Source organism: Aedes albopictus, chromosome 1, assembly GCF_035046485.1.
Source record: "Aedes albopictus strain Foshan chromosome 1, AalbF5, whole genome shotgun sequence".
In the NCBI taxonomy this organism is placed as follows: domain Eukaryota; kingdom Metazoa; phylum Arthropoda; class Insecta; order Diptera; family Culicidae; genus Aedes; species Aedes albopictus.
Genome location: NC_085136.1, coordinates 148,306,641 through 148,575,907, shown reverse-complemented (window position 1 = coordinate 148,575,907; position 269,267 = coordinate 148,306,641). Strand labels below are relative to the sequence as shown.

The 269,267-nt window shown below is 43.2% G+C and overlaps 2 protein-coding genes across 4 annotated transcripts; one reads left to right on the top strand and one right to left on the bottom strand.

The window, feature by feature from the left end:
- The first annotated feature begins 47,978 nt into the window (after positions 1-47,978).
- LOC109425263 (segmentation protein Runt) lies at positions 47,979-228,841 on the top strand. Its single transcript, XM_029861751.2, has 5 exons — positions 47,979-48,331; positions 76,241-76,457; positions 159,954-160,154; positions 226,999-227,421; positions 227,877-228,841. Exons 1-5 carry the CDS (start codon positions 48,101-48,103, stop codon positions 228,746-228,748), a joined length of 1,944 nt encoding a protein of 647 aa, XP_029717611.2. The 5' UTR covers positions 47,979-48,100; the 3' UTR covers positions 228,749-228,841.
- On the bottom strand, positions 52,287-54,202 carry LOC115267247 (uncharacterized). 3 transcript variants are annotated; one of them, XM_062845571.1, is made up of 3 exons: positions 52,533-54,202; positions 52,401-52,468; positions 52,287-52,336 (listed from the first exon to the last, which is right to left on the bottom strand). In XM_062845571.1, the coding sequence occupies exon 1, from the start codon at positions 54,121-54,123 to the stop codon at positions 52,678-52,680; it is 1,446 nt and encodes a 481-aa protein (XP_062701555.1). In that variant the 5' UTR covers positions 54,124-54,202; the 3' UTR covers positions 52,287-52,336; positions 52,401-52,468; positions 52,533-52,677. The 3 variants fall into 3 exon arrangements, with proteins under 3 accessions (XP_062701555.1, XP_062701554.1, XP_062701556.1); XM_062845570.1 differs by having other exon boundaries at positions 52,401-54,202; XM_062845572.1 differs by having other exon boundaries at positions 52,327-52,468.
- Positions 228,842-269,267: the final 40,426 nt, after the last annotated feature.

Here is a 269,267-nt window from a genome sequence, read left to right as displayed (position 1 = left end):
TTAGTGCAAAAAAAAAAAATATCAGAGCTCTCAGTATTATTGAGAGTTTTGGTTGGAGTTATCGTTTAATCCCAAAGGCGCATATTAAAGCGATTCTTCCTGCACATAAAAATTCGAGATAAAGAAATGTGATTTCTAAGGTGTCAGAAAAAGTTGTTACCCAGTCTGATTGTTTTACATTCAACAGTGGGATATTTTGAAAACTAACATTAATATTCAAATATTCAACGTACATTTTTTAAACCCCGTATTAACCCGAAGTGTATATAATGTACATTGTCATTTTCCTACATTATGTTAGAAATACTCATCCACTTTCAATCACCAAAAGTATCCATGTAACTTAAATGTCCCACGGTGGGCCATAAAAAAGCAACCCAAGACGACACTACTTACTGTCCGAAAAAGTTTTCCGGCGGAACATAAAACGAACGGAAACTCGCGCGTGGGTTGGGTTTCGATAAAACAAGTGTGATTTGGAAGAAAAAAAGGACCATGCTTTGCTAGGTAGGTATGTGAGGAAATGTGTATGTCGTGTTTAGAATATGATATTTGGGACAGGGCAGGGTCACACGGAGACAAATATATCCCGCTAAAGGCTATCATCCGGATACATCGTAAGCGGATGTGGAGAAATCTGATGATGTCCGCTTGGTTGAAGTTAAACAGGGTGGGAAGGTTCTTTGCATTTCCATTTTTTTTCGATGCTGCTGATAGAAGGCATATCAATGCTGCCGGTGGCAGTGGTGACGACAGAGGGATTTGTGGATCTTTTTTTTTGCTGGACTATCAAACTCACCCCTCAAAAAGTGCTTACTTTATCTGCTTCACGGGTAGATGGGAAAATGTCCCGTACTTACAAAAGACGTAAATAACAACACTTGCTAATGCAGAGTGGAAGAGAAACTTTTTTTTCGAATTATGTTTAACATAAACTAGGTACAAGGGTGTCATAAAATGTTCCTTATCATCAGATGAATATATTTTCAAACTCCTTTTTTTTCAAACCTCTGGGTTTAATGTTCTAACTGAGATAAAGCCTGTTTTTCAGCTTAGTATTGTATTATTTAGTAAACATTCAAAATTGTGTTCAAATGTTATTGGTTATACAGTAATGCTGTTACATTTGATGGTAAAGTCTTCATCAAGGTGGAAATTGAAGATGCACTGAACAAGAGGAGAACGGAGAAAATACAATGCGGTTTGAATGAACCAATAATGTGTTTGCTAATCTACAATTCAAAACGTTTTGAAAAACTAAATTTTTGTTTAGATTTCATAGTTGAACTTGTTAAAGTACACCGGGCAAGTTGAAACGGGTGGGACAAGATGAAACAGCGGGCTAACATGATGTTTTCTAATTATGATAATCAATTTGATTGCCAGAACACATAGTTTCTGATTCATACTATCTTTTTGCGAAGGATGAATTTTCAAATTGTATTGAAATCTATTTCAAAGTTTCATCTTGCCCCACCCGTTTCAGCTTGCCCCGGTGTACCTTACTGAAAGTTTTCAAGGATTTTATATTTGTAATTTTCATATGGAAGTGGAATGAACAAATTATTACAAATTTCGGGTGGTTTGATTCAATTCAACATGTGGGGTTCGTATGCGTGGGAAAGTGTGCTGATTTATGACGTGATGACGGCACGGTGGCACCCCTCCAGGAGGTTCTTCTGGGATTCCACAGGAATTCTATCTGAGATTTGTAGCACCAGCTATTTGCTTCGGTTCTTACGACCTTTAACCCTGGAATTTTCCAACAAGTGGCTTAAGCGCCACCTCCGTAGAGGACCACTTGTCTGTTACTGTGCCCGGCAAGAAATCCTAACCTCAGGACAGGTGTCTGGTAAGAATTTAGTTGGGGAAATGAAGTATGAACTAGCGGAGCTGAACGGTATTATAAAGTACTTCCGCTACTCGCGTAAAGAGGCACCACCATAGATAGAATTATAACAGTTGAAGATCGTCGTTCGATTAGTCACAGTAACTCGCGAGTTCACATCACTGGCAGAACTCACTCTCACAAATCTCCCTTTTCGCTAGAAGAACGGAAACGGAGGGACTGATTTCTCTAGCAGTCCAACTAGGAGTAAAAATGGTACAGCAGAAAGACAACAAAAATATGACTTTAGTTCTTAGAAATCATGACACACATGGTAGCTAGCAAAAGCATTTATTAGGGATGGTGTAATCAGTTCAACTAGTCAAATTCACTTTATTAATCCTAGGACATTTTCAGATTCCTTTCCTTCTTCTTCTTCTTATCTCTAAGCTACCGAACGTGTGCGGTGGATTCTAAATATAGCTTCCCTAGTATGTGTGTGTCTCAAATTATACCGCATTTAGTTCACTACTGGACTGCGAACTGCGACATTATAAGTGCGAAAACGTAAATAAAAGTGCGCGATTGCATCAAATCAGGTTGATGTCTTCGGCGCACTATTTCTTCAATCTATGGAGAACAAGTGCTCTGAAGACACCGAGTTGATTTGATGCAATCGTGCACTTTTATTAGCGTTTTCGCACTCGTGAAAACTAGTGCGATAGTCCAGTGGTGAACTAAATGCGCTATATCATGCGCATAAATAAAAGTGGTTACTCACAGTACCGTGGATTCCTCTGCCTTACCGTACTCCAGTTCTGCTTTACCGAAGCTGCTCAAACGACGCGATGCGATACTGCGACAGTACCACTAATTCGGTGCGGCGTTTGCCGGATTACGACCGAAGCGTACTCGTCGTGCTGACCGGCTGGCGATCGTAGTTCGCCGGATATCAAAATGGCGTTCGCTGGACGCCGCTGGTCGACGTGCAATATGGCCGCAAGCGGTTCGTCAGGTATAACGGCGACGGTGCTTCTACAGGGCCGGACGCAATGGTGACGATGCGGTCCCTTTCCGAGTAGCGGTTTCCCGCAACCGGAGAAATCTCAACGAGATGCCGTATAACAATGGATTTGGTGGTCGAGGGGTTCGGGTGATGCGGTCCTTTGCGCGATGCTGGTACGTTGGCGGTTCGATTCCCGTTCGGAACTTGATACAAAAAGCCGTCAAACGGCTGTTCTACACTTTATGAGAACACACTATTTGGACACACATTTTAATTATGAATTACCTTGATTTCTTTCCCCACTCGCACACGGCCTATTGGAATCGCACAACACTTCTAGCTGAATGCTTAGCCTAACGGAAAGGAATACACTACATAAAATCTAAACACTAAAGACTTCTATCATCGTTTAACATACCAAAACCAGGTTCGCGACACTAAGATTTAATTTAAACTCGCACTCCCGGATCTTCCCACGGTCTCGGTTGAAATGATCGAGTGTGTGGTTCTAGAGCGCCTCAGATAGGTCGCGAATAATTGTCGTATTCGTGATCGGAGGTTGTTGAACCTTTTAAAAGGACAACGACCTTATGAACCCCATCTTCAAATTCTATAATATCTACGAATGGATGATACCATCTCCTTCCTTCACAATCCTTCGGATCGAGCTATCACTTCATCATTCGTAACTGAATTCCCGTATAAGTTCGGAATAGAGCTATGAAGTTCGGTGGTGCTCATTTTCTGGATGAACGGCTTGTATGCAAGTTTTAAGTATGTATGCGTCAGTGAACTATTTAGTAGGTGTTGAATTGGTTTCCTTTTTAATTTATTATTTGAATAGTCTAGTGAACTTCCTGAGTGAATATTTATTTTATAACTAAAAAAAAATACAACAAAATCCATTCCATAACAATAGTAATATTTACATTTATGTACTACTACTTTATATTTACACAGTAGCCACAATGCTACAGATTGCACCAAGAAATCCGTCGCAGTTTCTCCACAAATTTGTTCTAGGGCTCGTCCAGGAGTTTCTTGTGGGATTCCCAGGGAGTTCTTGATGCGATTCTTCCGGAGGTTTATTTGTGATTCCTCCAGGATTTCCAACTGGGATTTTTCCAGGAGTTTCTCTTACGATTCCTAAAATGGTTCCGTCAAGATTGCTACAGAACCTTACCTTGTCGATCAGGCTAAGGCCGGGGTGGCCGTCTCCACTCCACTCAGTACAGTTTGTCTCCAGTTCCGCACTCTGCGTCGGGTCCGCCGATCGTCCTCCACTTGGTCGACCCACCTAGCTCGCTGCGCACCACGTCTTCTTGTACCAGTCGGATGACTCTCAAGAACCATTTCAGTCGGGTTACTATCCGACATCCTGATGACGTGACCCGTCCACCGTAGCCTCCCGATTTCCGCGGTGTGAACTATGGTTGGTTCTCTCAGCAGCTGATGTTCACTCTTTAGTCGGATGTACGTTTCCGCCATCGTCTCAAATTTGCGAGCTATAATATCAATATCATCGGCGAAACATAGCAGCTGAACGGACTTCGTGAAAATCGTCCCACTCGTGTTTATCCCCGCTGTCCTTATTACACCCTCTAACGCAATGTTGAACAGCATGCACGAAAGACCATCACCTTGCCGTAACCCTCTGCGAGATTCGAAGGAACTCGAGAGTGTCCCTTGCGCCTTGTTTAATCTTATCAGTTTATCCGGGAAACCGTATTCGTGCATAATCTGCCATAGCTGTTCTCGATCGATTGTATCATACGCCGATTTGAAATCGATGAACAAGTGTGAGCACGTTGTATTCGCGGCATTTCTGCAACGCCTGGCGGATGGCGAACATCTGATCCGTTGTAGCGCGTTCACCCATGAATCTAGCCTGATATTGCTCCATGATCTCTCTTGCAATCGGTGATAGACTGCGGCATAAAATTTGAGAGAGTATCTTGTAGGCCCCGGGGGGAATTCATCAGGAATTCTGTTTGAAATCCTTCCAAGAACCCTACAAGAACTTCTTTCAGTTTCTGGGAATGCATCCAGAATTCCTGGAATTTGTTTTGGGATTCTGTCAAGAATTGCATCTGGATTTCTTTCAAGAACTCCTTCGGGAGCAAGGTTGTTAATCGATAAATTATCGTCGATAATTTAACGCCAACTTTGACTTCGTTGATGGCTTTTCGATAATCAGTCGATAACGGTAAGCAATGCGATAAATTATCGTTATCGTTATCGTTTTTTCGATAATTTATCGAAAATAATCGAGTTAACTGTTGAATGCAAGACTTGATGTCCGATGAAAAAACATTCGAAGTGACATTTTTAATGTAGTAGGGGACCGTTCATAAACCACGTAGACTTTGGGGGAGGGGGGGGGGTCTAGGAGTGGCCCGTCTGGTCAAAGTCTACGCTCCATACAAATTTTTAAATATAGGTGTGGATAAAAATTTACGAGGGGTGAGGGAGGAGGGGGTCTGAGAATACGTGGTTTATGAACGGCCTCTAACTGAAACTTCTACGCCATATGTATGACCAGAGGGTGAACTTTGGATGTGCCACACTAATTGGGGCCAAATCTAACGTTTTTAACAATTCGTGTTAATTTTTAAACCTTATGATAGGATGAAATTCCAAATGTAAGATTACCAATTGTACTATAACTCTATATGATGATGGTTTCGAATTGTACCTCAAAATTCAATCTGACAAATTATGAACTATTGAATTGGGGAATTCATAATTGTCTCAAAAGCAGGTATAAACATAATAGGCTAATAATACAATTAAAAACAATTTATTTATTATTCAGCTTTTCGTAAATTTGCTGCACTGTCAGTTGTGCATCGACGAACCGAACTTTTGAAGGTAAGTCAAAGCCCGCATGGACACCATTGATTGCAGCGCCAAGGGCATCCGCCATGTATCTACATTTTTTCCTTTTTGATGCCAAGACATCCTTTCCATCTTGTTAAATCTTGCATCCATCCGTTTCGCGATTGGCGACAGCTAACTGGAAGATTCTCCGGCAATCCCAGCACAATCGTCCTTTAGAAGTACGGTGAGTAATAATGAATATGCAGCCCTTCGTTGATAACAAGGCTGTCCACAATATTGTGCACGCCCACCTAGGTGATGATAGACTTTTCGCTGGCGTTATCATGGTGCTGCCTTTTCTGAGTATGGAACTCCATCCGGAACAAATCGGTGTCCCATTTATGCCTTCGCCAGTATGGAAAAAAAGTTATTATCAATAAAATCAGTTTGGGAAATAAAAAATCAATACCAACTTACCAACAATACTTCTTAAATTTGCAGAAGACGAATATCCAAGGAAATTGGTTCAATTATGGTCCATAATTCACTATTCATAATCGAGTTATGGAATTTGTGTGAATAAAAGTCAAAGATATTGTGCAAAGATTGCTGTGATCAAAATTGACGCAAGTTAACTTCAGTTAACTTACGTTGAATTATCGAACGCCGATAAATCTTGCGATAATTTATCATCATCGCAGTGAGCGATAACGTTGAACACAATTATCGTTATCGACGATAACGATAATTTATCGATTAACAACCTTGTTCGGGAGCTTGTTCAGAGATTTTTTTTGGAAATTCTAGCCTGGATTGTCCCAGGAAGTTATTCTTGCTTTCTTTCAGAGTTCTTCTTCCGGGATTTCCTTAGGAACTCTTTCCAGTATTTCCAGTGAATACTTCAGCAAGTTGCTTCTCGTTTCCCACCAACAGGAGTTCCTGGAGGAATCTCAGATGGAACCTTTAGGAACAGGGGCGTACAATTTCATTTCAATGATACACTTTCATGCAACATTTGAATGAGTCACTTCAAGTGTTTCATACATTTTTCTAATGACTCGGTCGTTAAAAAAACTTTTCCACTCATCGTAGCACTCGGTAGTCTCCCACCCGGTCGCATTGCTTGTGCTTCACCCGTCAGAGCATTAGTGTCTCACTGGTGCGCGCTAGTCTCTCAATGGTTACGGGCGCCGGTTAATTGGATTTTAGTGGTCGAATTTGTTATCCTCTTTCATAAAACATAATTATCATTCTATTGGCGTGCACCACTATTTAAAAATGTGGTTTAAATAGTGTTTTTAGCATGTTGAAGTATTTCATTGACTCATAAATGAAACGAAAATCCAAGTGTATCATCCCATGTTTCATACACACTTGTTTCTGTAGCAGCAACGAACGAGTGTGTTGCTGGGTGAGAGATGAAGCATCACAGCAGTCCGTTCGCATGGGAAACGATTTGCTACAGTCGTCGTACGTCATGTTTTCCTTTCGAAATTGCACGACCCTGTTTAGGAATTTCAGAAAAAATGGGGAAGAATATTCTAAAGGAATCCTAAATATACCCCCGGAAGAATCTCGTTCTTTGTCTTAGGATTTTCTATTCCCATATATAGTAACTGTAGGCTAGGTAGGTTACTATTTACCAAACCCAAACACCTTGTCGTTGATCGCAAAGTGATACAAAGTGATACGCTTGTAAAAAAAAATATGCAATAGGCAATGTGAGGTGAAACATTATTGAGTTCATTCCAACGCATGCAAAGGAATAACATCAATAGTTATAATTAAATCTCCACGTTTCGCTTTGTTTTAAGTAGAATGAAAATGGGAGCATATGCCTAGCAAGGAAGTCGATACCATATGAAACGTATTTCCCCTTCAAATTTTACTGCAATAACTTTGCAATGCAGTCGCAGAAGTGTTTCCAAATGTCAAAACAATTCACGATTGAAATGTGCATACAAAACAACCTTTGAACTAGCTAATCTTCCTCTTGTTTCTCCAAACGAGCATGCCACCCGGTCGATAATTTGTATTACAAATAAAGCACACAAATCTGATCCCTTCATTGCTCCCTGGAGTCGTTAGCAAATAGCATGTAGCAATCTCGGGGATGGAAAATTTTTATTTTATTTTACTGCTCGCTACATTTATTCACGGAATTTCGTTCTTGCAAAACTCACATGGGTTCCCCCTTCCACTCACGAACGTTATACATCTCAACATCATAAAAGGGATCCCTCATCGTCTGGCGCTTACTAGCTGTGCTTGCAGGTCATTTGAATGAGTAAATTATTCATAACATTTTTTCTCCATTCAATGTGGACTTGCACCCTCGCACCGTTCCACGATTTGAATAGATCTTTTGCACCGCTGTGACTAGAGGTAGGTAGGTAGGTAAATAACAGGAAGAGTGCATTTTACCGATTTCCTTCCTCTGGCCCTGTTCATTCGCAAGCTCATTTACATAATCCAAAGGAAATCCTTCCGGAACCCCGAAGAGCCCCACAGAAAATCTCCCATCATGTATAATTCATTCCGCAGGAAGGTAAAGGTCGGGCTGGGATTCCTACACGGCTTCAGATGTCCATAAGCTCCCCCAACGTGGCTGGATGCAAGCAGAGACCGTGTGAGCCTGGCTGCCTCTTCTCAAGTGTTGGCCACGGTCCGTTAAGACAAAGCAAACTACATATGTAAAGTATCATCAGCAGCAGCATATCGTGTGTGCTGCTGCTTCTGCAGCAGTAGCCGGAGTGCAAACATCAGATTGACTCACAACGGAAGTGTAACGACTCGCCCGATGGGGTTGACACATTGCTACAAGGCAGGCGATGACGTTCTATCTGGCCGACCGACTGAAGGCCTGTCGTCCCTATGCGTTGCCGTGCGTAATGACGACTTGAGAAGTTGATGCATCGTCAATATTACGACATCGGGGGGTAACGATTCGATCATTGTCGTTTAAGGAACTGCTTGCTTTCGAGTTGGTTTGCCAGCAAGCTGGAAAGCAGTGCTGCAGTAGTGTTGAAAGCAGCATGCAATCCTCACCGACGCAGTTCAACTTGTTGTTCTAGCCTTTTGTCATTACAGGCACACATGATGACTAATTTGTAAATTGCAGACCATCGTTGCTTGCTGCATTCTCAATCACAATCAGCAGTGGAATGGCATGTTGGGAATGTTGTGAAATAAACGTATCAATCTGGTTTCGACTAATGCGTTAGAAGGAGGGTGTGATTTGTGAACTACACATTGAATGGCATAATACGCACACACTCATTATCCATTTTTTTTTTAATTTCACTCATGTAGTACCTATAACATCAAATTTAAGATAAAACTGAACCAACCATATTACGCCATAGTACACGGCTCGTTCGTGGCAGTCAATCTCCAACCTCGGTTACGCCCAAGTTTCTATTTCCACCTACTCCGCCCTCCTGGCACGCTGCCCTTTATGTCTTCTTGTATCGTCCGGATCTTTTGAAAACCTCGGAAGGCGGACAGGGCCAACCCCACGCCCGCGCCCAACTATTTTGCAGACATCAAGAACTGATGCCTACGTGCAACCAGATCTGACCTGCAGAAGGCAAGGGTATCACTACACTTCAGGCCAGAAGGTTGCTGAAAGTAGGGTCTCCACCTGCCTCGGCCCTTACAGGGGACCCCTTTCCAACTGCGGACTCGGATCCAACCCAGTAGACCGACGCCACGTGGCCACTTAATTGCTGTAAGGGTCGATTTCGACCGCAGGGCCGACTCCGAACCCCTGAACCACCTCTTGTACCGCATCTGAACTACCCATTCTTCAAGTCCACGTGCCACCTCCTCTGTAGCTTCAAGACGATGTGGGTGTTAGCCGTTGAAACGGCGTTCCAGCCAAACTCATCCCTACATATCCTCTGGACAGGATTGTCCGGAATAGTGTCCTCTCCACATGTGGCAAGCATGCGGTCACGTATTGTGCGAAAACGCGGGCACACGAACGAAACGTTTCCTCTGAACCAGCACAAACAGAACATTCGGGAGAATCCGCATGCCCGAATCAATGTAGATACTGTCGGAAGCAACTATGGCCTCAGTCTTCAAAGATCATCATTGCGAGCGCGAGTTTTGGAAAGCATGCTTTGAAAAACATCCCTTTTTTGGCATGAATTCAAATCTTCGCATTTTATTGCTCCTGTGCTCACTTGATCGAAAATAGTGCATCATTGATTCAAATCATTTGAGCTTCACCAAACGCGTAGGTATGTTATTACGGCATAATGCTTGGAGCAAACAGTGCTATTGGTAATACTATTTTTACAAACTGCAAGTAAATGGAACGCCACACCTACACGCCAATGCTTATTGGAACGGTATCATAACTAAAAACTGACTCTACCAGAGCTTGGGCTGGGCTTCACCAGTCCCATTGAACCACGTATTTTGAGTGACTATAAACTATATTTGTGGGAGGGTTAGATCTTATCAGAAAGATCAATGTGAGTACATTGGGTGTTGGAAGAGGCCATATCCTTAGATAAAATCTATCATCATGTGGTGTACAATATTCTGAAATTCATAAGATGTACTTCCATGAAATAAGCGAATTTAGGTACAGCCAGAACTACTATACCACGGAAATACACATCAAACTGAAATTTCAACTAAGCCGAATCTGTCGATGAAAATGATGTAGAGATTTCAAGGTTTCTGACACCACACACCCAATATTTATCACCGTGGCACCTCTTCATGTCTAGCTTCATGCTTACATCGCCGTGCAAATTCTGAAAATGAAAAGAAATTCAGAGCATCTTTGCAACATTAGAATTTAACAAGGAATTGAACCCAAGATTCAACTACCGCCACTGACAGACTGACGACGACAAACATTTTCAGTCGTGGCAACCTATTGTGAGCTCGCCATGGATTGTGAACCGTTGCTAGGCCTACCTTGAATGTTTGTTAGCTCTCGGGACGAGCCCTCCCAGTAGAAAGAGTTCACAAATGATTTAGATCAATGATGCAGAATTTTTAGCAAATGATAGGAGCAAATCAATGCATTCTTGATTTGAGAAATCGGGAGCATGCCATCTCATGCTCCTTGTTTTTCGAATCAAAGCAACGCAATGCAAAAGAAATTTGGCTGAAAGGACCTGTGTCAGGTGGAATGTTACGCGTCCCCATGGCGCCCATTAATCCAACTATCTACCCTCGGTATCAACCTATGGGTCCACGTTCCTTTGGTGGAACTATCCTACGCGCGCCGCTATTTGACCATGGAGGCCATCCTGGCAGTCCTGTGTATGCCTCTTGTGCCGCCCATTTCGAAGTACTCCATGTCCGCCCTGATAAGTATGCCGATAGGCGCCATACCAGTGATGATGCAGAAAGCGTCGTGTAACACGGTACGGTACGCATTCGCAACCCTCAGGCACATCATCCTGTAAGTACTTTCCAGCTTATCACGGTAGCTTTCGGTACTTAGCGCAGTACCCCAATTCGGGCCGCCATGGACGTAGCGAAACTAGCCAGAAGCTTGCGATTACTGACGTACACCGCAGAGCTATTGGACATCATCCGGAACAAAGAGCGCATCGGCAATAGCTGGCCAATTGGCGCTATTGAACACATTTCTTACATCCAGAGTCACTACTTAGGGCTGCCATCAACACAGCATGGAAAATCAGGACATTTCATGTATTTTCCCGAAAATGAGTAAAACTCATCGGATTTGTTAAGAATTTTTGGTCAAAATAAGTCGAAAATCAGGACATGTCCTGCTAAATCAGGACGGATGGTAACCCTATCACTACTGCACAGTAGCGAATCCTCCGTTTCTGATGCTCGAGTGCTTTCCCGGCGGTTTTTGCAACCAACAGGATAGCGTCTACGGTCGACCTCCCCTTCTGGGAGCCGTACTGGCTACTCAAGAGACCATTTACACCCTCGGTGTATCTCAACATTCTATTGAGGATAATCTTTTCGAGCACCTTCCCCGCCGTGTCGATCAAGCATATGGTCTATATGCCGACGGGTCTCCTAGTGATTTCCCCGTCTTTGGCACTAGAACTATGCTCTGCCTCTTCCATACTTCTGGAAAAACTCCCTCGTCCAGGCATTTCTGCATAGCAGACTTGAACATCTCGAGAGCCTCTGCGATAGCTATTTTTAAGGCGAAACTGGAAGCATTTCCTAATTTTTTTTTGGTTTTAGATTTTTTATTAAATAACGAAGCAATATTTTTAAAATCGGTTTTCGTACACATGTAGAGTATGGATCAAGGTATCTTCTGATTTTTTTTGAGATTAAATATATGCTTCGTTTTTTGCAAAAAACATTTTTTTTTGTCAAATTTTGTTCAAAAATGGTTTCTGCAAAAACGAAAGCTATTTTCCACCTCACAAAAATTCAGAAGATACCTTGTGTATGAAAACCGATTTTGAAAATATTCCTTCGTTATTTAATAAAAAATCATAAACCAAAAAGTGAGGAAATGCTTCCAGTTTCGCCTTAAGGCCAGGTTAGGAAATCCGTCTGGATCTGGGGCCTAACCTACGCTAAGGGACTTTGCTATTCCCGAAAGTTCCACATCGGCGACCCTCTCCTCATTACCAGCCCCAGTCTCCGGCTGTCCTACGAAAGGAGGCCAAGGACTAGGATCATGACGCCGAAAAAGCCCCTCGATGATCCCCTCCAACATCTCTGGAGATTGCTTTGAAGGAGCCATCACACCTCTCGTCTTGACCATCACGATCCTGTAGGCATCACCCCACGGGTTCACATTGGCACTCTGACAGAGACCTTCAAAGCAGGCCTTTTTGCTTGCTTATCTCATTCTTCAGAGCGGCTTCCACAGCGGCGAACACCACCCACCGTCCGTTTCGCTCTTCCTCTGATTGTGCTCGCTGCATCCGCCGCCTAGCCCGTAGGCAGGCGCGGCGCAGGTCCGCAATGGCGCCCACGGTGGAGCGCCTCCCTAAATACCCTTTTGTCGAAGTATGATGTCTTCCACCTGCGAGGGCTTGGCCTTGGCCTAGCCGCTTCTTCCTGCTGTTGTTGTAGTCGATACTGTAGCGAACCGCCAGGTGATCGCTACACAGCTACTGAGTGTAGCTGTCGTCTACTCTCCAGTTCGTTGTTAGGCCAGGACTACAAAAGGTAGCGTCAATAATCGACTCCACATCGTTTCGACTAAAGGTACTCTTGGTACCGACATTAGCCAAGTCGACTTCTAATATGGCCAGCAGGATCTTACTCCGCTGGTTCATGAAGCGGCTTCCCCATTCCACGGCTCAGGCATTAAGCTTCACTTAGGTACTCGATCCCCGACAACTCATTTTCAAGATGCTGGCATTTCGTCAATTTTCATCCGATTTTTTGAAGTCGCCCTCAATCGATCATAAATTGGTGCTAGTTTATTATACTCAAGTGACCATGCAATATCGGGAACCATTCCGGGGATATTCCGGAATGTGCTGGGATCATGGGGTTGCCAAAATTGCTAAAAGTGATTGTTCCGTGTGCAATTGTATTTGAAACATCGATATGCAGCGAATTTTTTGTTGAGAACAGTGAAACACAACTGCCATAACCAGATTTGAATAAGTTGACCCATCCGGATCCCCGTGACAGGTTCCGAGGGGCCTCATTGGGGACACTTCTGGTTTTCAACCTAATGCCGTGCGACATATCAATCTTCATGATTTCGAAAGACTGAGTCAGAAACGATAGACTGAAGTCTGTATCAACCAATACGGCCAATCTAGCACAGGTTTCACGGGGGTGTCATCGGGGACATTTCTGGTTTGCAACCAAAAGTATTATGAAAAGTAGGGTAGGTAATCAAAATTTGAACCAAATTGCGGCTTTCTGAAGCAGTGCATATTTTAAGTGATTTTTTCTCCCACATGGGAATAATTTACTACGGCAAAATCGTATGCATTCATGTGCACGGGTATAAGCTTTCTGTTAAATGTTAAAAAAATGTATTTGCACCGAATTTCATTGAAATATTTGAATTTTCATCAACAATGATTTTAATCTTAATTTAAACCATTGTAATCATAATTTGAACCAATTTTAATCTTAATTTGAACTACTGGCGGCAGCAGCTCGAGCAACTCACAAAACAGCCAATTCCATGCTAAACAATGAAAAATCACATGAATCTGCTAATTCTCATAGCTATTTTTCATAAGGCAGTGGAATTTCAACTCAGAATGTTCGGAATTCTTTAGGAATTTGGAAACTGAATTTGGATTTTTTCATCCCCCAAGAGTAAACAAAGCAACCACTAGCGCAACCTACAGGCCAACACTAGAAGCTCACCACCGTTTACTAGTTCAAATTTAGAATGCAAATGGTTCAGCTTAAGATATTGTGGATTTAGCACTAAATTGGTATCGGAAGAAACTTCATTGACTTCCGCTGCCTTTCCTATGCGTTAAACATAACGTCGGAAGTAGTGCGCTGTATAGAGCATCAGATTTATTATACAGCGCACTACTTCCGACGTTATGTTGAATGCATAGGAAAGACAGCGGAAGTCAATGAAGTTACTTCCGACACCAATCTGGTGCTAAATCCACAATAACATTCTCCAAGTAAGAATCACTTAAATTTGTGTATGGGAAAGGTTTATAACAAAAAAATAGGCATCGTCAAATTTTTCGCTATTCAAAAATAGAGATTTTCAGCTTTCATTTGCACGGTCCCTCAAAAAAATCCACCAAGGGATCCCGAACAACTTTTTCAGAATACTGTTTTTCCCCATACAAAATGAACGGTTCCAAATTAATCCCTATTTCTACTTAACAAACATACCCAATTTTTGTATGAAAAAGTTCCCCCGATGGAATATTTCGATGTTGGGCTTGAATGAAAGCTAGAAGCGTCAACTTTCACGTAACGTAAAAATTAGCGATGCCTTTTTTTTTGTAATAAGTTTCTTCTACCAGACACACCGTGAGCTTTCATTTGACGTGTTCAAATATTGCGTATGATACAATGCATGAGCTGTACGAGTGCATCGAAAATGTGCTTTCTCTTGGGGGAAATGGGTGAAATTACAGTGATTTTTCAATTGCCTGTTTTCCATGACAAAAACACTTTTTTCAGTGCTTTTAAAGTCCATGTTATCAGGTTATATTACGGAAAGCTGTTTAACATCTTTTTTGGGACAATATTTGCCTGAAAAGTACGTCGTTTTAATGAATTTGGAAATGGTTCAAATTAAGATTACAATTTGACTAGTTCAAAGTTTGATTTCTTACCCTATTATGAAAATGTTATTCCCTAAGATCGTAGTTTGGACCTCTAGTTTCAGAATATGTGCGTTTTAGAATATTTCACCTTGGGTTTTTTGATATTTTTGATTTTTTTTCTATTTTTCCATACAAATATCAAAAAAAAATATTTTAAGGCAAATTTCGTCCCATATAAAAATGTATGGGGAAAAAACCAAAGATGGATTATTTCAAACCACACATTTTTTGAATCTAGAGGTCCAAAAATATGGTTCTAGCGAATAAATTTTGCACGGTGTGTTGTATAGAACAACTTTATAATAAAAAAATAAGTAAGTCCGAAATTTTGCCCAATGATACTTTGGGCCATTCCCTTAAATTTGCTGGGTCGGTGGAAATCATCCATCGGGGGATCTAGAACAATAATGTTTTTTGAAGGTTTTTCATGCAAAACCTGTTAAATGCTCATATTGTAAATTATTGCATCTCCTACAAATAGTTACAACTTTTTTGTCTTAGAACCATAAAAATTTCAGGCGCTTCGAAGTAGTACGCGTAGATGACTGTGTGAAAATTTTATTGAAACATGTTGAATGGTTTTCAAATAATAGCAAAACTATCAAACGCACTCTAAAATACTAAGCTTAGTAGCAAAAGTCCAACAAAATATCTATATTTCTTATATAATAATACATGAAAAATATTTAATTCTAAAAAAATGTCATATTTTGGTACCCAACCCAAAAAATAGCACAAATTTGGCCCAATTGAGTTCTAGAATCACCGATTTAGTCTAGAAAAAATAAGTTTGAAAATTAAATTTGAAATGATTTTTGAAAGTTTGTTCTAGCAAAAATTTCACTTGAACCCTTTGCGCCACCCCTAAATATCAACCGAAATCGCTCATTTTTGTACAGCTGACTTATTTCGACTAGTAGATCACTTTCCACTTGGGAAATCATATATCGGAGAGATTTTTTGAAATTAGCCCCACCCTAATGGTCCTCTATCACCCTTTAAAAACTTTGCACTCGGGAACCTAAAGGGTGAGTCGTTAATTATTGTGCCACCCTACCTTCAACTGATTCGCAAATTGTCTACAGTTAACGAAATGAAACCAAATCTTTACAGTGGTTTAATATATGTTTGTTTGTCAACTTTTTGGTATAGGTTCAAATTTAGGATGCGTTTTAGTGAAATTCATGACATTTTCAATTAACGCCCTCCATGTGGGCATGTTCAGGCTCCACTTGAAACAAATATTAAAGCTCTCTGTATTGTTTATGCGCATCGTGCCTGATTTTCACCCAGCTCCAAGCTTATGTTTCACTGACAATTGTTCCTGAAATCTATTGACGAACATTAAGATGATCCGATAATGTATAATCATTTATTATTCCAAGGTGCGATACCATGATTTTTGATTTTAGCATGTGATTGTACAACATCTTTTTAGGACTGTTAACTAAGTTTATTCAATATCGACCGAAATCTCACTTACAACTGCTCATTCATTATATGTAAACAATTGACTATATAGAGAAACTGTGCAAAATTTGGTTGATTTTGGTGAAGTAGGAAAAAAGTTACGTTAGTTTGAAAATGGCACAATAATTATCGATTCACCCTTTAACACCCTGTACAGTGTACACCCAATTCTTTTTTTGCACGGGTCGTTATTTTGCTATAACTCAGTCAATGTTGAACCGATTCGCATGAAATTTTATACACTGATAGTACTAATCGTGCCTACATGTGCACAAAATTTCATGATAATCGGTTAAAAATTTACAGAGTTATAGCAAGAACCAGACCCGTGCAAAAAAAGAATCGGGTATATATTCGGCCGTCCCAATTTCTGCAAAAGTTGGAAATGATAAAAGTTCAATATTGCAAAACGATTGTTTTAGCAAAAAACCATCATGCCAAAATTTGAAGTCCGTATCTCAGGGCTAAGTGGTCCCCCACGGGGCATATAGTTCTCCAATTGTATGGGGTCAAAACAATCATGAATTTTTTGCAACGTAAAAAATATCGTATTCTACTAGAATCGGTGATTTTAGGGCCCTTAGGGGCCAAAAAATGTGAAAAAAAATAATGCAAATACAGTTATCACTTTGCTATTAGTAATTCTTTTCAACTTTCTGTCACAAGATATTTTTCTGTTCTCATTTTTGATGTTAAAACGACCAAAATGACAACAACCTGAGTATTCAAAATTTGCCATATCAAAACATAAAAATTGGTTTTTAATTTGTTGCCAGGCTTTGCTCGGTCGGGTTGGAAGAACCTTTATTTGTAACGTGTTTTTTCTCGTTTCACATGTCAAAATACTTAGGTTTAAGGTGCATTAGATTTTTTTATGTTGATTTCAGAATTCGATTGACCATGAACAGATAGGAACGTGTCAGATCACAATGCTCAATGTTCAATCCACGCGAAGCACTCTCCCTCCGTTCTCCAGTGCGAATGATGTCGTTCTGCTACCACCATAATATGGTGGTTCACGATATTATCGTGAATATCTGTCGCCGCGAACTAAAACCGCCACCACGTGTCATAATCGTAGAGCACATTTTTCTCCCAAGTTTGACTTTTCTCAAATGGCCTTCTGCCGTGTGTTGGTAGCAATAGCTTGTCCCTTATATATTTTTATAACGCAAAGAAATTTTCCTTCGCGACTGGTGTTGGTGCAGAGAGCGGTCGTTTTCTCCGCATTTTTCTTGAGGTTTTCCTTGCACTACGAGTGTATGAGTGCGTCTATGTGGTGGGACATCTCAAGAAAGCTCGCTTTCTTGGAAGAAACTTTTCCGGAGAGAGAATAGGAGAGATGCCTCTTCCTTCACCCCTTTTGGTTCACTTTTGTGGCTTTCTGGGAAAACGTTGTTGTTGCATCTGTCTCTCCACTACTCGCGATTTTGCTCTCCGTCTTCTTCACTCACGGTTGGTCTACGGAATTTTTTTCATTAGGGGTTGAGGCTTTTGAGGCTAGTTGTTGGTGGTCGTGTGGTTGCCAGCAAGCGGGTTGGAGAGTGGTAAACTTGTGGGTGGCTCTGGTTTTGGGGTGAATCTTCTTGAACGGGGTTTGGGTCACATTAGGTAGCAGTATTTTTCTTTCTTGGTGGTTCAGTCGTCGGTGGTGGCTTTCGGTGGTGAGTGCGAGCTTTCGGATGGTCGATGACGACGGTGGGTGGGTTGGTTTCGGAGTGGAAAGGGGTAAGCTGCTGGAGTGTGGTATACCAGAGAAGCAACCGCTGACGACGACGATGTGGCTGGAAAAATGTACTTCTTTAGTGGTTGTTGTTAAAGACTCCGCCCTTAAATTTTTTACGTTTATTTTTTCCTGAGGCTTTCCTGCAGACCAAAGATGTTGGCATTATTACGAAGCAACGGTTGAGGTTTTTCTTTGGGGTTTCACCCAGTGTCAGAGCGTTGGAAAGGGTTCTCGTCGAGGTGAGAGGTTGGCAAGCGTTGGAGGAGATTTGTGAAAAATTTATTTCTCGCTTATGCCGACCCAGATTCGTGCACAGATAGAAAGAGACAGTGGACGCCAGGTTGAAGATGCCACATTTTGGTTAAATTTTTCCAGAACGCCCACACCGCAAAATATTCCCACAAGACACTCTTTCATTTGAGGCTTGCCTCTGGGTGGTGAACGGTGGGGCGAGAGCTATTTTTATATACTAAATTCACTCATCGAGAAAGACAGCATACCGTCTTTGTCTGAGTTTATGCCATTTGACGTATGAGAAACATATGTGCTGGTTCATATTTCTGTTGCGTGCAGTTAATGGCACAAACCATGTGAATTTTATAGTAATGCGTGGATACGGTAATAATTTATAAATTTAAAATTATGAATAGAAATGATGACATTATTAAGCCGTAACAGCAAACAGTTTTAACGCTTTTATCGAAACTTTTAAACACATTGAGAGCTGAAGCATCTTCTACGAATGTTGGAATTATTCGTACTTTTATTGCGAAAGTAATTACTGTACAGCTGTTATGCTCCAGAGGCACATTCTCCTCCATTTGGGATATTTGTGCCATCCCCGATCAGAAAGGCATAACAAAATTATAACCGATTGAGTTATTTATTTCAAAGATTTTTCATATCAAAATGAGTTATAAAATTCGCCGGTTAGGTGTTAAAATAACAAAAAATATAACTAAACTTGCTCTAGTCATAACATGATTATAACAGATGTTGATACAATTTTAACAAATTTATAACATAGGGAGATATAATAAATATTGGAATGATCAAAAAATTATAACACATTTTGTTATAAATCAGATATAAATATATTGGGTAAAAATTGAGTTGGGTAAATTTTAACTCATTTTTTGGGTAATTTTTATTTAGAGTGTTATTTATTTTTAGCGAAAAGTTTTGTGTATAAAAAACTTGCCTCACGTAGTATATAAAAAACCCTCACCCAGACGGGAATCGAACCAAGGACGCCAGCCTCCATCTGAAATCCGGCGCCTTTATCAATGAGGCTATTTCATCACTTGAAGTGAAGGGTGGTATATGATCAAGTGGTTCTTCGTTTTGGCGGCTGATCTATAAATAGACTCATTTGTCCACCGTACATGGGAGAGAAAACATGACGTCACATAAAAATGTTCAATTGATCACAATGACGTCATCTTAGGATATATTAACAAAAGTAGATATAATTAAGTTATAATTGTAACTCAAGAATTTGCTCAGCATTTTGGCTTTATCTCATGATTCAGACCCGAATAGGTGTCGTATCTTAATCAAAGTTGTAGAGATAGTTAATGGCTCTTAAACAGTGAAAATAGTGGTACATATTTCACCTTCTGTTAGTGCAAGCGAGTAATGAAATTAGAACATTTTGACATGTCTTATTAAATAATTATCTAATGTTCCTCACCATCAAGGAAGTTCCTGCCTGTGGCACAGTTATGCAGTAGTCTTGTGATTGGAAATGTCACCGCTTTGTGGCGTTAGTGTGCATTTCTGGAGATTGTCAGATTTGTGAAATAAAAAATAAGTGTTAAAAGCACATATTTAACCTTACATGATACAACACAACAATTAACATGTTAGTATGCATACTAAAGCAATTCTTCGTTCGCTTTGCTTCGTGATCTCAAATAATGTTTTTATTTTCAGCAGTTAAACAAGAAATTCCCCCACTAGTCGAAAGCACCTATTCGATATCTGCTTCGAAATTTGGTCAAAATGCATGACGATGTCCATCAACATTTTGGTAAAAAAAATAGCCTTCTGCTATTGATTGGTTTTTGACAAGCTCAGAGTTTCTCATTTTGAACTAATGCACAGATTATCACACTTTGATTTGATTTCAGTTGAGATTCTGTTTCATTGAGTAAATCCTATTTGAATAACCGCTTTCAAATTGTGGAAGTAAAAGGAAATTTTTGAAGTCCGATTGGTATTCTATCACGAGTGCCACAATAGGGTGGGGCTAATTTCAAAAAATCTCTCCGATATATGATTTCTCAAGTGGAAAGTGATCTACTAGTCGAAATAAGTCAGCTGTACAAAAATGAGCGATTTCGGTTGATATTTAGGGGTGGCGCAAAGGGTTCAAGTGAAATTTTTGCTAGAACAAACTTTCAAAAATCATTTCAAATTTAATTTTCAAACTTATCTTTTCTAGACTAAATCGGTGATTCTAGAACCCAATTGGGCCAAATTTGTGCTCAAAATTGCGATATCTCTACTGGTTTCCAAGATATTTGAGAAAAATATCATATTTTGGTACCAAACCCAAAAAATGCTGAAAAACGGCTTAAGCACCCGAAATGTTTGATGACGGCGATGATTTCAATGACGAATTGTTCAACGTTAAGGTGTCATGATGCAGCACTAAGTTTTCAAACGAATCATTGACTTTTTGCTTTTCAATGATTGTTTGCCTCGCGTTTTTGAAGTGATAAAAAACTGTCAATTCTGCAACAACGAAACAGAAAAAGTATCATCGCAATCAGTGCGAGTGAGCATATAGGATGATACTTTTTCATACAAATATTCGCTTTGGTGGCAGAGAATTATCACTTTGAAATTTCGAGCCACATATCCAACATGGATGCCGATGCTGATGATGCCGTAAAAAGCCTTAACCAGCCGCAGTTTATCACGGAAAGATTGCGCCCGTTTGATTTGTACAAGGTGGCTGAGTATACGTGACAGCTCCCACCCGGCGGCTGCAAAAACAGTTTTAGTCAAGGTGCACACCGTGTACAAACTATACGTGCGCGGTCTGGCGCGATCTGATGCTGCGCGTTTCGAACGCAGCTGGCTGAGAATCCAAGATAAGCGCGACAATATCTAACTGAGCTTTCTTAGGGTCTGTTCCAATTGGCGTAAAATTAATCTTTACTTAAATTTGACAGTTCGATAATTATTTCCTTTGGAGAACTTTCAAGTTTTAATGTCGAACTGTCAAATTTATGTAAAAATAAATCTTAATTCGCGAATTGGAACAGACCCTTAAAGGTCTGGATCATGATTCAAACTTGTTGAAACTACTGTATTTTACAAGCACAGTAGCACCGCACAGCGGCGTAACTGCGTACCAAACACCACCTGTAAAATGTTCATTTGACATAAACTGCATTTCCAAAACTATAACTGAGTTTGTTATAATGTTCATTTAAAGATGATCCAAATAAATTTATTTGTATTATAACTAACCTTGTTATAATTCAGATATAATTAAATCAGGGTTTCAAATCATTTTTGTCAAATATATCTAAATATAACAAACGGTGATATATCTATCAACAGTTGATATAATTTTGTTACATTTTTGTTATGCCTTTCTGATCGGGTCAACTGTCAATGTGAAGGACTAAATTCCAGAACAGTTGGGAAGACCCTGAATATCTCAGAAGTATGCATCAATTTGTATCAGTCTTTAAGTAAGTCCAGCAGTTTTAGTTGGTTATGATACGTTACTCTGTATTGCGGATATGGCTTCTGTTACGACTGTGAATCTGAAGTTCTGTTCTACAGAGTAGTTTGTATACAATTCCTAGGGGTTCATAGATTATAGTATGGCAACTGCCAGTTCATAGCAAAATAACAATTTTGCAGCTGTAGATGTCAACGACTAAACTTCAGGACAGTTTGGACTGCCTTGAATGTTCCTTAAACATATTGTAATACCTATTAGTCTTTCAGTAAGTCCAATAACCATAGGTAATTATGCAACGTTACTCTGTAAAATGAATATGACTACTGTTACGAGTGTAAACTTGTACTGATAAGGATTAATCACCGCGGAATCTTATTGATTTCAGTGGTCGCCTGCTGTCTCCTCCATATTTTCGCTCATTATTAGCATTATTACGTCACCGAAAAGAGCCAATCCACTGAAATCAATGAGTGAAATGAGTGAAATCAACTTGGTTGGTCAGGAATATCTCAAACAAATTTTGGAATGATTCGCACAGTTTCAGGGGGGATACTGGTTGGATATGTGATGTAACAGTTTATTGCAAAAATCATCAATGTAACGACTGTAGACGTCAGAGACTGAGCTTTAGGACAATTTGGACGACGCCGAATGTCCCAAAGGAATATAGCAACTAATATGAACTTGAATATATTAAGTCTTCAAGTAGGTACAGTAGTTTTAGTTGATTCTACAACGTACTTATACATATTTTATCATGTATTTTATCGAAGTTACTAAGGTTCATCATTACATATTAAGCTCTTGTGAACAACATAAGAGCTATTTATGCAACGAGTTGCAAAATATAAATTTTAAAATTTGCCGAGCATCATGAGATCACCCGAGGCCCTGATACCTCCTGAAATCCTCTAGATCGCTTCTGACACCCCTTGAAACTCCCTGGGACTCCCTGGAACACCTTTGACTTCCAGGAATGTCACAGAAGAGCCCTTCTGGAACGCCCCTAAAACTGCAGCAACACCCCCAAAGCTCAACAACGCCCCTGAAATCCCTTGAAATTTCCTGAGGCTCTTTGGGATACCTCTGGAACCTCCTGATATCTCCTGCAAACTCCCTGGAACTCCTTGAAACTTCCGAGAACGGCCCTGAACCCCAACGAGACCCTCTGGAAACTTCCTGAAACCTCCAGCAAGGTCAAGCAAAAACCCTTCAGACCCTCAAGATACCCTGGAATACCCCCAAAACTCATGCATCGCCCATAAAATCCCCTGGAAAACTTTACTACTCTAGAAACACCCCGAAAACTCCAATAACGTCTCTGAAATTCCCTGAGGCCCTCTGGGATGCCTCTGAAACTTCCTGGAAACTCCCTGAAACCTTCTAAAACTTCCAAGATCGGCCATGAAACCCCCCAACGGCCCTGAGATCCCCTAAGACTCTTTGGAAACCCCCTGGAATCTCCTGCAACATAAATGGAATGCTGCCAACAAGATACTCTCTCAAATTTTATGCCGCCGTATATCAACGATTGCAAGAGAGACCGTGGGGCAATATCAGGTAGGATTCATCGGAAAACGTGCTTCAACGGACCAGATGTTCGCCATCCGCCAGATTTTGAAGGAATGCCGCGAGTACAGCGTGCCCATACATCACTTGTTCATCGATTTGAAATCGAGGTATGATATTATCGATCGAGACCTGCTATGGCAGATTATGCACGAATACGGATTCCCGGATAAACTGCTACGATTGATCAAGGCAACGATGGATCGAATGATGTACATAGTTCGAGTATAAGGGACACTCTCGAGTCCCTTCGAATCTTGCAGAGGGTTACGAAAAGGTGATGGTCTTTCGTGTTTGCTGTTTAACATTGCTTTAGAGGGTGTAATAAAAAGAGCGGGGATAAACACGAGTTGAACGATTTCCACGAAGTCCGTTCAGCTTCTTGGTTTCGCTGATGATATTGATATTATAGCTAGCAAATTATCGATGATAGCGAAAACGTACATTTGACTGAAGAATGAAGCCAGGCGAGTTGGATTAGTCATCAATGAGTCGAAGACAAAGTACATAATAGCAAAGCGCTCCAGGGAAGAATCATCGCTCTCGCCACCCCGTCGTCAACAACCCCGTCGCCGTCTTCGAAAACGACACCAGCAGAGAAATTCAGAGACGCATTGTTGCAGGAAATCGACTTTACTTTGGACTCCGCAGAACTCTACGATCGAACAAAGTTCGCCGTCACACGAAGTTAACCATCTACGCTGGTTAGACCGGTAGTCCTCTATGGGCACGAAACATGAACTCTACGCGCAGAGGACCAACGCGCATTTGGATTTTTCAAAGGAAAGTGCTGCGTACCATCTACGACAAAGTGCAGATGGCAGACGGGAATTGGAGAAGGCGAATAAACCACGAACTGCTAGGCTGCTAAGAGAACCAACCATCGTCTATACCGCGAAATTCGGGAGGCTACGGTGGGTGGGTCCCGTCATCAGAATGCCGGGTAGCAACCCGACTAAAAAGGTTCTCGAGAGTTATCCAGCCGGTACAAGAAGAAGTGGTACGCAGCGAGCCAGATGGGTCAATTAGGTGGAGGACGACTTGCGGATGTTTCGCAGAGTGCGGAACTGGAGACACACAGTCTTGGACCGAGTAGAATGGAGACGACTCCTATGTACAGCAGAGGTCACTCAGGCCTTAGTCTGGCCGATAAGCTAAGGTAAGTAAGGTAAGGATAGTTCACCTGTAACCCTTACGCAGTTTTGCACACCAACCATCGTTGGTTTGAGTATTATGGTAGCGTGGGACACCAAAAGACATTTGACTCCTGTACACTTTTTGAGTTCCATTTTGGTCCCATATCAACTGTGCAAAATTTCAGCTCGATCGGAGAAACTATATTTTAGCGCCAGCCATTTCAAGTTTTCATACGATTTACTATGGGGAAAATCACTTTTTCAAAGAAAAATCGCCACAGGTTGCCCCTTAACCCCTAAAAATAAATCGATGAATGATTTCTGTTGGAAATTTTACGAGGAACCAACCCTCCGAAAACCGCAAAGCGATCTAAAGCATGTGGAAAAAGTTATTGACTGAAAACTGAATGGCATGCCAATGCTGTTTAACATGTAAGGAATAACAATAAATAATAAAATCTCGTCATTTTATCGATCGGGGGAGGCTTAATAACTTTTTTCACGAACGTCGCATCGGTTTGTGGTCTTCGGAGGTCTAATTCCTCGTGAAGTTTTCTATAGAAATCATTCATCGACTTATTTTTAGGGATCTAGGGGTGACTCCTAGCGATTTTTCTTTGCAGAAGTAAAATTTCCCCATAGTAAATCGTATGAAAAACTAAGAATGGCGGGCGCTAAAATATAGTTTTTTCGATCGATCTGAAATTTTGCACAGTTGATATGGGACCAAAGTGGAACTCAAAAAGTATACAGGAGTTAGAGTTTTTCCATTTTTTATATTTTCCCATATAAACCGTGTACCAAGCTAGTATTATGGTCAGCTTCCAAGGAAAGCCGCGTCGTACATGATTTGCCGGTGCAATTTTTTGGAACCATTTTGATGAGTTCAGCTGCAATAATATCCTTAGCAGCTGCTTTGTTGGTTTTGAGCTGGTAAATTGGCATTCTGAACTTCGCTCAGTGTGGGAGTTGGATTATTTTCGTCCTCTGCTGCACTATCGTAGCCATTTCATCCGTTGCCATTTGCCTCCCGTGCCTATGTTCTCCACACCATTCAAGTGCTCGTCGAGTGCTGCAGGTTTTGACTCGCGGCTCGAAGTCGTTGCGGAATGCGTTATGCTTCTGGTAAAACTTCTATTATTTTTTGGGGAACGACACAGCAGCCTCTATTTCTTCGCATTTTTCTTCTTCCAGGCGGCGTTTTTGCTTCCAAAAGAGACGGGTTTGCTATTTTCGCTCTTGTTTGTATCATCCCACGTTCCGCACGCGCTGCATTATTCTCCTCCAAAGTCGCTGTGCAATCCTCGTTGAACCATTCGTTTCAACCTCGTTCCACGTACCCGATGGTGTTCTCGGCTGCGTCGTTGATGGCTGCTTTTACTGTACTCCATCAGTCCTCTAGGGGGGACACATCGAGCGCTTCTTCGTTTGGTATTGCTGCCTGGAGATTCTGCGCGTGTGTTGAGGCGACATTCGGTTGTTTCAGAGCTTTAGGTTATACCGTGACGATCGCCAGTACCGTACATAGTTGATGACGGAGAGCTTTAGGTGCAGTTTGATCATCACCAGGTAGTGGACGGAGTCAATGTCGTGTCATCACGATGTCGACGTCAAGATAGTGTCATAGAATTGTCGTTCATCATTCAGAACATAGTTGATTGTGATTCCGTATGTTGCTGCCATCTCCTGGAGAAACGAACGATGAGGGAGACTGTGTTAAAAAATGGTACCACATAAGTACATAAGTACATATGGGCATTTGCTTGATGGTGACGAAAACTATTTCGCTCCAGATTTTCTGTCGCTATCGGCATTTAATGACATCGACGATGTGACTTTTTAATCGTCGATCTAGATTCTTCCAACTGGCCTACCTGAGCGTTTAGGTCTCCTTAGGTGATCTCGACGTCGTGGTTTGGGCAGCGGTTGTACTTGCCTTTGAGCTGGCGTAAAATGCGTCTATGTCATCATCAATACTTCCGGAGTGAGTGTAGTACTCGTTGATTATGCTGAAGTTGAAGGATCGGCCCTTGATTCTTTCGTCGGTCAGATATGATTACCTCTAAATGTTGGTACCATGGATCCTGTGCAACAAACCTCCTGCAGCGCTACAATGTTCAACCAGCGCTCTTTCAGTAGATCGGCGAGTATGCGGGTGCTCCCGATGAAGTTGAGAGATCGGCAGTTTGAAGTACCGAGTGTCCAATGGGAAGTCCTGTTCCGTCATAGGGGTGATTTCAGTTGTAATTATTTGTTACGGCTGGCTCGCAGGCTCGGGAATCAATCCATTACTTTCCGAAGAACCAGGGTGCACTGTTGTGCTTTAGAGTCAAGGTTATACTTCTTCCACAAACGAACTTCTAAACTCAAAATATCGATTGACGTATTTTAAAGTGCTTCTTATCTTCGCTTTAAAGCCATGACTTCTTGCTTTCTCGCTGTCCAAGAAACAGACCTGCTTGTCCGACTGTGCAATTTGAAATATTTTTATCTTGGCCAACCAATAACAGGCGGTGGAATGCCACCACTTGGAAGTTCCTTTGAGTATCGCTCGCCACATTTGTGTTTTCCCGCATCCCCCTCACTTTTATGTATTATTCATTATTTTTATTATTATTTTTAATGCTCCTTTCTTTGGTGCCAAGAAAGAGACTTTCTTAGGAGTCTCTTTCCGAGGCACTTGATTTGGCCTTATGTACAACTTTCGACGGAGTGTTTCAGAAGCTTGAGGATCGTCTTACATCCCTGCCAGTATCAATGTGTTTTTCGCTGGGATAATGGAGAGATACGAGCAAGTTACTCAAGTTGCTGAAGCTTTCCTGACTGTCAATGCTGGTGGGTGGACGCAGTGAGGGATTGAATGGGAAGGTAAGAACGTAGAAAAATACGCGAAGAAAAAAGGGCATATTTTTATGTACTTCGGTGACACGGTGTGTGGGAGTAAAAGAGAGCGAGTTTCTTACCACCACTACCGCAAAAAAGTATTCTGGGACAAGGTGGTACAATGCAGCCACGAGGAAGCCGCGCGAGAGCGAGAGTGAGCAGAATTTTCTTGCAAGATTTTTATTTCCAGCGACTTTTCCCCGTCTCTCGCCGGCAGAAGATTTTTATTCGTCCTCGCCACACCGCCACGATAGGAGCAGCTAACCAACCCTCCCGCGTTCACTCTTTCCACGCGTTGCCGCTCGGGTGGTGGTGTGGTCGATGATATTCGCAATCGCAATACCGCAGCTCTTCGGTTTTGAGCGGAGCTCAGAGGACACTACGACGACGACGTTGACGAAAGACGGCGGGATGCTGCTGCCTGGCTGGCTGGCTGGTTTGGTGCAACTCTATCAGCTCTCGGGAAACCAACCGATGTGTGTGCGTTTGGCGGGCGCGGCGGAACGATACAGTCGGGGTGTGGGTTGGAGCTTGGTTGTTTATTTTTTCTACCCAACCTGCTCCTGTTCTCTCTTCAGCTGTTCGTTGTTACTCCTTGCCGCCGCCCGCCGGGAACTTTTTTTTTGCGCTTCTCAACCCACCGACCACGATACAACCACACACCAGACCACCACATCTCGATATTCCATGGAAGCGCAGGACGAGAGGCCACAAGGCATTGGTTGCGTGTTTCGGTATCTCACTCATCATCATCATCATCCAGTGGCACCGCACAGTTACCGCGATCGTATACCGCAGAAGGCAGTCAGCTAGCCAGCTCTAGGTATCGCGCGCGCGTTTAAGTTAACCAAAGGTCGGCCGTCGCGTTGGACTCGAGTGTGCACTTTTTCCGTCGTTGACCTGGACGACCGGAGGAACGCCTTCGGCTTTGGATTAAACAATCGGGAATCAATTGGTCGTGCCACCGCAAGTGATTGAGTGAAAAATGCCACACTACAGTGGTGAAAGCTGTGACCAAATGTGGATTATTAGATGAATAGTGCAACGTCTTGAGGAACGCAACACCAAAGTGATTGTCAAGAAAGCAATGAGCCTAAGTGCATCAGTGGGTAGTGAACACTCGTTTTATGGATTACGCGATTTCCGATAGCATTTTTAGTACGATTGGTAAAAAATATATTGTCGTCTAAATCCTCGTGAATTAAATCCGCAAAAAACAACATGCAGATCGAAAATAGAACCAAACTCGCTTCTCATACTAAATATCCTAAAGATTAAACAGGACTAGCACATGTTCAAAACTAAAAAACAAACTATTTATTGCAGTTAATAAGAATTTCTTATCTCGCTGTTCTTACCAGCCCGCCGAGAGTTTCACAGGCTTTATAAAACATGATCGAAGAGGGCACTGTTACACAAGTTACTGTTTTATATCTGAGAAATAATTTATCGGCGAATTTTCAAAAGTTTTGCAAGGTAGTCTTAAGATCTTTTTCTCATTTACGTATCTACGTTTTCACTGGAACTTGGTCTGCGTCTCTTCAACTTCCCTCCATCGATGGCTCAAGCATCCAGAAAGATCAAGAGTTTCCTCTTAATTTTAGCTGAGATTTGATTAAAAGCACAAAATCACCAAAGTTCTCCTTTCAGAATCATTTTTCAAATGATGTATGGCAGCATCCATTTATTACGTAACGCTAAAATCAATATTTTTCGAACCCCCCTCCCCCCTCCGTAACGCTATTTTGTATGAAACCCCAAAAATTTTTGTATGGGCCGTAACGCTCGGCCATACTCCCCCCCTCCCCCTAGAGCGTTACGTAATTTGTGGACGGCGCCTATTTAGAAGTAGCTGTTTTTCTTCATGCATAATTACGTGCTGAAATTGTATTCGTTCTCCAAAAATTTTCAAGTAAAACAGTCTCATAGCTACAGTTTTACAATGTATAGAAAAATACATTTCGATAAAATTAAAATATCATTCTTTATTGTGAAACTATCCAAGCAATTATAAGTTCGGATTCCACTTGAAGAGCGAACTCAGAAGTTTAAGTTTGGTTTAATTCAGGTTTCGTTGAGCTTGATTCTCCAAAAAGTTACTCATGTATTGTTTATTAACTTGAAAAACGACATTGAAGTCGAAAAAAGGTTCAGGAAAAAAACTTACTTTGAGCTTTAGGACAGAGTTCAATCAAATTTTAACCGAACTCATGTTGAACTTTTGCGTGCCTTTAAAGCTCTAATATAGATCCAATGGACATATAACAACAACTTGAAATGTTCCGTTCCGAACTTGTTTTGAACTTACTACTCAAAGTTCGGATAAATATTAACCGTACCAAAAGTGAACTTCACATGAACTTCGAAGACCTGAAGTTCGGATAAATGTTAAGCGCACCAAACTTCAAATGAATTTCGGAGACAGCGAAGATCGGGAGAAGTTCACATTCAATTAAATCACTCGGCAATCGAGCTCAGCACCCACAGCTTGTTTTAATTTCACAAGTACACTTTGTTTCACTTTTATACTTCATCGTACTTACTTGAAATCCACGCAAAGAATTCATATTGTGTGGCTCAAAGGCTGCCCTCGCAGCGAGTAACTGTTTCGCCCAGTGTTCCGCCGGAGTTTTTCTTTTCGGCTACGGTAAAAGTCTTCCAGTTTTGCGCATCGATGATCGACGCGATCGTGAAAGTTAATCTAACCCTCTAATACCCAACCCCGCCTTTAGACGGGGTATAGTTTGAGCATTTTTGTAATTTTTGTTTCGTGAAAAATCGAATTTTTTATATTTTTGGCTGATATTTAGGACTGTTTTGTATATCGCAAAATAATTGTTGATGTATTTAAAAGCTCATTTACATTTTTTTAAAAATAATTGAAAATTGATGTTTTAGTCACCTTCTAGAAGTCATTGTTTATTTTGTATTGAATCGCTACAATTAACATATTTTAAATTTTTCCCAAATCATTCTATCCTAGTTTTATAGTTTAAGGGAATCGAATGCACTCTAAAATTATTTTCCTTAAAATTACACGGAAAATAAAATTTTCCATGAAAAAAAAATAAAAATATTTCAACAATAATCATAAAATCTCAAAATGTTTTCATCTGAAAAATTCTGTACCCCAAATAGGCTTCCAGGAAAAATATAAAACTGTGGGGATGTTCGAAAATAAAAATTAGAAAAATCAAAAACTAAAATTCACGAAATCAATAATTAAAAAAATCATCTTCCAAAACATGTATAAATCGATTTTAGATGACGAAGAATGATATTTAGATCAAAATAAAAAAATTGGGTATTAGAGGGCTAATATTATAACGCCTGTTATAATCTTTTCCAACTTACCGACACTGGGCACTAATTTATTCATGAATGTATTACTTTGCAGTTGCCTAAAATGCGTAAACTTCTTCCGAACTTTCGGCTTCAAAAAGTTTGTCTCGCAGAGTATTTCAATTTCTGAGAAAGTTCACACGCGAGCCTGATTGAGCACTAATAAATGATATCAGCACATTGAGTAAAATCCCTCAGTGCTTAACAACTCAAACATGAAGTAGGGGTTAGGCGCCGGCTTTCAACGAGGAGAACCCGAGTTTAAGTCTCAGTGAGTAAAAACATCAAAAATGTATTTCAAGATATCAATTTGGATTCCACATATTCTAATGCCTCTCAATAAAAATTACTTTTGAGAACTAAGCGCCTGTTTATTATTTTATCAAAGCTTATTTTTAAGCTGAATAGCGTTCTTTTCAGCGGCACAAGTGTACTTTTTGTGAACTTAAGTTCGGTTAACTACTTGAAAAGAGAGCTGTATAGAACGCTATTCATCTTCCTTCGAATAGCTGATCAAGTCCAAACATGCTGTTTTATCCGAACTTTTGGTTGCTTGGGTACTTCCAGTTTAAGTTTTTTGATCATCTTTTGATTAGTTGATTTGATTAGTCTTTTGATCATCTGAACACAGTTTGTGCGTCAGATTGATGGAAATTTTATTCGGTGCGAAAATATGGGAAAATCTTCTTAAATACGTTTATGGTTCTGATTCACAAGAAGGAAGTAAAACGCGGTGTCAAGAACTACAGAGGAATCATCAACCTGTCTGCTGCATCAAAGCTATTCGAGATGATTGTCGTGAATAATGTGGTTTTGGAGCAGACTAAGCGCTATGTTTTATCCGATCAGCATGGTTATATGCCGGGACGGTCTGTAACTACTAACTTGCTTGACTTCTGTACGACGTGCTTTGAACAGCTTGAAAATGGAACTCAAGTAGATGTTATTTACACTAATCTTAAGGACAGACTTGTTAGAATCCCAACATGGCCGCCACAATGGCCGACTTTGGCACCTACTCACGATTTCGAGGGCACAAATCTCTTCGTAAACAAAACCAGGCACCTGAGCTTCTCATTTTAAGCTAATTACAAGTGAGCAAGAACAGAATAATAAAATGCACTGTTGTTTGAAGCTTGCGTCTTGAGATTTGTGCATCTGAAGTTCTGATGCACTGTTGAAGAGGGATTTCAAGACGTTTGTCCTTAAGGCAGCGTTTGTTTCGATTGATCATACCATCTTGTTGGTGAAACTGACCAAGCTAGGTACATCGAATCGATTATCATCGAGGTTTCACTCCTATTTAACTGGAAGAACGCTCCAAGTCAAAGTTTATTCTTAAAAAGACACGGACACGTTCAATGCTTCCAGTGAGCTTTTTCGCTCCTTGAAGGAAGCACGACACTAGCAACGGACTAGCATGCAACGCCCAGTGGCACAGCCGAAAACTTTTCCTGACAGCTGCGGCGGGAATCGAACCCGCGCTCCTCAGCACGATGCGACTAAGAGCTTGGTGACCCTAGCCGCTCGACCACGGAGCCTGCTCGTCATCAAGCTTCACAAACTCATCTGGTGTTTTATAAGGAAGTAATTTTGGCCCACTTTTGTTTCTGCTGTGCATTCGGCTACAATCGCTGCTGAATATATTTGTAAACTGGTGCCGTCGGAATCGTCTATCGTGTTCCCAAATGCATGGTCATGTCTTTCCACCATACTGCCTGACCGATTGTAGATGACTTCACCGTTATGTTTGAAAAGAACGGGAAGTTTCAGGGACCTGAGCGTTCTTCTGGATCATAAACACATTTTTAATCTGCATCGTTCGAACGCAATTGCCAAAGCGAACCGACAATTGGGATTTATTTCAAAAATTTCCCGAGATTTCGCCGATCCGCACTGCCTCAAAGCACTCTACTGCTCACTTGCTCGACCTATCCTGGAAAGTGTTGCAGTGGTTTGGACCTCTCCTCACCACCTAACGTGGAGCTTGAGGCTCGAAGGTAGGTGTTACGAAACTTGACATCGTGACATCGGTGACATCGTCAGGCTGGTAAACGGGCGACGGGGTGGTTAGTCGGCGGGGGTCTCATTGGGTTCGTTACACTTTTTGGCCTGGGAGTTCGAATTGGACGACGGACTTTTCGATTAAGGACGCTCCAAGGCACGCTCTCATAATTGACGACGACGAGGACTCGTTACCAAAGTTGCACAACGAAGGCTGATGAAGGATGCTTCCAATTTTCTAACAGTTAAATAAATACTTCCTTTTCCTAAAATAAAATATTTAAATGTTAAATTGATTGCAGAAAACTATCACTCAGAACGTTACCCACCGGAGATCAATTTTTTCTTGTTTGTATTTGTTTAAACAGTAGTTACTCATAGCAACATTAGTGGAGTACTAGATATTCAATTTGCAGAAGAGCGCAAGGTATCATTATACGCAGGTATTATATTTTTTTGGTCTAGTACTTCATGAACCCTTAAATTTCACACCAATGTATGGGAGTTGAACGACTTTATTTGGACTTTGCTGCTACAGCGTAAATTTCACTGAACCGCTTTTAGATACAACCAGCCATTACCACGATAGTCCGTATATTCTCGGCAGTTAAAGATCTCCATGAGTTCGGTTAATCCTCCAACCAGTTTAAGACGCCTATAACGAACTCTGATTTGGTCTACTTAGATTAAGATATTTTCATGTTGGCAACAGTTAAGGTGCCATTAGATTGTTTGTTATGATGACAAATATTTGGCCAAACAAGTCCAACAAATGACCAACACAACATGAATCATGGCAAATTTGGAGAAATATCGGACTACAGTGACAGATTTGTTTGTGCGTCTAATGGACACTTTAGATGGGAACAAATCAAGGAACAAATCTTCAATATCATTTAAAATGAGTATGAAGTTCCTTTGAGACAACATTAGGAATAATGAGGTGTGAATCGGATTTTTCTAGGGTCCAAACTTTTGCATGAGACTGAGAATCATGGTCAATCAACCTCATTTAACATACAGGTCATCCAACTATTTATTACGCACTCGACAATGAATGACAAATGTATGTTGGCGAAAGTGCCGAAAAGTGCTTCTTTTCAGCAAAAGTGTCGAAAAGTAGCACGTCAGCAAAGTCATGAAAAAAGAAGGCCGTTTTAGTGCTGTATTTGCTCAGTGAAAAGTTGACGTTTTTACTACGTAATGGCAAAAAAATGTATGGAGCTCGTTGCAAAACTCGATATTTCGGCAAGCCTCGTTGGATAAATGTACGACTCGTGTTGAAAAATTCAACTTTTTTGCAACTTGTCACATAAATAACTATTTGGTAATAGGGTGGGGTGACGAAGCGTATTATCGACAGGTTTGTTCTCTTCGTCATGGGGGGTTTTGTGGGCCAAATTGCCAAATTGCTTGATTGGGAAGAATTTGAGCAAGGTGTTTTTATGGAAGGTGTTGGCGTATAAGCAGTAAGTGGATGCAGGGAGTGCAATACACTGCGGGGGGATGGAGATGACAGCCGGCCAGTTTGTGTATGCTGCATTCTCAACACGGAATACCAATGCAATGTTGACATATTTCCATGGCACTCATAAAATGAGTAATATTCCCCCAGGCGTAAAATTTGCCCGTGTCCCCGCATTTATGTGAATTATGAATACAATGGCGATTTCTTAATCTAAAGATTGCTATGCCGAAAACATTGCAAAATATTTGCTTAAGTGGGTGTACGAGTTAATTTGCAATCTGTATAAGTAGGAAACACTTGATGAGTGCCATGGAGTTTGTCCGATTTAAGTGCTGAGAAAGTTAAGCGTGAATGGTTTCTGTGGGGTTGCTACGTTGATAGGGCCGAAAGTTTTTGTTCGTCATCTCACTAGTGAAAAAAATTAAACACAAACTTGCCAGCTGTCGTTAGGTTTTCCAATATGGCGGATGGTGCAATCTGACATAATGGATTACCTTCCTTTTACTTACCTTGGATTCTGAGTTCAAACCCATGACAAAAAGAACAAAACAGCCGAAAAAACGTAAGTTCCCCTATTACGGAGTGATACGAATGCACCACGGGAATGGTGTAAAGAGGTGTAAAGTATCACTAATAAAACATCAAACAAACAAACCTATTATGGATGGATTTTTTCAGAACAACATGCGTGAGTTTTTGAGAGGTTTTTTACCCTTCCCACACCCATAAGAAGGGTGTAAATATCGCTCGAAAAACCGACTTGCGATCCGAGGCCCAGAGGGCCAAGTCTCATATACCTTTCAACTCAGCTCGACGAACTAAGCAAATATCCAGTGTGTGTATATGTGTTACAAATAAAGCTTTCATAAATCTCAGCCGTCTGTCAACCGATTTGGGTTCTTTTGGAAGGAAAAGAAAACTATAACATCCAAGTAGAACGCTCTTGAATTTTATTTCGATTGGACATTTGATTACCGGGATAACTTTCGAATATTGTAATATTGGGAGAAGCACTACTTAACAATTTTGGAGATTTATGGCAATGTGTATAATCATATATTTCGATTGGACATTTGGTTGTCGGGATATCTTTCGAAAAGTACTTGGGAGTAATACAATTTTACTTTTTGAGAGATGTTAGACAAAGTGTATTATAATGAATTTATCAGCCATTGGTCATCTGATTTGGGTTCACTTGGCACCAAATGAAAGCTACAACATCCTAGTAGAACCAACCCCATGAAACGGCTGTCATCCACATACAACTGGATTGAAGCCAAAAATATGGTGCTGGACGTGGTGCTGATTTGAATCGGCGGTTGCATAAGGCTGCAAACACAGTGAATTTTTCTGTTGGAGCAGGTGCGACATTCAAATTTAATTGACTTTAGTGTTGTTTTAAATGGGCTAAATGTATTTTCATACTTGTGCGTCTTGTAAATTTAACAAAGAGCACTAAATCCATTGAACAAAATGTGGAAATGATCGTTTTTCGATCACGAATTTATCTTCGCACGACAAAGTTCGCTTCCGCACGTAGCAGATTGGTCAGCAGACTGAAATTTCGTAAACAAACCCGTGGCGCCCCACCAAAGGCGGCGGCTTCAAGAACTAACGCTTTCTTCAGGGGGTTGAGTAGAACACTACTGAATATTATTTTGATTGGACATTTGATTACCAAGATATCTTTCGGAAGTAGCACAACTTAACAAATTTAGAAATTTTTGACTAAGTATATCATCATTGGCGGAGCCAGCATTTTCTTTTTTCTTACTCACTCTCCTAAACATACACGAGAAAGAGTAAGATAGAAGAGGAGGCAGCTTGCCCCCTCTTTCATCTCGCTCTTTCGCTTGCATGTTTGGGAGAGTGAGTAAGAAAAAAGAAAAAGATGGCTCCGCTAATGTATATCATAATAAGTTCATCAGCCATGTGTCAACCGATTTGGGTTTCCGTAGCACCAAATGAAAGTAACTACATCCTAGTAAAACGAACAACGGAGGAATAACTTTGATGTGTAAGAAGGGTTCTGTTCACCATAGGTGGATTAAGTCAGGATTTTTTTCCTGTATTAAGGATCAGGCACATACTTGTACGAATAAACGGTGGGCTTCCAACAAGACCATGCTGAGGTCAGTGTTGGTAATACTCACTTGCAATGAGCTGTACCCACTTGCTACTATTTTAGTTCAGACCAAGGTTCAGACGCATCTTATCAAAAACAAAAAGGTGTTTGAAGGACTTTTAAACCCAGCAAAGATGGGACTGTTATGCGAGTGGCGGCAGTCTAGCCATATAAAAAGCTGAAGTAAATTGATATCAAATTGACTTAGCTATGGTGGAAAGTACCTAACATAGGTTCACCTGCCCAAATGGCCCAAGACCCTTTAGTAGATGTTGGCATTTTTTTGTGTACAACCTATAAAATTTTATATTTTTGGTTGAAGATTTTTATACAAGTTTTTTTTGAGAATTTTTAATTGTTCAACAAAATTATTCTAGGTCCACGATTCCCAACCTTGGCTCTCGCGACCCCCCAGTCTGTCGTCACTGCACACAGGAGATGGCCAAAATGTTTGGGATAGGCAACTTTTTTTTCTCTCACAAAAAAGTTCAGCATGCTATAACTTTTCATAGAGCGCATCAATAAATCGCAAATTTTGACTGTTTGTCAACCTATTATGTGTGCATCATTGGTACAAATTTGGGCTTGATTGATTAATATTTCGCAAAGTTAGAACCGTTCATAGATACTTAGATACTTTTTAAGCGTTGAAACAAGTTATCATGGATTGACACTTTTTGGACTTTTCTCGAAAAAATGTAATTTTTTTACATTAATGTGAATAAATTTTAGTGTTGATATCCAAAGATTTTCCACTTCTGTTCACAAATTATCTCAAATCAGATATATTAGAGCCTATTTAGTTTGAAGGAAGAACACATTTAATAATTTTTGTATGGTATTGTAAATTTTACTTATTTTCCTCTATATGGGTAAAAATTTCAACCCGATATAACTTAATTCGCCGTGAGAAAATATTACATTTTATAACGTCGTATTGGGTATCAATATATTGTTGATAAACGTTAAAAAATTCATTCAATTTGGTTTACTGGTTTCCGAATTATGACAGCTCAAAAATGAGTTGTCTAAAAATAGTGTTTTACGCGAACAGTTCTTACTTCGCGAAAAATTAATCAATCGAGCCCAAATTTGTAGCAATGATGCACACATAATAGATTGACAAACAGTCAAAATTTGAAATTTTTTGATGCACTCTATGAAAGTTACAGCATGTTGAATATTTTATGGGAGAAAAAAAGTTGCCTATCTCAAACATTTTGGCCATCCCCTGTATGTTCTAGGTACACGACAAAATTCGTGTTTTTTCTTACGCCAACAAAATTGTACCTGTAATGTTCTGTTTGTTTTTCGATAATAAGTTGTGGGTTAATATATTTTATAATCCATTTTTGAAGGTAAGGAAATTTGCTTGCTTCAAAATTAACCTTCCGACAGTCGCGTGGTCGACTACCACCGTCGACGCTCTGCACAACAAGCGAGCTTTTTCGAACGTGTTGTACAAAATACAACAGCACAGGTACTGAAGGGTTAATATGTATTTATTATGTGCCTCTTTCAGATTCAAACGGAAAACCTTGCCCCATTTACGCTCTGTATATGCCAGAGTTGCATTCTGTCATTGTCAGTGGTAAGCAAATTGCTGATTTTGATAAGCCGACTGTGATCCAAGTCAGCGTGCGCTCTGTTGAGTCACCGTCACTTTCCTTGTTCCATCAGAACCGGACTGACTATGATGGTGTGTGTGGATTAGGCCTGTCCAGCTTTTCAAAAATATTCTCTGATTCTCAACTCCACCCCCGTATTTTGATTCGCATCCTGAAAGAAGTAACTGGTCAAAATTTCAGCCAAATCCATTAAAATTAAGAGGTGCATCAAATCAATTTTGTGTTTTTCGACTATTTTCAAACTTCAAAAAATCATAACTACGCTAAAACTTGTTAAAACTTAATTCTTTCGACAGAAATTGAAAGATATACTTGTTTGCTACAACGCATGCCGAACAACGCATGCCAATAAAATTGAAGGAAACATATGTAATTATCACATTTGTAATCAGAAAAAAACCTTAAAAAGTTGATTTTTTGATAGATTTTGTTCTGGAACACCCTAATATACGTAATAAGTTGGATATTTTTAAACGGCATCGTATTTTCTAATGTTTTGTGGTTATTTGCTTCTTTGACATCAATGCTGTAGGAATTGAGCAAAAATTATTAAAATTCGTGAAAGCCAATTTCGTCCCAAAAACTACCTTTTTTGGGGCAATCACGCTGTGGCGCGAAATTGTGCTGAACGTAGTTGCTTTGCTTCCTTGCAGTTGACCTTGGCTACCCCTTATCGTGGGTGTAAACAAACAAGCGTGTTGGCCATCAATATCAATGCTAACGCGATGCCACTTTATGCGCGCCCAAGCATGATTGCCCCCGAAAAACTAGTTTTTGGGACACATTTGGCTTTCACGATTTTTAATAATTTTTGCTCAATTCCTACAGCATTGATGTCAAAGAAGCAAATAACCACAAAACATTAGAGAGTATAATGCCGTTTTAAAAAATCTAGCATATTACGTATATTAGGGTGTTCTAGAACAAAATCTATCAAAAAACCAACTTTTTAAGGTATGTCTGATTACAAATGTGATAATTACATATGTTTCCTTCAATTTTATTGGCATGCGTTGTTCGGAGAACTTGTAGCAAACAAGTATATCTTTCAATTTCTGTCGAAAGAATTAAGTTTTAACAAGTTTTAGCGTTGTTATGATTTATTGAAGTTCGAAAATTGTCGAAAAACACAAAATTGATTTGATGCACCTTTTAATTTTAATGGATTTGGCTGAAATTTTGACCAGTTACTTCTTTCAGGATGCGAATCAAAATACGGGGGTGGACTTGAGAATCAGAGAACATTTTTGAAAAGCTGGACAGGCCTAGTGTGGATACATATCACTGATAAGCCATCTTTGAAATTCGTTGAAAAATCCAAATGAAGATTTACCAAGATGATATTTTAATATGTGGTACAAAATTACAAGTTTTGCATGTTGGTCATAACAAAGTTTGAGTTTTGGCGAACACCACTAAAATATCACATCAGTTGCAATGATTGTGATCTAGAGTGCGGGCCAATATCGAGCCGTTGCCTGTCATTAACGTTTTGATATTGAACGGCCTGGAGTGATAGTGACGTTGATGCAATATCAGTAGTCACCTGACAAGACTTATATTGCGCAACTCTGGTATCTGCTACTAAAGTTGTGATTAGCTGATTTAGCAACATGAATTCTAAAATTTAGTAACATGAATTCTCAAAAAATATGGAATCTAGAATTGTGTCTTCTATGGAAGCAGTATTATTTCTTCATGTACAACAACTGCGTAGCACATATTAAAATTCACAAAAAAGTGCCTACAAAAGTTTACAATGAAAAACAAAAAACTAATTTTAACCCTAAAATGGATACCTTTATGACCTCAGTTTCGTCACCTCGCTGAGTGTGTTCCATCAAAGACGAGCTCTGAAAGGCGCCTGGAGTCCAATGGACCCCAGGTATCCCTTTTAGGGTTAAGGGGTCATTTACACAACTTTGCTAAAAATTCAAACTCGATATCCTCATCTATGAAAAAATCACTACACTATCGCTACTTGACCATCTCCGTTGCCTGATGGTGTAGAATTGAACTCAATTTCACTATCGCACATGGTTTACTTCCATCTAATCCCATCCGAAGAAAAATTAACTTGAGCATATTATACCTGTATACCCTGTTCGTTTCTTTTCCGACCAAACTGGTGTCATGACCCATTGTAAAACATTTAGTTTTATCGAATGTATAGGTAATCAAATGTTGTCCAATAAAAATACCCAACCCTGCACTTCCTGTTTTTTTTTTTCATTAGAAATATTTGTTTTCATTATCCATTTGTATTGAGCTTGTAATATTGAATACAAATAGGTTATTTTCTGCCAAACGAAAGCGTCTAAATCGATTGTTGATGAAATATGAAACGGCTGTGGCTTACCACGCAGTTAATATCACAGCTCAGAGAAAAATACTGCAACCTGCAAGCCGTGCGCAAATATTTGAGAATTTTAGCTATATTAATGAACTACCACTGCAGCGGACCGAAATTCTAAAGCGCTAAAAATGCACCACCGACAACCCACGCCCCCCTGGCTATTGTATGCAGCTTTTTACAATCGGTGGTCAATGCACGCAGCCGATGCGATGGTGGTGGCTAAGCGCCCGAAAAACATTGGCTATTGCCCACTAATCCATCCACGTGGGCTAGCCAACGCGTGCCCGACATCCGCAGTAACCGAAAATCTATTGTTTCAACATAATTTCCCATCTAATCCCATTTTTGAGCGCTGCCAATCCCCGGTGTTTGTTCCCCGTGCAAAGTCAAACCATCGATTTTTCATCAACATCAGTCACTACCTACCTACTCATACTGGTGGCCACACTAGTCTGCAGTCAGTGTGGTGGGTTGGATCTGGATGGACTGGCTGGCAGGGAATTGCGTTGGTAGGGTAGGAGTGTTTAGAGCATGCATTTTAAATAAATTAATTTTGTAATAACCAATACCGCACATTTGCACCGAACGCAAAGCACACAGACCACGAGGTTTTTAACTTCGTGCAGGAATGGGATGCAGTTTTAGATGTGATTGATCGGAAAGGTGCTTCGGTGTGAAAGGTCAAATTTTATGTAGCAGTAATTGAAAAACCTATAAAAGCATAGTTATTAATAGGTATGTAAGAGTTGGCAAAAAACTGTCTTATAATACTCCTGAAACTCGTACCCACAGTTTCTTCACGATGTTACATCACCACTTGACGACTTCTTATACGCTGAAGTATCCAATCCCAAAACCGTACACCGGTGCTCATACGGCGGAAGATGCATAGAGGCTTGGGTTGATACCGAAGCTCCAATCACACAATTTACGTAGCACAGTCTTAGAACGGTCGATTCAATTCTGACTATACGGGTACCAAGGTATCAGGTATCAGGTATCAGTAGGTCGGCTCCAGAGGAACGTTCTCCTCCATTTGGGAAATTTGTGCCATCGCCATGAACACGAGCCTATGCATCATTTGCCTGAGGGAGAAGGGAAAGAAAAAAGGATGGGACAGGGAAAAGGGCAGGTAAAGGAATAGGGTCTTCATACACGCATGAGCGTACCACGATGGGTTCACATAGCGTCCTGAAAATAACACTGTAATATCGCATAAGCGTACCACAATGGGTTCAAACAGCGCCCTGGAAAGGGCTCTGTGATAACGCATAAAGCGTAAAGAAAGCCTATGGCTCTTTTCCACAGCGGGTCAAGAACAGCAAAATGTCCTGAAGATTCAGGTTTCTAAAGTTAGTTTCACTTAATAAGTGTTTACCGAGTACTCGGAAACGCAGTGGCGCAAAAACTGGACAGTTACATATCAAATGATACGAAGTTCCATTATCGGATTCACAGCTATCACATACAAATGAATCAGCTTGCTGAATATTCGCCAGCTGAGTCGGCAGTGGCCAGTCAATGCTTTGACCAGCATGCTGCAATTCTGCTTTGACAGATTTGTTAGATACTTTGCCACCCCTAGAGATGGCTCAGTACAATACAATTTTGTTTGACGACATGACTCCAAACTATTCCAGTATTGTTTGTGCTGAGTGGCAGCCCAGGTGTGAATCTGAAGCTTTACCCAACACTTCGACACCGGAATAGCTGGCTCAGGACCAACGAAGTCATGTGATGCTCCAGTGCGAGCTAACTCATTAGCCAATTCATTTCCAGCGATGGAAGAATGGCCAGGCCCCCATACAAGGTGAACAGCGTTTGCTGTATTCAGCTCCTCAATTTGAGTTCAACAAGCGATAATTATCTTCGATCTTGAGTTGGCCGAAGCAAGGGCTTTAATAGCAGCCTGGCTATCTGAACAGAAGTATATTACTATGCCCATTACGTGCTGCTGAAGTGCTGATTGCACTCCGCACATAAGAACAAAGATTTCGGCTTGAAAAACGGTGCAGTGTCTACCAAGTGAATAAGACTGATACAGCCTTAGCTCACGAGAGTAAACACCAGCACCTGCTCGACCTTCGAAAAGGGAGCCATCAGTGTAACATAAGATGCCGTCTGAAATACTTCTTTCCAGATATCCAGATGTCCACTCGTCCCGGGAAGGGAATTTCGTGGAAAATGTCATATATGGAAATTTATAAGCAATTGTAAGAACACTTGGAGCAAGGACAGCTTTGTCCCAATTCACCAAAAGTGGAAACAACGAGGTGTGTGTTGATAAGCGGTTCACAGGAGTTTCCTCTAGTAAACCGAGTACCCGATGCTGGGTCATTAGGCCGAAGGTCATTAGGCCGAAGGCCATTAGGCCGAAGGTCATTAGGCCGAATGGTCATTAGGCCGAATGGTCATTAGGCCGAATGGTCATTAGGCCGAATGGTCATCAGGACGAATTAAAAGTTAGCCGTTGTTTTTACCTTTTCCAACAATTTTTGACAAAAACTAGTTTAACAATGGAACTAGAAAGAATAGCCTATGTTTTAAAGAAGGAAAAATTTATGAATTGAATATCAGCAGTTTCAGCGCCAAAAACTATTTCAGCAATGATACTAGAAAGAACAGCCTATATTTAAAAGAAGGAAAAATTCATGGGTAAAATATCAGTAGATTCAGCATCAATAAAGTATCTTCGTGCCTGTCACACGATACACACATGCAAAATGGTCATTTGTAGAGGAAGCTCTCAGTTAATAAGCTGAGAAGCAGGCTTTGTCTCAGTGGGGACGTAACGGCAAGAAGAAGACCCAATGACCATTCGGCCTGATGACCATTCGGCCTAATGACCATTCGGCCTAATGACCATTCGGCCTAATGACCATTCGGCCTAATGACCATTCGGCCTAATGACCTTCGGCCGAATGGCCTTCGGCCTAATGACCTTCGGCCGAATGGCCTGTCACCCGAGTACCCATAGACGGTAAGTGCAAGAAAGTGCTTCTTGTTTGAGATGAATGTGTAGTGGAGCAACGTCAAAGAGAAGTTCGAGCGCTGCCGTGGGAGTTGAAGAGAACGCTCCAGACATCGCCATTAGGTACATCCTTTGGAGATGGAATAATTTTGATTGGATTGTTCTCAATTCACCCTTTTGCCACCACACAAGACATCCATTGGCCAATATTGGACGAACCACAGTTGTGTAAATCCATTTGATATACTTGGGTTTTAGACCCCAAGTCGTACCAAAGGTTCGCCGGCATTGCCCGAAGGCCATACAAGCTTTCTTGATTCTGAACTCAATATGAGGTATCCAGGAAAGCTTGGAATCAAGAATGACTCCAACGTTCTTTACTTGCTCAGTCACATCGATATCAGAATCAAAGAGACGCAAAGGTCGAACGCCATTACGGTTTCGCTTTTCCGTAAAAAAAAACAATAGATGTTTTACTCGGGTTTACCGAAAGGCAACATTGGCGACACCAACCCTCAACTATTTGAAGAGCGTTTTGCATCAGGTCGAAGTGATGCCACATACACAGATTTACCTAGAATTACACAAATTTTTCCCCATTTTCGCCTACAGATATCTGTGATCACAGATCAAAGATTTTTGCAATAAAAAAGATTTTTAAGATTTTTAAAACAATGACAATGACTTTCGTGAAAAAAAAGCTTCATTATAAAACGGTAAAGGTACTCAAATTTAAATAATGGAAATTAAATCTTCTAGTTGGATGGCCTAGGCCAAGCCTCAGGCGCATTGTTTTCGACGTTCTTGTGATATCTGATGATCTTCAGATGCAATCTAGATGTTTTTTTTTTGTCTACGTTGTTCTAAGAACATTTTTTCCGTTTTTTTTTAACAAATTGTTTAAAAATATTTGACTTTGGAGACATGAACCTATCACAGATTTTTACTAAGATTTTCTGAAATTTTCTACAGATGAAAAAGATTTTTTTGACCAAAATCACAGATGAAAACCGAAAAAAATGTGGCAACACTAAGGGTGCTGATGCACATACCGACTAACAATGTTAGGTAGTCGTCGGCAAATCCGTAAGTAGGAAAACCGATATTATTGAGTTGCCTCAATAGCGTATCTGCTACGAGATTCCACAAAAGTGGTGGCAAGACTCCCCCTTGGGGGCATCCACAAACACCCAATTTCCTAATCGCCGCTTGATGCAATGTCGAGAAGAGATGTCGGTTTTTGAGCATTTGGTGGATCCAATTGGAAATCATTGGAGATATACCTATATCCACCATTTTAGTCGGGTTGCTATCCGACATCCTGATGCCGTGACTCGCCCACCATAGCCTCCCGATTTTCGCGGTATGGACGATGGTTGGTTCTCTCAGCAGCTGATGCAGCTCGTGGTTCATTCGCCTTCTCTAAGTTCCGTCTTCCATCTGCACTCCGCCGTAAATCAGACTTTTGTTTGGATCGGCTTTGTCCGCGTGGTTGATTTTTTCGCACGCGTTTGTCGGCACCGCCTGCCATGGATTCAGTTTGCAACACGGTGCAATTTAAGTTTCCCGTAGGAGCCGCACAGCCATCATGGACGGAGATTGCAGACTTCACCAAACGTTTGCACTCGGATCTGATGCAATTGGAAACAGTGTATCGAGTTCCAGGCAGGATACTATGCATCAAGTATAAAACCGAAGAAGCAATGGAAACTATGCTGCGGCGGCGCGCGGAGACAATTAAATTTCATTATACGGATGAAAAGATTGTGGATGTACGTTTAGCTGTAGCGGGAACAAAGAGCACCTACGTGCGTGTTTTTTGACATCGCTCCGGAGGTGCCCGACAGCAGTTTAGAAATGGCGTTCTCTAACTACGGAAAAGTGGAAAGCATTTCTAGAGAGAAGTTTCCACCCGGTTTAGGACTGGACCACTTACACACTGGTGTTCGGGGATTGTACGTGGATATCGCAAAAGAGATTCCTGTATCTCTTGAGATCAGTGGCTGGAAAGTGAGGATATTCCATGAAGGACTCAAGGATAAGTGCTTTTTGTGTGGTTTGGAGGGACATTACAAAGAAGCATGCACACAGCGGAAAACTAAGCAAAGGAACAAGAACGTAGGACCGGCATCATATGCAGGAGTTGTTGCATCCGGAACGTCGCCGTCGTTCGACGATGTGGAGATAATCGAAGAAGACACCATAATGGAGGAAACTATTATTGTAGATACAGAGAACGCAGAGGAAATAGAAAAAAATGAGCGGCTACGGAAAGAAAAAGAAGATGCAAAGAAAAATAGACAACAGCAGAAAAAAATTCTGACGGGAATATCAAAAACTGCTAACGCGTTCCAGACGGCAATGGACAGTCAAGAGGCAAATGAGCGAAGGTTTAAGTTCGTCGCAACGGCGGCGTCGACATCAACGGAAATGCTGCGTCCGAAGAAGGCAGCGAGAAAAAGTTAAATAAAAGTTAGTTTTTTTTTGTAAATTTATAAATTTGCATAATAGCGATAATCGGCTCCGTTAAGTGCTAGGCACGTATGAGCCTGTCAAATAAATGAATTGAAAAAAAAAAGAAAACTCCGCCGTAAATGGTACGCAACACCTCCGTTCGAAAACTCCAAGGGCGTGTTGGTCCTCTACACGTAGGGTCCATGCTTCGTGCCCATAGAGGACTACCGGTCTAATCAGCGTTTTGTAGATAGTTGACTTCGTGTTACGGCGAACTTTATTCGATCGTAGAGTTCTGCGGAGTCCAAAGTAAGCACGATTTCCTGCCACAATGCGCCTCTGAATTTCTCTGCTGGTGTCGTTGTCGGCGGTCACCAGTGAGCCCAAGTACACAAATTCTTCAAACGCCTCGATTTTATCACCGTCGATATTTATTCGGGGTGGCGGGCGCGGTGATTCCTCCCTGGAGCCCTTTGCCATCATGTACTTTGTCTTCGACACATTAATGACTAATCCGATTCGCCTGGCTTCACTCTTTAGTCGGATGTACGTTTCCGCCATCGCCTCGAATTTACGAGCTATAATATCAATATCATCAGCGAAACCAAGCAACTGAACGGACTTCGTGAAAATCGTTCTACTCGTGTTTATCCCCGCTCTCCTTATTACACCTTCTAACGCAATGTTGAACAGCAAGCACGAAATACCATCACCTTTCCGTATCCCTCTGCAAGATTCGAAGGAACTTGAGAGTGTCCCTTATACACGAACTACGCACATCACTCGATCCATCGTCGCCTTGATCAACCGTATCAGTTTATCCGGGAATCCGTATTCGTGCATAATCTGCCATAGCTGTTCTCGATCGATTGTATCATACGCCGATTTGAAATCGATGAACAAGTGATGTGTGGGCACGTTGTATTCGCGGCATTTCTGCAACACCTGGCGGATGGCGAACATCTGGTCCGTTGTAGCGCGTTCACCCATAAATCCAGCCTGATATTGCCCCACAAACTCTCTTGAAATCGGTGATAGACGGCGGCATAAAATTTGAGAGAGTATCTTGTAGGCAGCGCTCAGTAGTGTGATCGCGCGGTAGTTCCCGCAATCCAACTTGTCGCTCTTTTTGTAGATGGGACACACGATACCTTCCATCCATTCCTCCGGTAATACTTCCTCCTCTCAAATCTTGGTAATGACCCAGTGTAGTGCTCTCACCAGTGCTTCTCCACCGTATTTTAGAAGCTCGCTTGGTAGTTGATCTGCTCCAGCGGCTTTGTTGTTCATAATGAAACTCAAATGAGTGTCATTATGAACATTATGCAACTTTTTTATTTCGCAGCTCTTTGCATTTGCATAATGAATCAGTTCTGAAAATTGGCCATTATGCTATCAAAATGAGTTATTTAAAATAGAAATTAAATTATGATACATAAGTAATGGAAAATAGTTGCATAATTTTAATGCAACTCATTTGAGTTGCATTATTATTATTAGCTTTATTAGGGAGATTTTCAGCCCGAGGCTGGTTCATCTCCTTGAGTTGCATTATGAACATTATATAACTCAAGAGAGTTGTATAATGAAAAAATCATTGCATAAAGTGTTGTCTGGAACTTTTTGCAAAACTTGATTTTTCAGCACTCTTCGTATTTATCCAACTTGGCAAGCCTCGTTGGATAAATCTCGCGTTTATCATCATACGGGCATATTTGCCATGATCGATTTCTCGTCGTCGTTTTTTCTTTAATAACTTGGCTGGAAAAATATTCTGGATCCTTTTTGTTGTTTTAGATGCTAGTCCTTCTTAGATGTTCTCCACCAAAATACATCGAGAGATCATCAGACCACTGTTCGTATTTTTCTGAATAATTCGAAGAGAAAATCGATAAGGAGAAATCGATCATTGTTGATACGTCTGTATATACTAAAGGAGAGAAACGTACGACTCGTACTGAAAAAATCAACTTTTTGCAACTCCGCACATAAGTAAGTAGTATGAACCTCGTTGCAAAAATCGATTTTTCAGCACTTTTTATGTTCGGCAGGCCTCGTAGGATTAATGTGCGACTCGTGCTGAAAAATATCAATATTTTGTAACTCGTTGAACTATTCCTCTGTATGCAGAAAGTACTTAGGTGGCAATTTTTGTTGGTGTTGGGAGTGTATTACGGGACCAAATCCGCAATAAGTACATTTTTTGTTAATTTATTAATCCAAGCTATCCGTGATTTGCCTCAATAATCTTTAGGATAATAGAATGAAGAAACTGTGAGAAAAATTGCTCCGAGTGTTACCGAGATATCAAATGAATATTAATTGCACGTAGTGAAAACAATCCGGAACAAAAAAAAATGCACTTGGCCACACCTGAAGTGACCTCCACCACCAATCCGACATCGATGGAGCTCAATGGGAACAGTGGTGGCGGAATAAACACAGACAGTGTCAATACGACCAACGGAACCACCGATGGCACCTCAAAGCATCAACCACTAACGGCGGAAACTTTGGCGGAGCGAACCATTGAAGGTCTGCTGGCGGACCATCCCGGAGAGCTAATCCGCACCGGATCACCACATGTGGTAAGATCAGTTTTGGTTACGTAGTTGTTGTTGTTGTTGTCATTGTAAAACCCTCGACCCTCCTAGCCTAGCCAGCCACACGGTTTGATGAAACTGTTGAGGCATATTTGTGGAACCAAATAAATTATTTCGACCAAAATGATACCCGGATTCGCATACTCGTAGGTCCTCCCGATATAGGGCCAATATACATGTGTACAGTTACCAGTCCCTCGAATGGGACTGCGGTGGCGGCGGCCTCTTTCTCCGTTTCTGGTTATCCTTTACAATCAATTTTCGGTTGCGGTATAATCAACCAAAAACGTTCTCGGTTTTGCGTCTCTGGGTGTTTGGGAGTTTGACTATTAAAATTGTACGAGCCCCGCAGAGCCTCTCGAGGAAGCCAGTGCCATTGGCCTGGCATTGGTATGAAGCTGGCGGGCAGGAATGTGTGAATGTTTGCACCAAAATCTGCCTCTTCGTGGCCCACCACGAATGCGGACACTTGGTGGAGAGGCGGTGGAAAATCAATAAAATATTTCATCGCTGGGTGTCCTTTCGGTCGCCGCCATTATGGTTCTGCCGGATCCAAGTCGGTCGGTCGGCACTCGTACCCTCCTCTCTCTCTGGAGTGCCACATCTTGTGGAGTTATAAAATTTTGGTAGTCTGGCGACGCGTCGGTGTGCTGTTTGCTATTGGTTGCAGCGTGCTGGTGTGCGTCGGTTGGAACCAAACCACACTACTGTCTTGCACTGTTTGGTTTGAGTTTTTACGGCCCCCGAACAGTTGGACTGTGTGTAGCCGAGGAACCGAGCGATGGTCTCGTTTGCGAAAACAACGGTAGATGTGGGTTGGAGTCAGAAGTCAGAATAATTAAAAACTTAAACGACACTGCTAGGCAGACGGAGAAAATGCCACGTCTTATACCAGGCATTATTACTTGGCGAGAAGGAAAGTGTTGAACCTTCATCAGTAATATTTGTCTTTCATAATTGTTTGCTAGACTCACAGTGTAACAGACAGAATCTATTTCAAGGCACTGATAGAGAAACGGATATACTATATCATAGAATTCAACGTAAAGAAGTTGGAAATCAATTAACTATGCAAGAAATGATAACTGCGCTTGCATTATGAGTATTCAAATGAATTGTCTAAAAGAAATTATACAGCTGTAAATACATTTTGTATCAGAGTCTAGCTTGGGAATAAAGAAGCGGCCGAACCTCTTTAGTGATAGCTTTATTACTTACTTTCAGTTCTGAGCACCCATGTTGGTGCAGAGCGCCGAATTGAAAGATCTCCATCCTGGGCGATTGCGTGTTCTCCACTAATACACACCAGTGGCTGAATTCCGGCGCACAATTTCTTCGAAGAGAAGAAATTTTCTTCCATTGCTCACCAGCAAGAAAATTTTCTTTTCTTTTAAGAAAAAGTGCGCCGGAATTCGCCTACAGGTTTCACTGGCGTATTTCAGCACAGATTTCACGTTCGAGTGAGAAATTCGGATTTTGGTGCGTCGGCTGATTTGGTTGTTTTTCCATACATTTCTCAAACTCGCAAAAGCAGCGCTCGCCTTCTTGGTCCATGCCAAGGTCCGTGCACCTATGTCGATCTTTGTGCCACCATCGGCCGCCGTTTGGCTACTTAGATATTAGAAGCGTTCAACATTCTCCACTGCTTGCCCAGCTACCGTAAAGCCGGAAGGGTTGACCGTGTTTACATCCAACGATTTGGTCTTGTTGACGTTGATGGTAAGACCTGCCGCCGAGGAGCGATTGGCAAGATCATCGAGCTTGCTCTGCATATCAGAGCGCCGTTGAGCAAGGAGAGCAACGTCATCAGCCAAATTCGAAGTAATTTAGGTGCTCCATGGTAATGGGCTGCCAAAGCAATCCACGATTTGGTTCACGATTCGCACCTACCAGAATCTCGTCGATTACGATGAGGAACAGTAGCGGTGATAGTAAGGAGTGTATCGTAAAGTAGTTGAAAATGTTTAAAATAGCCTCAAAAATAGTTTAATACAACTTTTAAGTAATTTTATTTTTGGGGATACTGTATAAATCCTTGAAAAAAGAAATGACTTTTATGATTTTCTAAAAATGTTCTTTTAACTGGGTTTTTAACCTAGATTACTGAACGCATGTTTTTAAATTTTTGCACACCTTCTAAAAAATTGAAATTGCGAAAAAAGCTCGATAATGTTCGAAAATTGTTAACTTTTTTGTGCAAATATAATAAGCTAAAGAATCCTCATGATATAGGCAATTATTTTTTACAAGAAAAATCTCCACTGCATTTAAGCGCAATTCTTAAAAATGAAAAAAGGCCATTTTTGAGGAACCCCCTTTTTCTATGCTCCTCAAAATCATGTTTACGCAAATAAAAAATACATAAAATGAAATATTCGCATTTTTTTAAATAGGGTATGTTTTTGCCTTTCTCGTGCACCAAGGTGTACCGAAAGGCTATATGTTCACTCCAAAAACGAAAATTTGATAGAGCCTCCGGAGGGGTCAAGTCTTATATACCAATCGACTCAGCTCGACGAATTGAGGTGATGTCTGTGTGTGTGTATGTGTGTGTGTGTGTATGTGTGTGTGTGTGTATGTGTGTGTACAAAAAAAACTCACATCACTTTCTGGCAGTAAACCTCAACCGATTTTAATGACCGACGGTTCATTCGACGCGGAATCTGGTCCCATTGTTTCCTATTGAAAATGGTTCAGATCGGTCCAGCCGTTCCGGAGTTATGGCCATTTAGGTGTTTCGGACCGGTATCCCAGGAAGGGGCCAGATATGAAAACGCTACAAACCCATCCATGCGGCACATTAAACTACGGCATTTTCGATAACTTTATGAATGGTAATCAGAAAAATAGTCTCAGACCATATCTGAACCGGTAGTGTCCCGGAACCGGTTCCGGGTGTGCCGCCGGAAGTGACCAAACATAAAAGTGAACTAAACCCATGCATGCGACATATCAAACCGCGGCTTTTTCGATAACGTGATGAACAGTAAGCAGGAAAATCTTCTCAGACCATATCGGAACCGGTAGTGTTCCGGAACCGGTTGCAAATGTCCCGCCGGAAGTGGACAAGTATTAAAGTTAACCAAACCCATGCATGCAACATATCAAATAGTGGCTTTTTTAATATCCTGATGAACAGTAAGCAGGATAATATTCTCAGACCATATCTGAACCGGTTGTGTCCCGGAACCGGTTCCGGGTGTCCTGTCGGAAGTGGCCAACCATAAAATTGAACTAAAACCATGCATGCGACATATCAAACCGCAGCTTTTTCGATAACCTGATGAACAGTAAGCAGGAAAGTATTCTCAGACCATATCGGAACCGATTCCACATGTACCGCCGGAGGTGCAAAGTATAAAAGTTAATTAAACCCATGCAAGCGACATATCAAATAGTGGCTTTTTTGATATCCTGATGAGCAGTAAGCAGGAAAATATTTTCAGAACACATCTGAATCGGTTGTGATCTGGAACTGGTTCCGGGTGTCCCGCCGGAAATGGCCAAATATAAAAGGAACCAAACTTATGCAAGCGACACATCAAATCACGGATTTTTAGGCATCTTGATTTGATAAAAAAAAAGTTTCCGGCCATATTGGGGACAACCGGTAGTGTTCCGCAACCGAATATGGTTGCCCCATCGGAAATGGTCAAATGTAAAGGAGAACCAAACCCATAAATTCGACACATTATATGACTTTTTAGGTAAGCTGATGAACGGTTAACAAAAAAATAGGGTAAACAGGTATAATATACCCCCCTTAAGCAGAAATGGCAATATATCTAAAACTGGCGCCTTATTCCATCTATTGTCCACTGCAAATCGTTGTTCCTAAAGTCAGTGAAATGTTGCATGCGAACTTTGTCTTTGGAGGGGCGGAAGCTTTGAAACGTTTTTCGAAAACGTTCCAAAATCTGCCTTTTCAAAACAAACGGGGTGTTCGGGAACGAAATGAAAATCACGGATCTTTTCAGCGATTGCTTTAAGCTGCAATTAGAGTATATATTTAGTTTATAGATTCATTGAGGTTTGTACTACAAAAGGGGCTTACACATTCAGTGACTCATTAGTTTTTTTTTATTCCTCGAACAACAGAGGTTAGAAGCTGCACTTTGCTTGCTGTTGGGATGATAATTAACTATGTTTATTAGACTATCTCCGAATAACTAACCACAATTCTCACCTCAATCAAATTTAGGCACTCAAATAAACAAATTCAATAGAATAGTAGAAAATATAAGAAATTTAGGAAAATTAATTGGTTTGTAGTTTCACATGTAGCATATCTGTTTTCACTCTGCTTTAGTTCTGACGTTTGCGCAGACGTGTCATGGTGAAGGTCGCTGTCCGTCACCGAAGACGTCAACAGTGGTCACGGAAGGGCTGCCAGTGCTAACATTCCCCTCCCCGTAAAGGTGGGTACCAGACACAGCTTTAGCATCCGACTGCACTTTCAAAATGGCCAACTTGGCCGCAGGCCTCCGAAACACTCCGTCTGAGGTTTGAACTACTGCCTGCCTTATCCTTCCGTCGCGTCCTGGGTTGATCTCCAGCACTTTCCCTCGTATCCATCCATTCCGTTTCGTCTCGTCGATCACCACGACCAAATCTCCGGTTTGGAGTGGCTTTGATTCGCCAAACCATTTGGTTCTTTTCGTCAACGTGGGTAAATATTCCCTGATCCAGCGGCGCCAAAAATGGTCAAGGTTGTGCTGAATCAAATTCCACATGTGACGGTTTGTTCTTGGAGTATCTTCCATCCTGGTCGTTGGTTGTTTTACCCCGTTAGAAGACCCCAGCAAGAAATGGTTGGGGCTAAGGGCTTCCTGCTCTGCTGAATCTAGAGGCAGATAGGTTAACGGCCGTGTGTTGACGATGGCCTCCGCTTCCACCGCCGTAGTATGTAACGCGTCGTCGTCCAGTTTACGTTCTTGCGGAAGGCTTTTCATGGGAACTTTGATTGATCGAACTAAGCGTTCCCATGAACCCCCCATGTGGGGAGCATGAGGTAGAATGAACACCCATTTGGTATGAGTGTTGGTGAATGTGATAGCGACGTCCTCATAGATGCGAGCAACCTGGTCCTTCAAAACACGTTGAGCTCCTACAAAATTCCGCCCGTTGTCGGAGTAAATCTCGATTGGAGCTCCCCTCCGAGCGATGAATCTCCTAATGCACGCTATGCAGCTATGGGTGGAAAGATCGAAGGCAACTTCCACGTGCACAGCCCGAATCGTAAGGCACGTGAAAAGTGCAATCCACCTTTTTGCGTTGGCCCTACCTATCTTAACAGTAATTGGACCAAAATAATCCAACCCAACGTAACTGAATGGGCGGACGAAAGGAGAAAGTCTCGCTATTGGTAACGGTCCCATTCTAGGTGCGCAAGGTTTAGCTTTCTTAATTTTGCAAACCTGGCAACGATTTGCAACAGTTTTCACAATCACACGCAGCCGTGGAATGTAAAAACGCTGCCGCAGCTCATTCACGATCGTCTCAGAGTTAGCGTGAAGATACTTACGGTGATAGTCGTCTACAATCAAGAATGTTACACGATGGTGTCTGGGTAGAATGATAGGCCATTTCATGTCCACTGGTACTACTTGTAATGAACCTATGCGGCCGTCCACGCGGAGTATTCCATGCTCATCCAGTACCGGAGTTAGTTTGAAAAGAATGCTGTCTTTCTCCAGTGACATTCGTTCGTCGACGGACAACTCTTCGTTCTTCCTGATAATGGCCAACTCGTCCGCATATGCTTCCAATTGCACCATTCTCCATAACAATATTTCAGCGTCCTGCAGTTCTGGTTGTGTCAGTCTCTTGGCTGTATAATGCCCTTCAATGCGTCTCCTGCACGTGCTACTGTCCGTAACAAACGATCCCACTTGGAAAACCGTTCGAATTGTAATAGCGGCATCGTGAGTATTTGATGAACATAGCACGGTCGTATTTCCTCTTCGGTGGTAGTGATCCTCTGGTCCGGCTGAGGCCAAGACTGTTCATTTTGGTACAAAAAATCAGGTCCTTGGTACCAGCGGCTGTGAACGTCGAAGCAGGGTCCTCTGCCCCACTTGGTAGCTTCGTCGGCGACATTGAGTTTACTCGGCACCCATCTCCATTCGCTCGTGGTTGTCGATGATAGTATTTCGCCAATCCTGCATGCGACAAACTGTCGATAACGTCGGTGTTCCGATCCGATCCAAGCGAGAGTGGTTCGCGAATCAGACCAGAAGATTCTTCGTTTGATCGGTATCGAATGGCCTTCAGAAATGAAGGCTGCTAGTCTGCTTCCTAATACCGCCGCCATCAATTCCAGTCGCGGGACAGTGACGTGGTGTATCGGTGCAACCTTTGTTTTTGCTGCTACTAACGTGCAAAGAACGCTCTTGTCGGGAGCCTCTACACGGAAATATCCAACCGCCGAGTACGCGTCTTCACTTGCGTCAACAAATATGTGGAGTTGGAGTGCCGAGTACATGTTGGCGTTAGCGTGCTGGAAGTAGCAACGTGGCACTTGGAGGTCCTCGATCTTGCTAAATAGAGCGATCCATTTCTTCCAACGGTCGTAGATGTGGTCGTCAACACGCTCGTCCCATTGAATTTTCGTTTTCCATACCTCCTGCATCATTATTTTGCCATGCACCAAGAACGATGCTAGCAGGCCTAGCGGGTCAAAGAGACTCATGATGCACTTCAACATCTGTCGTTTTGTTGGCCTAACTTCGCAGTCGACTAGTTGCACGATTTCTCTACGGAATGTCGTTGAAAATCGCAATTCGTCCGCTGCCGATTGCCAGAGCATTCCCAAAACACGCTCCGTATTGCCGTTTCCCTTCGAAATTAGCTCCTTCGTCCCGTTCGCTGGTTCTCCGCCCAAATGTTCCACGACAGCTTGACTATTTGATACCCAATTTCGGATCTCAAATCCTCCTTTGGAATGCACCACCTTCACGCCTTCGGCGACTTCTTTGGCTTCATCGATGGTCTCGTAGCTCCCAAGGTAATCGTCCACGTAATGGCACTTTACTATATCTTCCGATGCCTTGGGAAATCGTGATGCATGCTCTTGCGCATTTTTGTTTTTAACAAATTGCGCGGATGACGGTGAGCACGCGGCACCAAAAATGGCGACGTCCATCGCAAAGATTTGCGGAGTTTGTTCGGGGTTGTCGCGCCACAAGAAACGCTGCGAATGCCGATCGGACTCAATGATACCGACCTGGTGAAACATCTCTTTGATGTCACCAGAGACGGCCACCGGAAATTGTCGGAAACGGAACAGGACATGGGGTAATGGAGTTAACAAATCCGGTCCTGGCAGTAGGAGACTGTTCAGCGAAATACCGGCCACTTTCGCTGCCGCATCCCATACGAGGCGGACTTTTCCGGGCTTATTGGGATTTGTCACAGCGCTGATAGGCAGATACCATACCCGCTTAGGATCCGCTGCAAGTAGTTCTGCCTGCGTTAGTCGATGAGCGTAACCCTTGTCCTGATATTCACGGATCTGCCGATGGAGATTCTCCTTCAAAGCTGCATCCCGTGTCATCCTTCGCTCCAAACATTGAAGACGCTGTTAAGCCATGTGGAAACTGTCTGGTAGATCAATTTCATCGTACCGCCAAATCAAACCAGTTTGGAATCGGTTTCCAACCCTTGTCGTCGTCTCTTCAAGAATCCTTTGGGCTCGTTTGTTATCCTCGGACACCAGTGGTTCAATCGGAGCAACTCCAGTGTAATCCGCATTGAAGTACTCCTTCATCATCGATTCAAGCTTCCGGTTGGTATCGCATTCGCAGATATGAAGGCTGACGTGTTCGGGTTTACATCCATAATCGAGACTTCCATAAACGCACCAACCCAAACGTGTTTTGGTTGCAATTGGTCCCCGATTGCCTTCCCTTGTCTCTAGCGGTACAACAAGCTTCAGGTTTCGGAGTCCAACCAAAATTTGTGGTACAGCATCCTCATAACTATCAACTGAAAGTTCAGCCAAGTGTCGAAAGCTTTTTTGCAGTTCTCCAAAACGTAAAGTCTGGTGGGGCAGATTGAGGACTTCAACGGACCTGACATTCGCAAGTTGATATCTTTTCTGTTGACCAATTCCGGAAATGTCCAGAGAAACCAGTTGCGATTTCGATTCCAGCCGGGACATGTTTGCCGTCCACGTGAGGCACAGTGGAGCATTTTGTCCTTCAATCCCCAGTTGTCCGATAAGGTCGTGCTCGATGAGTGTCGCTGAGGATCCCTCGTCGAGAAAGGCGAAAACTGTTATCGATTTGGAAGGTCCGTGTAGTACCACAGGTATAATTCTGAACAACACGGATTGTCCACAGTGGTGATGAGCGTGATTTTCGGACGACTGTGCCACTCGCTGATTGCCCGTAGTTGTGGATGTTGGAGGTGGTGAATGCAAAAGGGGATGGTGTCGCAGCTCGCAGCCATTGACTCCGCAGCGATTTGTACTTTTACATGTTCGACGACCATGGAAGTTCAAGCAACAACGGCAGAGTTTCAGGGATGTAACGCTCTTCCACCGATTTTCGACACTGATTCTTTTAAACGAGGTGCAATCTGGAACTCGATGATCATCTTTGGTGCATATTGGGCAACGTTTTGTCGCAGCGTAAGCACCTGCTCCATTTGCTTCAGCGTGGGCGTGAAGAAACCCTTTCTCACGGATTTTGGACTTTTCGTGCTTCTGTATTGGCTCACCAACATACACGACAACCTTGCTGACAGAATCCACGACAGTTGTCATGAACTGACTGAGAATCTGTAGTGATGCGACCGGATGATTCTGGAGATGCTGCGCCCATTGCAATTTGACACCTGCAGGAAGTTTGTCCACCAGTTCTTGCAGCAGTATTGGGTTGGACAGATGTGACTGCTGACCGGCGGCGATTAGGTGCTGGGTTAAGTTGCGAATGGCCATCCCAAACTCAATCAGCGTTTCCAATTTCTCCGGTTTCGGAGATGGAGTTTCACGAACGTTTCTAATGAGTTTGTTGACTATCATCTCTGGGCGGCCATCAGAGATGGCATTTCACCGAAGCGATTCACTGCGGCGTCAGTTTATCGACCACACTGGGGATAGGAACATTTTTCACCACACCAAGAAACCAGTTTCTCTTGTTTTGGGTGGTAGGTAGACCAAGCGCTAGTGCGTGCTCTTGCTCGTCCGCCTTGGATCGAGTGTGGCTCACTCTTTCGCGCGCATCGCTCTCCGGCGCTCTCCCGTGTCACCTCCAGCAGTCACCGAATTATCACCATGGTGTCGCCGGGGCGAGAACTCTCCGGTGTTTCACCGCAGCGCGCACTCTGGCGCAAAAACCTCACTGGAGCGCGCGCCCGGGTGATTTTTTACACTTTCACCGAAGAGAATTTTAAATCGCTCTCGCCGCACTGTTGTGTGGCCTAGTGCTCAGGGAGCTAAGAGATTTATTTCTACCCACCAAGCTTGCGCGCATCCGAATCGCAGTGGTGGATCCACATATAAGAGAAGGGCTCCTGTTCAGATGCACAGCGTGAGTGGTGTATTTTCTATTTCTCTTTCCCACACTGAGGATATGGACATCTCTGGCGGCCATAAAGCATTTTTAATGTCTTCATGACGTCCGGAACCGATTCCGGCGACATCAGGTAATACCTGACTGACTTGAGTGCAGCGCCTTTCAGGCACCGCTGGAGCCGAGAGAGATTCTCGGCATGGTTGTAGCCGCAAGCTGCAGTCGTATTGTTAAAGCTACTCTCGAACATTGGCCACTCTTCGGGATCGCCAGTAAATTCCGGCAAGTCACGGGTCATCACTTGTCTAGCGGCAATTTGTTCGGGAGACGGGCCACGAGGAACCAACGAGCTAACGGACGGAATCGGTACTTCTACACGATGACGTACAAGCGGAACGGAGGGAGCAAACTGATTTGGATTCCGGAGCGGCTCCGGATAACGGTGATTTCTGTGTTGATCATGGGCCTCATGCACCATGGGGTTTGGTACCGCCGAACGCGGCATATCTTCGGCGGGCCTGACGATCTCATCCCGGTGCGTTTTGCGAATGGCTCCCTTTGAAACGTCCGGGCGTCTTGAAGAAATAGGAGTAGATTGTTGTTGCAACTGAAGCTGGCATATTTTTAATTGCTCTTGCGATTCTTGCAGTTGCTGCAGCGTTGGCTGGTCCTGCTTGCAGTTCTGCAAAGTGCGACGGAGATTACCGAAGGCATTGCTTCCAGGGACGGCTTGTGGATCTCTAATCGCACAATCGACCCCGCCTACTGCTCCGTCTTCCGCGTCCGTGATGTGAACAGGTGGACCTTGGTGAACATCCTGTCGGTTATCCGACGTGACTGCGGGGACATCATCTTCCTTGGCCGCTGATTTCTCGGATGCTTGTTGTTCCACCCATCGCCTAACGTTGTTCTGCCGAGACTCTATCTCGTTGACCCGACTACGGACGCTTCGAGTTTCAAACTCTTCCTGCAGCGTCTCCTCCAATAGTTGGTACTTTTGCTTCAAGTATTTCTTTTCCAGTTCCAGCTCCATTAGTTTCTTGTCCAGCTCTCGCTGCTCCTCCAGGTGCTTCATGCTCAGTTCTAAGCGAGCTTTCCGGGAAGCTGATGTCGAGGCGTTGGAAACTGACTGGGCTGCTTGTGGGAAGCAATTTCGGCACAACCATTTCGCGGTCTTCACAGAATCTGTTACGCCGGCACAGGAGTAATGCCACCAATCGGAGCACTTATCACAGGCAACAATGTTGTCAGCGGAGTCCGGCCTTTGACAGGCAACACAGCTATATGCGTTGCTGTTATCCGGTGTCTTATCACGGGACTCAGACATCTTGTGGTTGAATGTCTTAAAGTTTGTTCGGGAACGAAATGAAAATCACGGATCTTTTCAGCGATTGCTTTAAGCTGCAATTAGAGTATATATTTAGTTTATAGATTCATTGAGGTTTGTACTACAAAAGGGGCTTACACATTCAGTGACTCATTAGTTTTTTTTTTATTCCTCGAACAACAGAGGTTAGAAGCTGCACTTTGCTTGCTGTTGGGATGATAATTAACTATGTTTATTAGACTATCTCCGAATAACTAACCACAATTCTCACCTCAATCAAATTTAGGCACTCAAATAAACAAATTCAATAAAATAGTAGAAAATATAAGAAATTTAGGAAAATTAATTGGTTTGTAGTTTCACATGTAGCATATCTGTTTTCACTCTGCTTTAGTTCTGACGTTTGCGCAGACGTGTCATGGTGAAGGTCGCTGTCCGTCACCGAAGACGTCAACAGTGGTCACGGAAGGGCTGCCAGTGCTAACACGGGGCAATACGCCCCGTCGAAAGAAAAACGTCCAGCCCCGTGATAAAACTATCCTATCCTATATCCTAGGAGGGTCTTTTACCAAGTGTTTAACTGCATAAAAGTTGCAAAATAACCCAAGTAAACAGAAGTAGCTTCGTTTACAATGAAGTCAGCTTTCAAGAGGTAAAATATTACGTCAAAAGTCTCGATTTCAGACTTTTTGATATTTTTATTGTTTTTCTGTACCAGTCAACTAACGGACCAGCTTGATGGCAATTGTTCTTCAATATTTTTGATTTCTAATCGATTACGCATGCGAAAAGCGCTTGAATCGCTAGAAAATGAAGGGGGCGTTTTACCCCGGTGGGGCGCATTATACCCTTTTACCCTATCATAGACCTTGCTTTGGAAAACCAATAGTGTGCCGAAACCGGTTCCAGGTGCCCCGACAGAAGTGGTCAAATGTAGAAAAGAATCAAACGCATACACGCAGCACACTAAATAACGGCTTCTTCGATAACGCGAAGAACGATCAGCAAGAAAATAGTCTCAGGTCAGTAGTGTTCCGGAACCAGATTCGAGTGCCTTGCCGGAACTGGCGAAATGCACAAATGAATTAAACCCATACATGCATTACATCAATTTGCGACTTTTTAGGAAAACTGATTAATAGTGTGCATGAAACTAGTCTAAGACCACATCATGGACAATCGGTAGGTGATAAAATGTGAACCGAAAGTTGTAAATGTAAAATTGGACCAAACCCATGCGTATCGTACCATAAAACCACGGTAATTGGGTTTTAAATTTTGAAAAATGTACTGATATTTTTCTGAGCCACTATGATTTTTTTCAGATTTTTTAAATTTTATTTTGGTACATAAAATCAATTTCAAAGATATTTTTTGAAATCACCTTTTGACAGCTGGGCAACTGTTTGACAGCTCCCCCCAGTACAAAATGCAACGAGGAGTGATTCGACAAATCGCTCCCATACAAACTTCAAACTGATTTTAAAATAGGTTCCCGGCACCAAAATTCATGAAAATTTGGATTTCGATTCAGTTTGACATGCAGATTCAGAATTTGGAATTATCTCAACACCACTAAAGAAGCCAACTCATCAATGATTGCTATCAAATTACCTGCAGGTAATGCATGCGTAAACTTTTGGTTTTAGTTTTGTTTTGTTTAGATTGTATGATTTGTTTTTGAACGCAAATTTTACAGATATTGTGGTGGTACGAATTGATAGCTTGTTCATTTTACGATTGTTGGCTTCCGAGGTTCACTGCGGTTGATCACCAAACGGATCAGGTGTCGGAAAGCACCAAATTAGAACTTTCGGAAGTAGCAGCTGCACGAGGAGCCGCTGCGGGTGTGAGTAACATCACAATATCGTATGATTTGTATTTACAGTGTATTACACTGCCTCTCTTCTATATAGTTGTTTAGTCGGTGGGAGCTTAAGATGGCGTTTCTTAGGCGAAGCATGTTCTAACATCAGTGAGGACTCACCACCTTTGGCATCGCAAGGTGACCGAGCATCATGTGCGCTGCACACGAACTGTTCAAGCGGGGTTTGCCTAGGCGTGGCGGGGGTTCAGCAGTGGGCTCTGCTGGGCCTCTTCAGAAATACCACACATCCGGAAGCATCAACTCTGTTCAAGCGAACCGGCACCGCTTCCAAAGTGCCACAGCCTAGTCAGGGGTGCCTCGGGCACATCAGGAGCGATGTCAGTAAGCTCCTGATTACGATATACTGGCGCGCGACGTTACTGGTCAATGAGATGGTACACTCTAAGAGGACCGCGGAGTAGAGGAGTGCTGGTGGTGACGGCATTCTATCCTCTTAGTAGGGCCGGGTGACACTGACCTGAAACGACGGATGGGCTAATGTCGGAGCCGCCTTCCGTCCCATAAAACCTTGGCAAGGCCTTAGAGTACGTTCCCGAACTGTATCCAGCTTAGGAAACTAACTGGGTGGAGGTAGGTTCAGTTGAAGTATCCTGATTTGCGCTGATCCTGGCTCTGAGCTCAGGTCCCATAAGGGCCTGTGCCAACCCGTGGGTGGCCTCCCTGCTTGCATAGATAACCACCGGGATCCTTGGGCGACTACTTCAGTGGCAGTGAGGGATAGCGGCTCTAAGGGGGACCCTTACAGCAGTGATGGAAACGTATTTGATTAGGGAATCTGAGAACGTGGAGGGTGAGGTGATCAACCCGTTCGCGAAAAGCGGACTGGTCAGATCACCAACGCAGGCGTCGAGGGTAGAATCCCCGCAAGTGTCGGAGTACGGCACTCCGAGGGTCGGGTCGGCAATAGAGGACACGCAGATGAGTGGAGCAGAGCTCACGCGTGCGCTGACTCGCAACAGGGATGGACTTCCGAAGCTGCTGGTGGTCTCCGAACAGCTCGACGAGCTGATCGGATACACCAGTGGGCGGAACAACATCAGTAAAGACCTTAAAAAAGGTCTGCTGAGGCTCCGCGATTCGGTCGCCCAGGCCCGGAGGGAGTACGATCTCCTGTTTGATCGTAGTGCGGGTAGAGAGGAGAGGTCCACGCAAACGGACCGCTCCTCCACAGAGAGTGTGTGCAAGGTGCAGCCAGGTGGGGCTGCAGAGAGTGGAAAAATCTCGGCCCAAACCAAACGGCCGAGATCGATGGATGTGGAGCGGCCGGTGAGTGGCAAACGCCCGCGTAGTGCGAGTAACGCCAAGCCGGTCGCGAAACGGGCTCGGGGCAAAGAGCCGAAACCCCGAGGCGAGACTGCTAAGAGCGGTAGCAGTGACCAACCGGTCCAAGGGAAGGTGAACCCTTGGATCACGGTTGGCAAGAGAGGGCGCGTAGAAAGAGAGAAGGTTTTGAGCAAAACCAAGGCGAAGCCGGCGCGTAAGCGTACGAAAGGCGACGCACTGGTGCTCAAAGCAGAGGGCAATAGCTACGCAGATGTGCTGCGGGCTATGCGGAGCGAGGATCGTCTCTCGGGACTAGGTGCGGATGTTAAAAGCATCCGGCGCACTAGGACTGGAGAGATGATGCTAGAGCTGAAGAAGAATGCCGTTAACAAGGGCTCTTCCTACACGGCTCTAGCACAAGAAGTGCTTGGTGAAAAAGTGCGGGTGAGGGCTCTGACGCCGGAGATGACCATCCAGTGTAAGAACTTGGATGAGATCACCACCGCGGAGGAGCTCTCTGCTGTTCTTAAACAGCAGTGTAATGTGGACGCGCCATGCGCATCGATCCGCATGAGGCGAGGCCCAGCAGGTATGCAGATCGCGACGATCAAGCTTCCAGTCGGGGAAGCGAAGAAAGCGACTGCTAAGGGCATGGTCGAAGTCGGATGGTCGGAGTGCCCGCTCAGTGTATGTGAGCCGCCGGAAGTGTGCTTCAGGTGTTTCGGACGAGGCCACAAGTCGTGGGCATGCAAAGGCCCGGATAGGAGCAAGCTCTGCAGGAGATGCGGAGTAGAAGGCCACTTCGTCAGGGAGTGTAAATCGGCGCCAAAGTGTCTGATTTGCACGAAGAACAAGGGCCATGTGACGGGTGGGCCTAAGTGCCCAAGCATAAGTGGACGTAACGGCCGAAAATGACGCAAGTCACACAGTTGAACCTGAATCACTGTGAAGCCGCGCAGCAGCTGTTGTGGCAATCCGCCTCGGAGTCGAGTATAGACATCGCGCTTCTTTCGGACCCATACCGCATCCCCCCCAATAACGGGAACTGGGTTGCGGATAAGGCCAAGAAAGCGGCGATCTGTACGACCGGTCGGTACCCGGTCCAGGAGATAATCTCCACGACGTGCGAGGGCTTCGCGATTGCGAAGATCGGCGGAGTCTACTACTGCAGCTGCTATGCCCCACCTAGGTGGCCGATAGGTCAGTTCTCGTCCATGCTAGATTCGCTGTCAAGCGCTCTAGCTGGACTGAGCCCCTTGGTCATCGGTGGGGACTTTAACGCGTGGGCGGTCGAGTGGGGCAGTCGCTCTACGAACGAGAGAGGTTGGGCTCTACTCGAAGCTATGGCGGGATTGAACGTTGAGATCGCGAATGTCGGCAGTGTAAGCACTTTTAGCAGAAACGGTGCGGAGTCCATCATTGATGTGACCTTCTGGAGCCCAGGGCTTAACCCTAGCTCAGACTGGAGAGTTGATAACGGGTACACGCATAGTGATCACCTGGCGATTCGATACAGTATCGAACAGGGCGGTAGACGGCAGCAGTCGAGGATAACCGACACTCACCGAGGATGGCTAACCTCGAGTTTCGATAAGCCGGCATTTGTGGAGCGGATGCTCATGGAGCAGAATACAGACTACTTGTCTAGCGACGGTCTAGTTGGTACCTTGAGACGAGCGTGTGATGCGGCAATGCCGAGGCGATCCATACCCAGGAATGGACGAAGACCGGTGTACTGGTGGTGTCAAGAAATCGCGGAGCTCCGTGCATCTTGCCACAGGGCAAGGAGAAGGATGCAGAGAGCCCGGACCGATGAGTCGAGAGCGAAGCGAGAGGTGGCATACAGGGCGGCAAAGTTGGCACTGAACAAAGAGATCAAGGCGCGTAAGCGGGCGTGCTTCAACGATCTCTGTCAGACGGCCAACACAACCCCCTGGGGTGATGCGTACCGCGTAGTCATGTGCAAAACGAAAGGCACATCTGCACCACCGGAACGCTCTCCCGCGATGCTGCAGAGGATCGTGGAAACGTTGTTCCCGCACCACGAGGTGAGACCATGGGCACCCACACCACAAGACCATCCTGGTCCGAGTGAGGTTCCCCCAGTGACGAATGAGGAGTTAGCCGCAATTGCGAAATCACTTAAGCTGAACAAGGCCCCGGGCCCGGATGGCATTCCGACGGTGGCTATCAAAGCGGCCATCGAGGCTAGCCCTGACATGATCAGATCGGCTATGCAGAGATGCTTGGATAGAGGCGAGTTTCCGGAGAGGTGGAAAAGGCAAAAGTTGGTTCTACTGCCCAAGCACGGGAAGCCACCAGGCGACCCGTCGGCTTATAGACCAATTTGCCTCCTGGACACGGCCGGGAAACTCCTAGAGCGGATCATTCTGTCAAGGTTATTGGTCTATACCGAGAGGTCGGACAACGCGGGGCTATCAGACAGCCAGTACGGGTTTCGCAAAGGTAGATCGACAGTGGATGCCATTAGGTCGGTGACTGGATTGGCCGAAATTGCGCTGCAGAAAAAGAGGAGAGGCATACGGTACTGCGCGATCGTAACGCTAGACGTTAGAAACGCCTTCAATAGTGTAAGCTGGGCCGCCATAGAGAGCGCCATATCTCGCTTAGGCGTCCCGGCTGGCCTAAGGCGTATTCTGGGTAGTTACTTCCAGAACAGGGTGCTGATTTACGACACCGAGGAAGGCCAAAAACAGTACAATGTCACTGCAGGTGTACCGCAAGGATCCATCTTGGGTCCGGTACTGTGGAACGCGGCATATGATGGAGTACTGAGGCTAGCACTACCACCGGGAGTAAAGTTGGTTGGCTTCGCCGACGACATTACCCTGGTGGTATACGGTGAGTCGCTCGAAGAGGTGGAATTGACGGCAGCGCATGCGATTGACATAGTGGAGGGCTGGATGAGGTCGAGGCAACTGACACTCGCACACCACAAGACAGAGGTGGTGGTGGTGAACAACCGCCAGTCTGCACAGCAGGCAGTGGTCACCACGGGCGGGTGCTCGACCGAGTCCTGTCGCTCACTGAAGCTCCTTGGAGTCATGGTCGACGACAAGTTGAGCTTCAGTAGTCATGTCGAGTATGCTTTTTTTTTTTTTTTTTTTTTTTCCTTCTAAACCATAGGGGGATAAATCTGCTCATCAGACACCCTAACAGGAAGGTTAGGGTAGTGTGGGGATGAGGCCGTCTTCTACAATGCCGGTAGAAGCCAGGACTACTCTCTCCTCGACCCACTAAAACACATTCCTATGGTCGCCAAACCCTACGTCTCTCCGGAACCACCAAGAAGGTATTGCTTCAGAGAGGGGCTAGTGCATATCGCACCCTCAAGGTTAGCTGCCGTAGCCTAGCAGCAACGAACATCGATGACTCGCACTGGAGAGTCCATCACGATAGCATGCTGGCGCTTAGCCAGTTTCCCGAGTGGTCCTCGCCACTCCCTTTGTCCACGGAAGGCGGGCAGGGTCAACCCCGCCCGCGCCCTACTGCTGAGCGGACATCAAGAACTGATGCCCACATGCAACCCGATCTGACCTGCTGAAGGCAAGGGTATCACTACCCTTCAGGCCTTATCAGCTGCATCCGTAGGTTGCAGACAGCAGGGTCTCACCTACCCCGACCCTTGCCGGGGACCCCTTTCCAACCGCGGGCTCAGATCCAACCCAGTAGACCGACGCCACGACAGCACCGCTACCGGGACTTCCTCTCCGCGGCCACTTAATCGCTGTAAGGGTCGATCTCGACCGCAGGGCACCGGTATGACCTACGAAGCCGACTTCGAACCCCTGGACCACCTCTTGTACTGCATCTGGACTAGCCATTCTCCGAGTCCACGCGCCACCTCCTTTGTAGCTCCCAGACGATATGGGTGATAGCCGTTGAAACGGCATTCCAGCTAATCTCATCCCTACACATCCTCTGGACCAAGTTGTCCGGAGTTGTGTCCTCCCCGCATGTGGCAAGCATGCGGTCACGCATTGTGCGAAAACGCGGGCACACGAACAAAACGTGTTCCGCCGTTTCCTCTAAACCATTGCACACTGGGCATTCGGGAGAATCCGCATGCCCGAAACGGTGTAGATACTGTCGGAAGCAACCATGGCCTGTAAGGACCTGTGTCAGGTGGAATGAAACTTCCCCATGGCGCCTATTAATCCAACTATCTACCCTCGGTATCAACCTATGGGTCCACCTTCCTTTGGTGGAACTGTCCCACGCGCGCTGCCATTTGACCATAGAGGCCATCCTGACAGTCTTGCGTATGCCTCTTGTGCCGCGCATTTCGAAGCACTCCATATCCTCACTGATAAGAATGCTGATGGGCACCATACCAGTAATGACACAGAGAGCGTCGTGTGACACGGTACGGTACGCGCTTGCAACCCTCAGACACATAAGCCTGTAAGTACTTTCCAGCTTCCGTCGGTAGCATTCAGTACTTAGCGCGGTACCCCACGCCGGGCCGCCATACCTAAGTATGGACGTAGCAACACTAGCCAGAAGCTTGCGCTTACTGGCGTACACCGCTGAGCTATTGGACATCATCCGGGACAGTGCCGCAATAGCTGTGGAGGCTCTTTTACAGGCATAATCGACGTGGCTACCGAAGGTAAGCTTATCGTCGATCATCACGCCCAAGTGCTTGACAGAGCGCTTCGACAGGATAGTGCACTCTCCTACACTGATCTCCGTCTGCTGCGCCGACTGCATGTTGTTCACAACCGTCACCTCTGTCTTGTGGTGAGCCAGCTCCAGTTTTCTGGACCGCATCCACGCCTCCACAACCTTGATCGAGTGGTCGGTAGTCAACTTCACCTCCTCGATCGTTTCACCGTAGACTTCGAGCGTAATATCGTCGGCAAATCCGACAATCACCACTCCCACTGGGTACTCTAACCTCAACACCTCGTCGTACATGACATTCCATAACACCGGACCCAGGATGGAACCTTGCGGGACTCCTGAGGTTATGTGAAAGCACTTCCGACCCACCTCCGTGTCGTATACTAGTACGCGATTCTGGAAGTAGCTTCCGAGAATCTTGTACAAGTACTCCGGTATCCCCAGACGCAAGAGCGCATCAGCAATAGCAGCCCAACTGGCGCTATTAAATGCATTCCTTACATCCAGAGTCACTACCCCGCAAAAGCGAATTCCCCTCCTCTTAGGCTCGAGTGCTTTCTCGGCGGTTTTTGTAACCGACAAGATAGCGTCTACGGTGGACCTCCCCTTCCGGAAGCCATACTGGTTGCTCGAGAGACCATTTACGCCCTCAGTGAACTTCAACATTCGATTGAGGATGATCTTTTCGAGCACCTTCCCCGCCGTGTCAATCAAGCATATTGGTCTATATGCCGACGGGTCTCCGGGTGGTTTCCCCGCCTTTGGCAATAGTACCAGGCTCTGCCTCTTCCAAGCTTCTGGGAAAACTCCCTCGTCCAGGCATTTCTGCATAGCAGACCTGAACATCTCGGGAGCTTCTGCAATAGCTACTTTTAAGGCCAGGTTCGGAACTCCGTCCGGACCTGGGGCCTTACCTACGCTAAGGGACTTAGCTATCCCCGCAAGTTCCACATCGGTGACCCTTTCCTCATCGCCAGCCCCAGTCCCCGGCTGTCCTACGAAAGGAGGCCAAGGACTAGGATCATGACGCGGAAAAAGTCCTCCAATGATCCCCTCCAACATCTCTGGAGATTGCTCTGTAGGAGCCATCACACCTCTCGTCTTGGCCATAACGATCCTGTAGGCATCACCCCACGGGGTCGTATTGGCACTCTGACAGAGACCCTCAAAGCAGGCCTTCTTGCTTGCTCTTATCTCGGTCTTGAGCGCGGCTTTTGCAGCGGCGAACACCACCCGCCGTTCGTTTCGCTCTTCCTCTGATCGTGCTCGCTGCATCCGCCGCCTATCCCGTAGGCAGGCGCGGCGCAGGTCCGCAATCGCGTCGGTCCACCAGTAAGCCGGTGGCCTCCCATTTCTAGGGTGGACTCTCCTAGGCATGGTCGCATCACACGCACGTGAGAGCACCGCTACCAGCTCGTCGCCGTCTAAACCGAGTAAGTTTCGCTCACGGCGGAGCGCTTCCCTAAATACCTCTTCGTCGAAGTATGATGTCTTCCACCTACGAGGGCTTGGCCTTGGCCTAGCCGCCTCTTCTTCTATCCGCTGTCTGCTGTTGTTGTAGTCGATACTGTAGCGAACCGCCAGGTGGTCGCTGTGAGTGTAGCCATCATCTACTCTCCAGTTCGAACTACTTGTTAGGCCAGGACTACAAAAGGTCACGTCAATAATTGACTCCGCTCCATTTCGACTATAGGTACTCTTGGTACCGACGTTAGCCAAGTCGACATCTAAGATGGCCAGTGTTTCTAGCAGGATCTGACCCCGCTGGTTCGTGAAACGGCTTCCCCATTCCACAGCCCAGGCATTAAAGTCACCCGCTATTACCACCGGCCTTCGCCCTGTTAGCACGGTCGTTAAGCGGTCCAGCATTTGCGTGAACCGCTCGATCGGCCACCGCGGAGGCGCATAACAGCTACAGAAGAAGACCCCGTTTACTTTGGCGACCACGAAGCCTTCATAGGTAGTAGACACCAACTCCTGCACGGGGTATTTACCCGTCGTCCATATCGCCGCCATTTTCCTGGTCCCATCCGAGGCCCAGTTGCCGTTGCCGGCGGGTACTCGGTATGGATCCGAAATGATGGCGATATCCGTCTCCCACTCAGAAACCGCCTGACAAAGCAGTTGCTGAGCCGCATCACAGTGGTTCAGGTTCAGCTGCGTTACCTGCACTGTGATTTGTTGCTCACTGCGGCTTTCTTAAAGGCCGGGCACCCTGGACCACCCATCGCATGTCTGTTTTTCGAGGTTTTCCCGGTACAGATCATGCAGATGGGCGGACTCGTGCAGCTTTGGGCCTTATGACCTTCAGCGCCGCATCGCCTACACAGTTTGCGCCTGTCGGGGCCTTTGCAGTCCCACGACTTGTGTCCTGGTTCCAGACACCTGAAGCAAACCTCAGGTGGCTCGTGGAATGTCAGGTGACAAACACACCAGCCCACCTTAATACTCCCTACTTTAACGGATTTTTTAACATCCGCCACAGGTAGCTGAACCAGAGCTATCTGTGTCCCTGCTGGCCCCTTCCGCAGCCTGACGGCTGTGGCGGCCACCTGAACATCGCACTGTTGCCGCAGTGCCGTGACGAGCTCTTCCGCTTCGGTGATCTCGTCTAGGTCTTTGACCTTCAGAGTCGCCTCATGCGTAAGAGCCCTCACCTCCACTCCATCACCAAGGACCTCTTCTGCCAGCCTCTTGTAGGCGGCGCCCTTGTGATCCTTCTGGCGCTTAAGCTCCAGGATCATTTCGCCCGTACGAGTACGTCTGATACTGCGTACATCGGCTCCAAGACCCTCGAGCTTGGCGTCGCACCTCATCGCCTTCAAGACGTCCGAGTATTTCGACTGTTCGGTCTTGATGACGATAGCGTCACCTTTTTCGCGCCTGGCACCTGCCTTCCTACGCCTTGGCTTGGCGACCTGCGCTTCTACCTGCGGAATCACCTTCTTCTTCTTCTTCCGCTCTACCTTTGTCCAAGGAGGGTCTTCTCCTTGGACCGCCCTGCTCTGTGGCTGCTGAGGGCCCACCATTGGTCGCAACCCCTTATTCCCTTCATTCCGGGACGGGCCAGCCTTTTCAGGCCCACCCTTCCCAGCTTTCCGGGAACCCTGGCTGGGGTCCGACTTTCCAGCGTTACCACCGGCTTTCGGGGTTATTATACGCCTGGCCTTGCGGGCGCCGCCAGACAGCTCCTCACCTGACGGCTGCCTCGCCCGCTTCTGCGAATGCTTGTCACGTTTGTCACGAGCATTCGCTTCCACACTCCTCGGACTACCTGCGAAGGAGAAGGCCTCTGTTTGTGTAAACTGTGTGTGTGTCGAGTATGCTTGTAAGAGGGCGAGTGTAGCGGTTATGGCATTGTCTAGGATGATGTCAAACAGTTCGGCAGTTGTCTCGAGTAAGCGGAAGCTGCTCGCGTCAGTCGCGGTGTCCATACTACGGTATGGCGCCGCCGCATGGTCGAACGCGCTCAAGCTGCAGAGGAATGTTGGCCGACTAGAGAGTGTACATAGGCTGATGTGCCTCAGGGTGGCCAGTGCATACCGGACTGTCTCGAAAGACGCGGTATGCGTGTTAGCGGGCATGATGCCGATAGCACTGGTGTTGGCCGAGGATGTTGAGTGCTACGATGATAGAGGTACGAGAGGTGCGCGACGAAACGCCAGAACTTCGTCTATGGTGAAATGGCAAAGAGTCTGGGACTCTTCAACAAAGGGTAGGTGGACACACAGGCTCATACCGAGCGTGTCCCGGTGGACGTGTAGACCCCATGGCGAAGTGAACTTTCACCTGACACAATTTCTGTCGGGCCATGGGTGCTTTAGGTGGTACCTGCACAGGTTCGGGCATGCAAACTCACCCTCATGCCCGGAGTGTGCAAACAGGGCGGAGACGGCGGAACATGTACTCTTCGAGTGCCCGCGTTTTGCGGAGCAGAGGTCGAGCATGTTAGAGGTATGCGGCAGGGATACTACTCCCGATAACATTATTGAGAGGATGTGTACGGGGGTGGACGAGTGGAATGTCGTGTCGAACACGGTATCCACAATCGTGCTCCACCTCCAAAGGAAATGGCGGGCCGACCAACAGTTAGTCGAGTTGGCCCCCTAGAGATAAGCCGAGTGTGATGGCTGACAGATGAGCGAGAGTGCGAAAGCACAGTCCCCCCCTCCTCTACGAAGTAATCCCTAACGGGCGTGCCGCGGAGCAAGGTCAGGTAGTGCAGAATGTGGTTTTCCTACGGTGTTGCTAACCAACAGGTTTCCTCATTCTATAAAAAAAAAAAAAAAAAAAAAAAAAATATAGTTGTTTAGAGCACCTTTTACAGTTATTAATTTAAGGGTTTTCTTTGCCTGTCATTGCATGCATTTGTATATTGTGAGGCAAGTACAATGATACACTATGCCCAGGAAGTCGAGGAAATGTTCCCGACCGGAACGGGAATCAAACTCGCCGTTTCCGGATTGGCGATTCATAGCCTTAACCACTAGGCCAACTGGAGACCCTTTTTTGATAACACGATGATCGATTCGTAAGAACATAGCCTCAGACCATATTTTAGACAACCGGTAGAGTCCTAAAACTAGTTGTGGTGGCCCACTAGAAGTGGTCAAATGTAAAAGTGATCTGTAACCATGCATAAGATAAATCAAATCGTGGTTTTTTAGGTAACCTAACGTACGTTAGCAATGATATTGCCTCAGACTATATTTGGGAGACCCGGTGGTGCTCCGGAACCTGTTCCGGAAAGTAACCAAATGTACCATGCGACACACCACATCACGGCTTTTTTTAATAACCTGAGGAACGGTTAACTAGAAAATAGGCTCATACCACATTAGAGACTACCGGTAGGGTTGCACAACTAGCGTTTGATACTTCGCCGGAACTACGAAAGTAAATAAAATCAATGCAAGCGATAAATATGTGTAAGAGAACAAAATCTTGACATATTAAACCCACATACAAACAGACGTCTCACTATACTCACTACGTTCTTGTTTTCAACGGTCAATAAAATATAACCATATTCTGCAGAAAAAACTTTATCGAAGACCGCAAAGTGATCTGTGATTGTGTAAAAAGTTATATCTTAGCTTGTTAGTATCGTCTTGATATTGATCAGCTCCCAATGTTAGTGAAGGTACTCAAGCAGTCAACTGAGAAATCTGATATTATTCAGCTCTGCTTTTACGCTGAACACAACGTCGGAGTATGTGCCATCAATAAGTTTTAAGTCAATTCAATGATGGCTTTGATAAAATGCTTGCTTTTCTTAAAACATATCAGGATTCAGGAACGCTTTGACTTACGTCGACGGAAAGATCGTGAGAACATATACGACGAGAAAGGCACTATCACCACTAGGTGAATTAATCTGGTTTTTAATTTATGGACGAGTAAGTTAGGGCAAAAAAAATAATTTCATAACCTTTTAAGATATTAAAAGCAGAACTTCAAAGTTTGACCAAAAAATATACGTTTTTTGGAGTCGACCATTTTGTAGATATAGGAGATTTCTCTATCGAAAATATGAATTTTGAAAGTCGGTGTTGAATGATATGTTATGTGTACATAACTGTTAACAAGCATCAATATTTTCCAGATTGTTTATCGTACAAATTTTACTCGCTACAGATTTTTGAAATGTTGAAAAATCTTAACAAAATTGCATTTTGTGCAGATTTTTATTTTGTGAGGTGTATTCATTTAACCATATTTTCAATAATACTAAACATTTTCCAAATTTTTCCAAGGTATTCTAAACTTAACTATATTGTGAAGATTTCATAGAAGAACCGCAATGAAAAGACCAACCCAGCTTCGAGATAGAGCATTCTGAACATTTTCAACTACTTTCCGATACACTCCTTAAACATCCTTGCCTCACTCCAGCAACGGCTCGGATGGAATCGGACAAGACACCGTTGTGCAGTAATCTGCAGGAAAATGCCCTGCACTGTGTTTCAATGAGGCCGATGATTTTCTCAGGTACACCCTTGCGCCTGAGGGCTTCTCACAAGTTTTCGTGATTGAGACGGTCTAAAGCTTTTTCGCAATCAATGAGCAAGCGGGAACAACCCAACATAAACATCGATTCCATCAACTCAAAATTGGCTTGACGAACGCATCCCCGAAGTTGGATGGAAAGAAATCACTTTTGGGTAGTTTCGTCTCTCCGTGTACGTAGGTGAGAAAACGAAATCTGCCAACAAGCATCAGAGCAACTAGAGCTTATCAGAACATCGCAGCAGGGCTTAGGGACAAAACGTCGAATGCCAAAACGTCGAATGCCTAAACGTCGAATGCCAAAAGGTCGAATGCCAAAACGTCGAAAGGGTCAAAACGTCGAAAGGACAAAACGTCGAAAACGAGTAATCTAAGCAAATAGTGAGTTCTTTATTCTTTTAAAGGATACTCATTCTTTCATCTGCCATTCTTGTATCAGCCAACTAGTTCAAAGGGGAGCCTCCTTGGGGCTCCCTGAAACAACACCTCAGGGTAGGCATGTTTCTTGACCAGTTCTTCGCGGGTAGGGAATAATCGCACTGTCGTAAATAAAAACTCACATCACGTCACGTTAAGTGTAACATTATTTTGTCCCGGACTTTCCCGGCCTTTTCTTCTCCTACTTCTTCGGAGCTTCTTCTACTGGCACCCAGTGTTGCATTTGAACTAAACGCGAGCCAAGAATGAACTAAGTTTGGATGTGTCATCAAATCTTCTGTGCGTCCTGACCAAGGTGCTGCCCTAGGACTTTGTGACGCATCTGCACTGCATACATGCGTTGTTGCGCGAATATATGCGCCACAATGAAGTGGGACATTTTGGCATCGGGCATTAAGATTCTGCCCCGAAATCCAGATTTTCCGGTAATCCACGGTGACCGAACCGGTCCCCCTCTCAATAGAGGGTGAGTTTCTGAATTGAATCAGCCCAAGATTGTTAAAATTGGTGAATAAATGGTAGAAACATGACCATTTCAGTTTACCAGGTACCAGGGTACCAAGTTGGCATGTTGGCATTCTGCGGGTGCAGTTCTTGCTCAAGTTGCGTTCACTTTCGAGCTCACGTGCGTTCCAAATTTTGAACTGAACAATGTTTAAATATGTTTGATCGCAGCGTGCCTTTTTTGAACTACAACGCAAATTGATCGCGTTCAAAAGCAACACTGCGAGTAGCACAATGTCAGTGCCACCACAAATTTTCAGCATTACGGCATAACTTCCTTCAGGGTGGCTACGATCGATGGCTGCCTCTAGCTATCGTCGGCCGGATCTCTGGCACCTTTAGGGTATTGATGGCGATCATCGGGCGCATTATTCCTTCAAGGGCGTCTGGTTTTGTTACGGCTGTCCTTCTCCGCAATTCATTCGGTATTCCAAAATATGGTACTAGCACAACAATGCCAAGTACAGTGACCCCACAATTTATGAATCGGCAAAAATGACCACAGTTTATGGTTTACTCCATTTGATCAACATGGTGATTCATAAATAGTGTACAAAATTTAAGGTGATTCATCGGTGTGGGGTCACTGTATCCACACAATAATCTTTACACAGCTGGTGGTTTCAACTCGGGTCTGAAGCATCATAGAGTGCAAAATGAGCGACTGACCTTCAGCGCTTGGGCAGTGACCCGAGATAATGAGACATAATGAATGTGTCCCGGTTAATTAGTTCGTCATCCTGTCATCTTGGTGGATCTACCGTATCGCCACCCCTCTCAGACTATCAACAGGATTAAATAGATCCACACAAAATCTCAAAAAAAAAAAAAATCCACACTGAACTGCGAACAGTTACACACTTTTCGACGTTTTGTCCTTTCGACGTTTTGTCCCTTCGACGTTTTGTCCTTTCGAAGTTTTGGCATTCGACGTTTTGGCATTCGACGTTTTGTCACCCATTCCGCAGCAGAGGTAGGCCTAGAATGTCAAGACGATGACTTGCAACCGCCTAGAATTGACATTAGACTGGGTCAACAAAGTAGATTTTTCGGCTTCCAAAAAACTTGTGCAAAATTTAGGTGCGATTGGTTGCATCGCTGCACAGATCGAAAAAAGAGTGTAAAATTGTGTGGCATATAATGCACATAATTGGAGCGTGGGATATCACAGAAGTTTACATGATATATCATGTAAAAGTCATGAAATATCATGTAAACTTCCATTACACAGCGCAACATTTTTTTGTCTCAAGAGCAAACTTACGTGTCTCCGAAAGATTTTGGGCCGCTGAATCCGAATCCGGGCTCAGATTTGCTCTAACACGTCACAATTTTGAGCTATACCTCAATTTATAGGGCAAAATGTGCGATTTTGGGCTTTTTTGACAGCAAGCCATTAAGCTTGGAAATATTTTTTTTTGAGCAATCAAAAGGTTAATTGGTCAATTAACATCTAAATTAACGACTCATGCAAAATATTTCGTTTTACCTAATCAAATTTGAATGATTTAAGCATTTTATGTTAGTATGAAAACTTGCATGCAACTTTTGGAGGATGACTTGTATGGGAAATATTGTACCTATCATAAATCGCTTAAAACTATCAAATTCGATTTGGTAAAACGAAATATTTTGCATGAGTCGTTAATTTAGATGTTAATTGACCAATTACCCTTTTGATTGTTTAAAAAATATATTTCCTTGCTTAATGGCTTGCAGTCAAAAAAGCCCAAAATCACATGTTTTGCCCTATAAATTAAGGTATAGCTCAAAATTGTGACGTGTTAGAGCAAATCTGATCACGGATTCGGATTCAGCGGCCCAAAATCCTTCGGAGACACATAAGTTTGCTCTTGAGACAGACAAAAAGTTATTTTTTGTTACGCTGTGTTATATGTCATGTAATTCAGCATGACCCTGAGTATTTACATGACATATAACACAAATTTACATGATATATAATGTAAACCATCATAACACTAAGTTTACATAACTAAACTGAAATTTACATGTCGTGTAAATCGCATTATTTTTATCTGTGTGTATTGTGCATTGCGATTGAAATTTGCATGGCATTTGGTATGAGAAATTTTTCTTATAAATTGCTTTTTTTATATTTAAAACGATCTAACTAATGACGTTGAAGTATACCTTAAGATATGCCGAAAAATTGCGGCAAAGTGAGTTTATCTTGACTGGCTTCTAATTCACGTCAGTACACAAATTCCTTGGCCCCACGTTTTTTCCCAATCGTTGGCATTTCATTCCGAGAACTCAAACACATCTTTAATGTCCTTTCGCAGGTTTGCACCGTGCTTCCGAATCACTGGCGATCGAACAAGACACTGCCCGTGGCCTTCAAAGTGGTTGCCCTTGGAGACGTGGGCGACGGCACGATGGTGACCGTGATGGCAGGCAATGACGAGAATTTTTGCGGAGAGCTACGAAACTGCACGGCCATTATGAAAAATCAGGTGGCAAAGTTCAACGATCTCCGGTTTGTTGGCCGTAGCGGCAGAGGTAAGTGGTGCTCCTATGTTTCTGTCACTTATCTATGAGCGAATTTATTGGAGGGATTAAAAGGGATTACCCATGGGATTACCCTCAAATACTATAGTAAAACATCCGAAAGGGTTACCACTTGAGACACTGCGAAAGATTTTCAACGCCCTTCATTTAAATTCTACATCAAAATTTATGGCCATCCAGATGCCAACAGAGATTATCACTTTCATTATTCCTTTCACGAGAACGTTCCACTTTAAACTTGCGCCCCTTTTCTATTATGGCGATTTTTTTCGCTCCCGTTTAAATCTGCCCGACTTTCCCTCGGCGGGCGCTAAACAAGGGATTATAAATTGTTAACTGTAGCTTCTTTTTTCGGCTTGTCAGGTCACCTCCTAGAGCGTTCTTAATTTTAATTTCCGGGAATTAAAACTTTTTTTTTCTTTACGCATCCGAACCAGCAAGAACCGTGAAAAAAAAAAACAATACCATTTCCGCTCCCTTTTCCCTTTTCGGTGAACTTGTTTTTTTTTTTTGTGTTGCTTTAAATCCAGTTGTGCGTAAAAAGACGCATCTCAAGAAAGTAGGCGAAAATGAGCAGCTTCTTTGCGGGACAATTAGACAATGAGCAATAAGTAGCTGGTCGTGTCCGTTGGTTTTTTCCCCGTGGAAATGACCCTCGAAAAGTGGATGGTTGGCGACTTCTTTTCGGACGGTTTGTCTGTCGACAGGGATTCTTGATTATTTAAATTTTAATTATTTCTTACTTGTGCATTTTTTGGAGGGTTTCTGGTGCATGTCGCGAAAACCGAGGGGAAATTGAAATTACGAGGAGTTGCTGTATTAAGTTAAAAGGCAAACACAAGTAAATTTTTGAAACTTCTTATTCTGTAATAACGTATGAAACATTCAAAGAGCCTATAGGGTATTGTACCGTTTGGGCAGGTGTACCTATTTTGGGCACTTGTCGCTATACTTAAGTCAATTTGAAACCGATTAATTTGAATTTTTGTCCAGAGTTAGATACTGTACGTGCCTAACTCTGGACAAAATTTCAAATCAATCGGATTGAAATTGACTTAGTTATAGCGGCAAGTGCCCAAAATAGGTACACCTGCCCAAATGGTACAAGACCCTAGCTCTTTACAGCGGGTCAAAAACAACTGAACTCCAAACTATTCAGTATTGTTTGTACTGAATGGCAGCCCAAGTGTCAATCTGAAGCATTACCCAACATTTCTATCTCGGAATAGTTGGCTCAGGGTCAATGAAGTCATGGTCTGCTCCAGTGTGAGCCAACTTATCAGACAATTCTAGATTGAGTTTAAATAAGGGCGAAAGTAACATGAGAGAGTTCTCTTCATCGACTCCCTCTTCTTCAAATAAAGTGACAAGATGCAAGTATGGTTGAACTTTTTGGTCATAAATCGCTAGGTTGCGATGCAATCTAGCGTTTAAGTGTAAAAAAGTTCGATTGAATTTGCATCTTGTTACTTTAATTTGCTCATTACGTTCTCTCGAACTCTAGGAATTTCTCTGGAAATTTCTCCGGGAATTCTTCAAGAAAATTTTCCAGGATGTCCTCTAGAACCCACTTCAGAAACTCCTTCTGGGAATTTCTCCAGGAGTTTTCCAGGAATGCCTTCGGATTTCCTCCGAGATTCTACACAGGAATACCTCGATGAGTTCCTCCGGAAATTACACCATGAATTCGGGATTTTCCTCAGAAATTCCTTAGAGAATTTCTGCAGACTGGTTTTCTCCGAGAGTTTTTCTAGCAGTTCCTCTAGGAATATCTCCGAGAATGTTTCCGGGAATTGCTTCGGAAATTTCTTCAAGAAATTGTCCGGGAAATCCTCCTAAAATTCTTCCAGGAATTCCTGCGGGAATTCCCCCAGAAATTCCTTCGGGAATTTCTTCAGGAACACTTCCGTTTTTTTTTCAAAAAAAAAAAATCCACTGAAAATTTTCTCCAGGAAGTCTTTCTTCAGTAAGTATTCCGTGACTTTTTTCAGAAAACGCTCTGAGAACTTCTCCAGGAATTCCTCTGGGAATTTCTCCAGGAATTCCTTCTCTGTTTTCTCCAGGAATTCTGCCGGGAATTTCTCTGGAAACTCCTCCGCGGATGTCTCTAGAAATTTTCCCTGGAATTTCTCCAGAAATTCCACTAGGAATTTCTTCAGGAAATCCTTCCAAATTTTTTTCTGGAATTCCACTAGGAATTTCTTTACGACTCCCTCTTGGAATTTCTCCGGGAATTCTTCAATGACTCCCATCAGCAATTATTATTCCCAAGGTGATTCCTTCAGTTATTTCTCCGGGATTATTTCCAGGAATTCTTTTGGATATTTCTCCATGATTTCCCCCGACAATTCCTCCAGAGATTCGTCCAGTTATTTCCGTCGGGGAATCCACCAGGAAGGAGGATTCCCTGAAGAGTTTTCCAGAGCAATTGCTGAAGAAATTACCGGAGGAATTCCTAGAGAAATTTCCTGAGGAATTCCTGGACGAAATCCTAGAGGCATTCTCTGTGGAATACTTTGTGAAATTCCCAGAGGATTTCCTGAGAAAATCCCGAAGATTTTATTTAAAAATTCCCGGAGGTATTTCAGAAGAGTCCCCGGAGGAATTCCTGGAGGATTTTCGGGAAGATTTGCAGAAGAAATTCCCAAAAGAATTCCTGGAGGATTTTCTGGAGAAATTGCCGGAGGAATTACAGGATGATTTTCCGGAGGTATTCGTAAAGGAAGTCCTAGAGGAATTCTGGGAGAAATTCTCAGAGGGATTTGTGAGAAAATAAAATCACGGAAGACTTCCGGAAGAGATTGCTGGAGAAATTCCCAGAGAATTTTCTTGAAAAAAAAAAACCGAAAGTTTTCCTTAGAAAATTCCCGGATATATTCCTGGAAAAATTCCTAGAGCAATTCTTGGAGAAATTCCTAAATAACATCCTGAGGGAATTCCTGAAAAAAATTCCCCGGAGGAGTTCGTGGAGGAATTCCCGGAGGCACTCATGGACGAATTCTGAGTCCTGATGGGAGTCCTAGAGAAAATCCTGGCGAAATTTCCGGAGGAATCCCCGGAGGATTTCCTAGAGGATTTCCCGGAGGAACTTCTGGAGGATGTCCTAGAGGAATTCCCGAAAGATTTCCAGAAGAAATTGCTGGAATTCCCAGTGGAATTCTTGGATAAGTTTCTGGAGGAATTTCCGGAGAAATTCCTGGAAAAATTCCCGGATGAGTTCCTGTAGAAATTCCCGGAGACATTCCCGGAAGAAAAAACGGAGCAAAAGAAGCAATATTGTAGGGTGACAAAACTTGTCTGCAAGGGGTCAAAGACGGTGTTAGAGTATTGTCTCTTGTACCACCGTACTCGACCGTCTACTATCCTGCCAAATAGTTCTTAGCTTGCTGAGCAACTATGCTGGAAATGGAATATTTCTTGTTCATTAGGGTGTTCATACAAGTATTTTCTTAATATTAGACGGAACCTATCGAATAATATCAGAACCAAGGACGCCAGATACGTCTTACTTCCTCTTAACTTTCGGAACAATTTGTTGGACGTTTTCCGATTTTTGAGATAAAATTGTTCGAATGTTTTGATTGCTAGTGTCCCCTAGCTTCACCATTCTCGGATAGTTCTCAACCTGCCGAACAATTTTACAGAATACGCCATGTTTTTAGCATATAACAGTAATGAGACACACGTGTTTAAATATTATACACACGGTGCCACCTAACGAATAAATCACAAATCAAAGACTCAACTATCAGACAGTTTTTAACTTGCTGAAGAACTTTGTTGAAGACGGTATCATTCTATCTTATCAGGATTCTGAGATATAGAAGTTTGAACATTTTTTACCCTGGCGCCACCTAGCGGACGATTCTCGAACCAAAGACGCCATTGCCAGATAGTTCTTAGTCTGCTGATCAACTTTGCTGAAAACGGCATGCTTGTACCTCATTAGGGTATCGAGATATACGTGTTTGAATTTTTCAGACACAAGGCGCCACCTAGCGGATAAATCCCAAACCAAAGACTTTACTATCAGATAGTTCTGAGCTTGCTGAAGAATTTAGCCGAAGACAGCATCATTCTATCTTATCAGGTTTCTGAGATATGAGGGTTTGAACATTTTTGACACTGGCGCCGCCTAGCGGCCGAATCACGAACCAAAGTCGCCGTTGCCAGTTAGTTCTTAACCTGCTGAACAAATTCGCCGAAGACACTATACTTCTATCTCATCGGGATCTTGAGATATACTTTGCGCAAAGTATGTGGCCAATTTTGGTACCCCAAGACAATCCGGAATAACTCCGGAACCATGTGGACCAGGCACCCATGTCCCCGGCATCAAAAACAAGAAGAGTTTTTCGGGAAGTTGTGAACATTTCATCAAAATCCATCGAAAAACAAAAAAGTTATGACCATTTTTGTGCTTTTCCGAAGGTGGAAAATGTACGTTGGCTGGATGAAGGTTAAAAACGGGACAGTGTCTACCAAGTGAGTAAGACTGATGTATGTAGCATTAGTCCACGAGAGTTGACACCAGCACCTGCTCGACCTTCGAGAAGGGAGCCATAAGTATATCATACGATGCCGTCTGAAATACTTCTCTCCAGGTATCCAGATGTCCACTCTTCCCAGGAAGGGAATTTCGTGGAATATGCCCTATATGAAAAATTACAATCAATTGTAAGATCACTTGGAGCAAGGACGATTTTGTCTCAATTCACCAAAAATGGAAACAACGAGATTCACAAGTGTTTCCTAGAGTAAACCGAATACCCAAAGTCGGTAAGTGCAAGAAAGTGCATCTTGTTTGAGATGAATGTGTAGTGGGGCCAAGCCAGAGCGTTCATGATTAACAAAACATTTAATCATGATTATTCATTGATGATTAAAATTTTAATTTCGGTGATTATTGATTATAATTAATGATTAATTTGATTTTAAGTTGATTAAAGATTATGATTAATGATTAAATTTGGTTTTATCTATGATTATTGATTATGATTAATGATTAAAAATGTCTCATTGATTAAAAATCATGATTAATCATGATTAATCAATAACAAAAAACTGAAAGTGATTAAAATATATTTGTTGTTTAAAATATTTTTGAAGTTTCAAAAGTAAAAGGTATCTCTGTTTGGAAGAATTTTGAAGGAGGAATCATAAATATTAATATTTAGAACAGCATTTGAACCAATTTTAATTGAATACTATTTTTTATATGATGAATAATTTTTTGGTGATGAATGATTAATGATTGATTATTTTTTTTCTTATGATTATGATTACTGATTAAATTGCGGAATCAGTGTGATTAAGATTAATGATTAATGATTAAATGAGATTTTTTTGTGATTATGATTAATGATTTTTGATTAATCTTAATCATTAATCATTAATCATGATTAAATTTATGATTAATCATTATCGCTCTGGGCCAAGCCCGTGCAGTGTGGGTTGGGGGAGCTCTGTTGTTCACTAGGGCACTGCGTGAGCGATTCCAATTGGAAGCTGTACTTACACTTTGTACAGCGCCTGAATTTATTATATTCTAATTCCACTATGTATATCGAACTGGTTGCTGTTGCGCTGCTTTCACTTTCTACCCTATCACCGCAAAATATTTTTGCTGGTAAATTATCAGCAAAGTTTGCTGATTTTTTGCATGCTGATTGCAATCTGCAATACAAATTACTGAGTATCAGCAATTATTTTTCAATTTGCTGAACCATCCAGCAATTTTGACAGTTGATCAGCAACGTTGTGCTGGAATTCAGCAAAAATGTTGCTGAAATTCAGTAATTTCTTTTGCTGATTTTTTGCGTGCTGGAAGCATTTCAAAAATGTTGTTGTATTTCATGTTAGAATGATGAGCACGAGGATGTTGATGTGTGGCTGTTGGTTGTTCCTTTTTCCAGTCCGATGGGGGTCCATTATGAGTTGCCGTTTGCCGATGTCGGGATACTTGGGTCCGTTTAAGCCAAGGGCTCAGAAGAGGGTCAGTGTCAGCTGCTTTCTGGGGGAAAGAGCAACTGACGAAAGTGCCGGGACTGGGATCGAACTCATGACCATCTGCTTATAAGCAAACGTGTGACCAATTACGCCGCGGGTCCCGGCCTAGATCTACGTGGTTTGAAGGGCCCGTAAACAAAATCAAATCAATACACTTTCCTAATTGGCGTTTCGAACCCTCCAACCAGAATTGATTGAGTGTGATGTGTAAGGTACCTTTTCATATCCGAGAGCAGGATTAATGGGCACAACATCCCAAAAGCAGTTTTATAATGCATAATGCAGTTTCTAATGCTGTTTATGACGAATTTGATTTTAATGTTGGTAGAATGCAATTTAAAAATAAAATTAAGTATCGGTCTGTGTAGTTTTCTAACTAAAGACGGCAAATAAATAAATAATGTTTATTTCAGTTGCTTAGCCCTGGAACGATCGCGCTGTTGTATTTTGAACAACACGTTGTGAAAATCTCGCTTTTTGTGCTCAGCATTTGCGTGATGCTGACGGTGATGGCCAACCACGCGAGTCTCGGAAGGTTAATATATCAATAATATAAAGCAAATCAGCAAACAGAAAAGGTTTACATTCAAATACCCCATTCTCTTTTTGCACGGGTACCTCAAATCAATAAATTCAAATTTCCCCTGTTAAAAGCAAATCGGATATCATAAAAAATGTGACACTGGGACTGGATAGTCCATTTACGGGCCGATTCTATGAATCAAATTTTGACAGGAGCAGGCGTCCCAACACGAGAGTATCAATATCATCATCCACTTTGTTTTCGTTTCATAAAATGGCTCATTTCATCATAAAAAGATTAAAACCAACGTGTTATGAGATTTCAATTTCTCGATTTTTGCTCTGGCTAACTACCCAAGGAACAGATATTCAACAAAAACACGTGTTTGATGAACAAATTGAGATTTGAATTATGATAAGAAATCCACGTGATCCTGTGGGAATCGAACCCACGACTCCCAATTCGCTAGACGGACGCTTCTTTCCTCCAAGGAGTTTTGTATTGTGAAAAGGAACAAACCATGTGCATTAGTGGAATCAAGTTCAGTTCTGTGCCTTCAGGGAACGGAGATGGTCAAGTGGCTCCGTAGTTTGGAGTAAAGAAGCGCTGTCTTGCTCTCTGCCACAAGAAATTTGACGTTCATTTTGTCCCCCGTTTTCAAATTTCAACGGATTTTAAGTAAGGGCATTTTGCCGTAGTTGCCGTTTTTGAAATCGTGTATAAAATCTTGTAAATTAAACTTGACCTCAACATAGAATTTCTGTGTTCGATCTCACGTAAACTTTTGATAATAAAACCCAAAACTCTCCAAGGTCACGAAGTATACGACTCCGAGTGACTTCCAAATTATATAAAACGTTTCTTCACAAGGTACGTCCATAAACGAGGAGAAAACGCTTTGTCAACGAAAACATATTCACCTTTTAAACTCCAACCGAAAAAGGAATATTAAATTACAAGTAGTTGTCCTAGCCAACATCGTACTTACGTTTTAATATATAGACTGTTTCAGAAATTATAAATACACTAACAATTAACTGCCATTTCAATTTGAGCACAATATCCAAAAAAGTTTCTTCTAGCTCTTATAGTAAACATGCTAACGAAGCAAATAATACCAATTTTGTTGATGTTTCTAGTAAAAGTTAAAAAATAGGGCTCTGTAAACTAGATGATTAAAATTTGAAGTTGCACAAAGTGGTCAAAAAATGTAGCATAGTAGAAAAGAAAAAAATCTCACAGATAAAATATTTAATTCCCAAACACAATAAAAATTGCTGTATCGATAATAAAAGATATTTCTCGAATGGTAAGAGTAAATTTTACTGGAATATTTGATCAAGAACCACCATTACGGGCCTTCTCAATACAAAATTTTTTGTTCCAAATTTCTCAACAACACCAGTAGCAACAAACGTTAAGCAAACGAATGTCTTAACTACTGCTTACTGCATTCGTTTTTATGGTATGACAAGCTTTGCCATCTGAAGAATTGAATGAGCTGAAAAAATAAGTTTGTTTAGTTTAAATGCGTTCAGGAAAGCTAAGAAACTGTGCGGTAGTTCTTATGTTCCGTAGAAAACCTTAAAAAATAAGAAACTTGATCTCCGAAAAAATGTTGTGGAAATGCCTTTATCGGTTTTTCCCAAATTTTGCTCAAGACATTCCTTAGACAACTTGTTGAGAAAGCGAATGTGATAAAAATTTAGATACTTTTTGGTATTTATTGATACATAATATTGAAATCATCAAAAAACAGCTTTGTGCAAATGCAAATTTGAAAAATTAAGTTATTTGTTAGAGAACTCAACTGTTCTTTAAAATATCAAGACAATTGAAAGAAAATATGAAAGCATGGAGTACAATATGCTAAACTCTGAAAGAAGTAGGAAAAAATCATTAGAACAGTTCGTTTAATTTAATAAAGAAAGTGTATTTATAATTTCTGAAACAGTCTATACAGTTCTACGAAAAAATAATCTTAAAAAATGTTCAAAGTTGTCAGGGATTCCCGAGCAGAAGAAAATAAAAAAAAGAATAACATAACAAGGTATTTATCTCAAATACTACCATAACTTGATATGCCCTTCATTAGGTGGTAATAAGAGGCAAAATAACAAAAACGAATACCAAAATTTTGACCTAGACAATAATAAGTCTTGTTATTTTAATAATGGAGGCATACCTAAAATTTCAAGTGCTGTATTTGTTATCTCAAAGTTATTGAATAACAAACTAATAACATTTCTTGTTATTAACTGTTTCATTTTTTCGATGACTTCATGATGAAATAACAAATCATGATCTTCGGTTATTTTCACTGCTCAACCAACAAATACTAAATCAATAACAAACTCTGCTCAAATACCTCCAACTGTTATTGTGATGTTCTCATAACATTTCGTAGAATAACGCAGCAATAACAATTTAAGGTATTAGATCATATGTTGCTCTTCGCATAGTATTTGTTAGGTATGCCCTTCTGCTCGGGTTTCTTGTATACTTCTCTGGCTGATTTTTTATTCATATTTTTATCAAACAAGTGCAGGCATCGCCGTCAAAAATATGTTAACCATTGACGCGTTTTCGAGCTCTGCGGTTCTGAAAACCATAGGGTATGTGTGCCATCAGTAATCTCATGCTCCAATTTGCATCCTATTTGAAAACAAGCGATTACGGCGCCGATTGACTCCGTTCTTTTTGTTTTCATGGGTGCTCACTTCTAACAAAAAATACAAAAATAAGAAACAAAACAAACAGCGCTTCAATCCTTTGTTTTTCGTGGGATGAAAATGGGAGCCACATGCTTAATAAGGGAACCAATACCCTATATCCGATCCAAATTGTGACATGCAAATACCATTTCTCGCGTTTAGGGGTAATCGGGGCAGAATGGACACCCTCAATATTTCCATATATTCAAACTCATTTGCACTTGCAATACAAGGAGCATATACTCAATTTATCTACAATGTAGTTCAGCAGAGAAACATTCAAAATTAGAATTATATCTGACTTTACACAAAAAAGTACAGTTTTTGTACATTGGAATTATAAGTTTCGCATCATTTAAATCGACTGGAGCGAGAATCGAACCCACACTCCGAGGGCCAGACGACTGACGCCTCCAACCGGCCAAGAAACCCACAATCTAATTGACCTGAAACTCTTGGCTTCTCCATACGACGCACGACCCATTTATGGAATAAAATTTTCAGTAATATCCCGCCATTATTTGGGAATATACCGTGTAGAAAAACTGCAAGCAAGAAGTTTTTCCTGAAATCCTACGACCCAGCCAAACGTCGTCTGTTCCAACTCTTTGTACATTGTTTCCTGAGCGTGGTGAACTTGTGGTACTCACGGATCGCAGAGGGCAAGCTTCTTTAACCCTTATGTGGCCGACAGGGTACCCGGGTACCCAGCGCCCATTTAAAATGCACGGTGTAGAAAAAAGTAAAAAGTTTGTCGGACACATAACGGTTAAGAGCTTCCATGATGAAAGTCGTTGTAGTATGAACGGCATCATCTAACTCATAACTGGAGTGTCAATAGATGATTAGTTTCCATGGAATTAGGTCGCAACCAAATCAGTAAAGAAATCCCAGTTGATTGACCGGGGATTCCTGAAGCGATGGTCAGATAAAGATTCTCCATCTGACACATGCCAATTGATCAGCTCGTGACTAATTCTGTTAGAGCAAAGCGTAAAAGCGTTACTTCCTCTCTGGCAGATTGAAGGTTGGGCGGTTGCCTATGTTAAGTAATAAAATATCTGTACTACTGAAGTATTCCATCAAACTGGTGCCTCTCAAGTTTGATTGAGGTGTTTGAGCTGTTCCAGATGATACGGTGACCATTTGCATTACTGCCAACAACTAGCGGAAGGCATTCACGGTGCTCCCCAGACCGTTATTATAAAATAAAAATCTCCATCCAATCGGTGCCCATCATTCGTTTTCTATGGCATGTCTGGACAAAATTTGAAAAAAATCGTAGGGCCCATTTTTGAGTTACGCCCTTTTAAAAGGGCGTAAAGCGCCAATATTCAAAGAAAAAATCGAAATATTTAGTACTTAACAATTTTTTAACGATTTTGATGAAATATTTTCATGAAGAATTGTATTGCATTGAGTGTTAGATTTGTTTAGCATAGTTTTTTGTTGAAATAATTGAAGTAAATATGACGTTTTTGTGAGTTGACATAAATTAAAGTGTATTTATATGAAAATATTTCAATAATATTTGTAACTTCTCAGGTTCAAATACGGTAAGAAAACGTGAATGTATATAAACAAAAAAATAAAGTAAATGAAAGGAAAGCTCTTAAAAAGAGTAATTAAGCATAACATGTGAAAAGGGCCTAAGTGCTTTTTGTAAACAAACACGTTTCGATCGCTGTAGGGCCCAACTGTACTCACGAATATCTGCACCCTTTACCGATAGCCCGAAGATTGCACTTTCTGAAACATGTTTGTTTACAAAAAGCACTCAGGCCCTTTTCACATGTTATGCTAGAAACTATATTATGTGTGTTTGAATAAATGGAAGAAGAGCTGTTGTTTTAAGCCCATACTAGTTTTATTCGGACAAGGCAAAAAAAAACTAATCAATTCTGTATGAAATCATGAACACCAATATGTGATGATTTAAAAAAATTTAATGATAATTACATCTTATCAGATATGTATTTATTGTATTTGAAAACGTAATATTTTGAATAAGAATGTAATGTATTACAAAAATTTATACCTACACTGAATGCCGCTTTACGGTGATAAAGACCACAAAAATGTGTTTAAATTTACTATCGGTGCCGAACCCAATCGCGCGCTATTCGTACGGGCGGTTGCACAGGTGCTGCGGTGGAAAGAGACTTTCGCTCACTGTTGAAAACAACTCAAGGCTACTCGACTATGTTTTAACAAAATAGCAAGGTTGGATTTAAGTACTATGATACCTTACGTAGATTATGGACAGCGCCTAAGTTGAAATGAGTCACGCAAAAATATAGATATTACTTAAAAAAAAATGAGATATAAACAGACTTGCCTCGGCATTATCGTTTTTCTAAGTCTCTTCGATTGCATCTCATGTCCACATAGTTTTTAAAAAATAAGACAACACGCTACCAGGAAGCGTTTGTGGTGTGATAATCATGTTTTCCAACAGTAAATTTATACACATTTTTGTAGTCTTTATCACCGTAAAGCGGCATTCAGTGTAGGTATTATTATTTATAATACACTACATTCTTATTCAAAATACAATATTTTCAAATACAATACATATCTGATAAGATGTAATTATTTTTAAAAATTTATAAATGTTCATGGTTTTATACAGAATTGATTCGTTTTTTTTTGTCTTGTGCGATAAAAACTAGTATGTAAAGGGCTTAAAACAACAGCTCTTCTTCCATTTATTCAAACACACATTATATCGTTTCTAGCATAACATGTGAAAAGGGTCTAACTGCTTTTTGTAAACATGTTTCACATTGGCGTAGCTAGCTTTTTCTTTTCTCTCACTCACTCTCCTAAACAACCTCGAGAAAGAGAAGGATGAAAGAGGGAGGACAGGCCCCCTCTTGCATCCCGCTCTTTCTCATGTTTATTTAGGAGAGTGAGTAACAAAAAAGAAAAACCTAGCTACGCCAATGATATTTCCGAAAGCGCAATCTTCGGGCTATCGGTAAAGGGTTCAGATATTCGTGGATACAGTTGGGCCCTACAGCGATCGAAACGTGTTTGTTTACAAAAATCACTTAGGCCCTTTTCACATGTTATGCTAAATTTCTCTTTTTACGAGCTTTCCTTTCTTTTACTTTATTTTTTTGTTTATATACATTCACGGTTTTCTTACCGTGTTTGAACCTGAGAAGTTACAAATATTATTGAAATATTTTCATATAAATACACTTTTATTTATGTCAACTCACAAAAACGTCATATTTTCTTCAATTATTTCAACAAAAACTATGCTTAACAAATCTAATACTCAATGCATTACAATTTTTCAAGAAAATATTTCATCAAAATCGTTAAAAAATGGTTAAGTACTAAATATTTCGATTTTTTCTTTGAATATTGGCGCTTTACGCCCTTTAAAAGGGCGTAACTCAAAAATGGGCCCTACGATTTTTTTCAAATTTTGTCCAGACATGCAGGATAGCCATAGAAAACGAACGGTGGGCGCCGATTGGATGGAGATTTTTATTTTATAATAACGGTCTGGGGAGCACCGGGGCATTCTGAAGTGCAGTATGCGATGACTTGTTTGAAAGCATCATCGGTAGAGGATGGTTCATCATGCGGTAAATAAACCGAATAATTGACGTTTTTCCTGTTGATGTTTCCAACGGATACATCATTTATGACAGGACATACATTTCTGGTGGTTAATTCAGAGACGAGTGCAGCAACGATTGCGTTGTTGGCAAGCACACAGACTCGACGCATGACACGCAAGTTTGCCATTTCATTTTTACTGAAAGTAACAATCACGGAGGTTTCCGAGGAGTCACAAGGTTTCCTAGATAGAAATTCCCCTTACGAAAGTAAGGTTCTTGGACCAAGGTCACTTGGGCTGTGCCATTTTGCATAAGTCTGCAAAGATTGATCGTTGCTGTTCTTTTATGCCGAACATTGGTCTGAGCTATACTAACCGTAGCCACTACTCAAACTAGGTAAGATTAAACTCTTTGCGTTCACAACACTACAATGAACAGCAAAGCAAGCAAAGTAAAGCAAAGATAACCGTACACATCGTAGTTGCTACTCCGTGATTGACCAGAACAACCGAAGTTGCACAGCGTACCAATGAATGGTGCTTGGGACTCGCTACACACTCTCAATGTGCTTACTTACCTTACCGATCAGGCTAAGGCCGGGGTGGCCTCTGCTGTACATAGTATAGGGTGTCCCAGAAAGTATGGGCACAACTTTGCAGCTCTGCCATTTGGGAATGGATGCATAAACAAACTTTATTTTCACACATATCCTACCTTAATATGTCAACATCATATGCCAATCATTAAAATTTGCATTTCACACTTCGTTTGAATGCGGTAGAACATTTCCTGAAAGACCTTTTAAAGCTTCTGCACAAATTGCTATATTTTTCAATAACATCGCTTAACAATTTGTTTTCCACGCTTGAAATTAAGCTCGATAAAAATTTCAAAAAATATATCCGTGTATTTCTACATGCGTATCTATTATACAACCCTAAGTTCGAATTGAAAACATATACTTTTGAACCTGAAAAATGAATTGAAACACCAAAATCGATATCTTTGAAAACCTGTTTTTCTAATAGTTGAAAACAAGCTTCTGATTATATATCACAACATGCAGAAAACTACATTTTAATTTCACTATAAGTTTAATAAATGCTCCAGCTTTATAAAGTGTAGATTGAATTGTTTTTATTCTCGTCAAAACATGTTTTAAAACTCGAATGTCTGTGGGCATGTCTAATCCAGAAATAGAAAAGGCGAAATTTTCAGTTTTCTCAAAATTATGATTCGCTCGTACTCACAATCAGAACATATTTTTATAAAAAAATTCAATCAACCATCTGAGGAAACATGTTTTCCAATGTATCATGTGAAAAAAATTCGAAAAAAATGTTTCGAATTTCGATAGTTGACAAAACCGTAAAAAAGTAGTTTGTGCAGAAGTTTTAAAAGATGTTTTTCCAATTTAATCGTTCTGCGTATAGAAACCATTTTAAATGTATAAACTCTTCATAGGTATCAATTTAAATACTCTGAATAATAATACAAAAATATAAAAATTGTTGTTTGTTAAGAAAATGATTGTATTTTCGCTATACAAAGTTGTGCCCATACTTTCTGGGACACCCTATAGCCGTCTCCATTCCACTCGGTCCATGGCTGTGTGTCTCCAGTTCCGCACTCTGCGTAGGCTCCACAGATCGTCCTCCACTTGGTCGACCCACCTAGCTCGCTGCGCTCCACGTCTTCTTGTACCGGTCGGATGACTCTCGAAAACCATTTTAGTCGGGTTGCTATCCGACATCCTGATGACGTGACCCGCCCACCGTAGCCTCCCGATTTTCGCGGTATGGACGATGGTTGGTTCTCTCAGCAGCTGATGCGACTCGTGGTTCATTCGCCTTCTCCATGTCCCGTCTTCCATCTGCACTCCGCCGTAGATGGTACGCAACACCTTCCGTTCGAAAATTCCAAGGGCGCGTTGGTCCTCTGCACGTAGGGTCCAGTGTCCATGTTTCGTGCCCATAGAGGACTACCGGTCTAATCAGCGTTTTGTAGATAGTTAACTTCGTGTTACGGCGAATTTTATTTGATCGTAGAGTTCTGCGGAGTCCAAAGTAAGCACGATTTCCTGCCACAATGCGCCTCTGAATTTCTCTGCTGGTCTCGTTGTCGGCGGTCACCAGTGAGCCCAAGTACACGAATTCTTCAACCGCTACGATTTCATCACCGTCGATATAAATTCGGGGTGGCGCGCGATGATTCCTCCCAGGAGCCCTTTGCCATTTGTCTTCGACAGATTAATGACTAATCCGATTCGTCTGGCTTCACTCTTTAGTCGGATATACGTTTCCGCCATCGTCTCACATTTACGAGCAATAATATCAATATCATCAGCAAAACCAAGCAGCTGAACGGACTTCGTGAAAATCGTTCCACTCGTGTTTATCCCCGCTCTCCTAATTACACCATCTAAAGCAATGTTGAACAGCAAGCACGAAAGACCATCACCTTGCCGTAGCCCTCTGCGAGATTTGAAGGGACTCGAGAGTGCCCTGATACTCGAACTACGCACATCACTCGATCCATCGTCGCCTTGATCAACCGTATCAGTTTATCCGGGAATCCGTATTCGTGCATAATCTGCCATAGCTGTTCTCGATCGATTGTATCATACGCCGATTTGAAATCGATGATGAAGTGATGTGTGGGCACGTTGTATTCGCGGCATTTCTGCAACACCTGGCGGATGGCGAACATCTGGTCCGTTGTAGCGCGTTCACCCATAAATCCAGCCCCACGAACTCTCTTGCAATCGGTGATAGACGGTGGCATAAACTTTGAGAGAGTATCTTGTAGGCAGCGCTCAGTAGTGTGATCGCGCGGTAGTTCCCGCAATCCAACTTGTCGCTTTTTTTGTGTAGATGGGACACACGATACCTTCCATCCATTCCTCCGGTAATACTTCCTCCTCCCAAATCTTGATAATGACCCAGTGTAGTGCTCTCACCAGTGCTTCTCCACCGTATTTTAGAAGCTCGCTTGGTAGTTGATCTGCTCCAGCGGCTTTGTTGTTTTTCAACCGACCAACCTCCTCCTCAATCTCTTGGAGGTCAGGGGCCGGAAGTCTTTCGTCCTGTGCACATACTCCTAGATCTGTTACCACGCCACCTTCGGTACTTGCAACGTCGCCATTGAGGTGCTCATCGTAATGCTGCCGCCACCTCTCGACCACCTCACGCTCGCTCGTGAGAATATTCCCGTGGTTATCTCGGCACATGTCGGCTTGTGGCACAAAGCCTCTGCGCGAGCGGTTCAGCTTCTCGTAGAACTTTCGTGTGTCCTTAGCGCGGTACAGCTCTTCCATCGCTTCGCGACCTCGTTCTTCCTGCTGGCGCTTCTTCATCCGGAAGACTGAGTTCTGCCTGTTCCGCGCCTGTTTGTAACGTGCCTCATTCGCTCTCGTACGGTGTTGCAGCATTCTCGCCCATGCTGCATTTTTCTTGTTTTTCAACTGTTCACATTCGCCGTCGTACCAGTCGTTTCTGTGATTCGGAGTCGCGAAGCCTAGTGCTGTAGCCGAGGTACTACCTATGGCGGATCGGATGTCCCTCCAGCCATCTTCAAGTGTAGCTGCGCCAAGCTGCTCTTCCGTTGGTAGGGCCACTGCTAACTGCTGCGCGTAGTCTTGAGCCACTTCTACGTTACGCAGCTGCTCGATGTTGAGCCGCGGCGTTCGACTTCGACGCGTGGTGATAACTGTCGAAAGTTTTGAGCGCATGCATACAGCGCCTAAGTAGTGATCCGAATCTATATTCGCACTGCGGTATGTGCGGACATTGGTTATATCCGAGAAGAATTTACCGTCGATTAGAACGTGGTCGATTTGATTTTCTGTTTGTTGGTCGGGTGATCTCCAGGTGGCTTTGTGGATATCTTTGCGGGGGAAGAAGGTGCTTCGGACTACCATACCACGGGAGGCTGCAAAGTTTACGCATCGCTGGCCGTTATCATTCGATACGGCGTGCAGGCTGTTTCGCCCGATTACCGGTCTGCACATTTCCTCCCTTCCTACCTGCGCGTTCATGTCGCCGACAACGATTTTCACGTCACGCGGCGAGCAGCCATCGTATGTTTGCTCTAACTGCGCGTAGAACGCTTCTTTCTCGTCATCAGGTCTCCCTTCGTGTGGGCAGTGGACGTTGAGCATGCTGTAGCTGAAGAAACGGCCCTTAACTCTTAACATGCACATCCTTGCGTTGATCGGCTGCCACCCGATCACACGTTGTCGCATCTTGCCAACACTATAAATCCTGTTCCCAGTTCATTGGTGGTGCCACAGCTTTGGTAGAAGGTAGCCGCTCGATGCCCGCTTTTCCACACTTTCTGTCCAGTCCAACAGAGTTCCTGCAACGCCACGATGTCGAAGTTGCGGGGATGTAGTTCGTCGTAGATTATCCTGTCACATCCTGCGAAACCTAGTGACTTGCAATTCCATGTTCCAAGTTTCCAATCGTAGTCCTTATTTCGTCGCGTGGGTCTTTGCCGATTGTATCGAGTCGTATTTTCTCCTATGTTATTCGCAATGGGGATTTTTACGGGTGGCTTATTGGGCCTACGCCAACACTCCTGTCTCGCCGGAGGGCCATCGTGCCAGTTCTGTTTAACGTCCCAACCAACACTGGGACGACCACGCTGATGGGGCTACCACCTTGGATCTAGCTGGGCGTGGTGCAGCGTTTCTTACTTAGCCGCTGGATGCCAGAACAGACGCTGTTTGAGCCGCACCTCCTTGGTGAACAGACACTCGGATCGTACCTCCTCAATCTAGCTGAAGTCAGAAGGACAACAGTGCCCAGGCTGCACTACCAGCTAAGCACACAACTCTTAGCTGGCGGTCGTTGTCATCGCTTGACCCGTGGAAGCATGAGGTAGGAACTTGTGAGGAACAGAGCTATGTTGGACGCTCTCCTTATCGACTCACCGTTTTGCAGCCCAAAAAAATAATGCACAGACAAACGGTTAATAATTCACTGAGGTTTATTCGAACACTGCACTACTCAACACACAGCTAACACACCTGTCCGTACGTCCTGTCTCCTCGTCACTAACTAACTCCCCCCATCATCATAGCCTACCTTGATCACATCATCATTGTAACCGTGCTAATATACTACATCCACCAGCTTAAAAACAACAAAGCGGCTGGTAAGAACGGTATCGCAGCAGAACTCATCAAGATGGGCCCGGAAAAGTTGGCCACCTGTCTGCACCAGTTAGTAGTCAAGATCTGGGAAACCGAACAGCTACCGGAGGAGTGGAAGGAAGGGATAATCTGTCCCATCCACAAGAAAGGCGACAAGTTAATGTGTGAGAACTTTCGAGCGATCTTCACCGTACGGCAAATCCTCCAGAAATGCCGTGAATACCAGGTCCCAACGCATCACCTGTTCATCGACTTCAAAGCGGCATACGACAGTATCGACCGCAAAGAGCTATGGAAAATTATGGACGAGAACAGCTTTCCCGGGAAGGTGACTAGACTGATGAGAGCAACGATGGACAGTGTGCAGAACAGCGTAAGGATTTCGGGTGAACTATCCAGTTGATTTGAATCTTGACGGGGACTACGACAAGGTGATGGACTTTCCTGTCTGCTATTCAACATCGCCCTGGAAGGTGTTATGCGACGAGCCGGACTCAACAGCCGGGGTACGATCTTCACGAAATCCTGCCAATTTGTCTGTTTTGCGGATGACATGGATATTATTGCTAGAACATTTGGAACGGTGGCAGAACAGTACACCCGCCTGAAACGTGAAGCAGCAAAGGTCGGACTGGTGGTGAATGCGGCTAAGACAAAGTACATGCTGGTAGGTGGGACTGAGCGAGACAGGACTAGCCTTCGCAGCAATGTTACGATAGACGGGGATACTTTCGAGGTGGTAGAAGAATTCGTCTACCTCGGTTCCTTGCTAACGGCTGACAATAACGTGAGCCGTGAAATACGAAGGCGCATCATCAGTGGAAGTCGTGCCTACTATGGGCTCCAGAAGAAACTGCGGTCAAAAAAGATTCACCCCCGCACCAAATTTACCATGTACAAAACGTTAATAAGACCGGTGGTTCTCTACGGACACGAGACATGGACGAGGACGATGCTCGAGGAGGACCTGCAAGCACTCGGAGTTTTCGAGCGACGGGTGCTAAGGACGATCTTCGGCGGCGTGCAGGAGAACGGTGTGTGGCGGAGAAGGATGAACCACGAGCTCGCTGCACTTTACGGCGAACCCAGCATCCAGAAAGTGGCCAAAGCCGGAAGGATACGATGGGCAGGGCATGTTGCAAGAATGCCGGACAACAACCCTGCAAAGTTGGTGTTTGCTAACCATCCGGTTGGTACAAGAAGGCGTGGAGCGCAGAGAGCACGATGGGCGGACCAGGTGGAGCGTGATCTGGCGAGTGTTGGGCGTGACTGACGTTGGAGAGCTGCAGCTGCAAATCGAGTATTATGGCGGCAAATTGTTGATTCAGTATTATCATGAATTTGATGTTAACTAAATGAATGAAATAAATGAATAGTTCCCCTAAACACCACCGTTGTGTCAAATGTACACAGTTACTTTTCTGGCTCTATCGCTGACATGAGAACCAAATTTTCAATTATTTTTGCACTGATCGATTCTTGATAATGCATGTCATGGTTCAGTGGAAAATAATTATGAATTTTGCTCCCATACCAGCGCTTCAGTCCAGGGATGGCATGCTCCTCAGTGTGAGTGCAAGTGTGCGCGGTTTTAATATGAAAATGAGCTGCACTGTGCACATTTTCAGTGCGGAATGCCATCCCTGCTTCAGTCAGAAAAGTAAGTGTGTACATTTGACACAGGGGTGGAGGCTGATCCAGTAGTAGTGCAAGAGAAGGTCCATAACGTTCATAATCCAAACATAGCGTTTTGTCTCAATTTTCACGGATTACGGAACAATGATAGATCGTAGGCTCTTAGGTACAGTTGACGCGATCAAATCTACGCGCTTTGAGGGATCGTTTTACGGGAGTAATTTGCATTTGGGTGACTCTTTGGGAAGAGTTTGAAAATGTTGCGTTCGACTAATTTTCTAGGTGATTTTTTTTTCATTTCCCAAATTTTATTTCTGAATGGAAAACGATAGTCAAGTGTCTGTCTTACACTTTACCTACTGTTTCCCTCTGGAAGAAATCAACTTTATAGAGTACATCAATCTAGCAATTTCACGTCCAACATGTGTCTCTACGGCATGCAGTTGCTACAAGCACTCTTTGTGTCCAACACTAATCCCAATCAAGTTGTAACTTATGTCACATAAACGAGCTCCCATGAAGTTCGGCAAACTCGAAAAGCCGACAAGAGGTGTAAGGTATAGCACATGCTTGCAATTCCTTTCACGCAACAAAGTATGAAGCAAGAAGTATGTTCATCAACCGGCGGCGGCATCATGCGTACACACAGATTGGCATTCCATCTCGTCGGACAAAAACAGCTTCCCTACCGACGACGACTGACGAGGCTGCTTGGTAATAAAATGAAGATAGTTTACTCTCTATAAAGGGTCTTGGTGCTCTGCCGTAGTCGTCGTCACCGTAGAAAGCCTCGGTGCGTACAAGTTCGTACACACAAACACAGCCCTTGATCCTTGGCTCCCATGGAGATTACCGTTGTTGGTTCTGAGGCTGGTGTTGCATAGCTCTTGAAGCGTGCATTCTGCACATTTGATTAGACTCCGATTGCAGCCAGAGAATAGCCGGCCACAAATAACTTGTGCACACTTGGGCTCTCCGATTTGGTTGGCTTCCCGGTAACATATCAGCCTTGCAGTCGGAGCAACGAGCTACGCCAGTAAATTTGCACAGTGGATATAGGTTTTGCCGGTTTCCCAAGGCTGGCCTCCCTGCTGCATAACCGACGACCCCCTCACAATAAAACATCCGCAAAGGCAAACGTGAACTTATCTCCCGTGGGATACCGAGAATGTAACCAGGGATCACCCTGCCCGAGCAAATCATGATTGAGATATCAGTTTAATGCGAATAATTTTACCATGTAATTAAATTAGATTGATTTTGATTAATGTGTAATTAATTCCAAGAATCCGGAAGCATTTGCTACCAATTGAAAAGGGTTTGCAAAGTGAGATATGTAGGCTCTGTGCATCCGATTGCATCATCGAAAGGATTATCAATCTTGTTATTGTCTGACCTCATGAGAAGGGGAGGGTCGTTATCGCTGCAGTTGCACACATTCAGTCCCCAACAGAGAAGTGCTAATGAGATTCCTGCTCGATGCGCTTCGGTGACTCGCATGAGCCTAATTGATTTCCGATGCTTCTTGAAAGATGGGGTAGATGGGGATTTTTAATGCTCGTTTAAACCAACTTAAGCGTTGAGGCAGTTGAACAAAATAGAGGCGTCTGATAAGTACAAATCTCACTTCCTAAGTAGAAATGTGTTTTTAGAAAAAATTAAAATAGTACAGTAAGGGCCCGATTTTGTCAGCCCCATTCTACGACAAACTTTTTGCTCTCATTATCTTTCGGACAAACTTTAACTAATTATTTAATGATCATCATCAAACTACAGTTTAAATGCAAAACATAGAGGGATAAAAAGTTTGAAAAACTATTTAGGTTTTTAAGGAGAGCAAAAAATGTGTTCCGAACGGGGCTGACAAAATCGGGTCACTTATGTATATGTATTTGAAACATGTCCATGCATTACATGTACACGGACATGTTTCAAATATACTATCTCAAAACATTTTTTCTTATGAACAGTTACATCCTTTCTGAACAAGAGCTTGAAAAAAAAAAGTGTTTTTCTTGTAGAATTACTGGATAAACTCCCGGAGGTAATATTTTAGTTAGTTCTCTAGTGGAATATGTGATGATTATCCTGCACTCTTAGTTTTTGGTGATTTGGTTCTTTGAAATTTTCTTAAAACATAATACAAAACCTTCCCGACGTTAATCCCATCTCCGTTGACTTTGATATGAGCTTCCCCAAAACTACCTCGACAGGGATGAAAAACCATGTCTATCCATTCAACGGAGCAAAAAGGCAAGATTAATTTGATGTGATTAAAAATTAATATGATGAGATAATGACGTTTCCAAGTTGGCACACATGTGATCCTCATCAGCATCACGCATCATGTGGGTGTGTGTGTTGCCGGAGCTTAGCCGTCATCAAGCGTGAAAGAAGGATTCAAGACATTTTTCTTCGCAAATTCAGCTCTACCACCAGCTGTGTTCAGTTCTTCCGAGAATACGCCCGTTCCTTCCACTCACGAGGCTGACTGTGATAGATCTGAGCATGTTTTTCTTTAATTAATTATTTAGCTTTTCCGGACCGAGGATTTTATCCTCCACTCAGCGCTAATGCCGTGTCTTGGCGTACTCCAAGAGATGTGATTTTCTAGATGGCTCCATGGTAGGAAAAAAATTCTTCTCACCAGCGAGATGGACGATTTTCACTTTCTTTTTACAGTCCATTAAGCATGCGGATAAGCAAAGGAATGGAGTGTCAAACGAAAAAAAAAAAAAAATGTGAACCCTTTCATGCGGAACGAATTGAATTGCGGAGGGTTTAAATTTGCCACGTTTCTTTTATTTTGCCATCGCAAGCGCGAATTTAACCCGTCCGTGGACGGAAACAATCCGAACTTAATTACATTTTTGTTCATTTGGCAAGATTGGAAATGGTAGCAATCAAGTGGAGAGTTGCAGAGGACAGTACGTGCAATGGTGGCAGCAATAATTTGAGTTTGGAGACCAAGGGTTTTCAAATGGGATGTAATGGTTGAAATTCTTTCACGTTTGGAAAGCGGTGTTGAGAAAGGAAGATAGATTAAAAAAAAAACTTCATAAATTACGGAGAGTAATTTCAGATTTTGAACATTTCTTTTTTTTTTGTCGGAATACATTCTTGTACAACATCCAGCATTGAAGCATGGGAGCAGAATATGGCCAACTTAAAACGTCTTATGTAATGCGTTGAATTCAATTAACGTTACTGTAAATTGAACGGCTTGATACACGTGATGAATCGTCAGTGTGAGCATTGCCAACTCAACACACGCATCGCGTAGACTTGACTTTTCTTACAATTATGATGAAATTTCGTTCATATTTGAACTTTTGTCTTAAAACGGTTTTCATACATACATACATATATTTATTTGTTCAACATCACATTTAAGACAAGACATAATCAACAATAGTACGCCACAATACTCGGTTTGTGGCTGACGCTCTCCATCATCGGTCGCGCCCAATGCTCGCCAGGTCACGCTCCACCTGGTCCGCCCATCGTGCTCTCTGTGCTCCACGCTTTCTTGTGCCAACTTGATCAGTAGAAAACACCATCATTGCAGGGTTGTTGTCCGGCGTTCTTGCAACATGCTCTGTCCATCGTATCCTGCCGGCTTTGGCCACCTTCTGGATGCTGGGTTCGCCGTAAAGTGCAGCGAGCTCGTGGTTCATCCTTCTCCGCCACACACCGTTCTCCTGCACACCGCAGAAGATCGTCCTTAGCACGCGTCGCTCGAAAACTCCGAGTGCTTGCAGGTCCTCCTCGAGCATTGTCCAAGTATCGTGCCCGTACAGGACTACCGGTCTTATTAGCGTTTTGTACATGGTGCATTTGGTGCGTGGGTGAATCTTTTTCGACCGCAGTTTCCTCTGGAGCCCGTAGTAGGCCCGACTTTCGCTGATAATGCACCTCCGAATTTCACGGCTCACGTTGCTGTCAGCCGTCAGTAAGGATCTGAGGTAGACGCATGTACTTTATTTTGAGGCATTCACCACCAGTCCGACCTTTGCTGCTTCGCGTTTCAGGCGGGTGTACAGCTCTGCCATCGTTCCAAATGTTCTGGCAATAATGTCCATGTCGTCCGCAAAGCACACACATTGATCGGATTTTGTGAAAATCGTTCCCCGGCTGTTAAGCCCGGCTCGTGGCATCACACCTTCCAGAGCGATGTTGAAGAGTAGGCATGAGAGTCCATCTCCTTGTCGCAGTCCCCGGCGAGATTCGAATGAACTGGATAGTTCACCCGAAACCCTTACGCAGTTTTGCACACCGTCCATCGTTGCTTTATTCAGTCTAGTCAGCTTCCCAGGAAAGCCGTTTTCGTCCATGATTTTCCATAGCTCTGTGCGGTCGATACTGTCGTATGCCGCTTTGAAGTCGATGAACAGGTGATGCTTTGGGACCTGGTATTCACGGCATTTCTGGAGGATTTGCCGTACGGTGAAGATCTGGTCCGTTGTCGACCAGCCGTCGATGAAGCCGGCTTGATAACTTCCCACGAACTCATTCGTTTTGGGTGACAGACGACGGAAGATGATCTGGGATAGCACTTCGCACTTTGTAGGCAGCATTCAAAATAGTAATTTCCCTGAAATTCTCAAATTCCAAATGGTCGCCTTTCTTGTGAATGGGGCAGACTACCCCTTCCTTCCACTCCTCTGGTAGCTGTTCGGTATCCCGGTATGACTATCAACCGATGCAGACAGGTGTCCAACTTTTCTGGGCCCATCCGCCCATCTTGATGAGTTCAACTGCGATACCATCCTTACCAGCTGCTTTGTTGCTTTTGAGCTGGTGAATGGCATCCTTAACTTCCCTCAGCGTGGGAGTTGGTTCATTTCCGTCCTCCGCTGCACTGGCGTCGTTGTTTCGTCCGTTGAGGTGGTCTCCCGTGCCTACGTTCTCCACGCTAGGTGCTGATCGAAGTGCTGCTTCCACCTTTCGATCACCTCACGTCCGTCCGTCAAGAGACCTCCGTCTTTATCCCTGCATATTTCGGCTCGAGGCACGAAACCGTTGCTGGATGCGTTGAGCTTCTGATAGAACTTCCGTGTTTCTTGGGAACGGCACAGCACACACTTCTTCACACTCCGCTTCTTTCAGTCGGCGCTTTTTTCCCGAAAGAGGCGGGTCTGCTGTTTCCGCTTCTGTTTGTAACGTTCCACGTTCTGTCGAGTCCCTTGCTGCAGCATTACCGCCCTCGCTGCGTTCTTCTCCTCCAAAACCGTTCTGCACTCTTCGTCGAACCATTTGTTCCGTTGATTCCGTTCCTCGTACCCGATGGTGCTTTCGGCTGCGTCGTTGATGGCTGCTTACACTGTACTCCAACAGTCCTCTAAAGAATCCTCATTGTGCTTTCCTTCGTCTGGCAACGCGGCCTCGAGATTCCTCGCGTATGCTGAGGCGACGCTCTAGGTTGTACCGTGGCGATCGTCTTCCCTGTCAGCCTACGACCAAAGTTCCAACCGGGGTTGGTTACACGATCTTCCCTAAGGTTGCGAGGAGATAGAGATAGGAGTTGTTGGGCAGAGCCTAGTGGATCACAATGGGATCTGAATTGCGAAGCATACCCAGACGATATTGTTTTATTCGTTCACCGAGAAATATCAACCATAAAGATATATATTAGTTAAAGGTTATTATATCCAACAAGAAGAGAAACGAATCTACATCAGTATGAATTGGCAGAACGTGATTGCAGTGTGATTGCTGATATGCAGCAAAGCATGAACAGGAACGATATGCAGAGGTTTTATGCACCTGTCAATGACTGCGCCAAAGCAAATACTCCACTGGACTGGACACGTAGTGCGAATACTGGAAGATAGAAAAGCGAACAAAATATTCAGCAGGGAAGCAGATAGATCTCGGTGCCTTTGTAACAACCGCGAATGTGTGGACTACACGCGCCTGAACAAGACCTGGGAACTCGAATCGTTTGGAGGAATTGAAGGAATATCCTCCAAGATTGACGACAATGGAGCCCTAACATACAGTATTTATCTAATTCCTGCCATACATACTAAGCACCGACCAATAATGATCAAGTTTATTCTTGTACCTCGCCCAATGGCCAGCTTGGTTTCCTTAAAATAATAAGATTGAATAATTGTCCCTCTATTTTCATGTAGTCCACGTCTATTTCGGGCATAACTTGAATTTAATTCCCGTCACACCTTGTACGTGACACTATGATACATAGGACGGTCAAAAGTTATGATGTGACCACAATTGTGAATTCGAAAAGTCGGTCATATTTTTTCCAATTCAAATCAAATCATGTGTACTGTTGAGTAAAAAACTTTTGAACTGAGAGATGTAGCTTTAGAACAAGGACTCAAATATTCAATTTTTTTTGCCTACCAGATCATAAAACGTCATCACAGTGCAATGAAGAAATCTGTCTCTGTGGTTGTGAAATACGATGTTTCGTATGCAACCGAAAATGTGCGCACATAGTTGCCTGCATCTTTTCAAAGACGAAAAAAAAAAACTGTTTGTTTACAATTTAACCACGAGAAAAAAAAAATATCAACAATTGAACAGCTTTTGTTGCATTCTGCAAATGTGAAATCCAACCTTGAAGTGTCACTGAGCTGTTTTGGGGTGCGAATTGTAGGTCAGTTCAATAAGTGAATCCGACAAAAGTTGAACGGTGATGAAGAAAATTTCGGCTAGCTGCTGCCTTGGTGTGGTTGCCCTCGGCATATACTATAGAGGCTGGTATATTTTTGCAATGCAGCACAGGTGCAGCAGCGCAACATCACCATTCTGAGCAATACCTCAAGGTATAAGGCAAAATATGCGATTAAGGGCTATTTAATGCAAGCCATTATAAAGGATTTTTTTTTCAAGAAATTGAAGAGCCAATTGGTCAATTAACATCTAAATTAACTACTGATAATACAATATTTCGTTTTATCAAATCAAATTTGATAGGTTTAAGCATTTTATGTTAGTATGTAAACTTGCAAGCAACTTTTGGATAGCGATTTGAATGGGAAATATCGTACCTAACATAAATCTCTTTAAACTATTCAATTCGATTTTTTAAAACGAACATGAGTCATTAATGTACATGTTTATTGACAAATTTCAGTTTAGATTGATTAAAAAAATATTTTCATGCTTAATGACTTGCAGTCAAAAAAGCCCAAAATCGTATATTTCACCCTATAAATAGAGGTATAGCTCAAAATTGTGACGTGCTGGAGCAAATCTGATTCCGGATTCGGATTCAGCGGCCCAAAATTTGTCGGAGACATATAAATTTGCTCTTGAGACAGGCAAATAGTTAATTTTTGTTTTGCTGTGTATCTTTTTGCTTCCATCTAATGAGTCATTGGCAAAGGCAAGTTACAATATCAAAGAAAATCTTTGATCTGGTATGACGGAAATTAGTGCATACGACGAAGTGATTTTCTACCCTACGCTCGGCGCTGAATGAATCTATTTTCTAGCCATCAAGGCTACACTAATTAGGTAAATTTACTTTTGATGGGAGCAGGCCGTTTGGCCGAAGGCCATTAGGCCGAATGCCGTTAGGCCGAAAGGGTCGTTAGGCCGAAAGAGTCGCTAGGTCGAATAGGTTGTCATTATATGTGTCTACTGACTTTAATCGTTTTATATTGCACAAAACGAAATAAATATGAGAAAAGTCGACATCATTGGGGAACTGTGGGGGATATCAATTTGGGATGCTAGGGTGCCTGTACCAGTTATCGCACCACCTAAGAAAAACTATTTCTACAAAAATAAGAAGAAGACCGACGAATGTAAACAATAAGTCAAATGATAGATTAGTTTCCATACTTTACAGGAAAAATTTAAAACCGGAGCCAAAACTACTTTTAGTATTTATTACGGCGTGTGCCAATGATAGGAACCCTATACCAGTTATGGACACATTTGTTAATTTCGGTTCCACTTCGCACTATTTACATGCATTCCTTATGGGACTTGCCATAACTGGTACACTATGGCGAAATAGGGTGCAAGGAGGCCGAAAAGTTAAGGAAAATGTTTTTTTTTCTACCATAATTTGACCAAATTGTGAAGTTTGAATGATTGCAATCATCTTTTGTGATCGTGATCTATTGTTCACAAAATTTTTCTTGTTGATTTATATCTTTAAAGGTTGAAAATCAACTATGGCGAATTTGAGGTACTATAGCCATAACTGGTACACTGAGCCTAATTAGAAAAGATTTATTATGCAGCATCTCGAAAAAGCTTATTATTAGTTAGAAACAAAGTGTTATGGTGAACGTTCACAACCAAAGCTATCGACAGGATAAAGATATTCAATACAGTCCCGATTCGTTCATTGGCGGCTCGTTAGATGGGCTGTCTCGATGAATATTCACTGGTTGGGGCAAAACCCAACTAAACAGTACTGTCAATGTAAAAATCGATGTCAAAACGAATTTAACGTCTGACCGCCGTCACATCGCAGCTCCTATATACAGAACGTTTGTGCACGTATGTGAGTGTTTCGTGACGTATTTCTCGTCACTTGCGTGTGTCTAGAGCATTTCGATCAGTTGTTAGCCGCCCCAACGAACGAACACGTTTCGCTAATCGGGCGCAGTCGTCACCCAACCAGCGAATCCAGGCTGTACAGTAACATTGTCAACATAATTATACTACTTGCAAATGAATGTAATTTAGATCAAAAAGACTATTATACCTAACCTAAAAGCATCAACAGCAGGGCGCAAAATTTTCGAGCAGACGAGCTGAAGTTCACCGTGCGGCAATTTTCATTCACTTTTCTGCATATTCATATTCAGCTACTCGATAATCGTTTGTCAACTGAATGAAAGCCAATGAATATTTGTAAACATCTTACAAAGTGTTAAATTGCTGATAAAATATTATCGTTGCGATTACATTTAACGGTGCTTTACACAGATTTTTTCCCATTTGATTGTTGTGGAGTGATTTTGGAAGGAATCGTAGCAATAAACGTAGGTAATTATGAAGAAGTTTCTCGATCGACTTCATATTCAATGACTACGAATTGACTGACTGTGTGAAGAGGGAGAGTGAAAATGAATTTGTTTGTTTTGAATATTCAGTGAAGAATCATTCAAATTCGTGCTGTTTTCAGTCAATGACTATGAACATTTTGCACCCTGCATCATCGTGCTTATCATTCTAGCATGAGCAGGATACAAAATAGAAAACAGCGCAAAGACAACCAGTTCAATATAGTAAAATAGAATACATTTAGGCGCTGTACAAAGTGTAAGTTCAGCTGCCAATTGGAATCGCTTACGTAGTGCCCTAGTGGACAGAAAAGCTGTAAGGATAAGTGGTGAAGAATAAATATAGCATTTCAGCTATTAAATTTATCATCGGGGATTTGTCCTTCTTTTAAACATAGGCTGTTCTTTGTGTTTTAATGTTCTACTCACTATAAGAATTACAGCAATTAAATTTTCCATCGGAGATTCTTCCTTCTTTTGAAAATAGGCTGTTCTTTCTAGTTTAACTATTCTACTCATTATAAGTATTTCAGCCATAAACTTTTTCATAAGAGTATTTTCTTCTTCTGTACATAGGCTTTTCTTCTAACCTAACTGTTATACTCACTATGAACATAACAGCTATTAAATTCTTCATCGGAAATTTTTCCTTCTCTTAAAAATAGGCTGTTCTTTTTTCATTATTGTTGGGAACTGCCAACAAGGGAAAATTTTCCAAAATAATAATCCCGGAATTAAACGACCGTTATTGGATTTACTGGTAGGTGGATTATTATTTTCCTGTAATAGGTATTATTCTTGTTTGTAACGATGCAGCAATATGTGTTGGTTGATTATCAAATAAAGAAAAAGGTTCGTTCTAACTTACGTTTAGTCCCGTCTTACATACGTCCAATTTGAGTCTAGTCTATGAACCAGTCTAATGTTGGTCAAGCTATGTCGCTATCTGTTTCTCCTGATTCGCGCCGAGCAATATGTTCAATCGTCACTCAAGTCGCACTACTAATCCGTACTGTAATTTTAAGTTAAACGTAAGTAATTGCATGTGTTTTATTTGATAGTTTTTTTTTTACCCCACTAGTTTATAATTCTTCATTTAGGTTAAGGGTATGATATGTAGTTGATTTAAGATTCCTGTCAAACTACACAACACATTAGAAACATATATAATTTCGTTATTGCATGCCACTACCTTTAGAAAGGAAACTATTTCACTTTGAATATTAGTATAACTTCACTTAATGACTATTTGATAGCAATTCAAGATCTTTAGTTTTAATATTGAATCTTGCATGCCAGCAACACAACATGATCTGCAATTTTTCAGTTGTCACATCTATTGTGTCTCTTATGAGCGATACAGACTCACCAGTATAACTGTGTAGGGAACTGTCGTCCCGTGTCATTTCACTTTCTCCGCTATTATCGGCGAGGGGTAATCAATCAGGTCGCCTAGAGACACCGACACCATAGAGGCGCGGCGTATTCGCCAACAGTCCCCCCAGGTACGGTGGCCACCTGGCCAGCTTACTTCTAAACGCGCCGTACATCTAGCACGGCTAGCTTAGCTACCGGGCGCTCGTAGATACCGTTTGCAGTCCTCACCGTTGCCGATCGTGGTTGGCCGTCACGTCCGGGGAGGGTATTAATTATCCGACCCTTTGGCCAGCAGTTCCTTGGAGATTTTGGGTCGACAATCACTACAACGTCGTTGATCTCGATCGGTTTAGTATCCGTAAACCATTTTGTGCGACGGGTTATCTCTGGAAGATAATCGGTGACCCATCGTTTCCAGAACCGGTCGGCTTGGACCTGTAATAGCCGCCAGCCTTGACGAAGCGCAACGCCGTTATCGTTGGCATTGCTCAAAGGTTTTGAGCCATTTGATGATCCAAGCAGGAAATGGTTTGGGGTTAAAGCGGGGGCTGAATCATCGTCGACCGGTACATGCGTCAGTGGTCTCGAGTTGATAGTGCTTTCAACCTCGGTTAGTAGGTTCCGCAAGACTTCGTCCGTAAGCTTCTTAGTTGGTAGGATTGCCATAAGATTTTTCTTAACGCTCCCGATTAGGCGTTCCCAGCTTCCACCCATGTGCGGTGAAGCTGGAGGCAGAAACGTCCAGCTAGTGTCGGTATCTACGAATTCCTTCATCAGCTGTTCCTGATTGATTGTACTTTCCGTTTCTTTGAGTGCTCGGTTGGCACCGATGAAGTTGGTCCCGCGATCACTGAAGAAGGTTCGAGGTTTCCCTCTTCTTGCAATGAAATTACGTAAGGCCATGATGCACGAGTCTGTGCTGAGGGAGTGTACAACCTCGACGTGGATAGCACGGATTGTCAGGCAAGTGACAAGCATACCCCAGCGCTTCTCTACTCGACGGCCGATGACTACTTCGTACGGCCCAAACAGGTCGACACCAGCATGCGTGAATGGGCGGGAGAATGCGTCTAAGCGTGCTGCAGGTAGGTCCGCCATAATTGGAACTTGGGGAGCTGCACGGTCATTCTTGCACCGCTGACAGCTATTTCTTACTTTGGCATACGTCGAGCGAAGTTGTGGGATGCTGAATTTCTGACGAACTTCGTTAATAACGGTCTCGTGGTTTTGATGATGAAACCTTTGGTGGAAGTGTGCAATGATTAACTTAGTGGTGGGGTGGTCACGGGGCAGGATAACTGGATGTTTAGCATCTTCGGTTGCATAGTCGCAATTGGCGATGCGTCCTCGCATACGCATAACTCTATTCTGGTCTAACCACGGTGATTTTTGGTGCAGCGAACTTGTTTTCGGCAACGGTGTTCTAGTTAGCTTCTGATCGTGTCGTGATCGTTGAAGAAGAGCAACTTCGTCAGGGTAGGACTCCAGCTGTGCTTGACGAAATAGGTACGCTTCAGCCAATGTTATTTCCGGACTAGTGATTGGACCGCTCATAGTAGGTTTCTTCAGGTGCTTCTGCTTGCAGTTGTTGGAGAATGGGTGAACCAGTGCGACGACTCGAGCTAATCTTCTCCAACTGGAGAAATCGTTGACGTTTACTAAGGGATTAGGTGCGACGAAGTGTGTCATTGCACTCGGACGGAGCTCAAGTTCGGTGCTTGTTGATCCTCTTGACGTGCGTGGCCACTCTTCTTCTGGGAGATGTAGAAATTGTGGGCCGCTAAACCACCTCGCTCGAGGTTTAAGATCTGGTAGTCCTTTCCATTTCGTTCCATCGTCAGCAACGTTTTGATCGGTGGGAACGTACCTCCACTCAATTATCTCCGTCAATTCGAGGATCTCGCTAATCCGGAATGCTACGAATGGTGAGTAACGGCGGTGATCGGATTTGATCCAGCACAGGACATCTTGGGAATCAGACCAGAAAATTCTACGGGAGATCTGAATTGTGAGAGCTTCCGAAACTGTACGAGCCAGACGGGCGCCAAGTAAAGCCGCTTGAAGCTCCATTCGGGGAATAGACAGAAACTTCAACGGCGCGACCCTAGTTTTTGCGGCGACTATACAGCATTCCACTATATCCTCGTAAGTGAAACGTAGGTAACAGGCGGCTGCCATACCGTTTTCACTGGCATCCACAAACGTGTGAAGCTGCGCGTATCCATTGTTTGATCTTTGTGCGCCGAAGTAGCACCGAGGAATCCTGATATGTTCGATTTGCGGGAGTACTTGGAGCCAGGTTTGCCAACGTTCAAAAATGTTGTCGTCGACTTGATCATCCCAGCCGATGCCGGAGCGCCAGACGTCCTGGAGCAAGATTTTTAAGTATATTAAAAACTGGGCAATTAGTCCAAGCGGGTCAAACACGGACATCAGCACGCGAAGCATCTCGCGTTTCGTTGGACGCTGCTGTCCTTGCAGCAGAGCTCGGCCGTAGCGGTCCCATCCAACTTTGAATGTAAAGGTATCCAGGTCGGTACTCCACCACATGCCAAGCACCTTCTCCGTGGCTAGTTCTGGCGAAAGGTCGAGGTTCTTTTCTTCAGCGGGGTCCTCATCTAAGGTGTCTGCTACACGCCTGGAGTTGCTAATCCAATTACGAATTTCGAAGCCACCTTCTGCGTGTACCTTCTTCACCTGTTGCGCGAGTGTAATAGCTTCATCTTCTGTTGATACACTTACCAGCATGTCATCAACGTAGTGACGCTTCTGAATTACTTCAACTGCCGCTGGATAGTCCCCTTTGAAACGCTGGGCATTCAGGTTTTTCACAAACTGAGCACTACTAGGAGAGCAGCACGCCCCAAATGTCATCACCTGCAAAACGTAGACTGAGAGTGCCCCATTTCCTTCATACCAGAGGAATCGCTGACATTGCTGGTCATCGGGTCGCATGCGTACTTGCAGGAACATTTCACGCACGTCTCCCGTTAAAGCAATCCTGCCTTCACGGAATTGAACCAATATGGTGAAAAGTTCGCAGAGTTGGTCCGGTCCCTTGAGCAGAACAGAGTTTAGAGACACTCCGTGGGCGACCGCGGCAGCATCCCACACCATTCGAATTTTTCCCGGCTTGTTGGGGTTCGTTACTGGAAATATCGGCAGATACCACGTACGTGCGAAACTTTCAGAAAGTTCGTCATCGGTGAGCTTTCTGGCATAGTTCTTTTCGACGAGATCGATGATCTTTTGGTTGAGGGCATCCGCTAGCTGGGGGTCTTTATCCATCCTTTTTCTGAGGCACTGCAGCCGGCGAAGAGCCATCGGAAAACTGTCAGGCAGTCGAACATCATCGTAACGCCATAATAATCCTGTTTCATAGCAGTTTTCCTTCAACACTGTTCGAGTCTTTAGCAGCGTTTGCGCTTGTTCTTCGTCTGCCGAAAGTAGAGGTTGTTTTGACTGAAAAATTCCCAAACTGTCTACTGCGAAGTATTCCTTCATCATTTTATGAAGGTTTTCATCCGAAGCTGATTCACAGGTGCAGATATGAAACACCGAGTGTACCAAATTGGCGGCATTTTCGAGGGTTCCTCCTCCACAAACCGTTCATCCTAGCCGAGTTTTAACGGCGATTGGCTCATGTAGCGCTCCCTCGCGGTTCTTCTGGACAAGGCTGAGGTGTTGATCTTTCATCCCGATAAGAATTATTGGCCGAACATCTTGATATGAGATAATCGGGAGGCCCTTGAGATGCTGGTACCGCTCAGACAACTCTTCGAAGTTGAGTGTTTGCGATGGAAGAAGTAGTTCAGAAACCGTGCGTACTCCATGCATAGTGTACTTCTTGGAATCGTTGTGTTTTGCGGCTACCTCTAGCTGAACGCTTTTTGAGCAATCCTCTCGACGTTTTGCTCCTCCAGTCCAAAGCAGGCATAGCGATGATTCTTCTCCCTCTAGCTGTAGTTCATCCGCAAGCTCCTCGTCAAGTAAGGTGAGCTCGGATCCGTCGTCCAAAAAGGCAAATGTCTCGATAGATCGGTGTTTTCCATGTAGCACTACGGGTAGGTAGCGAAACAACACCTGACTAGAGGTGACTTGGTGAGTATGGCACCCGTGATCGGTGGAATCTTGCATTGGGAGTGAAGTGGATTCCTCACGTTGATTCGGTGATGATCTGCTAGTATCACTTGAAGAAGTGTTTGCTCTCCACGGCGCGCTCTTCTGCTCGTTGTGCAGCAGCTCATGGTGCTTCAGCTCACACCCATTCCTGCCACACAGTTTGGCTTGACATCCACCCTTATGTTGGCGTAGACATCGGCGGCAAAGGCCTAGATCTCGAACAGTGGCCCAACGAGAATCGCGTGAGAATTCCAGAAAACGTGCGCATTTCGTGATCGACTTGCAGCTTCCCTTGCATACTGGGCAGCTATTGGCTGCACCATTCGCGTTTAATGACGCTGTAGAGCTATGATCTGGTGATGTTTCCTCAGAATGAGCGTTGACGAATGAGTTGCCCTTTTTCGTCGCTCGGGAGTCACTACGTGCAGATTTGGATTCGAAGGTATTGTATGGGATGGTAACGGCGCTAGCAGCTTCTGCTAGAGAATAAAGCCAACTGCTGAAAGATGACAAATTCACTGTCGGTAGTGATAAACGGTACTGTGCCCAACTCAACTTGATCGAAGGGGGCAGTTTGTTCACGAGTTGGTGGAGGAAGGTCATATTATAGAAGTATTCATCCAATCCACACGCGTCCACGGTTGCACAGAAATTTTGAACGCTGACGGCAAAATCTACGATGCTTTCTAATTTATCTTCTCTCAGTGCCGGGACAGAGTTTATCTTCGCCATCATCGAGTGAACGATAACTTCTGGTTGCCCGAACAACATTTTGAGCGTCGACATGACACCGCTGACGTTCGTTGGGTGGAGCAGTCGGCTTTTGACCGCTTCATACGCTCGACCCTTTAAGCTTCGCTGCAGGCGGACGATATTCTCATCATTGGTGAACCCACACAGAGCGGTAGTTCTGTTGAAGGTGGATAAAAAGAAAGGCCACTCTTCCGGATCTCCTGAGAACGTTGGAAGATCTTTTGAAAAGGCTTGTCGGGCAGCCAACTGCTTCCGAGTGATCGGGTATTGATCACTTTCTACTTCTCCATCTTGGTCGTTGAATCGATGGTCTTGCATGGTAGATGGATGGAGATGGTTCTGCTGATGAATCGGTGGTTGGTTCGAGTGTGGGCCGAATCGTTGGTACTCCGGAACTGACACGTTATGTGGAAATTGACGCAATGGGTTTCCTTCCATGTGTTGAGTCGGTGCAGCTACTCCGTGTCCGTTAGAGTGGGATACCTGTGCCATCGACACTCGACGTGAAGGCTCGACATTTGGAACCGGTCGAGGCTGTGTCGGCCGCGGAGTTCGATCCGTTGACCCGAGAGCTAACCGCCGCATTCCGGAGTTCAATGCCGGTTGATCTACTGGGAAGTTTAGCATAGACTCCGGTACTGGAAATGGATCTGGAGGGGTTGGTTCTACTAGCGACGAGCGAGTACTACCAGCTCGCACAACTGCTGGGTTCCAAACCTGCATCTGGCCCGCCGGAATGTTCGCGTTGACTAGACCTTTGCCTTGATCGGCTGTTGGCTCACTGTGGAAAGCATTTGTGGCTGTGATCCAGTTTCGCGTTCGGGTGATCGAACCGCTTTTAGATGAACCGTTATCGCTCAAGGCTCGCTCCAGTAGCTGGTACTTTTGCTCCACGAAGGCTTTCTCCTTTTCTGCTTCCTCTGCAGCTATAATTCTTTGCCGCTCTGCTTCACGACGCTCGATGTTCCTCACCTCCTCCAGCATTTGGAGTTTCAGCTTAGCAAGAGTTTGTGAAGATCGACTTGAAGATTCCGATGGAGTTTTGGATTCGTTTCGAGAAGGAGATACGACCCACTGTAGAGAAGTAACGAACGGTGCTTGATCGGCTTCTTTAGTTTGGTTCGCCTTATCAGGTGCAAACGAGATGGCTTGTTGGCTAGCCGTTACATCAGGTCGCTGCTGCCGCTGTTGCTGTGACTGCTGCTGGTGTTGATGTTGAAGTTGATGCTGTGGTGGTACTGCGAGTCTATTCGTGTACGAATCGAACGACTGCCCTGAAGGACCTTCACCACCTTGAAGAAGAGCTGCAGTAAAACTAGTTTCCTGAACACCTTTCGCTGATTCGCATTTGGCACAACTCCAGGGAAAATTCTCTATTTGCTGCGTGACTCCTACACACCGGAAGTGATGCCACTTGGAACACACGTCGCATCGCACCATCTCGTCAGAATCCAATCCTCGGCACACCTGGCATGTCCGCCCGGGAAACGACTCCTCTGGATCTGCCGTGACCACCACTTGCACACCACTATTTGCACTACCGTTCTCACCAACCACTTTGCCCGACCGAAGGGTTCGACTTGACATGACCGACTGTTTCGTTTTTCGTATATAAACGAAAATAATAATTTGTTGGGAACTGCCAACAAGGGAAAATTTTCCAAAATAATAATCCCGGAATTAAACGACCGTTATTGGATTTACTGGTAGGTGGATTATTATTTTCCTGTAATAGGTAATATTCTTGTTTGTAACGATGCAGCAATATGTGTTGGTTGATTATCAAATAAAGAAAAAGGTTCGTTCTAACTTACGTTTAGTCCCGTCTTACATACGTCCAATTTGAGTCTAGTCTATGAACCAGTCTAATGTTGGTCAAGCTATGTCGCTATCTGTTTCTCCTGATTCGCGCCGAGCAATATGTTCAATCGTCACTCAAGTCGCACTACTAATCCGTACTGTAATTTTAAGTTAAACGTAAGTAATTGCATGTGTTTTAGTTGATAGTTTTTTTTTTACCCCACTAGTTTATAATTCTTCATTTAGGTTAAGGGTATGATATGTAGTTGCTTTAAGATTCCTGTCAAACTACACAACACATTAGAAACATATATAATTTCGTTATTGCATGCCACTACCTTTAGAAAGGAAGCTATTTCACTTTGAATATTAGTATAACTTCACTTAATGACTATTTGATAGCAATTCAAGATCTTTAGTTTTAATATTGAATCTTGCATGCCAGCAACACAACATGATCTGCAATTTTTCAGTTGTCACATCTATTGTGTCTCTTATGAACGATACAGACTCACCAGTATAACTGTGTAGGGAACTGTCGTCCCGTGTCATTTCACTTTCTCCGCTATTATCGGCGAGGGGTAATCAATCAGGTCGCCTAGAGACACCGACACCATAGAGGCGCGGCGTATTCGCCAACACATTATAAAGATTACAGCCATTAACTTTTTCATCAGAGTTCCTTCTTCTTCTGAACATAGACTGTTTTACTCATTATCGTATTATAGCAATCAACTTTTTCATTTGAAATTTTACTTATTCTAAACTCTTTCTAGTTTAACTATTCTGTTTCACGGCGGTAGTCTACTGCTGCTCTTTCTAGTTTAAATATTTTACTAATTATGAGGATTACAGCCCTCAACAGAGTTTTTCCTTCTTCTGAACATAGGGTGTTTTTTTTTTTTCGTAATATTACTTTTATACTCACTATAAGCATAACGGCTAACAACTTTTTCATCGAAGATTTTTCCATCTTTTATACATAGGCTGTTCTTTCTAAGTTTTAGAGAACTCGATTCGGTTGCACTTAATCTTGTTAATCATGTTTGTACTGGAACTCTGAATTTGTTTCCGGTGTAACTATAGTTTAGACTTTAAAACGCGAAAAACTATGAGTATGTTTATTCAATTAACCATTCAAAGGCAACCAAAATTTCAAGGTCGAAGACAGTTTCCCTCTAACATTTAACATTTTCTTACTATTTAGTTGCCTAAGCAAACCGTTTAACCTTACAACCCATTTGTCCTAGTGACCAGTTCGGCCTAACGACCCTTTCGGCCTAACGACCCTTTCGGCCTAACGGCATTCGGCCTAACGGGGTAGAACCCGAAGTGAATTTCTACCCTACGCTCGGCGCTGGATGAAGCTACTTTCTAGCCATCAAGGCTATTTTAATTAGGTAAATTTGCTTTTGATTATATTGAAGTGCTCATCGGTGTACGCTATATTGTATTGCACGAAGTTCTTCGTCTTCAAGATATCCACTTTCTTCGACAACTTCAAACACATCTCCATCAGTTTCTATCTCAGCACCAACGACACGCCTCTACCTGGTATAATGTACTTTGTTTTAGTCAATTTATTGAAAAAACCATCCTCGCTGTCTCCCTCTTATCAATCAGCCATTCCCGATACAGGTTACCAGACAAATTATAATGTACCTATGAATGGCTATATTAAGTGACCTTGCATTTCTCACTTCAGAAAATAGTACGCAGTGTGTAGACAGGAAAGCGATAACAAACTGGGTAAACAAGCTCTTATACCCTACCAGAGTGGAGATTCCGAAAACTCTCCCTGCTCTGTTATACATTATTTTCATTAAAATTCATAAAACATCTCCTAGTTTATCTTCCTCTAACCAGACTCAGTAGGACCAACTTTCTAATGGAATACCGTAGGTAGGCAACACTCTCGAGTAGCAGGGAAGTTTCATACTACCACTTCGGCTGGTTGGGAACCACAGGGATAATATCTTCACTGGAAGAGAATTTTTACCTGCGCCAATGAAACCACGCGGTCACAGACCAGGGCACAGGCAACAGGGAAGGGTCGACTGTTTCGTTGGGAACCGGCAGTTGGATTTATTTGCCTTGGATGAAAAGAGATCGTGTGCGGGTTTGTCTCGGCTCTTAATTTAGGTGTTCCATTCCTGGGGATGGTTTTTATCCGCAAATAGACATAATTAATATCCTCTTGGAAATTGTTAGGTACTTTCCAAGAAGTTTTATGAACGACTTTTGGAAGAATGCTGATTAAGGTAGGTTAATATGTTCTGGGGAGCAATTAGTATCCATGCAATGCCAATCACTATTACGCTTGAGTATCTGCTCATGGATTTTAGTTCAAGTATAACAAGCAAGTGACACACAAGATGCTGGTATACCTAACGTATACATTCAAGATCTACCTGCACAATGTTCTCGCATCTTTGAAGTTTCTTTGAAAGCATTTCCATGCTGAATCCACAACCCTTTCAACTCATTTCTAGAAAAGAACATTCCTGCTCATGCTGACGATTTCCAAATTACATATATTAAAACCAACGTTCAAAGGATATCCCTCTTTTTCCCTGGATTTCAACCTAGACGGGATAGGGGCACTTTCCCCCCAACCGAAAGAAAACTAATCCGCTCTGAATTATTCACACATCGCCTAACCCGAAAACTCGACTGCGTTTCATCATGCTGTTTATCCATTCGTCCTGCCTTGTTCCAAGGTACACGCACGACACTGACAACGACATGACGAGACGAGGTTAGATTCAATCTTTCGAAAAGGTGCACTCCATGGAAGTTCTGCTTTGCTTGAGTGCACAGGTGATGTTATGGTAACCGATATTTTTTTTTTGAGTGAGGCTTTGAAACAGTAAGAAAATGAGAGTTGATATACTCGATTTCTCAACCAAAAAGAAAAAAACTTCATTGGAATTACAAAATGACAAATCATAAAAAATGAAACAAGCTCACCAGTTTTGTAAAAAAATCAATTAAACGCCTTCAAATAGGCATTTTGCAATACATCTCTGCACCCACAAGAAATACATCAGACAATAAAGTGTTGGAAGCCATACCCAGAAAACAGAAGTAGTTTGTTCCACTCTAGTATAGCAAAATTCTAATTTATTTAGAATAATCCACCGAATCAATAATTACAAATATTTCAAGATTATAGCCATTTTACTAGGAGAAGAATAACAAAATTCGATTCGGTCTTATGCCAATATGAGTTTTCAATGCTCAACAACAACACAATAGAATTTCGGTTGATTGGCCTTCCTCGATGGAATGTCAAACGTTATCCTTCCATAACGATTTACGTGATTTGCCGTGAGGAAAGAAATTGCAAAGAATTCTCCAAGCTTCAGTATTCCTCATACCCAACCAATAAACTTGAAAGTGAAAGTGATTTCTTCCACTGCCAAACCATACTATCCAACACCCGGTGAGTGATGGAAGTGAAATTGAAGCCTGTACGAAATTATCAAAGACGATTAATCGAATCATTTATTCACACTCACACAGCTTAGCACTCCTTCTTAATACTTGCACGACCGAATCTTCCTGCGCAAATAAGAAAGCGAGTGTACGGGGGGAAATTAATTAAAATTTCTGCCACCGTCAGCCCCGGGTTTTGGCGAAGACATCTTTAGCGAGATGATGGAAAACAGTGGTAATCCCTTTTTCAGGCTTTAAATTAATTTCCAAACTTGTTTATCAAACTTAATTTGACACCTTTCGCCTTATCATGGTTAATGAGATAGACTTCTTGGAGGTGCGCTTTTTTGACGCGAGGAACTGAAACTTTCACTATTTCTTCCAGAGACTTTGGAACAAAAACAAGATGATCGTTGAACAAAATTAATAAAATGGAAACAGATTTTATGTTACAAACTTCAGTGATGAAAACTCAATTTATTTTGTTTAAATTATTTTTACCGCCAAGTCGCCAAGGTCCTTCGTTGAGGAGCTAGAGAACCGATCTGTGAAAATTCCAGAAGGTGGAAGCGTAGAAGATCATGGAGTGCCATCCGCCACCGGCGAGAATAATTTGGACGAGCGATGCATCCGGAGAAAGCAGTGGATCACAGATGACACCTGAATGAAGATAGATGAGCGAAGGAACGCCAAAGCCGCGAGTGAAAACACGAGGAGCCAAACCCGTAGCCCGTCATTGCTATTACAAACTTCCACCACATACGCCTGGAATTGAACCGGTCGCCATAGTGTTGCTTCTGCATACTTGAACTGGTTCCTCACTTGCTTCATGTTTCCATCCTGCAACAGATCGGTGAGCACATGCCATCGCGCGTAACAAGCTGTTCCAGCTGGAAAAGCGCTGTACTACTTCGCCCACAGTTCGATGAAGAGCGCCGACGTATATTTCTTTGCAAGCCGCTTCTGCTTCCACTGTACCGTTTAAACGTTCTGTAGGCCACTGACTTTTCGGGTTTTTAGGAAAGCTGGTCCTTGATACCTTGTAGTGCTTGACATCTGCCCTCCTACGTTTCGTATACCTGGTTCCTTTACACTCATGTGGTTTCTGCTTTTTCTTCTTCCGCCCTACTTTGGTCCAAGGGACCAAACTTGTGGTTCCTGAGAATGGTTCCGTAGTCGTAAACCCCTGTTCACTTCGATCCGAGATGCTCCCACGAGTAGCACGTGAAAAAAGGTCCGCTTCGCCAGAGCCCTGCATTAACGCGGAAAGGGAGAAAATACTGTGGGTGGAGGGGTACCCTGGTACCCCACAGGCCTGGATAACCACCGAGGCGCAGTCCATAAACTACATAGAATCATTTTTGGCCATCTCAGACCCCCCCTCCCCCTCGTAAACTTTTGTTCATACACAATTTTCGAAATTTGTATGGAGTGTAGACTTTGGCCAGAAACCCCCTCTCTCCCCCTCCTGAGAGTCTACGTAGTTTATGGACAGGCCCCGATCATCTTTATTCACCCCTTCGATCATTCATTCCTCGGCACAGGTCGCCTGACATCTTGAATTGGGGTTTATTTGTCCTATTCTTGGCCGGCAAATAAGTGGCTGACTCGTAGAAGAGGGGTCGTCATAGCCCCTGGACTACCGTACCTGCTGCTGGCCCTTTCCTTCCACTGTCATTCTTAAGTAGGTCACACAAGCACAGGCTTACACACTTGCGTTCGTGAAGACATGGGTTGACCTGCTTTGAAAATAAATCCAGTATAGTTCGATCCACCTACTCCACAGCTCGCAGAATCTGATGCTTCGTCGGCATCTTCCAGTCGTTACCAACAACTTCCTCCAATCTCTCATAGTTAAATGTGGAAGTGTCTTTTGAAAAATCCTTGTAATACCCAGAACGCGTTCGTATGCTCTCTCTGTATCTACGAGTAGTGGCTTACTGATGGCTGAACTTTTTTCTTCTAGTTGATCTAAAATTCCCTGCTCATTGGACAGTATTTTGCCAAACTGGAAACCTGCTGCTGCACGTAGGGAAGTTGAACCATCTCGGCATGGCTTCTATTTTGAGCACTTTTTCGCTGTAAATCAGTCAATTTCGAACCGATTGACATGGAATATCGTATCCAGTGTGATTCGTTTGGTATCTAGCCGTGTACAAAAATTCAAGTCGATTGCTTCGAAAATAAGAGAGTTATTGCGAAAAAGTGTCCAAAGTATCAGCCACTGCTCAAGGGGTTCGGCACCCTATGTCTTTCACTTGCTGTACAAGCTTTATTGACTGTCAAACGATAAACTTGTACGATCGACGCTCCATCATCTTTCGTGTTGTGGAGGGTTCAGGTACCTTCTTCGCGGTGTTGTTTACGGTAAAGCAACACCGCGAAAAAGGTACCAATGCTTTCCACCATCCGAAAGTTGGTGTCGTGTCGATCGTTGCACGCTAGTGATTTTGCGGTGGGGTAATGACGTTTGGGGACGAATCGCTTCTTCCACCGAGTCGACGCTGTCGGGGAAGTCGGTGGCATAGTGGTTTTTGGTTACCACTTTAATTACTCTGGAATACAATTCACTGTATTCTGAGGTATTCCAGTTCTTCACAAACTGTACTGTACACGGAAAGCTCGTTGCATAGAACATTGCCACGTTGATCACATATGTACACGTGCACGTTCTCTTCAGGGCTAATTCTCCAGAGAAAGCACTGTGACCACTTGCCTGCCTCTCGAATGAGGATACGCAGAAACATTTCCCGGATGTCACAGCATACAGAACTTTTCCTTACTGATGTACTGCTTTTGCTCATAACTCGCAATCTGCTTATTCACAGCTCAGCGCAGCTCTGTATCCCTGGACAAGCGCTTCTTGTAGCCAAGTTTGACAGAAACTCCCTCGCGAGAAAATCAGGAAGAAATTTCGGCGATTTACTGAGGAATGAAAATAAAACTCAGATATCACAACGCAAATCCTCAACAGTACCGAGTGCGAGTTTGTCGCGCAGCGAGGAATTTGTCCAACACTCATAATTGCTTGTTTTGTTTCTCACGTTCACTCACACTCAAAAAGCACTCGCAAGTTTCACTCCCATATAAAGAAAGACTCTCGAGGCAAAAAACGCACTCCTCTACGAAATCATCATCGATTATTTTTTCGTTCCCCTCTTCCTCACTCAGTTTGTCTTTCTATTTGGGGTTCGTTCGCTCCCTCGCGACGAGGCAGAAGCAAAGCACCGCTCCAGGTCCAGAGCATGTTGCAAAACTCTTTTAATATTGAGGATGACTATCAAGCCTGCTTGTAGCTTCCAGGATAGTTGGTATCCTCTTTGCGTCATAGAACTTCAGACTCGTTCCTGGACCCTCGTCGTACTGTTGTTGCTGCTAAGATAGTGTTAGATCGCTGATCTACTTCGGTCTCAAGTGGCTTGGTCACCACGGCTTCTTCAAAGGCGAAAATCAGTTTCATCGAGTCGTACAGGGCACTGTTATTTATTTCCTGACAGACATGTAGGTTCAGTCGCTCTACTGACCCTACGCTTCCGAAATGCCTTCTGTAGACGTATCAGCTGAGTCGAGTTTTCATTGCGACTTGATAACTCTTACAACCTTCATGGCAATTGAGCCTGGTAAGAAGGTAAATGGCCGATGCCGATGATCACTCCTGGTTTGGCATCCTTATAGCTATTGACAGGAAGACCTTATAAATGTGCGTAGGCTTTAGTCCTAACTCACGCACGGTCCGTTTTCTGTTCAAATGGAATGTTTCCTTATTACCACTGCCAGAAATCTTCAGGCTGACCCTTTTGGAACTCTTCTCATGCCTGCCGATCTGTTTGATCTATCCTAACCAGAGATTGTCAGGCTCAGCATCGATTCCCAACTGCAATCGCCTTTTCCAACAATACTGACGATTTACCCATTGTCTAGGAATACGTTGGCGTCTACTTCGTTCTCGTTTTCGTACAAACTGACAAATATCGGACTAGGAACTAGGACTTCGTGTTGCGGTAGTTTGCGGAACGAGACACATGTGACACACATTCTTAAGGCGCGCTCCCTTCCATCTTGCTCCGATGCCCAACGATTTGAAACTGGAACAGCTGAGAATATGATCCACTTCGTTTCCATTATATGAATAGGCGTTCGACGTAGCCTCTTCGACCAACGTATCTTCCCTTCTCTTCGTTGCATTAATTGATTCGTTGGCATGCGTAAATGGCTTTTCTCTCTGCTTAAGCTTCTCCGTTCTCACTTGTGTGTGATGATTTTGAGCAGAATCTACTTCGATGGTCAGGTCAGATGCCAGATTGACAAGGCCGGCCATGAAACCATTGAACGTCGCCAAGTTGACACGATTAACTCTTGGAGCCACATTATTGGATTCGATAAGTGTGTTTGTTGATCGGCCAAGAAGATATGGTTGACCAGGTTCTGAATCGCCAATCCGTACTTGACAATGGTGCTCTAGTTCTCCGTCTTGGATGGAGGTACATTTCTTACCTTCTTCAGGAGCGAACTGTTTAGTCTTGCTGGCCGCCTGTACAGCTTCTGCAGTGTATCCACCACTTCTCCGCATCAGTATAAGCACAAACCTCTGTCGTATTCTTGAAGGAACTGTAGGAGATGGGTCATCCCTGAGGATGTCCGTTGAACTTTGGCAGTTCCCGAGGCATCACTTGTTGTGCTGTCAATTGGGCACTCATTAGCTCCATAATACAGCCCATTTGAATACTAGATGATCCGGCTTCGAAAGATGTAGCCACAGGAACAAATGATCCTAGCGTATTTGCTCCCACGGATATCTTTGAATTCACAACCCGTCAGTTTCCGTAAAAAACTGCGAAACTGCAGGGGAGTCCTCGACCTGTCGTATTTTTTGGTGCCAGATGTATTGTCTGTGGTGCCGTTTAGTACGGAAGTCTTTCGTTAACTGATGACAACAAACTACTAGAACCGATAGACACTTACGATGCAACTCCTGGAGCCGGCCGCTCCGGTACGATTTAGAGCGACTGAAGCAACCGGATGTCGCCATCTCATACTCGCAGAATCTCGAGGCAGCGTAGCCGGACGAGGGTGTGCTCGACGTGGCCCCTCTGGAGTACAGTAAAAGGAGTCATCAACAACGCAGCGGAGAGCACTATCGGGTACGTGAAACGGAGTCGACTGGGCGTTTGGTTCGATGAGAATTACAGAGCTGTTTTCGAGGAGAAGAACGCACGAGCGGTTATGCGGAAGCAGAAGACCCGCCTCTTCCGGGAGTAAAAGCGGTGCCTGGAAGAGGTGGAGTGCGAAGAAATGAAACTGATGTGCTGTTCACAAGAAGCAAAGGCTTCGTGCCGCAAGCCGAAATCTGCAGGGATAAGGACGGCAAACTTCTAACGAACAAACGTGAGGTGATCGAAAAATGAAAGCAACACTATGATGAACACCTGAATAGTGCGGGGAACGCAGACACGGAGGACCAAGGCAGCGGAAGATATAACTACGTTAGTACAGCAGGGAGCAACAACGGATAAACTCTTTCGTTGAGGGAGGTTAAGGATGCTATCCAGTAGTCCCGTAGCGCAAAAACAATAAATTAACGAGTAAGGATGGTATCGGAGCTGAACAAATAACGTTGGGTTCGGAAAAGTTGGCCATCTGCCTGTACCGGCTAATAGTCCGGATCAGGGTAAACGAACAGGAGTTGAATAGAGGAGTGGAAGGAAATTCCATTTACGAAAAAGGTGACAAGTTGAGAACTTTTGAATTATCACAATTCTGAATGCCGCCTACTAAGTGTTATCCCAGATGATCTTCCGACGTCTTTCAGCCAAAATAAATGGGTTTGTGGTAAGTTTTAAAGCCGACTTCCTTGATGGCCGCTCGACAACTGACCAGGTGGCGAATTCTCCAAAAATGCCGCGAACCAGGTCCCAACACACCACCTGTTCATCGACTTCAAGGTGGCGTTTCGACCGCTCAGAGCTGTGGATAATCATGGACGAGAACGGCTTCTCCGGCTGATCAAAGTGACGATAGATGGTATAACAAACTGCGTCCGGGTTAATCTGTCTAGTTCTCGCCGAATCTGTCGAGATCTGTTCTGTTGAATTTCGGCGGGGACTACGACAAGGTGATGGACTCTCATACCAGGCCCGTGCACAGAAGTGACGCCAAGGGATGGGTCTTTCTCAATGTCGGCAAAAAGCGGAGAGGCACCTAGTGTATGAAGCGTCGGAAATGAGAGGGGTTTAAGACCCCCCCCCCCCCCCCCCCCCTTTGCACGGGCTTGTCTCATACCACTTGTTTGACATCACACTGGAAGGTGTTTTGTGAACAGAAGAAGCACGATTTTTCAGAAATATGATCATTTTGTCTATTTTGTGAATAGACACCGTGTTGTAGGAGTCTCTGACCGTATGAGCTATTCTGAAGTAAAAATAAAGGTACACGCAACCTGAGATTGGCAGATTCTAATACATTTGGGTATGAAACATATACAAATATTGTATTAGGGCCTTGCAAATACAAAAATTGGTAGGTGACAGTAAACCAAAAATTGTATTGGCTTCCTAGAACCTGGAAAAGGAAAATTTCGCATGTGTGCGTGTGCTCTGTCGCACTGGTTTCTCATTATTTGTTCTATTTTTAGACTGATCAAGGCAGCAGCGGCGGCATCAAATACCAATACATGTTTAAAAAGAAATACGAGCGGCGGCGGGAATCGAACCGAGACACTATCATGGTGATACACGGTACCCTGCGCTCTAACCAGCACGGCTATAACTGCACATGGAAAGACGAGAGGCTGAAAGCCATCATGATCAACACAAACGTGGCTTGGTGATGGAAGTGATACAGCCGCCACACTGCACAATGGGTCCAGAGCCGTATTTGCGAAGACAAAACTGTTTAAGCTTCAGCTTTAAGTTTTTAGACACATATTGTGTTTTAGAAAGTTTATTTTCAATTGTTGACCCTATTCCCTATCATTGTTATGTCAGGGTGGTTCGTCTGGTTAAACTGATTCAAAAATCTGCTTTCTTATAATTTTATTTGCGATGCCATGATGGATGGTGATGGATCGTTTAATTAGAAATCCCACCAATAAACGGCAAATTATAAATTTCATATATCTCAGGACTCTCACCACTTAGAAAGTTGGTGTCTTCGACAACGTTGTTAAGTGAGTCAAGGGCTTACAGTTAATGGTCCACTAGGCGGCGCTAGTTACACATTTGCAAAATCATTCAAATGATTGATATTTTTTCGTGAAGTAATCAACAAGATGTAAGTTTGTTTTCTTTGAACGTGTCTAAGTCAAGTCAAAGGTTTTTCAAAGAGCTATGTATTAGTCATAATTGTGCAATGTCGCATTTCATTCGGTCCCCTTGATCCAGAGATATAGCAATTAAACGAAGAACACTCAAATATGAACTACTTTATTAGAGTTGCTCCAATTTTATGTAAAGTTATCCAATCGAGCCCGATTTGTACCGTTTATAGCTTACTAGTTGTGCAACTGGCAGGAAAAATTTGAGAATATTTGGTGCATTATTGAAAAAGTTACAGCTTGCTGAATATATTTGAAATAATAAATTAAAGTTGCATGCTTTAATTTATTCGTAACTAGCGCCGCCTACTGACAGAACCTCGAACCAATCAGCTAATCAACTGAGCGGCCGTAACCAACCTAACAACATCGCCGAAGACATCAACTTTCTAAGTGATCTGAGTCCTGAGATATATGGAATATAATATTTGTTTGCTCACTAGCGCTGCCTTGTGATGGAATTTTGAATCAAACGGCTCATCATTTGTTAGTTCCTGACCAGCCAAATAATATTGCCGAAGACACCAACTCTCTAAGTAATCAGGTTGATGAGATATTTGGTATAAACATTTCATCAGTGTTACGTCTGTTTGTCTCTGGTATGACAGATATCACAGACAGCAAGACGTAGCACTGGCGAAATTTCCATACCGTACATCTTGGCACCATGATTACTTAAATATTCGGTATACTTGGCAAAGTTGGTAGGCCAGCCAAGGTTTTACTGGTGATGGGCCGTTTGATTTAAAATTCCACCACTAGGTAGCGCTGACGATAAATTAATTATTATGTTCCATATATCTCAGAACTCTGATTACTTAGAAAGTTGGTTTCTTCGGCAATGTTGTTTGGTTTATTAAGGCGTTTCAGTTGATTAGCTGATTGGTTCAGGATTCTGCCAGTATACGGCGCTAGTTGCAAATTAGTAGAAGCATGTATCTTTTACTTATTATCTCGAATATATTCAGCAACCTGTAACTTTCTATAATGTGTAGGGAATATTCTCAAATTTTACCTGCTAGTTGCACAACTAATTAGCTATAAATGGTACAAATTTGAGCTCGATTGGATAATTTTTCATGAAGTTGGAGCGACTCTAGTAAAATGTTTCATATTTGAGTGTTCTTCGTTAAACTGCTATATCTCTGGATTAAGTGAACCAAATGAAATGAAATTTTGCACATTTATGACTAATATATAGCTCTTTGAAAAACCTTTGACTTGACTTAAATATGTTCAAAGAAAACTAAATTACAGCTTTTTGATTGCTTTACGAAAAAAAACATTCATTCCCATAATTTTGCAGATGTGTAACTTGCGCTTCCTTGTGGCAAAATTTCGAAACAAGTGGACCATTAACTGTAAGCCCTTGACCTACCAAACAACATTGTCAGAGACACCAACTTTGTAAGTGACCAGAATTCTGAGATTTATTAAATTTAAAATTTGCTTGACCTCTAGCACCGGCTAGTGGTATATACAAAAGCATGCTAAGTTTAAAAAATTGCCTAAAACATTTTTAGCAAGTTGTATCCTTTTATAAAGTCCACCAAAACTATTCAAATTTTGATTACTTGTTCCTCAACGAGTTCGATTTAATTGGTGCAAATTTGGGCTTGATTGATTATTCAACTTTACCCGAAATTAGAGCCCTTCTATCTATATCTAGTTTTTGACTTCCGTTTATCAAATTACTGTACCTTAGGACTAAGCGAACCGAATTAAATTAAATTTTGATAGTTTGTGACTAATGTATTGGTCTTCATGTATCGTTGGACTGGACTAAATTATGACCAAAGGCAAAAAAGTTGCAATTTATTGAAAACTTTTCGAAAAGTTCTAATGATTCGAATGTTTTATCCAAGGGATGAAAGTCTCTTTAATAAAGACAAATCAATCAAATCAATCGAATGTTTTATTTTTGTAAATTTGCTATGACTTTGTAAAACATTCTGATATTGTATAGAGAATAATTAATCAGCAGATTTTTGGATAAGCCACACTTGATTGACCGTAATCATTTCACAATAATGAAAAAAAAAAAGAAATGACAGAACTTGGCAGAAACATTTTTGTCTTCGTAAATACGACTCTAGACCCATTGTGCACTGAAAAGCCCGCATCCAGCAGGTTGCTGTTTGCAAGTGGAAAATTCCATGTAGACAATAGGACGCGAAGCTCAGCAGCGAAGCGAAAGTTATTTTTAGACGCAACCCGGTTCAACTTCTCGGATTTGAATGGAGGTGTTTGTGTGTAGTGGTATGGAAGCTATGGAACCGTGTAGTGCATCTTAATACAACGAATGGATTATGATTTATCACATTTTCTGTACGTTTTTAATACATAAATTGGTAGAAAAGGCATATCGCAATTTTTGGTAGCTTTTCTTGTTTTGCGTGTAAAAAAAACCGAAAGCACATTCGGTTCAAGAAAATTAAAGAGTCTGCTGAAACCATAACAACGGAAATCAGGACAAGGACCAGGAAGAAAAATCAAAAGACGTCGCCAGTCAATCAATTGCGTCACTGTCATGACATCCGACCAGTCAAGTGAGGGCGAGAAAATGAGAGACATGATTACTACAGACGCATGCCTTTACGGTACGGTGATGGTTATTCGCACTTCCACGGGTGGCATCCTCAGAATACGTCAAACAAAATTTCCCCAAAATTTACGTAACTCTGCTCTTCTTCTTTCGAGATAAATATCATTCTCGACGGACGACCCCGCAAAAATCAGCACCGCACCGACACGGTGGTGGTGGCCAGGATTCGTAAAATGAAAAATGTTCTCCTTTCTTTGATTCCTGTTGTCCGGACCGGATGATGAGCTGTGGCTGCGGGGAACCTTCTTTGGGTAGGCGCCTCTTTCCGGGCAACGCTTTCCGGTAGGAAACCGGCATGACAGATGTAAGAAATGAAAGCCAAGGGCTCCTCGTTGCCTGGCAATTACGGAATCTTATCAATTTTGTCTTCTCCCATACCGTCACACGACGACGACGGGCCATGTATTCCTGGGTCGGGCCGTCGGAGCTGAAGTGAAAAATGATTTTCTCCTTGGCGGGAGATGTCTGAATGCCGTTGCTAGCGCGTCCTTGACTGTCATTCCTTGACGGAGCGTGATGAGGAAACGATGTTTTTTTCCTCTTTTGGATCACTTCTTCAACCTGACAACGTTAGGTGGTGTTGGATCTGATTAACGGCGGAAAACCGGTTTTTAAATCGCACATAACGGTAGACATAGCGATTTTGTTGAGTCACTGGTTTATTGATTTGTTAAAACGATCTCTGACGAGACAGAAAAGAGGCCAGAAAAATTGATTGAGTGACGAAGCAAAGATTGGCAGAATGAAAGTTAGGGATGTTGAGCCTGAGAGAAGTGGATCATTTTGGTTGAATTCAGTGTTCCGTTAAAACGGTTTTTTTTTTCTTTAAAATTGCAATTTTAAGATTCGAAAATAAAGTCTTATCAACCCGAACCATTTTTCAAACATGATTTTAGCTTCTTTACATTGAACCAATCGGCTGATACTATTGCATCGCCTTCTACAGCTTAACACCTCACGCCCTTTTCGAAGTCACACTCCTGCCTTCCTCGTATTCGTGCTAATCTCGAGCACTTTCTGCTATTGTATGTTTGCATGTTTACCTTTGGCAAACAAACAAACACAGCACGCGGAAAGCGGAAATCAAGGTACCGTACACCACCGGGCTACAAGCAACTTCTCCGCCAAAGCCGTTCACCATATCCCCACCGGGCGGCAGCGGGCTGAGGTTGTAGAAGCGTTCTGTTTCCCTGAGACAAAGAAGACTAAAACCCGGAGAACAATAACGATGGCTGCTCCACAGACGAAGATATTAACGCCTTGGGGTACAATTTAAAAGAGGACTACCGTACAACTTGACAAACACAAACCTCCCTCTCTCCTCGCTTAGTAGATAGGTATGTGAGGCTAGCCGCCCAAGACCGAATCCGACGATGATGACGGCGGCGCTTGAACTCCGAGTAACGATTTGTAGCTGCATCATACACACTTGGTTCGTCGTTGGGCACAAAGGGTGAAAACAGGGCAAATATCAAACACTTGCTTCCTCGAATCAACCCACAACAGACGAGACGTAGAACGACGACAGGCCACCCTCGCCGAGAAGAGCACGATGCAATATCCTATTCCGGCTTGACGACTTCCTCTGCGTCTTTGTTTCATGCTTTTCCGACTTCTTTAATATTGAATAGTCATAAAGTTATGAAATATGTAGAAAGATTTTTCTTACTTGCCATTCTCAAATGCCACCATTTGTAGGTTTTGAGGGGAAGTCCTCTGTGTTGGCTACAAAGATTTACAATGCAGCTGAGTATAGGGAGAACAAATCAAGCCGGGTGGAACGTCGTCGTCGTCGCCAGTGAAGGTGAGGTAGTGTGGAATTCGCACTCGAAATCAATGAACCGACCTACCGACACGATGGTGGTCTGATGAACTGCTGGGAAGTGTGCCTTCATCAGATGCCCCCCTCCCCCAGCCAATGCGGAATTGAAGAAACTCGGAAAATGTGTGCTGCATACCTGGGTGAAAATTGCAAAGCATCTTAATTACGCATTCTGTACATCCGATAATGAAGAGGGGCTTTTGTGCTCAGCAACCAATGGAACACTGCTGCCTTCTGATGATTTGACCGTTTATGTAGAGCATAAAGCATGGTATTTATAAGCGTGACGAAGGCATGAAATACCAGTAAAATGATGCATTGTAAAATTTTTATTTGAATAAAATTAGTTATACGATGTACTAACTGTGATACACATTAAATGTCTGTTAGTAGGGGTGGAAGATAAAATGCTCTACAGGCACCTGAGGGGACCAATTTCCGACATAACCCTAAATTGTATCCATTACCGCAAATCCCGTAGTCTTTTTGGCATCACCAGAATAAGGATTGCTTCGGAGTGGGGCTGGAGATGTTTGAACACTGTAATCTTGCAACTAAGGACCTCGTGACTCGGTCTTTTAGAAGGACACCAAAATAAGGCCTTACGCCACAGAAGGACATGCTGACATGTGGGGTCTCTGTCTTCGAATCTATCAGGGGACCATTTCCTTGCCGCAAGCTCGAGTCCATCTTAGTAGGCTGCCGCCACGACAACGAAAAACCAGGGAGTTTGTTTTACCATTCGACAACTGTTCGAATGTAAGGTCGAGATCTACCGCAGGACACTGATATGACGTGCGTAGCCGACATCTAAACCCTGAGACTGCTTGTTGGTTGCGATTGACCTAGTCGCTTTCCGAATCAACGCGCCACCTCCTCTGCAGGTCCGAGCCAATATAGGCGCTGGCGCGGCGGTTTTTGTAACCCGACAAGATAGCGTCCTTGGTAGCGTCTACCAAGTACAATCGACCTCTCTCATCCAGGCATTCGGCATAGTAGATCTTAACATCGCAAGAGTCTCTAGAATAGCTACAGCCAAACCTCCATTTAGGTAGAGTCCATATATGTTAAATCTATTCAGATCCATCCATTAAGGTAACGTCACCTAAACGAAATATGATTATGTGCAGAGCAGTTGCTTTAGTACTCCAGTTTATTTATGGAAAACAAAATTAAAAGTTAAGGAACGCTTACGGCTTGTTTAAGAGTTGAAAGTTTAAAGTATTCGTGAACGTCCTGGAGCTTATGCCATCTAATCTACTAGCGTAATCAATGTATCTATTGGATCATTATGAATAAAGTTCATGCTTGCACAGCCCTATGCAACTTTGTGTGGTAAGTTCATGCTCTATTCGAGGACCTTCAAGGAGCTCCCTTGAGTATAGGTCATCGGATCAACTAACGTATTTGGTTGTATCTGAGAGCTTTATGCCTAAGCTTTAAACATCTCTGAAATGTCCTGAAACGCCTTGAAATGCATTTGAACGCCTTGGAACGCCTCTGAAACCATTATGAAATCTATGTGAAACTCACCGGAGAGCCTCTGTAGCACCTGACAATTCTCTGAAATCTGAAATACCTTGAAACGCCCATGAAACCTCCATGAAACTAGCATGAGAAGCTCCGAAGCCTATAAAGCCCCCTTAAGGGGGTGGAAGCTCAGGTAAAATATTATCTCCTGGGCGCCCATTAAAAACACCACCCCCGGCGAAGACTGGCGCTTGAGACTAGCTATTTAGCACTGTAGTTGGGGGAAATGCCAATGCAGAACCCGTAGCTTCCGGGAAGGTAAGCCCAGCTCACTGGGTTAGGGGGTTGGTGTCAGGTCCTGCGAGCCAGCCGTAAAAAAGACTAGCACCGGAAAATCAACAAGAGAAGAAGGCGAACCGATACCAATGGCGACGACCACAGCGACGAAAAGGGACTTGCGATTGGAAGCTCGGTACGTGGAACTGCAGATCTCTCAACTTCATCGGGAGCACCCGCATACTCGCCGATATACTGAAGGACCGCGGGTTCGTTATCGTAGCGCTGCAGGAGGTGTGTTGGACAGGATCTATGGTGCGAACGTTTAGAGGTAATCATACCATCTACCAGAGTTGAGGCAACACACGTGAGCTGGGAACAGCTTTTATAGTGATGGGCGACATACATAGGCGCGTGATCGGTTGGTGGCCGATCGACAAAAGAATGGGCCGATGATGATGACAAAGACGCATTTTACGCGCAGCTTGAACGCGAGTACGACCGCTGCCTAAACCACGACGTCAAGATCATCATAGGGGATCTATACGCTCAGGTAGGCCAGGAGGAGGAATTCAGGCCGACGATTGGAAAGTTCAGCGCCCACCAGCTGACGAACGAAAATGGCCTACGCCTCATCGATTTCGTCGCCTCCAAGAACATGGCCATTCGTAGCACCTTCTTCCAGCACAGCCTCCCGTATCGTTACACCTGGAGATCACCACAACAAACGGAATCGCAAATCGACCACGTTCTGATTGATGGACGGCACTTCTCCGACATTATCGACGTCAGGACCTATCGTGGCGCTAATATCGATTCTGATCACTACCTGGTGATGGTTAAACTGCGCCCAAAACTCTCCGTTATTAACAATGTACAGTACCGGCGGCCGCCCCGGTACGATCTAGAGCGACTGAAGCAACCGGGTGTCGCCACCGCATACGCGCAGAATCTCGAGGCAGCGTTGCCGGACGAGGGTGTGCTCGATGTGGCCCTTCTAGGGAACTGCTGGAGTACAGTCAAAGCAGCCATCAACAACGCAGCCGAGAGCACTATCGGGTACGTAGTACGGAGTCGACGAAACGATTGGTTCGACGAGGAGTGCAGAGCGGTTCTGGAGGAGAAGGATGCAACGCGGGCGGTAATGCTGCAGCATGGAGCCCGACAGAATGTGGAGCGATACAGACAGAAGCGGAAGCAGCAGACCCGTCTCTTCCGGGAGAAAAAGCGCCGCCTGGCAGAAGCGGAGTGCGAGGAAATGGAACTGCTGTGCCGTTCACAAGAAACACGCAAGTTCTACCAGAAGCTCAACGCATCCCGCAAAGGCCACTACAGAAGGAGTGGAAGGAAGGGATAATCTGTCCCATCCACAAGAAAGGCGACAAGTTAATGTGTGAGAACTTTCGAGCGATCACCATTTTGAATGCCGCCTACAAAGTGCTATCCCAGATCATCTTCGTCTTTCACCTAAAGATTTACTCATTTAGAGTTCGTGGGAAGTTACCAAGCCGGTTTCATCGACGGCCGGTCGACAATGGACCAGATCTTCACCATACGGCAAATCCTCCAGAAATGCAGTATACGGGTTCCCGATTATCTGTGCCATACTGTACGGAGATAGCTCTAGGAATGTGGTGCTGGATTGATGAGATCAACGCAGGACAGAGGTCTTTAGAAGAGACGGCAGATGTTCCGCAAAGGGTCTATACTCGGTCAAACGCTCTTTAATGCTATGTACAACGGCGTATTATCTTTAAAATTCCGAATGGAGTTGCCATCGTGGGCCTTGCAGATGACGTCGTGTTGACGGTAACAGAAGAGCGATGAGGTGGCGTGAAGAATGATGTGGAGTCGCGATAGGAGTAGGCTTGATCTACACCGGGGACATGAACGAGTCGTCCGTAACGTGGCACTAATTTTTGGACGTCGGAGCACCGGTGGACCGGAAATCTGCCGCTAATAGGATCACCCGGGCGACTTTGGCATCTGACTTGGGTCGGAATAGAAACATTAGTGTCGGGAGAATTTTCAGCGTGGGTAAATATATTTCAAATCCTTTTTGGATGTCCGTTGGAACGCTATAATATATTATATGATATAGATTTTTTTAAATTATTCCTGGTACCAGTACCGCACGGGCAAAGTACCGTTCCACATTCACCTTTGCGTAAACAAGAGGAAATAATTTGATCTTCGGATGTCAACCAGTCACCTTTCTGTCTACGTGACTTTACAAAGTTAGTCGAACCAATGTGTCAACACACCACCGGGTGCCGCCTTGCAACTACCATCCATCCATCCATCTGTTTTCTTACCCCTCCCTAGCCTCATCACAGCCACTCGACAAATCTAATTTCACTTCGAATTCACACCTTTCCTCAGCTGGCGCCCGTGCTTCAGTTGTTGAGCTGTAATGACTTTCACCCTCAATTTCCTCCTTTTTAAACGAAGCACATCTCGAGGCAGTCATCTGGCGCTGCTGCCGCCTACGTAAGACAGCTTCGTCTGTGTAAACAAAATAGTCAAGGTACCGAGGCCTAGGAACGTAAGCCTTTTCCACTTTGGCCCGAGGATTCGCACTTTACCTACCTTCTTGGTTTGGTTTCAGTTGGTTTGGATTGGATGGTGGTGGGCAGCGCACAAAAGCCACCCTCAATCTTATTAGGTTCACCTGTCACACGCAACCAACGAGCAAATCAAGGGAAAATCGCCTCTCACCGTGGCCCCATCCTGCACACTCCTCGGGCTGGGCGGCAGCAATAAATAATGTAGCAAATATTTATTCTATTAAAATCAATCATTTGCTGATATTTATTTAAGATAAATATTTGATCTCATGTACCGTAGAAACCAGATCGGAATGCCCGGGAATCGGTGCGCTTGTGAGCTGGTGTGTTGTATGCGTGACTTGAGCTTTGAAGCAATTCTCATTTTCCACCAGAGCAAACAAGCCTATACAGCAACAACGTGACACACGGACGGAGCAGATATGACGACGACGACGACGATACACATGCCGACCTGGATACGGGAAGGATTTGCTTGAGTAATCCCACCTTTAAGCGATAAGTAGCTAAACAGTACCTGAAGGCGTCTGTTTGAACATTTTAGAGACTGGGCTTTCGCCTTTTCAAAAGCAGTGCACTGTTGCGTATAATAGGTGATTGTATACATGACAGGGCCATTGATGAACACCCGTTCGTTCCTTGTAGATATCGGAATTTGACCGATCTTCGATTGGAACGCTCATCATCAGGTATGCTATACAACGACGACAACGTTCGAAAGTGATTGAATGGCATGACCATCTGCATGCTATTGCCGAGACAGGTCCTATCAGAAATCGGTGTGATGTGGGATGTCAATAAACAGGATTGGTTCTTGGGCGCATGTTTAAGACATCAGACATCCATGTGACACGTAATTATGTTGTCCATGGATTTGGTGCTTCCATTGCTTTCAGAGTTTGGTTTGCTTGAATACTATGGGAGATGAGATGGAACGAAAACTGAAGGTTTGATTGACTTATAAAGAACTCCAAATGGCTAAGCCTCATATTTTATTGATTTTTGACTTTGAAGCAGTTTCATAGCGCTGCTTTAGAAACAGAATTTAAAAATATTTCAGTCGACAGACAATTCGGGTTTCAGGCCATCATTTTGAAAATTTCAAGCATCAAATATACATATTCTTCACGGTATGCGATTCTAAGATTTCATATAGCAGCAGTAGTATCGCAGAGCGGACCTGGTGGGATGGTTGGAATACAAGACGCCGAGGATCTGCTATCGAATCCCACTTCCGACAAACCTTCGGAAGGGATGTAAAACCACGAGTCCCGTGACTAGCCAAGCGTTGAAAATCTCGTTAACCTTCATCGTGCCAGCATAAATTTTCCACCTTCGCAAAAGCACAAAAATGGTGATAAATAGTTTGTTTTTTCGACGGACTTTCCAAAAAACTCTCAAAAATTTTCAAACCCTTGTATATAAGAATCCTGATGAGATGGAATGATGCCACCTTTGGCAAAGTTATTCAGTGCGCTAAGATCTATTTGAAATTTGAGGATATGGTTCGTGACGGCACCTAGTGACGAAAACATTCAAACACGTATATTAGAGTGGGTCAACGTTGTATGGATACATTTAAAATTGATGAGATTCAATCGGATCAAAATTGTGTCATTTGAGGTCCCATGAAATTGTGCATGAGCGGTTTAGTCTACATGTTGCGTATCGCGTTTGAAGTTTGTATGGGGGCTTAAATAGAAAAAAATAAAACTTTTTTGTTTTTTACTTGAATTTTGCTCAAAATTGTTCAATAACATATAGTCTTTGATGTAAAGCCCAGGATATGTCAAAACCAGGGCTGACAATCGTCCTGCTCGTTAGCGCTCCATGAAGAAAACAATAAAGTCATCGTCATCCTGAAGAACAACGGTGACGACTAGCTTTTTCGTCGCCGACTAAGGGCTTCATGACGAAGCTCAATCATAAAATAGTCGACCACCAACTTTTCGTCGCCTTTTTTGTTCCTTGGAAGCGAACGAGGACGAGCCAAGCGAACGCCACCACGGAAAAGCTTTTATTTGCGCTTCAGCACATATGTTGCTGTGGAACCTCATTAGTTCTATTGGTAAGACCAAACCCACTCGTGGGCTTCATACTACACACGCAACAGCACGTCGTTAACGATTTTTAATTTCGTTATGCACCCATTTTCGCACCGGTCGTACCCCGTAACGTGGGTAGATCACCTTAGAATGGTGCGTTGCGGTGTAAGATCTACCAAATCAAATTTTGATCTTGATATTTACCGTATTTTTAAATATTCCAAGATCAAATTTTGATGCTCTTTTCCTTGTGTTTTGTAGTATTTGTGTTTCAATGTACTGCTAATCAACATTTTATTTCAGCAGGATTCAGGTAAATGTATCGTACTATATAAATAATATTTTAAAAATATGTAACTGTGGCGAGCGTATCACTAATATGTAGCTTATTTGACGTACGATGTTAATATTATTTTATATTTCAGATTATCAACCGAAGAATCTAGTAATTCAACCAAATGCCAACAAGATGACGAGGATGAATTGTCCAGACAACTGATTTGAAGCAGTCTAACAATGGTGTGCCTGAACGTTAACCAAGCGTATCCTTTGGAGTTTACCCTTTCACTAACAACACCCAAATTCCCGTGACACCTAGGCCTGAGAGATCGTAGAGTTGTCTACATTTTTCATAGGTGTTCAAAACTAACCATCCTTTCCCATTCCTCAGCAGTCGCAAGGACGTGGCCAGGACAGTGCTCGACCATTGGAGGATTGCGTCAGTCTTGTCTAAGAGTCAGAGATTATTCCCAAATCTTTGTGCTTTGGTTCGGACGGGAAGGAGGCAACCCTCATAACAGCGGTCTAGGACTGTACCACCTACGAATTTGTGCGACTCGCTTAATGCTAATGCTAATGCTAATGCTAATGCACCCATTTTCGCACCGGTCGTTGATTTCCATGTGAGTAAAATAATGATCGGTCGCTTTTGCGCACCGGTAGTCTCTATTCTGTCCGTACCATCGGTTTTTTGCACTTCTGTAAATCATCGCAATATTTTGTGTATTTCTATGGTGTTATAGCATATCTTATTCAGTATAATACTCTGTGCTCATATTTTGAAAGAAGGGGTTTTGGATAATACTGAAAACAGTTAGTAAAAATTAACCTCAAATATATAATTCCCTTGGAGATTTGTACCAGTTTTGGTGCGTTTAAAGATATCATTTTCTCAATAATGTATAATTGTATTTAATCCCGGAATTCAAGCAATCTTTTTTAAATTATATGTTTGTTGCTTACTGTATGACTTGTAGGTTGAATTTTTATCTAAAATAATATCCATCTCTTCGATATCCATGTTGCCTCTCTCACAAGAAATTTATCTGTATTTGAGATTTTGAGCATCTTTTTAATAATTAGGTTTATTGAATAATTACATCCCTTGCATTTCCAACACATTTATAACGTAGTTGTCTCCTTTACAACTTCGCGTAGGTCAAGATTCTTGAATCCTGGTCATAGTAGAAGCTGTCTTCTAACAGTCTGCGATAAGTTTGCGCAACCCTTTTTACATTAACGTGTATTTTAACATCAGCTAATTCTATACTTAGTCACAACCTTTTAGTTACAAAGCATCAATCGGAAATATTAATATATATTCCGATCCTTTGGATGCTAGTATATGAATATTTTGTTGGAAGCAGATTCTATGCGCTTGAAGTAGACTGCGTATTTGTCAAAGTACATAATGAGCCTATTCTCCTTTTTCGCACTTCATACAACAATTGTTGTATTTTAACATCCAACACCTTGCTTTTTCTATAACGAGGAACCTACAATATGGCAGTCCTGCACACCGCCTATTTTATTTGATGAAACTTGGCAGCTCGACTACATTTTTTGCCTTTCTCGTACACTAAGTGTACTGGAAAGGCTATATGTTCACTCCAAAAATGACTTTTTGATAGAAGGCCCGGAGGGTCAAATCACATATACCAATCGACTCAGCTCGACGAATTGAGGTGATGTCTGTGTGTGTGTATGTGTGTGTGTGCGTGCGTGTGTGTGTGTCTGTATGTGTGTGGACAAAAAAACTCACATCACTTTTTGACAGTAAACCTCAACCGATTTTAATGACCGACGGTTCATTCGACGCGGAATCTGGTCCCATTGTTTCCTATTGAAAATGGTTCGGATCGGTCCAGCCGTTCCGGAGTTATGGCCATTTAGGTGTTCCGGACCAGTACCCCTGGAAGCGGCCATACATAAAAATATAACAAACACATACATGCGACACATCAAACTGCGGTATTTTTGATAACCTGATCAACAGTTAGCAAGAAAACAGTCTCAGACCATATCTGAACCGGTAGTGTTCCGGAACCGGTTCCGGATGTCCCGCTGGAAGTGGCCAAATATAAAAGCGATCCAAAACTATGCATGCGACATATCAAACTGCGGCATTTTAGATTACCTGGTAAACAGTTAGCAAGAAAACAATCTCAGACCATATCTGAACCGGTAGTGTTCCGGAACCGGTTTCGGATGTCCCGCTGGAAGTGACCAAATATAAAAGTGATCCAAAACTATGCATGCGACACATCAAACTGCGCCATTTTCGATAACTTGATGAACAGTTAGCAAGGAAACAGTCTCAGACCATATCTGACCCGGTTGTGTTCCGGAACCGGTTCCTGGTGTCCCGCCGGAAGTAACCAAATATAAAAAATTTAATCCATGCATGCAACATATCAAAGCGGGGCTTTTTTGATAACCTAATGAAAGCTGTCAAGAAAATAGTCTCAGACCATATCTGAACCGGTAGTGTTCCGAAACCGGTTTCGGATGTCCTGCTGGAAGTGGTCAAATATAAAAGTAAACCAAATCCATGCATGCGGCATATAAAAGCGCGGCTTTTATGATAAAGAAAGGTTGGCATTAAAAAGACTCAGACCATATCTGAACCGGTAGTGTTTCGGAACCGGTTGCGGATGTCCCGCCGGAAGTGGCCGTATATAAAAGTGAACAAAACTTATGCATGCGGCACATCTAATCACGACATTTCCGACAACTTGATGACCGCTAATCAAGGAAGTAGGTTAAGACCACATAAGGGACTGCCAGTAGTGCCGAAACTAGTTCCGAGTTTTCCTCCAAAAGCGGCGAAATATAAAATTGAACAAAACCCCGCATGCGAAACAGCAAAGCGCGGCTTTTTTGATAGCCTAATAAACTAAGCAAACAAATAGGCTGAATCCAAACCCGTGCATTGAGATATCGTGGCTTTTTCGGTTACATGATGAACAGTTGCAAAAAAATAGACGCAAGCCATATCAGTGTGTTACGGAACCGATTACGGGTGTCCCGCCAGAAATGGTCAAATGTGAAAGTAGAACCAATACATGCGACATATCAATGACTTATTTAGTAACATGATAAACGGTTAGCCAGCAAATAATCACAGACCATATTTGGGAGAACTGGTAGTGTTCCAGAACTGGTGATGAGACGAGTAACTCGCCGGAAGTGGTAAAATATAGAGGGAAACCAAACCAGAGCGGCGTTTTTGATAATCTGATGAATGGTCAACAGGAAAATAGTCTCAGGCCACATCTAGAACTAGTAATAGTATTTCGGAATTGGTTGCGGGTGTTCAATTGGAAGTGATCAAATAGAAGTGAACCAAAATCATGCATGCGACACATAAAATCGTGTTTTTTCAAAAATTTGCCAAACGGTTAGCAAGAAAATAGTCTCAGATAACATTAATATTCGGCTTTGTAGGTAACCCGATGAACAGTTGACAAGAACATAGTCTCAGACCATATTTAAGATAACCGGAATCGGACCCGCTAATGATCGGACTTACCAATGATAATACATAAAATATAGCCTAAAGTGTGCTAAAAAAATACTTTGTCGAAGATCACGAAGTGATCTGTGATTGTAAATGAAGTCAGCCTTCTTCATGCATTAGCTGACGCTCACCTCGCTGCCGTAGTGAATAGAATCAAGATTCGGAGATGAACCAGTCCCTGGCTGAAAATCTCGATAATAAAGATAATAATAATAATAATCAAGATCCCAATGCATTTTGCAATATTTTTTAGCTCTGTTTTGCTGTTGAACATAACATCGGAATATGTACTAACAATAAGTTTTCCAAATCGATGTTGGCTTTGTTAAAATTGTTGCTTTTCTTTATAAAGGACTCAGGAACATTTTGGCTAACGTCGACGGAAAGATCATGAGTATTTATTCGACGAGAAAGGCACTATCACCACTAGGTGGATTAATCCGGGTTTTTAGATTTTTATCGGTATTTTTTTTTTAACTATATCTTTATTTTGCAGGCTCATTTACGCTAGGTATAACGGAGCCGAAAACACTTAGAACTAATTACATTTCAGTTAAATGTTATAGCCCTGCTTGTACAATTCCTCTATTCTTTGAGTTTCCTCTGCGATGTATTGCTGACGAAGATCAGGATCATCAATATGCGAAAATGAGCAACGTCGATAACCTGCTCGAACGGGAACGATGGGGACATCAAAAGCGGCTTCGTTGCTATCGCTTTCGCTGGAGACGGAGATAGACGGTGCAGCACGTTTGGGTTCGTTAGCGCTTGTGGAATCCGAGTCGATTGAAAGTTGTCGTTTTGTTTGGTTATCGTTGGTTTGCCTCTTCGCTTTGTTTTTTTGTTTAGAAGCCTCCGGCTTCGGAAGAGCGGGCCATTGTTTCTCGGTTAGTGTGGATGAGTTTTGGTTGTTGTTCAATTTCCTCGGTTGTGTTGGTTGGGCAGCTCCTGTTGATGAAGCGGCTTCGGAACACCGTAGCTTTGGGTGTTCTTTGGCACCACAGGTTCTACACGTCTTCACTTGTGAGAAATGAGACACGTAGGTGATTTCGTCGGATATGGTGATGTACGAGGGGATGGGTTTGGTTAGCTTCATGCGTAGTATGCGTACGCCGTTGCTAAGGCCCGGAAAATAACTTTTCCAAACGTCATTGCGTATCGAGATCACTTCGCCATACTGTTGCATATGATGAGTGATGGTTTGATTGTCAATCTCCTCCGGGAGATCATGAAGGCGAACATCGACGGCGCTGCTGTCGATGTATATCGGCAATGGAATTGTGACCGGCTTACCTTCAAAACACATGAAGTGTTTCAAATGGTGGCTCGAAGCAATTGTAGCAGCTGCTTCTTCGCCGTGCATGACCAAATAAACCACGTTCCTGACGATGTTGGTCTGGATGCTCTTCACCATCGTCATATCCAGCTTCAGTGCACCATCCAAAAACTGTTTAATATCGGCAATACTGGGTCGCTTCGGAAGGACTGATGTGTCCAACACAATACAATTTTTTCTCGTCACTGGCATGATTGCAGAAAACGAAACAAAGCACACAAGAACCGAACGCGTGTTGACTAGCAGAGAGATGGATAGCAACTGATTTTTTTTTTTATCGGTATGATTAAAGTTTGTTTTTACAAAAAAAAATAATTGTAGTGTTTCTATGTTATCTGATTGGGTTAGGTACAGTCAAAGCATATTTGAAAAATCGTAACTACTCTTATCTAATCATATACATATACAGCCAGTACGGAATCACCCTGGAAAGCAATCGTGTTACTTTCTTGTCAATATTGATGCTTGCAGCATATCAGAGATATGACACATGCATCAAAACGGCCAGGTCTACTGCTGTGTATTTACGTGCAAAGATGATTCTTCGAAATACTTGGTGTACAGAATATTTTTTTCGGCAAGGTACTTCTCGAATTTACAGCGGAGGAAGGATGCGTGGACATATTGTACCAAACGATCCAGATTACATGTTGATGAATATGTTTTAAATATATGGAAATGTGGATAATAGAGCTATGAATAAATGTGCAATACTGGAAAGATCTCCCCAATTGTTGGGTTGTTTTTATAGATCTAATGTCGAACCTCCTATTCTGTATGATCAGTGTTATTCACATGGGGTCTTCGCAGATTTTTTTTCTGCTTTGCCCTATTGTTTCTACCAGGGTGAAGTTACCCATTTCGCACACTTTCTTCCTAATGACTCGTTTATTTAATTTATATTTTTAAATGTATATTCAATAAACCACCCACTGACGACCACCATTTTCAAAAACAGCAATCAAACCAAAACTCCTTTGCCTTTTTCAAAATATACACGACAAAACGAAATGTGAGGCACAGTTCTTTCAAAGCGGGGGATCTCAGCCCGGAAAGTGAAGAAATAAAACCTTGCGGTCACTTATTACCGTCAAATGATATCTTTTCGGGTTAGAAAATACGCACATCTTCTCACCGGAATCTGCGACGGATGACGATAATTTTGGAACTTGTCGGAATGAACTTCGCGAGTTATTTATTTGGACATTTTTCTAAATGTGCGAAACCAAACTTTACTTGCTGCGTAGAAACCCCGGCTCAAACATGTACGTTAGACCTGTTCACTTTTTTTGACCTACCCGTGTCACATCAAATTACACTAGTTTACAGCATTTTTGAACTCGGTAAGCTGATGATTGTTTTTGGTGTAGAATCATGCCCTGAGTTCTAAAACGCGAAGGAAAAAAATTACAGTAGAGCGGAATTTTTTTCGACTTTCCATACAAGGTTGATGATTTGAAATTGATTTTTGTTCTATTTTTAAGCAAAGTCGCTCACTTCACACATCTCATTCTCCGTAATCAATGCTCCGATTGAGCTGAATTTTTTACTGTAACTCGCCTACATATAACATGTCAAATAAACGTTGAGAAAGAATTTTTAAATTGTTCTTTTCTTATTGAAAAAAATACATTTCTTCAAATATTTTAGAAAATTTTGCTAAAATTTAAGGAGATCGTCCCCAAAACTCGCCAATATCTTGAATTTCATCAATCTGACGCAAAACCTGCATTCAGATGATCGAAAGGTAATATATTCAGCTTTTAATTTATGGAAAAAGATTTAAAATTGGTTGAACAAAACGGAAGATATTTGAATATTATTAAATTCCATATTTTAAAAAGTTGTAAAACTCGATATTGAGCTAAAACTCAAAAACTGCTCTACTTTAAATTTTTTGAAGCATGGTTTCGAAAACAGCGCTAAATTATGCTTCAAAAATTTTGGTCGTTGACAGAAGTTCACGACCTTCGTTTTATTTTGTAAACTAGTGTTATCAATCCACATGCAAAAACAAGTCTTCAGTCCAAAATTGAGCCAAATTGATAAAGGTTTAGAGGTGTATCAAATCGATTTTGTGTTTTTTCGAGCATTTTCACGAAAGTGTACTTCAATATTCAGAAAATTGCACCAAAAAGGTACCGAAAATACCGTTAAAATATAGTTAGAACAATACTCTACAACTTTGCCGAAGACACTACCTACGGTGTTTAAATTGCGTATTTCAAAGTTATTCAACAATTTTCGTTAAAAAATCACGAAAAAATTCAATATTTTTACGGATTTTCATGTACAAGTCATGCAAATTTACATTGTTTTACGTGACTAATTTAATGAGCTATTGCTCCTATGTGTTACGAACATTTCGTCCATACATCACTTTAGTGTAGAAATTCGACTAATTATCAAAAGTTTGTCACGTTGATACTAAAAATTGTACAGAGTTGCCAGCACAAAATAAAACAAAGTTACCCATGATTTAAACGTCAATACACTTCTTTGTCTCATCTGCATCAGTTAAAATTTGATGCAGATGGTTGAGCATGAGATTGTCGATTCGAAGATTCAAGGTTCGAGTCCTGGAATAGCATTTTTTTGCGTCTCGATCCAGCTATAAGTTATTGAAACTACGCACTGCATCTCATTGCAATTTGGCATCATAACATTGTTTCGAAACCGTAGAGTGCATAGTAAGAATGAAGTTTCCCTTCATTGTGTAGTTGTGCTGATTTGTGGGTAGATAGATAACAAGTAAGCTCCACCCACAGTAGTCTGTAAAATGTTGCATCCAGAAGCAGTTCCATCATCGTATTGAATTGTTTTAGCTAAATTGATTGTTTTCAAACAGATGCTCAATATTTCGCCCAGCTGATCTCGTCGACACGGTTTATTGTCAACAAGTATAAACTAAATATCTAGCTAGTCCTGGAATGGGCTTAATCGGCAGGTCCCGATCATTATTATTTGGGAGATTGCGTCGTGTAAGTCATGGCAGATTCATCATCCTAACTGCTACAAAGAAAGAAAAAAAAGTTTATCATGTATTTGAGCTTAAACCTGGGACCTTCTGATCTGCAGGCTCGAGCCTTATCATCTGCACCATTTCTGATACTTAAATAAAAGACATTAGAATACAATGCACAATGGTCCGAGGACCAACATTAAGTGGAAAAAATTAATAACTCAAAAACCATCCAAGATAGAGTCTTCATGTCTTCTAGACATTTGCTCGTGAGTCCAAGCCGCGTTATATGCAAAAGTGTCCTAAACGCCAAATCTTAAAATACTTCATATTTCAGCACCTAACTTTTTTATTTTAAAAGATATCGAAATAAAATGTTCTGCAAAGTTGAAGAAGGTAAAAACCCCGACAACTTTCTCGAAGAGCAGTTTTTTCTATCTCTTCAATCTGAGGAGATATAACTTATTGAAGAAATAAAAAGTCCGAAATCGGTTTTTTTGTCATATGTCAAAAACTATCATTTTTTCAAGCCTACTATGTTCAGAGCAATTGTACATATTGCCAAAATACACATTTCGTCAGAAGACATCAAAGCTGTACGATGTTTCTATCAAAAGATATAAGTATTTTTGTACTTTTTTAAGCCAATTTTTCTAGCGTAACATTTGAAAAAGGCGCAAGTGAATCTTTAATTTTCTCCCACCACCGGATCTAGTATGACAAAAACTGCATTTTAACAAATTTTGGAGAGGGTGTTTTTTTGTTTTGCGTTTTAAATGTGATTTGACTATGACCGTATTTTAGGCATCAAATTCACGAAAAATGACATCCATAATGTCCGAGTTCAACATCTACTCGTGTTTCAAGATCACTTATCTTAAACATTCGAGTAGCGATGAACCCAATGTTGTCTTTTTTGTTTTGTTTTGTTCCTTTGTGTAAGTGAGCAAAAATATAAAACAAATTCCCTATAGTTTTTCGATTTCTTAATTCATCAGATATATGCATCTGGTGATCGTATGCAAATTTTAAATTGAATTGTGGACCGTCCAGTTTTATATGTTTGACATATATTATGAAAGGCCTTTGATCCTAGGATAGGATGCGACACGTAGTCAGTCAATTTGAGACCAATTTGCTGTCAAACGGTGCAATGGTTTTAACCGGTGTCAAGCCATGGGAGTCACATTAGGTTGATTTGCTTTTGAATGCTGACATATTTGAGGCGATAAAGCTTGAATAAAAAAAAATACAATGATTTTAAATATTGGTATCAAATGCTAAACCTACAAACTAGCAACACGGCCAAGCCAACAACAAAGCGATATGATCGCAGCAAACGGATATCAATTTCGACCAATCAGCGACTGGTCTCCGTTTGACAGCAAATTGGTCTCAAATTGACTGACTACGTGTCGCATCCTATCCTAGGATCAAAGGCCTTTCATAATATATGTCAAACATATAAAACTGGACGGTCCACAATTCAATTTAAAATTTGCATACGATCACCAGATGCATATATCTGATGAATTAAGAAATCGAAAAACTATAGGGAATTTGTTTTATATTTTTGCTCACTTACACAAAGGAACAAAACAAAACAAAAAAGACAACATTGGGTTCATCGCTACTCGAATGTTTAAGATAAGTGATCTTGAAACACGAGTAGATGTTGAACTCGGACATTATGGATGTCATTTTTCGTGAATTTGATGCCTAAAATACGGTCATAGTCAAATCACATTTAAAACGCAAAACAAAAAAACACCCTCTCCAAAATTTGTTAAAATGCAGTTTTTGTCATACTAGATCCGGTGGTGGGAGAAAATTAAAGATTCACTTGCGCCTTTTTCAAATGTTACGCTAGAAAAATTGGCTTAAAAAAGTACAAAAATACTTATATCTTTTGATAGAAACATCGTACAGCTTTGATGTCTTCTGACGAAATGTGTATTTTGGCAATATGTACAATTGCTCTGAACATAGTAGGCTTGAAAAAATGATAGTTTTTGACATATGACAAAAAAACCGATTTCGGACTTTTTATTTCTTCAATAAGTTATATCTCCTCAGATTGAAGAGATAGAAAAAACTGCTCTTCGAGAAAGTTGTCGGGGTTTTTACCTTCTTCAACTTTGCAGAACATTTTATTTCGATATCTTTTGAAATAAAAAAGTTAGGTGCTGAAATATGAAGTATTTTAAGATTTGGCGTTTAGGACACTTTTGCATATAACGCGGCTTGGACTCACGAGCAAATGTCTAGAAGACATGAAGACTCTATCTTGGATGGTTTTTGAGTTATTAATTTTTTCCACTTAATGTTGGTCCTCGGACCATTGTGCAATGGTATGACGTCTTAATCATGGGTAACTTTGTTTTAATCCGTGCTGGTAACTCTGTGCGATTTTTAGTATCAACGTGACATACTTTTGAAAACGAATTCCTACACAAAAAACGATGTATGGACGAAATGTTCGTTACACAAAGGAGTAATCGCTAATTAATTTAGTCACGTAAAATAATGTTAAATTACATGACTTTTATATGTAAAATCGTAAAAATATCGTGTTTTTTCGTGATTTTTTAACCAAAATTGTTGAATAACTTTGAAATACGCAATTTAAACACCATAGTGTCTTCGGCATTCCCGGATTCCCGGATAAACTGATACGGTTGATCAAGGCGACGATGGATCGAGTGATGTGCGTAGTTCGAGTATCAGGGACACTCTCGAGTTCCTTCGAATCTCGCAGAGGGTTACGGCAAGGTGATGGTCTTTCGTGCTTGCTGTTCAACATTGCTTTGGAGGGTGTAATAAGAAGAGCGGGGATAAACACGAGTGGGACGATTTTCACGAAGTCCGTTCAGCTGCTTGGTTTCGCCGATGATATTGATATTATTGCTCGTAAATTTGAGACGATGGCGGAAACGTACATCCGACTAAAGAGGGAAGCCAGGCGAATCGGATTAGTCATTAATGTGTCGAAGACAAAGTACATGATGGCAAAGGGCTCCAGGGAGGAATCACCGCGCCCGCCACCCCGAATTCATATCGACGGTGATGAAATCGAGGCGGTTGAAGAATTCGTGTACTTGGGCTCACTGGTGACCGACGACAACGACACCAGCAGAGAAATTCAGAGGCGCATTGTGGCTGGAAATCGTGCCTACTTTGGACTCCGCAGAACTCTACGATCGAATAAAGTTCGCCGTAACACGAAGTTAACCATCTACAAAACGTTGATTAGACCGGTCGTCCTCTATGGGCACGAAACATGGACCCTACGTGCAGAGGACCAACGCGCCCTTGGAGTTTTCGAACGGAAGGTGTTGCGTACCATCTACGGCGGAGTGCAGATGGAAGACGGGACTTGGAGAAGGCGAATGAACCACGAGCTGCATCAGCTGCTGGGAGAACCAAAAATCGTCCATACCGCGAAAATCGGGAGGCTACGGTGGGCGGGTCACGTCATCAGGATGTCGGATAGCAACCCGACTAAAATGGTTCTCGAGAGTCATCCGACCGGTACAAGAAGACGTGGAGCGCAGCGAGCTAGGTGGGTCGACCAAGTGGAGGACGATCTGCGGACCCTACGCAGAGTGCGGAACTGGAGACAAACAGCCATGGACCGAGTGGAATGGAGGCGGCTACTATGTACAGCAGAGGCCACCCCGGCCTTAGCCTGACCGGTAAGGTAAGGTCTTCGGCAAAGTTGTAGAGTATTGTTCTAACTGTACCTTAACGGTATCTCCGGCATCTATTCGGAGCAATTTTGTGAATTTCTAAGTAAATCTTTGTGAAAATGGCTAAAAAATCACAAAATCGATTTGATACACCTTTAAATCTTTATCAATTTGGCTCAATTTTGGACTGAAGACTTGGTTTTGCATGTGGATTGATAATTTGATGTGTCACGGAGAATCGGAGAAAAAAAGTTTCAAAGTGAACAGGTCTACTGTGCATGTACGAAGCTCCATTGATCAGTATTGGATCCTTAACTATATGTTTTGAAAATTTCTAGAAATCTACCTTTATTTCTGAACGAAATAAAAAAAAAATAAATCAAAAAATACTACACAAATAAGCATTTTTGTTACTTACACAGTGAAAAATGTTACATCATTTAACCTGTAACAAAAGGACTTCATCGTATCGCACATATTTTTCCATCAGTTTACAAATGCACAGATTTCTCTCAGTATGAAGCTTGCGTTCAACATTTCATACAAGAAATTTTCTGATGTAGAATTCAGTTAAATGACATAGAAATTCGCATGTCTTTTTTTTCGTCGGGTGTAGGCTTTTTCATTTGACGTCTTAAATCAGATGATTTTTCGGGGGTCCTTGACAGTTCTCCTATGAAAATGACAGTTTAGCGTTTGCGCCTTTGTTCGGCGGTTGTAAACAGTGGCACAGTCTTGCGAATAATCGCGACCATCGCGAGACAATCACTTAAACCGCTTTCTGGAGTCACCCTTCCCAAGGTGATACGAACCAGCTAGCATGTCACGACTGGAATGACAAACATGTTGTGGTTACCACCCTTCGCAGCTTTGCAGCGATAGCAGTTGCTGAGTATGCTTCAGGCGGGTTGCGAGAGAATCAATCTCTCTGAGCAACGATGCATAACGGGCGAAGTGAAAGCGTTTGCCATAGCCAGGGCGAACTGCGTGGTGCGCTCAATGTGTGCGTTTAAACTGAGCTATGCAAAACGAATAGGATTTATGACGTAGTACCGTGCTTGTGATAATACACATGCATAGTTTTACATGCTGTTGCGCGTGCATCTGCTTGAGGCGACGGAGAGAGTCATGACACTCACATGAGCTGTATCCAAGTCAGGATGATTGTAGCAAAACAAGGGTGACCGGGTGATTTTGATGGGAATCTGTCTTTTCTGGTGTTTGCGACTGTAGAGAGAGCGAATCAGAAACCGCAGAGACAGGGTGATACAAGTTTGGTGTTTATCAGCTTTTTTGTGACTGGTACGCTGATGCTTCGCGACACTGCAGTGGCATACATGGACCTGTCAGCAGAAAAGGCCTACAATATACATACATTTTGCTTTATAGTAACCATTCTCCGTTAATAGGGTACACAGTAAAAAAATGTTACATCATATCACCTGTAACAAAAGGACTCCATCATTTCGCACACATTATTCCATTAGTTTTTAAATTTACAGCTTGCTCTCAGTATGAAGCTTGCGTTCAACTTTTCGTACAAGAAATTGTTTAATGTAAAATTCTGTGAGATTAAATAGAAATTTATATGTCAAATCTGTTTACGTCGGGTGTAATTTTCAAGAAATTTTTGCTGTCTATGTATGCCATCAGTAATCTCACGCTCCCATATTCATCCTATTCGAAAACAAGCGATTACGGCACCGATTGATTCCGTTCTTTTTGTTTTCAAAAGTGCTCACTTCTAACAAACAAATACAAAAATAACAATCAAAACGAACAGCGCTTCAACCCTTTGTTTTTCGTAAGATGAAAATTGGAGCCACATGCTTAATAAGGGGACCAATACCCTAGTTAGTCTTTGTTTTCTTAAATTGAAATGGAAAACATATAGGGTTTGAGATCCATAAGTAATCTCTCGCTCACCGGTGGCATTCGCTCGTTGTTAACCCGTTATTTGAAACACATTTTAGTTACAAACCCGGTCATTACAAAATATGACTATTTAATGCATTTAAAAGGCACTCAAGTGCCATAGAGGTGCTATCAGTGCACTCCTATGCACGTTAGTGTCAAAGTTACGTTGTGAGTAGCGAATGTCATTTGCTCATTGCAGTGCAAATGTGTTGCAACAAGTGAACAGCCGCTGTTGTAGATGGCTTCCTATGAAAATATAGCGATTGGCCGTTCGTTTTTTGGCTATATCTCTAAAACGGTAAGAGATTCCATTTTGGTGTCAAAGAACGAAAGAAAGAAAAATAGTTTTTACACTTAGAAAAATTTTGTTGAAAATAATCTATGATACAGACGGTACTTTCAACAGCATTTTTAGATGTTTTTTTTTTCTCTATGGTGAAACATTTTCTTAGACCTTTTTTTCACAATGTATTTTTGTTGGATTGCTGAGATAATTTGGCGTCGATTTCATTAAAAAAAGGTTTGTTCTACAATGCATAGTTTTTGAGATATGATTTTTTGGAGTTAGGGGTATTTCAGAAAATTTTGCAAATTAATGAAATTTCATTTAGCGTTTTCCGGGAAAATAGTCCACTATGATTTTTTTGAATTCCATATATGATCATATTTCCACGACCTCTAGCTCTGGTGAAATTTTCATGAAAATCGGAGACCTTTCGGTCCAAACTGTTCGGTAATAAAAAAAAAATCCCCATGACTGAAATGAAGTTTACATGACATGTAAACCTCATTATTTTTATCTGTGTAGCCTTGCGTTGAAAATCTTGTTAACCTACATATTGCCAGCATACATTTTCCACCTTCGCAAAAACACAAAAATGGTCATTACTTTATTTTTACGGATTCTGATGAAAATCTCACAATATTCCGAAATACTCTTCAAGTTTCATACTCCAGAGACATTGGTACCTGGTTCAAGAGTTATTCCGGACTTTCTTGGGATGCCAAAATTGGCCACATACTTTGAACATCGTATATCTCAATATCCTGATGCGATAGAAGAATAGTTAATTCGGCACATTTGTTCAGCAGGCTAAGAACTGAAAACGATGACCTGGGTTCGAGATTCGTCCGCTAGGTGGTGCCTGTATAAAACAATATTCAAACCCATGTATCTCAGAATCCTGATGAGACATAATGATGTCGTTTTCAATACCACTGGATAACTGACACTGAGGAAGATTACAAGTGGTAGTCGAAATACGCGTATCTGTCAAAGGATAAGCAACATAGGGGGCTGTCCATTAATTACGTCAGGGAATTTTTGCGATTTTTCGACACTCCCCCCCCCCTTGTAAGATTTTTGTATGGGAACCCAAACATTTTTGTATGACGCGTAAGATTTCTCAAAACCCCCTTCCCCCATAAATCCTTACGTAATTAATGGACAGTTCTTAGGGCGGAATTAAAAGGTGCGAAACTTACTTAATAACTTTTTTCCTAGATTTTTTAGTCAAGTTCGGTGAAAAGCAGTTGAAAATCTATAGAAAACAGGTTTTATTATCACTGTCATCTTAAAATTTGGTTGACACAATTTTCAGCGACACGGCCGTAAGTTAATATTCATTTTTTAGAAAATTTGGCAATTTTGGGTTAAGTTTACATACAAATATTTTTGAAAAAGTTTCATCTAAATCATGTTCAAAGTTACTTTGGCTAATTATCTTTTGAATGAGACTTAGGGTTTTGAAATCGGACTCAAATTGATGGGGATCTGGGCCTAAAAAAAATACTTGATTTTGTGGGGGTGACCCCAAACTTTTGATTGGGAGTGTATATAGACGAACTCCTTTAGGTCTCGCTGTATGCGTTTTTACAGGTATCTCTGGATAAATTCCGGCTGGAATTACAGAAAGTAATAATTCAAAAACCTTCAAAAGAATTCCTGGAGCATTTTTTGAATGAATCCCTGTTGAAGTTCCTCGAGACATTCATACGGAAATTTTGATTGGAATCCCTATGAAAGTCCATGGAGAAATCTCCAGAAATTTTCCTGTAGAAATAAATTATCCAAAATAATATGAAAATGAGTTTCTGAAATAAAAAATTTTGGTGAAATTTCAGAAGAAATCCACGGAAACCTTCTTGAGAAGTAAAACAAATATGAATTCTTATCAGAATATCTATAGGAAGCCCTGAAAAAAAAAAAAAAACTGGAGCATATTTTGAAAGAATTCATTGAAGATATTATAAAAGATATAATTTCTGAATAAATCCAAGACGTGATTTTGAAAGGAATCATTTGAAGTTTTTTCAAAGGATTTTTCGTAGAAATTGTTGATCTAAGGAAATCTGTTAAGGAATATCTGAAAACAGAATGTTAAGAAAACTTTGGGATAAAATTCCTAATAAATCTCTAGATGATTTTCACGAGGAATTGCTGGACCACTTTTTGAAGGAATCCGTAGAAATTATTCCAAAAGGAATCTATGGAAGATTACTAAAGGAATCTATGGAGCTATTTCGGATGGATTGCAACGAAGATTTTCCTGGAGTTCTTGGATAATTTTCTGTTAGATCCTCTAGAGAACTGTCTGAAGTAATTCTTGGAGAAATTTCTGAAAGAATTTCATGAGAATCTTCTGGAGAAATTCTGGAAGTAATTTCGAGGAAAAAACCTCGAAAAGTTTCTAAAGCAATTTCTTGAGAAGATTTTGAAAAAAAAAAATCCTGAAGAGAATTCTAAAGGACACTCTTGAAGAAGTTTCTTAAGGATTCTCAAAAAACATTGAGCAAGAGATCCCGTAGGAATCGCAGACAAATACGATGAAGGAATTCTTGAAGAAATCCCCGGGATCTCTGCAGGAAGTTCTGGAGGAATCCTCAGGTGAACTCCTGAAGATACCTATGGAGAAACCCTGAGAAGTAAAAGGAAAATCGTGTTAAGTACTTTTCCTTTTAATTCCACTAAGATTTTGCATCCTTCGACAAATACGTATTTCGACCTCAACTGTAAGGTCATCTTCAGTGTCTTGTACTTGACTCGACTCTAGTCAGTCGTGAAGCAAGTCCTCGAGGATTTCTGGAGGAACTTCTTGAAGAATACCTTGTGAGTTTTTTAGAGGAATCTTTTGTGCAATGCCTGGGAATAATTCGTGGAGAAATTCGTGAAGGTATTTCTGGAGTAATATTATAAGAAATACCTATACTGCTCACACTCGCATAACAGTCTCATATGAATAAACCCAGCAAAGATGGGACTGTTATGGGAGTGAGGCAGTGTAAGAACCTCTGTAAAAATCCAAAAATAATTTCTGGTAAAATTATTAAAATGGTTTTCGAAAAGAGTCCATAACCTTTAAAAGAATATCTGAAGGAACTACTGCGAAAATCTCTAGCAAAATTTCTGCTAAAATATCTGTATGAATTCTTGAACTGTGAAACATTCACTGGAATTGCATTTTTTGAAGTTAATCTGGACGAATGTCTGAAGAAACCTATGAAAATGCTCCTTAAAGAATCAGAAATCTTTTGAGTAATTTCTTGAGAAACTCATGGGAAAAGCCCAAGCAAGAAGCCTCCACGAATTTTTGAAGTTATGTATGTACTCTTTATGCACGATTTTTAAGGGAAATTCTTGAAGGAATTTTTGAAGGAATCCCAGGATGAATTTATGAAGGAATTCCTGGTAAAATACCTGTAGGAATTCCTGAAGAAAAACGTAGACTACTGGCTAGAATAGTCATTTGAGTATTATTGCTGTATAAATCACAAGGAAGATTCCGACACGAATGCACACTAATGTGTAAAGTGTCGAAAATAAATTAACTAGCTAACTAACAAGGAAAATTCCTGAAAGAAACCATGGAGAATTATCGGACAATTATTTTCAAAAAATATCACGGACAGGAAAATATTCTAAAAAGGATACATGGGCGAATGATTGTAGGATTGCTTGCTGCAATTATTCAAGGAATTGCTGCAAGATTTTGATTTCTGCAACAAATCCAGAAAAAAAAATCATTTTTGCAATTTCTCATCGTAATAGGCTGTTCTACCTCATGCCAATATGCCAGGAAAAGGCCTACTTTCCCTCACCAAATTAACGGTGCTGTAATAATTCATTACAGCAGTGATTTGCATTGCGTTATGAACCATTACAGCACTGTTTTCAGTTTTGATCAAATTCTTGATGGTTTCTGGACGCAGGTTAGAAAAAAATGTGACAACTGCACAGTTTAACCTGCTATGATCAGATTTTGACTATGAACTTCAGTGTGCAGTTTAATGAACATTTTTCGATAAAAAACTATCCTGAGGTGGTAATTTATGAAATTGCAAAAAACGTTGTACGTAACTTGGTGCAGAACTCGATTTTTACAGCATTAGTTGTAATTAACCAACTCGGCAAGCCTCGTTGGATAAATGTACGAGTCGTGCTGTAAAAATCTTCATTCTGCACCTTGTTGCGTAAACTATTATTATTCCTGAAAGTACCACTGACATCTGATGATTTTTCTGGAGGTGTTCGCGGGTTACATATGGTTTCTCACTTCACTTTCCAAAAGACAGACGTCTCAAACATCATTTAACGATCAAGTTTATCATCCCACATAAACATCCTAAGCCGAACAACAGTCAAACGTCTCATTCCTTTCCGTTGGGGAGACAACCGAAGACAAAAAATCCCAACCGAAAGATATCAATTTTTCGACACGCACAAATTTATCATATTTCCTGTCATGACAACGAAACCCTCACCACTGCATTGGATCCTGCCATGAAGCTGGGCGGAAAAATACGCTCGGTCGCAAGTGTATCAAAATTTTTAAAGCAGTCCATAGTCAGTCAGTTCTTTCAACACGAGGGGTAGGTAGATCTTCATTTCGAAGGCAGAATTTTTTTCCCTTGCGTCAGATTTTAGATTGAGGCTATATTGATTCCTTCATCCGGGATGTTTAGGGTGGATTTCGAACATAGGGTACAGCCAGTGCAGTGGTGAGACGGGTTTGAGAGCTCAATTTCCAGACTAATGCTCCATAATACTCAATCTGTTAAATTCGGTGTAGATGGCTGAAAGTGGCAAACCAATTTGTTATTCGGTGTGGTGAGGAGGTCGCTTTCTGTTTTGTAATGTTACGGATTGATACTTCTTATAGTAGTAGAGTGATGTTGGAAAAAAGTTATTTGAAAGTGTATGCTTTTAAGTCGCAATTTTCGTACTGTTACAAAATTAGAATCCCTTACTCGTTTACACAGCATCCTAATATTGTATCTCTTAAACAATGGTTTTCATTAGACAAATTAAAATCCAACTTCTACTCAACGAGACTGCAATTATGAATCATAATTAACTGCCAAGTATGCGACCAAACATCCCTCTTATCGATTTTTGGCCTACGCTGCGTTAAACTTTGGCTCGATTTTTCGACCGTCTCAGTTCACGTGCTTTGGCACCCAAGGATGGCGAAAAGTACAAGAGCCCTTTTAATATAATTAGTTTGAGCAGTAGCAACAGCCAGTCAGTGTGGCGGCAGGCGGGGATCGGTTTCCTTGGGAATCGCTCGTTAGCCGAAATAGAACTTCTCGGTTGAACGATATCTTGGGAGCGGAAAAATTCCAACTATTCTCCCTCGGTGTTCGGTTAGGAGCCAGCGGTCCCCGGAGAATCTTTCTTGGACTACTGGGGAGACGCAACTCAACAGGAGCTAACCCTTAATTAATTCACTAAATCAAATGATATTTATGGCCTTGGTGGTGAACTTCTGCTGGCGCCCGAAAGAAGCAGGCAGAGCACGTTCGAGACAGTGTAACCAAAGATATGCCCCTTAAATCATGTGTTGATTGGAGCTGAAATTATTGCTTTCGGGACTTCGGGTTAAACTTTGTGCATGACAATGATGGACGAGCATAGTGAAGCTCCAGGAAATAAGTAAGTAACGAAAAGACGATGTATTTCGTGCTGTCAAACATCACGCTAGAATTTGTTCCAAATTGCAAATGTAATTTAAAATACAATTCTTTTCAAACCTAAGCTTCCCGATGAATTGCACAAAGCTGCATTTAGTGATGCAATAGTTCCTAACATCTTTTAATGCAGCATAGGGCAAATCATTGAGAAGTGCCAAAAAGTATACTTCCATCAAACCCTTTTTCGTTTTGCGAGACCAGTTAAGGATCCGTAGGCTACGCACGAAGAAAATACTTGGGCTGTACTAGACTCTGATTCTTCCGGTTGGCTTTGTATGGCCGGCCATGGATGTTGAGAAAAGTTAGCCAAATTATATGAATAAATAAATCAATAAACTGGATGCCAGAATCTAGCGACGTCGCATGAACGTTGATTTGTACAAGGTGTATAAAGAGAATACTATAATGAGGCAAATAAATCGCGGTAGACTGCAATGGGCTGGGTACGTAACTCGTATGCTGGAGGCACGACAAACTTACACCATATTTAGCAGAGACCAGGAAAAGGCCATCGGGTTTGTGAAAGGCCACACACCTCTTTCCGTTTCGTAGTTGAGGAGGGCGTTCAGGGGGCTTCAGGGGCATTATCAGGGGTTAAGTCTTCTTCTTGACGTTACGTCCCAACAGGGAAATCGAATCGAATTCATGGAAATCCATCGCCCAGTTCACACTACCATCACCTGGTGGAAAAGCTGCACGAATCACTGTGTTGTGCAATATCGTCAATAGAAGGCGCTAGTGTGAAACGTCAAACGCATAGAAAAACGATGCGCACGCCTCTGGCTGTGAAAGTCATAACTATGAAAATTTGAAATGATCGTTAAAAGCGTGGTCGAGGCAAATTTCGCAAGTGTTACGTCTGTTTGTCTGTGCCGTCACTCTCAGAATGGTCCTGCGGAGTTACAAGGGTCTTAGGCAGCTTCCGTTGGAGCTTGTTCGGCACATTACCCAACTAAGATACAGTTCGTAGGTCGCGAGAGTGTGGGAGATTGACATCTAAGTGCCGAAGAAGGGATAAAGTTGTGAAATACAAACCCAGTTAGAGTGGTGCTTCGAATCCAGTTTGACTTTCTATTCCGCAGAATCGTAACTCGTTCTGTGGTTCATTTGGAGCACTGGAAGAGCGGTACGATTTCGTAGGTTCGAATCCCATCAAAACAAATGGAGACCCCTGAAACGCCCCCTGAAGCCCTCTGGAACTTCCCCCTTGAATTTCCTGAGACCTTTCGAAGCTTTTCTAAGACCCCCAGCAGTAGTTCACCTGAAACTCCCTAAAACGCCCCTAAAAACCCTTGCGACAACCCTAAGACCCTCTGAAACGCCCTTGAGATCTCATGGTATCTCGTGAAACTACATGGGACCCCATCTAAACTCACCTAAAACCCCATAAAACGCCCCTGAAACGCTCCCTGGCACTTCCAGAGACCTTGAGACCATGGCACTCCCTGAGACCCTTTGAAGGTTCACTGAGGACACGCTAGAATCCTCCTAAGACCCCTTGAAGCGCCCCTAAGACCCCCTGGTATTTCTTGAAATCCCCTGGGACATGCCCCTGAGATCACCTGGGATCTTTTTGAAACGCTCCGGAGTTCTACTGGTATCCCCTGAATCCCCGCAAATGTTCAAGTGAACGACCTCCATATGTCACCGAAGGTATGGGCACAAATTTGTACAGCGAGAATTCAATCACCTTCAAATGCAATCCAAATCCAATCTAAATCCAATCGAAATCCAATCGAAATCCAATCCAATCCAAATCCAATCCAAATCCAATCCAAATTCAATCCAAATCCAATCCAAATCCAATCCAAATCCAATCCAAATCCAATCCAAATCCAATCCAAATCCAATCCAAATCCAATCCAAATCCAATCCAAATCCAATCCAAATCCAATCCAAATCCAATCCAAATCCAATCCAAATCCAATCCAAATCCAATCCAAATCCAATCCAAATCCAATCCAAATCCAATCCAAATCCAATCCAAATCCAATCCAAATCCAATCCAAATCCAATCCAAATCCAATCCAAATCCAATCCAAATCCAATCCAAATCCAATCCAAATCCAATCCAAATCCAATCCAAATCCAATCCAAATCCAATCCAAATCCAATCCAAATCCAATCCAAATCCAATCCAAATCCAATCCAAATCCAATCCAAATCCAATTCAAATCCAATCCAAATCCAATCCAAATCCAATCCAAATCCAATCCAAATCCAAATCCAATCCAAATCCAATCCAAATCCAATCCAAATCCAATCCAAATCCAATCCAAATCCAATCCAAATCCAATCCAAATCCAATCCAAATCCAATCCAAATCCAATCCAAATCCAATCCAAATCAAATCCAAATCCAATCCAAATCCAATCCAAATCCAATCCAAATCCAATCCAAATCCAATCCAAATCCAATCCAAATTCAATCCAAATCCAATCCAAATCCAATCCAAATCCAATCCAAATCCAATCCAAATCCAATCCAAATCCAATCCAAATCCAATCCAAATCCAATCCAAATCCAATCCAAATCCAATCCAAATCCAATCCATATCCAATCCAAATCCAATCCAAATCCAATCCAAATCCAATCCAAATCCAATCCAAATCCAATCCAAATCCAATCCAAATCCAATCCAAATCCAATCCAAATCCAATCCAAATCCAATCCAAATCCAATCCAAATCCAATCCAAATCCAATCCAAATCCAAACCAAATCCAAACCAAATCCAATCCAAATCCAATCCAAATCCAATCCAAATCCAATCCAAATCCAATCCAAATCCAATCCAAATCCAATCCAAATCCAATCCAAATCCAATCCAAATCCAATCCAAATCCAATCCAAATCCAATCCAATCCAATCCAAATCCAATCCAAATCCAATCCAAATCCAATCCAAATCCAATCCAAATCCAATCCAAATCCAATACAAATCCAATCCAAATCCAATCCAAATCCAATCCAAATCCAATCCAAATCCAATCCAAATCCAATCCAAATCCAATCCAAATCCAATCCAAACCCAATCCAAATCCAATCCAAATCCAATCCAAATCCAATCCAAATCCAATCCAAATCCAATCCAAATCCAATCCAAATCCAATCCAAATCCAATCCAAATCCAATCCAAATCCAATCCAAATCCAATCCAAATCCAATCCAAATCCAATCCAAATCCAATCCAAATCCAATCCAAATCCAATCCAAATCCAATCCAAATCCAATCCAAATCCAATCCAAATCCAATCCAAATCCAATCCAAATCCAATCCAAATCCAATCCAAATCCAATCCAAATCCAATCCAAATCCAATCCAAATCCAATCCAAATCCAATCCAAATCCAATCCAAATCCAATCCAAATCCAATCCAAATCCAATCCAAATCCAATCCAAATCCAATCCAAATCCAATCCAAATCCAATCCAAATCCAATCCAAATCCAATCCAAATCCAATCCAAATCCAATCCAAATCCAATCCAAATCCAATCCAAATCCAATCCAAATCCAATCCAAATCCAATCCAAATCCAATCCAAATCCAATTCCAATACAATCCAAACCAAATCTAATTCAAGTTCAAATGCCAACAAAACCAAATTTGAATACGATGCTACAAAAATATTCTTACTGTCTTTGTGATAAACGTTATTCTTGTGTGCCATTGATAACGTGAGAAAAACAAAACATCTGTGGCAAAGTCATTCGAGGTCAACGTACACTCCTTGCGGCCATCAAACGTTTATGACAGCTACCATTGCTTCCTGTGCTTCCGAAAGCGTTTCCCCATATCAATGAAACATTTTCATCCAACTTCCTAATGGTCTGCCTCGGTGTTTATCTGTCGTCCTTCGTTGTCAAAGGCGACGATATCCCGCTCTGATGGAATCCCCGCTGTTGCTGGATGGTAACTGACAGGGCAGGGGCACCCAAATCTCGCTGTCTTGTCGATTTTATGATTGCGCGCGGGTCGTAGAGAGGCAGAAGGTGCCGGCCAGCCACCGACGACGGCAGTTCCGTTTTGTTGTCTAGTCATCAGGCTAGTTAGCCGGAAAGCAGCGTAACGAATCGTATTAAAATTGATGCCCCCGGGCGTGTTGATGCCACGCGATGATTTTTTCGCAGCTTCTGTTGTTATTCGCTTCTTCCGGCACGGGCCGTGCTCAGCCACGAACCATCGGTTTTGCGTGGTCTCTCCTCATCTTCTGCAGGAGATTTTTTCTTCGCCTCCCCAAAGCAATCCGGTGGATGTTGTTGTTTTTTTTTTTATCTTTCTCCGTTGCCTTCATTTATTTATTTATTGCGTTTATTATTCCGTTCAGCGACGGCATCGTCAATAAGTTAAGCTTATACTAATTCAATTTGGTTTGTTTTTCGCTGCTCTCCCTTTTCTGATCGGTTGGTGTCGTCCTGGCCGGGATTGTCGAATATTGTCGTGTGTCACGCGTCCTCGCGTCCCTTGCCGTCAACCAGCAGCGCAGCGCTAGCGCCAGTCAGCGGTATGTTTTTCAATCACTTCTTTTCCACAGCAAGTTTTTTTTTTACTTCCCGATGGCGCTTGGTCTTTGGCTCACAATTTAACAACCGCGAATCAGCAGTTCCCACATTAGTTTGGTTAGTTGGCTTCGGATATGCTTCTTTTTTTTTTTGTTGAAATACAATATAGAGTACGTTTCTCGTTCGTATGTAGAAGATCATGGGCTCAATCCCTGGCCAGAGCCTTTTTTCCTATTTTGTATCTTTCTGTGTACTTCTTTCCTCTTCTCTACATATACAATTCATGGCATTCGCTAGAACCAGAAACGGAATGCTAAAACCGTTTTCCTTCCTTCCAATTTCCACAGCACAGTGTCAATCTATAATATTTATAACGCCTGCAGTTTATGCATCCTGCGAACTGAGCTGCATTGTCTTCAGAGTTATCAACACATAATCTCTCAGCTTACGCCTGGCATCCAAACACCAAGCGTGAACTCTCTGCCAAATAACCAATTCCCTATCGTCATGGACTTGTGCAGACGCAGTGATACACGGGATCTCTCCTTTCCCACATTGACCGATAAGCTGACGTATTCTCGGTATAAAATTGAAGACCATTATAGAAAATGCTTGTTAGCCTCAAGCAGCTATCTCATTGGTTTCTAGTGTGAGTGTAAAAAAAGGCTGAGAACCGCTGCCGGCAAACCGAAGAGCCGCGGGGGACGATATTGGTTTAACAGCATCGAAAATCACTGGAATTGGGATCAGCGGCTGCCAGCCAGCCAGCCAGCCAGCGTGGTCTCGTGTGCGGGAGTAATCTTGTTAGCGAAAATGTTCACTGCTTGTTGAAAATTAAAAATAAGAGCAGCCAGAAGAGCGTCATAAAAAGTGATAAAAATCGCGCTCCGCATGCAAGGGGGAAGTCACAAGAATTTTAATCGATTGCACGCAAGCCGGAGTCTGTCTGGTGTTCCGGGGAGACACGAGCATGGCTTCAACTTTGAAGATGAAAGCAAGGGGACCCACACTCGGGATGCTATTGTTTCACTCTCGACGTTTTTATGACTCTCACATTGTCTTCTTTCTAATGAGATTTTCTCTTGTTGTGTTTGTGTGTCGTTGTCTTTGTTTCAGGAAAAAGTTTCACCCTGACGATAGTGATATCGACGGTTCCGATCCAGGTTGCAACGTACTCAAAGGCGATCAAAGTGACGGTGGATGGTCCTCGGGAGCCGCGGTCCAAAATACGACATCAGGGCTTCCATCCGTTTGCATTCGGACCGCAACGATTCGGGCCGGATCCACTGATGGGAACATTACCTTTTAAATTACCAGGTGAGTGGTACGAAAATGAGCGTGTGAATTCCGCGGACATTGACAATTTTAGTTTTGTTTTCCTAGTTATGAGGCTATAAGGCAATGAACTTGAGTGGTCTTGAATCGAGTTTGAAGATTTTATATTTGAAAAACATTGTTAATTACGTACATACTTAGGTAAATTAAATTACATCAGAGAGTCCGTCAATAGCAGACGCCATTTTAACATGATATTAGTAGTCTAAGATAAACAACAACAACTTCAGAGGACCATCAACCAACATATTCAACTTTCAGGTTGTGTACTGTGGCTTTCTTTTGTTAGGGTTTAAACCACTTCGACCATCACTTTCGATTACATTGTAATAGTACTTTGGCTTGGCAGGGGTAATCTCGGCACTTCTGATAATCACTTTTGTTACTGTTATTTTTTAGCGAAACATGCGAAAGCAAACCCAGACAGCCAATAATCGTGCAAGATGCTTCATAAGATGATAAAATGGAGGCCATATGCGTGCAGGTCTCCATTTAGGCGCATGTAAAATGCAACGTATATCGCCTCCACTTCAGCATCTTATGCAACATCTTATACGATCACTGGTTGACTGGGAAGGATAAGACGTATACCCAGACGGAGGCCTTAGCTTTCGCAGGTAGCCCAAAGGGTACGGCGGATCCGACTGTTTTTTGTTAGCACTCGCAGAAGCGAGCGAGGCAGCCGTCAGGTGAGGAGCTTCCAGGCGGTGCCCACAAGGCTAGGCGGTTAGTAACCTCGAAGGTCGGCAGTAATGCTGGTAGGCGAACAACAGTCAAGCGTCCCGAAAACTGGGAACGTTGGATGGATAGAAAAGAACAGGGGGTTGCAATCATTGTTAGCCCCTCAGTAACCACAGGATACAGTCGGGTCTCCTTTTGAACGCTGCCACTCACTTTACGCCCACCGCGTATCCAAACAGCTGGATTGGATGCAAGACAGCTGAAAAATTGCGGTGGGTGTAATGTGGGTGGCAGCGTTTAATAGGAGACTCGACTGGAGGACCCCCCTTGGACTACAATTGAGCGGATGAGGAAGAAGAAAAACCCGCAAGATGGGCAGGGCCCATATAGCCGAGGCGGTAAACGCACGGGTATTCAGCATGACCATGCTGAGGGTGACGGGTTCGATTCCCGGTCGGTCCAGGATCTTTTCGTAAAGGAAATTTCCTTGACTTCCTTGGGCATAGAGTATCTTCGTGCCTGCCACACGATATACGCATGCAAAATGGTCATTGGCAGAGGAAGCTCTCAGTTAATAACTGTGGAAGTGCTCATAGAACACTAAGCTGAGAAGCAGGCTTTGTCCCAATGAGGACGTTACGCCAAGAAGAGAGAGAGATGGGCAGGATTGTAAGGACACCAAACCCAGTTACCCAGAAGATGTCAAGCGCGTGTGAGAAGGGCGATGCACTCGTTATAAAGACCGAACTTGGACATCTTGAAGGCGATGCAAAGCGACACCAAGCTCATGTATCTGGGAGCCGACGTGCGCAGTATTTGATGTACTCGTCCGGGTTAAATGATCCTCCAACTCAAGCGCGACAAGAAATGCTAGGCCGCCGTTTACAAAAGTCTACAAAAGGAGAGTTCCTTGGTTAGGGCGTTGAGGTGAGGGCTCACAGCGGAGGCGACTATGAAGGTGCAAACCCTAGACTATATCATTCATTCATTTATTTAGTATTACATCAAATTCAAGATAAAACTGAATCAACAATATTTCTCCATAATACACGGTTCGTGGCTGCCGCTCTCCATCCTCGGTCGCGCCCGATGCTCGCCAAGTCACGCTCCACCTGGTCCGCCCATCGTGCTCTCTGCGCTCCACGCCTTCTTGTGCCAACCGGATCAGTTGCAAACACCAGCTTTGCAGGGTTGTTGTCCGGCATTCTTGCAACATGCCCTGCCCACCGTATGCTTCCGGCTTTGGCCACCTTCTGGATGCTGGGTTCGCCGTAAAGTGCAGCGAGCTCGTGGTTCATTCTTCTCCGCCACACACTCTGCACACCGCCGAAGATCGTCCTTAGCACGCGTCGCTCGAAAACTCCGAGTGCTTGCAGGTCCTCTTCGAGCATGGTCCATGTCTCGTGCCCGTAGAGGATTACCGGTCTTATTAGCGTTTTGTACATGGTGCATTTGGTGCGTGGGTGAATCTTTTTCGACCGCATTTTCTTCTGGAGCCCGTAGTAGGCCCGACTTCCACTGATGATGCGCCTCCGAATTTCACGGCTCACGTTGTTGTCAGCCGTCAGTAAGGATCCGAGGTAGACGAATTCCTCCACCACCTCGAAAGTATCCCCGTCTATCGTAACATTACTACCCAGACGGATCCGGTCGTTTTCGGTTCCGCCTACCAGCATGTACTTTGTTTTTGAGGCATTCACCACCAGTCCGATCTTTGCTGCTTCGCGTTTCAGGCGGGTGTACAGCTCTGCCACCGTTCCAAATGTTCTGGCAATCATGTCCATGTCGTCCGAAAAGCACAAAAATTGTCCGGATTTTGTGAAAATCGTTCCCCGGCTGTTGAGCCCGGCTCGTCGCATCACACCTTCCAGAGCGATGTTTAAGAGTAGGCATGAGAGTCCATCACCTTGTCGAAGTCTCCTGCGAGATTCGAATGAACTAGATAGTTCACCCGAAACCCTTACGCAGTTTTGCACCGTTGCTTTAATCAGTCTAGTCAGCTTCCCAGGAAAGCCGTTTTCGTCCATGATTCTCCATAGCTCTGCGCGGTCGATACTGTCGTATGCCGCTTTGAAGTCGATGAACAGGTGATGCGTTGGGACTTGGTATTCACAGCATTTCTGGAGGATTTGCCGTAAGTAAAGATCTGGTCCGTTGTCGACCGGCCGTCGATAAAGCCGGCTTGATAACTTCCCACGAACTCGTTTGTTTTAGGTGACAGACGACGGAAGATGATCTGGGATAGCACTTTGTAGGCAGCATTCAAAATAGTGATCGCCCTGAAGCTCTCACATTCCAAATGGTCGCCTTTCTTGTGATTGGGGCAGATTACCCCTTCTTCCTTCCACTCCTCCGGTAGCTGTTCGGTTTCCCTGATCCTGACTATCAGCCGATGCAGACAGGTGGCCAACTTTTCTGGGCCCATCTTGATGAGTTCAACTGCGATACCATCCTTACCAGCTGCTTTGTTGGTTTTGAGCTGGTGAATGGCATCCTTAACTTCCCTCAGCGTGGGAGTTGGTTCATTTCTGTCCTCCGCTGCACTGGCGTCGTCGTTTTCTCCATTGCCGTGGGCTCCCGTGCTTACGTTCTCCACGCCGTTCAGGTGCTGATCGAAGTGCTGCTTCCACCTTTCGATCACCTCACGTCCGTCCGTCAAGAGGCCTCCGTCTTTATCCCTTCGTCTCGCGGCACGAAGCCGTTGCGGGATGCGTTGAGCTTCTGATAGAACTTCCGTGTTTCTTGGGAACGGCACAGCAGTTCCATTTCTTCACACTCCGTTTCTTCCAGGCGGCGCTTTTTCTCTCGAAAGAGGCGGGTCTGCTGCTTCCGCTTCTGTTTATAACGTTCCACGTTCTGTCCAGTCCCTTACTGCAGCATTACCGCCCGTGCTGCATCCTTCTCCTCCAGAACCGCTCTGCACTCCTCGTCGAACCAATCGTTTCGTCGACTCCGTTCTACGTACCCGATAGTGCTCTCGGCTGCGTTGTTGATGGCTGCTTTGACTGTACTCTAGCAGTCCTCTAGAAAAGCCACATCGAGCACACCCTCGTCCGGCAACGCTGCCACGAGATTCTGCGCGTATGCGGTGGCGACATCCGGTTGCTTCAGTCGCTCTAAATCGTACCGAGGCGGCCGCCGGTACATTGTTAATAACGGAGAGTTTTGGGCGCAGTTTAACCATCACCAGGTAGTGATCAGAGTCGATATAAGCGCCACGATAGGTCCTGACGTCGATAATGTCGGAGAAGTGCCGTCCATCAATCAGAACGTGGTCGATTTGCGATTCCGTTTGTTGTGGTGATCTCCAGAGATGTCCATATCCTCAGTGTGGAAAAGAGAAATAGAAAATACACCACTCACGCTGTGCATCTGAACAGGAGCCCTTCTCTTATATGTGGATCCACCACTGCGATTCGGATGCGCGCAAGCTTGGTGGGTAGAAATAAATCTCTTAGCTCCCTGAGCACTAGGCCACACAACAGTGCGGCGAGAGCGATTTAAAATTCTCTTCGGTGAAAGTGTAAAAAATCACCCGGGCGCGCGCTCCAGTGAGGTTTTTGCGCCAGAGTGCGCGCTGCGGTGAAACACCGGAGAGTTCTCGCCCCGGCGACACCATGGTGATAATTCGGTGACTGCTGGGTGAAAACACGGGAGAGCGCCGGAGAGCGATGCGCGCGAAAGAGTGAGCCACACTCGATCCAAGGCGGACGAGCAAGAGCACGCACTAGCGCTTGGTCTACCTACCACCCAAAACAAGAGAAACTGGCTTCTTGGTGTGGTGAAAAATGTTCCTATCCCCAGTGTGGTCGATAAACTGACGCCGCAGTGAATCGCTACGGTGAAATGCCATCTCTGGTGATCTCCAGGTGTAACGATACGGGAGGCTGTGCTGGAAGAAGGTGCTACGAATGGCCATGTTCTTGGAGGCGGCGAAATCGATGAGGCGTAGGCCATTTTCGTTCGTCAGCTGGTGGGCGCTGAACTTTCCAATCGTCGGTCTGAATTCCTCCTCCTGGCCTACCTGAGCGTTTAGATCCCCTATGATGATCTTGACGTCGTGGTTTGGGCAGCGGTCGTACTCGCGTTCAAGCTGCGCGTAAAATGCGCCTTTGTCATCATCAGTGCTTCAGGAGTGAGGGCTGTGCACGTTCATTATGCTAATGTTGAAGAATCGGCCCTTGATCCTCAACCTGCACATTCTTTTGTCGATCGGCCACCACCGATCACGCGCCTCTGCATGTCGCTCATCACTATAAAAGCTGTTCCCAGCTCACGTGTGTTGCCGCAACTCAGTATATCGGCGAGTATGCGGGTGCTCCCGATGAAGTTGAGAGATCTGCAGTTCCACGTACTGAGCTTCCAATCGCAAGTCCCTTTTCGTCGCTGTGGTCGTTGCCATTGGTATTGGTTCGCATTCTTCCCTTGTTGATTTTCCGGTGCTAGTCTTTTTTAAGGCTGGCTCGCAGGGCCTGACACCAACCCACTAATCCAGGGAGCTGGGCTTACCTTCCCGGAAGCTACGGGTTATGCATTGGCGTTTCCGCAGATTATGTCATGTCAATAACTATGGAGCGAGACTCACTGTTGATTTTCAAGACCATGTAAACAAAATAGATGATTCAGTAATCACAGTGAAATCTTTTTACTCTCTCGTATGGTTTGGGTACTGGAGCAACAGTCAAACAACAACTTTCAAGTTTATCATTGTCCATTATGTCCACATAAACGATTCATGCTTATGCGAGTTTGTATGAATAATTAAATGAGTTTATCTTTTGATTTATGCGACTTTCTTCATACCCCTATGCGAGTTAGACTGACAACATAAGTTAAAGTACCAAGTGAAGTCATATAATCATCGTAGTATGTTAATAGTGCTAATTTATTTTCCATTTTGTGGGCTCACTCGCACGCCTATGCGAGAACTTTAAATTACTTTACCCGATGTATTGCTGTGTGCATTCGAAATGCAAATATTAAATGCGGGAGCACCAACTGCGGTAAGATTTTCTAACAAGTAACCCTATGTCAGTGGGAGCTTTTGAATCCTAGGTTGGCGGTGGTTTTGACTATGGCTGCTAAGTTGCCTTTGGTAACACTGTGTTACCGCGTTTGGAGCGCATTTGGGCATTGCTTGCATCTTGAACGCACACAGCAATAATGCGTGCATCATTATGCGACTCCTGGTTGTCTGGACATAGTTGGTATATAGTAGGCCGTCCCTATTTTTGCAAAAGTTGGAAATGTTAAAAGTATAATATTGCGAAACGATCATTTAAGATAAAAATCCTTCATGCCAATATTTGGAGTTCGTTACTCAAAGCTAAGTGGTCCCCCCATGGGGCCTTAAGTTCTCAAAAATTGTATGGGGTGACAAAAAACATGATTTTTTCTTGACTAAAAATATACACTATTCTACTAAAATCGGTGGTTTTAGAATCTCAAAGGGCACAAAATGGACTCAGAACTGCGATATCTCTTTTTGTTTCTGAGTTATTGACGAAAAAAATACTCAAAACGAACATTTTGACCATTTTTTGAGATGCCTGAGTTTAAGATTTTATGTAATTCTACTAAAATCATCGATCATCGATTTTTGTAGATTTTCTTTGTCGAAAAAAAAATCATGTTTTTGTGACCCCATATTACAATTTTTAAGAACTTTAGGCCCCGTGGGGGACCATTTAGCCTTGAGATACGGACTTTCAATTTTGGCATCATGGTTGTTTAGCTAAAACGATCGTTTTGCAATATTGAACTTTAATTATTTCTAACTTTTGCAAAAATAGGGACGGCCTAGTATATAGTCAGGTCACCTATCTGAGTAGTAGTATTTTTCTATGATTAATACTATTACCAAATGGAGACACCGGACTCCTCTATAATATAATTTGATATATGCGCTTATGAAAAAAAAAAAAATGATGAATACTAATTCTTAGTCATAAGTAGTCTTCCACCACCAAAATCTAAGTGACGTGTAATATATCATGTGTAAATATCAACTTTATTCTACATTTATCGAAACAATGCACATCTCAGTCATTTCATAACCCCCATCGGAGGAAGCATTTCGTATATCCTGTCTAGAATCGTTTCTTTCCTTCCGGCGGCTGTTGTCGCGTCATTTAACAGCCTGCCGTCACCGTCCCAATGCGGTATGTGCGCAGAAAAAAAAGACAATAAAGTGTTTTAATTTCACGTCTTCAGCTCGCTAAAATGCCACCCACGGTGGTGGCACTGGTTTTGTTTTTCACCCTTCAACCTTTACGCGCGCTTGGAAAAATAATTATTATTCCCAGTTGCTCCCGTCGCACCACGTCTCGTCGTCGTCTCGTACGCTTCCATTTCGCTAAACTGCCGGGAGCTGTTTTTGTGTAAGCACTCGCGGAAACATCTTGAAGTATAATCGATATCACCGCGTGTGTCTTTTCCCGAGGGCGCTTGTCGTTGCTGTTGTTGTTGTTTAGCGACTTTAAGCTGCTAACGTTGATGATGAAACTCTAAATTTTCCGAGCCAAATTGAAGAACTTTCCTCCAGCAGCGGGATACTTGAGAGCAGGATGAAACTGGAGCTGCTCTCGGGTTGCCTAGTGACGGCTCGTTAGCACCACATCCCGTGAAAATTCCGCCCTCGCACTGCTTCCATTCACCAACTTAATCCCCTTTCGGTACCACGAACAACGGTGCCACCCGAAAAATGCAACATTAATCACAATCCTTTAGGACAGTGAAAATTGAAATAAATGACGGTGTTTATTTCTTGAAATATGTTTAAAGTCTTAGCGCGCTAAGCCTGCAGGATTCGTTCACATAGGAACGCGCCCCAGCACCACACCACCCACGAGGAAGAAGTTTTTCTTGGCTCCTCCTGCACTGACGAGGCTGGGAATGGGTATCAAAGCCACTGAGATGCTCAATCCAGTCAAAACGTTTTAAAATTTGGTGCCTCAATTTGTTCAGCCTAGTTCACTGAGTCGGTGGTGGGTTGACGCTCGCTCGCTCTGTTCCATTGCCAAGGGGGAAAACTTTTCCGTTTAGCTGCTATTAGTATTGCTTTTGGCGAACCGACGGTATTTAGGAGCAGCAACAGAGGCATAATCTTAGATAATCTTTCGCATTTGTTTCAATGTCTTTATTGTTTCCGCCTTGTTTCGTCAGGTTCAGCTCCGACGGTATGATTGGTGTCCCATGAGTCAACATTTTTCTACCATTTTTGGAACATAAGGCAGCTTTCTAGAAAAAAAAAACATTTGCTGAGATTACTAGTCTACGGGAAAGCGTTCTGGCTGAAGTGGTTTGACGGCTTGTTGTGGTGGCATTCGAAATCCATAGGAATTTAGATATAACTCATGAAACCAGAGCTGTAAAAGCGTGGGTATCCATCATGACCACCATGCTGGGAGTGATGGGTTAGATTCCCGGTCAGTTCAGGAAGTTTTCGTAAAGGAAACTTTTCTGACTTCCTTGTCTGCCACATGATATACATGAAAAATGGTCATTGGCAGAGGTAGCTCTCAGTAACAAATTGTTGAAGTGCTCATATAACACTTAAGCTGAGGAGCAGGTTTTGCCCCAGTGGGGACGGTACGCCAAACAAGAAAGAAGAAATTTGAATGTCCGTTCTAGAAATATGTTCAGCAAATCATTAACAGTCTAGGTAATACGCAGATCGCAAGAAATTTCTTAACCTGTCTTTATGCGTTGAAAATTCAGTACGGTACAGAGAAGAAACGTCAAATCAAATATAGCTCGCTGTGTTAAATTTCTTGGAAAAATAATGCAATGAACGAAAATTGCTTGAGCGATTTTTGAGGTCCATTCCAAGCATAAGTCGCAGCCCCGAAGTCATCCTGTGGTTCTTTACGAATTAGAGGTCGACTTCCGCTGATGATGCGCCTTCGAATTTTAGGACTCACGTTGTTGTCAGCCGTTAGCAAGGATCCGAGGTAGACGAATTCCTCCACCACCTCGAAGGTATCCCCGTCTATCGTAACATTACTGCCCAGACGGATCCGGTCGTGTTCGGTTCCGCCTACCAGCATGTACTTTGTTTTTGAGGCATTCACCACCAGTCCGACCTGTGCTGATTCGCGTTTCAGGTGGGTGTACAGCTCTGCCACCGTTCCAAATGTCTGGCGATAATGTCCATGTCGTCCGCAAAGCACACAAATTGACCAGATTTTGTGAAAATCGTTCCCCGGCTGTTGAGCCCGGCTCGTCGCATCACACCTTCCAGAGCGATGTTGAAGAGTAGGCATGAGAGTCCATCACCTTGTCGCAGTCCCCGTCGAGATTCGAATGAACTGGATAGTTCACCGTAAACCCTTACGCAGTTTTGCACACCGTCCATCGTTGCTTTAATCAGTCTAGTCAGCTTCCCGCGAGAGCCGTTTTCGTCCATGATTTTCCATAGCTCTGTGCGGTCGATACTGCCGTATGCCGCTTTGAAGTCGATGAACAGGTGATGCGATAGGACCTGGTATTCACAGCATTTCTGGAGGCTTTGCCGTAAGGTGAAGATTTGGTCCGTTTTCGACCGCCCGTCGATGAAGCCAGCTTGATAACTTCCCATGAACTAATTCGTTTTAGATGACAGACGACGGAAGATGATCTGGGATAGCACTTTGTAGGCAGCATTCAAAATAGTGATCGCTCTGAAGTTCTCACATTCCAAATGGTCACCTTTCTTGTGAATGGGGCTGATTACGCCTTCCTTTCACTAGTCCGGTAGCTGTTCGGTTTCCCAGATCCTGACTATCAGCCGGTGCAGACAGGTGGCCAAATTTTCTGGGACCATCTTGATAAGTTCCGTTGCGTTGCGTTGCGTTGCCATCCTTACCCGCAGCTATGTTAGTTTTGAGCAGATGAATGGCATCCTTAACTTCCCTCAGCGTGGAAGTTGGTTCATTTCCGTCCTCCACTGCACTGGCGTCGTCTTTCCTCCGTTGCTGTGGTCTTCCGTGTCTACGTTCTCCACGCCATTCAGGTGCTGATCGAAGTGCTGCTTCCACCTTTCGATTACCTCACGTCCGTCCGTCAAGAGGCCTCCGTCCTTATCCCTGCACATTTTGGCTCGCGGCACGAAGCCGTTGCGGGATGCGTTGAGGTTCTGATAGAACTACCGTGTTTCTTGGGAACGGCACAGCAGTTCCATTTCTTCGCACTCCGCTTCTTCCAGGCAGCGCTTTTTCTCCCGAAAGAGGCGGGTCTGCTATTTCCGCTTTTGTTTGTAACGTTTCACGTTCGGCTCCCTTGCTTCAGCATTACCGCCCTTACTGCGTTCTTCTCCTCCAAAACCGTTTTGCACTCCTCGTCGAACCATTCGTTCCGTCGATCCCGTTCCACGCACCCGATGGTCTCGGCTGCGTCGTTGATGATTGTTGTCATTGTACTCCAACAGTCCTCTAGAGGATCCCCATTGTGCTTGCCTTCGTCTGGCAACGCGGCCTCGAGATTCTGCGCGTATGCTGAAGCGACATCCGATTGTTTTAGTCGCTCTAGGTTGTACCGTAGCGGTCGTCGATACCGTACATAGTTGACGACGGAAAGTTTTGGGTGCAGTTTGACCATCAGCAGATAGTGGTCGGAGTCGATGTTGGCGCCACGATAAGTCCTGACGTCGATAATGTCGATAATGTCGATAAGTTTTTGGCACCATGTCCGTAGGTGAGGCAATAGATGCACTGGGTCACCTGGCGTTTTCAGGGGTGGAACTTGTACCACCCGATGTTGATCTGGAACAGGGTCTTCACGTCCCGGAGTTCCTTCAAGGTGGTAGAGCCCTTCTCGAGGTGGACCAGGTAATGCCGGTCCCGTTGGTTGGTGTCTTTCCAACGCCGGATGGGAAAAACATTCAAAGGCTTCAGGTTGTGCATCTTCAGCGTCTGCTTGATCGCCTCCAGGGTTTACTCTTCCGGGCTGCGAAGGCGTACCCTGAGGGGCTAGCTTATGGGTGTAGAATTCGTGCCGTTTGTCCATCAGGTAGCTGCCTACCTTTTGATAATCGGGATTGGTAGCACATGCAATCTTCGTCCCAGCTCATTTCTGAGTGCGGCGAAGTCCTTCGTGTTGGCGAAGATCGGGCTTCTTGGGCTTGGGGATTTGGATGCTGTCCAAACTTGGAGAACTTGTTTTTGGCCAGAATTCTGGCATGCCACTCGTTCTGGTCGTAGTCGTCTTGGCGTGGCCATTTGGAGCCACTCGATTGCTGCCCGTTTGCGTATGCTGGTTAATCATGTTTAAAAAATAAGAGAATACATGAAACGAATATATTTTTACAGAGCTTATCGATTACGAAGCATCAGGTGTCTCAAAATGAACGGAGGCTTCTCCGCTTCTTCGATACCAACCTACCTAATTTCGCCTAATAGTCCCGAACCGGATCGTTGCCACCGAACACACTCCCCAATCGAAAGATAATGGAATTCAAATTGTAAATTATAATATACCGACAGCTCCCGACAGGCATTTGAACTGTGTCAATAGCAATTCCGGTACGTGTTGCAAACCAGGCAGAAAACATGTCCCCTAACACATATCAGCCAGACACGCAACAACGCACCCTCTCTCTTTCTCGTTCGGCGTGCCAGTGATCCGGAATCTCACGCACCTCGGCGGCGGAAGCTGAATTAACCTTTCGCTTCCTATACCGTATGTGTTTCCTCGCAATCCATACATTGCACCACGCGCGTCGCTCCGGCCGGTCGAGGAGAAAGTTTCCCCCTTAACTGTGAAACGAATTTCCGCACATGTATGAACGCAATCGGGGTAGGAAAGGGCTGGCGCGTCTGGTGTTCTGACATTCTTTTTTTGTGTACCAATTTCATATTCATAATAGATTGTAAATTGATTTGCAATATGTGATCCGACTTGTCGCAACACCACCGTTCTGAGGGGGATCGAAGACAAGACGTCAACGGTCTTTGGGGAGTTGAGTTCACTCCTTTTTGCAATATCTTGCACGTTGTGTGTTGACTGAATGGATCAGTTGTAGAATTTAAACGGAAGGAGAAACACTTGATTAAGTGCTGATATTGACATGAATTTTGCTGTACATCTGCAAACATTGAAAGCATGCCTACTTTAAAAACCCTTTGGGGCTAAACAGAAGTGTGCAATTTTGTCATATCGGCACCAACATTTCAAGAGGGCGTAAATGCATTTACAACCAATGCCTTCTCACAAAGCTGTGGAGCGTATCCCATCCCTCCCGAGCAATCCACTAGCACAAATAGAAAGATAAAATCCTCCTCTTTCGATTAATGGATGTGAATTGCGTGAGATGAATGAAATACGACCCACAGCTCTGTGAGAAGGCATTGGTTGCAAAAGCAGTTACGCCCTTTTGAAATGTTGGTGCCGATATATTTATTCGTTATTGTATTTGTTCTGCGATAAAGTCAATAAAAATACCTACGCAATAAACGCATCACTAATCATAGGGGACTCTTTTATCAATATCTTAGCCTATGCTACTAACAAATGCATCTTTTCGACGCATCAGCGGAAATTTAACAAAATTTAAGGACTGTTCATTTTATAAAGAGGACACCTTATTTGTGTGATATCTTTTTTATTTTTCAATAAAATCATTACCAGTTTTTTGCATAAACTTCCATAGCTATTCTACAGTGTAGGAAAAATATAACATTATACAAATTGTCCTTAGTGATGGAACTGGAGCGGTTTTCGTTAAAACTCAGTAAAAAACAATTTCTCAAAATTCTACATAACTTTCCACATACATAACATTAAAATTTTTATGAGCTTTTCAATGTGTTGGGATCTAATACTATTCTACTAAAGGTAGAACGTAATAGTTGGTCAATAATAATGCACCAAGCATTATACAGCTTGATATAGTAAGTTGCCTTGTTATCAATGAAATTGATAAAACATACTTATTTAAGTCCAGTGATGCAATAACACTACGGATTCAGTTCAAAATTTGTCCAGTATAGAAGAGAATCGCATTCTAAATTATACCGAAGAAAAATATGCTTTAAAGTACATTCTTCATCATAAATTTAATCCTTAATTATGGCCATAGTGAAAAATTTCATATTTTTTTGCCCCATAAATGCAAGTTTTCGATTCTAGAGAAGCTTGTTATTATTTATTTTCAGCAAGGCTTGATCCTATGTGATTATATACCTTATTTGAAAATAACTACATGTAAAGTTTTATTTTCGACATCATTGTTATGTTGTATTTGCAATGGGTTACATCGTTATTTAGAAGAACCTTCAAAGAACGAAGCTGTTTTTCCTCCGGTAACTGCCATGAAGCACAGTAACCAAGCCAACAATGCTATCAAGAAGCGGTTTTATGCATTTGAAACTGCATTATTAGTACTTTCGGCTAGATCCATTGAAAACATTCAAAATTTATATTCTCATATTTTTTGTTTAACAAATAAATTTTGTTCTGAAAATCGAGACCAACTTGTAACTTTAATATCTCAATAACTAATATTCCGATTAGGTCTATATTTTGCCAGAATATGTATCACTCGTACTGCTGCAGTATGGCAAACACTTTCATGAAATTAAAAACGCTACACCGATGATTTACAGTAATTTTGTGTTTATCTTTAGTTTTTGGGGATCGAAAAATTGACCTCTCCTAACACTTTGCCACATTTCTATGAAGTCCAACAATTTTAACCCAATTTAATTATAGTTTTTATCTGCTAATATAATGTACTGAACAACCAACCAAGGCTGCTCAAATTTTAACTACGCGTTTTCTTTTTATAGCCTTGCAAAGTTGTCCCCTTTATAAAATGAACAGTCCTTAGTTCATCCTTCAGTGCGTCCCAATCCCGAGAATGAACTTAAAACAAAGAAGTTATTATTACAAAACTATTAAGCATATCTGTTTCGTTTGATTTTTATAATTAAATTCATGAATGTTGTTAGTCATGTAAATTTCATGTCATAAAAGAATCAAGAAATACTTGACACATTCTACGGGCTCCGTATCCTCAATACAATTTTTTCAAAGTTGAGTTTAGGCATATTTGACATTTTTATCACATTCTACATTACTTTTGTCATCCATTAATGTATTCGACATGATATTAGTGTGACAATAAATATAAATTGAACGACGATTAACATTAACATTAAAATCGTGATTATATGTCTTTTAGGCACAATTTTCATCCAAACTGTCGTATTTTAAACACCAATACACTGATTTTTCAAAAGTCTTCCATCATTTGTAGATAAATGTATGTAGATTTTTTAGCATAAAAAGATTTATAATCCGAAAACTTTACAACTCTGAAATATGGCTGATCATAGTATGGGTTTTTATTGCGTTGTAACGTCACGAAAAATCAACATTTTCAAATTTGATTCAAATACGGAAAACGTTACAAATTTGAAATTTTGCATGCTCTTTGTACTCGAAAAGATCTTTCAAACGAGACTAAAATAAAGAAAATCAGTTCACGGAAGTCTGAGTTTCACCTGGTTGAAGTTTGCGTTGTAACGTCACGAAAAAAAGTTTGGTGGAAAAGACCAAATCTTTCTGGATTGGACGGCTTCTGAATTGGACAAACGTAGTTCTATATTCAAAACAGTTTCGTTCTCGTTGTGTATGAGCTCTGTAATTGTACTGCGATATTGTAAAATTTTTTAATCGTAATCTAATACCACTCAAACCGAAAATTTCTGTGATATGAGTGGCCAACGGACGAAACGCTGACGAAATTACAATGTTATTAAGTTGGTCAAAGACTTACAGTTGATGAATGATTTGAATTAAAATTCCACCAACAGGCGGCGCTAGAGAACTTACAAATTTTAAATTTCATACATCTCAGGATCCCTTTTACATTGAAATACGATTTCTTCGGCAAAGTTGTTTGGTGAGTAAAGGACTTGTAGTTGATTTACCAATAAATGCGAGATTTTGCCACTAGAAGACGTAAGTTTCCATTTTGCAAAAGCAGGCAAGGGATCAAAATTTCTTGAAAAGTTTCTACAAGCTGGAACTTTTTTCACTTTAAACATATTGTATTCAAATCAAATTGTAATCAAAGATCAATATATAATTCCTAACTCTCAAAATTTAATTTAATTTGATTCACTTATTCCTTAGATATAAGAGTTAATAGAACACAGTCAAAAATATGAGTCTGCTTAAAGCGCTCCATCTTTGTGTAGAGCTAACCAATCAAGTCCAAAATTGTAGAAATTACAGATAACAAGATGAGGAACTATCAGTCAAAATTTGAGAATTTTTGATATATTTTATAAAAAGTAACGGCTTGTTGAATGTGTTTTGAGCAATTAATAAAATTGGCATGCTTTTGAAAATTGCAACTACCACCACTGTGTGGCAGAAATTAATACCATACGGCTATTAAACTGAAAGTCTAGTGATCTACCAAACAACTTTAACCTTCCGTAACTCGCGCGGTTTGCTACCTGCGTCAGCACCACGCTAATGTTGAGTACAAAAAGCGAGATTTTTTCAACGCGTTGTACAAAATACAACAGCGCGATCGCTCGAGGTTTAATGAAGCAACCATCTTTCCAATTAATCACAATCCTGAGATAAGTAAAACTAAAAATGCGCCTCCTAGTGGAAGGATTTGAAATCATACGGCCCATCAATTGAAAGTTCTTGACTTGCCAAACAATTTTGTCGAGGACACCAACTGTCTAAATAGTTAGGATCTTGAAATGTATGGGATGGATATTACGTCAGTGTTACATCTATTTTTGATATAACAAGAATCACCGACAAACAGACGTAACACCTACGAAATTGAAACTCATATATCTCGGGACTCTAATTACTTAGACTTTAGGCTTTTAGAATGTTGATGTTATTGGAAAAGTTGTTTATCTTGTAAAGAATTTTCAGTTTAAAAGCCGTTTGGTTCAAGTTTCTAACTGACTAGTCGTAGTTTAAATTTTGATAAATAATGCACTTTATATTTATTCAAAAAATATTCAACATGATGTAACTTCTTATAAAGTGTTTAAAGATTTTACCAAAAAATAGTTTCTCAACTAATCAAAATTTGTTGAAAACTTTTTGAGAAATTCTAAACTATTGTAAACTTTTAATAAGCGTCGCCCAGTATGTCTGAATCTCACATCCAATAGTAAACCAGGTATCAGGTATCAGAAGGCCGGCTCCAGAGGCACGTTATCCTCCATTTGGGACATTTGCGCCATCGCCAAAATAACAGCCTATTTCATCATCTACCTGAGGGAAAAGGAAGGAAAAAGGATTTGGATGGGGATAGGGACAGGTAGGGAAATAGGAAAAAAATACCCTGGAAGAGGGTACTAACGCACAAGCGTACCACAATGGGTTCAAACAGCGCCCTGAAAAGGACACTGTAATAACGCATAAAGCGAAAGAGAGCCTATAGCTCTTTACCACAGCGGGTTAAGAACAACAGAATATCCTGAAGATTCAGGTTTCTGAAGTCAGTTTCACTTAATAAGTGTTTACCGAATACTCGGAAACGCAGTTGCGCGAAAACTGGACAGTTACATATCAAATGATACGAAGTTCCATAATCGGATTCACAGCTATCACAGGCAAATGAATCAGCTTGCTGAATATTCGCCATGTGATAGCTGAGTCGGCAGTGGCCAGTCAATGCTTTGACCAGCATGCTGCAATTCTGCTTAGACAGATTAGTTAGATACTTCGCCACCCGTAGAGATGGCTCAGCACTATACAATTTGGTTTGACGACATGACTCCAAACTATTCCAATATTGTCTGTGTTGAGTGACAGCCCAGGTGTGAATCTGAAGCTTAATCCAACACTTCGATATCGGAATAGCTGGCTCAGGGCCAATGAAGTCATGTGATGCTCCAGAGCGAGCTAACTCATCAGCCAATTCATTTCCAGCGATGGAAGAATGACCAGGTACCCATAGAAGGTGAACAGCGTTTGCTGAATTCAGCTCCTCGATTTGAGTTCGACAAGCGATAACTATCTTCGACCTGGAGTTGGCCGAAGCAAGTGCTTTAATAGCAGCCTGGCTATCTGAACAGAAGTATATTACTTTGCCCATTACGTGCTGCTGAAGTGCTGATTGCACTCCGCACATAAGAGCAAAGATTTCGGCCTGAAAAACGGTACAGTGTCTACCAAGTGAATAAGACCGATACAGCCTTAGCTCACGAGAATAAACACCAGCACCTGCTCGACCTTCGAGAAGGGAGCCATCAGTGTAACATACTATGCCGTCTGAAATACTTCTTTCCAGATAACCAGATGTCCACTCTTCCCGGGAAGGGAAGTTCGTGGAAAATGTCCTATATGGAAAATTACAAGCAATTGTAAGATCACTTGGAGCAAGGACAACTTTGTCCCAATTCACCAAAAGTGGAAACAACGAGGTGTGTGTTGAACTGCGGTTCACAGGAGTTTCCTCTAGTAGACCGAGTACCCGTAACCGGTAAGTGCAAGAAAGGGCTTCTTGTTTGAGATGAATGTGTAGTGGGGCAACGTCAAAGAGAACTTCTAGCGCTGCCGTAGGAGTTGAAGAGAACGCTCCAGACATCGCCATTAAGCACATCCTTTGGAGATGGCCTAATTTTGATTGGACCGTTCTCACTTCACCCTTTTGCCACCACACAAGACATCCATAAGCCAATATTGGCCGAACCACAGTTGTGTAAATCCATTTGATATACTTGGGTTTTAGACCCCAAGTTGTACCAAAAGTACGCCGGCATTGCCCGAAGGCCATACAAGCTTTCTTGATTCTGAACTCAATGTGAGGTGTCCAGGAAAGCTTGGAATCAAGAATGACTCCAACGTACTTTACCTGTTCAGTCACATCGATTTCAGAATCAAAGAGACGCAAAGGTCGAACGCCATTACGGTTTCGCCTTTCCGTGAAAAGAACAATAGATGTTTTACTCGGATTAACCGAAAGGCCATATTGGCGACACCAACCCTCAACTACCTGAAGGGCGTTTTGCATCAGGTCGAAAAGGGTGCTGATGCACATACCAACTAACAATGTTAGGTAGTCGTCGGCAAAACCATAAGTAGGAAAACCGCTATTATTGAGTTGCCTCAATAGCGTATCTGCTACGAGATTCCACAAAAGCGGTGATAAGACTCCCCCTTGGGGGCATCCACAAACACTCAATTTCCTAATCCCTGCTAGACGCAATGTCGAGAAGAGATATCGGTTTTTGAGCATTTGGTGAATCCAATTGGAAATCATTGGAGATATACCATGACTCCGTGCGGCTTCCAATATGGCATCGAAAGGCACGTTGTCAAAGGCACCCTCGATATCTAAGAAAACACCCAAACAAGATTGCTTTTGAGCGAATGCTTTCTCGATATCGTAAACAACCTTGTGTAAAAGAGTCACAGTGGACTTACCAGATTGGTAGGCATGTTGGTTCACATGAAGAGGCACGTTGGCCAGATGAACATCACGGATATGATGATCCACAGTGCGTTCTAAGCATTTCAGAAGAAAAGAGGTCAAACTGATAGGTCTGAAACTCTTTGCTTCTTCATACGACGCACGACCCACTTTCGGAATAAACTTTACAGTAATATCCCTCCAGGATTTGGGAATATACCCTGTAGCAAAACTGCAAACAAGTAGTTTTTTCAAAACATGTTTGAAATAATCAAATCCCTTCTGAAGCAAAATAGGATAAATCCCATCTGCCCCAGGAGATTTGAAAGGAGCAAAGCTATTAAGAGTCCACTCAATCGATTCTATAGTAACAATACTCCGAGCCGAAGCTAAAGAATCATAACTACAAGAAAAGACATCAGGATCATCCGAAGATGTAATATCCACACATCCAGGGAAGTGTGTGCTGAATAAGCATTCCAGAACTTCCTCATCAGAGGAAGTCAGATCGCCATTTGGCAAACGAAGTTCGTTCACCCGGAAATCCTTAGATTTCGCAAGGATTTTGTTTAACCGACTGACTTCACTCAAGCTGGAAACATTTGTACAAAGGTTTTTCCAGCCGGATCGTTCAGCAGACCGGAGAGCTTTCCTGTAGGCCTTGCGAGCCGACCTGAAAGCCTCCGAACCAGCCGAACGTCGTCTGTTCCAACTCTTTCTACATTGTTTCCTGAGTTTCGCCAGATCAGAGTTCCACCAAGGGGTTCCTCTTGTGATCTTCACAGACCGTAGAGGGCATGCTTCTTCAAAAGCTTCCATGATGAAGGTCGTTGTAGTATCAACGGCATCATCTAAATCACTTGGAGTGTCAATGGATGGTGAATATCCATGAAATTTGGCTGCAACCAAATCAGTATAAAGATCCCAGTTTGTTGACCGAGGATTCCTGAAACGCAATGTTTGCGAAGTAACATTTAAATGTTCAAAAAAGATATAGCGATGGTCAGATAAAGATTCTTCATCTGACACATGCCAATTGGTCAGCTCGTGACTAATTCTGCTAGAGCAAAGCGTTATATCTAACACTTCCTCTCTAGCAGATACCATGAAGGTTGGGCGGTTGCCTATGTTAAGTAATGCAAGATCTGTACTACTTAAGTACTCCATCAAACTGGAGCCTCTCAAGTTAATGTCTGAGCTGCCCCAGATGATATGGTGAGCATTAGCATCACTGCCAACAATTAGCGGAAGGCCTTTTGAAGTGCAGTATGCGATGACTTGTTTGAAAGCATCCGTAGGGGATGGTTCATCATGTGGTAAATACACAGAACAATAGACGTATTTCCTGTTGAGGTTTCCAACAGATACATCAATTGTGATAGCACATACATCTCTGGTGGTTAGTTCAGAGATGAGTGTAGCAACTATTGCGTTGTTGACAAGCACACAGGCTCGAGGCATGACACGCGAGTTTGCCATTTCATGTTTACTGAAAGTGGCAAACACCGGGTTCACAAGGTTTCCTAGATAGAAATTTCCCTTACGAAAGTAAGGTTCTTGTACCAAGGCCACTTGGGCTGTACCATTTTGCATAAGTCTGCAAAGATTGATCGTTGCTGTTCTTTTATGCTGAAGATTGATCTGAGCTATCCTAACCGTAGCCACTACCCAAACTAGGTAAGATTAAACTCTTCGCAACAGCAGCACAACAAAGAACAGCAACAATAAAACCAAATCGGTATCGATTGGAAAACGCCAAAGGCGAGGATACACAGAATACACTGTGTAAATCGCATAATGCGAAACCATATAGGTGAAAATTTAAACTAATTAACAACATCTTCATAATCCCGCCCTTATTTAGCCTCAAGTGAGACTAAAGAAGGGCAGCTGATTGTCTCGGAGAAACACAAGGTCCACTGCACCATTACTCCGGTTAGCGCAGTAAGGGCTACATACTGTGGAGGGCGCCCTGGTACTCCACAGGCTCCGTTAGCGGTTAGGTTTTTATTAGACCCCCCTAGCCATTCATTCCTAGGCACGGTAAGCATAAAGCCGCATCACACCATGAATTAGGGGTCACCTGTTGGTGGATTCTTACCACCGGAACAGGCGGTCCGTAGTGTTATTCTTAGCCAATTGAGACAATCGCTACCGACACTACACAGCTATCTAGGCTGATCGAGAAAAGAAGTTAATATTGATGATCAACTTCATACGGACTCGAACAGCCGAGAAAAAATATTCAACATGATGTAACTTCTTATAAAGTGTTTAAAGATTTTACCAAAAAATAGTTTCTCAACTAATCAAAATTTGTTGAAAACTTTTTGAGAAATTCTAAACTATTGTAAACTTTTAATAAGCGTCGCCCAGTATGTCTGAATCTCACATCCAATAGTAAACCAGCTGTAAGTTTTTGACTTATCAAACAACTTTGCCAAAGACACTAACTCTCTAAGTAATTATGACTGACATATATAGGATGGATTTTTTTTTGTCTGAATTAGGTCTATTTGTCTCTGGAATCACAGAAATTGATGCCCCTAAGTGGTGTGTAAATCCTCAGGTTTGTCTTTGGTTCAATAACTACTCGCACATCCTAAAACGTTTTCAATTGAATTAATGACATTGCATAAATTATTGAAAAAATGTTTAATTCGACGGCGTGATAAGCTTTATGCTGCAAAATCTAAATATCTGGCGGTGCGAAGTAATGAATATCAACGGTTTAGTCTTTGGGACAATATTAGATGAATATGGGTGGTACTAGGCCGAAGATGGGTACCATTAACCTTCATGAAGGAGTTTTCATACTGCTGATAGCAATAACTTGGCCCTCCGAGCCATTTATTACAAAACGGATTTTCAATAAAATAAAGTTGCTCTTGGAGCAGTAAAAATAATGCAATAATATATTCACAAATTCGGGCAATTTTGTCTGATTATTCTGATTCAAAAATGATGTGCATTTTCGTGACGTTACAACGCGAGCAGTACCCTGTTTGAAAATGAACGGGCATTGTAACGTCACGAAATGTAAAAGTCGATTATCCAAAAACGAATCTGAAATGTAAATGTTTTATTTCACTGCATTGAAGAAAAAAACCAATAAATTTCAATGGTGGGAGTAATTTTCAGTTTAAAATAAAAATCCGAGCAAATTTTTCAATATGTTGGTTGCGCGGTAGAGGGGGTCGAATTCTAGCGCGTTGTAACGTCACGCTACAAATACGCGTTTTGAACACGTTTTTCTAATGAAAACTAAATGTTAAACAGGTCAAACATATCGGAAATTTTACAAGGAATCTGAATAAGATAAAATATTTTGAGGTTTACAGTCGTTTTTATGAACTATAGTGAAAAATCTGACTACGAATGCGTAGAAACGTTGTAACGTCATGGTAGAATGTGCCTTATCTGGACGGCGTGATGAGTTATATGCTGAAAAATTCAAATATCTGGCGGTGTAGAATAATGGATCTCAGCGCGCTAGTCTTTGGAACAAAACCAAAAGAATATGGGTGATACTAAACCAAAGATGGGTGCCGGTGTCATTAACCTTCATGAAGGAGTATTCATACTATTGATAGCAATAGCTTGGCCCTCCGAGCCATTTATCACAAAACGGATTTTCAATAGAATAAAGTTCCCCTTAAAGCAGTGAAGATAATGCAATGATATATTCACAAATTCGGGTAAATTAGGCTGATTATTCTGATTCTAACATGATGTGCATTTTCGTGACGTTACAACGCGAGCAGAACCCTGTTTGAAACTGAACGGGCGTTGTAACGTCACGAAATGTAAAAGTCGATTATTCAAAAACAGATCCGAAATTTAAATGTTTTATTCCATTGAATTAAAGAACAAACCAATAAATTTCAATGGTGGAAAAAAAATTCAGAATATCATAAAAATCCGAGCAGATTTTTTAAGATGTTGGTAGCGCGTTAGAGAGGGTCGGATTCTAGCGCCTTGTAACGTCACGCTACAAATACGCATTTTGAACACGTTTTAATAATGAAAACTAAATGTTCAATAGGTCAAATATATCAGAAATTTTACAAGAAATCCGAATATGAAAAAATATTTTGTGGTTTACGCTCGTTTTCATGAGTTATAGAGGCAAATTTGACTACGAATGCGTCAAAACGTTGCACAGTGGGAAAAATCGACCCAAAAAACGGATCTTTTAACGCCGCTGGTTTCGGTACGTGAAGTTGACCATTTCTGATGTAAAAAATTACGAGAAATCGATTGGTGCTAAATTCATTCACCGCACGGTACGGGAAATAGTCCATTTTGCCCCATTTTGCCCTTTTTTCATACGAAAAGAGAATCAAAATGTACTTTCCAACAACTAACACGACTGTAGCCCGTTGAAAATAGCTGCAGAAGTAATGAGAGGTTAATAGAAATCATGAACAAATAAGAAGGATCCTTTTATATGCTTGTTTTGCCCCATATGCCCCAACAACTGCTGGAAATTGTGAATTTTACATAATTTAGAATGGATTTTTAAGGTTACTGATTTGATTTTGTTTTTTTGCATAATCAAAAAGCGCTAGATCTGTTATTATCAGAATCATCTTCAGTAGTTGTCCAATTTGCCCCATTTTGCCCTATTATCATAGAAGAATTAGATTTAAATAGCATTTATAAGAAACAGATACTGCTATGAAACGTTGAAATTAGTTTAAGTAGCAATTGGAAGCTAACAGTTATCATACACATGTATGAAAGATATTTTCCCTATTTTACCCTACATGCCCCCAAAACTGCTGGATGGTAACATTTTTTGTATTGTTTTGTAATGTCACTAGTTGCAATAAATGAAGTCCTGGATCATTTTTTAAATATTCAAATACGGTTTATCGATTGGCTTTGAATCATTCACGGGAGGGTACAAATAGCTGTCCATTTTACCCCAATTTGCCCTGATTTGTTGTCGCCTCATGAATGAGTTGATTTCCCGTATTTGCTTATGTGCGAATTGTTGGACTTTTGGTACTGAAACCAATGTAATCGAAAGGACAGTTAAAAAATATGACTTTGGGGAATTCAGGGTATAATAAGCATTAATCTTAATCTTAGTTTGTGGCAAATATGCAAACAACTGATTAAATAAGGCATCTTCAATATTGATAATTTGGTGCTTTAAGACGCATTATTTAATCAGTTTAGCGCATATTTACCATATTTTATAAAATGCTTATTGTGCCCTTAATTCCCCATCAAAAGCTGATATTACAGAAAAAGTCATATATATGTCTTTTTGATAACACTGGTTTCAGTACCAATACTAATAAGGGAAATCAATTTATTCATTACATGACAAAAAATCAGGGCAAATTAATTTATTCATCACATGACAAAAAATCAGGACAAATTGGGGTGAAATGGACAGCTATTCATACCATTCCGAGAATGGTTTTAGCATAAATCGATAAAACCCATTTGTATATATCAAAAATGATCCACGACTTCATCTTTTGCATCCAGCAACATAACAAAACCATACAAAATATGCTATTATCCAGCAGCTTTAAGGGCATGTAGGGTAAATAGGGAAAATATCTTTCATATATGTGCATGATAACTGTTAGACTACAATTTCACCTAAAACTAATTTCAACGTTCCATAGCAGTATCTGTTTTTCATAAATACATTTTAAATTTCATTTTTTCATGAAAATAGGGCAAAATGGGGCAAATTGGACAACTCCCGAAGATGATTCTGGTGACAATAGTTCTAGCACTTTTTGTTTATGCCAAACAAATCAACTTCAAATCAGTAACATTAAAAATCCACTCATAATTAGGAAAAATTGTGAATATACAGCAGTTGTTGGGGCATATGGGGCAAAATAAGCATATAAAAGGATCTTTTATGTATTCTTCTATTGCTACTAACTCCCAATTACACCTGCAGCTATTTTCAACGATCTACAGTCGTTTTGGTTGTTTGAAGGTACATTTTGATTCTCTTTTAGTATGAAAAAAGGGCAAAATGGGGCAAAATGAACCATTTCCCATGCCGTGCGGTGAATGATTTTAGCACCAATCGATTTCTCGTAATTTTTTACGTCAGAAATGGTCAACTTCACGTACCGAAACCAGCGGCGTTAAAAGATCCGTTTTTTGGGTCGATTTTTCCCACTATGCGTTGTAACGTCACGGTAGAATGTGTCATGTACTTAAGGATATAAGAAACAGGTACTTTCTTTCGAACTTGAAAAAAAAAGAGAAACCGGAATAAGAACTTTGAAATAAGAAATTATCTGTTATGACTGTTATACTTTGGACGAATAATTAACCATCTTCGCTTCATTCAAAGAATAGGGATCATCTGAATTATTAAGTCAAGTGTTTCCGGATGGATGGAATCCGTGCATTTTGCCTAATATCAGTCAAAATATCTACCCTGCAGAAACTAATGGTTGCTGAATATGTCATCAAATGGGCTGCCATTCCAGTAGACCATCCCCCTCCCTTCCCTTAACATCGTTGGTTGTCGTTTGCTTTCGCACTTCCCGATGTGCCGCCGACGACGCGTGAATAAATTGCTCATTTCCTGTTCTTTGAAATACATTATCGCTCATTATCATCCATCTTTCTTGGCTGGAGTACCACCGCTGCTGCCTGCACTCGGCGTGGATTGCTGAATTGATGTCCTTAAAGCGGAGAGGCTGCGTACGTACTACACACGCGTCCTACGATGCTTTCCTTCAAGAAGCTTCTCAGCCCTCATCGTCAACCCTTTTGGAAATGGATGCTGCCTGGATTGTTTCTGATGTGTCTTCTATTGAATCAACCGTCGTCATCGCCGGCAGTCATCCCTTCTTGCGAGGTGGTGACGAAAAGCGTGGAATGATAATTTATTCAATTATAATTACTCACTCATACATGATGATAAGTGATGACGAGTGGCGGAAAATGCCTGCTAAAGTGTGATAATTATGTGCGAACATATGTCTTGCCGTGATGGTTCGCCTTTTGGAGATGTGATGTATTGCTGTTGGAAACTAGATTACTTCGTTTAATTTTTTGTGTGAATTGGCACTCTGAATTCAAAACATCGACCAAATATATGCTCAAGTAATCGAGAGTTCGACTATCCATGACCAATAAATGACACTCTCGAGATCCAAATTGCTCAAATATGTCTACTGAAACTAACTTTATGGCTACATAATAGGCGCACGAGGGCAAAGAAACTTCAGCAATCACAGAATAAACTCCTGAAAGAATCCCAGATACAGTTTTCGGAGGAATTCTGCAAGAATTTTCGGGTTAACCTTAGATGGATTTCCTGGCTGAAGCTTTGGGCGAGTGCCTGGAGAAATCCCAGGTATAACTCCCGGTGAAATTCTTGCAGGGAGTAGAAGCAATTATAGAAAGAACTCGTTAGCCAGTCGTCGGACGACACCACAAACAAAAAAAAAAAAGAAAGAACTCGTAAGAGAACTCCTTGTGGAATTCCACAACAAACTTCTTACTGAAGAAACATTTAGATTATAATCGAAAAGGAGGAGTTTTCGAATCATTTTCCTGCATGAATGCTGGATGAATCTTACAAAAAACTCCAAGAGAAATCCCAGAAGAAACTCCAGGGGGACTTATGTATTAAATTCTTGGAAAATTTCAGATAGAATTTCAGAAGGAACTGCAGTTTTAATCTCAGAATAGAATTAGGGCGAAAATCAATGATTCTTCGAGTAAGAAATCCTTCTGCGATATCTGAGGGAGTTTCTTTTAGAATAAACTATTTTAACCTTCCAGGACGCGCGCCTTCAAACAACCGAAACTGCACCACGCTCGTGCTGTATACGAAAAGCGAGGTTTTTTGGTAGTGTTGTACTTTTTACAACAGCGCGCGCGCTGAAGGGTTAAGAATCCCTGTAGAAGTACCTTCTGTGATTCCTTCAGAAGTTACTTCTGGAATTCCTCGAAGAGTTCCTTCGGGGATTTTAAAGGAGTTTTTTCTGGCAATCTCCTTATGAGGATTCCTTCTCTAAACTTCCTTCAGAAGCTTTTTTTTTTGAATTTTCTAGAAGTTCCTTCTGTGATCTCTCCATAGTGATTTCAGGGTTTTCCCTGGTTTTTTTCTTCTTGGTGTTTATGCGTTAATAGAAGTTCGCAATGGAGAAGTTATATTGTAATTGTTGGTAGCAGAGATCTAACGATTGTCGATATAATATCGCCCCCTTAATGCTAGAACTAGGTAACTCGTTTTGGAAAATGCGGTTAAAAATTGCTGGTAAAACTTATTCTGGTATAAAACAAACTCTTTGTTGGTTTTGAAAGTTGAATTAATATGTGTTTTCGGATTTTCAATTGACAAACTTGTGTTTATTGTGGTGTATGTTCAGATATAAACAAATTTCATGCGATTTCGCAAAACCAGTTACCTAGTTCTAGCATTAAGGGGGCGATATGTAGATGCAATTCAGATGCAGTATAGCTGATACTACACGTTTATGTTTGTAGATGTTGTACGCGCCGTACGCGTGCAGAGCAAGTGACGCCACGCCGTCGTCGACCAACAATTATATATCAGCGGGGCGTTTGCTGCCAGGTAGTCTCTAGCCTACTGTGCTCCAAATAGGCGGAGCTTATTGCGCAGTGAAGCGTGCGCTCGCCTACTCTTTTCATTAACATTTGGGCTTTATAAGCGATGTCATTGTCATTTTCATCAATCAGTTGTTAATAAACCGTCGTAGCGAACGGAACAGTAAAGGTGTTTTTCTACAGCGCAAACCGAACAGCAGTGGTGGCTAGCCCGATCAACGTGTGATAGGCTAGCATTTTCCTTCCCTTCCCTTTCACCCACCCGGCGGTGAGCCAGCGGTGGCAAGAGTGTGTGCCTCCGCTCTACTCGAGTCGACGTTGGCGTGCAAGCGGAAACCTGTTTCGACCTGTTCGGCGTCGCTTCTTTGCGGTCGCCACTCGTGCGATCGGTGTGCTGTGTTCCTGCTGCGACGAGGTGAAGCTGCGGTGGTGGAGCTGTTGACTGTCGTGCTTGCTGCGCATGGGGATACCCGGGAGTGTGCCTAGGAGTTAAGGCTCCCCCAAACCGACGCGACTCTTTTCCAGCGACACGACTTTTTGTCGCTATGTTTTTGTCGCGAAATCGCTGCGCACTGACTTGAAGGGGACCTTCCACACTGCGACGACGTCGTCGCAGGCGACAAGCGACAGTGCAGCGATTTTTGTACTTGTCGCCGGTGTGTCGCGGCGCTGGTCGCTGCATGCACAGTTTTTGTCGCTGTCGCGGGGCGACTAAGTTTTGTTTGCGACTAGTTTTCGCGTTGGTGTAGATGGTTAATGCGACGCATTTATCGCTGTAGTCGTTGAGAAAAATCGCGGCGATAAAAAATCGTGTCGCCGGAAAAATCGCCTTGGTTTGGGGGAGCCTTTATTCTGGTTAATTTTTCAATATTAAACCGGTGGCACTCTTGGTGTATCGTCGTCGGCGAGCAAACGGCGGCGACACAGCAGTTCCTCAAGATCGGCATTTGCCGTGGTCCTTCGTCCGAGAAAGTGTTCCAGGCTGATGACCGTGACGTGCACGGTCGTTGGTATCCGAGCTGGCGACTGTGGTGTACACGGTCGTCTGTAACGAGTGTGTTTTCCCATCGGTGGCTGCGACGTGCGCAGCTGTCGACAGCTTACGGTAGCCGTGGTGAGCACGGCTGTCGGTAGCTCGAGAAGGAGGTGAGTCGTCGTGCTGCAATGAAGGTAAGTGTAACGAACCTGCCTCCCATTTGAGAAGTATGTACCCAACAGATGTAGATAGCCTTTGTATTCAGTCCACTATTGTCAGAAAGTACTGCAATATCTGTTCTTCCAAAAATGTTTGTGACAATGATTTCTATGGAACCGCCACCTTGATCCAGTTAGTAGTTCATAATAGTCATAGTATAAGCAATACAGAAAGAAATACATATACGCGCGCCCAGTAAGAACATTCGAATTTGTTTCTTCCCGTAGTTAGAATAAACTATCGCCAGTTCAGTTAAGTAATCGTTTCTTGTTGTGAACTTATCTACCTTACAATACAGTCCATTTGAACTACAATTGTCGTATGTGTTAATCAGTTGTCTTGGTCACAGTTGTAGTTCTTGATTATTCTCCCATTCATTCAGAACCGACAGTGATCATGCCATGAACGCTGGTATGTGCGCCAACACTTGGATATCTGAGATTTCTCCAGAAATTCCGATGGAAGTTAATTCTGGATTTTCTACCGTGATTTTTCCAGAAATTCTTTATAGGATTCCTCAATATTTTTTTCCAAGATTCTTTCTCAAATTCGCCCAGGAGTTCCTTTAGTGATTGCTCCAGAAGAGCCTTCTAAGATCCCAAGACTCTAAGATTCTGGGATTCCACCAGGAGTTTTTTTTTCGGGTTTTCTTCCTGGATGCCTCTGAGCGTTTCTCTTTCTCTTCAATAATTTTATTAGCGTTGGGCATCCCTTCGAGAACTTCTTCTGCTTTTTTCCAGAAACTCATTTCGGAAACTTTTCAGGAACTACTTTCGGATTCCTTCGGAAAGTCCTCTCAGGACTCCTCCAGGCATTTCTTCTACAATTCCAGCAGATTCTTCTGAAATTCCTTAGAATGTTAAGTTTGAATTTCACTTAAATTTTCGTCAGATGTTAGTAAAAAGAAAATTGACATAAACATTGCTTTGTTTTATTCAAACATAGGATGCAATATGACAGATACCTATTACGATCTCAACTGAGGGGCCCAGAATCAAAGGGGTGTAAGTGACCATCTTGGCGATTTTGAGCTGAGCATATCATAAAATTCTTCAGATTCCAAGCTTTCAGGAACTTTTTTAAGATTGTTTCTACGATGATTGGAAAAATTACAATAAATCAGAGAAAATTGGGTTGATTTTGAAACTCCATACATTTAGTATGGGAAGAAAAAATGGTCATGAACTTTAAACCTCATTTACTCGAAAGTGGGTTTTTGTCACTACTTACACCCCTTTGCTTCTAACCCCCTACACTATAAGGTGGTCTTCAACGTTTCGTATTATACTTGACTCCATTTTACTTGCAGATATCCTTCTAACACGCCCAGTAGGGTAGTACAACTTTAAAGGATAAAGCTAAGACTTGAAAAAGTTCAAGGGACACCGCCAGAACTTGTTCCTTTCGTATCCAATAAGATCCAGTTTGATGAATTTAGTTTTAACTCCGTCATGTCTAAGAGGATGCTCAACGGGGTTGACGAAAGAGCGGTAGCTCTTGTATGACTGAATTTGGTCAAATAAGAGTTGCATGTCCATTTGTAGAGCATGTTTGCTACTAGGGAGAAGTACCTGCACGATAAATTTGAGCTGGAGGAATAAATTACAAACGAGAACATCAAATCGATAATTTTCAGTCGCAAGAGCTTGATTGGGTCTCCAGTTAGCCTAGTGGTTAAGGCTACATACATACATACATACATTTATTTGTTCCACATCAATAAGACAAGACATAATCAACAATAGTACGCCACAATACTCGGTTTGTGGCTGCCGCTCTCCATCCTCGGTCGCGCCCAATGCTCGCCAAGTCACGCTCCACCTGGTCCGCCCATCGTGCTCTCTGCGCTCCACGCCTTCTTGTGCCAACCGGATCCGTAGCAAACACCAGCTTTGCAGGGTTGTTGTCCGGCATTCTTGCAACATGCCCTGCCCACCGTATCCTTCCGGCTTTGGCCACCTTCTGGATGCTGGGTTCGCCGTAAAGTGCAGCGAGCTCGTGGTTCATCCTTCTCCGCCACACACCGTTCTCCTGCACGCCGCCGAAGATCGTCCTTAGCACCCGTCGCTCGAAAACTCCGAGTGCTTGAAGGTCCTCCTCGAGCATCGTCCATGTCTCGTGCCCGTAGAGGATTACCGGTCTTATTAACGTTTTGTACATGGTGCATTTGGTGCGTGGGTGAATCTTTTTCGACCGCAGTTTCTTCTGGAGCCCGTAGAAGGCCCGACTTCCGCTGATGATGCGCCTCCGAATTTCACGGCTCACGTTGTTGTCAGCCGTCAGTAAGGATCCGAGGTAGACGAATTCCTCCACCACCTCGAAAGTATCCCCGTCTATCGTAACATTACTACCCAGACGGATCCGGTCGTGTTCGGTTCCGCCTACCAGCATGTACTTTGTTTTTGAGGCATTTACCACCAGTCCGACCTTTGCTGCTTCGCGTTTCAGGCGGGTGTACAGTTCTGCCACCGTTCCAAATGTTCTAGCGATAATGTCCATGTCGTCCGCAAAGCACACAAATTGACCAGATTTTGCGAAAATCGTTCCCCGGCTGTTGAGCCCGGCTCGTCGCATCACACCTTCCAGAGCGATATTGAAGAGTAGACATGAGAGTCCGTCACCTTGTCGCAGTCCCCGGCGAGATACGAATGAACTGGATAGTTCACCCGAAACCCTTACGCAGTTTTGCACACCGTCCATCGTTGCTTTAATCAGTCTAGTCAGCTTCCCAGGAAAGCCGTTTTCGTCCATGATTCTCCATAGCTCTGCGCGGTCGATACTATCGTATGCCGCTTTGAAGTCGATGAACAAGTGGTGCGTTGGGACCTGGTATTCACGGCATTTCTGGAGGATTTGCCGTACGGTAAAGATCTGGTCCGTTGTCGACCGGCCGTCGATGAAGCCGGCTTGATAACTTCCCACGAACTCATTTGTTTTAGGTGACAGACGACGGAAGATGATCTGGGATAGCACTTTGTAGGCAGCATTCAAAATAGTGATCGCCCTGAAGTTCTCACATTCCAAATGGTCGCCTTTCTTGTGGATGGGGCAGATTACCCCTTCCTTCCACTCCTCCGGTAGCTGTTCGGTTTTCCAGATCCTGACTATCAGCCGATGCAGACAGGTGGCCAACTTTTCTGGGCCCATCTTGATGAGTTCAGCTGCGATACCATCCTTACCAGCTGCTTTGTTGGTTTTGAGCTGGTGAATGGCATCCTTAACTTCCCTCAGCGTGGGAGTTGGTTCATTTCCGTCCTCCGCTGCACTGGCGTCATCGTTCCTTCCGTTGCCGTGGGCTCCCGTGCCTACGTTCTCCACGCCGTTCAGGTGCTGATCGAAGTGCTGCTTCCACCTTTCGATCACCTCACGTCCGTCCGTCAAGAGGCCTCCGTCTTTATCCCTGCATATTTCGGCTCGCGGCACGAAGCCGTTGCGGGATGCGTTGAGTTTCTGATAGAACTTCCGTGTTTCTTGGGAACGGCACAGCAGTTCCATTTCTTCACACTCCGCTTCTTCCAGGCGGCGCTTTTTCTCCCGAAAGAGGCGGGTCTGCTGTTTCCGCTTCTGTTTGTAACGTTCCACGTTCTGTCGAGTCCCTTGCTGCAGCATTACCGCCCTCGCTGCATTCTTCTCCTCCAAAACCGTTCTGCACTCTTCGTCGAACCATTCGTTTCGTCGATTCCGTTCCACGTACCCGATGGTGCTCTCGGCTGCGTCGTTGATGGCTGCTTTCACTGTACTCCAGCAGTCCTCTAGAGGGGCCTCATCGAGCTCGCCCTCGTCTGGCAACGCGGCTTCGAGATTCTGCGCGTATGCTGAGGCGACATCCGGTTGCTTCAGTCGCTCTAGGTTGTACCGTGGCGGTCGCCGGTACCGTACATTGTTGATGACGGAGAGTTTTGGGCGCAGTTTGACCATCACCAGATAGTGGTCGGAGTCGATATTGGCGCCACGATAGGTCCTGACGTCGATAATGTCGGAGAAGTGCCGTCCGTCAATCAGAACGTGGTCGATTTGAGATTCCGTTTGCTGTGGTGATCTCCAGGTGTAACGATAAGGGAGGCTGTGTTGGAAAAAGGTGCTACGTATGGCCATATTTTTGGAGGCGGCGAAATCAATGAGTCGTAGGCCGTTTTCGTTCGTTTGCTGGTGGGCGCTAAACTTACCAATCGTCGGTCTGAATTCCTCCTCCTGGCCTACCTGAGCGTTCAAATCTCCTATGATGATCTTGACGTCGTGGCTTGGGCAGCGATCGTACTCGCGTTCGAGCTGCGCGTAAAATGCGTCCTTGTCATCATCAGTACTTCCGGAGTGTGGGCTGTGCACGTTTATTATGCTGAAGTTGAAGAATCGGCCCTTGATCCTCAACCTGCACATTCTTTCGTCGATCGGCCACCAACCGATCACGCGCCTCTGCATATCACCCATCACGATGAAAGCTGTTCCCAGCTCGCGTGTGTTGCCGCAGCTCTGGTAGATGGTATGATTACCTCTAAACGTTCGCACCATGGATCCTGTCCAACACACCTCTTGCAGCGCTACGATGCCGAACCCGCGGTCCTTCAGTAGATCGGCGAGTATGCGGGTGCTCCCAATGAAGTTGAGAGATCGGCAGTTCCACGTACCGAGTTTCCAATCGCAAGTCCTTTTTGTTCGCTGGGGTCGTTGCCGTTGGTCTCGGTTCGTATTATTCTGTTGCTGATTTTCCGTTACAATGGGTTTTTACGGCTGGCTCGTAGGGCCTGACACCAACCCCCTACTTTCCGGAGGACCATAGTGCACAGTTGAGCTTAGAGTCCTTCCCTGGCACTCGGACGTAGATCAGCCGCCCCTAACATGGGGATCAGACGCTGTTGTGAGCCGCTCCTCCCGGAGAACAGACGCTCAGGTTTGCCGAAGCAAACCCCCCCTTCCCTGTCAGCCTACGACCAAAGGTCCCACCGGGGTTGGTTACCCGATCTTCCCTAAGGTTGCTCATAGTTTCCGGCCGGTACCGCGTGGAGGTAGGGATAGGAGTTGCTGGGCAGAGGCTAGTGGATCACAATGGGATCTGAATTGCGCAGCATACCCAGCCTTTACCGTGCCAGTGGTTAAGGCTATAGATCGCCAATCCGGAGGCGACGGGTTCGATTCCCGTTCCGGTTGGGAAAATTTTCTCGACTCCCTGGGCATAGTGTATCATTGTTCTTGCCTCACAGTATACAATTTCATGCAATGGCAGGCAAAGGAAGCCCTTCAATTAATAACTGTGGAAGTGCTTAAAGAACACTAAGTTGAAGCGAGGCAGGCCAAGTCCCAGTTGGGACGTCGAGCCACGAAGAAGAAGAAGCTTGACTGAAGAGCCAACCCAAGAAACACACTTGACACAGAAAAGTCACGGCGGCGCAGGCTTTTGTTGCGCAGAAGTCACTGTGCCTTAATGCTAACAAGCAAACACTTACTAGCTAAAAGTAAATAACAGTGACTTCTATGCAACAAAAACCTGAGCCGCCGTGATTCTTCTGAGACAAGCGTGTTACTTGGGAACATGGTTTGAGTCACCGAGATGACAAAAGCGTGACACAGTACTCGTAGTGGCCTAAAGCACCGATTTGGCACCATTGGATCGTCTACGACGACTAGCGGATTTGGGAGCCCCAAAACATCCCAGAAGCGATCCGGATCATCGGATCTACGCCAACAGTGTTGAGATCATGAATCGGAATCCGTTTAGCACCACTTTAGAAGTGCGGCTTGATTGAATGCCAGGCTGGTGCCGTCTCTGTGTGCAGATCGCACAGCAATGGATTAACTGCATCGGCTGTTTTCCTACTCTCCGCATCGACCAATGTGGCGCTAGCTTCTATGCGCGAAAAGTCGCTGAAAGTAAATCGCAAAAAATATTGTATGGCGAATAGCATCTAAATGCAAATTTATCGAAGTGGAATACATTATTCGAAAAAATATGTGGTAGTGGTTGTGCACAATGGTGACTACTATTAAGCCTACCAAATATTTTTTTCAGTAAAAGCTTTCTATTTCAAGTAATTCTCCTGCTGATCAACTGTAGGTGTGCACCAAGCGGGTAGTCCATTGGTTCGAATCTAAGTTCACACGGGGCGGAACCTGTAGCCAAGTAGCGGCGAGACAAATCAGGCCGAAGAAGTTACCCGCTTTTACGGGAGACTCAGGAGAGTGGTCTATATTCGCCCTCAGCTTCCAGACATGGACGTTGAAAGTATAATTCGTTTGCGAGTATGCTGGCCAGGGCCCGCGTGGGATGCCGTGGTGACGAAACTAATGTTTCCCCTAAGCATTACCGCGATTATGGAAACGGTTCAACGGTTATACAGGGGACCCGATATGCTGGTTCGACATAGGAACAGCGTCAGCAACAACTTGGAGCATCGGAACGTAACGCTCATGATCGGTCGCTAAGTTCCGCCCTGTTCAGGGTCATACCGATAATGTTGTTCAACAGGAACCGCAAATGTGAAACTTTCGCCTATTTGGACGAAGGTTTGACACAGTTGAAGAGTAGAACATTCCGATGCAGAGTTTAGCCTTCAACGAGCTATCCGATCGATTTCCACATTTCCACATTTGTCAGGATGATCGTCCGTTTTTGGCAGATGAAAGTGCCCTATCGAAAACGGGATCTATACATCTTTACTATTGCAATTGCGAAGACGATAGAGAATTTATCGAACTAGTTCGGCAGCTATTCATCCTGGAGGACACGGCTACAGCAACTATGCCCCGCTATAGTCTGCTGAAGAGGTACGGAAAATACCACTAAGTTTGTGGATGGAAAATATGAATCCGCTCTCTTTGGACAAAGTAGCAAAGTAGTAGTAAGTAAGTAAAGATAACCGTACACATCGTAGTTGCTACTCCGTGATTGACCAGATCAATCGAAGCTGCACAGAGATCCAATGAATGGTGCTTGGGACTAGCTACACACTCTCAATGTACTCAATTTGAGAGTTCAATATTTTAATGTCAATAACGGCACCGGCCACGTCCTGACGGTCATCGGGAAAGGGAAAGGTATGTTAGTTCGACAACCGTTGTTACTAGAAACCGTGGAATCCATAGCATCCCACAGTTGTCACGGGAAGGAGTGGTGGTTAGTAGGGTAGGGTAAGGTGTGGATCTAGGAGCCACCTCTGGTAGGTGATATGATCCACTAGTTATATGGAAATACACGTCGCGGTCTCCATCACGATTATGATTTATTTGGTCAAGATGACCACTGATCCCGGGTTTCGTGCTCGCGCTTCCATAACCCTACCGAGAAAACCAACTGACCAACGAATACTGTAGCGCGATTCTGGTTCCGGATTTTTCACTCACGCTTCCATCGCCCTACCGAGAAAACCGACTGATCCCGAAACCGCTCTTCTTTAGATAGCCGACGAAATCGAAAGTGTTCTTGAGATCCGATCCTAAAGTCCACGGGTGTAACGGAAACTTCTTTCATTAAACAAAGCTACGATTTGTAATCTATCACGTCCAGTAAGTCTTCTGAAAATTCGATGGACAGTATCAGTTCAGTCGGGATATCCTAGGTCTTCCAAACTGTTCTTGAATTCAGACCCTAAAGTCTACGGGCTGCATCGAGCCCGAAACCGATCGGCAAAAAGGTAGTTAAAAACACTTTAAATCGTTAGTAAGAACAATACGTGTTGGGTCCGTTCTCGTATCGCGTCCCGTGGGTGTAGTTAGATTTCTTACGTAAGTGGAAACCCAAGAAATTGAAGTGTCTACGGGTGTATCGGTAACTTCCTTCATCATACAAGGCTACGTAGACTCTGAAGAGAGAGGGGGGAGCGGGTTATGGCCAAAGTCTACGGTCCATACAAATTTCGAAAATTTTGTATGGGCGAAAGTCTACGAGGGTAGGGTGTCTGGGTTTGCCAACATTGAGTCTAGCTAGTTTATGGACAACGCCATAGACAGTATCAGATCAGTCGGGTCGGGATATCCTAGGTCATCCAAACAGTTCTTGAGTTCAGATCCTAAAGTCTACGGATGTAACGGTAGCTTCTTTCACTAGACAAAGCTAAGATTTATAATCTATCACGTCCAGTAAGTCTCCTGAAAATTCAAGGTAGTATAGCTGACCTGGACTATCCCTATAGTGTCTCTAAATGACATTTGATATTTCAAGAGCTTCACAGAACCCAGCAGATTACGCAATGCTATTATTTATGGCCAAATTATTTAGGAAGCCAACGGGAGTTCTTTGGTGTGTTTCAATGCGTTATAGTGGATTTCAGGAGCTGGCTACACACCTTATTTTATGTAATTCGATGTAAAACTATCTTCTATTTATATTACGATTTTATAATTTTAATCTAGCAAAACTGCATGGAGCCGCGAAACTACCCAAAATTGAGTTCTTTTGACGCAATCCCATAGTTCGGCCCAATTAGCCAAATTTGAGTAAATGAATATTGAGTGCCACACTAGGTAAATTGCCTGCACCTCCAGCAACAACATTTACTTAAGAGTAGGTAAATTCAACCCAAGACCCTCCCCCCTCATTCAACCCAAATTTGAGTAAACCTGCATTTACCCAAAATTGGCTTATTGGGCTCAAGGACCCCCGTTGGGTAGATGCATCTCTGTTTGTTTTTGACAACATCGGTGAGGGAAAGAGGGAAAACAACCTAATTTTGGATAACTCTAGACGAACATTTGAAAAGGGCCTATCTGCTTTGCGTAAACAAACATGTTTTTGTTTCTGTAGGGCCCATCTGCATCCACCCACGCACATCAACACCCCTATCAGAAAGAGTGTTCTTTAAGCTATCTGTTATGGGTGTTGATGTGCGTGGGTGGATGCAGATGGGCCCTACAGAGACAGAAACATGTTTGTTTACAAAAAGCAGATAGGCCCTTTTCAAGGTGACATTAACCTTCTTAGCATCGTCACCCCCATCGATTTTCACTTATTTTGCTTTCTCAAAAGCTGAGTGGACCACTCAGAGTGGTTGGTACGAGATGTCCCCACTTAATGGCTTTATTGTAAAACAATAACGCTGCACAGTAGGCCTGGCCGCCTTAATGCTTGTAATGCATTTCCAATGTACTGCAAACATTAATAATGACAAGAAAAATGGTAGAAATAGTCGATTCTATCGTTTTCCAGGATTCTTTCAATGAATGGCTGTGTATGTGTCGACTAGACTAGACTAGACTAAAAAGGCAGATAGGCCCTTTTCTAATGTTCATCTAGAACTAGTTGATTCGATATACTCAGCTTTGAGTAAAATCGACCCAAAAATTAGGTAGTTTGATTTCTCCGTGTGGTATCTAGAATAAGTCCTTACAAGGTTGTAGTCCATGGTCCCCAGATTTATAAATCCGGCCCAGAGAATATTCCATAAATGAGGCCACAATAAACAAAATCCGAACATTTTTCCTGTGGATTCTCCCGACTGAATTTCCAAAAGAATGCTTGCAGCTCACTTTGGTGATATTTTAGAAAACCATTTTTTGAGGAACGCCCCTATAAAGGATGCTGGCCATGATGTAAGACATAGTTTTGAGAATAGTATTGAGACTTACTATTCAAGAGTTGTACTTTGTTGGCACTCTACCGTTTCACTTGAGAATTGTAGATTCAGTGAGAACTCTGAATTAATGGAAGAATAACAATATCTGCCATAAATGTCGAAAAAAAAAACGAAATGTTATAGAAAAAAAAACTCCTGAGTTGTACCGAAATGTAACAAAATAGCCTATTTGCACTTCAATGTTTGGTGTTATCTGTTAGCAAACTCCGGAAATTCACAAGAAAAGTATTGATTAAAATATACCAAAGCTCAATGTTGTACTAGCAGTGGCCGAAAATGTCTGTTCACACACATAATCCTTTCCAGACGAATTCCGTTTCATCAAGTATTGAAACTGTCGAAGAGTTAGTAGCAAAAGTGAGCATTTATCAATTTCAGTTTTGCAACAGCTGCCCTCGGCAATTGAGTCTGAAGCTAAACGAAGAACGCTTCTATCAGCAAGTATCAATACACAGTTTCCTGTACACTTTTTCATGATAATGAAAGTTTTCAGAAAATACTATTATAAAATCACAACAATATAAAAGCAGCACACAATTTACATCATAAAAATACCGTCGGCAATAGCTAAAGCCATATAAGAGCACACTATCCATATTACGTTTTATGCTTTCCTCTTGCTCATCAAGATTTTCCTCAAGCAAAAACTGTTCAACGTCTTCACAGTGACCCAAGCATGGCACGTACTTATCCATCCGTTCACCGAGCGCTAGGCCAAACTGCTGTACAATTTTCACTTCAAACTAAAACTCCGCGTGTGGGCAAAGTGTGGAAGATTTTCCCCATTAGCCACCCTGAGAACAGAAAGGATGAATCCGAAATGAGCTGGATGGCTTTTCCTCTAGTTTTCCATTCAAAGCACGCCAGAAAGAGACCAAAGAGCACAGAATAAGAACGGCTTCTATCCTTGCTGCTCGGGGATTTAAATATTTAATGTCGATTTTTTTTGTTTGTTCGCAGCACATTTTGCTCTCCTAGCAGCTGCTCTGAGATCGCGACCTAATGGAAAACCATTGATGGTGTTTGTGTAACAACGCCCTATGTACAAAGCGCCTTCCAGAAGCTCTCAGAGACGGCGGAGAAAGACTTGGTTGATCTTTGAGAAAATCTCACGACGACGTTAGGAGCAGCGGAAGCGCGATGCTGGTGTGCTCGCTGAAGGATGACACAATGATTACAATGATGATGATGATGATGATGGCGTTGACGGGACACTTGGCGGAGAATCTCTCGCGGTTCGCTCCCGCCTCGTGTGGGTGATGCTCCTATGAAGAAGGCGCGGAAGGTGAACGGGTTAAAGATGCAGGATTCCTCTGCACGGAATCATTTTCCTTAACACAAAGATGCCTTCTGTCGTGGATTGCTAGGAGATTGTGGCCAAGCGTTGTTGGTTAGCAAGTTTGCGCTACTGGCGTGGTTCTGGGTATCGTTTTAAGCGATCCGGAATGATTTGCTCTAGTTTTACAGGAATAATGTGTCTATATCAATGCGTATAGTTAGCTGATGGATGCTGTTCGAGTAGATGCTTCAAAATGTGATGCTCAATGACTAACAAACCAGTGTAAAATTAGCATAAGTTAAAATACACAAAAATAAAAAAAATTAAACAAATTGTTTGCGCTTGCAATGCTTATCAACGAGATACCGACGGCTTTTTTAAAGTCAATGATATTACTTACTTACTTAGTTTCAGTCCTGGGCACCCACGGTGGTGCAGAGGGCCGAATTGAAAGATTTCCATCCTGGGCGATTGCCAGCCGTCGCCTTGACCTGTGGCCAGGCCAATTTCTGTCGACTTGCTTGATTTCGTTGTTGAGGCTGCGCCGCCATGAGCCTTTGGGTCTACCTCTGCTGCGATGTCCTGCTGGGTTCCAATCTAACGCTTGTTTGTTTACGCCCTTGCGTAGAGTGTGGCCGACCCACCTCCACTTTCGCTCCCGAATTTCTGTCGCTATCGGCTTTTGATGACATCGACGATGGAGCTCCACGTTGGAGATCCAATTGTGACGCCACCATGCACGAATTATGTACCGTAGGCATCTATTGATAAAGACCTGTAGCCGTTACGTGTTCTCTATTGATACACACCAGGTTTCACTTAGACCTGTGCGCCGCCGCGCCACGCCGCCGCCGCCGACACTTTTTGTCCCACGCCGACGCCGACCGAGGTATCGGCGGCGCGCCGTACGCCGCTGTTTGTCACGCCGCCGATTTTCATTTTTCACGCCGGTGATCAGTGCACGAACAAAATTATGTTCACATAAAGTTGAGAAAAAAAATCTCACGAATACTATCATAAGAGTTCGAATGCAATTGCATCTACAATAATTGATTTCTCATCATCGATTTTATCATCTGTTGATGTAATACTCCAGGATAATAGTCTGGTCATTGGAGCTTTGGTCTGTCTATTTTTTTCTTTCTATTGTTTTTGGTAAACTATGCAGAAGAATCTTGTTAAGAATTTCTGAAGAAATTTAAAATGGAATTTCAGGATACAAATACGAAACTCTCAGAAATTTGTTTCATATTTTATTAGATTTCATTCATTATTCATCATTCACATCTCTCCAGAAGTTTCTTTAGAGATTCTTCCAAAAGGATTCAGTGATACCTCCAGAAGATCTACTAGTGATTCCTCCGAAAAATTCTTCTGGGATTCCTACAGGAGTTACTTCGGAAACACATACAAATTTCCTCATAAGATTTATTCAAAGATTCCTCTAAAATTCCAATCAAAGAATTTTTCAGGAGCTTTTTAAGAAATGTATTTAAGAGTTACTTCAGAGGTGTCTCCACTCTCCAGTAGTTCCTTCAGAGATTCATCTAGGAGGATTCAAGAATGTCGCTAGAAGATTTTATTTTTCAGAAGATCTCCACAGGAGGGATAAATACAGGATAAGTACAGAAGTTACCTCAAAAATTCAAAAGGAATTCCTTCAGAAATACATTCAGCTATTCCAACAGCAGTTCGCTCAGGTAACTTTACAGAAGTCCCTTAAGAGATTCTTCCAGGAGGATTCATAGATGCCTCCTGGAGATCCATCAGGAAATCTTTCAGGAATTCCTGCAGGAGTTCTTACAGAAATAAGTCCAGATGTTTCTTGATAGATTCCTCCTGAATTTCTTCAGGGATTCCTCCAGAAGTTCCTCCAGAAATCTCTCCAGGATTACCTCCAGATATTCTTGTAGAAGGATCCAGGGATACCTCCAGGAGAATTAAGGGATTCCCCCAGAAATTCATTCAAAGATTAGTACAAAAGTTCCTTCTAAGATGCTTTCTGGATATTCTCGATAAGTTCCCTTAGGGATTCTTTCAAGAGTTCTTTCAGAAATCCCTCCTGGGGTTCTTTTGAATATTTTTATAGGAGGACTCACGGATTCCTCCAGGAGTTATATCTGAGATTTTTTCAGAAGCTCATTCAGGAATTCCTACAAGATTTTTTTAGGGATTCTTGTTGGAGTTCCTTGATTATTTCCTTAGGATTATAACACTAGTTTACAGCATTTTTGAACTCGGTAAGCTGATGATCATTTTTGGTGTAGAATCATGCCCTGAGTTCGAAAACGCAAAAGAAAAAAATTACAGTAGAGCGGAATTTTTTTCGACTTTCCATACAAGGCTGATGACTTGAAATCGATTCGCTCACTTCAAACATTTCATTCTCCGTAATCAATGCTCCGATTGAACTGAAATTTTTACTGTAACTCGCCTAAATATGATATGTCAAATAAACGTCGAGAAAAAAATTTTAAGTTGGTTTTTTCTTATTGAAAAAATACATTTCTTCAAAAAAATTTGGGAATTTTGCTAAAATTTAAGGAGATCGTCCCCAAAACAAGAAAATATCTTGAATTTCATCAATCTGATGCAAAACCTGTATTCAGATGATCGAATTGTATTGTATTCAGCGTTAAATAAATGGAAAAAGATTCCAAATTGGTTGAACAAAACGCAATATATTTTAATTTTAGTTAATTACATATTTTGAAAAGTTTCAAAACTCGATATTGAGCTAAAACTCAAAAACTGTTCCACTTAAATTTTTTTGAAGGTTGGTTTAGAAATCAGCACTAAATTGTGCTTCAAAAATTTTGGTCGTTGACAGAAGTTCACGACTTTCGTTTTATTTTGTAAACTTGTGTAATCAGACATATCCCCAGGAAATTCTTGAAGATTTTTTTTTCGGAAATTCCTCCTGGAAATCCTTTGAGGATACCTCCTGCAAATCTTTCCCCTACTCGGACTTCCCTTGGGAGATTCCACTGAAAATCTTTCGAGGATTATGCCTGGAAATCCTTCAGAGAATCCCCCTGGAATTCTTGCAGGGATTTCTCCAGTATTTTTTTAGGGATTCCTCCTGAAATTCTTTAGGGGATTCTTCCTGGAATTTCGTCTGGGATTTCTCCTGGACTTCCTTCCCGGATTCCTACTGGAATTCCTTTGGAGATTCCTACTGGAAGTTCTTTGGAGATTCTTCCTAGAATTCGTTTCGGATATTTCTTTTGGAATTATTTCGAGGATTTCTTGTAGTCTTCTTTCGAGGATTCCTCTTGATTTTTTTTTCAGGGATTTCTCCTGATACTCCGTCGTGGATTCCTACTGGACTTTCTAAGTATTCCTCCTGGAACTTCTTTGGTGATTCCTCCCAGAATTACTTCGGAGATTCCTCGTGGAATTCTTCCGGGGATTGGAATCCCTTCGGGAAATTCTCCTAGAGTTCCTTCGGACATCCCTTTTGCCTTCGTCGATTCCTTTGGAATTTCTTCGGAGATTCCTCCTGGACTTCCTTCATGGACTCACACTAAAATTCATCCGGGGATTACTCAGGAGTCTCCCAATATCACGTCGTGGATTCCTCCAGGAATCCCATCGGCGATTTCTGCTGGGTTTCCTGCAAGGATTCCTCATGGAATTTCTGTAGGATTTCTCCTGGAATTCTTTCAGGGTTCTCTTCTAAAATTTTTTCGTTTTTTTTTCTCTTAGAATTCCTTCGGGGATTCATTTTCGAATGCCTTCGGAAATTCCTACTTCAGTTCCTTTGAGGATTTCTTTTGGAATTCCTTGGGAAATTCCTTCTGGAGTTCCTTCGGGGATTCCGCATGGACTTCCTTCGAGGACTTGTCCTGGAATTCCTTTGGGAATTCTTCCTGCAATTCGTCGGGGAATCCTCGTGGACTTCTTTCAGGGGTTTTCCCCTGGACTTTCTACGAGGATTCCTCTCAGAATTTCCTCAATTTTTTTTCCTGGAATTGATTCTGAGATTCTTTTTGGATATTTTTCATTGATTCCTCCTATAAATCCTTTGAAGATTCTTTCTCGAATTCCCTTGAAAATTCCCACTGGAATTCTTTTGGGGATTCCTGCTGGAATTTCTTTAGAGATTACTGCTGGAATTCTTTTGGTATTCGTGCTGGAATTCTTTAGAGATTTCATCTAGGAATTCCGCCGGTGATTCCTCTGGGAATTCGTTAAGGGGTTTCTTGTGGAATTCCTGCGAGGATAACCTACGGAATTCCTTCGAAGATTACTCCTGGCTATTTTTTTAATTTCTTTTCTTCGTGTATTTTAAATTATGCTTATTTATCACACCAGATATTTTTCGATTATTCCTCCTACAAAGCCGTTGAAAGTTCCCACTGGAATTTTTCTGGGGATTCCTCCTGGACTTCCTTCTGGAATTCCTCCTGGAAATTCTTCGCGGATTCCTCCTGGAACTCTTTCAGAGATAACTCCTAGAATTTGTCCTGGAATTCTTTCGGGGACTCCTGGACTTTTCCCAAAATTCTTTCGGTGATTCCTATCGATATTCCATTATCGATTCTTCTTGGAATCATTCGAAGTTTCCTCCTGGAATTCCTTCCTTGATTTCTCTCAAAACTCCTCCAGGATTCCTTTTGGAATACGTTAGAGTAATCCACTTGGAATTCCTTCGGAGATTCCTCTTGAAAATCTTCTGAGCATTCCGCTTGGAAATCCTTCGGATATTCCTCCCGGAATTCCTTCGTGGGATTTCTCCTGTTATTTCTTCGAGGATTTGTCCTGGAATTCCTTTGGAAATTCCTCCTGGAATTTCGTTGGTTAATCCTTTTGGATTTCCTACAGGGATTCTTCCTGGACTTTCTTCGGGGATTCTTCCTGGAATTCTTTCGGAGACTGCTCTTAGAATTTCTTTGGAAATTCCTCCTATATTTTTTTCGTGGATTCCTTTTGGAATTCCTTCAGGGATCCTTCCCTGATTTCCTTTGGAGACTTCTTCCGTAATTTTGTCAGATATTCCTCCAGAAACTCCTTCGGGAATTCCTCTTGAACTTCCTTCAAGGATTCCTTCTGAAATTCCTTCTGGGATTCCTTCGGGGATCGCTCTTAAAATTTCTCTGTGGATTTCTCATGGAATTCTTCCAAGAATTCCTCCTAGAATTTCTTCGGGAATTCTTCCTGGAATTCTTTTAGGAATTTCTCTTGGAATTCTTCCTTGAGTTTCTTCGAGAATTCGATTTGGAATTACTCCAGGGATTCCTCCTGAAATTCATTCGTCTTGGGATTCGTCTTGGATCTCCTCCTAGAATTGCTTCGAGGATTCCTCCTGGAATTCCTACGAGGATTCATCTTGGAATTGCTTTGAGGACTTCTCCTGGAATTCATTCGGCAATTCCTCCCTCAGGGATTTTTACAGGAATTCCTACAGTTTCCTTCGGGATATTTTTCGTTAAATTCCCCTCATTTGGAGACTCTTTCTCGAATTTCCTTGGCATTTCCCACTGGAGTTCTTTTGAGGATTCCCGCTGGAAATTCTTTGAGGATTACTGCTAGAATTTCTTTGGGATTTCCTCTTTTAATTTTTGCGGGGATTCCCTTTCCCTTTCAGGGGTTCCTAATGGAATTCCTACGAATATTCCCCCTGGAATGCCTTCAAGAATTCCCCCTGGATATTTTACGATGAGCCCTCCTAGAAATTCTTTGGAAATTCCTGCTGGTGTTCCTGATATTCTGGTATTCTTGCTGGAATTTCCTTGGGATTCCTGAGAATCTTCCTAGAATTCCTTCTGAAATTCCGTAAAAATGCCAATCTGGGATTTCCCTATTAAGTTTTTTCAGGGATCTCTCTAAGTGAGAATCTTGAACCACCAGACATTTTTGCAGAAGTTCCTTCATGGATTCGTACAGCAGTTCCTGCAGCGATCAGTCCAGAAGTTTCTTCATTGACTTCTCAAGGAATTTTTCTTTAATCATTCGTTGATTCTTTAGTGTAAATAGCTCGACCTTATTATCAAATTTGATAGCTCCTGAATGTTTGAGGAAAACAAAATAAAAATTGTAGCAAAATCGATATTTTATGGCGCTTCTTTTGCAATAGAGTAATAAAAAATGCACCACACTAAGAATACGGTAATGTCACAATAGGTCTAATAATTGGTCGCAGTGACGGACTCGAATAGGAATAAAAAGCTATTCAATCTAATGTAAAAAATAATTTCGCTAATGTTGACATTATGGTAAAATTTTGATCACGCCGATTCACGCCGCCGCCGCCGAAAGCTGCAACCGGCGTGACGTCGATGACGCCGCCGCCGCCGGCCGAAAATAGCCCTCACGCCGCCGCCGGGCAAAATATAGTCGGCGCACAGGTCTAGTTTCACTGGCGTATTGCAGCACAGATATCACGTTCGAGTTAAAAAATCGGATTTAGGGGCGTCGACTGATCTGGTTGTTTTTCCATAGATTTCTTAAACTCGCAAAGGCAGCCCTTTGGCTACCAAATATAGGAAGCTTTCAACATTCTACACTGCTTGCCCAGTTACCGTAAAGCTGGAAGGGTTGACCGTGTTTACATCCAACGATTTGGTTTTGTTGACGTTGATGGTAAGACCTGCCGCTGAGGAGCGATTAGCTAGGAGAGCATCGTCATCAGCCAATTCAAAGTCATTTAGGTGCTCCAAGGTAATGAGCTGCCACAGCAATCCACGATTGGGTTCACGGTCAATCGCACCTACCGGGATCTCGTCGATTACGATGAGGAACAGTAGCGGTGATAGTATACATCCTTGCCTCACTCCAGAAACGACCCGGATGGGATCGGACAAAACACCGTTGTGCAGTACTCTGCCCGAAAATGCCCTGTACTGTGCTTCAATGAGGCCGATGATTTTCTCAGGGACACCTTTGCGTCGGAGGGCTTCCCACATGTTTTCGTGATTGAGACGGTCGAAAGCATTTTCGTTATCAATGAACACCAGGTAGAGAGACTCTTGGAATTCATTCATTTGCTCCAGAATGATACGGAGCGTGACAATAGGTCAACACAGGATCGTCCGGAACAGAATCCTGCTTGCTGCCGTCGGAGAGTTGCGCCAATCTTCTCCTGTATCCGGTTAAGGATCAATTTGCAGAGGACTTTGAGAACGATACACAGTAAAATGATGCCCCGTCAATTATCGTATACAGGCAGGTCACCCTTCTTGGATGCGTTTCGTCAGTCGGCAGAAAATGTTGCAGTTTCCCATATGTTGCAGAATAAATGATGCAGTAGTTGTGTGGATACTACGGGGTCAGCTTTGAACATCTCAAATGATTTCTATCTCTTTCACTGATTGAGCTTCGGTGTTGACACGGGTAATGCGTCGAACCCTTGGCGGATCATGCTGAGGTGTTGATGGCGTGGCCGACACTTGAAAAAGGTTTCCAAAGCGCTCGAACCAGCGTTTCAACTGGTCAACCGGGTCGGTCAGTAACAGTAAAGGCGTGTCTTTCACGGGCATTGTAGCATTCATTTTGGTCACACTAAGGCGACGTGAGACATCGTAGAGGAGACGGATATCACCGGTGTTTGCGGCTTTCTCGCCTTCGTCGGCTAGGTCCGACGCTCTTTTGTCTCGTCTGCATGAGCGTTTCACTTCCTTCTCGATTGCCGAATAGCACTGACGGGCTACGGCTTTGGCTCCTCGTGTATTCGCTCGCTCAATCGGGGCTTTGGCGTTCTTTCGCTCCTCTCTCTTTCTCCAGGTATCATCTGTGATCCACTGCTTTCTTCGGGTGCGTAGCTCACCCAAATTATTCTCGCCGGTGGCGATGAAGGCGTTCTTGATGGCACTTCATTGATCTTCTACGCTTCCACTTTCAGGAATATTCGCAGCACGGTTCTCTAACTCCTCGACGAAGGACCTTTTCACCGCAGCGTCTTCCAGTCGGCGTGTGTTGAACCGGCGCCCGAATTTCTCCTCCTGTCGATGGATCCTAGCAATGCGCAGTCAGATCTCGCCTATTAGGAGATGATGGTCGGAATGGTCGGACCAGCGCTGTTATTGGTTGTGAGCTTCCCATGACGATGAACAAGTAGGCCCTTTCATCGTCACAAGACAAAACGAGCATTCACGCACTTCGTCATGTCATTTTGCTATGATCAAGCGTCATGAAGGAAACTTTCATATTGTTTTGAAATTAAAATTTTCACCTGGCCAGAGCATGTCAGGAATGCGTGCATTATGGTAGAAGCAGTTTAACTTTGACTGTCCGCTATTCAACAAGCTGAGATAGCCGAGAGAGCTCGGGCGTGCTACTCACACCCAAAGATCTGAGTTCAATTCTCGCTCGGAGTTCAATTTTTATTTATATTTTCTAACAGATATCTGCAATGTAATTTTAAGATCGCACAAAACTTTCCATCCACGGGTCCTTTTGTTACATTCGATCCGTCGTAATTTTACACGTTTTTTTCGAACTGTGCATGATTGTTGTAGTAATTGCTCTGTTTACAACCATGTCACGCTCCGTCATGACCAAAAAATGAGCGAATATTGTTAGCCTCTCTTGGTCATTGGCTCCCCGTGACGTCATCACAGGAAACCCATGTCACTTTGTGCACTGGTCGATGAGGAAAGAGCGATCCCCCAAACCCCATTGCCACAAAACTCTGCAAACAGCTCTCCGTTTTCGCTCATTTCTCCGAGACCATGACGTCCCATGACCTGCTCATAGTCCGAGTTGTCGGAACCAACCTTCGCGTTGAAGTCACTCATGAGGATCTTGATATTACCTTTCGGAATCTTGTCCACGACAACATTCAGCTGGATATAAAAGTTAAAAGTTCTCTTTGTCTTGCAATTCGCCAGCACAGCATCGGTTGGCGCATAATATTGGATCATGATAAGGTTTCGAACCCATGTTCTGAATCTAGCTACAATTATCCTCTCATTAATAGGTTCCCACGTAATGAGCGCAGCGTTGAGCGCAGCGTTGAGCGCAGCGTTGAGCGCAGCGTTGAGCGCTGAGCAGGAAACCAACTCCACGTTGACGAGGAGCGTGTTCACCTCGCCTCGTAAGCCAGAGTATAGCAGAATTTGACCCGACGCCAATTTGTGTTCTTAAAAGTTCGGCCAACGGACTTCGCTCAGTCCTAGGATCTCAAGCTTCATACGGCATGCCTCATTGGCTAGTTGTGCCAGTAAACCCTGCTGGGCTAGGGTTAATACACTTCAAGTTCCAATTCTTGTCCGTTGTTTCGCGCTAAAAGTCGTTGCCGTTGAATCAGTTCGTTATCTTTCATTTTCGGTTTCTGTAACGTTTTCTTGGGTTTTGGAAACAGTAGGTTGTTGGGCTAAGCTCCCAGATCCACCGGTGTGGGGCTCCCACCTTAGGTATAGCATTTCATACTCAGCCGCTGGATGCCAGTTCAGACGCCGTTTGAGCCGCACCTTCTTGGTGAACAGACGCTCGAGGCGTACCTCCTCAATCTAGCTGAAGTCAGAAGGACAACAGTGCCCAGGCAGCACTGCTAGCTAGGCACACAACTCTTAGCTGGCGGTCTTTGTCATCGCTTGACCCGTGGAAGCATGAGGTAGGAACTTGTGAGGACCAGAGCTATGTTGGACGCTCTTCTTTTCGATTCACCGTTTTATTGCCCACACTATGCCTTAGCTACCCCGATAAGAATCTCTGAAACTATTACGTGAAGAATACATGAAAGTATCATAGGAAAAAAAAAAAGAAGTCATCGAAGAAAATCCAGGAGAAATCACTAAGAATGTCGGGATGAATCTTTGAAAGAACCCTGAGAGATATCAATAAATAAATCCCAGGTGGAATCTCGGAAGGAATCCTTCAAAAAATCCTGAAAGAGTCCCTATAGAAATGCTGGAAAAAATCCTTGAAGGGTATTAATGAAAGAAACCTGAGAGTTTTTTATAAAGGAATCCCTAACGGAAATCCAGGAGAATTTTGAAAAGGAATTCCGGAAAAATCTCTGAAAGAATCCTGGAAGAAATCAAATAAGGAATGCCTGCTGACATACTATTATCAAGAGAATATTCCCAGATTTCTATGTATATGTTCAACTATAGGTTGTCCCAAACATGTATAGAATGCTTGAGAGCTCCCATAAGGACAAAAGTATCAAATTTCGCTTTAGGCAATTTATAATAACACAAGTATTTCTAACTAAAAAAATGGGCTGAGAGCACTCATTTCTTCCTTTTACTCACATTTGTTCATACAGAAAACATTGATGGTCTGCGTGGTTTACTATACATATGCAAGATGATGCTAGAGATGCATTGATCATAAATCAGCCATGAAGTACAAGTTTAGAGCTGAATAGATTACCTGCAAAACCTTAGTACACTTTGTACAGTAGACGATATAATTTATTTAATCCTAGTATTTAAAGTGTCCCTACCCCCGCCATTAAAACGGTCTCAAAACTCAGTTCAGGATTTAAAGGTCCTTCATTATGCATGCAACATCCCTGAATGACGTTTTCCATTACTGTAATGCATTGGGCGGTATAGTGGTGTGGCAAATGGCGTTCATCTTGTCTATGCCCGACCCGTTGAAACAAAGAACAAAAAAAAACAGCATCACACAAAAGTAGAAAATCCTTTTCCTCCTCGAAGTACATAAAAAGTGAAATGAATTTTTCACTAATAGCAACATCTTTTGCTATGGCACACCGAGCTCTCAATCTCGAGAAAACGGTCCTCCTGCCATTGATTGCACGGCACAGATGCTGCAGCATGACTTTATGTACATTCAGCGCAGCACTGAAAGCGTTCCATTACGAGGACGGATCCAAAAGAAACCATTAGCCCAACGGCTGGGCTCTCATAGTACGATGCTGCCATACACCATGCGGTATATACCACATTCATCCCGGCGAAGCTCAAAACCCTTTTGGCTCAGGTTGGCTGCTCCGTGGAAAATGTACGACTCCTCGCTTGAACTCCTTCAGTGCTGGAGAGCCAGTCTGCCGAGCAGAAATCAAACCAGAAAAACCCGTCTCCACACTATAAAAAACCCAAGTATGTGGTGCTGTTAAGGAAAACCTTTGTGCGATAAAGGGTTAGCCACTGTTAGGCGAATCTTTGCCTCGACCCCCATAAAGCCCCACAACCTCCTCTTCCTTCATCTTTCATCCCTTTCTTACAAATGCACTGACTCTGAAAAATTCACACCACCATACACACCACCCTCACATAAACACCGCCTTTCACACAAACATACTCCGTTCTGCCGTCGTCTCCTAGGGGTACCTACATCATGTATGTATGGGGCGAAGAGCACATGGAAAATATCTCCATCATCATCCATCTCTACTTAGAGCCAGCAGTACCCGCAAGCCAAGCAACAAACGCCTGGCCTGGAACTTGCATTTAGTAGTAGTGGGGAGTAACCGGGTCTCATTGGTGCGCCGCAAAAGCACCAGCCTCGGAGACGACCCCGTTGCCTCTTCGTACCTCCACCGCAATGCACCGCTCCGGGGGACACTGGATTTCCTTTGCTACTTTTTTTTTCTGAAATACAGTACAAAATATAAGGAAACCAACGGTATACCGACGGGTACTGTAGATACGGTGGAGATGTAGCAAAAAATGGCACCACAATCTCATACGAGTTTCTTTGAATTATAGGATGAGCACGGATGCTTGGCATTAATCGATTCAATGAATACGCTCCCCGAGCAGAAGGGAATAGCAACAGCATAATAAAATGTGTTATTTTGTAAAAATAACTGAGTAGCGGAAAGAGTTATTTTCATGTTATTTACATAACATATCCTGTTATAAACTTGTCTGTCATAAGCGGCAAAATAACAAAAATTATAACAAAAAAATGTTCCTTAAAGACCTGTGTAATAACATGTTTTGTTAGTTTCAATAACAACTTAATAATAGCGAATTTTTAAAATATTTCAATAACAAATTTTGATATGAATACGTTATTGATAACAATCCGAAAACAAAATTTGCTTTTTTTCTGATTCGGATAGGAACTCCTCCAAAGTCCCATATGCATTCAATGGGATACGCAACAATAGGATCTATCGTTAAATTTTTCATTTATAATTGGGACGCTATTGTTGTCGCAAACGGTTTATTATCGAAAACAGAGAGAAACGATAGTTTTCGTTTATTTTCCAAACAACTTACGATGAAAAACTACCGTGATTTCGGGTGAAATTGATCGACGAGAGAGCCATTTTTATTTGTTAAAAATAACGCTTTAAACTTAAAACAATTTGTAAAAAATGTTCATCATCAGGCTCAAGAGTTATTGAATGATGAGTTTACATGTTTTACAGTCAATTAGTCACATATTTCTGTATAAAATTCAATATTTTCCGGATCTGCCTGTCATGCGAAATTTAAAGACACTTTCAAACTTTTGCTACCGTAGCTGTATCACAAATGTAATGAATATTCGAATGAATGTTTCTAGCTGACAAGTATTCGCTAAACCCGATTTCGTAATTGAAAGTTCTATAAATATTAAAATTTATGCATAATTTTTTTTTTTTTTAATTCAGGAGGAAAACATATTTTCCGCACTTACAAAAACATTTCACTGACTGATCAATTTCACCCCGAAATCAAAATTTTTGATTTTTTATTTCAAATGATATTTTTTGTAATAAAATGATTTGCAGTAGAATTTTTAACCTAGTTGACTGATGAAAACCATGGTCGTACTTGTTTTAAAGCATTAAATATATCCATATCAATAATAATTCAAAAAATATTCGCCAAAAACTACGAAAAGTGATCAATTTCACCCGAAATCACGGTACCGTCGTTTTGAAACCCTTTATTAGGTGGTTCATTGTTTATAAGATTTATTTACATTATTACCTCATTTATTGACACATTTATCCAAGTGAATCTAAGTGGGCTCGATGCAGTGAAATCAATAAAAATAAAATGTCTAAAAATAATCAATGGAGTTCTTGATGACTTATTTTTTTTACATTTTTGTCGAAAATGTGTTGTTCGTCGTTGAATTCCACCAGTCGATCCAAAATGTTTCATAAAATGTCTAACACTCTATTACACTTTCTATCTTCGTATTCATATCTTACTGAAACTGGGACAAAAAAAACAGGTATACTTTTCAAAGTGCTTATAAAACAAAAAGGCTGATAAGTTGACACTGTCACAGTTAAAACGTAATGTCAGTAAGAAGAGGAACTGATGACAAAATAATATTTTCTCTTACATTTCCTCACGGAATGCTGTGTACAACGAAAATCTCGAATGGTGTAGTTCTGATTGCAAAGCTAGTTATGTTGTAATATTAATGATCAAATATTTGTACAGTCTCAATGACACAATCATAACTGTACTTGTGCTACAACAAAACATGTTATTGAAATGTAATTTAAAGAAAATATACCAAGAGCACGATCATAACAAAATAAGATTGCCCAACAGAACATGTTATGGAACGGTGATGACTTAATAAGTTAATAATAACAAACCGAGATATAAAAACAGGTTTTGTGATTCCGTTGTTATTATTTTGATATTTTCCTCTGCTCGGGTCCGTCTTTGGAATTTTTGAAAAAGCTAAAGTATTTCAAATAATTACATACAAAGATTGTGTAACTTCTTGTGAGCCATAAATCCCACAAACTTTAAAAATAGTATGCTATTTACGTACAGATATTGCAGTACATCACAAACAAGATAACACAAAATCAATAATATCACAATTACGCCAAAACAAAAAGGTTGGCTTGTGGCTGCCATCATCCATCCTCAGTCACGCCCAATGCTCACCGTATTGCACCACCTGGTTCGCCCATCTTGGTGTCTGCATTCCACGCCTTCTTGCGTCAATCAGATCAGTAGCGAACATAAATTTTGCAGGGTTGTTCTTCGGCATTTTTGCAACGTACCCAATTCACCGTTCCCTTCTGGCTTTGCCGTAGAGTGTAACGAGCTCGTCTTTCATTCTTCGCTTCTACACATCGTTCTCCTGCCAATCTCCAGAGATCGTCCATGGCACGCGTCGCTCGAACTTCCTCGAGCATGGTCCATGTCTCGTGTCCGTAGAGGACCACAGGTCTTATAAGCGTATTCTACATTGTAAATTTGGTGCGGCGCCTTCGTATTTCATGACTCACATTTTGTCAGCCGTCAGAAAGGATCCAAGGTATATGAATTCCTCCACTACTATCGTAACGTTACTTCCAGTTGTCAGGTGAGGACCTTCCTGGCCCACAAGACTAGGCGGTAACTAACTCCGAAGGCCGGTAGTAATTAATGCCAGTAAGTCGGATACCAGCCAAGCGTCCCGGAAAGCTAAGAAGGTTGGGCCTGAAAAGTCTGGTCCTTCTTGGATGGAAGGAAACATGGGGTAGCGACCGTTGTTAGGCCCTCAGCAACCACAAAGTAGGGCGAACCAGGGGGAGAATCCCCTCTGGACGAAGATCGAACGGAAGAAGAAGAAGATGAAGCCCTAGATCAAGGAAGTCAGGAACGTTAAACTAAGGCGTAAAAGAATAGGTGCCAAGCGCGGCAAAGGCTACGCGCTCGTCATCAAGACCGAAAAGTCTAAGTACTCGGACGTCTTGAAGGCGATGCGAAGCGACGCCAAGCCCGTGGATCTGGGAGCCGACGTGCGCAGTAACAGACGTACTCGTACGGGCGAGATGATCCTGGAGCTGAAGCGCGATAAGGAGCGCAAGGGCGCCGCCTATAAAAGTTTGACAGGCGAGGGTAGAGGTGTGGGTTCTCAAACAAGAGGCGACTCTGAAGATGAAAAACCTAGACGAGGTCACCGAGGTGGAAGAGCTCGTCACGGCACCGCGGCAACAGTGCGAAGCGCAGGTGGCCGCATCTGCCGCTAGGCTACGGGAGAGGTCGGCAGGGACACATGTAGCTTTGGTTCAGCTACCTGTGGTGGACGTTAAAAAGTCCGTTAAAGTATGGAGGATTAAGGTAGGCTGGTGCGTATGTCATCTGACGTTCCACGAGCTACCGGAGGTTTGTTTCAAGTATCTGGAACCAGGACACAAGTCATCAGTTGCTTTTCTGCTCGAGTCTGCATCGGACGCAGCAGCAGGTTGGTCTCGGTGTTGCTACCTACTCGGTGTCGCACGGTTGTTTTATTTTGCCTAGCCATTGGTGCCGATTTTTATAACAATAGACTGCGGTAGTTTTTGTCTGCTGACTGCACGATGGAAGTTATTTGCAACAGCCTTCAGTTTCGATTCCCGATCGGAACCCCACCACCTTCTTGGGAAGAAGTTGCGGATTTTGTTAAGCTGTTGAAGTGCGACCCCATGCATATGGAGGCAATTTACAAATTGCCTCAAACTAGACTGCTTTGCATAAAGTTTAAGTCTATGGATGAGATGGAAAAGGCGATGAAGTTGAATGCGGAAGAATTAAAATTCCATTATTCCAATGGAAAGGTAGTGGATGTGCATATGTCCGTAGCAGGCAGAAATGTGGCATATGTGCGCGTTTTTGATCTCCCACCGGAGGTGCTTGTGTTGTTCGATAGGTTTACACGACTTTGATGCTGCTCTGTTTTTGAATCGCGATTTAAGTTGTTCGTGGATTGGAAAAAATATATTCGCCTATCATCAAGCCCGCAGGCTTAATCGTGCTTGCTTTTATTCATAGTGTACCCTGTATAAACGTCTTTCGAGTCTCGGTAAATTGATTTCAATTCTAACGTTGTTTTCGGTTTGCAATGGAGGAGGCCAGAAAGTGTAAGAAATGCTGCCAATCTATTGACAGTTATGCCGATCTGTTCACGGTTTGTGAAGGTGATTGTGCGGGTTTATTTCATGCCAGTTGCGTTGGTCTGAAAGACGAAGACATCGACTTCCTAACACTATCGCAGAATGCCTTGTGGATGTGTGATACGTGCATGAGTATGTTCCGAAAAACGAGAGAGGGTATCCCAGTCAACACAGCAGACAAATCTGACAGCACGAAATCGATCGAGCAAGAAGTGAAGGATTTGAAAACAGCGGTGAACGGAATTTTGAACACTCTTTCGAAAATTGTTCCTACGGCCACGACTTCCCCGAACACACCATCGAATGTACTGCACTCAACGCCGATCGCGATCTCATCACACACGCTTTTCAATGGAACGAATGGATGTGTCGCAAGCGTGAGCAATTGTGATAGCGCAAGCCGGCCCCAAATAGAAGATGAAATCAGAACAAACAAAGACTATTTCGCATTGTTTCTCTCGAACATCAATCCATATGTTTCTGAGAGGGATGTACATCAAATGGTATCTAGCGCGCTTGGCTTTAGTGAACCCGAGCGTCTGGATGTGACCAAACTGACGAAAAGGTGGGACGATCAAATGATGCCAGATTTCGTTTCTTTTAAAGTAATTGTTAGTAGAAAATGGAAATACCAAGCGCTTGATCCTTCGACGTGGCCTGTTAATGTGAAGTTTAGGGAGTTTGTTTGTAAGCATAACGACACTTGGCGATCTTGAATATAAACGTGTATTGGGATGTAAAAATAGTTTGTTTTTTGTTTGATTTTTTTGTAAGGATTATTGTATGGATTCGCCTATGAGTGTATTTGATGTTGTTCTTTTGATATTGTTTATTGTTATGTGTTCTGTTTGATTGTTAAATTAGTTTTAAGATATTCAATAAGACTTCATTGTCAGTTGGATTAAATAAATAAATAAATAAATAAATAAATAAATGATGTTTTGCTTGTTCTAGCAAACTTTGGACACGTTTCAAGTATGGTTCGGGAAAAATTTCCAGCTGGTTTGGGCCTTGACCATTTATTCACCGGCGTTCGAGGTGCATATGTTGACATGGAAAAAGATATTCCGGCGGCACTTGAGATTGCTAACTTGAAAGTGAGGATTTTCCATGATGGCCTAAAAGGTAGATGCTTTTTATGCAACGAGGAAGGACACCGTAAGGATTCGTGCCCACAGAGAAAACAAGGAAAACCTCAAAGGAAAAGAAATAAAGGACCTGTCACGTACGCCGGCATTGTCGAATCTGGACCAGCAGTGTTGACCAATGCGAAGGACTTCATCGAAATGGATCAAGATCATGAAGTTATAGAGGTACTGGATGAAGAAATCTTGGAAGCGGAGAGAGTACAGCGTCTGAACTCGGAACAATATGTAGACCAACGGGGAGAAGCGGAACAGAGAACAAGACAGGAGCAGGCTACGATCGAGTTGACCAAATTCGTTAACAGGATCAAAGATGCGGTAAACAAACAAGCGGCGGATGAAAGAAGGGCCCAGTTTGCTGCGTCATCATCAGGATCAGTGGAGATGTTGCGTCGGAAGAAAACTGCTTGCAAGAGCTAAGTGTATTTACTGCGGTTTTACCTAATTTATTGTAATAAATATCAGAAATATCGGCTCCGTTAAGTGCAATGCACGAATGAGCCTGTAAAATAAATGGTGTTCGATAGCTGGACTGGTTCACTGGGGTTTGGCCTCCCGAAAAGTGCCAAACGCAGTGCTATCCGGGGTGATTGCGAGGGTGGATTCGGTGCAACCAACTTGGGGGAATTTTCACCGTTTCTCGCGGTTTGACGTGACTGCCCGTATAGCAATTTTCTTACGAACTAAATCAAATGGGAACTGCAGTGTGCAGCAAAAGGCCAACCTATTGTTTTAATAATTAATAGATCGCGGGCACATTCCCGCGCAGATAGATAGCCAACAAAAAATTGCGTATTGGTAGCAGGCTATAGGTAGCCGACGGCCGAGGGGTTGCTAAATTGCTTACCTCGAACTCCGACATCCTCGCCTCCCTGAAACGACTGGAGTTTCAGTTGTCTTCCTCGTCTTCAGCTGGTCCCGCCTCCGTGGAGACCGGAATCGGTAGAATGCAGATTCTGGTAACTGGACGCGTACTAGTTCCGTTGGCCGTCCGTAAAGAAACGACCCTGACTACACCATCTGGACCTGGATGAGTGTCGATGATCCGACCCAATTTCCACCGGGTTGGTGGAACGTTGTCTTCTCGTATAACAACCAAACTGCCCACAGCGACGTCTACAGGTGGTTTCCACCACTTGGTGCGAGCTTGAAGTTGTACCAGGTATTCAGCTCTCCACCTCTTCCAGAAATCCTGGAGTCTTCGTTGAGTGGCTGCGAAATCCTGAAGTTTGCCGACCGACGTCTGCAAGTAATCCTCGTCTGGTAGGGCTTGCAAGGCCGAACCTACCAGAAAATGGCCAGGGGTCAATGGCTGCAGATCCTCGGGGTCATCGGACAGCTGGGTTAAGGGCCTGGAGTTCAGGCAGCACTCCACCTGGGTGAGAAGCGTTGTCATGTCTTCGTAGGACACCACCGTATCTCCCAACACACGTAACAGGTGCACCTTCGCCGATCGCACCGCGGCTTCCCACAGACCGCCGAAGTGGGGCCCGCCGGGAGGAATGAAGTGCCATGCCATTCCGTCTTCGGCACATTCCTTCGCTATGGCGTCGTGATGATCCTTGGACTTCAGCCGGTTAATCAATTCCATCATCTGGTTTTTGGCGCCAACAAAATTGGTGCCGTTATCCGAATAGAAGCTGGCACACCTCCCGCGGCGTGACACAAACCTCCGTAGTGCCTGGATAAATCGCGTAGTCGACAAATCGGTAACCAGTTCTAAATGAACCGCTTTGGTCGAAAAGCACACAAAGACTGACACGTATGCCTTTACCGCTCGCTGCCGATATCCCGTCCGGACGTACACTGGGCCGAAGTAGTCCACACCTGTTGTTGCGAACGGCCGCGTTGGGGAAACACGGGGGGTGGGCAGCTCCGCCATGAACTGCCGAATTGCTTTTGGTTTCGTGCGGTAACATCGCACACACTGATGGTAGACTTCCCTCGCCAAATTTCGTCCACCGAGGCACCAATACCGAAGTCGAACAGTACTCAGCATCAACTGTGGTCCAGCGTGTAATAAACGATGGTGGTAATAGCGCATCAACAGCTTGGTGAACAAATGACGAGCAGGTAGTACTATTGGATGGATTTTGTATTCGGGCTCCTTCGCTTGTCCTATTCGTCCCCCAACTCGTAACAATCCATTATCTGCCACGAACGGATGATACCAACGTAGAGGTGATGATCGTGGAACAAATTCCCCTTTAGTGAGTGCACTGACCTCGCGATGAAAGGAGTCTCGTTGGACGTGGAGAACGATGAAGTTTTCCGCCAGCTGCAATTCCTCCGTAGTTAGGAAACCAACCGACCGTCGAAGTTCCCTTTTCGATCGAAGATTATGCAGATAGCGTAGCAGATAGGCCGTTGTCCTGATTAGGGTGGTGAAGCTGGAGAACCGTGCCAGATACTCCGCGAAAAAATTTGAAGTTTCTGATGCAGTAATCACGCATGCTGCTCGCCTCCGTTCTTCCTCGTGTCCTTCCGAAGTGAAAGCTTGCAGTGATGGCCAATTTTCCGATGTAGTCCGAAGCCAGGCGGGTCCTTCCCACCAAAGTTGGTTGTCGATAATTTCCTCCGGCCAGATTCCCCGTGAAATTTGGTCTGCTGGATTCTGTTCTCCGGGTACGTGTCGCCAATGACAATTTTCCGTGGATGCTTGCACCTTCGATACGCGATTTGCTACAAATGTTGCCCATGTCAGGGGTGGAGCATGCAGCCACCGCAAAACGGTCGTAGAGTCCACCCAGAAAAAACATTCACCAGTGAAGCGAATCGAAGCCTTGATTTTGGTGTACAATTCCGATGCAAGCAGAGCACCGCAGAGCTCAAGCCTAGGGATTGATTGGGCTTTCAAGGGTGCCACTCTCGATCTCGACGATAGAAGAGCAACCTTAATCCTACCTTCTGCATCTTCGGTCCGGAGGTAGGCGCAGACGCCGAAAGCCTTCTCGGAAGCGTCTGAGAACAGGTGTAATTGGATGTTGGTTGGGTTCGTTATGGTGGCCAGTCTCTCTATGCGAAGCTCGTTCAACACAGGAAGCTGTTGGTAGAAGCGAATCCATTCTTCTGCTACCTTCGGGGGGAGTTTGGCATCCCATGCCAACTGGTGATTGTTTTCATCCTGTAGGCGCCACAGCAGTTGCATGACAATTTTTGCCTTCGTGATCACCGCGCCAACGAGTCCTAATGGGTCGAAAAGGGTTGCGATTTCGGACAAGACCTTCCTCTTGGTGAAAACAGCATCCTCTGATATTGGAGAGATTCGAAATTTGAACCGGAAAGTATCGGTGTTGGGCATCCAAACCAAGCCCAACGTCTTGATCGTCGAATCTGGGTCCAAATGGATTCCATCCGTTGTCTGAAACGCCCGATTTTCAGCTGGCAGGTCTTCCAAGACTGATTCGCAGTTGGAAGCGAATTTCCGCAGGACGAATCCTCCTCTTCGTAGTAGTTCCTGCAGCTGGATCCTCAACTCCTTGGCAACAATCGGGTCATCCGCACCGGTAATGGCGTCGTCCATATAAAAATCTTCCTCGACGGCCTTGGCCGCCAGCGGGAGTTCCTCCGCTTCATCCGTGGCGAGTTGCACCAGGGCTCTGGTGGCAAGAAAAGGAGCAGGCTTGGTGCCATAAGTTACGGTGGACAGTTCATATGTAGCTAGCGGTTTGTCTGGGCTCGACCTCCACAAAATCGATTGAAGACGGCAATCCTCCGGGCAGACCTCTATCTGCCGAAACATTTTTTCTATGTCGGCCACTAGGATGATCTGACGAGTCCGGCTTCGCAGTATTATCGATCGCAAATCGTCCTGAATCACAGGACCTGCGAGCAACCCGTCGTTGAGGGAAAATCCTGACGCAGTTTGAGCCGAAGCGTCAAATACAACCCTCACCTTTGTGGTTGTGCTATCCTCCTTCACAACTGGATGATGTGGGAGGTAGCACCGACCCTTTTCCGTTTCGGTATCTTCAACCAATCGCATATGTCCCAGAGCCTCGTATTCGGCCATGAAGGCGCAGTATTCCTCCCGTAGCTTCTCATCTCTCGTCAAACGCCGCTCCAACTGGAAAAACCTCCTTTCCGCGATCGGTTTAGAACTGCCCAGCTTGACTAAAACTTCCTCATTCTTGGGCAATGACACCACATACCGACCAGACAAATTTCGCTGCACCGTTTGTGCAAAATGGGTTTCGCACCTTGCTTCCTCAAGAGAATGGTTATTCTCCGACCCAACTTCTTCGCATTTCCAAAATCGTTCGAGAATTTCGTCGAGCCGACTGGAGACCGCAACATCACACAGGACAGATTGGATTGGACCGCTGACCGAATATCTGCCTGTTACCACCCATCCGAAAACGGAGTCGACCAACGATGGTAGATTGTCACCCAACCGAATGCGGCGACCAGAAACGAAGAACTCGAAAAATGATTCCGCCCCTAGCAGAAGATCGATTCGTTCTCCTTTGAGGAAATCCGGATCCGCCAGTTGAATCCCCTTAGGTATGTCCCACATGCTGGTATCGACCACCGCGGTAGACACCTGTGCCGCAATTTTTGGAAGCACGTAGATTTCCATTGGTTGGTTGTAGTTTGTGACCCGTGATTGTACCAGGACTGTAATCCTTCCTTGGACCTTGGATGCCACCCCTTGGATATCAATAACCTCGACCGTACCGGCTTCCTCCTTGACAACCAGCTTTTTCCGTAGCCGTCTGCTAATCAGATTGCATTCGGCTGCACTATCCAGTAGCGCTCTAGCATGCACCTTGTTGCCCTTATCGTCTTCCAGCACCACGACTGCAGTGAGTAGAACGACACCCGTTGTTGACGCTGTGGCTGTGTTGCAAACTTTCGCTCCGGTCGTTGCCAGGTTAACGACCTTTGAGGTAGTTGGTTCTGGGGTTGATTCCGTTGTAGTAGTGGTTGATTCGGGTTTCTCATTCGTCTTCACTTCGGCTACCTTCCCCTTAAAACACACGAGTGAGTGATGTCTCGCTCTACAGTGCCGACAGGAAAACTTAGACGAACAATCCTTTGCTTGGTGACCCCGCCGAAAGCAATTTCGGCAGAGCGAATTGCTCCGAAGTACTCCATCCCGATCCGAAACAGCCATTTTCAGAAACTGAGGGCATTGGTACAGCAAATGTGTCTCTGGGCAGACGATGCATTTGCTCGGTGATGATGATTGGAACGTAGCGTTGCAGGATTTTACCGCCGAAACCTTTTTCGGCAGTTTGGTATGTCCGAGTTCCACCTTCTGTTCCGGCGCCTTGCCAGGGAGAGCTTCCAGAATCCTTAAACGACGTTGGAGGAAATCCGTGAGATCCTTTAGGGTGTCCGTCTGTTGTTCGGACGAATGTTCCTCCCAACTTCTCCGGGTGGTGCTGTCCAACCGCGATGTCAATACATGCACTAACATCAGATCCTTGTAGTCCGCCTTGTTAGCGACGACTTGATCGAGGGATCTTACAGTCTTCTCGAAGGCATCCAGGAGAGACTGTAATTCGGATGCAGTTTCCTTCTTAACCGTAGGCAGCTCGAAGAGGGCCTGTACCTGACGTTTCCGCAGAACCTTGGAATTGGTGAAACGTTGTGTGAGGAGATCCCATGCCACATTATAGTTTGCTGCGGTAAGGGGGAGAGAATCGATCACGGCTAATGCTTCCCCTTCCAATTGACTTCGCAAGTAATGGAATTTTTCTACGGCAGGGAGGTCCACCTGCCAGTGGATAAGCGAGGTGTAAAGGTCGCGAAACGTGAGCCATTCATCTAATTTACCGCCAAACTTGGGAAGCGAGATCTGCGGTAATCGTACGTGAGGAGTAGAACCGAAGGAGGTATTAGGGGTAGAAGTAGACGGAGTGTTTTGTGCCGGCTCGTTCTTTTCCAATAGGAAAGTTTTCAGTGTGAAGAATCGGTTTTCGAAATCAAGCCGATCTTTCACGTAGGCTTCGGGATCGTCGGGTGAATCGTCGTGGGCTACGATGTTGTCGATGACTTCGTTCATCTGATCCCACAGGCAATCCAGCTTGTTCAGTCGCACGGAGACTTCCAAAGGCTTCGTGTTGGCCGTGTATTTCTCCATGAACGTGTACAAGTTCGTGAACGTCGTTTGTAGCCCTCGGAGTCGCGCCTGTAGTGTCCGCAGCGGTATTTTCCGTTTCGACATGATGACCCTCGAAAAATAAGACCAAGTAGCGAAGCTTGGGGAGTATAAAGTGCTTGGAGAGCTAATTACCTGTTAGCTCTTAAATCGAGCCTTGAGTATTTCTTTAAAGATGCTCCACGAACAATCAGCAACGATGATCAGTGGCGATGGGGTGCTACTGCAGTAGCGGCTCAATCACCCAAGCGGATGGATGATCTTCGATGAGGTTAGGATGCTCAGCAAACACTGGTAAGTTGACAGCCAATCACTTCCGATCTGATGTGCGAGCCAGCGATCACCAGCCAGGGCGTGCCGTGCCGGTGGGTGGGAAAATGCTCCGTTTCCACAAACGGACCTTGGGTAGGAAAACTGCTATTTGATACCGGGCGGTGGGTGCACGTATAGCCGGCGTCGTCGTCGTCGTCGTCGTCGTCGAAATACGATAATTAATCGTTCCACCTAATCCAATAAAAAGACCACGAGCAGTACCGAGAGATGGACAGTAATTTTGTTGGAAATTCACTCACCTATTAAAGGCAAGTGATATGCCTTGTATTGAACAAAATTCTGCCAACTGGAACCGACGCCTTCAAATAAGATGGCGCCCCTTAGCTCGCAATTGAATGGGATTTGGGTGACTGCGTTGGCGAACCGTAAACCTTTGGTGTCCTACCGGATGGGTTTCCTTCAACCATCCGGTTCGAAGGACCACTTGTTCGATAGCTGGACTGGTTCACTGGGGTTTGGCCTCCCGAAAAGTGCCAAACGCAGTGCTATCCGGGGTGATTGCGAGGGTGGATTCGGTGCAACCAACTTGGGGGAATTTTCACCGTTTCTCGCGGTTTGACGTGACTGCCCGTATAGCAATTTTCTTACGAACTAAATCAAATGGGAACTGCAGTGTGCAGCAAAAGGCCAACCTATTGTTTTAATAATTAATAGATCGCGGGCACATTCCCGCGCAGATAGATAGCCAACAAAAAATTGCGTATTGGTAGCAGGCTATAGGTAGCCGACGGCCGAGGGGTTGCTAAATTGCTTACCTCGAACTCCGACAAATGGATTGAAAAAAAAAAAAGACACAAGTCAAGGGACTGTACAGGACCTGACAGGGGCAACCTGTGCAGACGATGCGGGTTCTGAGGCCATAAGGTACAAGACTGCACGAGTCCACCCATCGATCGGTATAGGAAAATCCATGAACAACAGGCATCCAACGGGTGGTCCAAGGTGCCCAGCCTTCAAGAAAGCCGCAGTGAAGAAATCACAGTGCAGGTAATGCAGCTGAACCTGAACCACTATGACGCGGTTCAGCAATTGCTTTGTCAGGCGGTTTCTGAGTGGGAGACGGATATCACCATCATAGCGGACCCATACCCGCCAGCAACGGCAATTGGGTCATGTATGGAGCCAGTAAAATGGCGGCAATGTCGACGACGGGTAAATACCCCGTCCAGGAGTTAGTGTTACTACCTATAAGGGCTTCGTGGTCGCCAAAGTAAACGGGGTCTTCTTCTGTAGCTGTTATGCGCCTCCGCGGTGGCCGATCGAGCAGTTCACGCAAAAGGTGGACCGCTTAACGACCGTGCTAACAGGGCGAAGGCCGGTGGTAATAGCGGGTGACTTTAATGCCTGGGCTGTGAAATGGGGAAGCCGTTTCACGAACCAACGGGGTCAGATCCTGCAAGAAACACTGGCCATCTTAGAAGTCGACTTGGCTTATGTCGGTACCAAGAGTACCTTTAATGGAAACGGAGCGGAGTCAATTATTGACGTGACCTTTTGTAGACCTGGCCTAATAAGTAGTTCGAACTGGAGAGTAGATGATGGCTACACTCACAGCGACCACCTGGCGGTTCGCTACAGTATCGATTACAACAACAGCAGACAGCGGATAGAAGAAGAGGCGGCTAGGCCAAGGCCAAGCCCTCGCAGGTGGAAGATATCATACTTCGACGAAGGGGTATTGAGGGAGGTGCTCCGCCGTAAGCGAAACTTACTTGGTTTAGACGGCGACGAGCTGGTAGCGGTGCTCTCACGAGCGTATGATGCTACCCTGCCTAGGCGAGTCCACCCTAGAAATGGGAGGCCACCGGCTTACTGGTGGACCGACGCGATTGCGGACCTGCGCCGCGCCTGCCGACGGGCTAGGCGGCGGATGCAGCGGGCACGATCAGAGGAAGAGCGAAACGAACGGCGGGTGGTGTTCACCGCTGCAAAAGCCGCGCTGAAGTGTCGAAGTGTCGAAGTGCCAATGCGAACCAGTGGGGTGTCGCCTACAGGATCGTTATGGCAAAAACGAGAGGTGTAACGGCATCTACAGAGCATTCTCCAGAAATGTTGGAGGGGATCATCAAAGGGTTTTTTTCCACGTCATGATCCAAGTCCTTGGCCTCCCTTCGTAGGATAGCCGGGGACTGCCCAGTCAACCAGTCATCGTATAAGATGTTGTATAAGATGCTAAAATGGAGGCGATATACATACGTACATTTTACATACGCCTAAATGGAGGCATGCACGTATATGGCCTCCACTTTATCATCTAATGCAACATCTTATGCGATTACTGGTTGTCTGGGTGGGGCTGGCGATGAGGAGAGGGTCACCGATGTGGAACTTGCGGGGATAGCAAAGTCCCATAGCGTAGGTAAGGCCCCAGATCCGGACGGAGTTCCGAGCCTGGCTTTAAAAGTAGCTATTGCAGAGGCTCCCGAGATTTCCAGGTCTGCTATGAGAAATGCATAAACGAGGGAGTTTTCCCAGAAGTTTTAAAGCGGCAGAGCTTCTTTATATTACCAAAGGTGGGTTAACCACCTGGACACCTGTCGGCATGTAGAGTGTAGACCAATATGCTTGATAGATACGGTGCTTTCACATTACCTCAGGATTCCCGCAAGGTTCCATCCTGGGTTCGGTGTTATGGAATGTCATGTACGACGAGGTGTTGAGATTAAATAGAGTTCCTGATGAGGCTGGAGATCGTCGGCTAGCTGATGACATTACGCTGGAAGTCTACGGTGAATCAATCGAAAAAGTGAAGTTGACTATTGCCCACTCGATCAAGGTTGTGGACACGTGGATGGGATCCTGGAAACTGGAGTTGGTTCACCACAAAACTGAGGCGGTGGTTGTGATCAACTGAAAGCCGGAGAAGCAAGCGGTGACCAGTGCGGGTGATTGCACTATCACTTCGAAGCGCTTTGTTAAACACTTGAGGGTGATAATTGACGATAAGCTTAACTTTGGTACCTCTGCGGTGTATGCGGGTAAGCTCAAGCTTCTGGTTAGTATCGCTATGTCTTAGGCTATGGCGACTCAATGGGAACGGCACTAAGTACCAAAAGCTGCCGTGGTGAGCTTATAGGCTGTGGTGGTACTTATAGGCTTTTGTGCCTGAGGGTCACGAGCACGTACCGTGTCACACAATACGCTCTGCGTCATCACTGGTATGGTGCCTATCGGTATCCTTATCAGGCAGGACATAGAGTGCTTCGAAATGCGGGACACAAGAGGCATACGCAGGACTGCCAGATTGACCTCCATGGGACAGTTCTACCAAAGGAAGGTGGACCCACAGGTTGATCCCGAGGGTAGATAGTTGGGTGTACAGGTGCCTTGGAGAGGTAGCATTCCACCTGACTCAGGTCCTTTCAGGCCATGCTTGCTTCCGACAGTATCTACATCGTTTCGGTCATGCGGTTTCTCCCGAATTTCCGGTTTGTGCTGGTTTAGAGGAAACGGCGGAACACATTTCGTTAGTGTGCCCGCGTTTTCGCACAATGCGTGACTGTATGCTTGCCACATGCGGGGAGGACACAACTCCGGACAATCTTGTCCAGGGATGAGTTTGGCTGGAACGTCGTTTCAACGGCTATCACCCACATCGTCTTGGAGCTACAGAGGAGGTGGCGCGTGAACTCGACTAATGGCTAGTGCAGACGCGATACAAGAGATGGCCTAGGGGTGTAGAGTCGGCTTCGTAGATCATACCGGTGTCCTGCAGACGTAATCGACCCTTGCAGCGCTTAATTGGACGCGGAGATAACATCCTAGTAGCGTTGCTGTCATGGCGTCGGTCTACTGGGTCGGATCCCCGGTAAGGGCCGGGGCAGGTGGAGGCCCCCTAATTAGCATTGTATCAGATTTTAGTGCTTGCAAAACAGTTGGACGCGGGCGTGGTGATGAACTCTGCCCGCCTTCCGAGGACAAAGGGAGTGGTGAGAACTTCTCGGGAAACTGGCTAAGCGCCAGCATGTTACCTTGGTGGGCTCCCCAAAGCGAGTCATCCATGTTCTTTGCTGCAGGCTACGCAGTTAACCTTGAAGGTGCAATGTACACTAGCCCCTCTCTGACGTAATGTCTTCTTGGTGGTGCCGGAGAGGCGAAGGATTTGGCGACCATGGGAATGTGCTTAGTGGGTCGAGGAGAGAGTAGCCCTGGAATTTATTTTTGTCGTAGAAGACGTCCTAACCCTACACTTCCTGGACCCTCCTGTTGAGGTGTCTGTTGAGCAGATTAACGCCACATGGTTTAGAAGAAAAGACTATTCATTCGCGTAGTCCTTCTTTCATATCCTTGACTGCTTGGTCTGTTTTACAGATACAGATACGATCTAATGCTTCCAGTGAGCTTTTGCACTCTTTGATGGAAGCACGACACTAGACAACGACGTAGCAGCAATGCCCAGTGGCACAGCCGGCACAGTCTGAGATGGATAAAAAATGAGTCTACATATTGAACTGTGCAATATGCCCTCATAGAACACTAGGTTGTACCTGTTGGGTCGTCACAAAAAGTCAAATGAAGGAGAAGATGTCTTCGTGCCTAAACGTTGTATATTCCAAAACCAAATGGTTGTGTAACATTGTGATGATGATCTACTTTCATCTTAAGAAATTTAAGTTTTGAAAAGTGTTTGTTCAAAAGATTTTCAATGGTTGTTTGTCCTTGGACCTTTGACCGTATTCAAATTTTGTACCGTCGTCTCCTCGAATTTATTACTAATCATTATAAGCAGAGCAATAATAGCTATATTGTATTCTTTTTTTCTTTCCCGGTGCTGAAATCAAATGCCACCAACTGCATCTTTTGTACGCGCGCGCCATCATTTGACCAGGGTTTCCACATCAATTAGGCGGTATGGCGGGCCATTTACATATGGCCAACGATTGGCGGCAGCTCAATGGTCGGACTGCGGCTGGATTTCCAAGTTCACATTTTTTCCACCACCATGCGGCCACCAATCCGGCCCATTTTGCACCGCATATGTTGGCCGCCATCGATCGCATTGAGCAACAACACCAGCAGCAACAGCAGCAGCAACAACAGCAACAACTTCAACACCATCGACAACACCCGTCGGCGGCTGCGGCAACAACGATGGGAATGCTCTCAGCGGTAGCCGCAGCAGCCTCCACGTCGGCGTCTACCGTTGGCATCTTCAACAATGGACCGGGTGGCGGCAGCGGCGGCGGTGGGGGTGCCAGCAATAATGATGGGGGCTCCGCAATAAACTCGCCCCGGATTAGCGATTCCAATGGTGAGTGTTGTTTGGCTTTTTTTTCGTTATGTGGGGCATACCAAGTTCATTTTTGGTAAACCAGTTCAAGTGGGTGCCGGCTTGGTCCCAGGGTGGAAAAATCATTCCACGAAAATGGCCTGGCCACCCATTTACCGCTTTTGGCTTATGATTACAATTCCACCTCGGAAAGGATATAAAAATTTTATGCGCTGACCGTTTTTGGTTGTTAGAGTCAGCTGAAACCCACGTTCATTTGTTTTACACAGTTTTCCTTTGTGGATTATGAAGAAGTAGGTCATCGATTTTTTTTCGTTTTTCGATTCTTGAGCGTGTAACAACAACATATTTTATGAGTTATTGCTACATTCTTAATCTTAAAGCAGTGCAGTGGGTTATCCCGTTTAAGACCTCTTCCAGTTAAGAACGAAACACAGACAACGGAATATAATGCGCTTTTATTCTTGTACTTTCAGATGTACATAACACCCTCGGCAACTTCAATCCCCATAGCACAACTAGTCCGAAGAGCTCACCGAATCCCTCCAGCGATACCCGTCAACGTGTCTCGTCCAATACGGGTAATCCTAAACTATCGTCGGATGTAGACTATGATCGAGAAGATCTGGATGACGACAACGATCAAATCAGCGTCACTGGTTCTGACCAGGGCAGCACTGGACCAACGGAAAACGACCGACGAAGCCCTCTACTTGGAGGAGCTTTCACATCACTGATTCAGAAAAACCATGCCAAGATGAAAAGCGGCCTGGACATTTTCCAGAATGGGGCGTTCACTGCTGGACCTTATCCACCCCAAGTTCAGCAACCTCATCCTCTCAATCATGCCCTGGCTGCACAGCTATTCTTCCAGAATAATCTCATACCTCAACCAAATCACTGGTTGTACAATCAACTGTACGGAAATTACCAAGAGCTCCCCTGGTTCAGACAGTCGCTATTCGCGAACAACAACAATAACAACAGCACACCAAACAACGACAGCAAAGACAGCCTGGACTCACCGAAGAGTACCGAAGCCAGCGGGAACAAGCGATCGATCACGGTAGTTTCCAGCAACGGCGAAGACGAGGAAGATTGTTCGCCACGGAAAACGATCGCCATCGACGACGAGGAAGACGAGCGGCGGAAAAATTCTCCATCCGTTACGTCGACGAAGAGATCGCCAAGTCCCGAGGTGTCACCGGCTTCCCCCTGTACGGACAGCGTTTCCAGTTTGACGGTCCTGGAAGGTTCGACAAAACTGAGTCGACGCGGTTCCGTGGATAAGCTGAATCGCGAGCTGCAGCAAAACTCCAAACACGGCGATGTGTGGCGTCCTTATTAGAGAGTGAGGAATGGATTGCAACGAATCAGCTGCATATAGATTTGTAGGTCAAGAAAGGTTGAATCAATTGTAGGAAAATAGAAGCAGAATTTTTTTTTATGCCTAAATAATAATTATTTTAATTATTTCTCTGTTTGGTGATCGCCCAGAAGATGTAAAATTACCCTCTTATTTCTCCTCCTCTAGCAATTTCCAATTTCCAGATTCTTCACTCACTGAGGGAGCTTCATTATCCACCAGTTCTCTGTGCAATTTAGATGCATGCCAAACTGCTACTTATCCCTGCAAAATTGACTCGTAGCACGATGCTCCTTCGAGATGAGTTGAACTTTAGATAGAGTTTCTGCATTTTTTGAGAACGATACATTCATTCATTTCATTGATTTAGTTCAACATCAAATTAACGATAACACTAAATCAACAATTTGCCGTCATAAGTAATACTCGATTTGCGGCTGCAGCTCTTCAACGTCGGCCATGCCCAACGCTCACCAGATCACACTCCACCTGGTCCGCTTATCGTGCTCTCTGTGCTCCACGCCTTCTCGTACCAACCGGATGATTAGCAAACACCAACTTTGCTGGGTTGATGTCCGGCATTCTTGCAACATGCCCTGCCCACCGTATCTGTCCAGCATTAGCCACTTTCAGGATGTTTGGTTCACCGTAGAGTTCAGCGAGCTCGTGGTTCATCCTTCGTCGCCACACACTGTTTTCCTGCACGCCGCGTCGCTCGAAAACTCCGAGTGCTTGCAGGTCCTTCTCAAGCATGGTCTATGTCTCGTGCCTGTTAATGACCACCGGTCTTATTAACGTCTTGAACATGGTACATTTGGTCCCGGCTGAATCTTTTTCAACCGCAGTTTCTTCTGGAGCCCGTAGTAGGCATGACTTCCACTGATGATGCGCCTTCGTATTTCGCGACTCACGTTATTGTCAGCCGTTAGCAAGGACCCGAGGTAGATAAATTCTTCTACCTCCTCAAAAGTCTATCGTAACATTGCTGTCAAGGCGCATCCACCACCAGTCCGACTTTAGCTGCTTCGCGTTTCAGGCGGGTGTACAGTTCTGCCACCGTTCCAAATTATCTAACAATACTATACTTTTTTTGTGTCTGTATTAACGTGATTTTTAACCCTAGGCTAGTTCATCTCGGGACCCACGTTTTACTTCCCTTCCGAAGGAAGAACCCACATTTTGTGAGTATGTCGGAAGTGGGATTCGATCCCAGGTTCTCGGCGGGATAGTCAAGTGTTCTAACCATCACACCAGGTCCGCTCCACAATACTATACATGTCATCCGCAAAACAGACAAATTGACCGGATTTCGTGAAGATTGTACCCCGGCTGTTGAGCCCGGCTCGTCGCATAACACCTTCCAGGGCGATGTTGCATAGTAGGTAGGAAAGTCCATCACCTTGTCCAAGATTTTCCATGGCTCTGTGCGGTCGATACTGTCGTATGCCGCCTTGAAGTCGGTGCGTTGGGACCTGGTATTCCCGGCATTTCTGGAGGATTTAACGTATGGCGAAGATCTGGTCCGTTGTCGACCGGCCGTCGATGAAACCGGCTTGTTAATTTCCCACGAATTCATTTACTTTAGGTGAAAGACGACGGAAGATGATCTGGGATAGCACTTTGTAGGCGGCATTCAAAATGGTTATCGCTCGAAAGGTCTCACACATTATCTTGTCGCCTTTCTTGTGCATGGGACATATTACCTCTTTCTTCCACTCCTCCGGTAGCGGTTTGGTTTCCCAGATCGTGACTACTAACCGGTGCAAAAAGTTTTCCGGGCCCATCTTGATGAGTTCTGCTGCAATACCGTCCTTAGTAGCCGCTTTGTTGTTTTGAGTTGGTGGATGGCATTCTTAACTTCCCTCAGCGTGGGAGTTGGTTCGTTCTCGTCCTCTGTTGCACCAACATAGTCATTTCCTCCGATACCTTGATCCCCCGACCCTACACTCTAGGTGCTCGTAGAAGTCCGGCTTCCACCTTTGGATCACCTTACGTTTGTCCGTCAAGAGGCTCCCGTCCTTATTCCTGCAGATTTCGGCTTGCGACACATAGCCTTTGCGGGATGCGTTGAGCTTCTGGTAGAACTTACGTGTTTCTGGTGAACGGCACAGCAGTTTCATTTCCTCGCACTCCGCTTTTTCCAGGTGGCGCTTTTTCTCCCGGAAGTGATGGGTCTGCTGCTTCCGCTTCTGTCTGTATCGCTCCACATTCTGTCGAATTCCATGCTGCAGCATTACCGCCCGCGCTGCATCCTTCTACTCCAGAACCGCTTTGCACTCCTCGTCGAACCAATCGTTTCGTCGACTCCGTTCCACGTACCCGATGGTGCTCTCGGCTGCGTTGTTGATGGCAGCTTTCACTGTTCTCCAGCAGTCCTCTAGAGGGGCCACATCGAGCACACCCTCGTCCGGCAACGCTGCCTCGACATTTTGCGCGTATAGAGGCTTGCATCAAAAACATAACCTCATCGAATTCTCATACGATTTGTAAACATTGCCCTCAAATTTTTTTTGAGGGCAAGGACGGCTTTATGGACCGACGCCGAAGGAAAGAAAGAGAAGGAGACAGTGATGACGTCAGCGTACAAGTGCTCATGCGGTGGCGACATCCGGTTGCTCTAGTCGCTCTAGATCGTACCGGGGCGCCCGCCGGTACTGTACATTGTTAATAACGGAGAGTTTTGGGCGCAGTTTAACCATCACCAGGTAGTGATCAGAGTCGATGTTAGCGCCACGATAGGTCCTGACGTCGATAATGTCGGAGTAGTGCCGTCCATTAATCAGAGTGGTGGTCGATTTGCGATTCCGTTTGTTGTGGTGATCCTCCAGGTGTAACGATACGGGAGGCTGTGCTGGAAGAAGGTGCTACGAATGGCCATGCTCTTGGAGGCAGCGAAATCGATGAAGCTTAGGTCATTTTCGTTCGTCAGCTGGTGGGCGCTGAACTTTCCAATCGTCGGTCTGAATTCCTCCTCCTGGCCTTCCTGAGCGTTTAGGTCTCCTATGATGATTTTGACGTCGTGGTTTGGGCAGCGGTCGTACTCGCGTTCGAGCTGCGCGTAAAATGCGTCTTTGGCATCATCAGTGCTTCCCGAGTGAGGGCTGTGCACGTTTATTATGCTGAGGATGATCCCTTGATCCTCAACCTGCACATTCCTTCATCGATCGGCCACCAACCGATCACGAGCCTCTGCATGTCGCTCATCACTATAAAAGCTGTTCCCAGCTCACGTGAGTTGCCGCAACTCTGGTAGATTGTATGATTACTTCTAAACGTTCGCACCATGGATCCTGTCCAACACACCTCCTGCAGCGCTACGATTCCGAACCCTCGGTTCTTCAGTATATCGGCGAGTATGTGGGTGCTCCCGATGTGACAGATCTGCAGTTCCACGTACCGAGCTTCCAATCGCAAGTCCCTTTTCATCGCTGTGGTCGTTGCCATTGGTATAGGTTCGCATTCTTCTCTTGTTGATTTTTCGGTGCCAGTCTTTTCACGGCTGGCTCGCAGGGCCTGACACCAACCCACTAACCCAGGGAGCTGGGCTTACTTTCCCGGATCCTACGGGTTCTGCATTAGCATTTCCTCCACCTACAGTGCTAAATAGCTAGGCTCAAGTGCCAGTCTTTGCCGGGATGGTGTTTTTTTAATGAACGCCCAGGAGATAATATTTCCCATGAGCTTATACTTGTTTCTTGGATACCTCAGGCTGGTGTTCTTAACTCCCAAGAACTAGAGTTTATTACGAGTCCATCCCTTTCGTTGGCCTTATCGCCCATGATGACGGATGCCACCGATTTTTGACGTATGTCGTGTAAGTCGAGTGTGTCCGATTCTCAGCCGAGTAAGAACCTTATAATTTTGAGAATATTCCACATCTCTCCACTCTTATAATGTCGTGCTTTATCCTGCGGAGGACAGCTTCCCGCCTGTAGTGCCAAGTTGCATCCCACTTATTCCTCGAGGTCTGTCTGTTCTAGCGGGTTGCGTCACGAAGAGGGACCGAAATTACCTCCTATGAGCATGACGATCCAGATTTGATAGAACGTCGGCAGCCTCAGTTCCTGAGATGCCTGCGCGTCCGGGTACCCCAGACATAGGTTTTGTTAGTGAACCCTTGTATCTCAATCATCCACGGGTGTCCAGCTTTCCCAAGCTCTAGTGCGGACAGGCAGCTCGCAGAATCTAAGAACATGCTTGAAGTAGTGCATAGGCCTCAACTGAAACCAGACCAGAACCGGTCGCAGCGGCTTATAAATAGGCTCCCCAGACACTCCATAAACTACTCCCTCTTACACTAACGATCCATCGGTGAAAAAGTCTGTGGCCTGAGCAACTTCAGGGTCGGCACGTGCCAGTCAATCTCAGGGACGTCCGCATCCCAGGCTCGTTCCCATAAGCTATGGGCTAATGAAGGGAGGTTCGTTGACATAAGATAGTGCCGTTGACTCGAGACACGCTGTTACTACCGGCATCCCACCAGATATGTTGCCCCTTTCAGGATCCACCCAGCTTTAGTAGCCAGGTCCTCTGATAAACTACCGGTGAAGGCTCAGGTGATTAGACCACACTTGCTCTTTTCGTCGTTTTCGTCGTGACCGAAGTTCAGCATGTCATAGATAGATTATGGCACTCCGCCGCTTTAGTGGATCTCCTGGAGTTCATCTTGCATTTGTCCGTGGTGACCCTCGCTTGCAGCTCGGATTTACGATTTTTCATCATCACAACCCCCGTTTTTTGTGGACGAGTTCTAGTTGTCTGGACCACATTAAATCCTCCACTATACCGATCGAAGGCGCTGCTCTCAGCTCAAGCTCAACGCCCGTTGGTAGCTGTGCGCCTTAATATGCCGTTGTACGCCGTGTTCCATAGTGTCTGGCCCAAGATTGACCCCTGAGGTGTCGTAGAGGAACACCCTGTTCCAAAAGTAGCTCCATGGGATACGTCATCGATTTTCCGGGACTCCTAGTGATATGTGCGCTCTCGATGGCGTCCTAGTTGACACTGTTGAACGCGTTCTGCATGTAAAGCGCAACTTCCGCGTATTCCCCTTTGCTTCTTTTGGAGCGCGATCTCGGTCACATTATCCACTGACCTTATAGCGTTCATCATCTTGTTCACCATCTATTGTCCTATCCGGCAGCCAAATCCAAGAGCCCAGAGTCATCAGAGACCGTCGGCCTCGATAGCACAGTCGTCTCTAACAGCTTCCCGGCGGTGTCCAGCAATGAGATTGGTCTATACACCAACGGGTAACCAGGCGGTGTCCCGTGCTTTGGCAGTGGAAGCCTTTTCCATCTCTCCAAAATGCACCTCTGTTCAGACACATCTGCATAGCCTTTCAGAACATGTCAGGGCGAGACTCGATGGCCGCCTTAACCCTGTAAGCATCGCTCCAGGGGTTTGTTTTGGCCGATTTGTGGTGTCAGTTTCCGTTTTTGCCTGTTTCTCAATGATGCGGGCATTGTTTTTATAACTTTTTTAGTGTTTTGAAAAGCTTAAACCTTCAGTTTTCCATTAGTGGGTTTAGAATTTAAATCCGTGTTAATAAACACTGCGAAATAACGCTGCATTTATGTAAACGGTCGGCACCGGGCCCAGTGCGCAATAGTGGCATAGTTTACGAAACGGCAGATAACTTTTGAAAGAAGAAAAATACATCTCTAATTTTTTATATGTTTTGTATAAATGTCCCAGCAATCAATTGATGTAAAACTTTTGAAAATCGGTGGTTGCCCTCATGGTGAAAAAAATGTTTTGGTATAAAAATCTAAGATGGCGGCCAAAATCAATATGGCCGACCCAACTTTTTATTATTGTAAATAGTAGCTCTATCTTTCCTCTTTTCAACAACAATTCGTTTTGAGGTGGTTGTTGGAGAAACTTTCGAGTAATAACGGTTTAAATGAGCCACCATTTGACCAAAATCGAGGGGTCTGCAAACATTGCTGTGGCTCTAACTAACGGGGGGTCCATCAATTTAAGTAACCAAATGCATTTTTTCTTACTTTTTAGGCGAGGGCTTTCAGAAAATCGACACCTTAAACGTTTTTGAAGACAAGGTGCAAATAGTGGGCCGGTCTCAGCGAGAATTACCCTTATCTCATCCACTGAAGAGTCACCGTCGCCGACAGGGCTATTATTCCTACCTTTTAACTCAAAACCTCTGGAGCTGGCGCCTTATAGGACGTGCCGCCTCCTTCTTCAGCACCATAAACATGAACTTTTGGACTTTGACGAACTTCACCCCTGGATGGATGATCACTGCGACTTTTGCTCCCCGTCCAGATCAGGCTTTGCCCTGTCTTTTCATTTCACGTTCCCCTGTTTCTTCTGTTTGGGATTTTATCTGCAATCTCTTGATTTGGGTACCCACTCTCTGAGCTTCACTCGAACCACTGTGGTCTATTTGATGTCATCGAAGGTTCAATTGACATGGCAATTTTAGTTGAGCATGTCACCAAACTGCAAGTATTTCAAGCACCATTTGGTTGCGATCGGGCAGCCATCAGCTTCGATTACTACAACCTTAGCCTAGTGTTGAGCTTGCTTATATACCCCAAGAAAGAGATAAATCAAACATTATTTTATTCGGTAATAATCCACTGCTATTGATTCAATCTTTTGGATAGATAACAAATAACTTCTGCTTAAGGTAGCTGCTTATTTTTAACAGTGTAAAAACGACAACACATATCTTGTAATGTATGTATTTATCTGTGCATAGAATTTGTATAGTATGTAATTAATTGGTATGTTTAGAACAGTTACTAGATCGTAACCCCAAGCCAGGATACAGGAACATTGTAAAAAACGCTAAAGTAGACGCACTGGAATAATCAAAAAGAATAAAATCAAACTTCATTAATTTCTAGTTTCATTACCATTAGCAAAATGCGCCGGTTTTGCCACGCACCATCGGTTCACTGCACACGCCTTTCTCTGTCTCTCGCTCTCTAACCCAATCCGAAAAAGCGTTCCGGCCACACCCCCAACCCGGAGCTCTCCGCATTCGCGGTCCGCAACGGTTTCAAAGCTTGCAACATCGTGCACATTTCCACAATATGCAATAATAAATCAGTTTACCCACTATAACATTTTAATGAGCTTTTATGTGTGCAGCCAGCCAGCATTTTACGCAGAAACGCACTCGCGCCTCCCGTCAAAGAGTGGTCTAACATCATCCCCCTTTTCCCGTCATCTCCACGCCGAATCCACGGAGCCTTGCATTATGCACCGGCAGCAGCAGCACTCGACGAGGCGCATCAAAACTTCGGCTCGCGTGCTCGCTGGCCCAAAAAGTGCCAGCCACACCACACGCCGGCCCATAAACATATCCACCTACACATCCTATATCAAACCGCACCAACTAAAATCTAAACTTACCGAAATGTTTGCACACTCAACTGCCCACGCTCTGGCTGCTCCGGCACTCATCTCCCGCAGTCCCGCGTAGGTAACCATGTTCACCGGGATTTTCGAAAAAAGCCTCCACGCCCGCGGTGGCACTGGAAGTCTTTTTCAGATGATTTTATGTAGAATTTAGCTAGATGAAAAATTACGATGTTGTTGGATTCGCTCAACTAGTTTTCAATGCAATATCTTATTAACGCGGTATTTTTGCTGACCATAATATAAAATGCGTTGCGGTGCTTCATTGATTCATCGCATTTAGTACGCGTCTCTCGTATACTTTGAGTTCTTGCAAGTTCTTCTCAGATACTGTACAATACTTACTTTCAGTCCTTAGCACCCACGGTTGTGCAGCAGGCCGAATTGAAAAATCTTTATTCTGGGAAATTTCTGTCCACTTGCTCGACTGTCGGCTGCGCTGCCATGAGCCTCTGGGTTCGCCTCTACTGCGATGTCCTGCTGGGTTCCAATCTAACACTTGCTTGAAGCCTACTCGTTTCCAGCCCTACATAGAGTGTAACCGACCCACCTTCACTTTCGCTTCCGAATTTCTGTCGCTATCGGCTTTTGATGACATCGACGGTGGAGCTCCACGCTGGAGATCCAATTGTGAGGCCACCATGCACGAATTATATACCGCAAGCATCTATTGATGAAGACCTGCAGCTGTTGCGTGTTCTCCACTGATTCACACCAGGTTTCACAGGCGTATAGCAGCACAGATTTCAAGTTCGAGTTAAAAATTCGGATTTTGGTGCGTCGACTAATCTGGTTGTTTTTCCATACACTTCTTAAACCTGCAAAAGCAGCCATCGCCTTCTTGATCCATGCACCTATGTCGATCTTGGTGTCGCCATCGGCCGTCATTTGGCTACCATGATACTGGAAGCTTTCAACATTCTCCACTGATTGCTTAGCTACCGTAAAGCTGGAAGAGGATTGACTGTGTTTACATCCAACGATTTGGTCTTGTTGACGTTGATGGTTAGACCTGCCGCTGAGAGGCGATTGGCGAGATCATCGAACTTGCTCTGCATGTCAGAGCACAATTGAGCTAGAAGAGCAACGTCATCAGCCAATTTGGAGTCATTTAGGTGGTCCATGGTAATGGGCTGCCCCAGCAATCCACGATTTGGTTCACGATCAATCGCACCTACCAGGATCTCGTTGATTACGATGAGGAACAGAAGCGGTGATAGTATACATCCTTGCCTCACTCCAGCAACGACCCTGATGGGATCGACAAAACACCGTTGTGCAGTACTATGCACGAAAATGCCCTGTACTGTGCTTCAATGAGCCCGATAATTTTCTCAGGGACACCCTTGCGCTGAGGGCTTCCAACATGTTTCCGTGATTGAGACGGTCGAAAGCATTTCGTAATCAATTAACACCAGATAGAGAGACGCTTGGAATTCATTGATTTGCTCCAGAATGATACGGAGCGTGTCAATATGGTTCACACAGGATCGTCCGGCACGGAATCCTGCTTGCTGCCGTCGGAGAGTTGCGTTAATCTTCTCCTGTATCCGGTTGAAGATCACTTTGCACAGGACTTTGAGAGCGATACACAGTAACATGATGCCCCGCCAATTATCGCATACAGTCAAGTCACCCTTTTTGGGCACCTTTACTAAGACGCCTTGCATCCAGTCTGCCGGTTCCCATATGTTGCAGAATAATTGATGCAGTAGTTGTGGGGGTACTACGGGTCAGCTTTGAGCATCTCAGCTGATATGCGATCGACCCCTGGGGCTCTGATCGATTTCATGCTACGGATGACTGTTTATATCTCCTTCACTGATGGAGCTTCGGTGTTGGCACGGGTAAAGCGTCGAACCCTTGGCGGATCATGCTGAAGTGCTGATGGCGTGACCGACACTTAAAATGGTTTTCAAAGTGCTCGAACCAGCGTTTCAACTGTCCAGACGTGTCTTTCACGGGCATCGTAGCACACTCATCTTGGTCCTACTAAGGCGACGTGAGGGAAACCGCCCACGCTCTTTTGTCCCGTCTACATGAGTGTTTCACTTCCTTCTCGAGAGCCGAATAGTGCTGACGGGCTACGGCTTTGGCTCCTCATGTTTTCGGTCGCTCTATCGTGGCTTTGGCGTTCCTTTGCTCCTCTATCTTCTTCCAGGTATCATCAGTGATCCACTGCTTTCTTTGGGTGCGTAGCTCACCCAAATTATTCTGGCCGGTGGCGATGAAGGCATTCTTGATGGCGCTCCATTGATCCTCTACGCTTCCACCTTCTGGAATATTTGCAGCACGGTTCTCTAGCTTCTCGACGAAGGATCTTTTCTCCGCAAGAGCGGATAGAGCGATCTCCCGATCACTATGTCATTGTTGTCACAAAACTCTACAAACAGCTTTCCGTTTTCGCTAATTTCTCCGAGACCATGGCGTCCCATGACGTGCTCATAGTTCGAGTTGTCGGAACCAACCTTCGCGTTGAAGTCGCCCATGAGGATCTTGATATCACCTTTCGGAATCTTGTCCACGACAGCATTCAGTTGACTGTAAAGGTCTCTTTATCTTGCAATTCGACAGCATCGGTTGGCGCGTAACATTGGATCATGGCAAGGTTTCGAACCCATGTTCTGTATTTGGCTACAATTATCCTCTCATTCATAGGTTCCCATTTTATGAGCGCAGAGTGGGCTAGAGCGCTGAGCATGAAACTTGGCAGAAAACCAACTCCACGATGGCGAGGAGCGTGTTCACCTCGTAGGCCAGAGTATAGCAGAGTTTGACCCGACGCCAATCTGTGGTCTCCAAAGTTCGGCCAACGGATTTTTTTTTTTTGTGAATTTTAACTTAATGCTAATTCTTCACACCACCCGGCCAACGGACTTCACTCAGTCCTAGGATCTCAAGCTTCATACGGCATGCCTCATTGGATAGTTGTGCCAGTATACCCTGCTGGGCTAGGGTTCATACATTGCAAGTTCCAATTCTTGTCCATTGTTTCGCGCTAGAAGTCGTTGCCGTTGAATCAGTTCGTAATCCTTCATTTTCGGTTTCTGTAAAGGTTTTTGAGTTTGTGAAACAGTAGGTTGTTGGCCTAAGGTTCCCTATCCACCGTGGTGGGGTTGCCACCTTAAGTATAGCTTCCGGTGGAGGAGCATTTCATACTCAGCCGCTGGATGCCAGAACAGACACTGTTTGAGCCACACCTCCTTGGTGAACAGACGCTCGAGACGTACCTCCTCAATCTAGCGGAAGTCAGAAGGACAACAATACTCAGTCTGGTACTGCAGACTCTCTTAGCTGGCGATCTTTGTCATTGCTTGACCCGTGGAAGCATGAGGTAGGAACTTGTGAGGACCAGAGCTATGTTGGACGCTCTCCTTTTCGACTCACCGTTTTGCAGCCCAGGTATGCCAACTGACCTTAGCACTAACCATCGGAGGAACCAGGACACAAGTCATCAGACTGCAAAGCTTCTGGCAGAAGCAAGCTGTGTAGGTGATGCCACGGCAACGTCCACAAGGCACAAGGCTGCACGAGTTCACCCAATTGTTCCGAAAACTGTCGGGATGTCCAAGATGTCCGGCCTTCAGAAGAGTCGCAGTTGACAAATCACAGTGCAGGTAACGCAGCTGAACCTGAATCACTTGCACCGATACGCAGCCCAGTAGGGGAACAGAGCCCAAAATGCTAAGATGGGGTAAAATGGTTCAACTCATAAAATCATTCCTGAATGGGGTTTAATCATTGCTATAGGTGAAAGGTGTCAAGATATGTTTGCATTAAACATTCTTCTAGAAGCTAGGCCACCAAACCCACGGAAAATCTCTTGATTTCCCAATGAAAATTAGCAACTTCCGGGTTTTCGTGCTTGCAATTAAGGTTTTCGGGTGATTTTATTACCAGCTATGGGTATCCAAGGAGATTGAGGCACCCATGGAGACGCATGGTTGTTGATGTCTATGCTATCAATGTTAGGGGTCATTCAAATATGACGACCATCGTTTAGCGGGGAATAGGGATGACACTCCATGTATTGAGTATACGAAAAAGAAGTGACAGAGGGGTGAAAGTGAGCCGAAAATGGCAGAAAACAGATGGACGTAATTTTTGAATGTTTTCATGAAGTAGCATCTTACCCCATGGCAGATGGCCTTTTTGCACCACTTCCGTTTTACGAACCAGTTTTTGAAATCGCTAAAAATCGATGAACATACAATAATCTAGTGAATGTTTTTGCTGGAGCATCGAGCAAATATTGTCCAGTTGCTGTTGCCATTTTAAAAGCCTAACAAATGAGGCTATATATCATTGAAAACGATGAAAGTTTGAAAAATGGCATCTTACCCCACTTTCCCCTAGTTGTTTTCTGGTGGGCAGTTTTGGTATGGGGAATAAATATCAAAGCGGACCCATACCGAGAACTCGCAAGCAGTGGCAATTGGGTTGCAGATGGGCCCAGAAAATGGCGGCGATATGGACGACGAGTAAATACTATTTCTGGGAGTTGGTGTCTACTACCTACGAGGCTTGTGGCCGCCAAAGTGAATAGGGCCTTTTTCTGCAGCTATCATGTGCCTCCGCGATGGTCGATCGAACAGTTTACGCAGATGTTGGACAGCATGACAATCGTGCTCACAGGGCTTTCTTTCTCTTCTCTCTTCTTGGCGTAACGTCCTCATTGGGACAAGGCCTGCTTCTCAGCTTAGTGTTCTATGAGCACTTCCATAGTTATTAACTGAGAGCTTCCTCTGCCAATGACCATTTTGCACGCGTATATCGTGTGGCAGGCACGAAGATACTCGATGCCCAAGGAAGTCAAGGAAATTTCCTTTACGAAAAGATCCTGGACCGACCGGGAATCGAACCCGTCACCCTCAGCATGGTCATGCTGAATACCCGTGCGTTTACCGCCTCGGCTATATGGGCCCCCGTGCTCACAGGGCGTAAAGGGTGATACGGTCAAATTTTGGTCACACAATTTTTTTCATAACTTTAGACTGCGTATACCAAAACAGCTGATTTTTGGATCAGTAAAGGTACATTATATGTTGCTTGTACCATAACATTTTCATCAAAATCGGTCTGGTATTTGCGGAGATATTGTTGAACCCTGAGATCTGCAATTTTAAAATTTTGTGCAAAGAGGATTCACAAATAAGAACACATTTTTACTTTTTTATTTATAGAGTTAGAGATACTTAACCGATTTCAATGAAAATTCTTCTGTATGTGAAGTATGCATATCAAAATGTTGTGTAAAAATTTCATTCAACTTGATCCAGCCGTTACAAAATTATATTTGCTTTAGTGGCACCCGGTCAGTTTTTTTCATATTCAAACTGCTACAACTTTGAAGGTATTCATACAAAATGGCTCAAAATTTTACTAAGAACATATTTTCATAATAGTATTATACTGTAAAAGTTTGATAAAAATCGGAGCAGTATCGGTAGTTCTATAATCAAAATTGTGCTTTACTGACCTTAAATTTCTTTAAATTTTAAAAAGGTAGGTCGATGGTTTCATCTATATATCAACCAATACTTAATTGATTTTGATGAAAATTTTATGGTGTAGGCTACATATAATGTAGCATTACTGGTCCAAAAATCAACTGTTTTGGTGTACGCAGTCTTAAGTTTGGAAAAAAAATGTGTGACCAAATTTTAACCGTATCACCCTCTAGGCAGGTGGTAGAAGCAGATGACTTTAATGGCTGGGCCGTAGAATGTGGAAGCCATTTTACGAACCAACGGGGTCAGATCTTACCAGAGGCACTGGCTATGCTAGATATCGACCAGGCTAATGTTGGGAAGCAAAAGTACTTTTAGTCAGGATATAGCGGAGTCGATTATCGACGTTATTTTTTGTATTCCAAGCCTAATATATAGTCCAAACTGGAGGGTAGACGATGCGACTCACAGCGATCACCTGGCTACAGAATCGACTACAACAACAGCAGGCAGCGGGTAGAGGAAGTGATGGATAGGCCAAGGCCAAGCCCTCGGAGGTGGAAGACATCATACTTCAACGTCAAGGTATTTATAGAGGAGCTCTACTCACCGTGAGAGAAACTTACTCGGTTTAGGCAATGCTCTCGTGTGCGTGCTATGCGACCATGCCTAGGTAAGGCCCTAGAAATGGGAGGCCATCGGCTTACTGGTGGACTCAACCGATTGCGGACCTGTGCCGCACCTACCTACGGGCTTGGCGCCGATGCAGCGAGCACGATCTGAAGAAGAGCGAAACGAACGGCTGGTGGCGTTCACCGTTGCCAAAGTCACGCTGAAGACCGAGATAAGGGCAAGCAAAAAGGCCTGATTTGAGAGACTCTGTCCTGAGTGCCAATGCGAATCCGTTGGGTGATGCCTAAATGATCGTGATGACCAAGACAAGAAGTGTAGTGAATCCTACAGAGTAGTCTGCGGAGATGTTGGAGGGCATCATCGGGGAAATTTTTCGCGACATGATCCTAGTTTTTAGCTTCATTTCGTAGGACAGCTGGGGACTTGAGAAGAGGAAAGGATCAATGAGAAACTTGCGGAGATAACAAAGTCATTTAGCATTGGCTCCCAGGTCCGGACGGAGTTCCGAACTTGGCTATTACAGAAACTCCAGTGATATTCAGGTCTATTATGCGAAAATGCCTGTGACGAGGGAGTTCTCTCAGAGGTTTGGAATCTGCAGAGCTTGATTCTGGTAAGGCAAGGAAACCACACGGAAACCCGTTGGCAAATAAAACAATATGCTTGATAGACACAGCGGGAAGAAGATCATCCTCAACAGAATGTTGAGGTACACCAAGGGTGTAAACGGTTCCTCGAGCTACCTGTTCGACTTCCGGAAGAGAAGGTCGACCGTAGATGCTATCTTGTCGGTTACAAAGACCGCCGAGATAGCACTCCAGCGTAAGAAAAGGGGGATTCGCTACTGCGCAGTAGTGACTTTGAATGTGAGCCAATTCGGCGGTTATTGTCGATGCGCTCCAGTGTCTAGTATCCGTACGAGGAGCTATTCCAGGAAACTGGAATTGGCTCATCACAAAACTTAGGTGGTGGTTGTGAACAATTGGGAGTCGGAGCAGCAAGCGACGATCCATACAGGCGATTGCACTATCACTTCGAAGCACTCCGTTAAACATTTGATGGTGTTGATCGACGATAGCATAACTTCGGTAGCTACGTTGAATATGCCTGCAAGAGACCCCCACAGCTATGGTGGCACTGTCTCGAAGGATGTTCAATAGCGCTGCGATGTATGCCAGCAAGAACAAGCTTCTGGCTAGATATGGCGGCCCGTATTGGAGCACGACTAAGAGCTACCGTGGTAAGCTGCAAAGTACTTATAGGCTAATCTGTGCGAGGGTTGCGAGCGCGTACCGTACCGTGTCACACTTTGTGCTCTGCGTCATCACTGCTATGGTGTCTATCGGCATGCTTGTTAGGGAGGGCATGGAGTGCTTTGAAATGCGTGGCACATAGGCATACATAGGACTGCCAGGATGACCTTACTGGTCAAATGGCAGCGGTTGCTTCCGACAGTATCTACATCGTTTCTGGCATGCGGGTTCTCCCGAATGTCCAGTTTGTGCTGGTTTAGAGGAAACGGCGGAACACGTTTTGTTCGGGGACGCTAGCATAAGGCTGAATCACAAAAGGCTGAATGTATGATAGGCAAAATGCGAAAGGCTGAAGTTATAAAACTGTTACATAAGGCTGAAAATTGAAAAAGCTGAAAATGCCTGCATCTCAGCAGAATGGTTGTACTTTCTCTGCCAATGGCCATTTTGTATTTGTATATCGTCTTGCTAGCGCGAAGACACCATTCCCAACGAAGTCAAGGAAATTAACATTCTTGGCCAGAACAGGAATCAAGCCCGTCACTACTTAGGCTTGTGCTTAGTAAAGAGGGTAATGATACCAACGAATACAAAAAGTGACTGATGACATTTCAATAAGAGATTGTCCCCTCTTCAAACATCAGCTATTCTTTCGAGTTTTGATGTTATGGAGATTGATGTCATTACTTCTAATGGTTTCGGTTTGCAGTCACAGAAATAAGCGTTGGTCATTTCATCGCCGACGTTTCGATCCTCGGGTTTGGATCTTCTTCAGGGCTCCAGAGGATCGAAACGTCGGCGATGAAATAAAAGAATCAAAGCTTAGTTCTGTGACTGCAAGCCGAAACCATTAGAAGTCCCACCAAAATCAGTCATCCAAGAAACGATGTCATTACCCGAGCAGAGGAAAAAAAAGCTCAATAATAGCATATTTTGATATGGAGAACAAAAAGTGATATTTATTTGTATGAGGTAAAAGTACTGAAAATAATATCTCAATTTTACTCCTGGAACATCATCATCATAGCATTTAGCTCTTGGTAAGATCTAACCAATAGCAGTGAGCTATTTGATTAATTTTCAAATATCATATTTTGCTATTGGTTAGATGGTTCAAGAATAAATTTTTGCTATTATTTTCAGTACGTTTACCTCAGGGCCGGATTTAAGGGGGGCCAGGGGGGCCAGGGGGGCCATGGCCCCGGGCCCCCACATTTTAGGGGCCCCCACAAAATCTAACTTCAAGTGGGAACCAAAGAAAAACAGTGCTAGAAACATCTTGATTTAATTTTTATCACAATTACTTCTACTCTCAAGATGTGTGTGAAATATTGTGCTTCAAATTAGAAAGAAGTAGATATCTTCCTTTTTAAAATTACAAACTTCCTCTGAAAGTTAAGATTTTTATGGTTTGAACTGATCACTTTTGTGAATTGCACAAGTTAATGCTCCGGAAATACATGAGAAAATATTCACCAGAATTCTGGATGAAATGTTAAGACACATTCTACCGTGACGTTACAACGTTTTGACGCATTTGTAGTCAGATTTTCCTCTATAACTCATGAAAACGAGCGTAAACCGCGAAATATTTTTTCATATTCGGATTCCTTGTAAAATTTCTGATATATTTGACCTATTGAACATTTAGTTTTCATTAGAAAAACGTGTTTAAAATGCGTATTTGTAGCGTGACGTTACAACGCGCTAGAATCCGACCCTCTCTAACGCGCTACCAACATCTTAAAAAATCTGCTCGGATTTTTATGTTATTCTGAATTTTTTTTCCACCATTGAAATTTATTGGTTTGTTCTTCAATTCAATGGAATAAAACATTTAAATTTCGGATTTGTTTTTGAATGATCGACTTTTAAATTTCGTGACGTTACAACGCCCGTTCAGTTTCAAACAGGGTTCTGCTCGCGTTGTAACGTCACGAAAATGCACATCATGTTAGAATCAGAATAATCAGCCAAATTTACCCGAATTTGTGAATACATCATTGCATTATCTTCACTGCTTCAAGGGGAACTTTATTCTACTGAAAATCCGTTTTGTGATAAATGGCTCGGAGGGCCAAGTTATTGCTATCAATAGTATGAATACTTCTTCATGAAGGTTAATGACACCGGCACCCATCTTTGGTTTAGTATCACCCATATTCTTCTAGTTTTGTTCCAAATACTAGCGCCCTGAGATCCGTTATTTTGCACCGCCAGATATTTAAATTTTTCAGCATATAACTCATCACGCCGTCGAGATAAGGCACATTCTACCGTGACGTTACAACGTTTCTAGGCATCCGTAGTCACATTTTGTACTTTAATTCATAAAAACGACAGTAAACCTCAAAATATTTTATCATATTTAGATTCCTTGTAAAATTTCCGACATGTTTGACCTGTTTAACATTTAGTTTTCATTAGAAAAATTTGTTTAAAATGCGTATTAGTAACGTGACGTTACAACGCGCTAGAATTCGACCCCCTCTACCGCGCAACCAACATCTTGAAAAATTTGCTCGGATTTGTATTTTAAACTGAAAATTTCTCCCACCATTGAAATTTATTGGTTTGTTCTTCAATGCAGTGAAATAAAACATTTACATTTCGGATTCGTTTTTTGGATAATCGACTTTTACATTTCGTGACGTTACAACATTCAGTTTCAAACAGGGTTCTGCTCGCGTTGTAACGTCACGAAAATGCACATCATGTTAGAATCAGAATAATCAGACAAAATTGCCCGAATTTGTGAATATATTATTGCATTATTTTTACTGCTTCAAGAGCAACTTTATTCTATTAAAAATCCGTTTTGTGATAAATGGCTCGGAGGGCTAAGTTATTGCTATCAGCAGTATGAAAACTCCTTTATGAAGGTTAATGGTACCCATCTTCGGCCTAGTACCACCCATATTCATCTAATATTGTCCCAAAGACTAAACCGTTGATATCCAATACTTCGCACCGCCAGATATTTAGATTTTGCAGCATAAAACTAATCACGCCGTCGAATTAAACATTTTTTCAATAATTTATGCAATGTCATTGATTCAATTAAAAACGCTTTAAGATGTGCGAGCAGTTATTGAACCAAAGACATACCTGAGGATCTGAATACCACTTAGGGGCATCAATTTATGTGATTCCAGAGACAAATAGACCTAATTCTGACAAAAAAAATCCATCATATATATGTCAGAGTCATAATTACTCAGAGAGTTAGTGTCTTCGGTAAAATTGTTTAATAAGTCAAAAACTTACAGCTGATTTACTATTGGATGTGAGATTCAGACACACTGGGAGACGCTTATTAAAAGTTTACAATAATTTAGAATTTCTCAAAAAGTTTTCAACAAATTTTGATTAGTTGAGAAACTATTTTTTGGCAAAATCTTTGGGCACTTTATAAGAAGTTACAACATGTTGAATATTTTTTGAATAAATATAAAGTGCACTATTTTTCAAAATTTCAACTACCACTAGTCAGTTAGAAACTTGAACCAAACGGCTTTTAAACTGAAAATTCTGGACAAGATAAACAACTTTTCCAAAGACATCAACATTCTAAAAGTCTAAAGTCTAAGTAATTAGAGTCCCGAGATACATATGAGTTTCAATTTCGTAGGTGTTACGTCTGTTTGTCGGTGATTCTTGTTATATCAAAAATAGATGTAACACTGACGTAATATCCATCCCATATATTTCAAGATCCTAAAATTTAGACAGTTGGTGTCCTCGACAAAATTGTTTGGCTGGTCAAGAACTTTCAATTGATGGGCCGTATGATTTCAAATCCTTCCACTAGGAGGCGCTAGAGGGCATACGCATTTTAAGTTTTACTTATCTCAGGATCGTGATTAATTGGAAAGATGGTTGCTTCATTAAAGTTGTTTGGTAGATCACTAGACTTTCAGTTTAATAGCCGTATGTTATTAATTTCTGCCACACAGTGGTGGTTTCAGTTTTCAAAAGCATGCCAATTTTATTAATTACCCAAAACACATTCAACAAGCCGAAACTTTTTATAAAATATATCAAAAATTCTCAAATTTTGACTAATAGTTCCTCATCTTGTTATCTGTAATATCTTCAATTTTGGACTTTATTGGTTAGCTCTACACAAAGATGGAGCGCTTTAAGCACAATAATATTTTTGACTGTTTTCTATTAAGTCTTATATTTAAGGAATAAGTGAATCAAATTAAATAAAATTTTAAAAGTTAAGAATTATATATTGATCTTTGATTACAATTTGATTTGAATACAATATGTCCAATGTGAAAAAAGTTCCAGCTTGTAGAATACTTTTCAAGAAATTCTAATCCCTTGCCTGCTTTTGCAAAATGGAAACTGACGTCTTCTAGTGGCAAAATCTCGCATCTATTGGTAAATCAACTGCAAGTCCATTACTTACCAAACAACTTTGCCGAAGAAATCGTATTTCTATGTAAAAGGGATCCTGAGATGTATGAAATTTAAAATTTGTAAGTTCTCTCTCAAACTATCCATCAACTGTAAGTCTTTGACCAACTTAATAACTTTGCAATTTCGTCAGTGTTTCGTCTGTTGGCCACTCATATCACAGAAATTTTCGGTTTGAGTGGTACTAGATTACGATTAAAAAAATTTACAATATCGCAGTACAATTACATAGTAGATTTTGGCCAAACACCATCTCCCCGTCGAAATCACTCAAAGGGGCTTTTCCCTCTTTCAAAATTTTTAGTTAAAAATAAATAACAATAATAACCATCTCCCCGTCCTTCAAAAGTCGACGTAGTTTATTAATCGGCAATGGTACGCAATTTATAAACGATATCTCGAAAAAGAGCTCATACATAACGAGAACGAAACTGTTTTGAATATAGAACTACGTTTGTCCAATTCCGAAGCCGTCCAAGCCAGAAAGATTTGGTCTTTTCCACAGAACTTTTTTTCGTGACGTTACAACGCAAACTTCATCCAGGTGAAACTCAGGCTTCCGTGAACCGATTTTCTTTTTTTTAATCTCATTTGAAAGATCTTTTCGAGTACAAAGAGCATACCAAATTTCATATTTGTAACGTTTTCCGTATTTGAATAAAATTTAAAAATGTTGATTTTTCGTGACGTTACAACGCAATAAAAACCCATACTATGATCAGCCATATTTCAGAGTTGTAAAGTCTTCCGATTAAAAATCTTTTTATGCTTAAAAATCTACATACATTTATCTACAAATGATGGAAGACTTTTGAAAAATCAGTGTGTTGGTGTTTAAAATACGATAGTTTGGATGAAAAGTGTGCCTAAAAGACTTAAAATCACGATTTTAATGTTAATCTTAATCGTCATTCAATTTATATTTATCGTAGCACTAATATCATGTCGAATACATTTTTGGATGACAAAAGTAATGTAGAATGTGATAAAAATGTCAAATATGCCATAACTAAACTTTGAAAAATTGGTATTGATGATACGGGCCCCGTAGAATGTGTCTAAACTCTATTGAATAGAAAGTTGAAAAGTTTCTGCTGCAAATTCGTGTTTATTTCTGACGAAAATGTTTTTTTTTAAACATTTCCTACATAATTCTTTGAAGATTTGCAGGTGTTTTTATCAGAATAAAGAAAGGTTTTTAGAGTTGTGGATTTCGATTTCGCTTACCAAACTTATAAATTATTCAAACGAGTCCCAGAGTTGTTGAAACATTTCTTTGAAGGTATTAGCAAGAATTTAAGGCGGATTTTTGCAAAGATCTGGTCCGGTTTTCTTTAATATGATTAGTTTAATAACGACTTTTTTCTTCCTGGCTTAATTTAGGGCGAACTCTTAACAAATCCATAGGTTCCTTATGAAAATTGCAGTAGATATTGTTGGAGAAATTCTTGAAAGATCCTGAAATATGTGAAGTTTTACAAACATTTTTTTTTTAAATTGGCTAACATTTTGTCTGCTAAAGATTATTACGAAATTTTACTTATAATTCTATTTAAAAAAACCGAAATTCCATCAGGAACTCATTATGAAGTTAAGATGCAATTTGTTCAGCAGCTTTTAGTAGAATTTCCGTTAAAAATATCACTATATATTTTTGCCTCTTGAAGTTTTATAAAGAGTTCTTAACAATTGTTTTGCGCGTTCACCAGAAACTCCTCTCAAAGTCGCGTTATAAATGTTTGTGCTTAAGTTCCACAAAAAAAGAAACCTGGTGATCGGTTAGCAACTCTATTGATTTCATCAATGATTCCGCAAGAAATTCTATTTGGAGCTTTTGCAATAACGGCCCCAAAGATAGCGCTACAAATTTTATTTGAAACTTATCAAAAATGTCTCCTATAAAATCTATTTTTAAATTTCTTTAAGGACTTTCTCATGAATTTCGACTTGATCAATGGAATCTAATACTATGAACACTCTCTGGTAAAGCTAAATAACGCTTGATTAAATTTCTTTTACAATCCTCTTCAGACTAGATTTTCATATCTGAATCGCAGTTATGCTTAGATTATTGTGGATGCCTTTTTTCTAGTTACGCTAATTAAGCTAGAATAATTTCTTCAATAACAACCCTATTTTATGAAGAATTTTTCATATTTTCTAGGTTTTTCTACAATGAAAAAAAAATATCCTCTAAGAAGAGGCCCCTCACAACACTGTGGCCCCGGGCCCCCACATTTGTAAATCCGGCCCTGGTTTACCTCTTATCTCAAACAAACCAATTCACATTTTGATCGTCAGTACTTGAACTCTGCCCGGGTACAGCTGCTAATAAATCAATATAGAGTTTTCCATTTTTGAAAAATATGCTGTTTTTTTTAGAAATACTATCGTAGTTATGTAGGACATTAATAATACAAAGCAATTGATTACGCTGACAAAAAATTGTACCCAAGCAATACATTTTCCACAAAAGTCACAGTAGCGCAGGATTTCGGTTGCTCACGAGTCAATGCCAACTTTTTCTAGCGCTGGATTGGAATCAAATAACTGTAGCTCCTACGCAACCAATCACCTGCGCAGTCGTGACTCTTTTGTGACATCTGTGCTGCTTGGGTAACACTTTCCGATTCAGAGCATAGTAACGGAAACATGTTCGCCCAATAATGAAAAAAAAACTTCGTTTAGCCAACCCTGAAATAAGGTTTGATCCCAGTCCCGTCATTTTCGTCAGTTGCACTTTCCCCATGAGAGCAGCTGACACCTGACCCTCTTCTGAGCCCATGGCTCAAACGGACCCGGATACTTGGACACCGGTGAACGGCACCTCATAAATTGACCCCCAATCGGACTGAAGAAAGGAACATCCAACAGCCATATATTAACATCCTCGTGCTCAACAATCTACCATGATAGGGTAGAAAGTGAAAGCAGCGCAACGACAACCAGTTCGAGTAGAATTAGAATAGAATACATTTAGGCGAAGTGTAAGAATAGCTTCCAATTGGAATCGCTCACGCAGTGCCCTAGTGGATAAAAGAGCTGTAAATTAGGTTAAGTGATTAAAGAATTTTAAAAAAACCCTAAAATACAGTTGAAAGATTGAACAAAACTAGTACAATTTCTATGGCTTGGTTGTCAACCAACTAGTAAATTTTCAAATAAACCGTTGAATCTGTGTACGATGGTAATAATTAGAGTCATACATCTGTTTGTCTATGTTTCAGTGTTTGGGTGTCCATTAGCATGGTATGCTTTTGGGCTCCTGCTGTTTGAAAACTAATAGAATTACTATTTCAGTCTTGTGACATTTCAGCCTTTTGAAACTTTTAGCCTTATGTTATTCAGCCTTTTGTTATTTCAGCCTTTCGTGTTTCAGCCTTTTGTACGTAACCCTTTCTTCGTGTGCCCGCCTTTTTTCGCAATGCGTGACCGTATGCTAGCCATACGCGGGGAGGACACATCTCTAAACAATCTTTTCCAGAGGATGTGTAGGGATGAGATTGGCGGGAATGCAGTTTCAACGTCTATTACCCACATCGTCTTGGAGCTACAGAGTAGGTGGCGCGTGGACTCGGAGCTAGTGGCTAGTTCAGATGCAGGGCAAGAGGTGATCCAGGGGTTCAGAGTCAGCTTCGTACATAGGTCATACCGGTGCCCTGCGGTAGAAATCGACCCTTACAGCGATTAAGTGACCGCGGAGAGAACGTCCTGGTAGCGTTGCTGTCGTGGCGTCGGTATACTGGGTTGGATGCAAGCCCGTGGTTAGAAAGGGTCCCCGGTAAGGGCCGGGGAAAGTGGAGGCCCTATTGCCAGCGACCTTCTGGTGCATACCCTTGCCCTCAGCAGGTCAGATTTTTTTTGGGCGTGGGCGAGGTGGTTGACCCTGCCCGCCTTCCGAGGGCGAAAGGAGTGGTGAAGACCACTCGGGTAACTGGCTAAGTGGCAGCATGCTATCTTGGTGCACTTTGAGGGTGCGATTTGCACTAGCCCCTCTCTGAAGCAATGCCTTCTTAGTGGATCTGGAGAGACGAAGCGTTTTTCGACTACAAAAATGTGTTTAGTGGGTCGAGGAGAGAGTAGTCCTGGCTTTAACTTTTGTTGTAGTAGACGGCCTGAACCCTACACTACCCAGACCTTCCTGTTCGGGTGTCTGTTGAGCAGATTTTCACCCGTGGTTTAGAAGGAAAAAAAGAAGCGAATTTCCGAAGAGCTGGAAAAGGCAAAGATTGGAGCAACTGCCCTAACTCGGGAAGTCACCCAGCGTCCCGTCGGCACACAGGCCCATCTGTTCTCTGGACACCGTCGGGAAACTGCTGGAACGGATCATTCTGTCGTGGCTGACGTTCTATACCGAGAAACCAGATGATTATGGGCTCTTAGATAACCAGTTTGTCATTCGGAAAGGTTGATCGCTATTAAGGCTGTAACCAAAACGGCCGAGATTGCGCTCCAGAAGGAGGATCCGCTACTGCGCGCTCGTCAAGCTGGATATGAAGAATGCGTTCAACAGCGTCAGCCATTGAACGCGCCATTCACCACCTATGTAAGAGATCCGGATAGCCTATGCCGGAAACTGGAGAGCTTCTTTCAGAATCGGGTGCTACTCTATGACATCGGGGAGGACGAAAAGAGGTACAACATCACTGCGGTGGTAACTTAAGGGTCAATCTTGGGCCCGGTTCTTTGGAGCTATGAAGTTGAGAAATTAACAGTACCACGTACCGAGTTTCTTGCAGGACCGGACACTTACTCCCTACTTTCCGGAGCACTGTAGTTCACAGGTGATTTTAGGGACTGTCCATAAACCATGTGGAGATTTTATTTAATATTCCGAACAACGCCTTTCCATCATGAAGGGACGTTTGTTCATGCATAAAATTTTAAATTTGTATGGATCATAATCTTTGCAAACCTCCACTTCCATCTCACCCGCTCAGAAGATCACTGGTTTCAAGACGCTCTCCAACAGTCCTTTCCTGGCACTCGGACTTCGATCAGCCGCCCATAACGTGGGGAACAAGCGGTTCTGTGAGCCGCTCCTCCTTGTGAACAGACATTCAGGTTTGCAGAAGCATACCTGCCTTGCCCTATGACTAATATTCTCAATTATTGGCATACATACAGTGTCTTAATTTGTCAAATTACAGTCATCCTTACCGACGCCCAGGGGCTCCTGCGTCGTAGATTTGTTTTTGTTTTGATTATCGTCTCGACAACCCGTGTGCCACTCTCTGAATTTCAAGCGATGAAAAATGCATTACCTCGCTGTCTGCTGAATTTCAACCTCCCACTGATAGTCAAAGTCAGCATATTCATCTTCAATTGATATTTTTTGGTTTAAGCACGTTTTAAACGCAAAAAGTGCTGCTGGTGTATACCCTTCACCTAAAGCAAGCATAATAAATATAATTAGGGCAACATATCGATATTTGCGTGCCTTAAATAGCCTAAAATCACAAAAAGTCATTTCCAAATTAAAAAAATCATATTCACATTCACCGAGCTCGGGCTGAAGATCAAAACAGAACTTCAGCTACAGTTGATTACACTACGAGGCGTCGCTCTCAATGTCTTGCTTTCTCTTTGTCATGTTCATTCTCGGCGTCATGTTGGTGGGAGACTGCATTCGTTTGTTTGTGTTTGTTTTCGCTCTGATTGAACATCATTGGGCTGAATTTTTTAGGCACTGTGTATACCTACTAGAGAAAATCTTTCAGTGCACGCAACCACTGAAGTGAGAGGAGTTGCCACCCTGCCCAGAAGCGTTCTAATTTGAAGGGGACGGAGTGTGATGTATGCAATTTCGATACACGGGGTGAGCCAGTGAATAACAGCAGCAGCGTGCGCCAGCAATATACGGCGGGAGAAAAAACACACACCCCGCGCTCTAAATGAGCCGTTGTTCGTCGAATGCAGAACTTAACCGCCGAATGGAACCACGGCAAAGAGCTCGGCCACAGGCAACTATCGAAATGCGTTATTGATGGTGTATGAGGGCACACGGGCATTCCAATTTCTCCGCACCTGCTCCCTAGCCTGCCAGGCTGCCAGCTTCGATTTCGGTTTGCTCTTAGGTAGGACCCTGGGCCTCCTCCAAACCGAGAAAGGGCTGGCATGCCGCGTTTCAGCTCCAACCAGCTTCAATATGCGTATGACGCAGCGCATTCGGTCACCATGGTTGGGTCCAATGGTTTTGCAAAAGTGGTCCTCCCCGCGACAGCTGCCTTCCTTAGGTACTAACCGCTTCTAAACGCTTCGTGTATGGCATGGGGAGGATGCGTTAGAGGTCAGTTTCTGTGTACACACTTGGGTGTTGAGGTTTTTTTAAATGCTTGATAGTGAAAATATTTGAACTATTTAATTAGATGTAACATGTGTTGAGTAAAAAACATCCAATCATAAAATAGAACGGGTAGTTTTACAACCGCCTTCCTTGATCCACTCCATAATTTAGATCAGTCACTATTTTTCTCAAATATTTATCGCGTTTTGGGACTGTCCATATACCACGTGGACAGAAAATTCATGGTTTTTTACCCCCTCCCCCCTCCCCGTGGACAAGCGTGAACATTTCATTGACCCCTACCCCGCTGCCCAAATGTCCACGTGGACATCCGAAAAAAAAAGATTTTTTTTTTCATATTTCTAAAATAAAAGGAAAAAGTGATTTTTAAAAATTATTTTGCATATTGTTTTTTTTTCTTCGTAAACAATGTCTTAAATATAATCGAAAATATTATAAAATACAAATATTCTATAGCTTTACATAGAATACAAACAAGTAGCACAAGTTTTCAACATTGTTTTAATTCAGCTTAATGTTTGTGAGAATGTGGGTTCGATTCCCGCTCAAGTTGGTGAAAAGTTTTCGTCAATCGGAAAATTCTTCACTGGGTGTGTTTCGTGTGATGTCCATCGCGTAATGTTAGTGATTGTTCAATGTTCAGTCTGGACAGACTCTGGTTGAAGACGGTGTTTTTAGAATGTTTGTTCAATCTATGACTGTCTGTTTGTTTTGTTGAGATAAGGTAAATTTAAATCTTAGATTTTTGTTGAGATAAAATTATATTTCTTAGATTCTTACAAAAAAAAAACAAAATTTACAGCATCTAAATTGTATTGCTGAGGTTTAGACTTGAATATCTATTAGAAACATCTTAAATTTAAAAAGAACCATTAAAAACAAAGTTTTTGAGATAAGCCTGCAAATCCCTCATTTTGAAAATTTGAAGTGGTTGAAAAATTGGATATGAAACTTCGAGAAATCCATACGTATTTTCTGACTGAAACACTAACATTTGCATGGTCTACACTCCATTTTAAATCTCCAGAATATTCCTCGATGAAGGAAACTAAGTAAATAGAAATTCTCATACCGTCTACCCCCGTTGGTTTGCCCGCATCTAATCTGAACACTTTTTAATTTGACCCCCACGAATATGCACATTGTTCAAATTAAAAATGGTTAAAACGTCAATCTGCCATTGGAATGGGGTAAAACGGAACCGAGAATCAAAACAAAACATCAAATAAGGCTGCCTGCTGTGTTTTTTTTCCGTCACCCACAGGGTTGCTAGAGGTTCAACCTAAAAATGAACTCCGTTGGTTTGTTCAAACCAACGAGGGTAGACGGTAATTTAAATCAAAATAGTCTGTGAATCAATACCATGATTTTTTCCTTGAAGAAGTAACTTACAACTAAAAGTAAAAGACAATGTATAATAAAATAAAATGTATGAAAGAACTGTTGAACAGAATCGTATTAAATCAATAATGCGACATAATTTGATTCGTTTGTAGATTATAGTTTCTTAATTTGTATGTCAATGGTGTTCACGTGAACATTTAACGAACCCCCACCCCCCTCTCCGAGGAAAAGCGTGGACTTTTCGCTAACCCCCTCCCCCTCCAAGCTGTCCACGTGGTATATAGACGGTCCCTTTGTAAATCATTCGGCTTTTTTTAATTTAGGATTATTTTCCCCTTTTGTAGATTTTGATGGATCCTAGTGACTTTTTAGTAAATTTTGGGTATTTCTCTTTGGACTATTCTTCTTCTTTATGGCTCTACGTCCCCACTGGGACTTGGCCTGCCTCGCTTCGACTTAGTGTTCTTTAAGCACTTCGACAGTTATTAATTGAAGGGCTTCCTTTGCCTGCCATTGCATGAATTTGTATATTGTTAGGCATAATGATAAACTATGCCCCGGCAGTCGAGAAAATTTTCCCTATCGGAACGGGAATCAAACCCGCCGTTTCCGGATTGGCGATCCATAGCCTTAACCACTAGACTAACTGGAGACCCCTATTTGGACTATAATAGTAATAAATGTAATTTAAATTTTTTTATTTGTACGGCCGATCATAACGTTACTATCACTAATCCATTTGTATTTCATTTCATTTTTGAATCCACTGTAAGTAAGGAACCTATTTTTTCTTTTGCACCTCCCCATACCCACATAAAAAAAACAAAACCGATTCCGGATAAAGGAAATTAATGAACATTTGATGGGGAAAGATCCCTGCAACATCAAGAAAAACAAACTGTTAACGAAGAAAACTCAGCGCTTCGTTTGCAGTTCGTTCTCTTTCTGTCTCAATCACCGACGAATCCAGCAAAGGAAAAGCATATTCTTCCGATGGTGGCGTAAAATAAGGAAATGAGCAATCTTGTGCTCGCCACTGGCACTAACCACGGAAGGTGGTCTGCTGCAGACAAGTGATCCCCTCGGTTTCTGCCAATGAATCCGACGCGGCATGCTGCAGCGATAAGGGAAGTTTACAATGCCTTTCTTTCGAAGTCTACCGTGACTGCCATCCCCATGCAGGTTTGGTCCGAATCGACAACGAAGCAATGCGATTTGGGGCGGGCACGGGGCAGTCGGTGTTAGCAGGGAAGACTATTAAAATAAATTGGAAATGAGATTATAATAAGATGAGGACGGTGAAATGAGAGTGGCTCAGGTTGATATGGAGCATGGTTTTGAGGGGAAAAAATGCCAACGTTGTAAACAGATAATTGGTATTCAAAGTTTGTTTATTACTGGGTTCGCCAACAAAGGTGTATATTTCTTTGATAACAGAGAGAATGATTCATGGCCAGTAGATTCTTTGCCAATTGCATGGATTGAACGCATAGAATAATAATTTGATATTAATACACTGGAACCTTCAGTAATGGTCGATTTCTTCACTTTGGCTTACCCATATAGTTGAACCTGGTTTAACGCTTAAGCCAGGGTGAAGAAATCGGCCCTAAGAAATTATTCTTTTGGGTAAACTCTATTTAGGTCTCTCCATTAACGTCTTCGTGAATTAGTTCGCCATGCTTACGTAGTACACGGCCAGTGTGCGTGTATGGGTGAAAATGATCCCAATGCACGACTTGTATTAAGGTAAATTACATAAACGGAATTTGATTGCGTTCAGAACAGTTTGAGAAGTAACGATTAGGGATAAGTTTGGTGCGTCTTGAGGTCCGGGGGGAGGGGGCGGGATTTGTTGGGGTTTGGAGGCATTTCAGGAAATTTCAGAGCATATTCGGCGGGAATCAGAGATGTTACGGAAGCGTTGCGGAGGAAATTCCGGGGGTTTCAGAGCGTTTCAGGTGCGTTACATGAGGTCCGAGAGGGTTTACGGAGGAGTTTTTGGGGGTTTCGACGCGTCTCATATGCGTTACATGGGGTCCAAAGGGGTTTTAGGGAAAATTTAAGTGTATTTCAGGGAGTTTCAGAGCATTTTCGGCAGCATTCAGAGCGTCTCTGAGGTGCGTTACATGAGGTTCGGAGTCATTTCAAAAAGATTCAGAGCATTTTCAAAGACTCCATCACAAGATCTTTTGAAACGCCCTTGAAATGCCCTCTGATTTAAGGATGTTTTTATAATCCCAAGGATGTCTTGAAATGCCCCTGAAACCTCCTAAATGCCATTGAAAAACCCTTTGAAATCATCATAATCAATTTGAAATGCCTCTGAAACCTCTTTGGACTCCTTTAATAGGCTCCAGAAACCCTCTGAAACACACCTGGAAACCCCTAGAAACGCCCCTGAAATACAATCAAACGCCCCTAAAACCTCTAGGAACGTTCTTAAAATGATCCTGAATCCCCCTGAAACTCTCTGTAATTACTATGGAATACTTTGAAACGCCTCTCATACCCTATGTAACGCCCTTTAAGAGCTCCTGAGATTCCCTGAAACAACCCCCTGAAACGCTCATGAACCCCTTAGATTCCCCTTTTTTGGGCTCTCTGGGAACTTTCAGGAATCCCCGTTAACCTCATCCCAAACGCCCAGGAGCAAGACCTGTTCTCGCGAACTAGATTCCCTTATTAAAGCCTAAACTTAATCTATGCATGAATCTCCATCTTTTCATGCCTTTTTTCAAGTTTATGCAAATTTTTAATTTATGCACTCCCAGCCACGTGCATAAAAAGGGATTCCAGTGTATTATGAATAAGGTTTGTACTCACATATGCTCATACATCTATGTTTTAGAACATCGATTTCACAAGCTTAATCAATGATCTACTGGAGCATTATGAATAAAATTCATGCTTGTATAGTCCCATGCAACATGTACATGACAAGTGGTGAGTTCAATGTCTATGTGAGGATCTCCAAGAACTTTCTTCAGTATAGATGCCGGATTTATAAGCGTTATCAATCGGTAACGCCTTAAAGTCCTTCGGAAACCTTCTAAAACGCCCATTAATGACTTTGAAACATCTTGCAATGCCTTTAAACGCTTCTGGAACCTCCTGAAACTGTCTGAAAGTTATTCTGTGAGCCTATTAAGTTTAAGGGACTTCTAAAACTTACTAAGCCGTCATGAAACGTCCTAAAATGCAATGAAACTCACTGAAATGCCTCTAAAACCTAAGCATATGAAGTCCCCCGAAACCATTCTGAATCTTTCTAAAAACTTCTGAAACAACCCTTGAACACCCTCAAAGCTCTCCAAAGAGTCTATAATTTCCCCCGCAACTTTCCAAATACCTACTGAAAGTCATGAAACGCCTTTAAACGCTCTTTAAACCCTGCGTAGAGTGTGGCCGATCCACCTCCACTTCTGCTCCCGAATTTCTATCCATAACGGCTTTTGATGACATCGACGATGGAGTTCCACATTGAAGATCCAATAGTAAGGCCACCTTGTGCGAATTATATACCGCAGACATCTCTTGATGAAGACCTACAGCCGTTTACTGTTCTATACTGATACATAGCCGGTTTCTTTGGCATATAGAATCTCAAATTCCACGTCACGTCGACTAATATGATGGTTTTTCCATACAATTCTTAACCTTCCTTATGAGTAACATTGAGAACAGCTTGCTGACGTAGTGTACGGTTTGGGTCAAAAATGACTTCAATGCACAAGGAGGGTGTAACTCGCAAAAGCAACCCCCGCCTTCTGATCCGTGCACTTATGTCGGTCTTGATGCCACCTTCGGCCGCTATTTGGCTACAGAGATGTTGAGCTTTCAACATTCTCTACTGCTCGTCAACCTACCGCAAAGTTGGACGGGCTTACCGTGTTTGCATCAGTTCGAATCAATTATACGGCGTTGATATGTTGTTCAGAATTCTTGTATCATGCTGTGTTCGTAACCTTTTGGCTTTGGCCATTGTTGTGGTGGTTATTGCCTATCTGTGAAACTGACAACATGGTTCGGATCAAGCTTGTTAACCGATAAATTATCGACAGTTAACTCAACGCAAACTCGATAACGATAAAGGTTGCTCGATAATCTCTCGATAACGATAACAAAACGATAAATCAACGCAAAGATCAACGTAGCTTCGATAATTTTGCGATAAATCTAGTTACCCTAGTGACGGCATCAACAACGGTTCAGATCGCGAAGAAAATTTTTCGGAGACGTTATCGAGTCGATAATTTCCACAGTTAACTGTATCGCCGATGACGTTTGTGCCTGAAGACGTTATCGTTATCGACGATAAACGATAACAGACGTTAACTTTATCGCCGATAACGATAACTTATCGATTAACAACCTTGGTTCGGATCCATAGCAGAAAGTAATGTGTAGCCGAAAGTGATGTGGTAAGAGGTGGATGTAGTGCGAGTAAAGATAGCAAAATGTGAGAGAGTTTTTTGTGTTAATCAATTAGTTTGTAATCTTAGAAATGATGTATTTCCAACATTGAAGCTGCTTTTAGTTTTTGTCTATTCGTGCCGAAGAAAGTCCACCCCGCAACAGCCACCTTCTGGATGCTGGGTTCATCATAGGGCGTAGAGCGTAGCGAGCTCGTGGTTCATCCATCCGAGTGCTTGAAGGTTCTCCTCGAGCATGGGCCATGTCTCGTGTCCGTAGAGGACCACCGGTATAGATTGTGCACTTGGTCCGGGGTGAATCTTTTTAGACCGCTCCTTCTTTTGGAGCCCGTAGTAGAGGCGACCTCCACCATCTCGAAGGTATCCCCGTCCATCTTACTAACTACTACTAACTTGACGGATCTGGTCTTGTTCGGTTCCGCCTTCCAGCATGTTAGGTACACCGGGGCAAGTTGAAACGGGTGCGGCAAGATGAAACGCGAAGCTTCGAAATAGATTTCAATATAATTTTGAATTTTTTTTTCGTCAAAAGATCAAAAACCACGTGTTATGACATTCGAGCTATTCACCGTCATTGGATAACATGATGTTAACCCGCTGTTTCATCTTGCCCCGGTGTACCTTACTTTGTTTTTGACAGATTTACCACCAGTCCGACAAGTTTAGTACACCGTCCATCGTTACTTTGATTAGTCTGATCGCCTTCAAGGAAAACCGTCCAGATTTTCCATAGCTCTATGCGTTGTATACGGTCACATGCGTGATGCCTTGGGAACTGGTCTAAACGGCATTTCTGGAAGATTTGACATACGATGAAGACAGGTCGTTGATGAAACCCGTTTGGGAAATTCCCACGAACTCATTCGTTTTAGGTGACAGACGACTGAAACGATCTGGGGTAGCACTTTGTAGGTGGCATTCTTAATCATGATCACTCTGAAGTTCTCACATTCCAAATGGTCACCTTTCTTGGCAGATTACCCTTTCCTTCTACTCTTTCGGTAGCTGTTCGATTTCCCCAGTTCCTGACTATCATCCGGTGCAGGCTAGAGGCCAACTTTTCTGGGCCCATCCTAAAGAGTTCAGCTGCTTTCACCTGACGATCACCTTACGTCCGTCTGTCAAGAGGCCGCCGTCCGGACGTGGCATGTAGCCGTTGTGAGATGCGTTGAGCTACTGATAAGACCTTCGTATTTCTTGGGACCGGCACAAAAGCTCCATGTCTTTTAACTCCGCTTTTTTTAGGCGGCGTACCAAGTTTCCAATGGCAAATCCTTTTTGTTCGCTAAGGTCGTTGCCGTTGGTCTAAGTTTGTATGGTTCTGTTGCTGATTTTCCGTAGCAATGTTCGCTTATCATTGGCCCACATGGCCTGTCACAAACCCTTACTTTCCGAAATACCATTATTCACAGTTACGCAAAGAGTCCTTCTCTGGCACTTGGACGTCGATCAGTCACCCCTAACATGGAGATCAGACGCTGTTACGAGCCGCTCCTTCTGAAGAACAGAGGCTTAGGTTTGCAGAAGCAAACCTCTGCTTCACTGTCAGCCTACGACCAAAGTTCTCACCGGGGTTGGTTACCCGATCTTCTCTAAGATTGCTCACAGCCCATGCAAACGTAGGGATAGAAGATACTGGACAGAGGCAAATGAATTTGATTTACGAGAAATACCCAGCCTTCAACATGACTGAATGCGCCTACCAGGTTGTCACCTCACCATTTTTGCAGCCTAGATGACCTGAAGCTCTTTGCCAAATCAGTACAGAGGCTGCATCAACTGTTGCAGTTTGTCACGTTGTTCAGAAATGTAGTCCGGAAGGAACTCGGAATTGATAAATGTCGGTCAATATATCATCGTCGAGATTGAGAATATGGTTTGTCGCGAACCTTACCAGGTAGCTGATGTATTACGCAATAACTTGAAGGTATTCGCAGAAGAATTTTTATCGACCGGCGACATGATGAAGGCGATCAACACGTTTGTTGTGGCTCTGTTAAGTGGGACCTTAAGACTGGTGTTAGAACGAGCATCACCAAGCACCACATGCGTTGCCCAAGTGCTTCTGAAGCCGTCCTACTGATACCTGATACCATATGCGTTACCCAAATTCGTCTGTGACGAGAATCGCTCTGCCATAATCGTACCTACAACCTATACCTATATTCAATTAGATGCATGCAAAAATATAATCCATAGTGATGCCGTCCCTTGAAACGCTCCATTTAAGTTTCCTGATTCAACATACAAAAAAAAAGTTTCCTCTCCTAAATCGTGGCATGTTTTTGCGCCAGTGTCCTCGAGGAAATAGCCGCAGCAATACATCGTACCCACCGCACCCCAAACCTTCGGCATTCGCCATGACCAAAGTCTGCTGTTCTGATGTAGTAATTTATTGATTTGTTTGATTTGATCTCAGCCAGCAGCGTCGTCGTCGTCGTCGTCGTCGAGGGCAAACTTCATTGAACCGTGTTACCACTTACGATTTCGGATACATATTTTCCGTCTCCTCGTTCCACCGCCATATTTCATGGTGTTCCGTCTCGTTTGTTCGGATGAGAGCCCTCTTCCCCAGCACAGACACGAGGATAAAGTGGACACAAAGGAACACAGTTCAACGGAAAGGACGGCAGGCTGACTGTGAGGAACGAAATGTTTTTTCCTCTGATTAAAAAGTTTTATCTTAGTTGATTATAAATTTCTTTCCCGCCGGTCTAGACTCGTATGCAAAGTTTGAGAATCGATGATGTTATTTACCAGGGTTGAAGTAAGACTGGTGGTATTCTAAATCAGCGTCCTTTTTGTTGGGGTAGAACATCATCCCTTCTGGAAGCATGAAAAGAGCCTCGTCCGTTTGCCGACGGCGAAAAAATCACCGTTTACCATGTGGAAAATTGGTGGGAAATGGTTCACGCTTCAATGACTGCCCCCTGAAAAACACAACCCAGCGTCCGGAAAATGGCTCGGGCGCATCTGGGGGAGAGCTCTAATTTGATTAATTTTTCACAAATTTGTATTTATTGACTGTGCTTACGCGTCCGTGACGAACGAATGGCGGTTGCCGGATCGAACGATGGATGAGAAACAGCCTTCTCCTCTGTGTCGTCGTTCAGCTCTTAGGAAACATTCATCTTTCAAGTGAGCAAAGTTGCGTGTTCTTGCTCGCTTCACGGTTTGAAGTTTTTTTTTTTCTTTTTTCGAGATTCCAAGGGACAACGAAGGAGACATTTCTTCACAAAACGACGGCGGAAGAAACGATTGAACCGATGGGGATCGCTACCAGAGAACAAAACCTAATTCCAATAAATAAAAATCAATTGGCTATTATTGATGTCGACCTCTTGAGGCCAGTCAGTGGGGCTCTGGTCACTTTTGTCCCTAGCTTCTCGCTTCTCGACTCTCGAGATCATAAAAATAAAATAAACGTTGCGTCTTTGCTCCTCAGGGGGACAGAGGCAAGCTAAATTGAGAAAATCATTCGACCATTTCAGAATGGGGTTCCTTCGGATCAAAGGGGCAATTGGCTTTGGAGAGGACAATCGAAGGAAGGAAAACATGACCATTACATAGTGTTTTCCGGAAACAGGAGCGAACACACCAACATACCGGCCAGCAGCAGCCGATACGGAGACCGACATGTGTAATAAACTATTGATTGGGATCAAGGGGGAAGAAACGGAGCCAAAAGGAAAAGAAACCGGGTAATCAGTATTATCATCAGTGACAATGTGGGACATGGTCATGAGACGTTTCCGGGCTGATCGATACTTATGGACTCTATTTTCAAGTGTCACGCATGACATGTTTTCCAGTCCAACGCTTATCGATAGACACGTAAAGGCCATTTTTTACGAGGCAAAGATTAGGGGATGTTTCTTTACGTTCTTTTGCGAATGAGTCGATGATAATTTCTTCTCACTTAAAGTTCATTCCAGTCCAGTGGAACTGCAAAACAGTAAAATGGCAATTTGGAAGGTAAGAGCGGTGTAGTTGAAAAGTACACAGAAGATGTGGAGTCGAATTCCATTTGACTTCGTACATAAGTAAGGCCGTTGGTTGGAACATGTATGTGCCAACATTATATATTTTTGTTGTAATATCAACAAACGTAATTTTTGAAAAAAAAAAAACTCATTTTCAGCATCGTACATAAACTACGCTAAAGAAGGAGATGGAAGAAGGTAGGAGCAAAAAATAAAATAAAACATAAAGCAACTCTGCCCTTGTTCTATGTTAACATCAAGCGACAAGACTAGTGCCGCTCTCTAGGCGTATCGAGGTGGAAGCTCTCTTTATTAGTGTTTGTGATCTGTCATACGAGAAGGTGATGTGTGTATGTTATTGTATACGCATGCAAGTAACTCTGCCTCACCGATCAGGCTAAGGCCGGGGTGGCCTCTGCTGTACATAGTAGCCGTTTCCATTCCACTCAGTCCATGGCTGTGTGTCTCCAGTTCCGCACTCTGCGAAGGGTCCGCAGATCGTCCTCCACTTGGTCGACCTATCTAGCTCGCTGCGCACCACGTCTTCTTGAACCGGTCGGATGACTCTCGAGAGCGTTTTCTCTCGTTTTGTTTCATCTTCCTGCTTGTAGCTTGTGACTCCGAAAAACGTGCGGATTGGTTGCACAAAAAAGTGCGTTTCCTCAAAATTAAGGCACTTTGTGCACGCCATGAGTAAACATAAATATGTTTATGATAATAAATCATTCATCAACAAGTTTACAAGTATTTTGGTGTGCAATTCTGTCATACCACCCGATCGGCAAGCTCATAATGTGAACAAAGCCATAGAAATTGTCGACCAACTTACCGGGTTCCTCAAAAATGAGGCACAAAAAAAGTTACACTTTGTGTTGATTCTAGTGGCTCGACGTTTCTCTTTGTCTCGCTCCCGTTTTCTCTTTGTGCATCGCTCCCGCACAAACGACTTCGGTAGGAACGCTCAAAGATAAAGCATAGCATAGCATAGCATAGCATGAATACTTGCACAAATCTTGGATGGAGTTGCAAAGTTGAATATTTCCATTGACATTGCTGATGTCGCTACTATCTACAATGTCATAGATTCACTCAGCTCCACACACCTGGCCAAGTCCTTGCAAGCATTTATAAATCCCTTCATCAACTTAGAAAGAGCCCAGAACTGAAGCATCTTCCAATAGATGAAAGGATGTTGAAAATAGCGAATTTTCAACTTATATGCAGTTATAAAGTAAATATACTGAAATAGAAATATTTTTAAATAAATAATATTGGAAAGATCTCACCAATTGTTGTGGGGTTTTTGTGGTTCAATGCCGATCATCTAATTGTCTTGATTAATGTTCTTCTCTGTAAAGAACAACACAATACTCAGCAAAGAACAACACAATACTGAACACTAAACACCCGCGCATCTATTGTTTTGATTTTCACTCGAGACAATAGCGAACGCGATCGATTATGCTGCCATACTCACTCCTTACAGGAGCGATGCATGCACAGCAAAGAACAACACAATACTGAACACTAAACACCCGCGCATCTATTGTTTTGATTTTCACTCGAGACAATAGCGAACGCGATCGATTATGCTGCCATACTCACCCCTACAGGAGTGATGCATGCACAGCCAAGAACAATACAATACTAAACACTAAACACCCGCGCATCTATTGTTTTGATTTTCACTCGAGACAATAGCGAACGCGATCGATTATGCTGCCATACTCACCCCTACAGGAGTGATGCATGCACAGCAAAGAACAACACAATACTGAACACTAAACACCCGCGCATCTATTGTTTTGATTTTCACTCGAGACAATAGCGAACGCGATCGATTATGCTGCCATACTCACCCCTACAGGAGTGATGCATGCACAGCAAAGAACAATACAATACTAAACACTAAACACCCGCGCATCTATTGTTTTGATTTTCACTCGAGACAATAGCGAACGCGATCGATTATGCTGCCATACTCACTCCTTACAGGAGCGATGCATGCACAGCAAAGAACAACACAATACTGAACACTAAACACCCGCGCATCTATTGTTTTGATTTTCACTCGAGACAATAGCGAACGCGATCGATTATGCTGCCAAACTCACTCCTTACAGGAGCGATGCATGCACAGCAAAGAACAACACAATACTGAACACTAAACACCCGCGTATCTATTGTTTTGATTTTCACTCGAGACAATAGCGAACGCGATCGATTATGCTGCCATACTCACCCCTACAGGAGTGATGCATGCACAGCCAAGAACAATACAATACTCCGGTAGGAACGCTCAAAGATAAAGAGAGCAAAATCGTTCATTTGAGGCACATTGTGGGAGCAAATAACAAGCCTGCTCTCGAGAACCATTTTAGTCGGGTTGCTATCCGACATCCTGCTGACGTGACCCGTCCACCGTAGCCTCCCGATTTTCGCGGTGTGGACGATGGTTGGTTCTCTCAGCAGCTGATGCAGCTCGTGGTTCATTCGCCTTCTCCAAGTCCCGTCTTCCAGCTGCACTTCGCCGTAGATGGTACGCAACACCTTCCGTTCGAAAACTCCGTGATCCTCTACACGTAGGGTCCATGTTTTGTTCCCATAGTGAACTACCGGTCTAATCAGCGTTTTGTAAATAGTTAACTTCATGTGACGGCGAACTTTGTTCGATCGTAGAGTTCTGCGGAGTCCAAAGTAAGCTCGATTTCCTGCCACAATGCGTCTCTGAATTTCTCTGCTGGTATCATTGTCGGTGGTCACCTGTGAGTTCAAGTACACGAATTCTTTAGCCTCGATTTAATGATCGTCGACAGAAATTCGAGGTGACGGGCGCGGTAATTCCTTCCTGGAGACCTTTGCCATCATGTACTTTGTCTTCGACAAGCAAATGAATGGACTTCGTGAAAATCGTCCCACTCGTGTTTGTCCCCTCTCTCCTTATTACACCCTCTAGCAATATTGAACAGCAAGCACGAAAGACTATCACCTTACCGTAACCCTCTGCGAGATTCGAAGGGACTCGAGAGTGTCCCTGATACTCGAACTACGCACATCATGCGATTTATCGTCGCCTTAATTAATCGTATCAGTTTATCCGGGAATCCGTATTCGTGAATAATCTGCCATATTTATTCTAGGGTCGATCGACGGTGGACGCTATTAGGACTGTAACCAAAACGGCCGAGATACCGCCAAGATACCGCTCCAAAAAGTGAACGTAAATCCGCTATTGCGTAGTCATCACGTTGGCCCTAAATAATGCGTTCAGCAGCGTCAGCTGGAATATACGGTACCGGCGACCGCCATGGTACAACCTAGAGCGACTGAAACAACCGGGCGAATGGTTCGACGAAGAGTGCAGAACGGTTTTGGAGGAGAAGAACGCAGCGAGGGCGGTAATGCTGCAGCAAGGGACGCGACAGATCGTGGAAAGTTACAAACAGAAGCGGAAACAGCAGACCCGCATCTTTCGGGAGAAAAGCGCCACCTGAGAGAAGCGGAGTGCGAAGAAATGGAGTGGCTGTGCCATTCCGAAGAAACACGGAAGTTCTAGCAGAAGCTCAACGCATCCCGCAACGGCTTCGTACCGCGAGCCGAAATATTCAGGGATAGAGACGGAGGCCTCTTGACGGACGGATGTGAGGTGATCGAAAGGTGGAAGCAGCACTTCGATCAGCACCTGAATGACGTGGAGAACGTAGGCACGGGAGACCACGGCAACGGAGGAAACGACGAATCAACTCCCACGCTGAGGGAAGTTAAGGATGCCATTCGTCAGCTCAAAACCAACAAGGCAGCTGGTAAGGATAGTATTGCAGCTGAACTCATCAAGATGGACCCAGAAAAGTTGGCCACCTGTCTGCAGCGGCTTATAGTCAGGATCAGGGAAACCAAATAGCTACGGGAGGAGTGGAAGGAAGGGGTAATCTGCCCCATCCACAAGAAAGACGACCATTTGGAATGTGAGAACTTCAGGGCGATCACTGTTTTGAATGCTGCCTACAAAGTGCTATCCCAGATCATCTTCCGTCGTCTGTCACCTAAAACGAATTAGTTCGTGGGAAGTTATCAAGCCGGCTTCATCGACGGCCGGTCGACAACGGACCAGATCTTTACCGTACGGCAAACCCTCCAGAAATGCCGTGAATACCAGGTTCCAACGCATCACCTGTTCATCGACTTCAAAGTGGCATACGACAGTATCATCCGTATAAGGTATCAGTAGGTCGGCTCCAGAGGCACGTTCGCCTCCATTTGGGAAATTTGTGCCATCAACCGTGGAGAGCTATGGAGAATCATGGACGAAAACGGCTTTCCTGGGAAGCTGACTAGACAGATGAAAGCAAACAGCAAAATAGCGTAAGGGTTTTGGGTGAACTATCCAGTTCATTCGAATCTCGCCGGGGATTGCGACAAGGTGATGGACTCTCATGCCTACTCTTTAACATCGCTCTGGAAGGTGTTATGCGACGAGCCGGGCTCAACAGCCGGGGAACGATTTTCACAAAATCCGGACAATTTGTGTGCTTTGCGGACGACATGGACATTATTGCTAGAACTTTTGGAACGGTGGCAGAGTTGTACACCCGCCTGAAACACGAAGCAGCACAGGTCGGACTGGTGGTGAATGCCTCAAAAACAAAGTACATGCTGGTAGGCGGAACCGAACACGACCGTATCCGTCTGGGTAGTAATGTTACGAAAGACGGGGATACTTTCGAGGTGATGAAGGAATTCGTTTACCTCGGATCTTTACTGACGGCTGGCAACAACGTGAGTCGTGAAATTCGGAGGTGCATCATCAGCAGAAGTCGGTCCTTTTACGGGCTCCAGAAGAAACTGCGGTCAAAAAAGATTCACCCACGCACCATATGAACCATGTACAAAACGCTAATAAGACCGATGGTCCTCTTCGGATACGAGACATGGACCATGCTCGAGGAGGATCTGCAAGCACTCGGAGTTTTCGAGCGACGCGTGCTAAAGACGATCTTTGACGGTGTGCTGTTGAACGGAGTGTGGCGGAAAAGTATGAACCACGAGCTCGCTGCACTTTACGGCGAACCCGTCATCCAGAAGGTGGCCAACGTTATGATACTGCGCCGTACGCCACAATACTCGGTTTGTGGTTGCCGTACTATTGTTGATTATGTCCTTTCTTAAATGTGATGTTGAACAAATAAATGTTTGTATGTAGCGTCAGCTGGGCCGCCACCGAGTGCGCCATACACCACCTAGGAGACTCGGTTAGCCTATGCCGGATATTGGAGAG

Excerpts from the sequence above, each read along its gene's own strand:
- LOC109425263 (XM_029861751.2), top strand. The coding sequence starts at position 48,101 with ATGCACTTGGCCACACCTGAAGTGACCTCCACCACCAATCCGACATCG. Across the intron at positions 76,458-159,953 it reads TGTTGGCCGTAGCGGCAGAG|GAAAAAGTTTCACCCTGACG; the intron begins GTAAGTGGTGCT and ends TCTTTGTTTCAG. Across the intron at positions 160,155-226,998 it reads ATTACCTTTTAAATTACCAG|GGTTTCCACATCAATTAGGC; the intron begins GTGAGTGGTACG and ends TCATTTGACCAG.
- LOC115267247 (XM_062845570.1), bottom strand. The coding sequence starts at position 54,123 with ATGGTGCAATTGGAAGCATATGCGGACGAGTTGGCCATTATCAGGAAG.